The following is a 288,358-nucleotide window of genomic DNA, read 5'->3' on the forward strand; positions in this document are numbered from 1 at the left end:
ACTTCCTGATGAAAGAGTGATTTTGATTGTTTTAGTCTTACGTTCATTATTGATCTTCAGCAAGCTAAGCTGTAGGGCCGAGTCGTTGGCCGGCAGTGCAAAGTCTAGCGATCATCTGTTCGTTTTTAGGTTCTGCACTATCAAATTGGCTCGAATGTTCGTATATTAGAAAGGTAGAAAAGAAAAGGGCGGTTTAGGTTGGGGACCAATGATAGAAAAGATCCAAGATTTGTTTCTTTGAGGTTCAAGTTTTATTTCTTTTGGACTCATTTTGTTAAGACTCCTCTGTTTCAATATACCTATTGATGTCCTCCATTACAATAAATTTTCATGTTATTTTTTATAATTAATTATCATTAAAAATTTAACCCAATATGAGAATCAGAAGCAATCACAGAAGTCCCGTTTAATCGGAGAAACATTAATGTCTATATTACAAAGATTTGGCCAATAGCAGCAGATCAGAGGAGAATAAGGTCTGACCACTTTTCCGCTAATCCGCAAACGTAATTTTTGCGGTTTGTATCATTTTTAGTGTTTTACAACAATCACAAAAACACGATAAATTGTTTTTTTTTTGGAACAAAAACGCTATAAATTGTTTAAAACCGTTTCAAAAATCTTAAAATCAAAAACTGGTTTCTGCTAGCGTTTGTGGTTGCGGTTGGATAAATAAATATACAAAATATCTCTAAAAATATTTTATAATTTTAAATTAAAATTTTAAAATTCAAATATTATAAATAAAACTTATATACATTTTATATTTTAATTTAAATTTCAAACAATATTACATTTACTTTATGAAAACTTTACATCAAAATTTTCACAATAAATTTTTTAAATTAATATATATAAATATATAAAGATATATACATATATTAACGAAACAAAGTATTCTTTCAAAAGTTTTAATATAAATCTTCAAACAAATTTTATTGAAACAATAACTTTTAATAGATTAAAACATAATATTTTATTAATTATATTATATTTATAATTATTAAATTTTACTATAATATAATTTTTAATATTTTTAATATTATAATGTGTTAATACTACTAATTTATTATTAAACCGCTGAAATATCTTATAAACAACCAGTCATAAATATCTCGCAAACACACCAATTTCTAACAGTTGTAACACTCGTACAAATCGTTTAATAGCGCTAGAAACCGCTGCCACCTATATCTACAGACTTCCGCAACCGCACCCACAACCGATGCGTACAACCAGTCAGACCGTAAGAAGAAGCATGCATGGGAAATAGACTAGAGAAGCCAAAAGTTAACTCTGATGAACAAATGCAGCCAACAAATAAGATTCTTCTGTGACTCTCAGAAGTATGCATGTCTGAGGTTAGCCCATAGATCAGTAAACGGTTAACCATCAGAGATATAACTACATTTGGAAGAGTCCCGCGGTTGCAAAGCCATTTCCAAAAAAAAAAAGATCTGACTTCTATAACCTTATCGCCACAAACTATTTTGAGTTTCGCTGTCGTATATGTCATATAAATCGCGCATATCTCCATATTCAATCTGATCAAAAAAAACATTCATGCCTGAAAGATTATATATGCAGAAGAACCGCAGTCCCTGAAAATAAATCTGTCGTCATGTGATTCCCTCACAACAGCCGGTATAAACTACATGCCCCGACGACTAAGTTTCAGAATCTCAAGGCTCATCTGCATCGTCTTCTAACAGATAGCGTCAACCGTCGACCACTAGGACCACACAGCTTTTATAAAGGTCCACTGCACCATACACCTACTCAAATTTCGAAGAAGAGAGAGATCTGTCTCTAAAAAACCGTCGGAACTTGTATATTCTGTCAGAAATGAACGAACACCGAAAGAAAGGGACACTTAGAAGATATGATCTCTTCCATGGATTATATATTTATAATGTTTATATATGATTATTTTCATTAGAGAAAATTGTAGAAAATTTTTAGGTGAAAATTCAAATTGAAGAAAATAATTTTACCTTACACTAGCTAGTATTCCTAAAATAGGGTTGATGTTCATCTATAATATTCGAACAAATACAATGGAGTATTTATATACAAAGATACAACTAAAACAAAATTATTTCTGACTGTAAACTTAGAAAGATCGCTACAACGTTGGCTATGAAAATGTAACAAACTAACAGAAACTAATTTCCATTTTCCGGTGAAATATGGTGATGAAATCGATTATGCCAAAACACATGCATATATTATTAACATATATACACAATTTATATATGTCCATGTTCTTGGTTATATGCAATAGTTAGACAAAGACCTTTGATATCAAGATAAAAGAAGTTTTAGTTTTAAAAAGAAAAGAAATGGAAAATGTCACGTCACTGTGAAAGTTCATCTTACCTATCATAGGAAAAAGAAAACGGAGTTCTTCAAAAGCAATCATTTTCTCCATTACAATTATGGAATCAAATGAACACTGTTTAGGAAGACAAACATAAAGTTAAACGTGCCCATTTTCCCCCAAAATTAGTTTCTACTACCAATGTAAGTTTGAAATACAAAGTTGAAAATATTTGCAAAACACGACTGAAACATAACAATAACTACTAATATATATATTAGAATGTAAAGAAAAACAGTTGAAATTATTTAGACTTTTGTTTTCTGCTATCATTATTTAGACTAGTTTTCGTATTTAATCTATATTTTCAACATTTCTATCTTGCTATTCTTATGGTAGATGCTGTGTTGCAATATATAAATATACGACAAATATCAACAAACATGACCCCATAAGAAATATCCTTTGTAATTTTAGAACGTTTCGTCTAGTTAGTAAATCATAAATATAAATTTAGCAAAAAAAAAAAAAAACATTTCTGCACTAAAGCGACTGAAACTCTATAGTAGGGTAATGCATAATTATTATTATTTTCATTTGACTTTGGAATAGTTCTAGATATTCAACAACAGAATGATATCTTTCACAAATTTTTTTTTTAAAGAAATTTGCAAAAATTTGTTACCGCTAGTGGAGTAATTTTGGCTAAAATGTAGATTTGTTCTGAAATTTTTAGAGCGACAGCTTTAAACTATATAGTTGTTCCAAAAAAGAGACTATTGAAGGTAATTTCTAAAACCTCGACCTATTTTTTTTTTAATGTTCCTAGTAATTTATAGGTGAAATGTAGGCTCATAATGAGGTAAAATGAAGTTTTAAACTACAATTGCGGTTTATTTTATTTTATTTTTTTTGCTTAAACTACAATTGTTAAGAAGTTGTTGGAAGTAAAGAAGTTGGAACTGATTTCTAGCTTCGACCCAATTTTATAAATAAATAAAAAAAAATTTGTACAAAAATAAATACAATTTTTTTTGTACAAAAATAAATACGTGTAATTTATGGAAAAAATATTCTTACAATGGATAGATCATTACGTGAATACTTTACCAAACCACCAACACTCGCTACTATCAATTTAAATACCATAAATAATTCAAAATCATATATATATATTATGTATAAATCATCTTCATCCACAAAAGAGTTTTAGACCTTTAATTCTTTTTTTCTTAAATGTATTTTCAATTTCTTTTGTGTAACCGTGGGATTATGTACCAAAACCCCCCATATTAATCTATGGGACTTGTGAAAAATTATTATTTAACAAATTCAAACTGATTAACGAGCAAATGAGCAAATACGATTAACGAGCAAATGAGCAAATATGATTAACGTAAAAATTATCAAAGGAATTTCAGTCTGTTTAACTAAGATTTTGAGATTTTTTCAGAAAGAATTTTATTACATTGATTATTTTATTCCGCTCTCTATTTAAGTCATATAATAGCCATTCACCATTATTTTCCTTTCAAATGATAGACTACACTGTTTAGCAAAAAAAAAAATGATAGACTACACTATAAATTAACATTTAGATGAATCTCTCTATTATATCTGATCATTAATAAATTCCTAATTTCTCAAAATATTAAAATCAAAATTATCTGATACCTAACAAAACTCTTGACATGATTACACTTTATTTAGTCTGAGTTATGAGTATAACTCAAATATATATCACGAATGTTACATCAACCCTTTCCATGATTTTATAGAATATATACTAGTTTTGTGTTAGTGTAAAAGTTGAATAAAAATGCTAAAACTCGAACTTTACCAAACATATGCTAGTTCGGAGCACCTAAAGATGATGATTAACTAATAATTAACTTGATAATAATTTCTGGTCATGGCATTTTCTTGGGGAGGGTGATTCTTTTTAATATATATTTATTTAATTTCCCTAAACAGGCAGATCTGGATCTCATTTACAAGGTTGTCGGCGGGACAAAAGTTTGCCAGAAATAAGAGAAACGTGAAGACCTCGTAATTGCAAGGTTTCAACAAAATTTAACGATAAATTTAGGTATATTCAACCGGCTAAATAATCCAATAATTAAGAAAAGAAGAAAATTAAACTTTCACAAACTTTTCAAATGGCAAATCAACAGTAAAGAGATTAGGGCATGGGTTGAAAAGCAATTGCTCATATTACGTCCGTCCACTTATCAGAAATTTTCGCTTACGTAAACGAAATCACCTTTTAAAAACAAAACAACTAACATCCATTAAAAAGATCTGCTTTTGGTAATAATAAATAATAAATAAAACAGTAGAGAATCAAGAACAAATCACTTATCAGGCTTTAGTAATGTCCCCCAATCGCACATTAGGGAAATTACTTAATAAAATACAAAAGTTCGAAGGACCTCGACTCGAGCTGGATCCCTCTTCACTTGTCTGTATATATTTATTGGTTTCTTTTGTTTTAATCTATTAAGATATCAGCATCCATACCAAATTAATTTGAAAATGAACTATTTTTTACTAGAAAAAACTTAAAAATTAATAAATCGTGGTGAAACTCGGTCATAACGATATATTTGTTTTTATGATGATGGAAAAACAACAATTAATATTCTATAGTTTTTTGTAGCGTAAGAAAATTCGAACAAATGATTAAAACTAGTTTCAACAGTTTAATATATTTTTACTCTAAAATAGAGAAGAGATTTGCTATGACAATCTTATTTTGCTACTTTATATAAAAAAAGATGGTGAGAGTTTGAGTTTAGAATAAATGTCTTGTGTTGCTATCTTGATATTTGTCTCATGTTTTTTTGTTCCTCTTTTTTATAAGCCTAATGTATGTGTCTTATCCTAATTTGTTTTGCTATATTTTTAATTGTGTAGATTTTTTTTATGTAATACTTTTATTCGTAAGTTGCCTCGCTAATTTGAATGTGTTCACGGCCAAATCTCATTATATTGGGTCGGATGGATCTTCCTAGTCGAGCCAGGATTTTAATGTTTAATCTCATTATAAGCACTTTGGATGAGACAATAACCTGAATCAGCCCCTTGCTAGCTCCACTCTAGCTGTATTTGATTGGTCCAAGTTATACTTATCACAGCTCATAAGGTATAGCTGGATGAATTTCATTTTTCCATATTGCGTAGTGCTATTATAAAATATTTAGACGGTGGATTTTATTTTAATCCCTAAGTTCGGCTCAGTTTTCGTAATAAACTAGGTGACTTATGTTTTTAATATATTTGATTCTTTTGCTTTTTTTTTTCTTCTGTTACGAGTGTTAAATTAACCCATACATTTTTTACCCAAAAAGTAAAAATAACCCACACAATGAGTATGTCAAGGGCCGTCTCAGATTAGTTATAGATCCTGTTCAGAAAATATTAATGATATATTTAAAGATATACTAAAATAGTTTTAAAAGTTTATAGCTTTATATATATGACATCTTTTTTTTTGAAATTATTAGCTCTAAATTTAGTAATATGTCTAAAAGTTTAAAGTTTTATATCATAACTTATATATTTATTCCAAAAATATTTAATATTTTTTGATTTTTCAATTCGGATTCTGTTCAATCGCTCCACTTATACGTGCTGTTAGACGATAATGAGTACGTCAACCGGTCCATATAGTTTTATGAGTACGGCGACAACGTTGCGACGTTGGTTAAAGAACAAAGATCATCAAGACATATGATGATCTGCATAAATTTGATTACTTCAAACAGTATAATATGTGATTAGATTGCATGTAGCACCGTGATGCACTTTTCCCCAAAAAGATAAATAAATCAAGAAAACATATGTAATAAGCATGTATATATATATATATATATATATATGAAGGATATAAAAGGATTTCGAATACACACACGTACACAATTAAAAACATGCTGACAAATAAATTGAATTTTAGTCAAAAAATGTTGACCAAAAAATTATTTGAAAAGCTAGCCAAGTAGTTTTGGACCTTTCCAGAGTAAAATATCCTCTTGCGTATGCATAAACAATCAAAAACATTACTAAAAGGTAAAAAAGTCATACAGGTTGAAAGAAAATGTAAATTTTCTCTCAGTGTTCACCTTCAAACAGATTTACCGAGTCGAGTGTCGAGAATGTATCCGTGTGTACCTTCAAACAGATTTACCGAGTCAAACTGTCAATATATGTTCTCGTTGTTGAATATCTATTCCGTTAGAAGTTCTGGTTCCAAAGCATAATAATTGCGTAAACGTAGAAACCCTACAGAATAAGAAAAGACGACACAGTCCCGTCCACTATATGTACTTGCTCTAGCAACCACAAGGCCCCTCAAACTGTTCATGTGTGATAAGTTACATCATCGGCTATCACTTATATCACTATATATATGCCATATGTATATAGTTGGGACTAATGGACTCGTTGACAAAAATGATGGGACAATATGGACTTAAATTTAAGAATTGGACTAGATTAGGCTAAGTACAGATCTGGGTCTAAACTAAAGATAACTAAAACTCCAATCCATATGAGAATTTGTGGATTTCTTTTCTTTATAAAATTTAACGACGTTGTAATTTTTGCTATACCTTTGTAGCAGAGAGGAAAATTATCACGTCGTTGGAGTACACAATGTAAAAACAGCTAATGAGATATATTCTTTGAACTTCTATAGATTTGGGTTAGGCTAAAATGGTCTAGAGTCTTAGAGATATGAATTATACATGCCATTAGATAGCTAGTTAAATTTGTTAGTTCAGTAGTGAGGATTTTCTATCACGTTCTTAGCTACATAAATTTCAAAACTTCTAAATTATATAAAAAACAAATTAGTGAGATTCATTGTAAAATGTTTATATAGCTCAGTATGTTAAGCTCGGCCATGCTCATCTAGTGCATCCCGATATCTTAATTTTATATTAAAGTTGGCAGAAACGGAGTGGGTTGAGGCACAAATTCAAAACTCACTAAGACATCATGCCCGGCAGAGGCTACAAGTCCCTGACAATTTCAGGACGATGGTGTTTTTCCGACGATTCATGAAAAGAAAATAAAGTTTTTTAGGACATGGATAGTATAGCTCTTTAGAAAGTTTTAGTGGATTAATAGGGACACGAAATGTCAGAAGTAGTATGTCTCCTCTTCATGCCGAGATTGAAGCTTTAGTTTGGACTATGGAATGTACCAAGAATTTACGTCATTTCGAGTTACATTTGCAACATATTGTTCTCAATTGGTGAAGATGATTTCAGAACCGAATGAATTGCCAGACTTTGCAAATTACCTGGAAGATATAAAAACTCTCCAACAGAGTTTTGTTAGTTCCGAGATCATTCTTCGTCGTCGTTAGAAAGCAAAGATTCTTCGTCGTTCATATGGATGCAGAGTTACTAGTTTGCTTCATAGAGCCAGTCTGAGTCAGTATCTAGTTTGATGACAAAAAAACTTAAAGTCGGCAGAATATAAGCTTTGAAGACCACTAATATTGTAATTAAAATTTAATCAATATTTTAAAAACTTAATTGATTTCGAGAAAGATCTTAAATTATTGGTTTGTACATTAAATATATTCATGCATCCTGGAGTGTTATATCTTCACTATATCATTATTGTATGACTAATTATCCACTAAGTTCATAAGCAAATCATTAGAGCCTAGAGGTGACTCAAACGGATCAATTATAGTTAAGGAGACAAATAGTATTTTATCTTGTAGAGATATGATTACGTTTTACTATTTCAGACATTGATACATCATTACATCATATACCTTATCGACTATTTTGGAATATTTTTCAAATATAAAGTAAATCATGACCTAATTCTTCCATACTACACATTTGCTTTTGTGTTAATTACTAAAAGTCTCTCTACACTTGGCTCTTTCTTTTTTCTACGCCACTAGTTTTACTTTCTCTACATTAAATTTTAAAGTTTCATCATTAGATAAGTTTTGAACTTATGCATCACCTTATCATATTATACCCACAAGTTAATAACTTCAATTTACTAAACTTTTGCCTTGCAGAATTTTGGCAATTGTGGACCACTAATAATATTGGTATTATTTTATCAATTATGTACATGTACATGTAGATTGACATGTCTCGTTTCGGTCGCTAACTAGATTTTAGTGGCACTGGTCAGTATAATCGCAACTATACAATACTTCTTTTTCAAAAGAAAAAGAAGACTATATATGCTTCTTTTGTGACCACTGGATTACGTTTTGATTATTTGTGATTTAATGTCTAAAATGACTCTCCACGTACAGCTCTTTTAATCCTAGTGGTTAACGAAAGGTCATTTTACTTTTCAAATGATTGGTTTAGTGGTTAACCAAGCAAGAAACCGGTGATTTTAAGTCAATTCCGAAAACAAGCCGGAAATATTGAAGCAACAAATAGATCAACTCATGTCAGGCCCAAACCTAGCGAATCTCGTCTCAAGGTGCTTAACGAAACAAGTGATGCTTGAGGAAGAATACTGGCGCCAAAGAAATCGATAATTATGGCTCAATCTAGGGGATAAAAATACTGGTTTTTTCCACGCTTCAAAAAAAAAAACGACCTGCACCAGATTCTCTGTGCTCGAAAGATCTGATGGTAGACCAGTTTATACAGAAGAGGATATCACCACTACCATGGAAAAATATTTCAAAGATATATTCAAGCCTATAGAAAGATAGCCTGAAACTATGGAAGCTATCATCACCTATCATCTCATAGGAAACAAATCAGAGATTAATCAAACTTCCTGAAACAAAAGAGATCAGAGACGCACTCTTTTTCATTCACCCATGAAAAGCACCAGGGTCAGATGGTTTCTCGACTTGTTTTTTCCAATCAAACTGGAATGTAGTGGGTGATGATGTGGTTAAAGAGATCCAAAGCTTCTTTCAATCTGGCTGCATGCCAAAGACCGTCAATGAAACACATCTCAGACTTATACCGGAGATCCTCAGCCCTAAGAAAGTGGCAGACTACATGCTCATAGCTCTTTGCAATGTGAGCTATAAAATCATCTCGAAACTCCTAGCAAAACAGATCCAACCACTCCTATCTGAGCTTATCTCGGAGACTCAATCTGCATTTGTTATAAAGAGAGTCATATCAGATAATGTTTTAATTACCCATGATCTGTTACACTACTTCAAAACGTCAAAGGCAAATAAACAGTGCTACATGGCTATTAAAACATATATGAGTAAAGCATATGATAGGCTGGAGTGGGACTTTATCGAGACTGCTCTCCTAAGATTCGGGTTTCATCCTAAGTGGGTAGAATGGATCATGCAATGCATCTCAACGGTCAACTATTCATTCATTATTAATGATACAACAAGAGGATTCGTTAAATCAGGCACTGTATGTGTTTATCCTATGCAGTGAACTTCTATCAAGTCTATGTGACTTGGGGCAAAAAAAAGGAGAACTCAAAGAGATTAAACTAGCGACAGATGCACCATGCATTAATCATATTCTTTTGCAGATGATATTATGTTTTTCTGCAAAGCTCATGGGAAAATGCTCAAATCCTCACCAAAATCCTATCTACGTAGGAGGCAGTGTCGGGGCAACTGATCAATTCACAGAAATCTACAATTTCATTCTCTAACAAAACAGGCCAGGAGAGAAGAGCACAAGTTAAATAAATCCTAGGAATCGAGAACAATGGGGGTATGGGAAAATACCTTGGACTCTCCGAACAGTTTGGCAGACGAAAAAGGATCTCTTTGCTAGCATTGTGGAAAAGATCAAGAAAAAATGCATCAGTTGGTCCTTTAAATTCCTGTCAAGAGCTGCTAAGATGGTTATGCTGCGATCGGTGCTCACTGCTATGCCTTCCCATGTAGTGTCCTGTTTCAAGCTTCTCCAATCAATATGCGCTCAAATCCAATCATTACTAACGATATTTTGGTGGGACACTACACATGATAAAAGAAAGATGTCATGGATCTCGTGGAAGAAGTGACAAGACAAAAAAAAACAGGGTGGGTTAGGATTTAAGGACGTCTCTACCTTCAATGATGCACTACTAGCAAAGATCAGCTGGAGGATCCAAAAAACGCATCTTGTGTCCTTGTCCGTTGCTTGTTTGGAAAATACTGCAAGGAAGAAAATTTCTTATTAGTCAAGCCCCCTAAATCATTCTCACATGGCTGGAGAAGTATACTTATTGGAAGAGATCTCTTGATAAAGCACCTGGGCTGGGATTTGGATACAAGAGCCGAGATCAGTGTGTGAAATGACCCTTGGCCGTCGACTACTGATCAACTAAGGCCTTACGGCCCTGCTCGGGAAGTGTTTAAAGACCTCAAGGTTCCATACCTAATGAGCGTCAACTCCACAGACTGTGACATACAAAATATAGAACTGATTCTCCCCTTCCATAAGCCAGAGGCGCTACAGATCAAGCCCTCCATTTGCAATACGCGTGATGAGTTGGTGTGGCTCAAAACAGTTTCAGGTGATTACTCTGCGAGATTAGGATATAAAGCACAATAAAAAACTATGATATTTGAAGAGACACCTAAATCTATACATCAGTCCATGACTGGTTAGCAAAAGTTTGGGAATTGAAAACTGCAGAAAAGATAAAAGTGTTCATCTGGAATTCTTTACATGATGCTTTGCCAGTAGGAGAACAATTCTCCCACAGAAATATCCCTCTCCCCAACTGTTGCCCACGGTGTAATGAAAGTGAATCGGTGCTACACAAGCTCTTCACATTCAACTTCTCAAAGGAAGTATGGAACCTAGCACCTCTTGCCTCAACTTTTAACCCGAGTCTCACTCTATCTGTCGGAGCTGGACTAGAAACTCTTAGACGAGTCCCCTCTCTTCCACCCATCAGATTGGGACCAGGTACGCTCTCTGCTTGGATATGCTTGAACTTATGGATCGCCAGGAACCAACTTATCTTTCAAAAGAGATACTTCACACCGGAGGAAACCTTGGTGAAAGCAATACATGAAGCCCGAGCTTGGTCCTCCTATCAAGAATCCAACCTCAAATCTCAGTCACCTCTATCTCGCATCAACCCGGATTCTACCCTAGACCCATATCGAATATGCATGTACACTGATGCTGCTTGGAATCCTTTGACGAAGTGTGCAGGTCTTACTTGGATCATCGATGATGCATGAAGATCCACATCCCGCTCAACGACAGTTCCCTTTGTGGCGTCGCCCCTAATCGCAAAAACTTTGGCGCTTCAAAATGCCATGATCTCTGCTCACAGTTGTGGAATATGCAATCTCGTGATCCTCTCTGACTCACAGATTCTCTCGTGAAATCAAAAGGAAAAAACCTCGAAATCGCTGGACTCCTAAACGACCTCTATCTCATACCCTCTCTATTTACTGTTTCTGAATTTAAGTTTATCCCTAGGCTAGATAATGCTAGAGCAGACTCTGTTGCCAAACAAACTCTCTCTTTAATGTATCAAAACCAAACCTAACCACCTTTTAATGAATGCTGTTTCACAAAAAGTCAATTCCAAATATGGCACGGTAAACAATCATATTTCTGCCAATTTATAGGGCACCTCAAAATGCGGCACTCTATTTGGTGAGAAAGAAATGCTCTGAAAGCTAGTGCTCCCTATACTTCTGCTCAACTTCTTCAATTTAACAAACAAATGAGGAATCAAATTTATCAATGAACGATGCTCAATACAAGTGTGGTTTGGCTACTTGGTTTGACCTCCAATAAAGCCCAAGCTATAGTATATGTCATAACACTTATGTTCTAGCTCAAACATAAATCATAATACATTTTTCAACATTCCGATTGTGATATGTGTTAGTGTATGTTGAAGGTCTACGAGAATTAATTTTAACTATTTTACCAAATTACACTTATCTTTTTAACTACCAGAAATAATTCCAAAATTAAGCATACTGAACTCGAATAGTGGAATATTGAATGACTTAACAAGAAGTGATACATAATATTATGCAAATGAGATTAAACATAGAGAAAGTGTTTCCTGCACTTTCAAATTCAAACCAATTAGCGGTAAGTGAGTACCACAAGTCTCTTAGAGCAACTGCATTAGAGGTTCATAGAGGGAGTTCACACGTTTTTCCAAAACTAATAATATAATAATGAAATGAAGGTGAACCGGGTCGTAGAAGTTCGCTGCAGTGATACCGATTCGTCACTGTTCCACGGGCCCCACGACACATGGCTGTCCGCGATAGGTTCGGTTATTATTATTATTATTATTATTATTATTTATTTTTAAAAGTCAAACGAAAAAATTAAAATTAAAATAATCAAAAAACACCTGGATAATCGAGATGGGCGGGTTTACTGATGGGCATGCCCTTATATATATTGCTTAAGTCTATTTCATATTTCTGATATGAGATGTTTTCTACAACACCTTCTCTCGATATAATGATGCGTAACCATTAATTTTGACACAATCCATTATATCCCCTTCGAGATAATGCTTTTTTGTAGTTATCTTGGCCGAATTAAGCTTTCTTTAGACCATTAATGAGTGAGATCATCACTATCTGGGCCGGATTGATGAGTCAATGTGTGGACTAGCTCTGATACCATGTTAAATTTTCTAGGCTTTTAAGTTAAAGCCAATTGACAGTAAATAGAGTGGACCAAGTCTCTTATATATTACTTAAGTCTCTTTCGTATTTATGATGAGGAATATTTCTCCAACAGAAAAGTCATAGATAGATTGCAAGATAAATAAAAAAGTATTTTGAGCCTCCAAAAATTAACACACATGCAATTATACATAATATGCCCCATAAACAAAATGAACGGGCATGGAAAGTCCATTGACCGTAGACGGTCCAGGCATTACAAGTGATATATGAATTGAACCCAAACAAGTTTGACATCTTGTTTGGCTCATACTAACATAAGTAACTATTTTGAAAAGCAACGAAGACAGAGGCATTGAAAACATCTCAGTTTGTGATATATGATAATGCATGTAATGCTAAAGGTTTTATAAGAATTGATTGGAATAATTATGTTACTAAAGTACACTTACTTTTGATCACACATTTGAAACAGTATCAAAATTATATGCTGATTCCAAAGTTAATAAATAAGTATTTTAAACATGTGAAATTAGCGCATCGACCGTCAGTCGGTGAAATAAATAAATATATATATATATATATATGCATGTTTCAGTTTAAGTAAATAGTAAATTTATTTTATATACTTAATAATTTTTCTTTATATTTTTACTTCTAACTAAGGCTATATTCAAATACAACAATAGTGTGACAGAATTTGGGAGTATTCAAGGTAAATAATTACTACTAATTACAGATATTTTATTTATGTACACAAAAATTAAAAAAAATTTAAATTTTGCTTAGATCTAAAAGTTATGTGTTCATTATGCTTTTATCGTGAATCGACCCTCTTATTTTTTTTTCTCCCAGTCTCCAACAATTCAAATAAACTTTCTATATTGTTTGTGTAAAAAGCCAATTTGCAAATGAGTATTTATACTGCTCAGACATACGTAACACAATAATGGATTTACAGTCTGAATTTACGGACTCGCATCAGATCTAATGAGATCAGCCGACATACGATCCCATCAAAATAAGATTGCATATGAGATGCTTTAAAAGTTGTTTAAAAAAAATAAAAAGTTGATTTATAAATATCTCTAAACCTAGAAAGTTGTTATTGTTAAGTGTATAGGCTAAGGATACACTTTCTCTCTCTACAAACATCTCTGTCTTCTGACTAAAAGTTCGGTGGTTTTTACGATCTCCGGCCGATGGCGTGGGCTTACACAGCCACCGTCGGTCCGGTTCCTCTGTAAATTTTCTTTTTTAGTTTGCATGTTTAATCGGCGAGAAGAGCTGTCGGGTTTCTCTCTGTTTAGCTTCTCCCGGAGGCTCACAATGATCCATCGTCGCCGGCCTTGACTCTGGGACCGTACCGCTTTCGTCTTTGGTATTGGTCGCCGGCTTCTGAATCCCATGGATGCGTTCGAGCTGAGAGTTGGATGTTTCGTGATGGTGGTTGGTGGCCGAATTCGGAGGAGATCTCGGCGATGCCGATGGAATCTCTTTGAAGGTCGGTCCTTGATGAAAATCGCCAAACCCTTTATCTCTAATATTGTCGTTGGAGGTGGTTTCGGCGGTTGAAGTTCTTCTCCCGAAGATTCCGGTGGGTTCTGTTTGCGTTTGGTTCAGCGTCGGCCTCCGTATGGGATGGAGTGGGTGACTGGTAATTCTGGTGAAGTTGCGGTTGCGGCCCCGGCGACAAGCTCTAGCTGTTCGAGATGACGAAACTGCAGAGTCCACCACGCGTCTCTCCGGTGATTGAGGTTTCAACACGTGGGGATGCGAGGTTCGGTGAAACGATGCGGTTTGGGTCTCGGGTTTTTCTTTGGGCTTGGAGCTGGTTATGTGTTCTGTGGGCCTTTCGGTTATGCATGTTTTTTTGGGTCGTTTATGGGCCTGATGTAAAATATTTTTTCTAATAATATATCAGACGGCAAAAAAAAAGTTGTTATTGTTAACATGTTTCTTGGGTTTAGTTATTTGATTTATAAATATCTTCAAATTAGCTCTAATGCGGTTTACACAACTTATGATTTCTGACAAACTTATTAATTTTAATCTTATTGTATTTTATAATATGTCTTAATTCCAACTTCTTACATAAAGCTGTTTAAATTATATTTTTGAATTTTATGTGAAATGAGAAAAGTAATTAAAATAAGTCGGAATCTATGAAAGCTTTTGGTGATTTCTGACAAAATGTGCTTTCGTGATTTAAATTTCATTGAAAGTTATATTTAGTTCAGATTCATTTCAGTTCGATTCACGTTTAACCATGAGTTAGTAGCCTACTTGTCCACTTGACTTATGTGTTTATGTGGTGGCTATTAAGTATGGCTTGCAGATTAAAAAAAAAAAAGTTTCTTTTCGTGACATTCTTTATCATTGTTGTCACTGTGAAGTCTTGCCCGTTTTTGTTTGGTCTTTCGAGAGTGCGTCTACAGTCTACTACTTTACTGTTCATGTTATTCCTTGTTACTTGCACAAATAACGGTGATGTCAAGTTGCGTAAAAGCTCGCATTCAGTATCAACTAATATTTAATCAAAGACAAATTAAGGAGAAGACAAATTGAACTTAGGTCTTGATTAAAAGCAAGCCTTAGATCATCTCCAATGGTTGGCTTCATTTTTATCTTCAAATATGCATTTTCTTCAAAAAAAAAAAATGAAGTAACATTCACTCCAATAGTTTATTTCATTTCTTTTTTGTAAAAAGAATATTCCAAATATATTATTTGTCTACTTTATCATTAATTATTAATAACACTTTCTAGTTTTTCACATTTACTAATTTTGCCCAACTATTTTATTTCAATATAATACAACATGTTCAACATATCTTATAATAAAACTATTACACCAAACATAAATAAATAAACAAAAACATTAGATTTTATATGTTTAGTGTTAATAAACAAATGATTTACCAGATTATTAAGTTTTAGTTTATGTTGTATTAATAAGTTTTATATGTTTAGTTTTGTGTTATTAATTATGTATTTGACTTTTTATCTTAATTAAGTAAGTTTATTTAATTTATTAGTATAAATTTTAAGTATATTTAATATTTTAAATTGATATAATGAAAATAACAACTGAAATTAGAAATTAATTAGATTATATTAAAGCATATTGTTTATTTTGACAAAAGATAAGAATAAATAAAAGTTAAGGACCAATTTGCAATAAAAAAATTCATCTTCAAAAAAATGAAGATATGTATAGTAGATCTTCAAATTTAAAGCAACACTATTCAGGATTTCATTTTGAAGTAAAAAATGAAGTAGGGTTAGAGCAAAACTTTCTTCAAAATGAAGCAAAAAGTGAAAAATGAAGTAGGGTTGAAGATGCTCTAATGCGTACTACTGGTTACATCAGATCCGAACATTTGTGGAGTAAATGGATACCAGTGGTTGACAATAAAAAAAGGAGAGTTATTATTGGGTTCACCCTCTAAGGTGAACATGTAGTTTCACTCAGCTCAAGTACCATTTTAAAGGACGAACAGTCCAACCCTTGGAACATACTACAGCCCCAGGTGGCGAAGAGTCAACATCGAGGTGCCAAACCTTCCCGTCGATGTGAGCTCTTGGGGAAAATCAGCCTAAATCTTTGAAATTACGTTCAAGGTTTAAAATCTATTCAATTTTAAATTTACTTTTTAGTCAATTTTTAATGCTTTTTTTTAAATGTCTAATATCTTTTTTACATCTTCTATGTGAAAATGTTCCATTTTGATAATGTTTTTTTCTAGCTATCTTGACCGAATTAAGCTTTTTTTACACCATTAATGAGTGAGATCATCACTATCTGGGCCGAATTGATGAGTCAATGTGTGGACTCGCTCTGATACCATGTTAAATTTTCAAGGCTTTCAAGTTAAAACCAATTGACAGTAAATGGAGTGGACCAAGTCTCTTATATATTACTTAAGTCTCTTTCGTATTTATGATGAGGAATATTTCTCCAACAGAAAAGTCATAGATCGATTGCAGGATCAATAAAAAAGTATTTTGAGCCTCCAAAAATCAACACACATGCAATTATACATGATATGCCCCATAAACAAAATGAACGGGCATGGAAAGTCCATTGGCCGTAAACGGTCCAGGCATTACAAGTGATATATGAATTGAACCCAAACAAGTTTGACATCTTGTTTGGCTCATACTAACATAAGTAACTATTTTGAAAAGCAACGAAGACCAAGACATTGGAAACATCTCAGTTTGTGATATATGATAGTGTAATGCTAAAGGTCTTCTTGGCTGTTATTCAAAAGATCCAATAATGTATGTATATTGGATTTTTGAGACAATTATAGATTCTGGGAGGCAATTCTAATTGATCAATAAAAATATATTGAAATCCTAGTTCTTTTTTTTCTTAGGTTAACTAATCTATTATGAAAAGAAAAAGGGGTAAAGTAACTTGATGTTGATTGTTCTCTACATAGAACGTTTCTTCTTCTACATGTAGAAAAGGAATAAATAAATTAATCAAATTCTGGGAGGCTTCATGAAGTGTTTCTTTAGGAGTTAAACTTCCATTTTCTATATTTCTAGAAAAAGAATTACCAATATCAATCATTATTTTATATTCGATATCTTTTAAAAAAGGAAACAAAATTTTATCAAGTTATATTTGTGTGTTTTAAAACAAAATAGTAAAAAAGTAAATAAAAATAATAGTAGTTACAATTTAAAAAAAATATTTTTAACATCGTAAAAAAACACTAAACCCTAAATCATAAAATCTAAACCCTTGGGTATATTATAAATTATTGGATAATTCTAAACTCTAAACCCTAGTATATGCAATTTTTTTTAACATTTTAACACCGTCATCGAAATACTAAACCCTAAACCCTAAACTCAAAACCCTAAATCCTTGGGTGAACTCTAAACCCTAAATCTTTGGGTGAAGCCTAAACCCGTAAATAATGCTAAACTCTAAATCAAAAACACTAAGTACTAAAATACTAAATCTTAAAAATATTAAACCCTTATTCTTAATCCCTAATTTTTTTTTAGGATTAATGATTTAGTGTTTAGTGTTTTTTTATTTAGGGTTTAGGATTTATCCAAGATTTAGGGTTTACTCAAGAGTTTAGGATTTAGAGTTTAGGGTTTAGAGTTTAGTGTTTTGATGACAGTGTTAAAATATTTAAAAAATTATTTTTTTGCATATATTTCTATTTTTATTTATTTTTAACTTTTGATTTTAAAATATAAGTTGACAGTATTTTATTTCTTTTTTTAAAAGATATCGATTGTGAAATAATTGATTTCTGTTGGTTGGTGAACTCACGAATAAATACTCACTACAAGAAAACCTATTTTTTACGAGGGGCAATTTCGTTGTAAATTCGTCGTAAAAGCGGATTTACGACGAATTAACTTCGAAACGCGTTTCGTTGTTAAATGTTCATCGTAACGGAGGATTCATCGTAAAGTCCACGTAACATTTACGAGGAAACGGTTTTGTCGTAAAGCGGAAGGAAAGGATTCATCTTAAACAACTCGTAAATGTTCGTTGTAAAGTACTCATAACATTTCGATGTAAAGTCGTTGTAAAACTTTCGTTGTAAAACACTCGTAAAATTTTGATGTAAAGTCGTTGTAAAATTTACGAAGACTTTACAACTCCTGCGATGTAAAATCGTTGTAAAATTTACGAGGCATTTATGACTCTTTCGATGTAAATTCCATGTAACATTTACAAGGAATTTACATATTTTATTATTATTAGGTGATGTGGTGACCTTTGCTACTGGACCTTAGCCAAATCGTGAAAACATACATGGTAATATGGATCGTCATAATCAACCTACAAATTAATACATCACAGTTAGAATTACATTATTATAGTACTAAAAATTGCTTAATATTTTAATACTACCTGTGATTTTATAACCACTTGGCAAAATATTTATCTTTCCTTGCGTCCATCTCAGTTGCGAATATTTCTGGTATTGCTTCTTCAATTTGAGATACAAACAAGCTGAAAATTAAACATATGCAACATATCATATAATTAACATCATGTCATATAATTAATATCATATCATATAATACGCATCAATATTTACCTTTCAAACGAACGCGTCACTGCATCCTCGCAGTTAAGCAAAATATAATTGTGGGCACTATGCTTATCTTCTTCACTTGACCACCATACTTATTTCAGTCTACCACCAAACTGTCCAATTTGGTAGAAAATATCAGGAACAACATCTACTGCATATGATTGCGGTACTCCACCATCATCATATCTTCTATGAACTCTTTTCTTTGTACAAACCGTTGAAGCAAAGTAGTATGATTTGAAGTTATATGTTTCTGCTGTCAAACTTCCAGCAATAATTGAACCTTCCACCTTGACAAGATTTCTTGCTTTCCCCTTCAAATGTTTCATGGAGCGCTCATATGGATACATCCATCCATTGTGAATAGGTCCACGAAGAAATGCTTCGTACGGGAGGTGGACAACTAGATGTTTCATGACGTCAAAAAACGATGGAAGAAATATTTTCTCTAGGTTGCACACTATGATTGGAACGTTCTCATGAAGTTGTTTGATGACTTTTTTCTTGAACGTACGTGTGCTAAGGTCTTTGAAGAATGCTTCGATTGCTGTATATTGAAAATGTAACTCAAACTAATAACATTTCATAACATATGTATATATATATATATATTATTTATTAATATTTACCTGTAAGTGCTTCATGAACATTTGTTGGAAGGAGCTCAACAAAAGCGAATGGAATTAGTTGTTGCATAAACACATGACAATCATGACTCTTCATTTCTGAGAACTTTTGAACTCGTTCAACACATCTTGACAGATTTGAAACATAACCATCAGGGAACTTAACTTCTGATGCAACCCAGTCAAACAAAGTTGTCTTCGCTTCTTATGACAATCAAAAGATGGGAACATGAATGTTTCTATTATTCTTGATATGTAACTCACTTCTTCAGCAAAAATCATGTAGGTTAATCCTTGACTTTTTGTTATATTTGCTTCCCTATGACGTTCAGTATTGTATTCATGATGTTGTCAAAAAAAGTTATTCTCTATATGCATCACAACCAGGTTGTGGCGTAAAAGAAGATCCTTCCAGTAAGGCTGCTCCCAAAATATACTCTTCTTATGTCAATTGTGAGATACCATATACTCATCTTGCATATTTCCAAGAACATGCCAGTTCCTTCCATGCTTCACAGTTCCCTGAGCTCCGTAATAATCAATTTCTGCTTCGATCTGTTGGCCGGTGAGATGTGGAGGTAGACTGTCTCTGACAACTTTTTTTTTCCTAAACAATGTCTTATTTCTTCTTTAGGGATGGGCAATGGGAAGAAATCGACGATGACAATCAGTGGTTGAAGAAATACATCCATCGACCGTTTTGGATGCTTCGGCCTAGGGATTAATATGGTCAGAATAGAAATTCTTGTTCCATGCACATGTCCGGCGCAGGTTGTACGGCGTAAGAATAACTTGCCACAAAGAATATTGTCTCCCAGACATACCAAATGGACTAAATCCATCGGTGCACAACCCAAGATAGACATTCCGAATATTTGTAGCGAAATCTGGGCATACCTTGTTGAAATGATTCCACACTCTTACATCTGATGGATGAGCGACCTTGCCATCCCTCTGGACATGTGCAGCATGCCACCTCATCGATGCAGTAGTCCTCTCCAATTGAAGTAATCGTCGATTAATGTTCCACATTCTTTGGTACGGTATCCTATTCATCACACGTCCTTGCGGTTTGAATCGTGGTTTCTTGCATAATCAACACTCTTCTAATTCTCATCATCCTTCCAGTAGATCATGCAGTTGTCGATGCAAACATCTATCATATCTGAAGGCAACTCAAGACTATAAACCAATTTTTGAATCTCATAATAAGATTCAGCTAACACATTGTCTTCTGGCAAATACTCTTTAAACAACTCCGCCCAAGCATCTATACAATTCTCAGGTAAATTATGATCCGTTTTAATGTTCATCATCCTAGCCGCTAGAGACAATTTAGAGAGACCTTCTCTACAACCAGTGTAGATTGGTTGATTTTACAGCATCTAGTATTTCATAAAACCTTTTTGCATCCAAATTAGGTTCTTCTACATTTCTAGTTTCATGAGTTATTGTTGTAGTCGTTTCTAAAAATGCATCAGTAATCATGTCTTCAACCCTATCATGATATACCATATGCTCCTCCTGATGGTAACTATATTCATTATGCAAATGATTCGATTTTTCATTATTAAAAGCATCTTCAAAATTATTATTACTACTACTAGCTTCATTTCCACCATAACCCTCTCTATGTTGATACCAAATATAATATTGTTGTGTAAATCCTCTGTTTACTATGTGCAAATTTTGAGTTCTTGCATTTTCGACAAGGGCATAACATCTTACCGCTTTCCTGCGTGATCGGTGTACAGCCCGCCTGGTGCATGAATGTCTCTAGCCCGCTTAGAAATGCGTATGTCACTCTACCGGCATAATCTTTATGTGAATACATTCAACTTCGTAACTCGTAAAATATTATAGCTATCAACCATTTTTTTCTTGATATCTTTTTTCTTATTTTTTTCTTTGAATTCGTTTGTGTGTTGTTAGCATTGAGAAATGACCTTATATATAGAAAATTTTCGAGTTTAGTAAGTGAAGGTATAACAAGGATTTTACAACGAAATGATTTACTAGGGTTTTACATAGTTCTCACATAAGATTTACAACGAGTTTACAACAAATTTAGTTAAGTTAAAGTCCATTGAATACACGTTTCCACAAAAAATAACGGTAACATGATTCGTCGTAAAACACTAGTAAATGTACGAGGACTTTACAACGAATAATGTTTTTCGATGCAAAGTCGTCGTAAAATTTCATCGATTTTACGTAAAATATATTTTCTTGTAACATTACAGCTGGTTTCTGACGAAATCGTTTTTCGACGCAATTTCGAATTTACGAGGAAATACGTAAATGTTCGTTGTTATAGTCGCATTTTCTTGTAGTGACTACTGTTTATGGAATCAAATAAAAGTTAATTTGAAGTTAATTCGATTAGAAACATTATGTTTATTATTTGTTTTCTTGTGGTTATGTATTATATATATCAAAGCCAAAAGCCTAAAATACAGTCTGGTTTTTATTTCTATCGCGAATGTGTTTTTAAAGCTCTGTATCATCAGTGGCGGAGGGAGAAAATATTATTGTTGGGGACATAAACAAAAATAGGGGGCAAAAAAAATTTATGACTAGGGGCATTATATAGATTTATGGCTGTAAGTTATACTAATTTTCTTAATCTTGATGGGTTCATTAACCCCTTGTTGTTGGCTGTGGCTCAGCCACTATGTATCATTGTGATCACAAATTCTTTTTATAATACTCTTTTAAAAGTCTTTTATAATACAAACAAGCACTAACACAACCCAACATGATATTATATTTTGTTTAACCTTTTATTTTGTTTTATTGCTAGCATCAATATTCTGTAGGTGACTTAGGTCCTTTTATTTTGTTTTGTTGCTGGAATCAATATCCGGTCAATATATAATACTTATTTGAACTTTATTTCTGAGATAACGAAGTTCGTAATCTCTTAGTTAGCCAACACCAAAACCACTTCATATCTAGTGTTCTTATATAATTATTTTCCTATTTGGGTATTATATGTCGGATCTTAGGATCATTTTAGGTATCATTTCAGCCCTATCGTTTAGGTTTCCGTATCTCTTATTAGATATTCAAAAGCTTCTATAAGATTGATTTGTTTTTAGGTATAGAAACATTTAAAATATTTTATTAGCATACTGTGGCTTAAAAGTTAGAAGAACTATATTCTAAACTTATGGCATGTTCTAAGTTGCAGTTCATTTATATCTTTGTATAGCCATTCCAGATATTATCCATCCACCAGATTTTCATATAATATGGACTAGATCTTGACCCGCGCTTTGGAAGCGCGGAATATTTTACGATGAAAAATTTCATTAATAACTTAACAAATATTTTGGTAATTTTTAAAGAGTGTATTTAAAATATTTTTGCATTTAAATCAGTGTTTTTAAATCCAACCCGATTGTGATTATACCGGTTAATCCGAAGATCTGACAATTCAATTTAGATTTTAAAAATATTCATATTAAAAATATCACAAAAATCCGAGACTAACCGATTGAACTGATGGATGACCGATATGTAATCTGATTTGATTTAAATTGTAATAGTTTCATAATTTGTAATCTTATAATCCAAATTTTAAAGTTCATTATTTTGCAATTTATGAATTATGACGTTTCTACAAAATTTTAAAGAGAAAATGATAGATATAAAATAACAAAAATTAATAACTAAGATTAATTACTAAAAATAGTAGTTATTTTATAAAAATATATTGTTTGGAAACATTGATAGTAGTATAAAAATATATTGTTTGGAAACATTGATAGTAGTATAAAGAAATAAGTATATTGTTTGGAAACATGATAGTAGTATAAAGAAAGGAATATTAGTGATTTAATGTAGGTTTAACTATAAAGTATAAAAGTGTATTTAATTTAAAAACTTACAAAATAAATGTTAAGTCCAACATAATGTTTCTGTTTTAATAAGATAGATGTATGGTGTTTGTATTAATGAAGAGTCCGAATCGAAACTCTAATTAATCTTTTTAACACGTGAAAATAAGCATTTAGTCATTTTATACAACTAGAGTGGCCAACTATATAAGAAACTATCACACCATAGAAAAGATTAAGGCCTTGAATGTTTTCTGCGGTATGAGTAATACGCACTGCAGTTCAACAAGTCGGTTACCATTCTTTTTTTTCACAAGAACTACAAGAACTGAAAAGAGTATTATAGGTGTGGTTGGAAGTATATTATTATAGGAAAACATTTTTATTATTCTAATTGCTAAAAATTCAAAAACACATATTTAATCATTAATATTTTATTTATAGTATATGCATATATTAATTTTCAAATATGTAAGATTTAAATAAATTAATTTAATATTTATTATTATATAGAACTATTTGCAAAATTAACTCAAAATTTAAAGTCAATCCTAAACCTAACTCATGTTTTTTATTTTATTTTTCTTTTACTCTATTCACCCCAAAAGTTCAAATTATTCACGAAAATACTATTAGTTTTTTTTTTTGAAAATTGCATATTTACTCTTTCAACCTCACCATCTTCAAATATTTACAAGATTACCATTACCATCAATACACCAACCACCATGAACAACCAATTTGAAACTTTTAATGCACCTCAAATCGAGTTACACTTATTCTTTCTCAATATTCACCCACAAGTTCATATTATTCACGAGAATGCCATTAGTTTTTTTCTTTTCGAAAATTGCATTTTTACTCTCTCAACCTCATTATCTTCAAATATTTACAAGATTACCATTACCATCAATACATCAACCACCGTGAACACCCATTTTGAAGCTCTTAATGCACCTCAAATCAATTTACACTCATTCTTTCTCAATTCTTATGAACTAAAAACAACATCTCTTTCACTTTCTCTCTACATTCATCTAAAAACTTAAGATTATGTATCTAAAAATTTTATGCTTCATAAAGCCATTAATGCTTACGATTCTTAGTTGATCACTTTTGTTTGAGATCCTAGGTGCTTGGAGAAGATTTATGTGTGCTAAACTAGTTATTTCACTGGTTGAAACTATGAAATCAGTTTTTTTTTTCAGATCTGTTCGCATAGACGACTTCCGGGTAAGTCGTCTGGCTGTAGACGACTTCCATGGAAGTCTTCTAGTCAATGCAGAGGTTAGTTTTGCAATTGACTCTTAAGTGTGTTTTTTAGAGACTACTTACATGAAAGTCGTCCATCTTGGTTTGTTAAAAAAAGTTTCGAGACAACTTCCATGTAAGTCGTCTCGGGTAAACATGTTAGTTTTGCATTTACCGAATTGTGTCAAAATTTTGAATTTTCCTATACAACTTACATGTAAGTCATCCAGTAGAAAATTAAAAAAAATAATATTTTATTAAACCTAGATGACTTCCATGTAAATCGTCTCATGTTTGTTTTGCAATTGAAAAATAAAACTTAAAATTTTAATTTTTTTTCTAAACGAGTTACACCTAAGTTATCGGTTAGGCGATTTACACGAAAGTCGTCCATGATTTTATTCTAAGATTCTAGTCAAACCTTTCTTATCTTGGACGACTTCCATGTAAGTCATCAGACGGACAACTTCCATGTAAGTCGTCTAGAAAAAAAATAAAATTTTTATTTTTATTTCTTAATTAACATGAGACGACTTATACGGAAGTTTTTTAGGTATAATAAAATATTATTTTTTAATTTTTCTACTAGACGACTTTTGTGTAAGCCGTTTAGGAAAAGTAAAATTTTGACACAATCCGGTCAACTGCAAAACTAACCCTGGTTACTCTAGACGACTTATGGATAAGTCGTCTCAATGTCTTTTCGAGATTTTTTGTTTACAAGAAAGTTGGACGACTTCCAGATACGTCGTCTCTAGAAAACACATTTAAAAGTCAATTGCAAAAATCACCTTCTAGACGACTTCCACGGAAGTCGTCAAGTCGTCTACGTCAATGTTTGATAAACTTTCATTTTCTCTCAAACTAAAAAAACCTTTTAACATTTTCTTGTTAATTCATGTATATTGGTCAAGTTGTAGTACTTAGGGATCGAATCCACATGGAGCTGGGGCACACACTATATCTTGTTATAACTAAGTTAGGTTGAAGATTTCAAAAATTGCTCAATTGATTGATTTGGAGGTTTAACAGATATGATAAAGGCGCTAGACTTAGGATTTCTATTCAGGTTATCAAGATTATAATGATATGAATGCTTATGTGAGATACTTGCATAATATTAAAGAACCCAACAGTAACAATAACCGTATCACTATCGTTTTCTGGGTTATCTATTACTAGATCCAATGATTCACTACACGCGCACGTCATAATCAGGAAGACATCGATCAATTTTTTGTCGAACGTATCGATCGACATAGCCTTGCGTCAATCAATCGATATATCTATAGTAGAATCGATGCACCTCGAGTAAGCTTTAAGCGCGGGTTGATAACAATTCACTAGGAGTTTGCTAGACCATGTTGTCGCTTGCGCCTAGCAAATCCTAACTCAGAGAAGATAGATCGAAAGATAAATCCACTATTATCATGTATAGGTTAGCTACTCCTACACAAGCATTAAGAACAATCTTCTAAGATGAATATTGTTGGTGTCAAAATCGGTCAAGACGGAATCGATGCCCGAAAGTCCTCGAAAAACCAAGTTTCAGTTAAAACCTCAAAAAACCAAGAAAAAGAATAACCAAAGCGGGTTACCCGACAAGCACGGGTCTAGTTGCAGACGGGTGCGATCACGTCACGGCCCCGGGGGCCGGCGGCAGCGACCACGTCACGGCCCCAGGCGCCGGCGGAAGCGACCACGTCACGGCCCTGAGTGCCGGCGGCAGCGACCCTGTCACGGCCCCGGGCGGCAGCGACCCTGTCACGGCCACGGGCGCCGGGGCAGCGACAGCGTCACGGCCCTGGGCGCCGGCGAGCGTGGCCACACCGCGGTCCTGTGCGGCCAATTCCTCGTAAAACCATCCCGACTTTAGTCCAATCACATACTTTGCATCCTTGCTCGAAGCCTTGTAGTTAAAATCCATGAAATCGTGAATATAAAACCCCCGTTTCGTTTCGATCGGAATGATTGGGAAAGTTTCGAAAAACCGCGAAAGGTTTGGTTAACAGAAAGATTTCCATTCATCGTATAAAACGATTACGGTTATTCTAAAACACCAATCATCTCAACTATTCTAGGAAATGGGGTTCCTTCGGAAGACCGATACCATGACATAGTATTTTCTCGTAAAATCGTAAAAACATCGAAGGTCGAAAAAACGGCCCGAAAAATGCCCGAATACGACCGGATGGCCCGCTTACGATTTTTTAAAGATGAAGCTCGAGATAAATATGACGGTTTATGTTTATCTTTTCATGAAAAGATAAATGTCAAGTTTCCAAAGATAAATGTCAAGTTTCCAAAGATAAATGTCAAGTTTCCCGAAGATAAACGTCAAGTTTCTCGATAAACATGAAGATCGAAAAAAAATGGAAAAAGTCTGATACGCGACAGATTTGGCCCAAAGGAAGGATAAACCGACCTAGAAGGAGTACATAAGGAGAGCTTGGGGTAAAGAGCACGGGGAGAACAAATTTTGCAGCAAACTCAGCACTTATAGCAACTTAGGCATTTTTCCGTTTTTACTAGCGAGCTACAACTCAACTAGGTTAGAATTAGGCGGTTAGACTAGCGAACTGATCAACATCTCTCGTAGCTGATCTCTTACTTGTTGTTCACGCTTAAACGCAAATTCGGAAATAAGATCTTTTGCTCTACTTTTGTTCTTACAATTTTACTATTCCAAATTTTTCATCATACTGATTGTGTTGTGCGTGGCCCAGCAGATATTCGGGACCTTCATGGAAAGTTAGGTTTACTTGACTTTCGTCCGATTTAACAAAATTCGACGGTGTGAATTTCGGTTCCCACAAATATCACAACTCAAGTATTCATATTTGGGGCTAATCCTTCAAAACCTATTTGAATCCAAAATCTAACAAGGTGTTTACTCAGACATAGCTAAGCAAAACATCATAAACATTAAATTAAACTGCATAGAATAGATAGATGAATAGAAAGTAATGGTGTTCAAGAAACCTCTAATTAGTAACTCTCTTTCTCACAACTTTGTAAAACTCTCTCAACTCACTAAACGGCTGTCTTGCTTCAAACACTTAAGGAGGGTATAAACGTTAGGAGCATCATGATAATTAGATGGAATCTTGGGCTTCAAGTCGGCTGTGAACAAACTGGGCTTCTGCGTGTTTCCTATCATCGATATCATTGAGTGTGTATCGATCGATTTGTCTCTCTCCGTGTCGACCTCAAGTGGTCGTTATGGTCATCTCGGGTGAAATCTATAAAGTGCTCAAAAATGCCCCAAATTCAGCATCTTTCCTACAATTGCTCCTGAACCTGTAAATATGCTGTGGGAACCGAAATTCGCACCGTCAATACTTCGTATATTTTAGGAAAGTAGGAAAATCCTAATTTCCCAGAGGTCCCGGATTTCTGAGAAACCACACGCCAAGCAATCAGAACACAAAAATAAACGAGAAATAAAATAAGAAATCGTAAAAAGAGAGCAAGAAGGAATTTTATTCCGAATCTGCGTATGAGCGTAACAACAAGGTAACGTGCTTCGGCTACGAGAGCTGTCGGCGAGATCCCTAGTCTAATACCCGAAGGTGGCTAAACCTAAATTGAGTCGCAGCTCGAATAACAAAAACGGAAAAATTCCTAAATCGCTCTAAGTGCTAAGTTTGCTCTGAGAAAAGTCTCTCTCTTATGCCTCTCGCCTTGAGCTCCTTATATACTCCCTCCTAGGTCGGTTTACGCTTCCCCCTTTTGCCCTTAAGCTGTGATAGTCGAAAAATAGAAATATTCCATTTTTTCCGATCTTCATGATTATCTGCGGAAAGTTTCTATTTATCCGCGGAAACTGATGTTTATCCTGCAAGCATAAACCATCATAAGATTTATTGGATTTTTAAAAATTGTAAGTGGGCCTCGAATCAAGTTTGGGACCCTTTGGGCCTTCTTTCGATATGAGACGTTTGTTATGATTTCTCCGATAAAATTAAGTTTCTGCGGTTTCATTGTAAACCGATAAGACGATCCCATTTGATCGAGAGATTGCTCTGCTCGGAGCTCGGTTGCTATAGCGACCGAGCTGTAATCGAGGCTCGGTCGTTATAGCGACCAAGCGTGATTCCGTGATCCGATCGCTATAACAATCGAGCTCTTGTTCGTGACCCGATCGCCATCGCGATTGGATTTGTGCCATGGAGTGAAATCCATCGTCCAAGCGTCTGAAACCATTGTGATACTACGGTGCTTTTAGGATGTTTGTTTGCGGATGTTTGGACCTTCGATGATATCGTATCGTTGTTAAGAAATCGTTGATTTCTTAGATCGTTGATTAATCGTTGCTTTCTTAAGTCGTTGATTAAGAAATCGTTGATTTCTTAAGTCGTTGATTAAGAAATCGTTGATTTCTTAAGTCGTTGATTAAGAAATCGTTATTTTCTTAAATCGTTGATTAAGAAATCGTTCTTTTAAGAAATCGTTGTTTTTAAGAAATTGTTGTATTAAAACAAGATTTTCCCGCAAGTTTTTCGTATAAGTTTTTCGTATACGTTTTCCTTTCTTAAAAACGTAGAAATTCTTAAGTAAATATTTTTTTAACAGAAATTTGGATGCCAACTTTGCCTTGTCCGATTTCGACCCCAACATATGCTATCTAGACTCCAAATGCATTAAATATATCCTAAAACTCCTATATACCATGACTAAAATCGGGTCAAATTCATGGTATATTATATGGTTTTTACAAACTCATGTTTTCGTTGTAGTATAGTGGTAAGATTCCCTCCTGTCACGCGGGTGACCCGGGTTTGATCCACGGGAACGGCGCCAAATTTGATACGTGCTCAAATTATCCTAGAGCAATCTTACTCTCATAAAAAAGGTCAAGTTGTAGTACTTAGGAATCGAATCCACAAGGAGCTGGGGTACACATTAGATTTTATTATAACTAAGCTAGGTTGAAGATTTCAAAACAATAAATTGCAAGTAAACTTAGAATGTTGAACGAGACAATTGCTCAATTGATTGATTTGGGAGTATAACAAATATGATGAAGGCGTTAGACTTAAGATTTCTATTCAGGTTATCAGGATTATAATGATATGAATGCTTATGTGAGATGCTTGTATGATATTAAAGAACCCAACAGTAACAATAACTGTACCACTGTCGTTTTCTAGGTTTATCTATTACTAGATCTATTGATTCACTACACGCGCATGTCATAATCAGGAAGGCATCGATCGATGTTCTGTCGAACGTATCGATCGACATAGCCTTGCGTCAATCGATCTATATTTCTATAGGAGAATCGATCGATGCGCCTCTAGTAAGGTTTAAGCGCGGGTTGATAACAGTTCACTAGAAGTTTGCTAGACCATGATGTCGCTTGTACCTAACAAATCCTAACTCAGAGAAGATAGATCCAAGGATAAATCCACTATTTTCATGTATATGTTAGCTACTTCTACACAAGCATTAAGAACAATCTTCTAAGATGAATATCATAACTCAAATATTTATATTTGGGGCTAATCCCTTAAAACCTATTTGAATCCTAAATATAACAAGGTGTTTACTTAGACATAGCTAAGAAAAACATCATAAACATTAAATAAAACTGCATAGAATATATAGATGAACAGAAAGTAATGATATTCAAGAAAGCTCTTAATAGTAACTCTCTCTCTCTCTCAACTCATAAAAACGACTCTCTTTCTTCAAATACTTAAGCAAGGTATAAATAGTAAATATTAGGTTAAAACTCGTCAGGGGCATCTTGGTAATTAGATGGAATCTTGGGCTTCAAGTCGACTGCGACCAAACTAGGCTTCTGTGTGTTTCCTATCGATCGGTATCACTAAGTGTGTATCGATCGATATGTATCTCTCCGTGTCGACCTCAAGTGGTTGATATGGTCATCTCGGGTGAAATCTCTAAAGTGCTCCAAAATGCTCCAAAACACCATCTTTCCTCCAATTACTCATGAACCTATAAATATACTATCTAGACTCCAAAATGCATTAAATCTGTTCTAAAACTCCTATATACAATGACTAAAATCGAGTCAAATTCATGGTATATCAAATATTGGGGTTACTGAATAAAATTCACAACTTAATTGGTGATAATTATGAGGTTATCAACATTCATGTTTATTATAGTTTCTAACTGATCGAAGAAGACTTATGTTGAAGTCTTCTATTTTAGTTTTTGTAAAACTAAATTTGACTTAGTTTTTCAGCACAAACATGTAAAAAATGTATTATGTTTTAACTATTTAATATTATTTGTAACATATTAAGGAGAGGGCGAAGTCTATGACTCTAGCACTTTGAGGACTTAAAGAACAATCACTATGAAACCGAGTATAATGAGTGGTGTCACACATATCAAAGAAAGATATGTTTATTTTCTCAAGAAGACTTCTAATGAAAGTTTTGTATCTTTGAACTTATGTAATGTTTTATCTTTTGTGAATCTGACTAAGTGTTCTTGAGAATTCTTCTCCCTTAGTTGTAATAAATTTGATTTTTTTTTTGTGTTATTGTGTTTTGCTATTGAAATTGTAATAATAACTTCAATTATATCAAGTAATTTTGGCAAGATAATATTGTGGAAAATGAACATATTTACCAAATTTTTTTCATTAGTATATCTTCAAATTTACAAAAAAATCACAACTAAAGGAGTACATATGCAAATCACAAAACAAACCATAAACAAAACTATTATAGATCATTACCCTACAAAGACAAGTTTGGACTCCACTTGATATGGAAGAAAACTCTGCCAGAAGATTTCCTGAAAATCTTCTAGCACATTATATTGTAGAAGACTTCGGAGAAAACTTATGGGAAGTCTTGCAGATCTGAAAATCTGCATATCGAAATCCAGATCTGAAAAACCTGTATATAAAAAAAAACGTTCAAAAGGCTTAAAAATAGAGAAAAGGAGTGGGAGATTAGATATATACACAACGTACATATCTAAGTGGAAGATGAGAACCATCTGATTAAAAACTTGCAACAAAAAGATATATTAGTGAGAAAGACATGAAAAAACAAAATAATATAAAGTTTAATTTTTTCAAGTGAAAGAGATTAGAGTGGGTTTAGAGAGTTTTAGTTTGAGAAAATGTAAGAACTTTATACAACATGAGGTTACCAAATGAAGAAAAATCAGACATAAAAACTTACCAAAATGCTCAGATCTGTTTTGAAATGGAGACATGGGAGAAAACTCTGTTAGAAGACTTCGAGGAAGTCTTCTTACGCATTATATTTTAGAAGACTTCCTAGAATTCTTCCAGATCTGGAAACGTCTGCATATCCAAATCAAGATCTTAAAAATTTGCATATCCAAAAACGTTCAAATGACTTAAAAATAGAGAAAATGAGTGGAATATTATATAAATATACCTTTATAGAACACACAAAATACATATCTAAAATTGATAGATATACCTTTAAATGAGTGGAAGATGAGAACCATGTGATGAAAAACCTGCAAAAATAAGATACATTAGTGAGAAAGACATGAGACAAAAACAATAAATTGATATAAAATTTGGTGTTTAATAAGTTCAAAGAGATTAGAGAAATGTTGGAGAATTTTAGAACGAGAAACATAACATTTTTGTTGCAGCTATTTGAGAGGAGGAGAGAGAATGTATAAATTTTTCTTTATATAGGCTGACAAAAAATCCAATTGGGTTAAATATTTTGATTCAGAAGACTTTAAAATAAGTCGTCTAGGCTTTCAAGTAAGTCTTCTAATAGAAGATTTCCTAGATGACTTACTTGTAAGTCGTCCAGAAGAGTTCATTACTTTTAGCGGGAAATTAACATATTTTTAGCCGGAGTTAGAAGATATTTAGAGAAGTCTTTTATACGACTTCCCTGTAAGTTGCCTAGACCCTAAAGATAACCCCTAAACTAATTTAACTAACTAAACATTTCATAAAATCAAATTAAACTTAAAAAATGTAACTATACACAGAAATAAACACATATATGTAAAAACTAGGTGTCTTACCCGCTCAGGCGGGCATAATCATTTTATAATTATTTATTAATACATATATTATTAATAAAAAACTTCCTTGATTTATGTTTTCATTTTTTAATTCTTACATATTATAAATATTTCTTTTTCATCCACATATTATAAATATTTTGAAATTTTGTTTTGAACATTATATCTATTAATAATAAATAAATATTTGAAATTATTCAATATTTTATTTTCAAATATATAAATTAAAAATTTTGTTTGATTAATATTAAGTTATGTAATTTTCTATTTTTAACTTTTTAATTAAAACATTATTGAGATAACAACACAATACACATATCAATTATCATTTTTGCTTAAAATATATTTTTAGATTTAGGATTATTTTCATTAATATTAATTTTAATCACTTATCTAATTAAATATTTTGTTAACTCATTTCTATTTTTGAATTTTTATATAAAAAGATATTTTCAGATAACAATAATATATATATATATATATATGTATGTATGAAATTTCTTTTATCTTAAAATATATTTTTGTTGTGATAATTCTTATTATTACTAATTTAATCACTCATCTAATTAAGAAAATTAAAATTTGTTTTTTTTGTGGATAATTTATATATTCCATTCATTAAAGATATGAATGATATTAAGCACTCTAACTTTTAAAGTGAGAGCTTAATTGTAAAAATATTAGTTTTAATCACTTATCTAATCAAATAATTTCAATTTATTTTCATTTTTTTAATTTTAATTTTTATTGTCATCAACAACAAAGACTCATATAGACTCTGCGGACCAAACTGAGAACTCTGCATCCATGTGAACGACGAAAGACGATTGCTGCCTAGCACTACGCGCTAGATGATCCGCCTTTGAATTCTCCGTCCGTTTTACATGGATGATCTGTGAGCTTGAGAAACTATCTTTTAATTTCTTAATATCCTCCAGATAACTTGCGAAGGCTGGCCACTCCTCTGGTTCCGAAACCATCTTCACCAACTGAGAACAATCCGTTGCAAACGTAACCTGGTACTGTCGTAAATTCTTCATACACTCAATTGCCCAAATTAAAACCTCTACCTCGGAATGAAGTGGAGATAGACTGGCCCTAACATTTCGCGCCCCCCATTAAACCCGTAAATCCTTCTAGCATGCTAAACCACCCTTGTCCCGAGAAAATTTTCATTTTTATATTAAAAGTATTTCAGATAACAACCAAATATATATACAAAGTATCTTTTTATTTTAAAATGTATTTTAAGTAAATTAAATTTCCTTTTTAACATAAAAATTCGTTTTTTTATTTTTATATTAAAAATATTTCAGATAACAACCAAATATATATATATGAAGTATCTTTTTATTTTAAAATATATTTTTTAATTTTAGATAATTCTTAATATAATACTAATTTTAACTTAATCAAGAAAGTTAAAATTCGTTTTTTTATTTTGATAGATAATTTATATTTTTATTCATTAAGGGTACAAACGATATTAGCCACTCTAACTTTTAATGTAAGAGTTCCGTTGCGAAAAATCACTTCGTAAATAATAGTATAGATAAAATTTTCTTTTTCAAAAAAGAATTTAAACTTTACAAAATCTAACCCTAAGAATAGATACAATACTACAACATATGTTTGTCAAAATCTAAACCAAAGAATATCATGATTCACTACTTTCACTCATCTATATTGAAAACATTCAATTTTTTATATCTTAATTATATTGCTTAAAACTATTTATAATTACATGATTTTAATTTTTCACTTATCAAAATATTTTTTACAAAATTCATTAATTATTTTAAAGATCAACCATACTAGACGACTTACATTATCTCATAAGACTCAGAAGACTTTCCGGGGCTATATTCGTAAAAATGAGTTCTGATTTTTTGTTTGGTTACAAAGGTCTGGCTGTAATTTCACAAGAATTTTAGGTTAGTTTTGCATTTAATTCAAATTTGGTTATAGTTTTGTATTTACACTCAAGTTTTGAGTTATATTTGGCAAATCAAATATTATATATTTAATATTTTCTCAACAACAATACAAATTATTAATATTGGAGGCGTTAAACGTATCTTAAATTTGTAAAATATATACCTAAATTGTACTGTTAATAATTTTAAAATATTTAAATATTGTTCCAAACCGCATTTTCTTTGTTTGAGTGTTAATAGTTATTTTTTTTTACAAATTATAAGAAATTATATTATATACTAATAATGTGTATATTTCTACATATACATATGTAAATTTTTATAATTTTGTTTTAACTTTCTCAAGATTTCTCAAAAAGATATTTATTTATTTTGGTATGTTTAATTTAAAACTTGATTGTTTTATTACCTATTAATTTACATTATATAATCCAATCATAAAATTTTGATAATTTTGTCATTTTTTATTTTATATAAAAAACTTAGTCTAAGTTTTGTAAAGACAACTAAAGTAATTATAATTTTTTTAGAATAAATAATGGTCTATAAATCTTAATAACATCATATTAAATTTTATATTTCATATTAAATCTTATTTTATATGAAAAATCTGTTTACGGATTGAAACGTTCCAAAGCAGCTGGATCAGTAGAGAAAAATTCCTTGTTCTTTTTGCTTCTGGTTATGCTGGACATGCACCTGAAAAGAAAAGAAATTTTTTTATCACTAACAAGTAGTAAAGTAACAAAAACGTAGACTTAAATAAAATCTAATGGCGATCGAAGCTCCCCGGCAATGGCACCAAATTTGATATGTGCTCAAATTACCCTAGAAAAATTTTAATCTCATCAAAAGAGGTCAAGTTGATCAAATCAACAAGGAGCTAGGGAACTCACTAGATCTTATTGTAAATAAGCTAGGTTAAAGATTCTAAAGCAGTAAATTGCAAGTAACTTAAAACTGGTGAGCAAGACAATTACTCGATTGATTGATTAGGGAGTTTAACAGATATGATGAAGGCGCTAGACTTAGGTTTTCTATTCAGGGATCTCTATAGGAGAATCGATCGATGCACTATAGGAGAATCGATCGATGCACCTCGAGTAAGCTTTAAGCGCGGGTTGATAACAGTTCACCAGAGATTTGCTAGACCATGATGTCGTCTGCGCCTAGATAATTCTAGCTCAGAGAAGATAGATCCTAGGATAATATCCACTGTCATCATGTATAGGTTAACTACTCCTATACAAGCATTAAGAACAATCTTCTAAGATGAATATCACATGCTCAAGTATTCATATTTGGAGCTAATCTCTCAAAACCTATTTGAATCCTAAATCTAACAAAGGTGTTTTCTCAGACATAGCCAAGCAAAACATCATAACAATTAAATAAAACTGCATAGATAAAATAGATAGAAATAAATGTGTTCAAGAAAGCTCTCAATAGTAATTCTCTCTCTCTCAAAACTGTGTTGTAAAAACCTTAGGTAAAAAGTGTGTCTAAAAGTTTCTCTGTTTCTTAATATTAGGTAAGACATAAATACTATAATAATTAGGTTAAAATTCGTCGGAGGTATCTTGGTAAATATATGAAATCTTGGGTTTCAAGTCGGTTGTGACCAAACTGGACTTCTGTGTTTTTCCCATCGATCGATATCACTGAAGGTGTATCGATCGATATGTCTCTCTCCGTGTCGACCTCGTGTGGTCGATATGGTCTTTTCGGGTGAAATTTCTAAAATGCTCCAAAATGCTCCAAAATCACCATATTTCCTTAAATTTCTCTTGAACCTGTAAATATGCTATATAGACTCCAAAATGGATTAAATCTATCCTAAAACTCTTATATACCATGGCTAAAATCGGGTCAAATTCATGGTATGTCACATGCGTCGATCCTTCATCATATGCCTCCCCACGGTCTACGTAGTGCTGAATTTCTTGATACCAAATTTGCCTCTGCAATTAACAGGACTTATCCGAAATTTCTTAAGAGTAGACATAAAAAGGCCTACATGTTTCCGAAAGGATTGAGGATTATTTTTTCCCTCAGGAGATGATCCAAAGGACCACCATAACAAGGTATAAATTTTCTTTCAATGTTTGGAGCAAACATTGGGTTGGCATTTGATTTGATGCTGAATGTGGGGTTCTCACTGTTCTCGATTGCAATACGACACTGTTTAAAGATAAGTCATTGGAGCAATATATAACATCCATCGTGCAGATGTTACCCTATCTCGCTAAATTTTCCTGTCAAACTATAGGAGCTAAACCTGATATCCAGTGTTATAATATTGCTAGGCCGAAATCTGTCGCACATGGTAAAAATCCTTCTGATTCTGGATTAATGGCTCTGCTGTTAATGGCCACACACGCTGTCTATGGCATCGAAGCGTGTAAAAATATCATTCATGAAATTCTCGAAGAAGAAGGAAGGCGGGCTGCAATATTAGCGTATGAGTTCAAGGAGCAACTGTAGATAAGGGTAACTATTGTTGTTTTTTTGGTATAATTTAAATACATTATAACTGAATTTCACTTGTTACAATTAAGATGTCTGCTATGTCTGACTTGTTCTGACTTTACATCTTCTTTCTTATTTTTTTATTTGGATGTCTATATAAACCTTGCCATTTGAACTACTTATTTGGATGTCTATATAAACCTTGCCATTTGAACTACTTTCCCATGGTGAAATGTTAGTGGTATGTTAATATAGTTTTTGTGTTATTTCAAGTTTCATTTGATCAAATCCGGAATATTGTTCCCGTTTAATAGTGTCAGATTCAAAATTTGTTAGTTTTTTCTAACTTGTAGTATTCAGCAATAGACAGCAGGAGGTTTGGTTATGCGTTAGACATTTGGTTACTTCTTCACTTAAGCCTAAATTCATTGGTAAAGTTTGATTGAGTTGGTATAAATTATGAAATCAACTATGATTAATTCTGGTGTAACACATTTTCTATATTGTTCATTTATAAGCTATATGTATATTATATGCTAACTTCAAATTATTAGACTTTTGAATATTATAATAATGTGAAATAAAATAAAAAAACCATAATAAACATGATTATATAGTCAAAGGGAATAGGCCTCACCTAAAATCATCCTAAGATTCTGGCGAAACTTCTAGCACTAGAAAAAATACGCTTGTATACTCTCTCAGCAGCAAGACCATAGAATAGGAGATCAAAATAACCAATAATTTGGAAAGAAAACATAAAATTATAATTATCAGACGGAAATCAGTTACTCTTGTGCTGGTCTCTTCATGTTAGACATGCATATTGAAAATAACATTGTTTTTCAAATCTCTGGTATATATCACAGTATTTTTTTTCGTATTTCTCATAAACTAAATATCATCATCATATCTATTGATGTCTTGCATATTTCCATTGTTTTATCTTCATATTCGCATGCATTTTGATCATCTAGAATAGGGTTTAGACATGTTTAGGTTGCATTTTGCATACAAAAGTCTTTATCAGGTGTTGGAGTACCATATGGAGCATTTGGGATGCATTGGGGACTCAAAAGAGGCAAAAGGACTGATTTAGAGTCGACCAAAGCCACAACGGCCTCACCCCAGCGGGTCCCGTCGGTCGCTGCGACCTCATCACCTGGAGCGGCCTCACCCCAGCGACTCCCACCACCCGCTGCGACTTCACCAGCCTGGAGCGGCTTCACCTCAGCGGCCCGTGCCGCTCGCTCGTCTTCTCCGGAGCGACCCGTCCCAGCGGGCCATCCTGGTCGCTGTGAATCATCAACTGGAGCGCTCCCGAGCCAGCGAGGAGACCAGCTCGCTCGTCTCATCTGCAGCGGCCGTGCGGAGCGACCCCTCCTGGTCGCTCCGAGCCCGTTTCATCTCGAACTTAAAAATTTCTCAGGGGCATTTTAGTCATTTGTATGCACGTTTTTCTGTTCTAAAACCTAAGTTTAAGTATTGTGTAAGCCACCAGAGGCTAATCTATCTTCTGTCACTTGGTAAACATCATTCTATTGGGAGATTTCATCTTTTTGGATCATTGATTCTCTTGTTCTTATTTTATTTCTTATTGATTTCTGTTATTTTCATCTCGGTTTATGATCAATCTGAAATTCAATATGGGTTTAAGAATGATCATGAACCTTAGTGAGTAATCCACCATTGAATTCATGGGTTAGAAAGATTTAGGGTGATTAAGTTAGTTTTAGGATGTTTTAGTATAAATCAAACCTTATTCCTTGCCTAGGAGAGTGTTCATAATGCATCTATTGAGTTGGTCTCTCAAAAGTTGATCTTTAGACATCTCCCACCCACAAGGTGTTCGATGATATGTCTGAGTCAACTCTCCTAAGCTCTTAACACACTTTACCAAAGACATTTGTTGTTAAGGGTGTTAAGATAGCCAATAGACTTGTTGTTAATGATTGCTTTTATATTATTCAGCCAAAGACATTTGATGTCTGAAATGTGTTAGCAAATGAACATTCATCTAGACATAGAGTTTGTTTAGGATTGTGTCTAAGCTTAAGGTTGATTAGTTTGATTGATTGTTGCCATCCTTAGTTCGAAGCTTGATCACCCAAGGTCTAAATTCCTATACCCATGAGTTCTCCTTTCTCATAAAAGAAAGTTCATTGATTTACTGTTTTTATTATTTAATTATTGCATTCTAGGTTCTAGAAATCATCAAATCATCGATTGCACTTAGATTAAGGAAGTACTTGCATTCTTGGTGCTTTGAATCCCTTGGAATTGGTTCGACATTTCACTCATATTACAACATTTGTTTTAGGAGCCTTGAAACTCCTAGCATCAAATTGGCGCCGTTGCCAAATTCCGAGTTGATTTAAACATTGAGATTTAGTCACTTACTTGAGACTAAGTCATTTTTCTTTTTCTGTTTACTGATTCTACATTTTCATCCCTCTTTTAATTTCAGGTGTATGAACTTGAGGAGCAAGGGCACATCAGACCTAGTTCCACTTGTACCTGACATCAGAGCACTTGAGAGGGGTATATCCAGACAGAGAAGAGCTCAGCAGGACATCGATATGGATCCACCTGCAAACGGTCAAGGGGTTAACCCTCAGCACCCTCCGCGACCTGCTCGACCGATTGGTACCTATGACCGTCCCAACATCAATAGTCATAGGCTTGGCATCAGAGCCCCAGCTGTGGAGGCTAACAACTTTGAGGTCGAACCAGGACTCCTCAACGTGATCGAGAACAACAAGTATCATGGCTTGGCTGTAGAAGACCCATTTGATCACTTGGACAAGTTTGACAGCTACTGTGGTTTTTCAAAGACCAATGGCGTGTCCGAGGATGCCTTCAAACTCAAGCTATTCCCTTTCTCTCTGGGAGATAAGGCACGTCAGTGGGAGAAGTCTCTACCTAGCGACTCCATCACCACCTGGGATGACTGCAAGAGAGCATTCTTGGAGAAGTTCTTCTCTACTTCAAGAACTGCTAAGCTAAGAAACGAGATATCTAGTTTCCAGCAGAAGAACTTGGAAGGCTTCAGTGAAGCTTGGGAGAGATTCAAGGGCTACCAAGCTCAGTGTCCACACCATGGTTTCTCCAAAGAGAGCTTGCTGAGCACCTTCTACAGGGGTGCACTTCCTAAGTACAGATCCAGATTGGATACTGCAAGTAATGGGTTCTTCTTGGGGAGAACTGAAGCAGATGCAGAGGAGCTGGTTGACAACATGGTGAAGAGTGACGCAGTCTACAGTGGAGACCATGACATAGGAGATAGAACTGATGATAAGCAGACGAGGAAAGAGTTAAAGGCTTTGCAGGTTAAGATCGACATTCTGATTGCTGATAAGGCTACACAAGAGCAGCTGAACTTCGTTGGTAACCCAGCACAAGAAGCACCTCCTGGTGCTAATGAAGTTGATGGTTTGGAGGGTCAAGAAGAACTGTGTTTCATCAACAACAATGGCAGTTGGTACAAGAAGGAGCCCAATTTTCAGTACAACAACTACCAACATCGATCTTACCCAAACAACCAGCAGAATGGTTACCAGCCTAGGAGCAACCAGCAAGGCAACTCTCAGCCTCAGCAGAATCCTCCTCCTGGTTTTCCCAACAAAGGAAACCCATCTTCTCAGCAGCAAGCTCATCTTTCTAGTTCTGCTTCTCCAGCCAGCAGCACAAATATTCTACTGAAACAAATCTTGTAGTCTCAAACTAGAAGTGAAAAGCATGTTGGCTATGAACTCAAGAATCTCCACAACAAGATTGATGGTAGCTACAATGAGCTCAACAACAAGTTCAAGGCCTTGGAGAACCAGTTTGCTTCATTGACTACTCACCAAAACCGCCAGCAAGGTTCTCTACCTGGAAAACCTGAGCAAAACCCCAAAGAAACAATGAAGGCTGTTACCCTTAGGAGTGGCAAGCAGTTGCCTCCTCTAACTCTCACCAAGGATGCTGAGAAACAAGGTGGGGGGGGGGTAGCCATCAACATTGATGATGAGGTTGTGATTGTGGATGAGAAGATCAATGATGAGATCTTAGAGAAGATTGTGGAAGCCAAAGGCAAAGGAAAGGTGGGAGAAGAGAAGCAAACAGTGAAAAATGGTCAAGCTGCTGCTCCAGCAACTGAGAATCCTTTTGTTCCCCCTCCTTATGAGCCCAAACTCCCATTCCCTGGAAAGTTCAAGAAGCAGCTGCTGGAGAAGTACAAAGCCTTGTTTGAAAAGCAGATGAGTGAAGTTCAGATCACAATGCCCATCATTGATGCTTTCATGCTGGTTCCTCAATACAGTAAGTTCCTAAAAGATGCTGTAGCTGCAAAGAAAAAGGAGATGCAAGGTATGATGATCCTCACTCATGAGTGTAATGCCATCATTCAGAGACTTGATGTTCCAAAGAAACTAGAGCACCCAGGATGCTTCACACTGCCTTGTGCTCTTGGACCTATGGTTTTTGAGAGATGTCTTTGCGATTTGGGAGCTAGTGTCAGCTTGATGCCTTTGTCAGTTGCAAAGAAGCTTGGTTTCACTCAGTACAAGAAGTGTAAACTCTCATTGGTGCTGGCTGATCGTTCAGTGAAGTACCCTGTTGGCATCTTGGAGGACCTTCCTCTTATGGTCGGAAACTGTGAAATCCCTACAGATTTTGTGGTACTTGAGATGGGTGAAGAAGCTCAAGATCCCTTAATCCTTGGGAGACCTTTCTTAGCTACAGCTGGAGCCATTGTGAATGTGAAAGAAGGCAAGATTGATCTCCACTTGGGTAAGAGACACATTCTCCACTTTGACATCAAGGAGGTTATGAAGAAACCAACTGTGCAAGGACAAATCTTCTACATTGAAGAGATGGATGCTCTGGCTGATGAACTCCTTGAAGAGCTGTCTCTAGAAGATCCTCTACAGCTGGCTTTGACAGTGGAGAAAGAGGCTGAAGTGATTGAGAACCTCGAGAGTACAGCCTATGGGATGATGCTGGATTCACACAAGGGGTTTGAGAGTAAAGATCAGTACGAAGAGCTGCCACACCAGGTCCATCAAGTAGCTTCAGTGACTCAACAAGAGAACACCCAGCAAGATGACTGGAGCGAGCTTAAGGCACCCAAGGTGGAGCTCAAACCACTCCCCCATGGTGTAAGGTATGCATTCCTTGGCCCTAATGAGACCTATCCTGTCATTGTGAGTAGTGAACTTACTGAACCTGAGCTTGCTGAACTTTTGAAAACACTTAAAAGGTTTAGAAAAGCAATAGGTTACTCCCTTGATGATATCAAAGGGATCTCACCCACTTTGTGCATGCATAGGATACATCTTGAGGATGAATCAATGACTTCTATCGAGCATCAAAGAAGGTTAAATCCTAACCTGAAGGATGTTGTAAAGAAGGAGATTCTTAAACTCTTAGATGCTGGTGTGATTTACCCTATTTCAGATTCTAAATGGGTATCTCCTGTGCATGTGGTTCCAAAGAAGGGTGGGATCACTGTTGTGAAAAATGATAAGGATGAATTAATACCCACAAGAACCATCACAGGACATAGAATGTGCATTGATTACCGAAAACTGAACTTTGCATCTAGAAAAGATCACTTCCCGTTGCTATTTATTGATCAGATGCTTGAGAGACTTGCAAATCATCCATTCTATTGTTTTCTTGACGGGTATTCAGGGTTCTTCCAAATACCCATACATCCCAATGATCAAGATAAAACGACATTCACATGCCCCTATGGTACCTTTGCTTATCGAAGGATGCCATTTGGGCTGTGCAATGCTCCAGCCACCTTCCAAAGGTGCATGATGTCGATTTTCTCTGATCTTATTGAGGATGTTGTGGAGGTGTTTATGGATGACTTCTCTGTCTACGGATCTTCGTTTTCTGCTTGTTTGTCTAATTTGTGCAGGGTCCTACAGAGATGTGAAGACACCAACCTTGTGCTCAACTAGGAGAAGTGTCACTTCATGGTTAAGGAAGGGATTGTTCTTGGACACAAGATATCAAGGGGATTGAGGTAGACAAAGCAAAGATTGATATGATGGTCAGTTTGGCTCCCCCAAAGACAGTGAAAGACATCATGAGCTTATTGGGGCATGCTGGTTTCTATAGAAGGTTCATTCAGGACTTCTCCAAGATCGCCAGGCCACTCACTAGACTGTTATGCAAGGAAGAGATCTTTCTCTTTGGTAAGGAATGTCTAGAAGCTTTCAAGAAGTTGAAGAATGAGCTTGTAAATGCTCCCATTGTCCAGCCACCAGATTGGAGTCTACCCTTTGAGATTATGTGTGATGCTAGTGACTATGCTGTGGGAGCTGTCTTGGGCCAGAAGAAAGATGGCAAGACTCATGTGATCTACTATGCGAGCCAAACCTTGAATGATGCTCAGATGAAGTATGCCACAACTGAGAAGGAGATGCTAGCCATTGTATTTGCATTTGAGAAGTTCAGGAGCTATTTGGTGGGGTCTAAAGTCATTGTCTACACAGATCATGCAGCTTTGAGACACCTTTTGGCCAAGAAAGATGCAAAACCGAGGCTTTTGAGATGGATCCTTTTGCTCCAAGAGTTTGATTTGGAGATTAGAGACAAGCCTGGAGTTGAAAATGGTGTAGCTGATCACTTGTCTAGACTGAAAATAGAATGTGGCGTTCCTATTGATGAGGGACTTCCAGAAGAGCAGATCATGGCTATTGGAGCAGTGATGGCAGCTTGTGAGACTGGTAGAAAGCTTGAAGAGGTTAAAGCTACTGAAGAGAAGGAACCTTGGTATGCTGATTTGGTGAACTACTTAGCCACAGGAAAAGAACCTTTGAATCTTGTGGGCTATGCCAAGAAGAAGTTCTTCAAGGATGTGAAGAGATACTATTGGGACGAGCCTTACCTCTACATTCTCTGCAAGGATCAGCTCTACAGAAGAGTGGTTGCCAATGAAGAAGTTGAAGGGATCCTTACACACTGTCATGGATCATCTTATGGAGGTCACTTTGCCACCTTCAAGACTGTTGCAAAAGTGTTACAAGCAGGATTCTGGTGGCCACACATGTTCAAGGATACACAAGATTTTGTTTTGAGGTGTGATTCATGCCAAAGAAGAGGAAACATTACCAAGAGGAATGAGATGCCTCAGAATCCTATCCTTGAAGTTGAAGTGTTTGACGTGTGGGGTATTGACTTCATAGGACCATTCCCATCATCTCATGGCAACAAATACATCCTTGTGGCTGTTGATTATGTTTCAAATGGGTGGAAGCCATAGCAAGTCCCACCAATGATGCTAAGGTGGTAACCAAGATGTTCACGAGTGTCATCTTTCCAAGGTTTGGAGTCCCAAGGGTTGTGATCAATGATGGAGGCTCCCACTTCATCAACAAACTGATTGAAGGGCTTCTCAAGAAGAAGGGTGTGAAGCACAAGGTAGCAACTCCTTACCATCCTCAGACAAGTGGTCAGGTTGAGGTTTCTAACAGAGAGATCAAGTCCATTTTGGAGAAGATTGTGGGGATTACAAGGGAAGGATGGGGAAAGATCGAATTCACAGTGCATGGGAGAAGCTACACCATGAGCTTCAAGGAAATCGAGCGAGTGATGGGTTTTCCAGATTTGCAGTACTCTTTTCCTGAAAAAACCGACGACCTCCCCCAGAAGCTTTGGAAGCTGATCAGTGGTAACGAACGCTCTACTTGCAAAGACAAGAACTCTCATATCAGGCATCCCTTAGTGCGTTATCTACACAGGCTACTGGTCCATATCTTCTACCCACGAAAGGAAGTTGGCACCATCACTGATGAAGACATGTACCTCTTCTTCCCAGCCATTAAGCCCTACGCCACACACACGCAGCTCCCTTTCTCCATGGAGCTCTACAGAGAGGTTGGATGGGTCAGGTTCTTTGTGGGACGTCTTCGGCACTACAGAGATTGGGCTTGGACCACCAGTGACTCCTCACCAAAGATTGGGATTGGAAGTTTGATCACACCATTGCTTGAGTTCAAGGGTATCTCGTTGGGAAATGACGCGACAGCACCGATCTTCTTGGATGCTCCTTACTTGAGGCAAGCCACTTACTTTAGTGGGAGATACAAGGGTGACTACGTCTACCACTACAAGATCGGGGGCAAAAAGGCCGAGGTAGTCCTCCCAAATAGAGAGCTGACAAGCCTAACTGGACCCTGCGATGTCAGCTTCATCATTCATACGGGTGCTTTCCTTGGTGAGCATGGGTCCCTTGACCCCATCGGCCCTTGCGCGGAAGCAGAAGAGAATATTGGAAGAACTATGCCAGAAGCTGATACAGTGGAAGATGAGGATGTTGAGCCAGTCTATGGGCAGCGCCGCTACACATTCACACCATATTCTGGAACCCTTCCCCCTGGTGCCCTTTGCGACGCCCACGATCATATCAGTAGGCTCCAGAGATGGAACAAGGCTCAGGATAGGACGATTGAGAAGCTCAAGAAGAAGTGCAAGGAAATGAGCAAGACTGTGAAGCGGAAAGCGAAGTCAACATCCAAGATCTAGAGAAAGATAGCTGATGTCTTGACTAGGGGAGGTATTGCGGGATGTAGCAGAGCGGACTTTGAGTTCCCAGACGACCCAGTACCCCAGCCTCCACCAAACCCCTCAGCCCTTAGCTTCCCTCTCACCCAAAGGCAGCAACAGCGTCGCTGGAGAAACCCACCCATCCTCCCCTCTTCCTCGGGCAACAAATCACCCTCCCTTGCTGATTCTGAGGAGGAGATCGAGATCGAAGAGATCTCTAGCCAGCCACGATTCGAGGAGCACAGCACCATGCCAGGCGGCTACTACACCACGTTCCCACCTGACACCGATGAGTACGAGGCATCTGCCTCTACTCGCTACCCATAGGAGGTACTCCGTAACCTTCTCTTGTATATACTAGCTTTTCTTTGTTTTTTAGGATTTATTTTAGGTATCTCTCTCAGCTTAATAACACAGAGACTGTGTGACTTAAGTTTGGGGGAGGTACCAAGTATTTAACCATGTTTGCTTTGATGGTCTTGCATTGAGTCTTGCATTTCACATACCTATTTGCATAGAAAAGCCAAAAAAAAAAAAGAATCATTTAGTTTGCATCATTTGCACTTTTAGGAGAGTCTAGAGCATATAAGTTGCATTCATTTGCATTGGGAGCAATGATTTAAAATGCCTTGTAGAGAGCACTGTCTAGCCTCGTTTAGTTCATGCGCCTCTCTTGAAAACCTTGTAAGCTTCGTGCCTTGAAAACTCTCCCTGAAACTCAATCTCTTAAGCCAACTACAACCTTTAATGAACTGAATGAACTTAATTTCTTGCTCATGGTCCCTTGTGTGCTAAGTCATGGATATACACACTAGAGTTGTCACGCCTTTTATGCCGATCTTTTTGACAATCTCTAGTGGCAGTCCACTCCCTAAAACCCTCCCCTCCTTTTAAGCCTTCATTGATTGTTGAGCGAGGCCTTTTTCGGAAAGTCTTGCATGTGCATAATCTTGAGAGTATTGGGAACGACAATGCTTAGTCTTCATTTTTGCTAGATTGGATACACTATTGTCTAGCTATAGGTGGGGGGTGAGTGTTGTGAAGTTTGACTTGGGAAATTGAAGGTTGAAAGAAAATGATTGAACTCTTGTGCTTAATTGTCTCTTTGGGAATTGTATAAAACCTCTAACTCAAATTGTGAAGGTCTTGGCCCCCCAAAAAAAAAAAAAAAAAAACAAAAAAAAAAAAAAAGAGAATAAAGAAAGGGGGCTAGCAAAGTGTGAATGAGCTAAGAGGTTATGTTTTAAGAGTTTAGATATTTCCCTTGATTGAAGAGTTTGTGGTTATGTTCTTGGAATTTTTGGGTGAGAGATGTGAGTGGGGTGTAACTTTGGGAATAATTGTGTCACTTGTATATTTGAAAAAGGGTAGAACAATGAAGATTGAGCATTGTATGCATTAGTTGATCCCTTTCTTAGATATATTATGTGCAATGTTAAGGCTACTTGTTTTGAGAGTGAACCACCTTGAAGATAATGAGTTTTGAACCCCTTGATCACTAGAACAAAAAAGCCTCCCCTTACCCAAATGACTTGGACCAATTGACCATTTGCATAGAGCCACTTGTTGTATTGCTTAATGAATGTGAGAGTTGGCTGAACTGAATGTGTGAATGAATAATGTTGAGTTAAGATAGGCCTAGAGAAGCTAGAGGATAATAAAGGAGAGTGTGCTTGTGCTGAATTCTTATGTTGAAGCGAGTGCTTGTGTGTTTCTCTTGGGTATGAGCTCCCACTTTCAAACCTCTTCCCCTATGAGTCCTAGAAAGTTCACTTGAGGACAAGTAAAGGACAAGTTTGGGGGAGTTGATGTCTTGCATATTTCCATTGTTTTATCTTCATATTCGCATGCATTTTGATCATCTAGAATAGGATTTAGGCATGTTTAGGTTGCATTTTGCATACAAAAGTCTTTATCAGGTGTTGGAGTACCATATGGAGCATTTGGGATGCATTGGGGACTCAAAATAGGCAAAAGGACTGATTTAGAGTCGACCAAAGCCACAGCGGCCTCACCCCAGCGGGTCCCGTCGGTCGCTGCGACCTCATCACCTGGAGCGGCCTCACCCCAGCACTCCCACCACCCGCTGCGACTTCACCAGCCTGGAGCGGCTTCACCTCAGCGGCCCGTGCCGCTCGCTCGTCTTCTCCGGAGCGACCCGTCCCAGCGGCCCATCCTGGTCGTTGTGAATCATCAACTGGAGCGGTCCCGAGCCAGCGAGGAGACCAGCTCGCTCGTCTCATCTGCAGCGGCCGTGCGGAGCGACCCCTCCTGGTCGCTCCGAGCCCGTTTCATCTCGAACTTAAACATTTCTCAGGGGCATTTTAGTCATTTGTATGCACGTTTTTATGTTCTAAAACCTAAGTTTAAGTATTGTGTAAGCCACCAGAGGCTAATCTATCTTCTGTCACTTGGTAAACATCATTCTATTGGGAGATTTCATCTTTTTGGATCATTGATTCTCTTGTTCTTATTTTATTTCTTATTGATTTATGTTATTTTCATCTCTGTTTATGATCAATCTGAAATTCAATATGGGTTTAAGAATGATCATGAACCTTAGTGAGTAATCCACCATTGAATTCATGGGTTAGGAAGATTTAGGGTGATTAAGTTAGTTCTAGGATGTTTTAGTATAAATCAAACCTTATTCCTTGCCTAGGAGAGTGTTCATAATGCATCTATTTAGTTGGCCTCTCAAAAGTTGATCTTTAGAGATCTCCCACCCACAAGGTGTTCGATTATATGTCTGAGTCAACTCTCCTAAGCTCTTAACACACTTTACCAAAGACATTTGTTGTTAAGGGTGTTAAGATAGCCAATAGACTTGTTGTTAATGATTGCTTTTATATTATTCAGCCAAAGACATTTGATGTCTGAAATGTGTTAGCAAATGAGCATTCATCTAGACATAGAGTTTGTTTAGGATTGTGTCTAAGCTTAAGGTTGATTAGTTTGATTGATTGTTGCCATCCTTAGTTCGAAGCTTGATCACCCAATGTCTAAATTCCTATACCCATGAGTTCTCCTTTCTCATAAAAGAAAGTTCATTGATTTACTGTTTTTATTGTTTAGTTATTGCATTCTAGGTTCTAGAAATCATCAAATCATCGATTGCACTTAGATTAAGGAAGTACTTGCATTCTTGGTGCTTTGAATCCCTTGGAATTGGTTCGACATTTCACTCATATTACAACATTTGTTTTAGGAGCCTTGAAACTCCTAGCATCACCTATACTAGAGTAGCCAGCTATAATGTTAAATAATTGCATATATTGCTACATGTGGATCTTATCTTCTACTTTCGTTCTATCGTCGTCTATAAACATCCAAACAACTCAATAATGATTTGGCAAACCACATAAGGAAAATAACCAATCGGCGACAATAGCATAGAAAGATACCCCGATTATATTTCAATTTTTATTATAATTTAGTACTTAATAAAGCATCATCGTTAATTTTTCAAATGTTAACATCACTACGTATTTGTTTATTTCATGGGGAATGGCGGCGTAACGACGATGGTAATTGGACTTTCCACAGGAAGCCAAGTGACCTCAGATATATGGTATTAGTGAAGCCGACATAGACGTTGGAAGATTTGGAGACTATTATCCGTGATTGTTATCGATTGAATCCTGATACACCCTTGTCGATGGCGTACCACCCCTCAGAGTGGATGTTTGAACCTATGGGAACACGAACACCACCGACTACACTGACGACAACGGCGTCAGTTGAAGAAATGATGCGCCTGCGTTCTTGGTTTTCTGAACTGAAGCTATGTGTTACCTCAGGTGCAGAAGATGTTGCTTATTAGCAGTTCCTCACCCAAACAACTTTCTCCATTGGTAGGGCAACATTTGTATTCACAGTTTAGAATTAATTTTTTCTTATTTATATATCAACCCTATTTACTCGTATAATGGTTGTAAAAATCAAATTGGGTGGTAGGACTTGGGGACCAAAAACTTGTTGCAAGTAAGACGGTCCTTGAGGAGATAGTTAACGAGCAAAAAAGAGCCAGGATATACCGGGCCCATTTTGAAATTCAGATGGCTAAGGAATAGGCAAGACCGAATGGTGCGTCCTCAAGTGTTTCGACAACTCAAGTACCCAAAGAAGGTTAGTAAGTCTACTTTTATATGGAATTTATAAATAGAGGCACCTGAGTTATTGATCAGGTATTTTCAATTTAACTAGATTCAGCCTCCTCTCTAACTATACTGGAAGAGTGAAAGAATGGGTCGTCATGTTCGTCGCAAAAGTACCAAAGAATAAAACAGTGTGGTTGGTCTTTATACCTTAAGTGTTTATGTGTTTGGTGTAATGTTCTCTGAATAATTGAAGCATATGTTACTCTTTATTTGTTTCTCTTTTGTGTTTAATATGTTGTTATGTTTCTGTTTTTTAAGTGTATGCTGTCTGGTTTGTAAAAAAAAAACTAATTTCGTTTGCATGCCTAATATATAATCGTTTTCAACCACGTGATTAAATTGAAGAAAATATATAGTCGATGGACACGAAAATATATGTAATATATAATCATTTTAAACTACAAATAATTCCAATATGTCCTATTTTTTACATTCTCTATCTTTGGGGAGTTTTCAATTGGATGGAAATAAATGTTTGTAATTTAGATTATGTTGGTCTTTATCAAATAAAAAATAATCAATTATCATATGTTGCATGTATCTTGCTATTCTTATGGTAGATGCTGTGTTGCAATATATAAATATACGACAAATATCAACAAACAGGACCCCATAAGAAATATCATTTGTAATTTTAGAACGTTTCGTCTAGTTAGTAAATCATAAATATAATTTTTTGTTATTGGTAAAATACATTCCTTCTTGCTTGAAGTTTAATATATATAAAGCCAAGCAACAGCCTTGTAAATGTAAGCCCAAGAAGTATATTATGATAATTTTGATTTAAGGTTAAAGTGTATTTTCGATTCATTTGCTTTCGTACAATTGTTTGCAGCTTCATTAATGGTAAAAAGATTACATGAATTGCAGTAGTTATATAATTCATTAGTCAATAGTTTACATTTTATTGTTCTTCATTGTGGGTTATAATAATTGGGTTGCTTTAGGGTATATGTTTTTGGGTTTCGGGTTTAAGGGATAGGTTAATGGTTTGAGTATACAAATGTTGGTTTTTCTTTAGGGATTGTTTATCCTATTATATGAGAATATTAGTTCTCGTATTACCATTTTATGTATACATATTTTTTGTTGATCTTGAATATCCGGAAATGGTATCCCTAAGTTACGGTCTTTTATTGGTCGATTTCGATATATTTATTGTTCCAGTTTTACTTATTAGTTTCCCTTCATGTTCTCTATAATTGAGCAATTTTCTTCTTTGAAATATACCAGTTTTTCATGCAAACTATGATAAACATGTGCAATAATAAGACGGAGTTTCTATATTATCATGTTAACTATAACGAAATTAGCATCTTATTTATCTCACAATCTCGGGAATTAGTACAACCCTACTTCAGTCCAAACATGGATAAACTATTTTACATTCACATGTTTATTTTATTATGTCATTGACAGTCCACCTTGCTTATCAAACACTTTCATCATCCGAGAAGCGCCAACACCGCCATCTTCCCACTTTCATTTATATACCAACTTTACAAGTTGCTTTGTTTTGTCCGTTCGCCTTACACCAGCCACAAACATGTCATTTTCTTAGAGTTTTCTTCTTGTAACATTAAATTTGATGTTAAAGGTTATTCAGAAATATATTAAATGTATTAACGGCATATGATTACCCGTATTTCTCTAGTTGCTAATATCATGCTCTTCCGAGCTCTACCCGGAGGGCGTCTGCTTGATAGAGGGAATATTTCCAATGCATCTCCTACACCGTCAGCAGTATCTCCACTTGTTTTAACTTTGGTGCTTGTGGATACTTTATCATCTGCATATGCAAATGTCAAGGTCTCCACACTGTAAAACTCAGATACAAGGGATTCGACTCACTTTTTCCTTGATTGCTGAAGCGATTGCATGGGGGCAAGGTATGTGTAGCTTCTGGAATGAATAATAGCTGCAAGATTTTCGGGCTAGGTTACCGTGGTATGAAGACCATGCTTGTCTTTCACCTCGAACTCAACATCGTTAATTCGCCTTACAAACATCCCACCGTTGTGTTCAAAATTTCCATCTACAATCTCCTTACCAGGTGGCGTCAGCCTTCCATTGCCAACTTATGTGACATTACGTCTTTCAGCAAACCAATTCATCAGTTTTGCTCTCATATACTCCACCAAAGCCATTATCGTATATTTTCGTGCTTCCCTCAGAACGGAGTTCCAAGTCTCTGCAACATTGCTTGGCATTATGTTGTACCGATTTTAGAGAAATGCGCATGTGCCCAATGCTCGAACCCTATTCCAATTAGGTATTATGCACAAGCAACATTAATGTTGTTGATTTCCTTGAACGCGGTGTAAAATTCACCGAGTTGGAATGTGCTAGCTACCTTGCCTAACAAGTATCCAAGGTTCTTGTTTTTAAAATAAGTCATGATGTTGCGTTTGTGGTGTAGAACGCTTTCACAATGTTTAGCTGTTGGATAGACCTACGCGTACATTTAAATTCCAGTTATATTTTTTTCCCTTATAAATGCTTAACATATATTACATGATAATTTTTTTATATATCATACCTTATATATCCCATTGTATATAGATGGGTGTATGTCTTAAACAAAAACAACATCATTGTTGTTGGGGATGAAGTCCAACAACATTTTAAAGAACCACTCCCATGTGTTGTCATTTTCACCATCAACTATTCCAACTACGATTGGGAATACTTGGTAATTTTATTTTGTGCTGAAGCTCTCAATAAGCATCTAGCATATTTAACTCGCAAATGTGCACCATAAATAACAATGACATTACACATATGCTTGAATCCACTTATACATGCACCAAGGGCAAGGAACATGTATTTGAACCGATGGCCAATTCTAGCATTGTAAACCGTATACATTTCGTCCAACGTACCAGGATTGGCCACAATGAGTCTATGTAAGTATTTTGGAAATAATTTATATGACGTAACACATGATCCTTTTGCATATTCTAGCGCGGCTTCTCTTAATCGCCATGCTTTCCAATATGAAATCCTAACATTGTGATCACCTAGCATAACTTGAAAGATCTCATTTGGGCGTGGACCACATCCATTTCCAGCAAACCTTGACTTAATCATTTTCCCAATGACCGAATGTGTCGCTTGTTCTTCATACCCTGCGTTTTAAAAGTGCCAAAATTAGATTTATTTATAAGCAACTCGTAATTTACTACCACTGTGTTTCTCAAACCGACCATATATTCATCTCTACTGTAGTGGATTTTCCCCTACGAGATAATATATTTTATTTACTAATTATTCATTTCGATTGCTGGATATTGTGCAACTTCTTTTCTATATCGTTACTTAATAAGGTTACATATCATGTATGTGAAAATATCAATTTAAATTATCTTTACGCACCTTCCTAGTATTATATAGTTAATATCTACATTATAGAATGTTACTACCTTTCATTAAGAGACATTGCCAATTATGTCATAGTATAATCACCGTTACGTGTGCAACTACATTAACTTTTCCTATACTCTTCGCAGCTTTTTATTTCAATGACATGTTCATATCAATTATATATATGAGTTATACATGCTCTTTCGTCAACTGAACATGAATGTTCTAAGTTAACTCTTCGAATTTGGTATTTTTCAATATTCTTTATTTTGATTACGTAAATCTTCCATTTGCATGATGTACTTATGCATATCAGAACCATTTCGTCGGGTGGATCTAGCGTTTTTGGACCGAAATTTATTTTGCAAGGTGTATAAAGCCATTTGTTGTTTGAAATCAGCTCTATTTTTAAACACCATTCCTTCATATAATGCATTAGTTTTGTTTGTTTGGTTTCCTACAATTTATTTTGTCGATATGTACATTAGTATCATGCTATGTAACAAAGTGCATCAACATATTTCACGTTAATATATCACATTACAAGGCCCTGGAACCATATTATATCATGCATCGTTTCGGTTTATGACAACCCATAAAATATATCTACCCCGTCCATATATTTCACATCAAAAGTAGGCAACTTAGTCATACGCTATGATATAGATTCTACAAGAGGGGACCAAACCCACCACTACCATCTTCAACTTCAGAAGAAGAGTCTCTCGGGTCTATGAGAGGCTCATCTTCAGCCCTGTTATTTCCAATTCCGACTCTAAGGGTGAGATCAAGAAATGGTTCATCATTGGCTATAGTTGCATTTGGAGTCCAACCAACAGTAGTGTCTAGATTTTCTAGGCTGTTTTATATTTCAACTTCAGAGGATAGTTCACCTGTAAGATAATGAAACCACCATTATTTAGCTTACGAAACTCTTTATATACACATAAGTTTTTCATTTATAGTAACTAAATACCACCTGTGAAGACAGTTTGGCCATTGTTAGCCTCCACCGTAGAATCAGGTCCTATTGCAACCGGTGGAAGGAATATAGTGATGTTTACGGTATCGTTGATATTCTCGGAGGACCCATTGTACGAAACATCAACATCATTATCCATAACAATCATAGTAGGAGGTTGTAGGACACATACCCTACTATTTGGAGTAAGTGGCAGTCCTTTTAACTCCTTGTGTGGGGTTGTGATAGTTCAATGTAAACCTCATACGTGCCACATCCTTCGATAACGCAATCCTAGTACCCTTCATCCTCTGTCATGTCTTCCGTCAAGTTAAGAGGTTCCACTCCCAAAGTGGCTGCTTGATGAATCATTGCCTCTGCTTCAAAGTTTGGCAAAATGTTTTGGAGCTCTTCAATAGTCATCGGTTCTCTATAGAACACTAACAAGATAGTAAAATCCAGCACTCCCACACCACAAAAATATATCAAACGAATGACATTATCATTATATAGTTGTGAGCCGGTTTATAGTAAAAATTTCCCTTATAATGAAAACTACGTTTTCTACAACATAAATTCGGTTTCATCGACATTATTATTACAAACTACCGTAAACATCAATAGTTATTTTTAGGCGTCTAATTTTTGAATTAATCACCTTTCAACCATTATTATATCACCTAATAGTATATCTTTACGATTCACAACTAACGCTTACCTTCATTATTAATATTATAGTTGTTCAGAGCATCATGAGATAAGGGAACGTCTCCCTCCAATGATATAATGTCATCTACGGTTAAGTAGTGATATTCAGGATGATCTTATGTGCCACCATCATCGTTCTGTAGACAATAGACCATCTCGATATTAAATTACTGATAAGAAAAAAATAAATCTATAATATTAATAAAATTTTATTTTAAATATAATTTAAGTTTATCTGTTAATAATTAATTTAAATTTAATATCTTTTAGATGCAGAAAATACCTAGTTTATTATGAATTGTGATAAAAAAAAAAAAGAAGTCAATCGGTGATGGTAATAAATGGGGCAGTAAATGAGAAAATATGGCATGTCAAAAGAATAGTATGCTAAAATCGAACTCAGTTATCCGGTCTACCGACGAAAATATTGAATGCTAAAATCTAGAATAAAAAACTCTCACTTGGTAATTGAATATAAGTTTATCGACGTGTGAATTAGCTGGCAAAGAATATAATTTGGTCAAAAAAACGTGGAATATAGAAAATGGCCAATAAAAACCAGTTATCTAGTTATTTTTTTGTCTACGTTTAGAATTTGCCGTAGTACGAAACAAAGAGGTACGTTTCTCTCTTCCTCCGCTTCTCCGTCCCTTTCGTCCTTCCTCAGTTTCATCGATCTCCTTTTCTGTTTTTCTTCCTTTTGCACTTGTGTACAGTTTGCATCGGATTTTTGTTTTATACTTTTTTTTCTGCGGGAACAAGGAGATATTTGTACGGTGGAAAAGATAGATTTTGGATAATTCTTTTATTTTAGATGTTTCGATTTACTGATTTCCTCCGATAACATCGCATGGAAAAAAAATTTGCGAATTTTTTTTTTTTGCGTTGACTTATATATTTGGGGGTTTATTTTGACTCGGTCAACGGAGTTCTAGGACTTTGTTTCTAGGTTTAGCTATTTGATTCGTTATATGAAATGTAAAGCTTTAACATTTTGACATATGTTCTATCTCAAGACTTTCTAGTTAGCTTTTGGGTTTTATATTGTCGGTGTAATGTAAAATTGTGTTTATATTATTACATATACAAAGTATGTAAAAGATGGGTTTTGTTCCTCTGCTAAACATATGCAGAAGAAGCGTAGTAAAAGGCATTGATTGTTTGAATGGAACAACCGAGTTACGATATCTCTCAAGACGAAGCACGTGAGTCTCTCATTGCCATCTCCTACACTTCACCGGAGGAGGTTGAAGAGTCTCTAACGTCCTCAGATGTGAAACCTATCGCCGCCACTACAACAAACGGAGTCGTCACTAAAAGAAACTCTGAAGATGCTGAAAAGCTCAGATCAGAGCTGATTTCCATCTCCTACGACGAGTCACCCTCACCCTCACCCTCACCAGTTGTAGCTGTCTGATAGGACTAATTGTACAGATCCAAAGTCTTTTCCTTTCATGCATTCGACATTGGTTTTGTTTGAAAGTTAAGACACTCTTCAACTATATGATTGAAAATTGACGAAAGTTTCTCTCTGTGTGTTACTTTTAGTTAAAGCTCTCTTGAGACTCATCGAATGATCTTTAACCAAAACAGTATAGAAATACAAATCTGATAAAAAAAGATAGGAAACATTGACAAGTAGCGAAAAGATTGAAACTGTAGCATGGGTTCTCTTGTTTTGCTTAGGACATACTGGCAAAGACAAAGAAACCCTAGTGAGCAGCGTCTTCCTCTTCGCAGAACTTGGTGTATTCCGTTGGACCCATCAAGGATTCCAACTCTGCGGGGTTGCTTGGTTTCACCTTTATCATCCAACCATCTTCGTAAGGGCTCGAGTTAATCTACTCAAATGAAAAACCAACATATAAGTTTTGATACGCACCACCACAACACACCACACACTTAGTTAACTGCTCAGATGAAAGGAAAAACTTACCAAGCCAGGTGAATCAGCGAGCTTTGTGTTAACCTCGATGACTTCACCAGAGATTGGAGATATAATCTCACTCGTTGCCTTAACACTCTCCACTGCTCCAAAGTTTTTCTCTTTGGTCACTGAAGTTTTTTCTTCAGGCAGCTCCACAAACACAACTTCTCCTAAATGATCCTGCACATCACCAAACATTTTTATATAATCTCCATCTTTAAGAAACTAATCTGATCTAAACTAGTTCTGATGAGCTCTGGTTTTTGTTACCTGGGCATGGTCACTGATGCCAATAGTAGCCACTGAGCCTTCATGTTTCACCCACTCATGTGAATTTGCATACTTAAGTCCTTCCAATACTTTGAAACCCAAAACACCAACCAAGACTTAATTATATGATAAAAGAGTCCTAAAACAAGAGCAATGCCACACACAAGTTGTGTACAATGATGATGTTGTTGTTGTTGTTTATTTTTACCTGAGGAGAAGCATCTGGAGATGGAGAAAGCTGGAAGGAGATGAGATTTGGATGCAGAAGAAGAGAGCTTGAGAGCGTTTGCTGTTGAGGATGCCCACATTCTCAGTGCCATATTTTTCTGTTTTCTTTCTCTCTTTTTTTTTCTTGGTTCTGTTTTCTTTCTCAAAGGGAAGTGGGAAAATGGTAAAGAGAGGTCTTAGTGGATTTTATTTAACTTTTGTGCTTTCTATCTTCACGCATCTTTTAGATGTATGGCAGAAAACGAATGCCTCATCTTAATGTCATCGTCAAGAAAAATGTGACCCAAACCTTCCCTACAGTACGGAAGGTTTCAATTATACTCCTTTTGGAGGGGAAATGTTTTAAAAAGACCAAATAATTGGGTTTATTGTATCAATATTGGAACTTGTTGGCGTTTTTAGTAAATACGTGACATTATATATGTTTGGATTGTAAGTTGAAACATATAAAAACTGGATTCTAGCTATTTTTTGCTCAATTACTTTTTTTTTTGCTCAATTACTTGTAGCAGAAGGAAAAGAAAATAAACCTAGACTCAGATTTTCATTTCTTGTATCAGGTAAAGTATAAGTCTCTTTAGTGCACTTACTATTTGTTTCTCTTGTTTTGAATTTTTTTTTTTTTGTAGACTCTCTTGTTTTGAATTTTGATACATCGTCTTTTGGTAACTAGGGAGATCCATTCCATTGGATTTACATGTTCTCAATTCGAACTCGGGTTAAATGCTAGTGCTTTCCACTATATTTGGTTTCTCTACATATGTATTATAGAGCAGAATATTTTTGTTCATAAATTAATCTGATTGGAATGAGGGTTGGACATGTTTTCCATGATGTTAATTACTCTTGCATTAGTCAACTCTGTGACATGTGTTCCATGATGTTTTGTAAACTAGTTATTGCTTTTCACTTTTCAAAGATCATGTCATGGATCACCTTTGTCTTACCCAATATTGCAGTTGTAGGAACAAAATGTCCTACCGATCAATATCTCTCTTGAAGAGTCTCAATAGAATCACTGGCACGTCTCGAATTCAGAAACGATGCAGAAGTCACAAACCTAGACCCGTGACGGTTATCCATAGTAATGTGACTAACGCGGTGGCGCAGGTGATGGATGCAATGCACGCTCCGGTCTACTTTGAGACATACGACATAAAGGGAAATATGAATTATTTTCCGTGGGAAGTGGTGGACTCAATACGGAAGAACAAAGTGTGCTTGAGTGACAGACTCAAGACTTCCTTGTGTAGTCCTGCAAGGAAGGAGCTCAACCTCTTTTGTATCTATGGTCAACTGCTACGGTCAGAAGGGTAACGAGAATGTTGACATCGTGGTGATAAGAGAAAACACAAGAAGTCAATATGCAGGGCGTGAGCATGAAGTTGTTCCCGGTGTAATCCAGACCTTTCAGGTGACGATGACAAAGTTCTGGTCAGACCGTATAGCAAAGTATGCTTTCGAATTTGCTCAATTCAATAAGAGGAAGAAAGTCACAGCAACAACAACAAGAGAAAAAGACGAAAACTTCATGAAACTAGCTGATACTTTCTTTTTGGAATCTTGTCAAGAAGTTGCTAAGCTGTATCCAAGCATCACTTACGACGAAATATCTGTTGATAACTGCAGTTTGCGACTTGTAGAGACACCAGAGCGATTCGACGTCATTATTACTCCAAACCTCTACGGGGATATAATTGTAAACGTTGCTGCTGGTATATCTGGAAGAGGCAATGGTAACATTATTATGCATGGAGGAAGTTTTGGTGTTGAATATGCTGTATATGAGCAAGTTGGATCAGTAGGAAATGATGAAAATCCTATAACCTTACTTTTCTCTTCTGTTATGATGCTGAGACATTTGCAGCTTCCTTTATTCGCTGACCGCCTTGAAACTGCCCTGAAGCGTGCTGTCTCTCAAGGTCAAATATTTAGAAACTGCAGTAATGTTACTACACAGGAGGTTGTTGATGCTGTAATTGCAAATTTGGATTGATTTCACAATTGTTTTTTGAACAAACATGAACCAATGTTTTTGATGCTGTAACATTGGTTCAAGAAGCACAAGGCAGTAGTTGTGGCTCGCGCTCAGGACTGTTTGGTAAATAGGTGTCATGGTCCGCAAGAGCTGTTTGTGCGCTCGGAACTGCACAATCGCCCAAAACAAATTGTTTTGACGAGTTTTCCAAAAGGGTCTCTTCCTCAGAGTATATGGGAAACTGGCTCAATACCCTGATACCCCCAAAATATCACGGTGTCGACCCATTTTTCTTGGATTTGTGTAGATTAGCATTTAATGCCCTTATGGTTGCTCTATGACCGGCAGATCCTGCTAGGGCCTCAATGAATTTGGTTAAGTAACCGATGGCTGGTGCGTTGTCGTCTCTCTCTCACTCTCACTCTCTCTCACAGTCTTGTGTTTGTCAGAATCATTTTTCCATGAATTGAAAGAGATTTTGGAACACACATGAACTGTTGTTGATGTCAACTGTCAAGAGGTGGTTTCGGTTAGAACTCAAAATTTAAGCTTTTACCCGTGGGTCTCGCCCAGTTTGACCCGCTGCGGAGCAGGTACAAGTTGATCAATTCGAAAAATTCAACATGGAGATGAGGGTGCGGGTCAAGTAGACTATAAACGGGGTGGATGTGGATCGGCCGAATTTGAACTGTGGGTATCTGCTAATCCGCAAAAAAAAAATAAAAAAATATATTTTGTAAAAGATATATAAAATATTAGAAAATATATAATTTAAATATAAATATATAATTTATTTATTTTATTAAAAATAATTCATAATTATTTTATTTAAATTTATATTATCCGGGTCCTGTGGATTACCCGCAAATCTGCGCGGAGCGGGTGCGGGTCAAGTCGATTTTAAGTAGGATGAGTGCGGATTGATCGAATTTGAACTACGCGTATCTGCTAACCTGCAAAAAAATAAAATAAAAAATTTTTGTAAAAGCTATTTAAAATAGTAGAAATTTATATAATTTTAATATAAATATATAATTTATTTATTTTATTACAAAAATTAATTAAAATAACTAAAATAATTATTTTATTAAAATTTATATTATCTGCGGGTTCTATGAATTACCCGCAAATCTGAACGAGGCGGGTGCAAATATTTGACTATTTCTTTGCTGGTCATGCGGATCGAAGTTTTAAATAAAAAAAAACGAATCGATCCGCGTGTTGACCCATGAACATGAGCTCTAGTTTCAATCATAGTAAAATGGAAGATTGTAGATTTTGAATTGAATTAATGGGGACATATATGTGATAGAGAAATTATCTTAGATAGCCATTTTTAGTTTATTTTTATAAAAATAACATCTAAAAGAGAAAAATGATCAAAATAGATTTTATTGAAGGGTAAATATGTATTTATAATTTTTAGATTAACTAATTTAAAATTTAAGGGGTAGAGATTTATGAATGTATTTAAAATTTTAAAAATAAAAAATAAATATTAAAATTTTCAAAACAAAAAGAAATTTTTTTAGTCATTTTATTTTTTAGTAACTATTTTTGTGACAAAAATTTGAAAAAAAACTATTTGAGAAAATTGTCCACTGCTGTGTACTTCCAAGTTTCGTTTATTTATGTTTGGAATCGTTGTATTGGTGACCTTAGTTTTGCTTATCTTTTTTTTTTTTTTTTTTTTTTTTTAGTTTTGCTTATCTATTTTGCAAAGGCCAATGATGAAGCTGAGTTATCTCATTATTCCATTGATTGATCATACTCTACTCTTTGTTAAAAAAAAAAGATCATACTCTACTCAATGTTTTGTAGAATTTTCTTATTGATCTCGCCTTGGTAAGTAGGTAAGAAAGTAAAGCTGCTGACTTTTCGATATTTAAAAGTCAACCGAGCTTCTCAACAAGAAAATAGACAACAACACCCTCTCCTACGAAATCGATATTTTAATCCTCTGTTTATTTCTGATTAAAAAACACAATCTTTCGACCAAACAGGACAGGAAGATCATATGAAATATAAATAGCGCGGCGCAAAGAGAGGAGGAATCAGCAAAATACAACAAAAAAAGAGAAAGAAGATGAGTTTTCTGGGAGGGAGACTCGCGGGAAAAGAAGCAGCCTACTTTTTCCAGGAATCCAAACACGCCGTTAACCGCATCGCCGAGAAATCTCCACCCACCACCGGCAAAAAGCTTCCACCTTCTCCGGCGGATATTCAACCGGACGTTCTTCCGGAGATTCTGCGCCATTCTCTTCCTCCTAGACTCTACGGTCCTCCTCCCCACCCTTCCTCCCTCTCCCAATTCTCCAAATGGAATCTTCCCTCCGATCCAAACGCAGTCGTTTCCGTTTCCCCCGACGTCTTGAATCCTCTCAGAGGCTACGTTTCTCTCCCTCAGGTCACCTTTGGCCGCAGAAGGTTCCAATCTTTAGGTTTCTTTCCTTTGGTATCTAGAAAGATTTTGATTTTTGATCTCGCAGATGGGATATACCGGAATCTGAGAGTTCGGTTTTGGCGTCAACAGCTAATGAATTGAGGAGAGACAGATATGGAACTCCTGTCAATCCTGACAAGTTGAGAGCTGCTGGTGAAGGCCTCCAACACAGTAATGTTCTCTTCTCTTTTCTATTTAGTCTCTCTGTTGTGTTTGTTTAAAGTTACAAAATGTTATAAACGAGACCGAGATGGTCGTTTGTTCTTGCTTGTATAGGACAGAGATGAGCTTTCGTCTGATTGGTAAACCCATTGTTTTCTAAGTTTGCAAGCCCTTTGATTTTTCTGGTATCTGCTGCAGTTGGAAAAGCATTTGCAGCCGCCACTGTTATCGTCTTTGGCTCAGCCACATTGGTTTTTGGAACGGCAGCCTCGAAGCTTGACATGCGTAATGTAAAATTGCAGATGATTTTTTCTTTCTTCATAGATAAATATTTGAGATTCTCATTTTGTAAGCTCGCTTGACTGCCCTTGAATCTCATCATTTTTGCTTTCTGGTAGGCTGATGACATAAGAACTAAAGGCAAAGATCTGTTTCAGCCTAACATGGAGTCAATGAAGGAAAAAGTAGAGCCCTTAAGAACTTGGGTATATGTTAAAACCAATGCTTCTTGCAACAGAGTTGGGTCCTAATCATTAATACTAACACTAAAGATTATAATTTCAGGCCGAAAACATGTCGAAGAAGTGGCATGTTGAGAGTAACGATAGTACTATCAAGGAGAAACCAATCTTCAAGGAGCTTTCTAGGATTCTTGGTCCCAAAGCTTGAGAAGGATGAGACTTTGGATATGGTCTATATTATATTGATAGAGAATATCTATGTAAGATGAAATAAAATCTTGTAAAATATCAGATTGTGATGTAATACTGTAACAAGTTTCAATGTTTGCTAAAAAGTTGTAAGTAGTTATGTATACAAAAAAAAAATTAATTAGTTTGCAGTGTTTCTATTGGAGTCGAATGGCCATAATGGCAAAACATGGTGAAGCATTCGTTAGAGAGTTCTTTGACCAGAATCCTCCGACACAAAACGGTTTGGGTCTCTATAAAGAAAAAGGGATCGGGCATTACCCTGACGAATCTTTGGTGTTAAGTTTTAGTCACATGCAAGCTTTGATGGGAAAGATGCAATCCGCGGATGACTCCTTTTTTCAGAACGCCATGGAACTTGCAACCCAACCAGAGTCCATCGTATATAAAATTCAGCTTTAAGAACCTTTGACAGGATAATGAAGCAACTAATCACATAACAGGAAACAAGGATTTCTTTTCGAGTTTAAATCTAAACACCAAAAAAAATGTGAAGTTTGGTGATGGATCATGTGTTGATATCATTGGAAAAGATGTGATTACTCTTGCGTGCAAGACTGAAGAGAAAAAAACACTCAAAAACATATATTTCATACCCGACTTGAAACACAACATAATGAGTATTGGACAAGAAACTGAGAACGGATATAATATTACCATGAAAGACATCTACTTAACACTCACAGATTCGTGTGGAAGGTTGCTAGTACGTGTTACAACATCTCCGAACCGTTTCTACATGACGCCGATGGAGATTAGCTATCCGGAATGTTTACATGTCAGAGATGAAAATGCTACATGGATGTGGCATGCTCGACTATGACATATAAGCTATGGAGTGATGATATAGTAAAGAAGGAGATGGTTGTAAGAATGTCGAGTGTAATAAGAAAGCGTGTGTGACACATGTTTAGCATAGAAGCAGATTAGACACTCATTCTCGACTAAAGCCATGTTTCGTACGAAGAGTGAGGCATTCGATCAGTTTAAAAAGTGTAAAGAAACAATTAGAACCTTTCTCACTGATAGAGGATGAGAGTTTTCCTCAGCTGAGTCCAATCTACTTTGTCAAGAAACTGGATTTGAAGCAATGGTAGCCAAGATGGAGTGTATCACAAGTAGACCTATGCATTCAGGTCCGCGAGTTAGAATAGGGTCGGGTCTTTTTGGATCTGAGTCTTCTGGATCTTATATATTTAAACCTAATAGGGTAATTAGAATTCATCGGTTCAGATTCTGCCTTGTCCGGGTTGGTTCAGATCTTAAATAGTTAGACACAATAGAGTAACTAGTCCAGGTTCGGGTCGGTTCTGAGTCGGGTTCGATTCGGGTCCTATCGGTCCGGCCTTAAAAATACTCAAAACACATAAAAATACCTGAAAATATTTAAATAGCTGAAAATATTTAGGAAGAGTCTCACAATTAGGTCAAGATTTTACTAGAGAAGAAAAGAGTATGAAGTTCCGTCCCCGGTTTTCAACCTCAGATATTCCAAATTCTGTTTTGAGAAATGTTTACTTTCAATCACAGATTCCAAAACCAGTTTACTCTATGGAAAACGATCTTTCACAAAATGAACTTGTTGCAAAATCTAAGCCAACAAGTCCAACTTTTTCAGCCATTAGAGATAGCATGTTAAATGAGTTAGTAAAAATAATAGTCAAAAAGGCTTTGGTTTTTCAGAACCTTTTGAAAAGAAAGAAATAACATTCAAAATAAATTTTACAATCATCTTCAAATAAATAAGGTACAAATTTTATTTTTAAACTGGTTTGAAGAGTATGCTTCTTGAAATAATAAAAATTTCCCTTTTTCCAAAACAGCGAATCCCATTATCAATCGCAATAAAACTCCCGAATGGAAAACTCTTGCTAATGGTAAAATTATTCGCTCCAACCATCCTCCTTCCCAATGGATAAAACTAGATTGGTTAGGAATGCCAATCGAAGCAATTCCTTTTAAACGACCTCAAGAAGATGATAAAGCTAACTAAAAAATATCATTGTCCAAAACAATTTTTCAATCACTAATCTTGGTATGATAAGGAAGCAACTTTATAGGATTGAGAAATTAATCCAAAATCAAAACCCTATTCCAATGGATTCTCCTTCACAAATTTCTAATTCAAGTGTCCAAAACCGTCTTGATTGGCAAAACCATCAAGATCGTCAATTAATCTCTTCCCCTGATCAAGGAAAAATCCAACCAATAGAGCAATCTAGGTTTAACTCATCATTAGTCTATGACTGGAATATTGATGGTATATCTGAATATAATATATTAAGCTTCCTCCAAAAAATGACAATGGCCGAAATGCCTATAGGACCCAAATAAGAAATGAGGATAAAACCATAGTTGAACTCCTCATAACTGGTTTCTTTGGGACAGCTTAAAGGATAGTGGGATAATTACCTGACCCATCAGCAACAAATAGAAATCCATGATTCAATTAAAATGGATGAAGATAATGTGCCAATTCTAGATAATCTTGGAAATCCTCAACAAGTTGATGTTGCTACATTAGTCATAGCCATAACCATGCACTTTATAGGAGATCCCTCGGTCCTTAGAGATAAAAATGGTGAACTCCTTTCAAATCTTAAGTGTAAAAAACTAAGTGATTTCCAATGGTACAAAAATATTTTTCTTATTAGGGTTTTACTCCGTCAGTATTCTAACCAACCTTTTGGAAAGAAAAATTCCTAGTTGGCCTTCCTACTCTCATAGGAGACAAGGTTACGAACAAAATTAGAGATTCCATGGGAACCCAAATAATAGATTTCACTTATGGAGAGTTGATCAGTATTGTTCAACAAGGAGGTCTTAGGATATGCCAAGATCTAAAACTCCAGAAACATCATAAATGGGAACTTAAAAGAACAAAAGTAGAATTAGGATCTTTCTGTAAACAATTTGAAATAGACCCAAATCATAGTAATAAATCTTGTGTAGGAGATTGCAACAAAAACTACTATTCTAAAAATAAGCCTAGAAAATATTCTAGAAACTATAAGGGCATGTGCATTGAGGCATTTAGACGAGTTCGTGGGCTCGAGTTCATAGGCCCAAACGTGAAAAATAAATGAAAAATATGGTTTAAATCGATGAACCGATCCTTCCCACTGAACCCGTATGATACGGGTTCAAGGCACGTGTCGCTCCTCCAGTGGCCACGCTCTATCGCGTTTACGCGTAAGAAAACAGGGTTTCGAGAGATCTCTCTCATTTTCTCTTCTCTCTTCGAAAACTAGGGTTTGTCTCTCTCGGAGGCGATTTCTCAAGCGACGCCGATTCCCGGAGCTTTTGACGATTAATCGACGCCGGACTATCTCCTCGACGATCTCAGGTTAGTTTCGAGGGGTTTCACCGTTTGATTTAAACGATTACCCTTTTATTTAAACGATTAGGGTTCGTTGATTCAAAATCGATTTGGGGGTTTCGAGGGAGGGTTCGAAATTGATATGTGGGTTTCGATTTATGGTTTGAAATTGTCATGCGGTTTGAAATTGTCATGCGGTTTGTGATTTCTTTTTTACTCGATTAGGGTTCGTTGATTCAAAATCGATTTGGGGGTTTCGAGGGAGGGTTCGAAATTGATATGTGGGTTTCGATTTATGGTTTGAAATTGTCATGCGGTTTGAAATTGTCATGCGGTTTGTGATTTCTTTTTTACTCGACTTTGTGGTTTCTTTACTAACTGTTCATCTTGTTCTCTTTTTTGTTACAGATGGATCCCGGTGAAGATAGAAGTGAGGCAAAGAGGCAACAGCAGCACATGAATATGGTGGGATACGTGGCTGATTCTGAGTATGGGATTCCGACGAGGTGTCCCTGTGGTGGGAGGATAATTAACGAGGTGAGGGGGAAGGACCACTACGACACTCTTCCTGGCAAGCGGTTCTTCACGTGCATTCACTACGAGGTAAGATGTTCTTCTAGCATATCTGTTTGTGTTTATTTATCTGTTATACTATTTGTTTCTGATATCTGTTTGTGTTTTTGTTGTCAACAAGGGTGATGGTTTACACTATCGGCAGCCTTGGGTGATTGGTGTCCAGGAGCAACTCGAAATCTTGACTAAGCGTGTGGAGGAGGCTGAGCAGCTGATCAAGTGGGTGCCGGAGCTCAAACAACAGATTGAGGGACTGGAGGTAAAGTCTTGTCTCTTTTTGTTTGTCATTTTTTTCTTTAGATTTTATTTTCTCTGTCATATTTTTGTTTTCATTTTATTACTTCACTAACACATTGTCTCTATTTGTTTCCATGTCCAGGCAGAGGTTAAAGGCCTCACGGGGGTTGTTGATCACCTGAACGCTGAGGTTTATAACCTCACTGTGCAGGTTGGACGCTTGGAGAAGGCCTGCTTCGACTAAAAACAAAAGGTAACACTGAACTTGAACTAGAACATTTATTGTAGTTGTTGTGTAATTAACTAGACTTGAACTAGGTATAGTAGAAGTGCAACTGAACTGAAGTAGGTAAAGTAGATATCGTAGTACAGCTGAACTTGAATTTTTTTCATTAATTGTATTTTGGTTAGTTGCGTAATGAATGGTCGACTTGTTTAAAACTGATTTGATGTGTATAATGAATGCTCTCTGTGAACTAGTTGTAGTGTAATTAACTATAATGAATTGTTGGTTGTTAGAGTATGTTTAATTTTTTGTCCTTTGAAAGCCAAAACTAGTATAAAACATAGGCAATCCTCATCTTAAAACACACAAACCACATCTCAAACACACACAAACTTTAAAACCGCAACCAACTCTGAAAACACATCGCAAACCAAAATGGATCCTTTTTCCCTAATAGCTTCCCACAACAGTGAAACAATCAACATAGGGTGTTCTGAGGTTCCTAGACCGGTGGAAAGGCGAAAGTGGACAACCAAGGAAGACGTGGTGCTGATCAGCGCTTGGTTGAACACTAGCAAGGATCCCATAGTGAGTACTGACCAGAAGGCAGGGGCGTTTTGGAAGAGAATTGAAGAGTACTTCAATGCTAGCCCTCAGCTCGTTGGCTCCGTTCCTAGACCATGGGGTCAATGTAAGCAGAGGTGGGGAAGAGTGAATGAGCAGGTCAACCGGTTTGTCGGAAGCCATGAAACCGCATTGAGGGAGCAAGCGAGTGGCACTAATGAGAATGATGTCATGAAGGCGGCCCATGACATCTTCTTGAATGACTATAAAGTCAAGTTCACCATGGAACATTGTTGGAGGGAACTGAGGTTTGATCAAAAATGGAGATCAAACGTTCTCTCCAAAGAAGGTGCGAAGGAGAAAAGGAAGGACCCTGTGGAGGACGTCGGTGAGGAGGAAGATGTGAGGCCTCCTGGTATAAAGGCAGCCAAACACAAGAAGCACGGGAAAGAAGCAGCTTTTGATAAGATAGAGACCATACTAGCTGAGAAAAAATACATTGCCAAACAGAAGCTACTTGAACGCCTGCTAGGCAGAAAAGTTAAGACACTTTCTGATGAAGAAGTGTGTCTCAAAAAAAAGCTCATAGCTGAAATGCTCTGATTTGGTTAGTTGGTTAATTTTTTTCTTTAATTCTGTTGTTCTGAACTTGTTTGAACCTGTTCTTTTATACTTCTTTGAATCTGTTCTTTTATACTTGTTTGAACCTCTTCTTTTTTACTTGTCTGAACTTGTGCGAACCTTGTGTTCTTTTATACTTGTGTTCTTTTATACTTGTTTATTGATTCTGTTGTGTTCTTTTTTTGCAGGTCGCGGTTGCAGGAGGTGGATGCGTGTGGAGGTGGATGCGTGTGGAGGTGGATCCTTGTTCAGTCTGTTTGTATTATGAGGCACGGGTAGTAGTGTAGGTCTGTTTCAATCACGGGAAAGTGTAGATTTTGTTTGTTTCTACACTTCTCTTTCCATAACGGCTTTAAACAATCATGTATGTTTAGTTTATTTCTTCTGTTTTGTACTCACGGGTGTATGTACCCGATATGTCTCTCAATCATGTATGTTTGACCCTCACGGGTGAAACCAAAAACTCTATATATAACTATGTCTTTGCTTTCTCTTTGTGCACCAAACTCTCATTTCTCTCATATATCTTTGCTTTCTCTTTGTGCAACAAACTCTTGCAAGAAGCATATCTCATTGGTCACTTTGCAACAAACTCTGCTCTCCCTTGTCTTTGCCATTCTAGTAACTTTCTCAATTCTTTTTTTTTCTAACATAAATGTTCACTTTATAACGATAAGTATTAAAATTATAACTATATGTATTAAAATTTCTATAATCAGATAAAAAGTTTAAAGATATAAAATTTCTATAAAGATATAAAATTCTATAAAGATATAAAAATTCTATAAAGATATAAAAATTTTATAAAGATATAAAAATTCTTTAAAGATATAAAAATTCTTTAAAGATATTAAAATTCTATAAAGATATAAAACTTCTTTAAAGATATTAAAATTCTATAAAGATATAAAACTTCTTTAAAGATATTAAAATTCTATAAAGATATAAAACATTTTAAATATATAAAATTTCTATAATCATATAAAAATTCTAAAAAGATATAAAATTTCTTCGTTTTGGCATTTGTAGGAAGAAAAAGAGAAATAAAATTTCGGTGAATTGCTTCAACAATGTCTTCAAGTGAAGAAATCACTTACTCATCAAGTGATGAAGCAGATGAAGCTATAGAAGAAATGGTCGACGAAGTAGTTGATAACTACATTGACACAATGGTAAATCAAAAAGCCAAGAGACGAGCTTATATCGAAAGAGAGCGGGAAAGAGGACACAATCAACTATGGAACGACTATTTCAACGAAAGTTCAACATACCAACCAGAAATGTTTAGGCGGCGTTTTCGAATGAACAGGCCATTGTTCCTTCGCATTGTCGAACGCCTAAGCACTAAAGTTCCATACTTTCAGCAAAGAAGAAATGGTCATGGAAGGTACGGGCTATCTGCACTTCAAAAGTGTACGGCAGCTATACGTATGCTCGCATATGGTCAATCGGGAGATATGTATGACGAATATCTTCGACTTGGTGAAAGTACTGCACGATTATGTTTGGAAAATTTCACTGATGGGATAATACAATTGTTTGGCGAAGAGTTTCTAAGAAGACCTACAGCGGAGGACCTCGAACGATTACTCGATATAGGAGAGGTACGCGGGTTTCCAGGGATGATAGGCAGCATCGATTGTATGCATTGGGAGTGGAAAAACTGCCCAAGGGCTTGGAGAAGGCAGTACGCACGTGGTTCAGGAAAGCCGACAATTGTTTTAGAGGCTGTGGCATCACAAGATCTTTGGATATGGCACGCATTTTTTGGATTACCGGGCACCCTCAACGATATCAATGTTCTTGATCGATCACCAGTTTTCAAAGACATTGAAGAAGGCCGAGCACCGAAAGTTAATTTCAAGGTCAACAACCACACTTATCGTATGGCGTACTATCTTACTGACGGAATATATCCCAATTGGGCAGCATTTATCCAATCCATCTCACTTCCTCAAAGTCCAAAAGCATCACTATTTGCTGAACATCAAGAATCCACCAGAAAAGATGTTGAACGTGCTTTTGGAGTATTGCAATCGAGGTTTGCAATAGTTAGAAACCCAGCTCTACTATGGGACAAGAAAAAGATAGGAAAGATTATGAGAACTTGTGTCATATTGCACAATATGATAGTAGAGAACGAACGAAGCGGATACGGTCAAATTGATACATCTGAGTTCGAGACAGGAGAGTCAAGCAGAAGTTCCCAGGTGCAAGGCACAACAAGTTTTAATATCGGTAATATCACCCGTGTCATTCGCAATGAGGTTCGGGATTCACAAATACATGCTCGTTTAAAAGCTGATTTAGTTGAAAATATATGGCAAAAATTTGGTAATGTTGATGAATAATCTTTGTATGTTGGTCAATTGTCAATGTATTGAATAAAAACTTAAAAATAAAAAATTTATGTAATCAATAATCATTGTATTGTATTGAAAAAAAACTTTTTAAAAATTTACTATATATTTTATTTTATTTATGAATCATCAAAGTATTATAAACCAAAAAAAAAAAAAAATTATTTTATTCCTAAGAACTCCTTTTTCGGGTTCACTAATGCAGATGCACAATAGATAGAGATTCATCACTGTTCACGGTCCCACCAAAAAAGTAATAAAAAAATCTTATGAACCCCATCAAGGGGTTCACTAATGCGGATGCCCTAAGAGCTTTAAAAATCGCGAGAATTCATGGAAGAAGCCCCAAAAGAAATTTCCTTCAAAGGAAACCTCAGCCAAAAAATCTGTCTATAAAAACCTTACTTGCCTCAAATGCAATAAGAAAGGTCACACTTCTAAATTATGTCGTTTTATTCGCAAAATCTAGGAACTCAACCTTGGAGAATAAATTACAAATAAAATATCTAATCTCCTACTAAATGATTCTTTTTCTTCATCTCATGACTCTGATTCATCAATGACTTCGGAAAAAAGCCTTTCAGGTTGATGAACTAAATAGTTCATCTTCTGATTCAGAGTTCAATGAAAAGAATGTTTATGTTCTTACAAAAGATCAAGAATTACAACTTGAAGTACTAAATTTCATTTCTGATCCAAACTTAAAACAAAAATTTCTTGAGAAAATCATTTCTTCTTTAAATGAGAAAGAAGTAAAAAAACACAAAGAGTTTACCAAAATCCAACATGTTCCAACTTCTTCCAAAACCTCTTATGATCTAACCACAATTCTTAACAAAAGAAAGACAGACACCATGAAAACAACGACACAAGATCTTAGGATTGAAATCAAAGAGGTAAAAAACGATCTAAAAATTCTCAAAAAAAAAAACAGAAACGAGATTCTGAGTATTTTTTGCTCAATTATATCTTCTACCAGAGGTCATCATGATTCTAGTTCAGAAGAACAAGAAAATGATAGCTTAAACAATGAAGATGAAAATCTCAAAGAACAAATTCAATCCCTAGATATGGTCCCAAATGATTTCCTTTTCGTTCTAAGAGAAATAACTTCTCGGAAATATAAATTAGAGTTAAACTTCGTATAACATCTAAAGCAGAAGCTTCAATATTAAAATAAAATATCCTTATTTAAACTGAATTTGTTCTTACAGATGATATATATCAAAATGTTATCTTAGGAACACCATTTATTAATTTGATTACACCATATAAAGTTATGGATGATGCAATTTCATTTAAGAATCCAAAATATAAAACTATCCTTTAAATTTTTAGAAACACCAAAGAAGCGAAGCCTAAATCTAATGAAAGCTTGTTCAATACAAGAAAACTTTCTAAACTCTTTAATCCACAGTAAAATCTTCTACTTGGAAAATTTAAAATCAGAAATTTTACTCTATAAGACATTAGAAAGCTTAAATTCAAAAGAAATAAAAGAAAAATTTTCCAACTTAAATAAATTACTTGAGAAAGAAATTTTCTCAGATTTACCAACTGCTTTTTGGAATCGAAAACAACATATTGTTGATTTACTTTATGATGAAAATTTTCTCGAAAAAGAGATTCCCACCAAAGCCCGTCCAATTCAAATGAATGCAGAACTAGAAAAATATTGCAGAAAAGAAATATCTGAGCTCCTTGATAAATGACTAATTTCAAAGTCAAAATCTCCTTGATCTTGTGCTGTTTTTTATGTAAATAAAAATTCTGAAATTAAAAGAGGAACCCCAAGATTAGTTATTAGTTACAAACCTATAAACACTGCTCTAAAATGGATTAGATATCCAATACCAAAAAAAAAGATTTACTTCAAAGGCTTTACTCAGTCCACATATTTTCAAATTTTGACCTAAATTCAGGATTTTGGCAAATTCAGATATCTGAAAATAATCGTTATAAAACTGCATTTATTGTCTCTTTTGGCCAATACCAATGGAATGCCATTTGGTTTTAAAAATACACCTTCTGAATTTCAAAGAATCATGAATGATATATTTTATGACTATTCAAAATTTTGCATTGTATATATTGATGATATATTAATATTTTCAAGTTCTATTGATGAACATTTCAAAAATCTCGAGACATTTTACTATGTTGCGAGGAAAAATGGTCTAGTTGTTTCCAAAACAAAAATGCCCATATTTCAAACTAAGATAAGATTTCTAGGTCACTACATATCACAAGGTATGATAATACTTATTGAAAGATCTTTAGAATTTGCAAATAAATTTCCAGACAAAATTATTGATAAAACTCAATTACAAATGTTCCTAGGAAGTCTCATTTATGTTCTAGATTTCTGTCCTAATATTAATAAGATAGCTAAACCTTTACATAGTCGTCTAAAAAAACCCTGTTCCATGGACAAAAGAACATACCGAAATAGTTCAAAAGATTAAAAAACAGGTCTAGAAATCTCATGTCTGCATATTGCAGATCCGGATTTAGAGAAAATCGTAGAAACATACACTTCAGATGTAGGATATGGGGGTATTCTTAAGCAAAAGAATTTAGATGGCCGCAAAAGTATTGTCCAGTTTATATCATCACATTGGAATGACACCCAAAAGAACTATTCTACTATCAAAAAAAGAAAATTTAAGTATAGTTTTATGTATTCAAAATTTCAAAGCAATCTTTTAAAAAAAAATCTTTTAAGAATTTGCAAAAGTGCTAAAGATGTTTTACAAAAAGATGTAATAAACCTTCCATCAAAACAGATTTTTGCGAGGTGGCAAACGATTTTGAGTATTTTCGATTTTAAAATTGAATTCATAAAAGGAGATTCAAACTTTTTTCCAGATTTCTTGACATGAGAATTTCTCCAAAACAGGTACAATGCCTCTAAAGAAGATGTTTGACAAAGGCAAATGAATTTCCTTGGAACCAATCTCAGAAAAACCCGAACCAAAAAACACTCGCCCAAAAACAGAACCCTAGATCTCAGTTACAAAAAAGAGAGCTAAAAATAATAAATATCAACCACCCCAAAATCTCTTCAAACACCAGAGGCTATCATGAGTCAAATGTTACAATTACAAAACGCTTTCGAGCTCAGTTTTTCGATATTATTCTTCAACCCTAAATCAATTCGTTTACCTTAGCTTACCAGATCAGGCATGTAACAGAAACGATTGGTTAGATTTATCAACTTAGAATAGACTAGGGCCGAATCTATTCGAATAGGAGAAATAACATTGAAATAGTATAATATATGGCACAAAAAAGAGAACTTACAATATTGCAACAGATCTTAACCTAATCGCGATATGAAGGAGATGAGGCTCTGGTCGTTCACGCCGGTCACATTTACGAACTCTTCTCACAACCAATTTCACAAGCGGAGATGAGTTTCTCTTTGCAACACACTTCGAGGAGTCGAAGAAACGCAGAGGAGACCGATAGTGCAACTGTGGAGAAAAAATCGGCGGATTGGAAGAAGGTAAAAATGTTGACGGAAATTTTTCACTTTCTCAAAAATTATCAAAGCAAATTAAAAGAGATAGTGTAATGTTAATAGCGTCATGAATCAGTTTCTACAATTAATTTTTTCAGCAGGTTTCGCCAGTTTGGGTTAAGAATAAAATAACAATATTACATAAAATTATATCAGGTGTATATAATAGCTAGGGTAATTAGCTATCAACCTAATTATGCATTATTGTAGCGTCATAAGGAAAAAACTCTTTTTTGAACTACCAATAAGAAGAAATTATTGTGAACTTTTATTGGAATACAGTGAGATTGGTTTTGTAATCTTAATACAAAGAAGCAATATAAGGGCTACAAAAGACCAAGACATCGTCAAGAGTAACCTTACTTTCATCTCCAAAGATAGATTCCTTCCCATCTTTCCTCTTAGCATATGACAAACCCAGTCTTGATTTAGCCATCCTCAAATCACCAATCCCTGAGTTCGTATCCGGACCCGCAAACCCGCCCATCACAGGAGCTAAAGGAGGTCCAATAAGAAGCCCGTCAGCTCCAAACTGAGGCCCTCCGCGTGCATAATCAAACAGCGCCGCCCCACTTCCTCCAACCTTAGAAAGTACGATTGGTTCATCGCTATCGTCTAGCCAATAGAAGAGGAAAGCGTCCAATGTATCGTAATAATCATCAGTGCTTCGATAGCCTTCAGGGCTAAATCCGCCAAACTTGAAAGACATGTCTCTGGTGTAGGCTATAATAACACATGGACCTTGGAAATCACAACGTTCGTGGAACTTTGTTGCACTAAACCCATCGATGCTTGCTTTGTAGCAACATTTTAGTTCTCTTCCTAACAATTAAAAGAATTGCAGACAAAAACACACTTCTTCACATGGATTCTACAAGTCTCAAAGAATGAAGAATGCATTATATTTATATTACCCTTTAGGAAGGTCTTGTTTACCAACGAAAGAGAGAAAGGAAGTTGGACGTCGTCATGGTAGACCACTTTCTGTGGCGGTCGGAGATTGTCTAGTTTCTCGCCGGAGTTCCAACCAAACAGACCACTGTACGGACTTCTTCTCTTCAAGATCTTGACGGTATTTGCTGGGTTTGAGAAAATGGCACACGAAGCCATTTCTTGCAAATAACAGCCACACAACAAAACACAAACATAAAAGCAGACAGAAAGCATTCATAGTTGTTGTAATCGAGAACTTGTGGATGTCATTGTTTTTACTTACCAGTGTCTAATCCGGTTCAACCAAACCGAACCAAACCGGATTTTTACTTAATGTTTCCTTCAAATCGAGTTTAAGATAATATTTAACGAGTTTAGGTAGAAAAAGTTTCCATCACGATCGCAATTTTTTTGTACATCGTGCAAAACCTTTTTCCAAATAAAATAAAATTCCAAGTATAAAAAGCTTTGCCGAAGAAGCTAAGCATTTATTTTTCTTGTACTTGCAAAGTAAAACCTGAAGTTGTGATGCTCTCTTTGACTCCCAAGAGAGAAGCTATCTCAGTTTTCACGACGTTGCTCCAAAGATATGAATGCGCTGCTGAACCACAGCTCTGCAGCAAGGACAGGTGACTTTGCCTCCGCCACTGTTGTTGCTCGAGAAGAAATTATCGCTGCAACTACCACACACTACTTGATGCGCACAAGGAAGAAACACCACCGAGACTTCATCTTTCATACAGACTATGCATTCTCTATCACTGTTTGCTTCACTCTCATAAGACCCTTCAAGCTTATCGAGTTCTTCAAGCAGCTTAGCGATGTTTTCTCCTTGAGATTTTGCAGGTTCCCAAACATTGTTGGATAAGTGGCTTGAGTCGTTATCTGAAGAGGCTTTGAGCCGAGACAGCTCTTGCTCAAGCCTTTGGTGATCGTCTTTGTGTCGTTGGAAGTCTAGTTCGATTTTTAACCTGAGAGTCTCCAGCTTTCTCTTGTTGTGTGCCTCAGCTGCTTCTTTTGAGCGTTGTTCTTCCTCCACTTGTGCCACAGCTTGCTCCTTTGCTTTCTGTTCCTCCACCCTTTTCGCCTGCCAATAACATATTAATACAGAATTCGATAGACTAACTAATATTTCAAATCTAAGCTATCGACCATGGATCAGGTAAGCAATCAAATTTTGAGTAAGTTTTTGAACACAAATATGCAACAACATAGATAAACCTATCTCATGAGTCATGAATCTTATAAAGAGGCATAACAAATCCTGTAGCCAGGTATAGAACTGATTCTCCCAAAGATGATATTCATATCACATACCCCCCTAGCAAAAAACTAACGTACCTCAATTTCCTTTTCGTCATCTGTTATCTGAGCTAAAGCCTTATAAAGGGCTTTAATCTTTTCTTTCTCAGCTGTAATCTCATCCTGCAACTTCAGCTTCTGCTTCTCCCATGCCAAAAGCTTCTTCAAGCATTTTTTTTCCTTCTTTGATTCTTCCATGCACGCTTTAAGCGATTCTGATGCACTTAATTTGAGACCTTCCCTCTCTGCTCGGATCTCTGCATTTTGATTCTCAAGCGTTCTAACAATCGCATTTGCTGTGTCACGCTGACAAGTAGCTTTTCTAACAGCATTTTCCAGCTCGGACAATCTCTTCACGGTCGATTCGTCAACAGCTTGTTTCCCCTTTTTCAACATTTGGATACTCTCTCTTTCGCTGTTCAAATTTTTCAGCTCGGTCAGTTCATCGCTGACCTTTTGGGCGGCTTGCATCGCCTTCTTCTGAGCCCACTCTTTCCTTTCCTTCAACTTCTTCTCGAGATCCTTGACCTGATGAAGCAGTGTGACAATCACACCATCCTTATCATCCTCACCAACAGATTCAAGATTATCATCAAGGTTCATCTCACGAAACTTCTCCAACACCGAACCGACACTCTCTTCACTCTCCACATGCGCAGGATCGCCGCTCTCACCACCAGTCCCATCATCTATCTGCTTCTGCTTCATACTAGCACGAAACCCAGCAGCAAAGGCCGCAACGTTCCGCTTCAACAAGGACTTCATGGTTGGAGAAAGATTAAACCTCCTGGGACACTCAATCTCCCTCTGCAATTTCAACTCACCATTTCTCACAGAAAACCCTTTACCAGAAAACTCAGGCCCTCCTCCGTTCCCAAAATCCCAACCTCCATGGAATCGACACAACGCCGGCGCCATAAAACCAGCAATATCTAATGCACCTTCTCCACTGCTATCTTCCTTAACACAACCTCCCCTGTTTGGAATCTCCAAAGTACTTGCCTTACCAACATGAAGCTCACTCACCAACAAACACCACATAGCATCACCTTTACTCAAACTAGGCCTAACCTGTTGCAGCAAGTAAACCATACCAGCAAGTGAATACTCCTCCAAATCTCTCAAATCCGTAAAACCAGTCTCCGACTGATCACCGCCACCATTGCTGCTATTCAAATACGACAAAGAGTTGTTCACAATGTTCTTCAACACATCGGATTCACCGTAACAATGGCCGTTACTCAAAACGGCTCTCATCGCCACGCTTTCATCGCAGCCCAGATCAATAAGCTTGGAAACAGCTTGGTCGTACACAAACTCCAAATGTTTGAGCAAGATCTCCTCCAGATTCTCCTCTGTGCAGAAACCCCACGTGCTCTCCTCGAAACTACTACTACTCCCGCTCCCGCCATGGTTCGAGTGGACGCAACAAGTCCCTGAGGTGGAGGAGCCAGTGAGACCTGGGTGGTAGACTAGGTTTTTGAGGCTTGACTCCACGATGGATTTTGATAGGGCAACCCTATCGAGATCCAGCTCGGATTTGTAACCGGGTCGGATCTTCCGTGCCGCTCTCACGTGCTTATCTCTAACCGTACAACCCATCTGAATACTCCTTTCCTCTGTATCTGCATCGATTGAAAAAAAAAACAGAAAGATACAAAACAAATTGGATGCTTACCAACCACAAATGAAAAAAAAAAGAAATGATCGGATTCAATTATCAGAAAGAGATGGATGATAAAGGAAGATTCGACGAAAGAGATGCGAAGAACTTACTGATCGGCGGTGGCTCGGCTGAGAAGATGAGAGAAAAGAGGCAAAAAGGTTACGCAGAGAGAAACTTTTGTTCCTTCGGTTTCTTACATTTCTGGCGGCGTGAGCGGTGTTACTTTATATATTCATGGGCCTTAGCCCATACCGAATTTATTTGGCCCAAAACATGGTGACTAAACGGCACCACTTCATCTTATTTTATCAGTCGAGAATTGAAGTATCATTTTTATCTACTACCAAATAGTTGTACTAGGTACATATATTCAGTTACATTTTTTGATTATTTACATTAGTTTATTTAATATATAACATTTTAAATAATTATAAGATATTAATAATAAATATATATTAACAGTAAATTTAAATTATAGTTTAATAATAATAAAATCTGTTAAAAAAATCTAACAAAATCATTTTCAAAATATAAATATTTTTTAATTAATACACTGATTAATTTCGTAGTTAGTAGTATACTATTATTATAAACTAATTTTACTTAAACTTTTACAGTAAAATAATAATATTATATGCTAATTTTATAAATTTTATAAGTATAGTCTATATTATATAGTCTATATTATATTAAAATAGAAGTAATAAATGAATTACATATTAAAACTATATTAAATTGGTAAACCAATATATTTTTTAAAATGCTTTAATTTAAATAAATAAATAAAATATCATCCACCGTTTAAAGTGACTAAAATATCACTCACCCTTTAAAAATATTAAAATTCGTAAATTACGTAATAATTTTTACAAAAATAAAAGTATTAACATATGTTAAATTTTATATTTAAAACTATATATTATCTATTTATTTATTTTTTAAATGACAGCAATATATTATCTAAAATAATTATATACAAAATAGAATATAAAATTTATATTTATAAATGAAAGGTTACCCACACAGATGTGCGGATCAAAATCTAATTATATATAATCTAGATGATTCACATGTTTTCATGCATAGACATAAATATTTAAAAAATAAAAATATTATAATAATTAATTAATATTTCATTTCTAACTTTAATTCGTTTTATAATTTATATGTATAACTTATATTAATAATATCATATTATTTTAAATGGCCATATGATTTTGATATATAATATGTAGTGATTTAGTTTATCACTTAATTATACTGAATTGCATCTATTTCTTTGAATTCAACTATATTTTTCTAAATATATTAAATTTTGGTTAGTTTTTGTTATTTTATTTAAGTTGGTTGTTGTCTTATATCTATGAATATATTTTATTAAAGTTATATATAATTTAATATATATTGTTCTGAGAATAAATGAAATATAGAAAATAAACTAAAGAGTTGATAGATTCAAAATACATAAATGAATATAACAATTATATTTTGGGGAATTTTCAATAATACAACTTTGAAGTTACCATTATTAATCTTTACCACCAATAAAAACACATTTGTTAAAATACCTTATTTATAAAAAGGTTAAAGACTCTTATATCTTTATTTTAATATGTTTTTCAAAATTCTAATCACAAATTCTAAATCCTAAGCCTCCAATTCTAAACACTAAACCCTAAATCCTCAACTCTAAACCCAAAACCCTAAACTCTATACTCTAAATTCAATACCTTAAACCCTAAACCCTAAAACTTCAACTATAAACCCTAAATCCTCAACTCTAAACCCTAAAAATATATACCCTAAACTCTAAAACATCAAATCTAAATCCTAGATCTTAAACCTTCAAATCTAAACTCTTCATTAAAAATAATGGTAAAAAATGTTAGTGTAAACATAAAAAGTGGTACTATGAAAATGATATTTTTGGCAATTTCCCATTATATTTTGAAATATTACGCTATATATATATATATATATATATATAAAGATTTTACAAAATAAATTGTAACAATTAGTAGGAGGGACGGACCGAATATCTGGGATATATTAGGATATCAGGATCCGGATCCGTAAAATTGCTACCAGGATCCGGATTCGGACCTTCCGGAATATTCGGACTAAAATCCGAATATCTGTGGATATCCGGATCCAAATTTTTTTTAAATATAATTTAAAAATTGGCTAACTAACCATTTATTTAGTCTATTTAAAATTATTTTTAAAATAAAAAAAATTGAAAAATTATTGATAATTTAACAAAATTAAAATTTTAGTTATTTTATATATAAACTATATATGGTATATATATATAAATATAATTATATTTTAAATATTTTAAATATATAATAGGTTCGGATCCGGATTCGGATACTTGTACCTAAAATTTCACTATTCGGATCCGTAGAAGCACTACCTCGATCCGGACTTTCCGGATATCCGTTTTTTGGATCGGATCGTAGCAGATACTGGATTGGATCGCGGATCCGGATTTTAAGTCTCAGACCTAACAATTAGTAAATATTATTTTGTCATCAAATAAGATAACAGAATCATATAGACTTTGTAAACCAAATTAGTAGTTATACATCTATATGGACGTCAAATTACTGTTGTTTTTTTGCATTACATGCGAGACTGTCTGCCCTTAAATTTTGTGACCGTAGTATATGAATGAGCTCTAAACTGTTGAAACTTCTTTTCAAATCTTTATGTCTTCCAAATAACTTGTAAAAAGGCCACTCTTCTGGTTCTGAAACCATACTTCACCAATTGTAAATAATTTGTTGCAAAAGTAACAATAAATTGTCTTAGATTCCTCATACATTTCATTGCCCAAATGAGAGCTTTTTTCTTCGAGAGAAATGGCGATTGAATCGTTCTTTTTTTCTCGCTTCCATTAACCTATCAAAATCCTCGAGTGTGATATACCATCCTTGTCTCAAAAAAGATTTTGGATTTTTCTATGATCCATTCGTAAAACACCATATATTGGGATGGACGGTATTGATGCTTCAACCGATAACCGAGTTTGATCAATTCCCTGTGTAAATGCAATATGTGCCTCTGCCCAAAGTAATGATTATGTTTCTGCCAATTTGAGAGTATCTCTAGGATCAATATCCATATTGCAAAGAAATTTGTTGTTTCTTCCTTTCCATATATACCATAAAATTCAAGCGAAATGATGATCTTCCAATTTTGGAGAAACCCTCCAGAATAAATGATTCATATTAGAAATATTTTATTTTTATTTATTAAAATGTTTTGAGGCCTTCTGTGATTTATATGTATCCATAAAATAAATACAATATTTTCATTTTGATTTAGATATAAATTGATTTTTTGAGTAATATTAAGTTACATATATTCTTTCAAATTAAAATTAATTATATTTGAGATAAAATTTTGAAAGAACATATATCAATATTTAAAATAATTAAAATATTTTGTAAATTCTAATTAATTTTATACCACTAATTTATTTAAAGTTATATTAAAAATTATTTCAAATAATATTAAACATGAGAGTTCAGATTTTATTGGGTATTTTTATCAAGGGGATTTGCCAAAAATGACTCAAAACTTGATTTTGAATACAAAAGTATATCTCAAATTCAATCAAATACAAAAGTAACCTAAAAGTCTAGTGAAATTACAACAGCCCCTTATAAACAAACAAAAATTATGTATTCAGTTTTACTATTATAACCTTCTGTTAGAGAAGACTTACAAACAAAAAACATGTATTCTTTGTAAGTCTTCTCATTCGGTATATTTTAACAACCAATTGTCACACACACATTGGAATTGATACGAACAATATGAACACCACAATTCACAGACTGTTTCTTTTTCCGGCAATAGACTACATATATCATAATAATTCAATCAAGAAATATTAAACAAACAGTACATATATATAACATAAACAACAATAAAATAATTAAAAAATTAAAACAATAATAATAATGATAATAATAATAATAATAATAATAATAATAATACTGATAATAATAATAATAACAAAAATATCAATAACAAAATAACATTTTCAGTTGATTTAGCTTGAAAGTAGGTGTATTAATTTATTATCGTGAGAAATTAGTTATTGCAATATTATTAAAGTCTGCTATTCTTAGAAATAAAAAATATATTAGTTATTCTTTACTTTAGATTTTCTTCAACTATATCTGATTAAAATAGAAATAAAATAGAAAAATATAAATAATTACATTTTGTATTATTTCTAATTTAATAATTTTTGTTCTCTATGAAAAAATGTTAGTGGTCTTTTCAACTTAAATCCACAAAATTTAATAAAAACTAAAATATAATCTAAGAATAAAAACAAATTATTTTTATTATTTTAAATCTAAAGTAAAGTTTCATTTTTTTTTATAAAACTAAAATATATTTTTATATAAAATAATTTTAATGTAAACCCACCCGCCCGTAGGGCGGACCAAGCCCAAGTAGCATTATAAAGATTACTACATTTGAAAAAAATAATATGATAATATTTTTATAGAACCTGTCGGAAATACCGGTTTCTGACAGATTTTCAACATATTTTTCCGTCTGGAATCACTTGTTTTCTTCTAGTTTATATGTTAAGTTAAAAAAATTGTTGGAAATTTTATTTGAATTTGTTTATCACATTGAGATTTTAAATTATATTATTACTCTAAATGCATTAACGCTACTACCCATTGTTTCTTCAAAGTTTTAGATTTATGAACATCTCACCTTTATATTTGAAGATTTATGAGAATTTATCATTTTATATGAATATTCAAATATATTAGTAATATCATATATGTTAAATAAACAAGATTAGACCAGAATTTCAAGAACATTAACACTATTAGCCATTTTTAACAAATTCTCGAACCTTGAATTCATCCATCATATGTATGTTTTGAGATACCATGAGTTGATTATCTCTGTTTTTTTCTGATGTTGAGTTGTGTTTGTCATTATTCTTAAACAAATGAGTGTGATTTTTTTTCTTTTTTTCGGCTATTTTAAAGATTCATATAGACTCTGAAAACCATATTTGAGCGTTTGCATCCATGTGAACAACAAAAAATGATTGCTTTCTTATACTGCGTTCTAGACTATCCGCCTTCTTATTGTATGTTCGTGATACATAGATAATCTCCGAAGACGTGAAACTTCTCTTCAGACTCCTTATGTCCTCTTGGTAACTTGCAAAGGTAGGCCATTCTTCTGGTTCCAAAACTACCTTCAGCAACTGAGAACAATCCGTCGCAAAAGTAACACTATATTATCGTAAATTCCGCATAGTTCCATTGCCCATAGAAGAGCCTCAATCTCTGAGTGGAGAGGTGGTTGACTCGCTCTTGTGTTCCTTGCTCCCATTAATCCATCAAAACCCTCTAAAGCAATGAACCATCTTTGTCCTGAGAATATTTCTTTGTCTTTCCATGATCCATCCGAGAAGCACTATCCACCTGGAATGACCGGGATTAGGACACTATTGTCTGATTGAACTTGACCGGTTCTCTAATCATTTGGAATTTGTGCCTCATGCCAGAGTCTTGATTCTGTTTCAGCTAGTTGTAGGGTATTTCGGGGATCCACATCCAAATTACTAAAAACTTTATTATTCCGTACCTTCTAAATATACATAAAATCCATGCATAGTGATGATCTTCTATTACAGGGGGAAGATGCCAAAATAGGTAATCCATATTTACAAATAAAATTTTAGTAGGGAAATTATCTAGACTCGATGGAATCCTAGATAATGCCCAGACTTGGACTGCGGGTGGGCATTCAAAGAAAACATGGTTAATAGATTCTTCATGTTCTCCACACCTAGTGCACGTGGTATCCCCTTGAATTCCCCTTGCCTGCAGATTTTTGGTTACCGCTATACAACCTGAAAGAAATTGCCACAAAAAGTGTTTCATCTTTGGTGGGCATTGTACTTTCCAACAGAATGCTTTCAACGGATCTGTTGATGAGACAAATTCTGTTGATATTCCTTTTCTATCCGGATACACTCTTTCGATTTGATAGGCCGATTTAACTGTGTATCTTCCATTATTTGTGAAGTGTCATCCATCATGATCCACTGTTTGAGATCTACTAAGAGGAATACTCAGAATAATGTTCACATCCTCAGGGTCTACCAGATGTTGGATTATTTGAATATTTCATGTCCTCGAATTTTCATTGATGAGAAGCCGCCGTAAGGTCCGGAAAAGAACTGTGTTGATTTTTATTTGCTGGTCTCGGGTGAGTGGATGGGAGTCAGGGGTCATTCCAAACTGAAATAGATGATCCTGATCCCACTCTTTTGATTAGTCTTTTGCTAACCAGAGATCTAGCAGAGATAATACTTCTCCATCCATAGGATGACGAGTACGACCGAATTGGCTCCAAAGGTGATGCATTTCTGAAATACCGACCTTTGAAGACACGGGAGAAAAGAGTCTGAGTTTTCTCTATTAATCTCTAAAATTGTTTTCCGAGCATAGCAGTATTAAAGTCTGTAAAGTCTTTAAATCCTATTCCTCCATCTTTCTTATGACGGCATACTTTGTCCCATGATTGCCAATGCATCCCCTTCGTAGATCCTCCTGGGCTCCACCAGAATCGTGCCACTGCACTCGTGAGCTTCTTTATCACTGTCTTTAGGAGACGAAAACTAGACATTACATGATTCGGTAAGGCCGTCACTACCGATTTGATAATCACTTATTTTCCCCCTTAGAGAAAAATTTGAAAGTCCATCCATTAACCATGTTATTTAGCCGCTCTTGGACAAATCCAAAGATCTGAATTTTGGATCCCCCTAGATCTTCCGGGAATTCCAGATAAAACCCCATCCCACCATGATTTTGTATCCCTAATATGTTCCTTAATTCCTATCTAGCCGGTTCCTCAACTTTATGCCTAAATTGAATTGAAGGTTTTTCAAAATTGATATGTTGTCCCGATACTTTTTCATATTCTTTTAGAATTCTAAGGATTGTCTACCACTCTTCCTTTTGTGCCTTACAAAAGAAAAGGCTATCAACTGCAAAGAGCAAATGGGATATAGCAGGGCATGCCCTTGCAACCTTGATTCCTGTTAATTATTTTTCCCGTTCGGCTTTCTTAATATTTGCCACCAATGCTTCCGTACATATAATGAATAAAAATAAGGAGATAATGGATCCTCTTGGCGAAGGCCTCTGTGAGGGATTATTTGTCCCTTTGGATATCCATTCAATAAAATTTTATATTGTACCGATGAAATACATTCCATCGTAAGTTTTATCCAATGCTGATCAAAACTCATCTTTGTAATTACGGCTTGAATAAAGTTTCATTCCACTCTGTCGTAAGCCTTACTGATATCTGTTTTAATAGCCATAAATTTAGCCTGGCAAGATTTGTTAGTCCTTAACCCATGAAACATTTCCTGGATAATAAGTATATTGTCCAAAATCAGTCTTCCTGCCACAAATGCCGACTGCGTTTCGGAGACAAGTGACGGAAGATAAGTAATGAGTGTGCTTTTTTCATTCGTAATTATTATATATTTCGATGTCAAAAAAAAAGAAATGATTATATTTGAAGTTTCCTTATTTCATAATAATAGGCTGTTCATGCATCATTGCATTGACCACATTTTCATGTGGGAAAAACGAATGAAACTTTTTCTTTTGTTCACCAATGAAAAAAGGGGTTTTATATGCATCTTCAGCTGAGCCATCACTATTTTTAAGTAAGACGTGGAGGATTCCATAACCGCTCTTTAATGATTAACCAAGAGTCTCTAGAGTTGACGTCAGTGTCTATTTTTTTCTTTTTTGTAACTTAAGTGTCTAAATTGTTCTAACATTACCCTAGCTTTTAGTGTTTCTCTGTACTTTCTATTATTTTAAACCGTATTGTCCTTTTATTCCTTATCTTCTGTTCTTAAATCCCACACACACACAAGTCATTCATATACATGCATACATGTGTTGGTAGTGAAGGGTGATAGAGTGAGATTGAGAAATCCTCCTGTATGTTTGCTTGCTTCTGGAAATGGCACCTTCTATTGATATGTCTTTTGCAATTATTTGGACAAGATATTTGGATTTTCCACTGTAATCTCAAATCTATTTATCTCAAACAAAATGGACCATCTTGTCCCATTCCATCACATCTCACATCTGCATACCCATATTGACTCCTTTCGAATAGGCGAGTTTTTTTAGTTTTTGTAACACTTTTCATTTTTAATCTCGGACTGTCGTGTTATACGTTTTTTTAGGTTTTTGAATTCACTATGAGCTTTCTTGCAATAAAATCAAGTTTTGCTGATACATTTTTCTCGATTCTCTTTTCTTCTTTCGTACACAATATGAGCTCAAAGAAAATAGATATATGAGGGGTATATTTTTTTGAAAAAATGATAGCCAAAAAAGGAGAGGTTTTCATATGCATCTCCAGCTAGTTACTATTTTATTTCTATAATAGCATTTAGAGGTGAAATTTATTCAACACACCTCTATTTCTTCATCTATAATAGAGATTTATATTTCTTCCTATATTATAGATTTCTATTCTTTTTCTCTATGTATAGGAAGAAATATCATTTATCTATTTTTACTTTATATTTAGAGATTGTTATCTTAGAGGAAACATTGGAGCGTATATCAACTCTATTATAGAATTTCTATATTTTAGAGGTGAAAATAGCAAAATACATTGAGGATAGTCTAAACAAGTATTCCATTATATTAGTGTTTCTTTTGTTGAAGAAAAGGAATATCTACAAATGTACAATAGTATTTCATTTAAGAATTGCTACATTAGTCTTACCTTAGTCTTTTTTTTTGGCAACCCTGATGTCACCGATTGAATTTCCGGATAAAGAGATCTCATCTGGATGCGGTTATTGCTCCATGGTAATACAGACAATAACCTGCTTCTTCAACTACTAGTCTTTGTTTTCTGTTAATATATAGTAGGTAGAAACATGTGTTTTTTGCAGGGTGAATAAAAAAAAATTCATTAATATTTCAGTTTTACTTATTTTATTATGTTTGTATTATTTAAGTTGTGAATTAGTTATACACGACATATTCTTGGGCCTTACCTAAGATAAAAATGGTGATTTTATGTATGGACAATTTGGAATATTTAGACTTACTAAAAGATATAAATATTAAATAAAATATATATGGAACATATTGATTTCACATAATTTAAGCTTTATAGTGCACTACGAACAAAATTTAGGTTCACCCTACATTCACCCACCAATAAGATTTAGTTATTTGAGATTTGATATCTCTTAAAAAAAAAAACTAAATAATAAGAATTTAATAAAATAAAATTATGTTTTTAGATAAATAAAAAATAGTAGCAATTATCAAAAAAAATATTTATTTTAATATTGATAAATCTGTCAGCAAATGCTAAACCTTAAACCATAAATTCTAAATATTAAACCCTAAACCCTTGGAGAAAGCTTGAACCTTTGGGCAAATCCTAAACCCTAAATCGTTAATCCTAAACCCTAAAAACCCCTAAACCCTTAATTATAAACCATAATATTAAAACCTAAATTATAAACACGAAATCCTAAACCCTAAACTCCTGGACAAATATTAAATCCTAAACCCTTAATCCTAAGCCGTAAACCATTTTGGAATTTAGGATTTAGGGTTTAGTATTAGGGGTCGTGATTTAGGGTTTAGGGCTTAGGATTTAGTTTATGATTTAGGGTTTGGTTTAATTTTAAGAGTTTATGTATAGGATTTGTCCAAGGGTTCAGGCTTTCTCCAAGGGTTTAGGCTTTAATATTTAGAATTTAGAGTTTAGAGTTTAGTATTTGCTCACAGATTTATTAATATTAAAATAAAAAACTTTTTTTGATAATTACTACTATTTTTTAATCTAAAAATATAATTTTATTTCATTAAATCTATATTATTTAGTTTCATTTTTTTTAAATTATCAAAACTCAAATAACTTAATCCTATTGGTGGGTGAATGTAGAGGTTCACCTTAGGGTGCAGTACTGGTGGAAGAGTTATTATTACGTGATGCACGGAATTTTCGGTAATCAAATAAGTCAAGTTTAGATATAGGGTCAATTTGTTCTATATTCATAGCAAGCAGAAAAATCAAAGAAGTAACCATGTATGAATTTTATGGGGAAGTGTGTCTGTTTACCATAAAAGTGGACAAGAATCTCCTTTTACGCGCGTGATCGTCTGTTTGACGCATTGTGCACAATTAACTAACTATATTATACTATACTATTTTAAAAATAGTATAGAAAACAAATTGATACCAATACTATAAAAAAGATTATATATTTGGTTAGTTTACACTTATAGTTCTATTATTCGATTTTACAATAGAATGTAATACATTAACATAATATATAACAATGTTACTTATTTCTATGTTTGGAAATGGTTTCGGAAAATCTCCTATAGGCTCCCTTGATCTTATATACCCTTTTTCTATAATTTTATTTTTGATCAAAACCCAAAATCCTCCTTCCTCTTCAAAACTATACCCTAACCCCTCCCCCCCCCCAATGGATTAGCGAACCCATTGACAAGTATTTAACTTCTACACCTTTCAAATTTGGAAAATCGAATAACTCTAAACCCTGAAACCTAAACCCAAACCATATACCCTAAACCCTATACTCAAACCATAAACCATAAACCCAAAAGAGGAGGATTTCCGATTTGTGAAGAAGCTAGTGGCATTGTCAATAAATTTGAGGGATTAGTAAAAAACCACCATAAGAAGTAGAGGAGAAGATGAAACATACTATACTACAATCATTAAATAGTATAGTCGTCCAATGTAAGAGGATACACCATTAGCAAAGGGATGATGGAGGTGATGAAGTAGGGGGAAAAATACCACAAGAATTGGAGAAAAAGAAGAGACAATGGGAATAGGTGATGAAACAATGATTGGCGACATTGCTGGAAGACAAGACATAGAGATTATGTAACAGTACACATTGTTGTGTACTATTCTATATTTATCAAATAGTATAGTTCGACGTAGTGTATACAGTTCATTTTCTACACTAGCTCTAAACCCAAACCATATATCCTAAACCCAAACCCTAAACCTAAACCTAAACCATAATCCATACCATATACCCTAAACCCAAACCATATACCCTAAACCCAAATTTTAAACCCAACAATGTATCCAAACCATATATCCTAAACCCTAAACCCAAACCATAAACCTAAACCCTAAACCCAAAGGAGGAGGATTTCCGATTTGTGAAGAAACTAGTGGCATTGTCAATAAATTTGAGGGATTAGTAAAAAACCACAATAAGAAGTAGAGGAGAAGATGAGACATACTATACTATAATCATTAAATAGTAGAGTCGAGCAGTGTAAGAAGATACACCATTAGCAAAGGGATGATGGAGGTGTAGTCGGAGTTGATGAAGTAGGAGAAAAAAATACCCAGAAGAATTGGAGAAAAAGAAGAAACGGTGGAAAAAGATAAGGAAACAATGATTGGCGACATTGCTGGAAGACAAGACATAGAGATAATGTAACAGTGCACATCGTGGTGTACTATTCTATGTTTATCAAATAGTATAGTTCGACGAGTGTATACTGTTCATCTTCTCCACTAGCTCTACGCATCCTCTGCTTCTTAATCCCATATATATTGGATAGTAGCAAAATTGTAAACCCAAACAAAGATATGAAGAAAAAATCAAACACTTGGTGGATATGATAATTATACGTCGTGTAACGTACGGTTTCATAAACTTGTAAATAATCATTGAATAAAAGAAAGAAAAACAAAGATCAAGTGAAAGTGATAATGAACAGGAATAAAGGGTAATTTTGTCATTATACATATTATATAAAGAATATCGTAGCACTCCGTTCACTATGCTTACCGCCTCAATTCTAATTGTACTATAGTCATGCGTCCAAATTTCCCTTAGATATAACGTGCAACAAAGTTTAACCTTTAAAAGACTACCATATTTCATATGTTTCTTATTTTTACAAATACGTAACTATAGCATTTTAAAGATATAATAAGATTTGTATGATTCACTATTATATTGAAAGGGCATAGACAAAAAGGACGCATTAAGAAAGCAGTTTTCCTTTGATATAGGATAATAAAATGCATTAAGGAAAAACCTTCGAGTATATGCATAATAAAATCCATAATTAATAAGTAAAGACACTCACTGTTACGAACTTGGTTAAGGATTCACAGTAATATAGCACGAACAATGGCTCTAAGTATCAGTATTGTCACGAAAAGATTCAGTTAGACCAATGAAGAATGAACCTCGCTCTTTAGATAATTTTTCAATACACAAATCATTGTTATATAGCAAGAGACTTGTGCCGAAAGACTTATCATAAAGTATATGCAGTAGTCGTACCGGTCTAACCAATGTTAACTTCCTAAAGAAGGATGCCATTAATTTTAAAAATCTTCTTATGCTTGTGTTTGGTTTATTAAATTACCTTATCATATACCAAAATAGAATATGGTTCTTCTAAATAGAGGTTTATATTATGTCCCTAGAAAATCTCTGATTTTGGACCAACATTTTTTTCAATTGATTCTTAAGCTGCCATGTAAGGTAAATTGACATCTTAATTAAGTGACGACTCAGCAAGACTCTTTTGTAATTATTATAAAATTAAGATTACAACTTTTAAATGTTTCTCTATTAATATATAGGGTATATATTCGGTAAACTCTAAATTCTTTTGTAAACCTTAAACCCTTGGATAAACCCTAAACCTTTGGATAACCCTAAACCATGGATTTAGGATATAGTATCTAGGGTTTAGAGTTTTTCTATTGATGTTTAGAGTTTAATGTTTAAAATTTAGGATTTTTCTGACAGCTTTAACAACATTAAAAAAATTTCGGTAATTAATACTATTTTATGATTATAATGATCTTAAATAAAATATGACTTAGCAAATTTTTATTGATTATTATTATGAACCACAACTTTTTTTTGCTGTATTCGAGCATATGTCTTCATTGAATGAGGGAAGCCTCTAAAAATATTATATGGGTGATTATGAAGTTTTCATTCATTGGATGGAAGCAGTAAAAATAGTTATGGTTTTCTGTACAAATTGCTTGGACTCAAGTGGTAGAGAAATTTGGAGCAAGATGGTGATGTGGGGCATAAATTTGGAAATAAAAATTTCTCCAAGTTCCATTGGTGGTAGAGAATAAATTTGGAGAATGGATTGATATCAAAAACACATTATTAGTACTAGAGAATAATATTTTCAATTGAAGGATACTACTGCTAGCATGAGGACCAAACATTTACTTTTATGAGTGAATTACTTAATATGAAAAATTTTGAATATCTTTTGTATATATAGTCACTTTTGGCTTGAGACGCACTTTATGTTTTAGATGAAACTTTTAGACATATTTGCCCCTTTTCATGTAACTATTGTGCATTTCTTTACATCTTCTTTTTGTGTGCATCATTTCTTTACATCCTAACCAATAATTCTAATTTTATTTAGTTCTCAAACTTTTCTTTTCTTTCAAAATTTATAACTCATTACCAACACACGACGAATCGTGGATGACGAGTTGTGGACGACGAATTGTCGATGATGAATTGTGGATCGAGCGACAAGTAATTTTGTGGACATATTAATCAAAAAAATGCAAAGAATACATATGATGGTTTACTTTAACTATTACAAAATTGAGATTTTAAAGAAATCACTACAAGAAATTTGAATATTGATAGCAGAACAGGATAGCGTTTTTTTCGATTGTGCTATATTTGACATACCTCTTACTTTTAGATAGCGTTTGTAAAAATGCAAACGCTATGTTTGGTTGGTACGATTTTAAGCTTTTTCGGAACGTAGTATACATAGCACTTTCACTTTTAAAACGCTATGCATAACTAAAGCGGAAAATAATTGATTTTCCCTCTCACCATTATTTCACTTTCCCTCTCACTCTATTCTATTTGCCTCCAAAAACCATAAACCTATACCCTAAACCTTAAACCCTGAACTTTAAACACAACTCCTAAACTTTAAACAAAAACTTTAAACTCTAAAAAAATCAAAAATTTTATTTCATTTGAAAACTTGAATATAAACTCAAAATTTTATATTTTCAAAAATTAATCTCATATCTTAAATCGATACTCCAAACCTTAACTCCTCAAATCTTATACTCGAACCTTTAACCCTCAAACCCTATACTCAAACCTTTATTCTAAACTCCAAAGTAAAAACCAATTTAAAATTAATTATATATCCTAAACTCTAGTTAAAATATTAATACTCTAATCTTTTTATTATTTAACTTCAAACCCTATGTCTAAAAATCAAACTCCAATTGTAATATTTTAAAAACTTAAATTCTAAGTTGTAAATATAAAAATATTAACTTAATCTTTCCAAAAATTAATCTCAACTATGTACATCACTTCAACTTAATTATATATATCCCAACTATACAACACTTCAAATTTTGTATTATCGAACATATAAACTTCTATATAAATCTTCTTTATCAGAAAAAAAATTCTATATAAATCTACAAAAGATGAAATATGAAATAACACAAAAATATACTACATCACTTCCTCGTGAGTGAAGTAGATTCGTATCAAAACACCACTTCTCTTTACATTTTTTCCTCTTCCATATAATACTAAACCAAAACAAAACCAAAAAAATATATTAATATAAACTCAACTCATTTTCTATTGGTCAAAACACATGTGTATGGATTACTATCTTGACCATTGATATTTCTAATCCAAGGGTCCTAAATGAATCTTTTGTGTTTCTTTCTTCTGTCGAGTCTCTCTCTCTCTCTCTCTCTCAATTCTCTCTGTATCTCACCATCTTCAATCTCAGTTTCTCTCTGTACACAATCAACAATAATCATCGCCTCTGATTTTGGTGTTAACAGATCCGACGCATCTAAACTCATGTCGTCATTCAACAAAACTGCTTCAACTTCAAACCCATCTCCAAACTCCATTCCTTGTCTCCTCTCTTTCCCTAAGTTTATCTTTTCTTTTCAGTTTCTCCAAATTGAGCATAGTGTTTTTGATTTATCATTTTTTCTTAATCTTTTGAATGTCCTAAGTTTGAATATATTTTTGTTTATGTTTAGAAAACTGGGTTTCATGGACGCTTCCTCTCTTCCCCTTCTCCGTGACCTATTCCCCTTCTCTGGGACGAAGTACTTTCTCCTCTTCCTGTCGACGAATTCCAGATGGAGCAAACTCCTAAAGCTCACACGAGAGAGACAGACTTGGAGATGGAGCAAGAAACGAGACGCATGAAGAAGCTGTAGAGGCAGATGACCAGATCTGGCGGAGAGCAGGACGATGGAGGACGTGGCTAACGGCATGACTGAAGCGTTGAGGATGGAGGAGTTTGTGATAGAGGCGGCTGGAGTAAGCAAACAGAGGAATTAGGGTTTTCTTAGGTTTATTTTTTTCTGTTTATTTTTTTGTACATTTATTCCAAATCTGAATTATTTTTCTATGTAAAACTTTTTTATTGTATGAATCATTGATAATTAAATTTTAATTTATAAATTGCAGTTTCAATACATATATATATATAATAATAAAATATTAAAATATTAAAATATTTTTTTTTTATTTTTATTTTTTGAATAATATATACAATAACAAAAATAAAACCGCTATTATATAAAATTAATGGTAGCAAAACAAAAAACCGCTATCTTAAGTGACATATCTATTATCGCGGCCGATGATACAGCATACCTAATAATGCTATGGTATCGATAGATAGCGTTTTTCCGATGCAATTAACACTCGATTTTCTTGTAGTGAATTTAACATGATAACCATTATGTACGTGATACCATTAACAACATGTGAATGGTAATTTTTTGAGAGTGATTTGTTGTACATGTATTTATATCCATGTAGACGAAAATTTGTGGACAGTACAGTAATGAGATTACCGCCGTGGTGTTCGAATGACCAAAGTTATTTGGTTTATACAGCCACAATTAAAAATTATTATAATTTTTTTAGGATTGTGTTTTAGTAATCATCAAGCACAAATATAAACTTTCATAAACTTGTATGATTTTACTTTAACTTCACCGTTACAAAGGAAATTCCATCAGTTTATACACATTCCTACATGTGAGCTACTATTATTTTGTAAACAGAAGCACCAAAGATCTTGAAAACAAGCAAGAAGAAAGCTGATACTTAAATAAGAAACCTTAATACCTTCATAATAATGAATCCTAGCCTTGGTAGCATTCTGTTTCAGTTGATGGATAGCACCACCCCTTCCATACATACTAGAGCTGGTTTGTAGTCTTGCTTCTGATGATAATAAGCATACTTAGTACACGTTGTGGTTTTACCAACACCTAAAAAATAATACTCAATACAAGTTTTAATACCACCATTGTTATTGGAGCCTAACACAAACTCATAATCAGATTTTTGGCCTTCTTATAATACGAACAGAGAAAATAATCTAGTCAAATTAAAGCTTTACCTCTTTGGGTTTCTTCTCTTTAATTTGTATTATTTTGTGTTCTTGTCTTCATCGATTTTTGTTCTTGTTGTTGTCTTTATCTTCTTTCCAGGTTTCTCCCTGAGTTTAGCTTAAGAATGAACTTTATAAATGGAGTAATATTTATAATCCAACACAAAAGAAACTTGAAATTGTGAACTTAAAAAAAAAGAAAAAGAATCGAGTAACATTTGAAATCTAAGCATAAAAGGAAGCTTCAACTTTTAAAGCGTAAGAGGAACAATTTAGTCAGTAATTGTAAGAGGAACTTTTGAATAAATGATTACTGAAATGTAAGAATTTTATAACATGCTTACGGAGATATTGACCTTACATGGCAGGGACTCCTGACTCCAGCTACGTACATCAGAGTAACCGCATCCAGAGCCAGTCCCAAACTCGCTAACCGTAACCTCCGCGGCGCCGTCATTGTTGGAGGTCCGGCAGGAGGAGCAGCCGCCGAAACTCTCGCTTAGGGGGCATCTAGACGATTCTCATCAAGCACAAGATGGAGAAATGTAAACCATGCGGTGGTGCTATCTCTCTGTGTGGTCAGAGAATTCAACTTGCCGCTAGACATCATTGACGAGAGGGTGACAAAGATGAAGATGATCTATCCGTTCGACATATAGTGAGGAGAGAGGTTCTTGGTCAATACCTGAATCATGTTACTTTGAGGTTCTTCCACTAGAATCAGCTTGGAGACATTGGTCGGTGCTCAAAACTGGAATGAGGTCTCAATTAGGGATGATTTTCTCCCCTCGATTGAGAAAAATGGGAGAGTAGTGAGGTTTCTAAAAAATTAGGGTTTTTGAGTTTATCGCAACGAAGTGAAAGGGGGAAGATTGGTTTGGATGGGACTGGTTATTGTCTTTATTAGAATGTAAACATAGGGGTTTCTAGCTAGTATACGTGTTTTTCTTAGTTTATTTTAGTTTTGACAAATTGAGTGTAGGTAAAGGTTGTGACGGTAAATTAACATACAAAATATACATGGAAAGTCCAATGTAATTAAAAGCACTTTCAATGGGGGTTTTATCCATTAGAATTCTAAACATGTATATTTGTGTATATATGTGTATGGATATATTATATATGCGTATGTAAATATGGGGTCCATATCCAATCTTAAGTTTTTTACATACACAATATTACATGTTTAGAACTCCAATGGGTAGAATCCTACTCATTGGAGATGCTCTTACAAAAGTAGAAAAGTGTTTGCATGTGTATTTTTTCTATTTTATTGTGTCTTTTATCTTTTTTTTTTGAGCAACTTGTGTCTTTTATCTCTTTTTTTTGTCAACGTGTCTTTTATCTCAAACTTCAAAAACAGTTGTTTAAAAATTATGTTATAGGATAGTTTTTTTTTAGAAGTTTTTTTATAGGAGTTTTTCAGACTTGCTATTGATGCCTTGGCGAAAAATAGCTTGCGATGTGTTGCTATTGCATGCAGAACACATTAGCTGGATAAAGTTCCCATGGAACATGAGGATTTAAATAAATGGAGAAGATGAATGACTTTTGCTTTTTATGTGGTTGGTATAGGGTCGACATGCCAAAAGCTCTTCTGCATAACTTAAGGTTTCTGTATGTGATCACTATGTGAATAAATTCCTTTCTTCCAAAGATTTTGATCTTCCTAGCTCTTCTTTTTCATACTTTAGTCAAGACTTTCGAGTAAACAATTTTAGATGATGAAATTGAGGATGATCTCGAACAAGATCAGCAGTTGGAAGAGACACAACAAAAATCCAACTTCATCTCTGACATCAATTCGACCAATCTTTCTCTATTTTGATAGATTTTTTTTTTGGAACAAAAGACTGAAGAAATAACAAACAAAAATTTTATTTTATTTTTGTAAATGAACTTTGTTTTCACCTTTCCGATGTGATTTTTTTGTGTCAACTAGAATATCATGAATAATGAATATCTAACCATTTCTATTATTTTCAAAATTTAGGATTTCTTGTTATCATATCTTTATAAACTATATTAGCATTGCCACATGTAATCCGTAACCACATTTAATTTGTTTTCGTAGTAAACTTATATTATATACGAGTAGGAAACCAGAGTTAAAATTTGTAGCCATACATAATTCTTAGCTAGTCCGTCTTTAATGAGCAACATAAGAAATTGTAACAATGTCGTCATTATTGCCTATATCGTTATACTCCTTTATAAAATGACTCCATGCATACCGGCTATAGATTAACATTAGCGTCCAAGCTGAAGCAACGTAATTTATATAACGTCATCCATAGCTTATCTAGTCTTTGCGATGGATTATGTTATGTCTTACTGCTATGGAATAATTGGTAGCTATTAACGAATTTTGTAATGTATTTCTATTTGCACCGTAAGTTAACATTCTTCTCTGAGTAGATTAATTAAGAATTTACTTAGTGGGAATTGGATTTATAATGATTTTTAGAATTTTCAAATCTAGTGTTATAGGTTTGTAAATTCTCACACTCTCATTAAAAATATTATTGGTTTGATGATTCTATAATTCTTTATTAAATCATTTGTTATTCAAAAAAGTTTAGATTTTATTGATTCTACAAATCTATTAAAATAAATGTTATTGGAAGTTGAATTCCTAACATTTTAATTCACAAAACAAGATTTTGAGAATACTATATATTTTTCTTGAATTCTTAAAATCATTACATTCTTTTTTTTTTATCAAACCATGCATTACTTAGTCTTAAAAGTTAAATGGCTTCATTACATTACTTTATTTTCATAAAATTTTTACAATATAAAGAATTCTCTATAACACTTTCCAAATTTAGCAAATCTCTCTATTTTTAAAATCAACAATTTCTATAAAAATCTAAGTCCCACTAACACTTAGTCTTTAGCAAGAGAAAAAAATTACTTATTCTTCTATTCGACATATACACTCGACTAATTAATTACTATGTAATTATATACTAATCCTAATATCATATATAGTCCTAACAAAACAAAAGAAGGTTTAAAGATGGAGATCGTGACCACGGAATCACATGTGAAGTGTAATTGATATAACAGAGTATGCTAAAGCAAACATAAGTGCAATTGGGCCCATCAAAGAACTACATAATCAATCTTATTAAAACAGAAACATTCTGTTGTACCTAACATTTATTTTGTAAGTTTTTAAATTAAATACATATTTATACTTTATGGTTAAACATACATTAAATCACTAATATTCCTTTCTTTATACTACTATCCATGTTTCCAAACAATATACTTACTAGATGATAACCCGCGCCTTGCGCGGGGTGAACTTTTTTTAAATATGTTGTATCTAAATAAATAATACATTTTTTTTGTTATCAATAATTTTTTTTACATTTGATTAGGGATGACATGTGGATATGTATCATTTGGTTTGGTTAGGTTCGCTTTGGATCTTTGCAAATTTGGTTCGAATCTTTATATGTTCAGTTTGGTCTTAGATTCAGATAACCCATTTAATTTTTTAAAAACTTAAAGTTCATATATACTTTAAATTTCTCAAAACATAAAAATAAAAATAATATGTTACATATAAATTTGAATAATGTATACCAAAATACTTAAATTTAACATAAAATTGGTTTAACTTAAATATTTGGATAGAAAATGAAAAGATATTTTCAGTATTTTGGTATTTTGAGTAATGTTTAGTTATTTTAAATATATAATTTTTACTATTTTATATATTTCTAAATATTTTGGACAATTTAAAAACATCTTAAGTATTTTGTATATTTCTTTTAGATATTATTTTTTTAAATAATATATTTAAGTATATAAATTTGGTTCGAATATACTCGGATACCCAAAATATTTTGGTCCGAATTGGGTTCGGTTCTGGTTTTTAGATACCAAAATTTTAAATATGTTCAGATATCTAACCAAATTGATTAAAGTTCTATACTATTTTCTAGATTGGATTTGGTTCGGTTATTTGGATTCGGATTTTTTTTCCAACCATATATTTTTTATTGTAACCAAATTTTAAATGAAAGTGACGATGGTTCATACTGATTTTGGGTATGCAACAATTTTTAAACCAAAACACTTTCTTTTATGTACGTGATTTATTTAGTTAATCATTAAAAAATGTTCAAGACCCATTAAAAACAATAGGCTGAACTGAAAAAAAGTTATCATTGATCACAAAATTTTCAATGTGAGGTTTGTACCATTTTTAGTAATTTATAATCGTTTTAAAAAATTCGAAATACAACATATAAGAAAAAATATAATTTTTTTATTATATGCTTAATGTGATTGTTTAATTTATTTTAACAAATAAAATTAAACGAAAAGTATAGAGGATAAAAAATTATTATCAAATCTTTATTATTCATAATCATTAATGGTGATATATATGTCAATCATATTAGGAAGTTCCGTAGCTTTTATTTAAGGAAACAATAGAGAATATTCTTTTGTATATTAATAATTGATTTAATAATTATTTAATAAAAACTATAATATATGTGTAGATGGACCAACTTATTTCTCTAACAATCCTCAGAATAATTCTCATGATGACACGTGGCTACCAAACAATGTTGCAATGTTCCAGGATTAATATATAGGGGATTTCTTTATACTACTATCAACGTTTCCAAACAATATACTTATTTCTTTATATTAATATCAATGTTTCCAAATAATATATTTTTTATACTACTATCAATGTTTCCAAATAATACAATAATTAATCTTAATTATTTTATATCTATCATTTTCTTTTTTAAATTTTTGTAGAAACATCATAATTTCATAAATTGCAAAATAATAAACTTTAAAATTTCGATTATAAGATTACAAATTATGAAACTATTACAATTTAAATCCAATTAGATTACATGTCGGTCATCCATCAGTTCAATCGGTTAGTCTCGGCTTTTAGTGATTTTTAATATAAATATTTTAGAAACATAAATTGAATTGTCAGATCTCCGGATTAACCGGTATAATCACAATCGGGTTGAATTTAAAAATACTGATTTAAATGCAAAAATATTTTAAATACACACTCTTTAAAAATTACCAAAATATTTGTTAAATTATTAGTGAAATTTTTCATCGTAAAATATCCCGCGCTTCAAAAGCGCGGGTCAAAATCTAGTGTCATATTAAAACTAAAGCTGCTCTTGATATGATATCCAACCAAATCTATCAAAATTGTTGTTACCCTTACCCACTACACTTTGCACATGCATATAAAAGTTCATTTTAATGAATTAGGATGTAGATGAATTCAATGGATATAAGGTTTTTGGAGGTATTGGTGATCTGATTTGTATTATCCAAAAAATTAATTATCCGATATGTTTCGATCCATAACTAGCTGAATATTCGATGTGCCGGATATCCAAATTTTTTTAGACTTTTGAGCAGATATCATATTTAATCATTAAAAATAGAAAATGAAAAAAATCCAAAATAATATAAATTTTAATATTTTATTACAAAAATAAATTTATTTATTTTCAAAATTTTAATAAATAATTTAATAAATAAAAATACTGTAAAGTTTATATATATATATATATATATTAGTATATATATATATATATATATATATATATATATATATATATATATATATATATGCATATATCGGATCGGATAATCGTTATTAAAGATATTAGTATTTGTGATTTGTTTTTTGTTGCTTCTTAATTAGAATTATTCTTAGAGTTACAGATATCTCTGATTTTTTTTGTTTGAATAAAAAAAAAGATAACAAATCGAATCAGATATTTTTGCAGAGTCCTACAAATCGAATCAGATATTATTGAATTGATGATTTGGAGGGATTTCTATTTTTTTTCAAATCTCACCTTATTGAATCTAGAATTTATAAAAACTTTTCTAAATCCTACCTTATTGGATCAATGATTTAAAAAACTTCTTTCAAATCCCCCCTTATTGGAAAATAAGGATTTCATTTAATAGAATCCATCCAGAATTATTATGGGTTATTTGTTAAAGATTTGTAGTTGAAAATCAGTAGATAGAAATACCATCTCAAGAGATGGTATTTGAAAATAATGAGTCTTTTAAAATGGAACTTTTACGCAGAAAAAATAATCTGCTTGTAGAGAATAGAAATTCTCCCTTATTGTACTTCATGCTGTTGGGAGATACTTGATTGCATGTTATAGTGTCGGTGGAAAGTCTTGTTTACGGAACTGTAATTGGATTCTAATATCCATGAGAGGATATCGGTGTACCAGCCGGAGCGGCGGGTTTAGGAGGAACCAGAAGTGGTTCATGAACATTTCCGACAGATACGGCGGCGTCACACTCAGGGTCACTCATTCCGTTTCCTGATTCGCAGAAAATTTCCAATTGGAAGAGAAGCAATTCGAACTATACTCACTGTCGATCTGCTGAGGGCAGTGTTCCTGGTGGAGTCTTGTCAGAATTCTCCAGAACTGGGAACTTTACTCACTCACTAAAGTTCCTGTATCAAAAGTTCATGTATCCAGAAACAGGAGCTTTGGTCGTTTTTTATAAGCGATGCAGTTCAAACTTATCAGGGAGGCCAACAGAGTCAATATGTAGATGTAATTTCATCGGTTTCTTCCTCTGTGAATTGTTCTATGAACTTGTCAAAGCTGAAAACATCCTGCAGTGAAGTATCATTTTCATGGCCATTGTCACACAAATTCTATAATCTGAGACTTGCAAATGCAAATATTCAACACATGAACAGAGTCGCTTGAAACTTGCCTTCAAGTCTATACTACAAAGTGGTGAATTATGACTCCCAATAACATGCACTCTCCTAGTTTGAGACTTGGTCCTGTCAACAATACAAAAGTACGTTTGAGTTGTGAGCTAATGCACAGAACGTCTTGAAGATATATTGGGGATATTTTACCTCTTGAGTTTCTCTTACTGCTCCAATATCAGCACGCTTCACGGAATGCGAGTATGTATCACTAACGGATGACTTGTTCTCAACTGAAGAGAGTGAGCTGGCTTTTAGACTCCTCTTCCCGAACAAATGAATGTGGATTTCCATTAGAACACTCCCATGTCCAAATCTTTTTTTTTCCCATGTGCAATCTTATTTACAGAGAACACTGATTTCATTCTCAAAAGAAGATCGTCCTCTGATGAAAGTGAGAAACGGCGATTGCTGCTCTTGTATAATTTTGTAAAGGTCTTTTGTGAGTTTTTTCAACAGAAGATGACTTGTCCAATACACGTGCTTCTCTTATAAGGATTTTCTTTTATTAAAAACTATCAAAACCCCCATATAAATCCTCACCAAAATCTTCAAATTCCCACAAAAATCTTCAAATTCCTGTTTTTTTTAAAACCTGAAATTTTATGAAATACCCAATACAATAAGCCCCCCTAAGTTTCCAGCTTCCACTGATTGGGTAACTGAATTTCCTGTGTGCATGGCCCATGGTAAGTTTTATTTTATTCTTTTGCCTGGTCTCGTCCGTGGTAATTTGATTTACGTGTAGCATATCTATTATTGGTCAGGTCCTTTAACAAAGAAAATATCTATTATTGGTTCAACTTAGCCTACCTATCATGATACGAAAATATGATATTATACAAATGCACTGAGTTGCTCAATAAAATATACAAATGCACTGAATTTGATAGTACAAAACTAAAGATATATTAAATCTGAGGGAAGTAACTTATTTTTGGTGCGAAATGTTAAGAGCGGACATTATAAATAACATCAACGTAATATGGTATTACATGTAAAAATAAACTATGTGACATACATTGTGTTATGGGAGAATTGCCAAGTGTGACTCAAAACTTGGAGTCAAACCCAAAAGAATACCCCAATTTGGGTCAAAGGCAAAAGTAACTTAAAAGGCTATTGAAATTACAACTATCTCCTTGTGAACAAACAAAAAAACGGATTTTTTTTACGTTTCTACCCCTCGCAAGTCGTCTGTTTAGACGACTTGAAAATAAGTCGTCCAGACGACTTAACTTAAAGTCGTCTGGACAGTTATTCTTAAACATAATTTAAAAATTTTGTAAAAAATATTTTGAAAAGTGAAAAATTGGAATTATGTAATTAACATATGTCTTAAGAGATATAAATTAATATATAACAAATTTCAATTGTTTTCAGCCCAGATGAGTGAAAGTAGTGAGTCATGATATTCTTTAGTTTATGTTTCATCAACATATGTTGTAGTATTGTATGTGTTCTTAGGGTTAGATTTTGGAAAGCATTAAAACCGTTTTTGAAAATTTTTAAAATTACCTAAGCGTGTTCATTTCTGTGTATAGTAAACACTATCGAAGTATAATTTGATTTTATAACGTGGTTAGTAAGTTAATTTAGTCATTTTAGTTTAGGGGTTCATTTTAGGGTCTGGGACGACTTAGTATTTAGTCTTCTGTGCACAGACGACTAAATATTAGGTCGTCTGATGTATATTATCAGCCAGAATAAGTCGTCTAAACCAGACCAAACCTTAAAGTTTACCAATGTACTTTTAAAGCTAACCGGATTATTTACCCAATATATAAGGTGATTTTTTTTTTGTTTCATTTTCCGCGAAATTCAGAAACCGTAACAGTTCTCTCTCACCGGCGATATCAAAGGCGATTCGAATTCCCACTATTTCCGAATAAACCATCGTTCTCAACGTCGGCTATCTATCTCACTTCATTCTCACCGTTGTCGCCGCAGCTTCTTCTAACCCTAGCGCCGCCGATTCCTCTAAACCCTAGCGCCCCCGCTTCCACTATTTCCGAACAAACCGTCGCCCTCACCACCGTGCTCACCAACGTTCTCACCGCCGCTTCCTTTAAACACTAGCTAGCACCGCCGCTTCTTCTAAACCCTAGCGCTGCCGCTTCTTCTCTGTAAACCGTAGCGCCGTTTCTCTGTAAACCCTAACGCCGGTAAGTCATCAATCTCGAGGAAAAGATGAACATAAAACGTTGTCTCTATCAATTTACTCATTCTCACCGTTTGACGTTTATTTTTTCAGATCTATAACCACAATGACGAGTACTCCAACTCCTTCTGCGACTAATCAGGTCCGCTTGAAATTTTCCAATGAAAGACTTGTAAGTAAGTCGTCTTGAAAGTCTTCCAACTGGACGACTTAGTAGACGACTTAAATATAAGTCGTCCATTTGGAAGACTTTTCAGACGACTTAAATATAAGTCGTCAACTAAGTCGTCCAGTTGGACGACTTTCCAGACGACTTATATTAAAGTCGTCTACTAAGTCGTCTGGAGTAACAAGTAAGGCGTGATTGATTTAGCTTGTGTTCTGACTTCTATTGTTGTCTTTTATTATTTTGCAGACAAAAAGGATGGATATTCCAGAACTCCCCCGTAGGTTATACACATTAAGGGAAGAGCCAGAACCCCAGCATAGCATTTCGTATCATTCGGATAACAATAGGTTGCATACTGCTCTTAAGGGAGCTCTCACTAACAAAGAATTTGAAGAACTCAAGGAGTCGAGATTGGGAGTTTTCATCAAGTTCAAGGAGCAGGGATTTGGTTGGGCTTCAAGGCTGGTTCACCACATGCTCTGTTTAAAGCTGGACATTAAGAAGAAGTACGAGATGTGGTCTCTTGTTGGTCCAGAACCTTTGAGGTTTTCACTGTTAGAGTTTGAAATGATCACTGGTCTAAACTGCGAGTACATCGAGGACCTTGAGACACCAAAATGTGAAGTTACCCAAGAGATGGTTTCTTTCTGGGGGATGATGGGAGTTCATCTGGAAGCTGGGCCAACTACTGATCAGATAATAGATGCACTGAAGAGATGCGGGGATTGGTCCATGGAAGATCGCAAGCGGCTCGCGTACCTTTCCATCTTCACTGGATTCATTGAAGGGAGAAAGTTTTCAACCGCTACACGAGCTACTCTGGCAAGGCTAGTGATGGATTTAGAACGGTTTGAGAATTATCCATGGGGGAGAGTCGCGTTTAAGGTGCTGATGGACTCTTTGTGGAACAAAGATCTTACTGGCTGTTACACCGTGGATGGGTTTATACAAGTTCTTCAGGTCTGGGCGTACACAGCTCTGCCGGGAATGGGTGCTGGTATTGGTAGTCCTAGAGAAAACAGTCCGCTTCCACTGATTCTGGCTTACGAGGGCAGCAGAGGCCGCAGATTCATGAAAGCTGCTATCTTGAGTGAGGTACCTTTCCATCTTCACTTAATTAAGTTGTCTGGAAAGTCTTCCAGCTGGACGACTTAGTAGACGACTTATAATAAGTCGTCTGGAAGGTCTTCCAGCTGGACGACTTAGTAGACGACTTATAATAAGTCGTCTGGAAGGTCTTCCAGCTGGACGACTTAGTAGACGACTTATAATAAGTCGTCTGGAAGGTCTTCCAGCTGGACGACTTAGTAGACGACTTATAATAAGTCGTCTGGAAGGTCGTCCAGCTGGACGACTTAGTAGATGACTTATAATTAAGTCGTCTATTTAGTATTTTGTTTCAAATATCTAACTCGATTCTTCTTCTATTTACTGCAGACCCGCGTGATCAACTTTGTTGAGAAGGACATTAGTGAAATGTGGCCAAAATGAGACTCTGAGGTTGAGGACGTGCCCGAGAAGAACATCATTAAAGTCATGTATGATCGGAGACCGTGGAAGTGGACCATGGATTGCTGGGAAGTCACTGGTACAAAACCTAAGGTTGTGACTCCATCGAAAAGAGCCAAAGAGATGGTTGTGGTGGAGGTGGAGGAAGACAATCAGAGACCTCGGAAGAAAGCTCGTAAAGAGGCTCCTAAAGAGGCTCCTAAAGAGGCTAGAGAAGAGGCTAGAGAAGAGACTAGAGAAGAGGCTAGTTGGGTGACCAGAGAGGAGTTGGAAAATATGTTCAACTCCTACACCTCTAACGTAGTTGACATGATGAAAGATGGGTTTAAGAAGTGCATCAGGGAGATTAGGAAGATGTCCGATAGATTGGAAGCTGTGGAGAAGAAGGTTGGTGTCACCAATCAGGCTACCCCTACCCCTCAAGCCAAAGAAACCGGGGTTAGTAACAAACAGCCTACCCCTCAAGCCAAAGAAACCGGGATTAGTAACAAACAGCCTACCCCTCAAGCCAAAGAAACCGGGGTTAGTAACAAACAGCCTACCCCTACACCTCAAACCAATCTGCCTACTCCTCAAACCAGACAGCTTACTCCTCAAAAGGATCAGCCTACACTTCAAACCAATCATCCTACTCCTCAAACCAGACAGCCTACTCCTCAAAAGGCAAAGCCTACTCCTCAAAAGAAACAGCCTTCTCCTCAAACGAAACAGCCTACTCCTCAAAAGAAACAGCCTTCTCCTCTGCCCAAAGAGGTTAGTATCAACTTACGTTTAAGTCGTCCAGACAACTTACGTTTAAGTCGTCCAGGGTCAACTAGTCGTCCAGACAACTTTTATTTAAGTCGTCCAGGGTCAACTAGTCGTCTAGACAACTTTTATTTAAGTCGTCCAGGGTTAACTTGTGTGCAACTTTTATTGCAGAGATTGTTGCCGGAGGATACAGCAGATGAGGCGATCTCGGTATATAAGATCTTGCAGGAGGATAAAGCAGATGGTGTCACCTCCAAAGAGATTGTTCCTCTCACTTCCACTGACCAATCGAGCTTCGCTTCCAACGATCAACAACCGAGCTTCGCTTCCACCGATCCAAGCGTTCCAGTTTCAGAACCGAGCCTGGTTGTATTGGACAAAACAGCTCCCACTGCTTATGTGCGTGCAAGGAGTGAACGAACGAAGAAACCTGCTCCCACGCAGATATCTCCTTATACGGCAGAGAGAAAGAAACTCCTTAGAGTGGCAAAGTATAATCCATTTCCCACACTAAACAGACCTAAGTTGAAGGAGCTCGCTGATTGGTTGAAAACTGATCCGTAAGTGATTGCTTTACCCATAATAGCTTGATTTAGTCTACCAAAACTGATTGCTTTTTTGTTTGCAGTCATTATGTCACTAAGCAAGAGGACAAACCACGTACATCACCAACTTGGTGGTATCACATCCTCCGGACACCCAAAGGGTGGCTGGAAGACGTAGTAAGTCTTCTGCTTATCTTTAAGTCGTCTGGTAACTTGTCTTTGTATAGATTTGTAAATATCTAAGTCGTCTGGAAGGTTTTCCAGCTGGACGACTTACCAATAAGTCGTCTGGAAGGTTTTCCAGCTGGACGACTTACCAATAAGTCGTCTGGAAGGTTCTAACTTGTATTATTTTATATGCAGCATATAGATGCTTGGATTAATGTGCTGAGGCAGAGGTATCAGGAGAACCCACAAGCTTTCCGGAGCGAGCGAATGTGCTTCCTGGATCACAACTTTTCCCAGTCTTGGAGAGACCAGTATCTGTTCTTCAAAGCATCGCAACCTGATCACAAAGGTTTAGGAAGAATGCTACCTGGTGGAGCGTCGAGTTTTTATGACGGATCAATGCCTTCATTTTGCCAATCAAACAAGAAGTGGGGAGAGGACATTGATGATATCTATGCACCAGTGAACTTGGACAACAAACATTGGGTTGCTATTTGGATATCGATCCCTAACAGGCACATAGTTGTCTGGGACAGCATACCTACATGTACCATACCAGAAGCATGGGATGAGATAATGGAGCCTTTTCTCGAGATGGTCCCTTGTCTGCTTGTTGAGTGCGCAGACACCAACGAAGGAAGGGTTAAATACGGGTTGGAGCGATAAACATATGAGAGACGGCTGAAAGATGTACCCACGGCCAACAATGGTGATTGTGGCGTGTACGCTCTAAAGTACATTGAATGTCATGCTCTTGGGGTCCCCTTTAGCCCTAATGACTTTGCTAGGTCCAATGTGAAGAATATGAGGGATAATATGGCGGTGGTTATATGGACGGAGCTTGTTGATCAGCATTTGAAAGAGAATGAGGATGGTGATATGTTCGTGGGCATGTATGATTAGATTTGTGTATGGCTTTTAACTTGTCTTTGTATAGATTTTCTAACTTGTGTATGATTTGTGTATTTGTATTTGAACTTGTCGTTGTATAGATTTTCTAACTTGTGTATGATTTATTTGAAATTGTCGTTGTATTTGTAGATTTGTAAATATATAAGTCGTCTGGTAGGTTTGGACGACTAACAAATAAGTCGTCTGGTAAGTTTGGACGACTAACAAATAAGTCGTCTGGAAGGTTTTCCAGCTGGACGACTTACAATAAGTCGTCTGGAAGGTTTTCCAGCTGGACGACTTACAAATAAGTCGTCTGGAAGGTTTTCCAGCTGGACGACTTACAAATAAGTCGTCTGGAAGGTTTTCCAGCTGGACGACTTACAAATAAGTCGTCTGGTAGGTTTGGACGACTTACAAATAAGGTAGTCTAAAAATAGTAGAAGGTAGTCTAAAAATAAAATACACTGGACGACTTAGTAAAAGGTCGTCTAAAAAAATACACTTGAAGGGATAGTAGAAGGTAGTCTAAAAATAAAATACACTGGACGACTTAGTAAAAGGTCGTCTAAAGAAAAATACACTTGAAGGGATAGTAGAAGGTAGTCTAAAAATAAAATACACTGGACGACTTAGTAAAAAGTCGTCTAAAAAATACACTTGAAGGGATAGTAGAAGGTCTTCTGGACGACTTACTTGAAGGTTATCTGGTAGACGAAACATTGGACGACTTAACAATTAGTCGTCTGGACGGGTAATCAAGACTGGACGACTAAAATTTAGGTCGTCTGGACAACTAATCAACTGGTTGTGTACATTGTGGTTTCGTATGGCCAGTTTCCTTGCAGTTTAAGCATCTCCGTGCCCTGTGTTTCTTCCTGGGTTTGTGTCCTCTCGTCCTAGATAGCTCCAACCAAGATTGCCATCTTGATTTCTTCTGTCTCCCCGGACCACGCTTTACGTCTGGAGGAAAGCATTCTCGTTCCTCAATATGTTGTGACACGATAGGATATATATTCTCTGAGTATCCTGCATACAGATGATTCTTTAAGTAAAGTGGACATACAAGTGTGGAAATATGCAAACCAGCATGTGTTCCAGCAGCTATAGCATGAGAGCAAGGTATTTTCTCCACTCCATAGACACCACAATCACACTTTACATGTTCCAAATCAACCACACAGTCCATTTTGCCACCTTTGACAAAGAAACGCCATCCATCAATTGGTTCGACCGTCATCGTATCCGCTATCTCTGATCGAACAGCAAGCAAGTATTCAACACCCCGGCTATGTTCAGTTGGGAGACTCAAAGCATCTTGTCTCCTTTTCCAATACCATTTTCCTAACTTCTGCCTTATGAACTCCAGCAGGAACGGAATCAGAAATCCTCTTGCTCGCTTCAGTGCGGAATTAATAGATTCAGAGATGTTGCTTGTTTTTATGTTGAACATGTTCCCCTTACAATAAACCCTTGACCATAGCCTGGCGTCGGCCTTCTCCAAATACGTTGCAAGTTCCGGGTTTACACTCCGTATCTCAGCCATGTACCGGTCAAAATCGTAAACCGTGTGCGCATAAGCAGCCCATTTCACCAAGTACATGAGATGTTTCCCTTTAAACTTTTTGACAATGTTATCTTGAAGGTGATAATAACATATTCCTCGGGTTGCCCAAGGAAACACCTTCTCACACGCACTTTTAATGGCCGCGTGCCGGTCGGAGACTATCACCAGAGGCTTGTCATGAGATATACAACTAGCCAATTTTGTGAAAAACCATTCCCAAGAAGGTTCATCTTCAGCATCCACTATCCCAAAAGCCAATGGGAATATCTGAAAATTGCCATCTTGTGCGGCTGCAACTAACATAACACCTCCATACTTTCCACTTAGGTGAGTTCCATCCACCACAATGACCCTTCTCTGATACTTAAAACCTTTGATAGAAGCTCCAAAAGAGAGAAATAGATACTTAAATCTTTTCATAGAATCAAGTTCTATAGCCGTGATAGAATCAGGATTTGCAATGGAGATTTGCTCGAGATATGAAGGCAGACGCGAATACCCTTCTTCTGCTGATCCTCTCACCAATTTTTGTGCATATAACAGTGCTCTGTATGAAGTGGTGTAATCAAGCGTCATGCCAAACATGTTCCTCATTGCATCAGTGATATGCTGTGGAGTTATCCCATCAATTATTCCAACACGATCAATGAAAAGACTACCAACATACTTTGGAGTACAGTGTCTCCGCTGAGCGATTCAGTCTCCAATTGAGCATAAATGTTTTTCCACATACTTTGTTACCCAAAACGTGTTTGGCCCATGTTTCACACTCGCTCTGATCTTCCATCCACAACCGCTAACCCGACATGTTGCCACAAGGAGAGTTTTTGATGATTTGTATATTCTGAAAGAAAACTTACCCCTCACTGCTGTCAACCGCAGCTCTGAAAGCAGTGCATCCTTGCTAACAAAACTCTGGTTGACATAGATGCTTGTACAATCCGATTTTCCTCCTTCAATAGCATTTGTCTTAGCATATGTCTTTTCAATTTCTTCGAAACAAATATTATCATCATCTTCCTCGTCCTCATCTTGAACATTTCCATAAAGACTGTAATCCCCACCATTCTGATCTGTTTCACCAACAATAGTGTTATCAGCATCCTCCTCCCCATTTTCCTCCTCCCCATTTTCTTCCTCCCCATCTTGATTTTCATCTTCAACAGACTCATTATCACCAACATCTTCAAAACATTCATCAGCTTCATCATTATCACCAACATCTTCTTCCCATTCACCAGCTTCATCATTATCACCAACATCTTCTTCCCATTCACCAGCTTCTTCTCTTTTCTCTGAAACCGTTTCCACCTTGCTGCGGCTTGATACACAAAGACATACTCTATGCGTTTTGAGTATCTCGAGCAAGTTTCGAACTTTTCTATCACTTGTAACATGAATGGGAAGACTGCCTGGAGTCATCATCATTTCTGCTGGTAATGAGTAGCTAATTTCCACAGTCACTGATCTCATGTCCAGGTTATAATCTTCTTGAGCCATTGCAACAAGTTCAGCATGTGTTGAATCTTCATTCAATAAAAACAATCTTGCTCCTTTGAGATCATCAACCACAAAATCCCAACGGAAATCTCTCAACAACCATTCTCCATACACTGCATGTAACTTAAAAATCATCTGCAAATATTCAAAATAAAACACATTAGTAAACATAGAGAAAATGAAGAAGTTCAATGAACATTATCGCAGACGACTTAGAATTAAGTCGTCTAGAAGACTTAAAGGTAAGTCGTCTAAAGAGGTCACTTTTGCAATTGAAAATTAAAAGGGACGACTTAATTCTAAGTCGTCTGGCTTTGTTTGTTAAAAAAATAAATTCAGACGACTTATATATAAGTCGTCTACGAGAAACGGGCTAGTTTTGCATTTGACCGAATCGTGTCAGATCTTTGACTATTTCTGGACGACTTATAATTCAGTCGTCTCTGGAAAGTAAAAATTTTAATATTTTATTCAAACTAGACGATTTACATGTAAGTCGTCATCGGTTAGTTTTGTAATTGAAAAATAAAACTTGAAATTTAACTTTCTCCAGACGACTTAACTAAAAGTCGTCCAGCTAGACGACTTAATTTAAGGTCGTCCGGGATAAGCAAGGTTTGACCAGAAAATTGGGAAAAATTCTGGACGACTTTGCTTTCCCCGGACGACTTTAAATTAAGTCTTCTGACGGGACGACTTTATATTATGTCGTCTGGTAAAAGTTAAATTATGAAGTTTTATTTTTCAATTACAAAACTAACCTAAGACGACTTACACGTAAGTCGTCTAGTTTAATAAAATATTGAAATTTTAACTTTCCAAGAGACGACTGAATTATAAGTCGTCCAGAAATAGTCAAAGATCTGACACGATTCGGTCAAATGCAAAACTAGCATGTTTCTCGTAGACGACTTATATATAAGTCGTCTGGAGTATTTTTTTCAACAAACAAAGCTGGACGACTTAGTTTAAGTCGTCCGTTTGACCAGAAGACTCATCAGTAAGTCTTCTACATACAGATGACTTACTTGTAAGTCTTCTACACGAACAGATTTTGAAAAAAAATTCAAATTCGTACCTTAAACTAGGTGAGATGACTTCGTTTGCACACAGGGTCTTCTCCAACCACCAAGAACCTCAAACGAAAGCAACCGTAAGTCAAAACGAAAGAAATATGGCTCTGTCAACCATCGCCCATATTTTGAATCAAAAGCTTGAGTTTTTTGGATGAATATGGAGAGAAAGTGAAAGAAATGTTGTTTTTAGTTCATAACAATTGAAACAGAGAGAGTGTAAAGAGATTTACGTGCATTAAAGGACATTAAAAGCTCCAATCAATTCGTACAAGGTTGTTCCTACTATTCATGGTAGTGGCAATATTGTAAATACTTGAAGAATATGAGGTTGAGACAGTAAAGAAGCCATTTTCGAAAAACAAAAAAAAAAGTTAATGGCATTTTCGTAGATTAAATGGAGATGTGGGGCTAAAAACTCAAAAAAAATAAGTCAAAAGAAAAGGTTAGTTTTCTGTTTGACTTCAAGTTTTGAGTCATTTTTGCAAAAAGCCATTGTGTTATAGTACTGTGCAAAGCCGGTTTTGAGGACATACGGACGATACGTTTGCATGGGCCCATAATTTGTCTAAAATATTTAAGGCCTAATTTTTTTTTCCCATTGTTGTGTTAACGTATAAATGTACAAATGTTGCTGAAATGTTGCAAAGAGACCACTAATTATAAAGTGCAAGCACAATTAAATCATGTATATCCTTTATGCTAGTCAGTATGTTACTGAATTAAAAATGGAAAATAAATGAGTAATTGTCTTTCACGCTTTTCTAACTCTAACATAAGAGAAAAACCAAAACTATAAAGATAAACTTTTACTGAAAAATAAAAAAATAGCACAAACTTTGATTAGGAAAGTTGATTTGCAAACAAAAATATAGGAAATATAATATTTTGAAGATATATAATATTTTATTTTATATTTAAGTGTTTATAAATTAAATTTCTATATAGTATTTAAGGGCCTCGGTTTTTAATTTTGTATTGGACCCCGAATATCCCAGGACCGGCACTGGTACTGTGCAATATGGTATTACATGTAAAAATAGAGTATGTGACATACATTGTGTTATAGTATTGTCGATTTGTCACCTTCCAAATTTTATCTTCGTTGCTCGTAAAACCACGATAATATACCTTATATAACATATCATTATATAATTTAAACTAGATCGTGACCCGCTCGACCGAGCGGGTGTTAATTTTTTTTATCTTTATTCGTACTAAATGTTATACATGATTGCTATGTGTATTAATTTTAAATTTTGAGAAATAAAAATGTGTTTAAATGTGTTTAAATAAATAATGTGTACTAATGTGATTCCTTTGGCACGCTGCTGCAATCTTTACACCATATAAAACAGAAAAAGAAACAGATTTATAAACCAATAGAATAGAAAAAACTTATAAAAGCTGAAACAAATGCAAGTACAAATTCATCTGAGAGGATGCACTCAAATGTGTCGTCTCCAAAACCGGTGTTTTGTTTCCAACAATGAAGAACTTTAACTCGAATTTTCCAATTGTTTCTTAAAGGTTTCACACCATCTATCATAACTCAAGTGCTAGGTTTCGACATTGTGTTTATTTGGGAGTTTTTGTGAATGTCGTATGGTGAATAAGAAGTCGAATATTTATAGACAAATTTTTGTGAGGTGAAAAAGAATATTTCACATTCAATTAAATCAACCATAATAAATAAAAATATCACAATTTGATCGATTCCTAGATTTTCGCTTGGATAAAATATACTTGGAGAAGGAGATTTTCCATAACTGATTATTTAAACAACTTGGAGAAGGGTTTTTCTATAAAATAATATTGACTGTATTTTTAAAGGAAAGGAATATCCGATAATCAATTACATTAACCATAGTAAATACTAAGAACATCGATTTTATTGTTTCCTAGATTTTAGGTTTGATAGAATAAACTTGGAGAAGAATATTTTCTATAACTGATTTTTAAAACTTGCGATATTATTAAATCTGATATTGTAGGCATGTTAAATCAACTTGGAGAAATGATTTTGCTATAAAAGATTATTTAGTGTATATTTTAGAATTGAGAGATTCAATTTTTTAAAGGAACAATATGGACCAATCTTAAGATGAATTATATATAATTGCAATATAAACAAACAGATGAATTATATATAATTGCAATGTGGACCAATCTTAAGAAGCTGAATGAGTGTGAGCATGATGGTTTTATTACAAATACTATGTCTAATTTGTATATGATCATGGCAGGGATTATGGTTCCACATTTGAGTTGATCTGATATATTAGTATCTAATTTCTATGTATGTGATGATTCATATGTATCTTAGTATTTTTACTATATATATATTATATATAATTTCAATATGGACAAAAAGATGAATGGTACGTATTTCATAGGAATGGTATCTATATATTATATCTATATATTATATATAATTGCAATATGGACAGACAGGTGAATTATGTATAATTGCAATATAATTGTAAGATTTAGTTTCAGAGCAATGGTACGTATTATATTCTTAGTATATAAATCGACATGTAATAATGGTACGTATTAAATCCATATGTAATAATATATGGAAACCGTATATGGTATGTATTATAAATAAGGGATGGTGTTTAATTTAAATATAAGAGTTCCACCTTTAAAATCTACCTAGAAGAAGTTGTAATATTTCTGTTTTAATAAGATAGATTCTTAGTATATAAATCGACATGTAATAATGGTACGTATTAAATCCATATGTAATAATATATGGAAACCGTATATGGTATGTATTATAAATAAGGGATGATGTTTAATTTAAATATAAGAGGTCCACTTTTAAAATCTACCTAGAAGAAGTTGTAATGTTTCTGTTTTAATAAGATAGACTAGATTTTGACCCGCGCTTTTGAAGCGCGGGATATTTTACGATGAAAAATTTCACTAATAATTTAACAAATATTTTGGTTATTTTTAAAGAGTGTGTATTTAAAATATTTTTGCATTTAAATCAGTATTTTTAAATTCAACCCAATTGTGATTATACCGGTTAATCCGGAGATCTGACAATTCAATTTATGTTTTTAAAATATTTATATTAAAAAAATCACTAAAACCCGAGACTAACCGATTGAACTGATGGATGACCGATATGTAATCTAATTGGATTTAAATTGTAATAGTTTCATAATTTGTAATCTTATAATCGAAATTTTAAAGTTCACTATTTTACAATTTATGAAATTATGACGTTTCTACCAATTTTAAAGAAAAAATGATAGATATAAAATAACTAAGATTAATTATTGTATTATTTGGAAACATTGATAGTAATATAAAAATATATTGTTTGGAAACATTGATAGTAGTATAAAAAATAAGTATATTGTTTGGAAACATGGATAGTAGTATAAAGAAAGGAACATTCGTGACTTAATGTATGTTTAACTATAAAGTATAAATGTATATTTAATTTAAAAACTTACAAAATAAATGTTAGGTCCAACAGAATGTTTTTGTTTTAATAAGATAGATTCTTAGTATATAAATCGACATGTAATAATGGTACGTATTAAATCCATATGTAATAATATATGAAAACCGTATATGGTATGTATTATAAATAAGGGATGATGTTTAATTTAAATATAAGAGATCCACCTTTAAAATCCACCTAGAAGAAGTTGTAATGTTTCTGTTTTAATAAGATAGATGTGATATCTGTAACATTGGATCTTTAACTAGTTAAATTATATTACTATTGATTGAGAGAGAAATATCTCAACATATTTCTTAAATTTTTTTGACATCCATATTTCTTAAGATATATATGTATGTTATGAAAAGAGCTTTGATTGGCCGTTGATAGAAAAAGTATCACTAGTTATTATGAAAAGAGCTTTTCTAAGAAAATTTCAGTTTCTAAAAGATATGACTCTTTTCTAAGAAAATTTCAGTTTCTAAATGATAAAACAAGTTGCAAGAGAGGGTGTGTGTGTTTGCCCCACTCCTCACATAATAATACAATCTTCAAAGTTTTTTCACTATTCACATCCCTCTTTCCGACTTCTCAAATACACACACACAAATTACGAAACTGAAAAAGTATACCAAAACGAGATTCTACAATTAGCTAGTGACTAGTCAAAGAGCATCATGGTGATGGTGTGACCCCAAAGTTAGTCTAGTCTTCACATGTTTCTTAAGTTTTAAGCATTGAGCTTTTATTCCTAAAATATAAAGAATTCTCTTTTTAACCGGTGGTGGTGGCCTAGTGGCGTTTGAGGGATTTAAAAAACCCAATAAGACGAATCCGGGTTCAAACTCCACCGGCCACACGGATATGAGTTATTGCTTTCAGCTCATTTGAATGTCCAGGAAAGGGTCTATCCGTGGACTGTACCTCCACCCGGGAGTTAGGCTTGTGTCATCGTTGACCCGGGTTTAACCATTTTTTTAGCAAAAAAAAAAAGAATTCTCTCTTTGTCGAGGATTTATGGACAGGACTTGGGTTCACCCCCTGGGGTGAACCTTTAAATTCACCACTTGATTTATGACCAATAAAAGTGACATGCGTATAATTAAATAAAAAGTATTAAATATATTTTAAAATTGCTAAAAAGGAATAATGCTAATTCTAAATTCTAAATCTTAATTTCTAAACCCTAAACATTAATATCTAAATCCAAACCCTATACCCTACACTCAAATTCTAAACCCTAAACCCAAATCCTATACTCTAAACTCAAATCGTATACGCTAAACCCAAATTTTAGACCGTAAACCCAAATCTTATATCCAAATGCTAGACCCTAAACCCAAACCGTATACTCTAAACTCAAATTCTAAACCTTAAACCTAAACCGTAAACCCTAAATCTAAACTATATACCCTAAACCCAAATCGTATACTCTGAACCCAGATCCTAAACCCTAAACCCAAACCATAAATCCTAAAGGTTTACTATTTGGGTTTAGGGTTTAGAATTTGGTTTTAGACTATACGGTTTGGGTTTAGGGTCTAGCATTTGAATTTAAGGTTTAGATTTAAGGTTTACGGTTTGGGTTTAAAGTCTAGGATTTGGCTTTAGGATCTAGGATTTAGGTTTAGGGTTTAAGATTTGGATTTAGGGTTTAGAGTTTGGATTTATGAATTAATATTTAGGGTTTAGAAATTAAGATTTAGGGTTTAGAATTGATTTTATTATTTTTTAGCTATTTTAAAATATATTTAATATTTTTTATTTAATTATACACATGTCACTTTGATTGGTCGTAAATCAAGTGGTGAATTTAAAGGTTCACTACAGGAGGTGAACCCAAGTCTTGCCCAGGATTTATTACCTTCGTCGTAAAAGTAAAAGTAAGATTTATTCCCCCTTTTTGTATCATTATTTCCGTGTGTTCTTGTTGTTTCCATAGAGCTGAAAGTGAGGAAACGGGAAAAGAAGTGAAGAATAGAAGATGTGTCTTCTTCTTCTAAGGCATTAAACACATCAAATAAGGAGAGAAACCATTATAGAGTTATATATATAGACACAGAGAAGACGAAGAAATAGATTTGCCAATTTTTATTTTTGGCAATCGTTCTTTGAGTTAATAATGCCAGTCCCTCTTGCACCATATCCAACACCTCCGGCGTCAGCACTGCCTCCCTCGTACACTCCTCCGCTGCCGGTAAATGGTATAAACTATTTTTAAATAACCAACGTTTTAACCAATATATTTCTGTTTTCAAAACCTAACCACCAAAGTTTAAATTCTAGAAAGATAATTAAAAATATATTCCAAAGAATGATTTTAATTAGTTTTTACAAAACGGATCAAATATTTCTAGATTCCCCTTTGTTTATCCTCATTTCTTTTTACATTATGTAAACACAAATGATTGATCTCCAATATGCTCCCTTTTTTAAATTCAAGATTATTCCTAGAAACCCATTTATCTATCCCACATGAGTTCATCGTTAATCCAATAATAATAACAATTTTGAGGTTTGTAGGTAGTACAGGTGGACAGAGCCAGTTAGTGTGTTCAGGTTGCAGAAACCTTCTCATGTATCCCGTCGGAGCAACCTCTGTCTGCTGCGCCGTCTGTAACGCCGTCACGGCCGTTCCTCCGCCCGGTAAATATCTTGTTATTAAAAATCTGATCAAGAGATTTGTGTTCGTAATCACTGAACAATGCAGGAACAGAGATGGCTCAGTTAGTGGGAGGCTGCCATACACTTCTAATGTATATTCGTGGAGCTACAAGTGTTCAATGTTCTTGTTGTCACACCGTTAATCTTGCCCTCGAAGGTTTGCATTTGATATATAAACATTTACGCACATGCATATTCATGTTAATATGTTGAATCCCATTTCGAATTTATTATTGTTTTGGGTGTTTTAGTTAGGAAGCAAAACGAAACCATAACTAATATGAAATTAGTTCTTTGTTGAGATTTATATTACATATATTTATTATATGCTTATTTAGGATCTTTTACAAAATAAAAAATTGAAGTGTCAGCTTGTTTTTGTTTTGTTTTGTGGGTCTAATTTTCTTTTGTTGTTTTCAGTGACATGCATTTATACGAATTTAGACCCGAGTGGTAACATAGTTAAAAACACTATTGCAAACCATTATAAAGTTCTCTTGTCATAGTGTGGATTAGGGGTGGGCGTTCGGAAACTCGTTCGGGTTCGGGTCGGGTATTTTAGATTTTCGGGTATTTTGATATAGAGATATAGTACCCGTTTAGGTATTTCTGTATTTCGGGTCAGATTCGGATATTTAGATTTTGAAAGAATATTTTTTTTTCATTTTTAAGGTTCTTCTATTTAAAAGTTTTAATTTTCGATTAACTAACTTTTTTATTTTTTTAATAGATTAAATTATTAATAGATTTGGAAGTAACATTTCAAAAATAAATTGACATTAATTTGACTATTATTTTCTTAGATATAACTTTTGTTAATACATAAAACAAAAAGTTTAATATTTATTTTAAGTGAATATCAGATCATTTTTCTCCGTAATTGTATGTATATTATATAATCATAAAATATGTCTGACATCAATATAAATATTTTAAATAAAATGAGAGATGAAAACTAGAAATATAAGAGTAAGTATATATATATTCAGTTATCTTCGGATATCCATTCGGGTTCGGATATTATCCGTTTGAGTTTGGATATCCAATCTCTCTTAATTCAATACCCATTCCGATATTTTGGTACTTCGGTTCGGATTTCGGTTCGAGTTTTTTGGATCGGGTTCGGGTGCGGTTTCAGATATCGGCTAAAGTGTGGGTCTTAGTTAATTTCGATTTTTGGATATAATATAGCAAAACAGTTCTGTTTTTTCCCTAACAACAATTCTGATCTGTTTTAGTTATTTTGTGGTCTAGTTTAGTGATGTGTATATATATATAAAGAAAGAAAACCAACCAGGCTCGTGTTTTGAAAAAAAAAAAAAAAAAAGAAAACCAACCAGGCTCGTGTTTTGAATAACGCTCGTGTCTTGCATGTGGAATCAGCGAATCAGGTGGCGCATGTGAATTGCGGAAGCTGCAGGATGCTACTTATGTATCAATATGGAGCAAGATCTGTCAAATGTGCTGTTTGTAGCTTTGTCACATCAGTTGGGGTTAGTTCTCTTTTTTTTTTTTTTTGAATTATATAGAGGTATTCTGGCCCCACAGAAGTGGTCCAGACTAGTCACGTGTTGCCACATGTCGGTCCTCTGTCCCTGGCGATGCCGAAATGTTAATTTTCCAGTGGCCGGGATTCGAACCTAGGTGGCGGAACTCACAGCTGTGAACCCTTTACCAACTGAACTAGAAACCCCGGTTTAGTTCTCTTTTTTTATCAACTAGTTTATTATTGAAACTAAAATGCACAACTTACAATAGCCCCAAAAAGAAAAGTAAAACCAAACAAAAATTTATATTGGTAACAAAACTTCACAAACATTTTTAAATAGTTGTAATTATAAAAAAATATCCCTGGAAATAAACATTAAATAAACAGTTTTTTACCAACTTGTTCTTTATATAATGTTTTTGTTTTGGTTGGTATGGTTTTCATGATATGCTTGTAGGGTTCGACTAGCACGACTGATCTGAAGTTCAACAGCTAAATTTTTATTACGGTTTGTTTATGTATTAAATTGTGACAATATAGAGGAAAGAATCAAATCTGGCAGCGAATCAAATATTTCTCTCTCTCTCTCTTGGATCATCCTCTCGATCAAGAATCTGGCAGCGAAAAAAAGAATCTGGCAGCAAGAGATGTTATGAGTTTGGAACTTTTTTCCGGAGTAAATTAATATGTAAGTCGTCCAAAATTTCTGATTTTGGCATCTTTGTTTGTTTGTATAGAGTTGTCTCCGTTCAATGTTTCTGTTTTTTTTTTTTGAGAAATTGATTCACCAGTTTGCAGAAGTTATATTCATGAATAAAAGATTAAGTTTGGACAAGACTTAGGTTCACCCTTGTGGTGAATCTTTAAATTCACCACACCATTTATGACCAATGAAAATGACATGTAGATAATTAAATAAAACATATTAAATTTATTTTAAAATAATTAAAAAAGAATAATGACAATTCTAAACCACAAATCTTAATTTTTAAACCCTAAATAGTAATTTCTAAATCTAAATCCTATACCCTAAATCAAAATTCTATACCCTAAACCCAAATCCTAGACCCTAAAGCCAAACTCAAATTCTATACCCTAAACCGAAACCCAAATTTTAAACCCTAAACCCAAACCATAAATCTTAAATCTAAATCAAGTACCATAAACCCAAATCGTAGATCCTAAACCCAAACCTTATACCCTAAACCCAAATTCTATACTCTAAACCCAAATCGTAAACCCTAAATCCAAACCGTATATCCTAAACCCAAATCCTAGACCTTAAATCCAAACCGTAAACCCTAAAATTTAAATTTACATTTAGGATTTACGGTTTAGGTTTAAGATCTAGGATTTGGGTTTAGGGTATACGGTTTGGGTTTAGGGTCTAGGATTTGAGTTTAGGGTTTAGGATTTGAATCTAGGGTATTAAATTTAGATTTAAGGTTTATGGTTTGGGTTTATGGTCTAAGATTTGGGTTTAGGGTATAGGATTTTGGTTTAGGGTATAGAGTTTGGATTTAGAAATTAGTATTTAGAGTTTAAAAATTAAGATTTGTGGTTTAAAATTGATATTATTCTTTTTTAACTATTTTAAAATAAATTTATAATGTTTTATTTAATTATCTACATGTCATTTTCATTGGTCATAAAGGGTGTGGTAAATTTAAAGGTTCACCATAAGGGGTGAACCTAAGTCTTGTCCATTAAGTTTTATGGATGATTTTCTTGCAATCAATTGGAGACGATTAGTTAATGATTCACCAAATCAATTTTATGTATGAACATTTTCTTCAATCTCCGTTACTATACAATAGTGATTTAATGCTTTAGATATGAATATAATTAGAAAATTGTGTTTGCAGATTGATTATTTGAGTTAAAAGTTCACAAATATCATATTTCGAGATAACCATCTAATAGATGTAATAACTAAATCATAAAATAGTTAAATGTTCCAAAAGGTAGACGTAGTGATCCATATATATCGCCTTGAATTCTTTCAAGAAATTTTGGTGATTTTTAATCAATTTTTATTGGTGTTGGCCTTGTGATCAATTTTTCTAGAGAATATGCAAACATTTCATTTTATTTCCTTGACAAATCTCTCGGTTTTTCAGTCAATGATCATGTGATTTTTTTTTATGATTTTACGATTCATGGTAGTGCATGGATAACTGAGGCAAAAAAAAGATAACTGAGGCGAAGATGTCATATGTGAAACTTCTGAATTTTTTTCATTAACATATTCTATTTGATTGCATCTATATAAGAATGATGAAATCTCGAAATAAGTTCCGGAAACTTTTGCAATGTATGCCTTTGGCTGTATTTGACAAAAAATACATATATGCACTTATTTTCATCTTTAGTTGCAGATTGAGTATCATATTTACGAACATATGTATCTTTGAAACTCAATAATGTTTTTTTAATTCAGAGAATATAGAGTGTTGTTTATATAATTTTTCTTATTCCATTTGGCAATGTAAAGTTGGTCTTACCAATTCATTTAATCAATTATGCAAATTCTAATATCGTATTGACAATAGTTATATCTATACTATTAAAGCATGATACTATTGATTTTTTTACTAAAAATACATTTTTATTTACTAACATTGCAGGTTTCATTAAGGATAATTAAGTAATATTAATAACACATCTATATTGGGTCATTTTTACGGATCCAGCCCACTGCCCACATCATATTTCTCTTGGACCATTTGGACCGATTAAGAAATCAGATCTAATTCTTATTTTTTTTCTCTTGAACCACTGAATTCAAGTTCAAATAATTTATTTTCAACCATTCTTAATATTTTGTGTAGTAAACAAAAATTAAACACTTGATTATTATGTTTTTTTTATTTTTTTTAATATAATTTAAGAATTCATAAAAAAAATTGAATTTTTCATTGGAAAGTATAAGTCTTTATTAAAAGTATATTTTTTATTTAAAAATTAATCACATAATAAAATTAATTTATCAAAACTATACCAACTTAATTCATTAAAAAATAAAGTTTAATTTTCTAAACATAAATACTCATTTAAAATGAAACACGATAAAGAAAGATAAAAACCTTTAAGTCTTTTATAAAAAAACACAAATATATAAAAATATGACATTTACTAAATATTTGTCAATTTAAAAAAAAAATCTGCGCTTTAAAAGCGCGGATCAAAATCTAGCTTTTATATTAAAGATATATCTCTTTTGGTTAAACAAATAAGAAAACAAAACATATAAATCTGAAAAGAGTTATCAAAAAAGAAAATCTGCAAAGAAATACACGAAACGAACACATGCACGCGAAAAGAAAAGAAGAAACTGTATGAGCTGAAATCAAAGGAAAAAAAATGTGTTCAAAAAAAAGAAGAAGAAAACAGTCGGACCCCAGACTACTCTGGACGAAAATGCATCACACTCAGTAAGTACATGGAACATCGAAAAGTCCATTGAAAATCTGACAGCTGTAAGCAACTGCCAAAGTAAAGCAGGCCAGAAATTTTCGGCGTTTTTGCAGAAAGAAATTGAGAAAGTAACATACCACTATGGAAAGGTTTGGTGTGTGTTTTTCAGTTGGTTGTGTCGTTAAAAGAGAGGTCCATCCTTAGAGAAAATATCAATGAGGTCCTAGACTTAACTAAATAAAATCTAGGGAAATTTGCCAATATGGAACAACTTAGCTATAAGTTGTCCCCTTAGAACAAAATCAACTTTTGTCACATTTAGATATTGACTACCCTTTTTGTATATAAAAATTCATATAAATTTTTTTATAAAGCCAAAAAATATTAGAAAATAGTTAACTTGATGTAGACAAGCATGTGCATATATGAAAAATATTTTTGCATTCAAAAAATGTTTGAATAATAATTTTCAAAATTGGCTAAAATGTGTTAGTAAATCATATCTACCATCTACGACGGTTTAGAATATGTAGTCTACGCAACGCAAAACGTTCTAAAACCCTTTTGGATGCACATTATACTGATAACATATACGACTACTAAGGTAGAATATGAAAAGCAAATTTCTCGCTATTATCTAATTTTCTGGTAGATTACAAATCCTACGGGTTTATTACCTATCCACCACGGTAGACAATATAATCTAAAGTTACTCATTTGTATACCGTGGTAGACAATATAATCTACGACATTTCTTTTTATCTACAATAGTAGTATACTATATCCTACCTTTTATTCTACGTTCTAATTTGGTAGAATGCAAATTCTACACGGTTTTCGAATTAAATCCGAAAATCTTGCTAAAAACGGTTAACAAATATTCTGCAAATCTTTTTAATTATTTTTTTCTCCTTTTTAGTTTTAATTTCCTAAAATCTAGTTTTCTTCTCCAAGTTCTTTTTCTTCACGTTCTTCATCTTTTCAATTCTTTTCAAAGTTTTTCTTCTATCAAGAATATGAAAATTCACATCTATGCTTCTTGTGGTTTGTGGAAATCGTCCATAAACAATGGATGGGGATTTATTGTTGATGAGGAAAGAGGAGGCAGATTACTTACATTGGACACAAGTTCAACATTTGATAACCTAAAAGCTATGGTTTGTGAAGACTTTGGAATTGATGTAATGATTGTTTTGATCAAATTTGGACTATGGTTTCACGAGTTGTTTCTTAAGCTTTTAGTATTTTTAATTTTAAATATTTAATTTAATTAACTTTGTATTAAAAAGGGACAAAACAGTCTACACATTAATGTTAATTCTAATGGGACAAAAAATGTAGATTTAGTTCTAAGGGGACAAATGGATACCGAATTAGTTCCATATTGGCAAATTTCCCTAAAATCTATATGATTGAATAAGAATACAGCTAGGTGGATAGCAAAGGAACAAAAGCATATCAAATGCTCACATGCTCACACACTATTATCTCATATAGTCTCTTACGGTCACAAGAGGATTACATTCCCCTCTCACATGGACCACAAGTATGTGATTATGTATCCAACATTGAAGAACACAGTTTTCTACCATTACTTAGGAATTAGGATATGACCAAATGTTGTAGTTGAACTAGAGGCTAGAGATATGCAAACATATGTTATGTTTGAAATTTGGAGTTCATGGTGGGAATGTTCAATAAGTTTTCATAAAATGTATGATCTGGTGGGAAGTTCTCTCAGAATATGGTCGAGTTCATCAAGAGGTTTACAAGGATGTACCACGAGATTCAGGACTAAAAAAGTAACACTCACTTCTATAACTCTTATTGTTTCTACTCGTCTCCCATGGCGAGTTCAAGGGCGTAATCATCCCTTTCCTGCAATGTAACGGTGGATACAACTGTTAAAATCCCAAGACTAGAAGAGTTGTATACTATCGTGCGTCTTGGTAAGACAATACTATGTTTTGATTTTCTTTGACAGCATCAATTATATAGATAGTCCTAGTAAAACCGGTCACCAATTATAATACACAACTCCCTGAGTTGCTTAACAGTCAATCTACCTATACACTTCACCATCAATCTATTGATTTAGATAGAACTACTTAGCCATTAGTCCTCTTATTCGTTCGTTGGTTAGATTAGAAGATTCGTAACAAGAAAAGTGAACCAAGGTTTTCTTTTTGCTATGAGGACTTACAATTGGTCCACGAGCGAAGTATCTTCCAAATTGTAGCCAGTAAACCTGTGTGATCCATAACATTCAGAACTGTGTCACTAGAATGAAATGAAAGAAGAATAAATACTGCTGCAACTTGCAAGCAGTTAATTGTTATGAATAAAGTTACCTCGTCCTCATCTTGTGTTTCTACTTCAAGATCAGATGTAGGGAAACCCACACACAGAAGTGCATATCCCTGCATGTAAAAAAGCCACATAACTTATATTATATGCAAGATAAACTTGAAATAAAAGATCTAAGACCCAAAATCACTCCCATTGGTTAAACATATGCTTCAATAAAATTTGATTTCTAAGAAAAAGAAGCTGTTCCACCTCAACTACGCTAAGACACTCTCTTCTCTCTTTGACACTGTATAATCTCAAGCAGTAGGAGAAATCAACATCAAAATTGAGTAATCGGTTAAAGCTACGCCTTGTTCTCGTTGACTCAATAAGGGTTGCTAGTTTTTTTTTTTGCAGACAGCTAAGTCAATGAAGTTGTAGCCTCCCTGAAGCACAAGGTAAAGGGATATTACTACCTGTGACTTGAGTTCAGCTGATATTCCCAATGCTTGTGGCTGCCTTAGCTCTCCAGATTTAACACGAACGGCACAGCTAGTACAGCAACCTACCAACCAACATAAAGAAGGGACATTCGAAGACTGCATAACTCAAAACCGACTCTAAACAGGTAAACCTCACCAACACATTTGGACTGCCAAGGCATTTAATTAACACGTAAATCTCAGAAAAACATGTAAACTACACGTCATGCATATCATCAGCATACTAACAAACCCTAACTATCTAAATTACCCTTGAAAATTTCAAATGTGGTAAAAGAAGACAGTAAAAGATATGCAAACGACTTTCTTAGGAAACCAAAAAAAAAAGAGGGGGTGAAGAGAGAGAAGGGAGTACCATGCCTGCAAGCAAAGGGGAGATTAATGTTCTGAGATTCAGCTGAGTGCAATATGTACTGATCCTGCATTCCGATATACATTCTCAGTTTGTTATCATTTCAGATGAAACGTTGCCGTTCTATGTTGTAATCTAAAGCACACAGTCCTTTCAGCTTCTAATTTGATATAACGAAGGAAGAAACATCATACCTCTGGAACCTCAAACTCGTGAACAACTCCTCGTTGACGATCGTGCACAGTGACCTTGTGCGAAGGCACAGCCAAGGATCCTCTATCTGCTGGACTGGAGATTTCTACTGGAATTCTAAACTCACACCTCGTTGCTCCTCGTCGGATGTTCGGCGAATATCTCCGATTCATCGGAGAAGTCTTCCGCTGAAGCCAATTGCAAGATGTACAGTGAAAAACCAGAGCCATTTTTTTCTTGCTAGGGGCTTTTACGTCGAGAGGTTGAAGATAAGTGCGTCCAAAGGTTGAAGATAAGAGAAGAGGTCATAAACCGGGAGAGAGTGAGTATTTCCGGTTTAATAAATTCAGTGATCTCGGTTCCTAAACCAACGATCTACGACCAATTTTGTTGGTTTAGATCTGGTAGAGACGTCGCGTAAATCAAAATTCTGGCCAACCAATCATTTTTGACGTGGCAGCTATTCGGAAGCCTCGGATTTTAAGCAAGACACGTAACGGCATCAAATAACACGTGCCATTAATATCACCTCATTTGGACCGACGAGGCTGTGCTCATCCATTTTATTTAAATGAAACAGAAAAAACCAATTCTATAACAGTACACCTAGAGAGAATAGGAAGAGCCTAACGAGAAAAAAATGCAATCGGCGAAACAGAAGCTAAGCGATATGGCTAGTACCGCCAAGGAGAGGATGGTGATATGTGAAGCAAGAGCTACTGAGAAGGTTCTAATCAAATTATGATTTTTATTTTATGTTTCGCGTTTGATAACTATGTGACTGGCCGTTTGGTTTAACTTGAATGTTTAATCATGACAGGCAGAGCAGGCGATGGCACGTACAAAAGAGGAGAAAGAGATAGCACACCAACGTCGAAAGGCCAAGGAAGCAGAGGCTAACATGGATATGCACATGGCTAAAGCTGCCCATGCCGAAGAGAAGCTTATGGCTAAACAGTCTCACTACCACGTTTCTCAAGGTCACATGACTCATCCCGCCCCTACGCCGGCTCCTGCGCCAGTCACAGGTCATGGTTACCGGCAGAATCCTCCCGGGGTCACAACTGTACCACCACCCGCGGCGTACCCTCCTCCTCCGACCGGGCCTCATCATCATCCTTATGGAAACGTTTAGTGACTTCTTTATAAGTTTTTTAAAAGCTGGACTACTTTAGAAGTTAAATTAGACGTTGAGACGACTTACTTTATAAACGTTTTAATTACTGAAGCTATCAGTGAGCACGGATCCTGAAGTCTGTACCTTCAGATTCTAGGTTCGTGTCTAGATAACTATTACACGATTTGGATCGGTTTATTAGTCAAAAGTAACAAAATAATTAAATTAAAAATAACTAATACAATTAAAAAGATATCGCATGATACGAATCTTTGTAATACGTACCATTTAAAGAAGTGATTTACCAGCGAACTTCCATATTTGCTAATCTATGATTTTGATAAAATACAACAGAATTTGGCAACTGATCTTCTTCTTTTGATCAAAATATGACAACTAATCAAAACTTTGTAACTTATGCCTTGTTACAATGTGGAGGGCTTATAGTGGGGTCCGGGCTCATGATAGGCCGAGCTTTCTACGGCCCAGGCGAGTAAATAGCAACCCTAATTACTAATTAACAATTTGACATCTAAGACCAAAAACGCTAACCTAGGGATATAGGGGGCATCAGTTCTTTCAGTTAACCGAATTGACAAGTTTAAACTTTAAATCGTCGCTTAACCGGTTTTCTTATCCTAGCCTACTATTAGTAAACAACGCTCCACCACTCAACAAACTCTATTAGGTTAAAGCCGTACGCCGTTATATATATTGTTGCTCACTAAACAGAGCTCTGCATCCGTCTCTATTGAGCTTGCGAAGAAGCAACTTCATAATCGGTAAAGGTAGATCATATACCTGTTCTTAATAAATCTTGATAGTCCGTCTTAGTTCAAATGAACTATGATGACTTGATCTTATATCTGCAGGTGGGATGGAAACGGATCTCAGAGCACTGTACGTCTATGCAGATGTTCTCTACTCTCGTTTCGTTTTTGATCTATCTTTTCTTGAAAAGTTGCTGAAGATTGTTTTATGAGAGTATTATAAGTCACTGCGTTTGGTAATCTGAGGTGTTGCTTTCCTAAACGAAGTGACTTATAATGATCTCATGAATCGATTTTTGCAAAGTCTTGAAGAGAGTAAAGGACGCATGACGTACTGAGTAATAATAGATTTATCTTTTTTTTTTCTTATGATGTGCCAGTTTCTTTTTGTTTGGGTAATGACAAGATAAATCCCAAGCATCATCCACCTTATTAGCTTTGACATGAACAAAAGCTTGTAAAATGGATGATACTTGGGATTTATCTTTTTGTAGTCTCCTCTTCTTAAAGAGTTCTACATCATACACGACAATGATTTCAGGCTTGTGGAAGAATGGTATGCTTCTGTTTGTCGATTTGTAAGCCAGAAACTTGATATTTTGCTAAGTGTTAGTTTTAACTGAATCTTTACTCCCCATTTCATGTATTAATGGAACAAGGTTCTTTTTTTCTTTTTTTTGCTAAAATTTGGAATGGACTTGTTTGCTTTCTCCCATTAGATTAAAGGCAAAGTGATCAATGATTTTATCCTTTTTTTGCTTAGTTTGAACTTTACTATGTTCTCGTAATATATTGATCAATATGAACTAAAATAAATAACAATGTTGTGCCGAACAAAACTAAGTTGACAGAATGACAGGTACGGTTTCGTGTAATTAATGGACTCATCAACCTCTTGTCGGCCCTTTTCAAAAGTTTACGGAAATACTGATAATACTTGCGCATGTATGAATCTCGAGGTTGATAGATTTTGAGATGAAACAAGGGGTTGGTCCGTACCTTCTGGACTGGAACCAGCAGACATGCAATCACATACCTTATCTTCTTAAGTTTCTTTTCAAGTCTCTATCTCACCTCTATAAACAGAGAAGAAAGCTCCACATATTTTGGCCAGTGCAAGAGAATGGTACACATCTACCATTTCCAACAGCTGCTTGTCATCTTCATAGGTCGGGAAATGTTGCTGTCTCTTCTTGCTTCATGTAAGTTAAGTTTTATGTCCCTCTCAGTTTCCTCTATCTTCTCATTTACAATATACACCACTTCCACGTTCGGCTTTTGTCGCTGTTGCAGTTGTTGATAAATATTAGGTTACAGTCGGTTTCTGCTCATTATTAGACAGCACATCAATCAGTTTGGCTAACCAGTAGTCATAGGAAGAACATGAACATACACAACTCTTGTATGTATGTGTTTCCTGCTTGTTAATCAGTTTGGCTAACCGGATCCAGAAACTTTTTGGACCCGGCTCAAATTTTTTTAACATTATTATTAAGCTATTTAGAAAACTATAGTCTACTACCTTCATATTTTGAAACTTTTTATACAGTTTCATTAACTACATTTTTAAATACTTATTCCAACTAATTATCATATTGATCAAAATACGAATGATTAAACCGCTTTGATGTATTTTTTTATGAATCTTGCCTTCAAATTATATGACCACAAGATTGACGAAGTTCTCAAGTTAAATATTTATGTTTTATTTTGTCTCTTTGATTTATGAATATTTTTTTCACCGGGATTATCTATATGAATGGGTCCATTATTTATCTAACTTATAAAAATAGTCCATTTTTCTAAATATGAAACTGGATATTTAAAATATTCAGATTATAAACATAAACCCTAAATTTTTTATTTGAATCAATGAATCATAATCATCTTTAGTTTGATAAATAAATAATCAAAACACCAAATTACAGGATAAAAAACCTTACTTGAAATTAATCCAAAACACGCTTTTGAACACGAGCTCTCGCGTTTGTTGAAGAAGAGAAGTTTGTTTATTAATTTGTCTTTAATGTTCCTAATATAAATTACTATATTAATTGGGCTTAATATAATTTGGGCTTAAAACTAATATGTTTCTAAGTTTAAGATACAAAGTATGGTTTTTTGAAATAGGCGAATTGAGATAAAAATTAATACAAATTCAAATTTTAACAAATAATGATATAAATGTATTAGTTATATAATTTTGTCTTTAAATTTTAATGTTTTATTTTTATGAGGTTCTATTTTTTGATAGGGTCAAATTTAATTTTCTATTGGAGTCAATACATTTTTACTTAAAATAAATACAAATATTTTTTAAAAATAGTGGGTCAGCTGATTCCACTCTACCTTCATTTTTCTCCGCCCCTGCTTCCGGTCAAACTGTTCGTAAGAGAAAAGAAATGTTTGAAACATGTAAAACATAGAGGAAAGAAGGATAAGACCAATATAAAATGCTACAACTATAGTTTGTTGAATCACTTTATTCGTGAATGCTCTGAGGCAAATTACAAAATATCCTTAGTCTCTATTTGTAAGTATGTTTATGTTTCTAATTGGGCAGTGGTCAGAGAATCTCATCCATTGTAGATTGTAGATTCAAAAGCAACATATAATATAATTAGAAATTGGGGAAGCATTTTTGGAGTACCAAAATGTACTAAAAGAAATACAAGATGGTTGTATGTGAGAACTTACTATAAGGTTGCGGTATTAGGTATCAACACTTGCCATCACATATAGGTGGCAAAAATTCCCGCATATAATATGATGTCATGTATGTTTTTTTTGGCTTTAGTTAAGTTAGAATTTTGTTTGAGCTTCTGTGATATATGTAAAATTTTTTTTGGGGGTCTGTGTTTTTTAGTTTTGGTTATGCTTGACATAGTTTTATTGTATACTATTCTATCATAATCATTATTGGTTGTCATGCTGATCAATATTTTCATGTATCACAAGTTTTAGACTTTCAATGATGTTTGATCGAATAAATAAATTGGCTAGATCATGCTTTCTTGGTTCACTCGCCTGAGCTGATCTTGACACATGTGAGCCATGTTTAGATAGGAAAACAATAAGGAAACTATTTGAAAAATCAGTGAGGGGAGAATTTTCACTGCAATGTTTTCAATCAGGCATTTGTCGTCAGATGAATGTGAGAGTGAGGCATCTATCTTATTAAAGTTGAAGTACAAATTCGGTGTGTTTGGATACTTGGATAAGCGTATTAAAAAAATTTTGGTGTGTTTGGAAACATGGATTGTAGTCTTTTAAAAAAAAAATTGTTTGGAAACAAAGATAGTAATATTAAATAGAAAAAGTAATGGGCTTAAGTTATTAAGTCCATTATAAAAGAATATTATCAATATATATAAAAAAAATACAATACAAAGCCCAATTTGAAATACCAACTCAAATTATGGTTTTTATATTTCATATTAAAATTTTAAAATATAATATATGTAATTATTTATATGATGATACATATTAAATAATATTAATTATATGATTAGTTATATGATGGTACATATAAAATACGATTAATTATATGATGAAATTATACGATATATAATAATGACTAAGGATGGGTTTTCAGACATCCATATGGGTTTGGTTCTGATCAGTTTGCGTTTCGAGTTTTCGAGGTCAAAGATTTCAGTCCTATTAGGATATTTCTAAATTTTTGTTTGAGTTTGATTCGGATATTTACGGGTTTGGTTTGGGTTTGGATAACATATTTAAATTATTTTTAAAGTTTTAAATCACTATATATTTAAAATTTCTCAAAATCTATAAATAAAGTAATATATTACCTATAAATTTAAGTAACATATGTCAGAATACCTAAGCTTAACATATCAATTGGTTTGATTTAAAAATTTGGATACGAAATCAATAATTATTTTAAGTATTTTTGGTGATTTGAATATACTTTAACTATTTCAGATATTTGTTTTTGACTATCTATACATATTTTTAAGTATTTTAAACCAATTTAAAAGTATCATTCTTGATGTTTTATATACGTTAAATATAAAAATAATTAATATATAAATATATAAATCTATTTTTAGATAAATTCAGGTACACGAATACTTCGGTTCGGATCTGATTCGGTTCTCTAACTAACAATTTTGAATAATTCGAATATTTAATCAATTTATGTTCAGGTTTGGTACTATATTTAATGATTGGTATCAGTTCTGTTCCTCGGATTCATTTTGCCAAACCCTTATAATTATATGAAAAACAAATATCATCATATTTTTAAAAATATACATCCGCGGAGGTGCAGAGATCAAAGTCTATAATCATTTATTTTAACAACAAGCCAAATAAATATGTTGATTGAAGAACGAATAAAAAAAACTAGAGAAATATATAATTTATTAGAGACACTCTATGTGTCGAAATTATTATAAAGAAAATTTTATTAAAATAAATAAATTCAATAATTACAAACAAATAATATATTTCATAAAAGTGAAAAATAATACCCGCGCTTTCGAAGCGCGGGTCAAAATCTAGTGAGACTTATATTTCATCAATTTATAGAACTTCCCTCGATTCGGGTATAATCACCCATGTTTTTCAGAAATCAAAAGAGTTAAGTGCTGTTCGTTTGGTTGCCGCAGTTTTCAGCGTCAGCGGCAGCGGCAGCGTCGGCGTCAGCGACAGCGGCTGCGTCAACGAAATTGTGTTGTTGTTCGTTTCGTAGACGCTGACGCCGACGCTGACGCTGCTGCTGACGCAAGTTGTTGTTCGTTTTTAAGACGCATGTAATTAACGCTGACGCCGATGCTGACGCCGACGCAGGAAACATATTTTAAGTTGTTCGTTTGACAGACGCTGCGTTTAGTTTTAAAAATCTGTAGAATTGTATTTTAAATAAACAGAATATAGTTTAAATTTGTAAAATTGTATTTTAAATAAATAAAATATAGTTTAAATATATTTATATCTATTAAAATATTATATTTAATTGGTAATAAATTTTTAGTCAAATATATAAATGTAACAATTAACATTTTCTTGTCATAAATCATAAGCTAAATTTAAAAAAAAAAGAATTCTTTGTAACCATTTTTGTAACATTACTCATCTTTTTGTATTATAAACATCAACATTCTTTGGAGAGTGCATTTGGCCTCATTGTTATCCAAACATACACCAAACTAGTTTTTAATATACACTAACAACAGAGTCATATCTTCCTGCATCTCCAAGAAGATACTGAGAATAGAGGTCGATCTAGCCTGCAAACTCCTTGTATAGTCTCCACCAAGCTTGACGCCACTCTTGTTGCTTGAAGCGTTGTCTGCTTTGAAAGCTTCACATACTCACATAGAGAAACCATAACATAAGTCAGATTCAATCGTCTGATCCAAACATCAAACAGAGATGTTATCATGATTTTCATGCAGCCATAAAACTGTATCAAACCAGTGTGAGGTATTGGCATCATTCTTAAACTGTATCTGGGTTCTTAGCCTGCCCATTTCATCAAGACTTTTAAGGTATCATAAAGTGTAAATTCTTTGAAGACAACTAGTACCATCATACAGACATACACATCACACCACTAAGGACCTCTCATCATGTATACACTTATATACGTACAAAAAACATGTCCTTACCAACTAGAACCAACCACAACGCATATACCAAGCTCATATACCAACCATTGGCAGATATGAAACACACATCGTTCAAGTAACAACTAAACAAGAGAAGAATCCAATAGCTCATTTGTTTTTTTTTGCAGACCATGATTCTTATAAACAAGGAAAGGTGAAGACAGAGCTGGAGCAACGATGCTTGAAACCCAAATGCTTTAGAACAGAGACAATACCTCAACGAGAAAAGGAACACTCAGGCCACAGACCCTAAAGCATACGCCTAAACTAACAAACAAGTTCCAGAAAGAGCCTAAAGACAGTTCCATACCATCTTCAAAGGCTTGAGAGTGAGCTTGAGACGAGAGAGCCTGCATCAGTAAAGCATCAACATCAGACACAACCCCATCTTAAAGACATATACTTTTGATAAAGCGAGACTCTATCAAGCTTAAACAGAGCAGAAAAGAGAAACCCATCAAACATCTGAACTAAGACATGAGCTTGTAATAGGAACCTTACGAGAGAGTGAGAGACAGACAAAGCCAATAGTAATACCTCAACGAGAAAAGGAAGAGATGGATTTGGAGTAAGAGAGCTTCGAGATGCTATATGGAGAATCAGAGAGAGCTTCGAGATGCTATTGGAGAAGAGAGAGCTTCGAGATGCGAGGGAGAACAGAGAGCTTCGAGATGAGATTGAGAACAGAGAGTTCGAGATGAGATGCTATGGAGAACAGAAAGCTTGCGATGGAGAACAGAAAGCTTCGAGATGAGATGCCATGGAGAAGAGAGCTTCGAGATGAGATGAGTTCGGAGATGGAGAGAGAGAGAGAGCTTGAGATGTTCGAGATCAGAGAGAGAGAACTGGAGAGGTGTTGGAGATGGAGAGATGAGAAGCTGCGTCGATGGGATCGAGAGAAGAGAAGCTGCGTCAAGAGAGGCTGCGTCTGCGACAATTAGAGTTAGGTTTTCTTGTAAATATTGAATTAAGTTAGGGGCAAAATTGTAATTATGTCAAATAGACGCAAGATTTATGTCGCGACCGCGGGTTTTTACGGCGTCAGACGCATTGACGCTGCGTTCGGCCGCAGACGCAGACGCAGGTACTCGCATCAATGAAACGAACAAGCTTACAAAAAAACATTGACGCAGCCGCAGCCGCAGATGGCTGCGGCAACCAAACGAACAGCCCTTTATTGTGCTCTAGATGATACAGCACTTTGATTGAAATCAATTGAAGAGGATGTTGGGATTCGAGACTACCTCAGAGACTACGTCAGCGAATATTTTAGGGACTTTGTCAGTCTAGATTTGGTGATGAAAATCAAACAAGATCGCATAACTTAAACCAAGACAAGGATATCATATTAGGAAAAAGAAATATCACTTTATTGAAGGTGATAGGTTCCTGGAAATATTACTTCTCATGGAGTTATGGAAGTTGCAAGTATTTTGGAATATTTCCTAGTAGGTTTATGGAAAGAGGCGAATGCCCTAATCCAACTAGGTTAATGTAATAAACTCCTACTATATAAGAGGAGCTCGTGTGCACTCTTCTCTCTAACTTGGCAAGCCGTAATAAAGTGACAAGAATAGACCTAGCTTGGTTGCAAGCTTTGGTTGAGAGAGAGAGAGAGGTACTATATCTTGTACTTGAGATTATAGTGATTTGCTTCATTGCCAGGCTCCAGGGACGTAACCACATTTAGGTGAACCCTGAGATATCAAATTCTTGTGTCTATCTTCTATAATTCCGTGTTCTTCTTCTGTTCTCCATAGATCTACAAACTCATACTTTCTAACGTACTACGACAAATGCATCAGAGAGTGCTTCAGCGACTTTGTGTGGTGAGTTTTCCCAACAGAGGACGATCAAGTGTCTGATCAGCTGATCGTAGAGGGGATGGGATATCTATCTTAACAGTTTGAGAAAATGTGTAATGAAAATGTATTGTTCACTTCTTAAATTGGTGAAGTGTATGATGACGCAAATATATAAGCCGTCCAAATTTGTATTTGAATCGTGTACTACTTACTGCTTATATACACTTAAACATGTGTCATCTTAAACTATTACTTTCCGAGTAATTCTTGGGTTCACTCCTTAAGTTGAACCTTTAGATTCACCCACCAATAGAAGTTCACCATTTTATATTTAATATCTTTTAAAAAAGGAAATAAAATCTTGTCAAGTTATATTATGTTTTTTAAAATTAAAAGGTAAAAGCTCAAGAATTAAAATAAAAAATAATAGTAGTTGGAAAAAAAATATTTAAAAACAAACTTTTAATACCATCAGCAAAATGCTAAACCCTAAACCCTAAATCCTAAACCTTAAACCATTGGATAAATCCTAAACCCTTGGACATATTCTAAATTCTTGATTTTTAAAGTAATTTTAGTACCGTCAACAAAACATTAACACTACAAGAAAATATGCCTATAACAAGGAAAAATTACAAGGAATTATATTCCTCGTAAATTTACGAGTAAATTACTACGAATTTACGACGAAACTGAGTTTCGTTGTAAAGTCCTAGTAAAGTTACAAGGAAAAAAATTCGTCGTAATTTACATGTAAATTTACATCGATTTTATGAGGAAAGAGAAAATTTGTTGTAAAGTCCTTGTAACTTTACAAGGCTTTTATGACGAAACATGTTAACATTATCTTTTTGGTGAAAACATGTTTCAAGTGTGTTTTACCAAACTGATTTCGCTGTAAGGATTCTCAAGCCGATCAAGTTAACTTCATTCTATTCCCCCGGTTTGGAGATTCTAGAATAATTTGATTAATTGCTATCAAAGTTACACCTCATGGAGGAATAACTGTTGGAATCACATTTGCAAGAAGAAGCTTGTATCATTGAAGTCGAAGTATTTGAACAACAAACAGATGACATCCCTCTTATTGATCCGGATAACCGTCAATATGAAAATATTTCCGACGATATGATAAATAAAGAAAGTGAAGACGAGTTCAATGCAAACAATGATGATCAATATTTTGTTGATATTGATAAAATCTCGAATGATTTAGAATGATGTAATATATGTTTTAAATATATAAATCATTTTAAGACTTAATGCATGTGTATGTTGTTTGGTTAAAATAACTATTCATTGGATTTTAAGGATTAAATTGGAGTTTAAGATTTTAGAGAAAATGGGATGAAGAGGAGGATGTGGTAAAAAGGATATAATGTTATAGGTTATAGACTTTAGGGTTTAGGGATTTGATTTTCAGGGATTCAGATATAGTCCTAGTAAATTCGTCGTAATGGAGAACACGGGACTGGTAGATTCCTCGTAATACATGTGTCCTTGTAAATTCGTTGTAACACATTCCTTGTAAATTCGTTGTAAAAGTTTCCTTGTAAATTTGTTGCAATATTTCCTTGTAAATTCGTTGTAACTAAAAACGCGGACATGGTAAATTCGTTGTAATTCTTTCCTTGTAAATTCGTTGTAATACTTTTCTTGTAAATTCGTTATATATAAATCAGTTTTTAGTATATAAATCAGTTTAAAACTTAATGCATTTCTATGTTGTCTGATTATAATACTTATGCTTTGGGTTTTAAGGATTTAATTGGAGTTTATGGTTTAAGGGAAAATTGGATAAAGGGGATGATGGGGTAAAAGGGTAGTGTTATATAGATAACTGATTTTGGGGTTTATGGATTTAATTTTCAGGATTTCATATATAGTCTTAGTAAATTCGTCGTAACTAAAAATACGGGCCTGGTAGATTCCTCGTAATACGTTTCTCTTGTAAATTCGTTGTAATGCTTTCCTTGTAAATTCGTTGTAAATAATTCCTTATAAATTCGTTTATAAACCCTAAACCCTAAACCCTAAATGTTATATCCTAAACTCTTGGGTAAATCTTAAACCCTTGGATAAATCTTAAATTCTAGGGTTTATGATTTATCCAAGGGTTTAAGATTTACCCAAGGGTTTAGGATATAACATTTAGGGTTTAGGGTTTAGTATTTAGGGTTTAGTGTTTTGTCGATGGTGTTAAAAATTATTTTTTAAAGTTTTTTTTTGTTTCCAACTAATATTATTTTTTATTTATTCTTATCTTTTAGTTTTAAAAATATGACAATATTTTGTTTCCTTTTTTAAAAAATATTGAATACAAAATGGTGAATTCCTATTGGTGGATGAACTTCTAGGGGGTGAACCCAAGAATTACTCTTACTTTCCAATCCTTTTTATTATGGACGAAAATAAATCATGATCTGCTGGATTTGAGACTTTGGGGTCTGTGTAACATTTGTTCATGATATTTCACATCCTCATGGAAGATTGAATTCTATAGGAAAAATGTATATCTTCATTAAATGCTTTGAAAATTTAAAGGTTATATGCTCATCGGCGAGCAATAAAAATGGAAATATAATAGAAATCAGTTTAGGAGATGCCATATCTATCGAAAATTATTTTCATGAAAAGAAGAGAAAGAGAGTCCCAACTTGAAGAGATGGTTGAGCTAACTAGTGTATATTTTACTAACCAAATTCTGGAAGTTGATTAAAGTTCTCACAAACTATCACGAAATTAATGGGAGATAAATACTGGTTAAAATAATTTCTCTTTCCCCAACTCAGATGAATGGAATGGTACAATTGGACAATAACTAGAATATATGAAGGTAAATAAAGCCTGGGAGTTAGTTGATATTCTGGAGCAACTGTAAACAAATGGGGTTTCAAGATCAAAGGAAAGTCGAATAGATGCATAGATAAATATAAGGGTGGCTTGGTAAAGAAAAAGATAAACCTAACAAGAGGGTATATATTATGAGTAAACTTTGTCACATATAGTGAGGTTTACCTAACTTTGTCACATACGGTGAAGTTTGCCTCAATTTGCCTTATTATATCTATATAGTCGATTAGATTTAGAATTACATAAAACTAGATCTTGATCCGCGCTTTGGAAGCGCGGAATATTTTACAATGAAAAAATTCACTAATAACTTACCAAATATTTTGGTAATTTTTAAAGAGTGTGTATTTAAAATATTTTTGCATTTAAATCAGTGTTTTTAAATTCAACCAGATTGTGATTATACCAGTTAATCCGGAGATCTGACAATTCAATTTAAGTTTTTAAAAAATTCATATCAAAAATCACTAAAACCCGAGACTAACCGATTAAACTGATGGATGACCGATATGTAATCTAATTTGATTTAAATTGTAATATTTTCATAATTTGTAATCTTATAATCCAAATTTTAAAGTTCATTATTTTGTAATTTATGAAATTATGACGTTTCTACAAAATTTTAAAGAGAAAATGATAGATATAAAATAACTAAAATTAATTATTGTATTGTTTGGAAACATTGATAGTAGTATAAAAATATATTGTTTGGAAACATTGATAGTACTATAAAGAAATAAATATATTGTTTGAAAACATGGATAGTTGTATAAAGAAAGGAACATTATTGATTTAATGTAGGTTTAACTATAAAGTATAAAGGTGTATTTAATTTAAAAACTTACAAAATAAATGTTAGGTCAAACAGAATGTTTCTGTTTTAATAAGATAGATAACGTTAAGACTGTGTTACTTAACGGAAAACTAGAAGAATGAAATTATATGGGATAATATATTGGTTTTGTGGAAAAGACGACGAGCACAAGTTTGCCCCCTCCGTCGTTCCATATATGGTTTAAACAATTTTTTAGACAGTGGTATTTTCGTTTTCATCAACCTATAATATCTTATGAATTTATTATGGTTATTGAAAACCAATTAATACCTCTATGTCAAGAATACTAGACAATCTTTTGTAATTCAAGAAAAAATCCGCTCAAGTAGATAATCACATAAGAGCGAGATTCTCCTTTACTTGAGAGTTTTTCTATTTTAAAGAGAAAAATAAATGATGTTTAAGTTTTTGTACACTAATTCATGAATTATTAAATTTTATTTATTTATCTTGTTTTTTTATAATAACATTAACTATTACTAACTCAACAAAGTAAAATATATACCGTAAAATACAAATGGTCACAAATAACTTAGGAACTTTTTTTATAGAAATCTGAAAACATCAATTAATCTAAAACAAAAATATTCATAGAACATCATTTAATGTGAAGTGGAGGGATTATCACATTTTATACATTTTTTACCAAAGGGTTAAAAACTATAATTGTAGCAGTAATATAAAAAGTCTCATTTGATTCTGATGTCTAATAATCTTCAGTTTTAATTTTTGCCAAAAAAGATCTCACATTACAATTGACTGATGTGGAGGAGAATAATGATTGGGAGTTGAAAGGAAAAGTTTCAGATATATACTCTACGGATCAAGCCTATAGACTGCGCAAAGAAGATGTCTCACCTGTTAATTAGAAGAATGCTGTTTGGTTTCTCGGAGCATTCTGCGCCATTCTTTTCCATTTGCTAACATGATTGTTTGTTGTGGTTGATGTCGACTTTTAAATTGGGATTTGCAGATTTGAGTCAAGGAACCACCTCCTCTTCGACTGTGCAAGATGCTCTATCCAACCTCTCAAGGATATAACAATCTGTTGAAATTTCATATCGGTTTATAACGATTTATAAATCAACCTATGAAATCATATGCCTAGAATCTCAAGCAAATATTGAAATAAACTTAGATCTTAGGTTTTCGAATATACCTGGTTATTCTGCAGCGGAAATATGAATAAACCAAATCGATATTTCTAGCACTCCAAATGTCGTACCTCTACCAGTACCCACACGCACACAAATTGGATCAGATCGGGATGCTAGTACTCAAACCCGGTTACTGCGTGGAACTCTTGTAATGAAAATTGAAGTGGTCTCCTCGCAAAAACAAACCAAAGCTCGTGCATCTTGTAAGTCAGTAGCTCCCAGAACAAGAAGCTGTGTATCACTCTCGTAGAGTACCCTAGAACATTCTCATGAAGCTTAAATATCTGAGAAAAAAATGGATCTTTCTTCACAACATCCAAATTGGCAGTCATTTTGTGAATTTTTTGATAATGTAGTCGATCCTGCAGTTGTTGTTGATCTGAGTCACTTGGGTTTCCTCGCCCTCCTTAAAAATCCTCTTTAGTAACTCCTCAGACATATCTACAAGGCATGAAAAAGTGTTAGTTCAACATGTTAAATGATCAATATCATCACAAAACAAAAGCTACATGAAAATATACACAATCAGACATCATTAACAAGATTTGAAGTCCTGATTTTTCCCCCATTCCAAAAACCTTAATCAATTTTCTACAAATACAAATCAAAAACATTAACATGCAAAGACTTAATCGTGGTGTATAAGATGATTAACCATCCGGGGAAACAAAATTAGTTTAACAACATGACAAATCGGTTTAAAATAAAATCTAGGTTAAATGGAAGAACACTCGATTTCGTGTTGGATGAGAATCAATATAAGTAATCAGATACCTAGTGTGAAGAAACGTGAGATTTCGTCAAAATTGATGGAAGAAGACTTCGATTTTGATTTGACCCGTCCGACGAAGAGGAACAACAATTGGACTTCGTTGAATCTTAAGTGAGACCGAAGAGAAAGATGGCGAAACGAGATTAGAAACTATGTATAGAGGAGACACCGACGAAACAAAGCTTCTCTCCGTTGAACCCTAAATCGCCATGGAAGTCATCCCTACGGCGGAGAAGACAAAAAGAAAATGAAATTAGGTCTCGACGACACCGTCTCTCTTCTTTTTATTTATTTATTTATTTTTTTAACTTTTACTATTTTAATATTTAAAATCAATTACGAAAATTACAAACTAAATTATAATTCAACTTAATTGATAAATAAAGAATAGTATGGTATTTAACTATTTAAAGAGAATCAAAATCCTATTTTCCTAAAACATCTTATACAAATCCTAAAATGACAAATACAAGATCATAGTGTTCATTTTTTCCAATTTTCTCTTAATAAATTAGAGTTTGAAGAATATCATGATTGCATGTGAATATTGGGCTTTGATAATGATTTAGTTTCGACTCCACACTATAACAAAGCTGAACCCAGCACTCCGCTCCTTAAATGAAACGCATAGTATTAATAAAAGGGACACGTATGACGTATCATCATCACAACGACCGAATTAATGACGTGGCTGCATAGGTGGATTCCCGGGAGTGAAAGAAACTTTTTTTATATAAATAGATTATATTTTAATTTATTGTTCAGAATATATACTCCAATAATTGTATAGATGGAATCTAAACGGCAGTGATAAAAGTAATTGGATCAATGCGTTTTGGTGAGGCATTCATAAGCCATATTTTTAAAAAGAGAGCATAAACAATGAGAGAATGCAACTTACTGCAATAACAAGTGAACAAAAATATATATATGGCAGTTCATATAGTTGATAATCGACAAATGTTAAAAGAATCTTTGATCACATCTAAAAAACACCAATAATGGAATGTTGGACCACTTACAACGCAAACGACAATCTAGCTAGAGATCCCAGCCAAGATATTAGCCCCCTATTTGGAAATTTTGATGAGTTATGTTATCTAAAACTGTGTAAAAATCGATTTGGTAGTAACTAACACATAGTATTACTCATATATATACACGTTACACACACATAGAGATACAACAACGACACAGACTCGAGCAATAGAGCAAAAGAAACATGTCGCCCTGTTTTTGGACTTATAACTGCAGCTACAAAATTACTGGAACCCCTACTAAAACGAACTAATTATGATTTGACACGTGAAACACAATTTTAATTTAACCGATCTTTGAAATTAAACTCGCACGGAGCTGTTCCTGCGTGTAGATTCTGAACCCCATCTTCACCGTCGCTTGCTGAATCATCAGATCGTTAACCACAGACATGCTCGCGTGATTCACCTCAAGCTCAAGATCCATCAACGCGGACATCAATCTGGCGGCAGGATGATTCCTCTTGCTCGATTCCACTCTAATCATCCCGTCCCAACCGATAATCTTCACTTCGATCTCCATACCCACCGGTTTGACCGCTGTTACTGAAGAAGACGTTGATAGATCTCCTCCAGCACTCGCTTTTCTTCCGGCGAGCTCCGACTTCACCTCCTCGAGCTGGTTTTTAATCTGAGCTTTCTCAGATTCCGTCTTGGTCACCTTGGACTTGAGCTCGTTGATGTAAGCGATCGCGTCTCCGAGCAGAGAGGCTTTATCCATCTTTGAGACGTTTGGTACAACCGCTCGTAACGCGTAGAACCGCTGGTTTAGTTTCTCGCGTCTCTGCCGCTCTGCTTCCACGTGGTTTAGCGGCTCTTCTCTACCGTTGGCTGGTTTTCTTCCTCGTTTCTTTGGACGTTTCTCTGGTACTTCTTTGACGACTGAAGCTTCTAGATCGGAGTGATCGGATTCTCCTCCCCCGAATGATAGAACTTTATCGTCGGTTAAACCAAGTGACTTCTTTCTCTTTTGAGTTTGACCCGAATAAGAAGTCGGATCCGGGTTTATGGAGCACCGTTTACCCTCATCGCCGAAACTCAATATCTCTCCGGCCCTTGGTTTCTTCACCAAGGTAGAAGTACTAGACGTGGAGAAATTTAGTTCCCGTGAGTTGTCGTTATTGAATTTCGGAATCGGGTTCGGGTTTTCTGTTACGGTGCTTGAATTACCACCAATCTCAAACTGAATAGGCTTGGAAAAAGGCTGGGAGCTTGAACTCGGAGCTCCGTTATCCGGTTCTGGTGCTCCAATCGGGTCATTAATCCACATAGACGGGTCGTTTTCGCCTTGATCCGGATCAAGATTCCAGCTAAGACCAGCTCCACCGTCCAAGTTGAAAAGCATTCGAACCTTATTCACCAGATCCGAACTCTGCCGGATCTTCTCCGTTGACCCGAGTTCAACAACTCCGTTAGCTGACGGAATGCACGCGATGGTCTGAATCCCAAAAACTCCTCCTTGCTTAGCCCGCTCACAACCCGACCCGGATAACTGATCCGACCCGGAAACCCAAACCGGGTTAGCCGTGGAAAAAGCTCTACCCGCCAACCCAGCACCGCAAGCGAAGCTCTGCGTCATGGAAACCAAGAAAAACCACTATGTATCCGTCACCTCCTCATCGACGGCGTCATCGGACGGGCCAGCTCCGCCGGAGATCAACGAATTGAGCTCACGCAACACCTTTTTCCGATACTCCTGATCCGCCGGAGTCGAAAACGGCGGTGGACTCGAGCGCTGCTTCGTCTTACCTTTGTCTTCTTCTCCTTTGTAGTAGCCGTCACCCCAGCCGAGAACGGAGGCGCCGGAGAAATCGTATGACGGCTGCCAGAATATAGCGTATGTCCAGCCTTCCTGCGTCCCTTCGATCAGAGCTTGTAGCCGTTGCTGGAGAGTCTCCTGGCTAAATCCCGCCGGAATCTCCATCGCCGGCGCCGGCGCCGGAGCTGTTGCCGTTTCTGATTGCCATAAGGCTGACATGTCGGCGGAGCTCATGAAAGCTTCCATCATAGAAGCGTTATCGTCGGTGGTCCACAGATTCATGGTTGGTTGTAGCCGGTAATCTGTCATTCCATAAACCGGTCACCGGTTAAAGTTTCTAGAGAGAGATAAGAAAGTCTCCGTTAGTGGAGAAATGTTGGAGTGCTCGTCTGCGATAATTATATGTGCAGAAGATATTAAGGGTGAGGTTGAGGATCTTGCGTGGCTTATTATGATTTTGACACGTGTCAAGTCAAGATCGGTCGAAGAAGCTTCGTTGAACTCTTAGGGCCGATTTAACCCCATCGAGTGTTGGATCTACTCGGTATGAGTATGACCACAGTCACAGTGAGTGAGATCGTGCGGTTGTCTCTTTCGCGTATGTTACACGTTCTTTTATTGATCGGTTGAGATTTCAACTTATTTGCAACAGAGAGTGAACTGTGATTTGAGCTCGGTTGAACGCGTCAGTTTTCCTTTTTTGGACCAAAAGTTTTCACTAATTTTCTCAATTTATTGTTTTAAATATTTGATTTTAGAGCTATTTTATATAGAAACATATCTTATAAGAAACTTAAGATCTCCAGGTCATTATTTGTAATATATACCTATGATTCCATACAAAAGGAACTCATTATTATTGTCCTAGCTTAATTAATTTAAAGATTTTCATATCTATCTAACGTGTACAGTGGCTAATTCATTATTGAAATCGGGAAAAAGAAACAGTTGTTATAGAATATGTAAAATCACAGCAGGGTGCACAGCTGAGAATCTCAATCTCGAAAAATGATTCTTGTCTGCTTAGTTAATTATCTTGTTGACAGGATAAACTTATTATTTACCTGATCAACGATATTATTAGCACATGGTTTAAGAAAAGAAGAACCATTTATTATATTTTAGTTGTGTTTACATTGCACGATGAACACATGCGAGCTAAGTGCTGTTGTATTATTTTGTTTAAAATATTAAAATAACTATGTTATAAAGTTGGAACAATAATTCATTGATTAGGTGAGCGATAACGTAAGCATTTGTCATCTTTCCCTTCATGTATATTTATCACAACAATAGACCATGGTCCCATTACTCATAAATCCCATGTCCTAACCCTTACCTAAAACCAAAATGATTACTATAGCTAAGATGAAATAGTATGTGCTTACTAAGCGTATCTTATGGTTTCGTTTTCTTAAAATTTCAACAAAAAATGTATATATCAAAGTTAAATATGTAATGTTAAAAAAGGTTAAATATGTAGCTATCAGAATCGTCTAAACTAAATTACAAGTAGATTAAATATTTACCTAAGCTTAAAGTACACATGTAAATATGTAACTCCTTCAAACTAATAGATTTAATCTAAACTACGTTTTTAAATTTCAAAATAAAATAATATCTTAACTTTTTTATCTAAATAGCAATTGAAAACATTAATATAAATACATATCTTCTTGTAATAATTTAAAGTTAATTGGTTTTTATTGAAATTTCTGAAATATGAATTTAAAAATATACAAACATAATTATGTTGGTCATATAGACTTTAAGTTTTGCTTTTAATTGATCGCTAACTCTTTCATGCTATGAGTTGTCACAATGTTTTAAAAGTTTTTCCTCTTTATTACATGCTAAATGATATCCTCTTTGTATCAGTTAATTATTATTATAGAGCAAGATTTTGTTACAAAATAAATGTTGTTTTACAATTTTAATACAAAATTTATAAATTTTATATCAAAATATATGACTTTTATATTTTCTGTTTATTTTTCTAATTTTTTAAATTATAACTAAATTCCTACTTAATGATGTTTTTCTCTATAAAATATATTAAATTAAATAATTTTTATTTTGTGTATACAAAATTAAAACGAAATTAAAATAAAACAGAAATTAATATATTGATTTAAAATGGGGATTAAGTGCACAAGTAGGACTTCCACTTTGTCACGCCAAAACATATTCAGTCCTTTTCTGTTTGTTATTTTTTGTCAGTGGTTATCTTCAATTAGCTGTCAACTTTTTTTTTTATCAATTCGATGTATCATGTCAACTATCGAAATAGATTCAGACTAGCGTCAAGTGTCCGTATCAGCTTATATTATTGGCTGGAGTATGTCTCGGTCACTGGACATTAGAGAAACCCAGATTTTAAATTTTATCCCTAATGACCTGGGGCATTCGAACCCAGAACTTCTTCAAAACTACCGACCCGTCCTCGTTTAATTAATTAACTGTCAACTTATTGTATATCTTAAAGTTTAGTTTACATCAAAGCGCAGATGATATTTTAGTAGTAAAATTTTCTCGTGAGTATTTTTAATATTATTAGTAATATTTGGATAATGTAATCTTTACTTATTAGTCTGAGAGAAAGTTTGTTTTAGCATCAACTCAAGAACACGTCAATTTACGTAGATTATAATCAAGATAAGAGTAATAATATCATATTGCAATAAAATAACAATAATGAAAGTTAATTTAATCATATCGGACCGCAGGTGGACCAGTTCATAAATTTGGTATATAAATTCACATGGAGAACGTGTAACACTGAGCTTCGTTGTCATCTGTGCTTTCGATCTTCTTTGTTTCTTTCCAGGATTTGATTCCTTTTTACAATAAATAAGAATCTACCAATGATATATGCTGTCACTTTATCAAGATGTACATTTCATATCGCGTGGTATAGAACAAAAATCACAAATGGTAAAAACAGTTCAAGTAAGATAAGTACAAATTACATGAGAAAATATAGATTATGCAGATTAAGTGGAATAAGTTTAGGTCAAACATATCAAATAATTTATTATAATATTAAATAGTAAAACGATTTCAAATAAAGTATATTATATATTTAAATAATTAGAACTACAATAAAATGAAAACATATAATATATAATAAGAAAATTCCTAAGATTATTTTCTAAGACATTTTTACTACGGAAAAATCGTATAAAAAGCTTTCAAGCTAGCAACCACTTACACTTTAAATCCTAAAAGTATTTCACAAGCATTTCAAACATTTAAGTCAAGCTTAATTTTATTTTAAGTCAAAACAGTAACGAATACTGTTCAAAATTGATGATGTGTCGGTTTGTTATTTTAAAAAAAATTATTAATAAATATAAAGTACAGAAAATATAAAAATTAACAAAAATCAAAAAAAATTATAAAAAATAATAAAACTTACAAAAACAGGAAAATCGCATAAAAACCATGAAGTTCACAAAAGTTGACCAAACGCGCGCGTAATATTAATTATATTAAAATAAATATTTTAATTAAAAATAATTATTTTTAATTATACAATTTTTTAAATAATATTAAAATTAAAAAAATTGTAACTAAAATTATATAAATACTTACAAAATTTTATATATTTTACGAAAAAGTTTTTATAAAAAGAATTTTTTTTTTTTAATTTGCGGGTTAGCGGGTACCAGCAACTCAAATTTGACTGAACCGCGCTCGTCCTGCTTAAAATAATCTCAACCCACACCAAAATTTCCAAATCGGACGGGACCCGCAGGCAATGATTAAAATTCCCAGTTCTAAGCTCAACTGCTAACATTTTTAATAATGAAACTTATTTCAATAACATATTAAACATCGAATTAATTTAGAACTAAAAAAACTCTTGATTATTTTCTAAATTTGTACCAATTATTAGAATTTATATTAAATTTTATCTAATTTTATTTAATTTAACAATTATAATAATTAAAAATATTTTTTTTAAAACTATAACTTCACCATTTTTATATATGCTAATGAACAGTAACCGGTCACAATTTTGACGTGTGCAACAAGTAAATTAGTTCAATGTTTAATATGTTATTGAAACAAATTTCATTGTTTAAAAATGTTAGCATCTAAATTGCAAATATTTGCCAACTTCATGGTTTAATGCGATTTTCTCCAAAAATAATTATTTTCTTTTTTTTAATAAAATAAATATAAAAATACAGAAAACGTAAAAAGAAAAAAACGTAAATAAATCATAAAAACCCCCAAAATAAGAAAATTCACAAAAATCAAAATAAAACCAAAACAATTAAATGTACATAAAATAAATATAATAATAACAGATCAATAAATATAAAATAAAGGATAACATTTATTTTTATAAAAAAATGAAAATATTGTATTTTAGTGTTTATTGTTGGGGGGTTTTAGTGTTTAAGTGTAATATTTTATCTTCAAATGATTCTTGTGAATCAAATCAAATCAAACAAATTAAAGTCCAAGTATTTTAGCTGCTATTCACAAACGCTATATTAATATAGCTATAAAATCCAGAAATACAATGTTTTCTCAACTTTTAATAAAACAAATAAATATTTTTATCCTTGAATTTTTATTTCTTTATCTTGCCATTGTTATATTTATTTTATTTACATTTAACTTGTTGGTTTTATTTTTATTTTTGTGAATTTTCTTGATTTTGGGATTCTTTTCATTTCTATTAAGTTTTTTTTTTAATTTTTCTGTGTGTTTTATATTTATCTGGTTGATAAAATAATATAATTATTTTGTGATTTTTTTTAAAAAAAATTGATTTTTATGATTTTTTTTGATTGTTTTATAAATTTTTATATTTTTCTGTATTTTATATTTTTACTAATAAATTATATAAAAAAGCAACTCGACACGTCATCGATTTTGAAAAGATTACTATTTTGACCTGATGTACAAGTAAAGCAGATTGGAGGTTTAATATGCTAAATTTGCCAGCTTAAATGTTTAAAGTACTTGTGGAATACTCTTAAAGTTTAAAGTGTAATTGACTTCGAGTTTGAGGGTTTTTATGCGAGTTTCCCCTTTTACTACTGGAAATGGAGCATTTGTTTAAAAGGCAGGAAAAAGCTATCAGAGCGTCTTCTTCATCCTTCTTTCTCATCATATCCGGTTATTTTGTTACAATCGCCAATCATGAACTAAGGTCCATCTTTTATTGTTAACAAACACGTAGGACTTCCCAAACTAACTCCTTGCGTTCTAAGACATGGGCACCATAAACAACATTCATATAGACTTTCATTCCATCAATGACTATTCCATCAATGACTGCAGATAAATCAATCATTCAATTATTAATAAAACATCACATGTCCATAACAAAACTAAACCACCACTTTGAAAATCATTTTTTTGAGTCCCTTAATCGCATATATATTAATTAAAATCATTTTGAGAGTGTATTTAGATATCCTATTTATTATTTTAAAATTAACTTAATAAAATCATTTAAGTGTACTTATATATCCTTTTTATTATTTTAAATACTTTAACAAAAACTTATTTACAGAATAATATTTTATACAATATTTTATAAAATATTTTATTTCGTGCAGAGCACAGGTTTTTTATCTAATACTATAATATAGTGTAAACCCATGTGATGACAAAATTCTTCACATATCTTTTGGAGTAAGAAATTGACGTATCTTTTACTTACAATTTATAAGTATATAAAAATTTAATGCATTTTCGTGAGTTATTTTACTACACGTATCTTTAAAAAAAATTTAGGTTTTTCTAATACAATTTATAAGTATAGATAAAATTAATAAATTTTAATTATTTGCTTATTTTATAACTAAAACATATAAGAAATCATGTGCAGGGTTTGGTGAAATGAATGATGTCAAAAATTAACTACCTAAAGCTGAACATCCTATCTGTCTAATTGAAAGAAAGATAATAAGGATCTTGAATCAGAACTTATGTTCTGGATAATATAGCACACTGCTACACATAAGGAGAGTATGAAGATGCTTTAGAAGTACTTAAGAAATACAATAAAAGTGTGCATGATACTCTTCTTCTCCAAAATCTTCCATCATGGTCTAGAGTATTCTTCAGATTAAGATAATGTTTCAATGACAACTTGAACAATGTCTGCTAGTCATCAATAAAACCATTAGGGAAGGAAGGAACAAACCAATACTCGATATTTTGGAAGATATTAGGAGGTATTATATGGTTTGTAATGCAAAGAGGCTATTTTCTGGTAGGTTAAAAACAAAATTTACGAAGAATATACATACAGAGATTGAATTGACAAAGGAGAAGGAAAAATATTGTAGAAGGTACATTGCGTGGAAATTTCCATGAGATTGATCATCTTGGTGTTGCATATAGTGCGGACATGGAATTGAGAACATATTGGTGTATGAAATGGCAGCTTACAGGATTTCCTTATGTACATGCCGTGTTTGTGATCGTTGCAAAAAAAGATTAGGTTTTCTGAATATGATGTTGATTATCACACCACAACAAGGTGGTGACAAACATATGCCATGGAATCAAACTTGTCCAAGAAATGAATTTCTGTCCTAGGTTAGCTAAGATAGGTATTTTGCCACCACCATTTAGAGTAGGAAATCATGGAAGACCAAGTAATCATGATAGGAGGAAAGGTCTTAACGAATCTTCATCCACCAAGTACAAGTTAAGCAGAGAAAAACATATAATATCATGCTCTAAGGGTCGTGAAGAAGGTCATAAGAATTCAACATTTTCTAATGAGAGAGTCGAGAATGTGCCCAAAGGTTAATAGGTCGACCACAAAAATGAGAGAGCCGAGAATGTGCCCAAAGGTTAGCCACAGTTTGTTTTGACTACCATGGTATATTTTGTAGGGAGATCTCTCTCAAGCATCCCAAGGACAACATCACCGACCATCTCAGTCTCAAGTGTGATTGTGTCTTTGTTTTTATCAGTGTGCTATCTATGTGTTTGACCTTATTAGTATGTGCTTGAAAAGTAATAAGCAGAGTACTTATATCATGTTATTGTTGGTTGTTGTGTCGCAGAGGCTAACCGTACGAGTCATTATTTTCTCATATTAAGAAGAGTACTCATAAGTAGGCTTACGACATGAGATCAACATAAGAGACTAAACCTAAGAGTCATTGGTTCTTTTCTTTTTAAATGTAAGATGATTAAATGTAAATCGTTACACAGATCTGACTTGGTATGGACATTTTACTCGGACCCGAAAATATGAATTGGAACCGACCCAAAACCTACAAGTACCAAGTTGGATCCAAAAAGTTTCTACCCGAAAGAACTGGAAGCGAAAAGAACCGACATGAATAGACACTCATGACCCGAATAAACTCAACCGATAAGAACCGATTATGTGTTCTATTTTCTGCATTTTGGTTTATGATTTACTTGAAATATCTTTTCATAGCAATCTTTAATATTATTTGTAAGATTTTCATGTACAACTTTAAATGTAAAAATTTAGAGTTTTAAAATGTTTAAAATTTATTAATAGTTTATTTGATTATTTTGCAAAAAATTAGATAACTATGACGGATTTCGACTAAATTTGATGAGATTTCTGTCTTTCGTTCTTTTATGGATCCAAAATATAGTCTCAGACTTGATACTAATCCTAAAATTAGGAATATTTTATATGAATTTTAATTATAAATCTGAACTGACCAAGACCTGAGAGGAATCAACTCAAACCCAACCGAAAGTTTTTAAATTTTTTAAGTACTTAGTTGAATTCAAATGTCTAAGATCCGAAGGATCCAGATCCGAAAAAAAAATTGGCATGATTCTGATCCGAACACCCAAACCTAGATTTGACACATACAATCGTTAACTTTAAATATTTATTAGTCATATTTTAATATATTTAATTTAATGATGATGCATAATTTATTACCATATTTTAAATATTACCATAAATATAATTAAACTTTTAATGTAATAATCCATGTCACATTTAGCCATAAGCTATGTCATATTTCTAGTATGCCATGCCACATTTAGCCATAAGCCATATCATATTTCTAGTATGTCATGTTATATTTATTTTGTTGAAATGATTATAAAGATGACATGTGTCAAAATCACTTTGCAAATAATGTATAAGAGATGAATGATAATTAATGGTTTTGAAGTAGCTTAAGTGACGTAGTCAACATACATTGGAGTTAAACTAGGCCTGGGATTTATTATTCGGGATCCGGATTCGATCCGAGATCCGCTCCAGATCCACCCTGAAAATAGGATATCTGGGGCGTCCGGATCCTAATCCAGATAGTAAAATCAAGAATCTGTCAAAACCGAATCCGGATCCAGATATCTTAATTTTTAAGTCTGGATACCCGGATACGGATCCGTATTATAAAATATATTAACTTTTTTTTTTAATAATTATACTTGATATATTAATATGTATTCATAAAACTAGTTTTATAATACTATATTTAATTTTTAAAATATTATGTTCATATTTATATTTATAAATATTGTATAAATATTTAATTTATGTATTATTTTAGAATTTTTATTTTATTAATTATTTTTATGAATCAGAATCTAGATCTGGATATTCACCGATAGTATAATATATAGACGGATATCTGCGTGTAGTATGATTATAAACGGATATCTGGATTCTAGATATCTGGAAGCCACGAATCTGGATCCGGATACTAAATCCACGGGTCCGTCGAATCTGACTCTGGATCCGGATACTCCATCCAGATCCATCTCAGCCCGATCAATAATAAATAATTGGCAATTTAACTTGTTCAAACTGAATTCAAGCTTTTTTGTTTTTTTCTAAGTTGCAAGTTATTTTGGTGGTTTTCTCTGTCATAGTAAATTTTAATATTCTCTGGTTTCATATTAAGTATCACTTTAAATTTGTGCACACAGATTAAGAAATCATTTAGTTTTACAAATTTCTATATAAAAACATCATTACTAATATTCCTACTCATATTTCAATCAGTACAAAAATGCACTATAGAATATAGAATAAAATTAATTAATTATACGTAAAAATACTAAAACAACATTTATTTTGCTACAAAAAAATTTCTCTACAACTACACTTAATATGAAATTGAAGGAGTAAGTTTTTTTTCTAAGCTGAGATTTTCATTCGGATCTTGTTATTTCATGTTACACTGATCGTTTACTCTAGTCTGTTTTCAAGGAGAGCTTTATATGTGTTATTCAAATAAGATTTCAATAAAACTAACAGAAACATTAATTTAGAACAATGTAAATCAATACTCCTTCTGTTGTAAAACAAGTGTCACTTTAACGCTTCTCACAGATAGTAAAAAAATTGTATAATTGATTAGTATATCTTTATTTAATGTATAATTAATTAAATAAGATTGATTAAAATAAAAAAGAACTATTTGTTATTCAAAAAGGTAAAAGTTAGTTTTTAATGTGTAAAATTACATTGAATTGTAGAATGACGGTTATTTTTAAACAAAATAAAAAAACAACACATATTATTAAATAGAGAGAGTATGATTTAGTTGTTGGGCGTTCAGGAAGCAAATAAGAAAAGAGATCTAGTGGATGAACCAACCAACGAAAATCCTTATAAATACGGTAATGATAAAAGAAAAAGAAAAACCTCAGAAAGTGAAAAGAAGCAAATGAGAAAAGTCACGCTAAAAGAAGAAACACCACTCACGGAGAAAGCTGAGGGAGCGGGTTAAACAAGCGGGGGAGTACATACTGTGAAAAGTAGAGCGTGTGATTACCACCGCGCAATTCGTTTACAAAAACTTCATAGATGGAGTCCATACACTCTTTGCAATCGCTAAGTGTCATGATGCAACCATCTATAGACTTCTTCTCCTCATTTTCAGATGAGGACTCTTCTTTGTGAAGACTAAACTTGTGAGTCCTCAAGTTTAACAAGACCAGGGCGTTCTTGTTCCCTACTCCACAGGTATATGATCTCAGGGATGAAAGGATGCATCACAACGGGGAAATAATCAGCACCGAACCCGACCAAAGACGACCTGGTGTCGAGTTTCCAGGAAAGTTGCCATGCCAGAGGATCATCATCTGTATACTTGACCAGCCTCCAAACCCTGAGTACACTGCCCCTATTGAAAACGTTACAATACATTACAAATCCTGCGGAGGTTGTGATCGTCCTCTTGAAACGTTGATTATGCCCAAATTGTCGGATACCAGGAAAAGGTCTAATACGACACTCAAGATTATCATGGCCGCTACGCTACTAAAGAAATCACAGGATACAACATAGTTTGCGTCCAGGCTGTTACCAACTGCAGCTAGCCAGTGAAGGATCCCATTCAAAGGAACCGAATACTTTAGTCTACACCAGACCAAAATACGGAGACAACGAACCTTTTCCGTTTTCCACAATCCTGTTTTAGAGCAATATATCATAAACTTGAGCTCCTTCGATACATTACCTGATGCCAATACCCAGACAACCTTGTAACCCACAACAATACCCTTATTTATCTCTGTGACAAGCCCAGTGTCGCTAAATTTATTATTCCCCTGTAACCTAACGACATCAAAAGAAGAAAGATGCGGAGGAAGAGGGATTTGAAACCATTGCTGCAACAAGGGATTGCCAACATGGTACTGAGGATATCCTTCGCTGGTTTCAGTGTAAAGCAATAACAATCCATCAGCGCAGCTCAACACCGAAGTCTTTCTTACTGTTGTCTCGGAATTGTAACACTTGATCGAAGAGCCTAAGGAATTGGGAAGTCCCCATCTGTCACATCCATGGTGTCCAAGGATTTCCAAAAAAAGTGTTCATGATCGACCACGACACAGAGGAGGAGGAATTCAGAGACGCGTAAAGATCCCGGAAGAAGTCGGAATCGATTATTGATTTCCATTTTTTACACACTGATCTGAATCTCGCAATGCTCCTCAATGAAAATCCAGACCATATTTTCACCAACGCCTCCTCTGGAACCACCGAATTTCTTTTTTTTCTTCACCGTTTGAGATCTCCATTTAGAAACAAAAGCTTATTTACCCTATATCTCCAAACCAAACCTTCGATGCCCTCCTTCTATTTTAATAATTTATTTTTTAATAAAAATTGTAAAATACGAAACTACCCTTAATAATTTATTCTTTTAGAGTCAACTTTTTCTGTACCCCTAATTCTCTACTTACAATCTCATATGGTCTCATTTAGTTTTCTATACCTTTTTTCATAATTCTATTTTTGATCAAAACACTAAATCCCTAATCAAATATTCCCCCTCTTCAAAACTAAACCCTAATCCTCCCCCATGGATTAGTAAAACCATGGGCAAGTATTTAACTTCTATGCCTTTTAAATTTGAAAAAAAATATTTAAAAAACGTTTTAACCCTATTTTAATGATTTTCGTGAAAATATGAAAAAACAGTTTTTTTGATTTTTGAAATATTTTTATCAAATTCTATAAATCAAATAAAAAATATTCACGTTTCCGATTTAATTTTATGATTTTTTTAGACATATAAAATTAAAAGAAAAAACTATCTAATAAAGATTAAGTAGTGAGATATAGGGGCATGGGAGGAATTGCCTCATTTTTTTTAACATGATTCTGGATTTTTTTGATTTTGTTTGTTCTGATTGCGAGTTGTTAAAATAAAAATTCTAAGAATTTACAGAGTTAAGATTCTTAGGGTTCTTAGGTTTAGATCTAACTATTTATTATTTGGTATAATTAGAAGTACTAGTACTACTGGTAAAACTCAAGTAGAAGTAAAAGTAGTAGTACTTAGTAAAATTAGAAATAATAGTAATAATGGTAGTACTCAAATAGAGTAGTAGTACTCTATAGAACTCAATAGAACCAGTAGATTTTGAGTAGAATTTAGTAGAACTCAGTAGAAGAAGCAGTACCACTTAGTACAACCAGTAATACAGTAGAATTCAATAGAACTAGTATTACTCAGTAAAACTCAGTACCACTCAGTACAATCAGTACCACTTAGTACAACCAGTAATACTCAGTACAACCAATAATACTCTGTATAACAAGTATAACGGAGTATATCTCAATACAACTAAGTAAAACTATGTCGATAACTAAAATTTGAAATTAAGAAAATTTGAAATTTTGAAAATTTGAAAATTTGAAAATTTGAAAATTTGAAAATTTGAAATTTTGAAATTTTGAAAATTTGAATTTTGAAAATTTGAATTTTGAAAATTTAAAATTTTGAAAATTTGAATTTTGAAAATTTGGAAATTTGAATTTTGAAAATTTTGAAATTATATAAAAAATAATTTTGAAAAATACAAAAGGGTAAAATTGGATATTCAAATTTCATTAAAAGAAAAATGGCATAAGGGATTATTAGGGGCATAGGCGATTGTTGTTTGAGATGTGGGGGCAGTGAAGCTCATGGTCCCTCGATTTAGGGTTCTCTCAGAAAATTCTTTAGTCACGTTATCTACCCTTCGGCAAAAAAAAACGAAAAATATATAAACCAAACAGTTCAACTAAGTATGTTCTGTTTGGCAATTTTTTAACCTGCCAGCGGCCCGGCCCGTTTGGACTTGTTGCATGACAGGATTGGTTACTAAGATTCAGGCCCGATTTTTTGGCGGGCCACGTGAGCTGAGATTGTGAGAGATTGGGCCAGAAGAGGGATGAGATCGGTGTTCTCCATGGGACGTGCAGGGATCCACACAGACATCATCACTTTGACTCTCGAGCTCTCACCGATAAAAGAAACTAAGAGAAATGGCGAGCACAAAAGTGATCTCTTCCAGCTTTTTCTTCTTCTTAGATCCGTCAATTTCTGTCACAAAACTTCGCCATGCATGTTCTTCATATCCTCGTTTAATCAAGGAATAGTCTCTTCTCGGTTTCATCTTCTTTCTTTCTTCATATCTTCGATTCATACGATGAGAAAACAACTCAGCTTCTAAATGTCACTAGCCATCGATTTGGAAAAGGGTCTCTGCTTATTCAAAGCTCTGTTCACACTAACGGTCCCACCATTGATCTCGCCATCAACATCTCGTAACATAGCTTCTTCTATGTTTCCTTTATCTTCTCTGTTTCAAAATTTAACATTGTTCTGCTCTTTTGTTTCTTCAGGTATGTAACTCATCTTATGATTGCATCGACTAACTTGTTTGTTCTGCTTCTGGCCTTTGGTAAGATCATTTAACTTATTTGTTCTGCTTCCTGCCTTTGTAGGTTTGCACAAAAACATTTGTGTTTCTTTTTCTGAAGGAAGAACATAAACAAAAAGTGAATATATATCAATGCACTAATATTTGTCTCCTGTGATGATAAACAAAATATGTTTTTTGCTTCTTATATGCTGAGTTTCACCAGTATTTGTCTAAAACTGCTAACAAACCAATTTTGCTTGTAACAATGATTTAGATTCCTTTATGATCAGTCATGACTAATGTTTGTAAACAAGTTTTGCTAATGAATAGTACTTGTAACTGGTGACCAAGAATTGAAGAATAGTTATTCATTTTCATTCCTTTAATTGTAAAAGAATTAAAAAAACAAGTTTCTTACTTATTAAATTTGATATGGAATAACCATTCCTCATCATTCCCAAAATTTTATTATCATCCATTCTTTTCCTATTTGTTCATAGTGTTCCCGAGATGGTTACTAGTTAGACCCTAAGATTTTTAATATTCAAATTTTTTCGTTACCTATTTTAATACACCAATTTTATTTATTTTAACTCAAAATACTAATACCTTTCAAATGAAATTAAAATCTCCAAATTTTAAGAAAAAAATAAAAAATTTCTACTTTTATTTAAAGATCTAAGAAAGAAGGTAATAAATTAGGGAAAATTTTATAATTTAATTTTAAAGGAAAATAAGTAATTTTGTTTTCTAATTCATAAAACAAACTACAAACTTTTATTACAAAATTGAAGATTATAAAAAATTCAGTTTATTTTATATTTCAAATATAAAATAAAATTATAAATTTTTAGATTATTTTGTAAATTTAAAGATTTTTTAAATTTTTGTTTTAAATCTATTAGTATTTTAAGCAAATTTTGGGTGTTAAAATGAACATATTTTTTTAAAAATGTGTATATTAAATGAGAAAATAATTAATTTGGGTAGTAAATTCGATAACGAAAAATTTATATATCAAAAGACTTAACAAAATTTAGTTGAGATATTTTATGTAATTTTTCCATATGTGAATATTTAAATTCATCTATTACGTATAATAAAGGAAAAATATATGATAGACAATATGGATTTCAAAAGTACAAGAAATAAAGTTAACGATTAACTTATCAAATAAAATTTAAAATTTAGATAATATAAATATGTATAAATATTTAATTTTGATGGGGGGAATGAGAAGAAATAAAACAAGAAACATGATATACTTTAGTTTTTTCACTAATTACCCCTATCTTTCAAAGTGTTTGAATTAGTGCGTAAGGGTATATCCATATTTTTACAACCTAACACATTGCATGATTTTTTTCTATTTGTTTCTTTATTAATCATTATTATGAAAAAAATAATATATTGAAAGATTCTTATATTAATGGTGTTTATCTATCCATTGCCTTTTCTTATAAAATAATAATAATTATGCGAATATTTCTTTTAGAAATATCAAATGTATTCTACCTATTTATGTTACATAAAGTTTAATCTTTTTTGTGCTGTGAGGCTTTCAATATATGTAATTTATTCTTTCCAGATTTTCTTGCTATATTCTCTACTTTTTAATATTTAAATAAAAATTAAAAGTAAGCAAATATAACTGTTAACAAGTCTGTTTAAATGCAAAACATATTGTTTGAACTAATTTCCAAAATTTATTAGATATTTGAAAAAAAAAATTATAATTTTTTTTAAATAAGAAAATAATGAAAATTAGAACAGTATATAAATTTTTGGTTATAAATATATTGTTTAAATAATTTTCTGCGGGGCCCATAGGTTATCAGCAAAATTAAATGGATGCGAGTGTACTTTTTCTTCTTGTGAGTCATGCAGATCAATTTTTGAGTCAAAAGAATGACTTAACCCACGGCGGGCGGATCTGGCACGGTGAATTTGACCCGCTTTTCAACATTAACGCTCTATAATTTGGAATTCCGTATGATCTTTCATATTTTTAGTAAAGTTGAATAATATATATAGACATGAAATTACAAATATTTTACACGTGTAAGTAAAATTTGGAAGGAAATGAAAAGGTAAATCAAAATCTAGTTAAAGTTATAAGAGTTGATAACTATCTAAGACACTTTTGCCAATTTTTTGACATTCTAAGGCACAATGTGCTTAAAGCACATTCCCGAATTCCAACACATTTTATGACTGAAATGTCCCTGGTCCGCGAACTGGAGACAAGTTCAATAAATTCATATTTTATTCTTTAGTTCAGTAACTTGCTGGAGTTATAAAGGTAGGTGTATGGAATAGAGTGTCGAGTATCAACCGTTAGATTAAAAGTTTTTTATTTAAACAGATGGTCGAGATGGATTGTAGGGTTTGAGTACGAGAAAGTAGAGATGGGTTTGTTCATGTAATAAATGCGTCAATGTTCTCTTGTTTTTTTGTGGGATAAGCAAGGATTCAGTGGTGAAGGCTTGGAAAGGTACAAACTTTATGTTCTCTTGTTTGTATGTTGGATGATGTCTGATAAAGTGTTTTGTTTGTATATCTTTAGAATATCTGATATTTATCATTTGAATTTTTTACAATCATCTGATTCATATGTCCTGTGGTCATGAATAACTTTTGTGCAAACATCGCTGTGGACATGGATGAGATGGCTGACATTTGTGCAAATCATTTGAATTTGTACAAGCAGAGGAAAAAGATGTTTTGTGGACGTGTACGACTTTTGAGCAAAAACCATGATACTAGTCAAGAAGGTTGCAATGTATGTTACTTAGCATCTAGTTAATGATACAACTTTGAGTAGTGGAAATTGTTTAATATAGGACATGAAATCTAACAGAAAACCATAAACGAACTCAAATGAAGATGCTTTCCAGATTATCATTTGAATTTTTACAATCATCTGATTCATATGTCTTATGGTCATGGATAACTTTTGTGCAAACATTGTTGACATGGATGAGATGGCTGACATTTGTTCAATCATTTGAATTTGTACAAGCAGAGGAAAGAGATGTTTTGTGGACATGTACAACTTTTGATAAAAAACCACGATACTAGTCAAGAAGGTTGCATGTATGTTACTTAGAACCTAGTTAATGATACAAATTTGGGTAGTGGAAAAATTGCTTAATATAGGACATGAAATCTAACAGAAAATCATAAACGAACTCAAATGAAGATGCTTTCCAGATTAATTTGAAATGAAACCATAAAAAATCAAATTAGGAGTGTTGAAAATGAAGAATCACAAACCTGAACCAACAACGCAATGGTAAAACCTACGGAATTGATTTTCTTTGGTCTGGGCTCCACACCAGCAATGCGTTGGGATACCAACCGTTCTTTTTGAGTGTGATTGACTAGAGGAGGAACTAGACAAACTCATTTGAAGTGTACGTTGATATAGCGGTGGGGATTGGAGAGATGTAGGGATGTAGATGAAACGAGAGAATTTGATTTGTGAGATTTGTCGGATTTTGAAACGAAATAAGAGAGATAAGGAAGAAGAATATTTGAGTTTCTAATTCTTATTGATATATGTGCCCAGTTTCTGGTTTCAGTTACGAAACTATTTAGTTAGAAGATGTTTAGTTACGACGATGAGAACGCTAAGGATATACAAACTTGGGGCTATAAGAGACAATTCGCACAAAGAAAGAGTGCCTCCAGCTATATGTGTTTGACCGTGTAAAAAGGAAGTGGAAATATGTCATGCCGTGTAAAAAGTTCAAGTTATAATAGTACAAGATGTTTTTATACATCATGTGCAGTGATAAAATTTAAATTTGGTTAATATTTAAAAATAAAATTTGATAATATTTCAGATTTAATTATTTTTATCAATATTTTAATATAAATATTTATTTAGTTAAACATAAAATTAAAATTGATTTATTTTAATTCATACTTAACAATATATATGTATATGTATATAATTTAAACTATAATCTTAGATAGATTTTCATTTATATCTTTTGGCTAAAATACATTAAATCAAATTGTACAAAGTTTATAAAAATTTATATAAAAATTCCATAACTACCAAAAACTAAAACTAAAATTTTCTTAAATTGGTAGTATCAAAAGGAAACAAAATAAGTATTATGATTAAAAATATATAACATTAAGACTGTACACATTTTTAGAATGTTATTTAGTAATAAAAATTGTATGATTATAAAATTATACTTAAATAACATTTCAAAATTTGTAAAATTTATTTTATTATATTAATTAATATTACATTTGAATATATTTATTTTACTGTGTGAGATATTACTATATTCTAAAAAAATTATCGAAAACAAAAATCAACACTTAATGTAATTTTCCATTTCACATTTAGCCGTAAGACATTTCATCGTTTAAGACATTTCATCATTTCTAGTATGTCACGATCTTTGTGAAAATGATTGTAAGGAGGATATGTGTCAAATCACTTTGCAAACAATGTCTAGGGGATTGATTGTATTTAAAAATATTAAAATACTTATATGAAATCGTAATTACATATTTTAATTAAATCCAAACTATTTTTATAAATTTAATGTTTTATTCAATTTTATATACTATTAGAAGTATACTAAAATTTTAATTATTTATAAACGTTATCAGGCTTTTCTGGATTTTTTTCGGGTCGGTCAATGTGAAGTCACGGATTATTAGATGATTTTTTGGTTTTAACGAGTACTTAATTAATAGCTTTTTAATTAAATCTGAACCGGACTATATATAGGTCACCGGATTTACTGTTTCGACTACATGGCCAAGTTGCGGTCGAATATGATAACATTCTTTATATCTTAATTCGTGTATAAAATACATATGTACTCCACTAGAAGAAGTTAAATAATTTATACAAAAAAACTTTTCTTCGCACCATTTAAAATTAGATACACTATTAGGTTTCAACATTCGGTTTTGGTTCTAGAAATTTAAGAACCTTTCGGCTATCTAAACAGTTCGGTTTGGTTTCAGTTCAATTATTTTGATTTTAATTTGACTCAGATAACAAAGTTGAGAACTGGCTAATATCGAAAAATTGGGTCTAATTTAGTTCTGGTCCGATTCTAGTTTTTGAGTATTTTTTAGGTATATGATTTATATTTTAAAATATTGGGAACCCATTAGGTTTGATTAAGGTTTGGTTTCTTTTTTTGTAGAGATATAAGATCCACTTGGTTATCTATGAAATTTGGTTCGGTTTTGGTTTCGGTCTTTGGCTCCAGATAAGTGTATCAAGACCTATATACTTTCTTATATAGAAATTCACATAAAATATTTTATTTAATTAATTGTAAAAATCAATTTATACTATGGAAACGCGAATCAAAATCTAGTAAATGATTAAAAGTTGTAAACTAGATAAAATTTGATAATATTGTGTATTATGTAAATTAATATCTAAGAATAAAAGAAGGATATATTTTTGTCACTATTAAATAAAGGAGGTTAATGTAAAATACAAGGTAAAGAATATTGGGGCGACTAGTTTAGCTGTAGCAAATGTTCTTAGCTTATTTATATCTACAGCCATAAAATTATCTTGGTTTATTTAATTTTAAGCTCAAACGAAAGAAAAAACAAAAATAGTTGTAAGAGCCATTTTTATAAATAAAAAAGCATTGTTACAGAATATTACAAATACATGTACATCTAAATATATCATTAATTAAATTATACAGTGAGAATTTTACTGACAGCTCAGCCAATCATCTATTTTATATCTAAAAATAATATTATAAAAACAACAAAATAGGCAAACAAGAATGAGGTAAAGACATAACATAAATACGAGTGTCCATTGATTAGGCATGTCAATGTCTTTCTTTTCTCATTGTGCATTCACATCCACTAAATTAAAGAAAGTTAATTTGCTTATAATAGTAACATAAATGGCATCAGCACATTACATAAAACCAGTGCCAACTACTTAAGTTATAACTAGTGACATTTATACACATACAACAAACAGAATTTTAAATTCATCAAAATTCTTTAAAATATATTTTCTTATAGATATCAATTAGTAAGGCATAAATGGATTCTTTTTTTTGGGCGTTAATTCTCTTTCACTAAAAAATCCCTTTTAGAGGGTGGAACTTAGCTGTCGAAAAGTTCATGACATGTATTCCGCTAAACACCGCAATTAGCTGTATTTTCAGTTTAATCTTCAATTTCACCATGTTTGTTTTTATCCTCTGCTGATGGAAACTTATCTCCAGATGTCTAATCAAATCATCATCGTCGATGTCAAGATGTCACATGCAATGGATATAGAAATGATGGCGTTGTCTTTGGTGGAGGAAGATGAGCCGTTCTTAATGAAAAATTTGCCCAGTTTTAGTCCTATGAAAAATGCCAAAAGTCTGATTGGAGGAATCCTTAATCTTGATTGTCAGAAGAGGGCGGATCTGATAAACGACATGCCGAGGAAATGGCAGAAGAAAAGGAAAGTAAGAGGTGTGACATTTCCCAAAGAAAGGTTCCAGATTATATTTGACTATGAGCATAATCTTCTTGAGGTCCTCGAGAAAGGAGTGCATACTTTTAATGACTAGGCTTTAGTGATAGATCTCGGTGGGTAGAGCATCCGCCAGAGGATTATCTACAATTCATTAATATTTGGATCCAAATCCAAAATATTCTGGTGGATCACTATACATCTGAAGCGATCATGCGATCATGGCGTTAGGAGAAATACTTGGAGAAGTAAAAGTGGTGGCTTTTGATCAAGATAAGCCACAGGGGCAAGAATATGTTTGAGTACAAGTTAACTTCAATGTTTCGAGACCTTTGAGGAAATCAAAAGTGATTGATCTACCGGAAGGAGGATCTACGGTGATCTACTTTAACTATGAAAGAGCTCAGAAAAAATGCTATAAGTGTCAAAGGTTAAATCATTAGAACGATGTCTGTACTCTGGTGATCAAGAAGAGAAAAGATGCAGCTTTTGAAAGATGGCAGAGGATTTTACAAGATAAGGGAAAAGCAGAGAAGTTTTTAGGTCAGGATGACCCCCTATATGGGGTGTTAAACGAAGAACAAGTGGGCATTTGTACAGCAACAGGAAGGAGGAAAATATATCAAGAGGTTCTAGATGAGATGATGGCAAATGAAGAGGATAAACTTGTGCGCATTGATAGGATTCGATCTTCAGTCGCTGATGCAGAGAAAGATCCGATGAAACAAAAAAGCAGTGCTAAGCTTAGAGTCTGCACCTGTGATTACTAAGCAGCTAGATAAAGGAAAATAAAGAGTATTTGGTTTTGATTTGAATACTCCGAGCAAATGCGAAGGAAATAAATGATGAAGGGGGATTAATGGCATCAGCAATGAGATCTCATAGAAGGGAGGGACCGACACAACAGCTTCAAAGGCTGAGCTTAAATGAAACAAGCTTCGGTAAGGGCTGGATTGTATCAGAGGGTCTGCATCATATCAAGGTCCCACTGAAGCAAAAGTAATAAATGAAAAGGTAGTGCTTTTGTATCCTTAGAAGATAACTCTACGGAATATATCCCTGGTTACTCTGTAACTTAGCTATCTGGGGTTGCAAGATATCACCCAAACCAAGAAGGCGGCCATACATAAGGAATAGACAAGATTAGAAGGGATCATTGTGTAACATTCTCCAGGAGCTCTATGGGTCTAGGTAAGGATAGGCAAAGATAGGCTCAAAGAGATAGGGATCAAGTGGTTAGGAGGAAGGTTTTAAAATTGCGAGGCGTAAAAAATCAAGGTGATCTCGAATGAAGCATCGCCAAAGTCAAGATAAGCATCATCAACTAGAATTACCAGGGATTGGGGCGGCCTCGAGACCTGAAAATTCCCGCCTAAGGGAAATGCGTCAAAACATTTTCCAGGGGTCCTTTTCTCATGGAAATGATGCACTGTAGAAATGCTTTAGTAGATTTACAAGTTTTCTTGGGTACGATAGAGTTTTCACAGTAGATCATGTAGGTCATGCGGGGGTTAAACTATCTTTTGGAAGAAGTCTATAAACATAAAGTTTATGGATGTAAGTAATAACTTGGTAGATTGTATCTTTCCGTTTGGTAATGAATCGTCTTTGCCTCTTGTATATATGGACCCTCGGTGTGGAAAAGAAGGGTAGAATTATGGGAAAGACTTAATAGAATTGAGGTAAATAGAAATGATAGTTGGTGTGTTTTAGGGGATTTTAATGATAGCATGCATAACGGGAAAAAGATACGTGGTGTGTGGAGATCAGATGGATCTTTTGATCCTTTCAATCAAATGGTAAATATGTGTAAGATTGAAGAGTTGCAGAGCCATGGTAAGAAATTTACTTGGTGAGGTGTGTGCAACAAGACATGGGTTCAAACAAGACTGGAACGCTGTTTTTGAAACAGAGCTTGGTTCAAGAAGTTCCCTTGTTCAAATCAATCATATCTGGACCAAAGGCGATCAGATGTGCTCATACATCTCATTGAAGCTAAAGACTTTTATAGAGGATGGTTTAGATTTGATAAAAGATTCTTGGAGTTGGATGGAGTGCAAGAAAATGTTGCTAATGCTTGGGATTTTGCTCAAGTTAGAGGTAACCGGCCTGTATCAAACAAAATCAAAGCTGGTAGGAAATCTTTGAGTACACTGAAGAAACGTGCAAATCTTAACTCGAGAGAAAGAATTTTACAAGCAGAGATAGAACTGGAATGTGAGCAATCGTCATTTTCACCATCAATACCCCAGATTCATTTTTTTGAAAATAGAGCATGTGAGAGCTCTGAGGGATGAAAAAACCTACTGATGGCAGAAAAGTAAAGATCAATGGCTTAATGGTGGAGACAGAAACTCTAGATTTTTTTCATAACTCAGTTAAAGCATCCCGACAGAGAAATTCTATTGATAAACTGTAGTATTTTCTGAAGCTACAAAAGGATAAGTTGCTATAGAATTTTATTTTAAATTGTTTAAATCTTATAACCCTCCTCCGTTTACATCTTGGTTTCAAGATATAAAACCCATAGTGACGCCTCAGATGAATGTGCAGTTGACTGAGCCTGTTTAAAGGATAGAGATAAAAGAAGTTGTGTTCTCAATCGATCATAATAAAGCCCCCAATTCAGGCATGTGATCGAAGAGCAGATTGTTCAGGAAGTTCAGATGATTTTTTGAGAGGGGTGTTCTACCTGAATAGTGGAATTACACCCATCTTTTTTTATTCCAAAGATTATGGAACCAAAGACAAATTCTGATCTCAGACCTATAAGCCTATGTTTAGTGATCTACAGGACAGTGTCAAAGATTATGGTGAAGCTTCTGAAGCCATGGATGCAAGAATAAATCTCAAAATCACAGTCATCGTTTGTATATGAGAGACAAAACTTTGATAACATAACAATCTCTCATGAGATGATCCATTCTTTGAGAGTGGCAGATGATAATGCTTCAGAGTGGATGGTGGTAAAAATAGATATGTCGAAAGCATACGACTATGTAGAGTGGGGATATCTGAGGTCTTTTTGGGTGCATTGGGTTTCAATCTGAAATGGATCAATTGGATAATGAAGTGTGTGTGTGTCTGGTGACATACTCGGCTTTAATCAATGATCAGGCACATGGAATGATATCTCCCCAAAGAGGACTGAGGCAAGAGGATCCCTTGTCCCCTCTATTTTTTGTTTTATGTATAAAAGGTCTCTCTCATCTGTTAGTAAAGGTGGAAAGGAAAAATTGCAGGAATCAAGTTTGGGGAGTATGGACCATCAGTAGACCATCTACTTTTCGTAGATAATTGCATTTTGCTTGTAAAACTGATGAAGAACAGAGCAGAGTTTTTGAGCATCCTCAAGCGTTATGATAAAGTGACTATCCAAGTGATCAATCCGACTAAATCATCATCATTTTTGGTAAAGGAGTGTTGGAGGAAAAAAGTCTAGAGTGAAGCAATGGCATGGTATTGATGCAGAAGGAGGCGAAGGAAATTACTTGGGTCTACCAGAAGTTCTGAAGAGTTCCAAGGTCAAGATGTTCTCCTACATAAAGGATCGAATGTCAAGAAAAGTCTTGGGTTGGCATGCAAGAAATCTAGCAAAAGGTGGTAAAGAAGTCTTAATTAAGGCAGTCGCAATAGCCTACCTATCAGAGGCGGACCCACAGCCATAGAAAGGGGGTCAACTGCCACACCTTAAAATATACAAATAGGATTTGCTTAGACATTACAAATTAACTTGGTCGGCTCTGTTGGTCATTTCAGGCTGACACCCCATAACATGGGTTACTTTTACTGTGTCACCCTATTTTTACTTCAATTTTTATCAAAGAGTTAAAGTCCATTTATTATTGACCCATGTTTAAAATAAATCTGGGTCCGCCATTGTTACCTATCCATGCCATGTTAGTCTACAGGCTTCCGAAGATGGTTATCTCAATTTTGCACATTGTTATGGCAAACTTCTGGTGGAGCAATGTTGAACATAGAAGAAAAACACATTGCTTGAGCTGGGATCAGCTGTATTTATCGAAAGAAGATGGCGGAATGGGTTTCATGGATCTAGAATGTCTCAATCAAGCTTTATTAGCTAGACATGTATGGAGAATTCTTCAGTTTAATGATAGTTTGTTGGCTCAAGTTCTAAAACGAAAATATTTCAAGAATGAATCTCTCCCCAAAGAAAATCTGGGAAGCAAACTATCCAATGCATGGAGAAGTCTTATACATGGAAGATAATTGTTGATAAAAGGCTGAAGCACTCAATTGGTGATGGGAAAAGTCTAAAGGTTTGGTCTGAAGCTTGGTTAGAAGATTAAGATGGAGTTAGTAGACCTCTGTTACGAAGGCAAAGTTGTTTTGATGTCAACCTTCTTGTATTAGATGTAATTGAATAAAAAAAGAAGGATGGAACCGCAAGAGGCTATAAGAGATTTTTACTCTTGGGGAAGTTAAAATTTTACTGATGAATCAACATGTTGTCTCAGAGAAGGACTCATGGATTTGGAAATACACTAGAAGTGGAGTCTATTCGGCGAGATTGGGATATGAGATAGAATTTGCTGATTATCATCAGGAGCTGATAAAGAATCAAACATAGAACCCTTCAATCCACCCTCTCAAGGCAAAGGTTTGGGATTTACAGGCACCATAAAAAATTAAGGTATTTATTTTGAAGGCACTATTCTGTGCGATATCGGTTTTATATGGTCTAAGAAGTCGAAGTCTGAAGTGCTATTTAGTTTGCGAGACTTGTGTTATGGATGGAGAATCCATCAACCATTTTCTATTCTTCTGCACTCTAGCTCATCGAATCTGGGCATTATCAGGTTTTCATGCGCCGTTTGGAGGGTTTCATGAAGGATCTGTGTTAAAAAATGTGAACTATCTTATTTCGAGATGGAGAATCAATAGATATCAGAGAGAATTAACAAAAGTATTCCATTGGACGATTTGGTATCTTGGTAAACGGAAATTCTTTGTTATTTGGAGTTTCTGATTTCTAGCTCAAAATCTGGAGTTTAGAAATGAAGTAGGAAACAGTAGAAATCAAATACAGCATATGAATGTTTGGAGACCTCCAGAGATAGAAGTGGTAAAATGTAATATTGGGTCAAGATGGTCAAATAAGGAAAGGATTGCAGGTGCTGCTTGGGTGTTAAGAGATTCGAGAAGAGAAGTCATGCTCCATAGTCACGTTCGTTTGGAGCAGTGGAATCAAAAGATGAAGCCTACTTCCTGAGTGTAGTTTGGAAAATAAAAAGTATGTTTTCTCATAAATGTGTGAAAGTGTACTTTGCATTTGAAGGAAGAAACTTAGTAAATGCCATTAATAGGCCAAAAGCTTGACCTTCCTTCAAGTTTAAAGTCTTAGAGATCAGACAATTACTAAGGGATTTTTTGGTTTGACGGGTGATATACCATGGATTTTACCCGTTTTTAACCATGGTATACTAGTATTTTATTATATATTTAATCTGTTTTCTAGCATGTTAGCTATGTTTTCAGGTTCAGAAGCATTTTGTGAGAAAGTGATGTTTTTGGAGCATTTTGGAGTACAAGAGATTATATACCCGAGTTGACCATTCAAGACTAAGTCGGAAGTCAACATTGCGATTATAATCGATCGGTACTCATCCTGAGTTGTCGATCGATGTAGCTGAGAAGATTCGCGTACTAGAAGATTATAATCGATCGATACACATCCAGTGTTGTCGATCGATATCGAAGACGAAATGGTTTAGCCGACTACTTCACCAAGACTTCACCAAATTACGAGATTGCCCCTGACGAGTTTTTAACCTAATGGAAATGCTTAAATATGCCTGCTAATAGTTTTTTGACGGCAACCTTCGAAAGAAGCAAGCTTTTGACAACCCTCAAGAGAAAAGCAGAGAGTGTGAGAGAGAGACTAGAGTTTTATTTGTTTTGAGAGATTGGAGAGTTTTCTCATCTCCTTTTGTATTTCTACTTTATTCTATCTATGCAATTCTTTCATCAATCTATTGTTATGAATTGCTTAGCTATGTCTGAGTAGTCTACTTGTTAGATCTAGGGTTCAAATAAGTTTGTGGGATTAGCCCCAAACTATAATTGCTAAGTTGTGATACTCATCAAATGGATTGCACCCTATGCTTGTTTTATATTAGCTAACTAGAACATAGATCACTAGGATCTTTGATTATCTTGAATTATCCATTTGAGCTTGCATGTCTCCCGTTGAGAAGAGCGACAGCTCCTCCTTGAGACCTTGTGTTCATATTCGGCTCGCGCCTAGGCAGATCTAGAAGCCGTCGATCGATATCCCGACAGGTGAATCGATCGGCGCTGCGAAAGGTGTATCGCTCGATATCTCAAAAGGATATCGATCGACTCTTTTTCTGTGTCATCATGCGAAAGGTGTGGCCAGAGATCTAGATAATTTAACCAGTGATACTTCACTTGAGTTAAGCGGCTGAGATCTATAGTATCATGCAAGCAACTTGTTAAAGCATTTATAGAGATTATAATCTCCATTCCTGAATAGAAACCCTATGTCTAGCACTCTTTATCACATTTAAACAACCCATCATATTGTTAGTTAGAGCAACTACCTTGCTCATTTTAGGAATTGTTACTTTTATTTCCATCATATAAACAAACCTTGCCTAGGATTGATTAGTAGATTTTATTTAATTGGTTCCCTAGCTCCTCGTGATTCGATCCTTAAGTACTACAGCTGTACCTCTTATTTGAGAGAGTAAGCTCTTCTGGGTAATTTGAGCACTATCAAATTTGGCGCCGTTGCCGGGGATCTTTGATCACCATTAAATTTAATCTTATTAATCTTAGGTTTTTCTTTTTACCCTCTTTCTAATTAAATTTTTTTTCTTGTCTTTTCAGGTACATGCCCAGCAGTACCAGAAGCAACAGGGGAAATCAACTATTATTCTCAGAAGATCCTGCACACTTGGAACGCTCAATCCGCAAAGACCTACGCTCCGCATCGATCGACAGAAACGCAATACCGTCGACTGGTACTCACGTTCAACAGTCGACCGACACTCAGACAACACCGTCGACCGATACTGTTCGCCGATCCACATCGTTCGATACTTCTAACCGTATATCGATCGACACTACTCCGCGAAGCATGGTCGCGAGTGTTATTCTCACGCAGGGCGAGAATGGAAACCTGTATGATCAAGATGGTCATCTGCGTAATGCAACAGGTCAGAAGCTAGATGCACAGGGAAACATAATCCCTGAGCCTGAAGCTGAGGCTACATGAGAAGCTCAAACACGATCGTTGGCAGACTATAACCGTCCAGACGAGTACTACACCAACATATCAGCTATTCGACTTCCAGAGATTCAGAAGCCAAACTTCGAGCTCAAGCCTCAGTACTACTCTCTCGTGGCTCAGATACCTTATTCTGGGCTATCACACGAGCATCCTATGGACCATCTGGAGAGGTTCGAGGATCTTATCTCTGCTATTCGTATGGATGGAGTCCCTGAGGACTACCTACTGTGCAAGCTCTTCAAATACTCACTGATTGGAGAAGCTTCGCACTGGCTCAAACAGCTTCCTACAGGATCACTGACATCCTGGGCCGACATCAAAAACGCCTTCTTGCGTAATTTCTTTGATGAGGCACGCGCTGAAGACTTAAGAAGCAAAATCGCCACTTTCGCGCAAAAGCCTAGTGAAACTTCTAAAGACGCGTGGATCAGATTTAAGTTCTTCCAGCGAGACTGTCCACACCATGGATTCCTAGTGTTGAAGTTCCCCTCACTAGCAGTATCAACAGCAGCAGCACCAAGAACACTGACTTTGACAAGAAGAAATCGGTTGCAGCCATCAGGGAAGACCAGATGAATGAAGTTAGAGCCAAGATAGATGCCTTACATGCATTTCTGGGACAGCCAGTCTGCCCAGCTGAAGAAGGAGAGGCTAGAGAAGATGATACAGAGGAAGATGTGAACTACATTGGAGGTACTGGATTTCAGAGCTATGGAAACCAGAGTGGAAACAGAATTTTTTTTGGCAATGGTCAGAAGAGTAACTACAACCAGAGTTCACAGTATCAGAAACCCTTCACTAACACAAGGAACTACGGCAACTCAGCTTACCAAAACCCACCGCCACCCACCCAGGAAAGTAAGTTTGATGCCATGATTGATAGAGTTCTGGAGGGTCAGCAGAAGCTTACGGTAGACTTCAATGGGAAGATTGATTCTGTCTTCAACAATCTGACCACAAGGATATATACCATTTACACTCAAGTTAAGAAACTTGAGACACAGATTGTCCAGACTGAAGACTCTATCAGGAGGATTGGAACTTCTAAGAAAGTAGGGGAAGGAAATAGGAAACACCACGTGAATGCTATCATAGATGATGATTTTTGGCAAGTGGTGAAACAGGAGAAGCTACAAGAAGGAGACTTTGAAGTGGAAAGTTCATTAAGTCTCGGTGGATCACAATGGTGTCGATCGACACCAACTAGTCCACATCGATCGACATCAAGTATGTCATTTCCGGATACGACTGCAGATTGCAACGCGGTTAGGATATTGACACATGCTGAATTCACGGCTTCTCATCCATACCCACCCACCCACACCTACGAAGATATCGATCGACGAGACGAGCTACTCATCGATCGACAAAAAGATGAGAAACGTATCGATCGACCCTTTTCTCCACCTATCAAGCTAAATTGGAACTCTTCCCTCTTACTTGGAAGAGCATTTATGGCTACAGTAGGAGCCATATGTGACATTAACACCAACAGGATGTGCTTGACTATGATAGATCCAGAGATCCACTACAACCCTGTCAAGCTTGACAAACCACCAGCCAAATCAGTGGTAAAGGAAGATGATACTGGTATCATAGCAGTTTGTCATTGTGAAATCGAGTATGGGACAGAGTACTCGGGATCGATCGACAGCACTTTAACATCATCGATCGACACTTGCAAGTCAGAGGAGATCGACAACAAATATAGATCATCGATCGACAGAGACCCACCAGATGATGAACTCGATCTACCAGCTCATTGCTACCCGAATTTCGCCATCCCACCCAGCCGAAAAGAAAATGATTACTCAGTAAGGAGTTGGGCAGATAGCGGATTTCATGAGAGTTTTGCAGTAGACATAGCCACCTCTTCCCACAGTGGAGACCACAGTGAAGAACATGATGTAGACTATTGGGAAGAGAGAGCTTGGGAAAATTACTTGGAGAATGACAGATTTGCAATTTGATTCCCACAATCGATCGACATCAAACGCCCACCATTGATCGATTATCTACTTCATCCAGCAAAACAACATTGTCCATCGATCGACATTGCCAGTGTCACATCGATCGATATTAATCCGGACGACTTGAAGGACAAAATCGGAATTTCACTGATTAGGACAACACATAGGTATAAAAGGTTGACAACTCAAGCCACGAAAATTCAAAACTTTTCACCTTCTACCCAGCAGCTTCCAGCATTCAGAAACCTATCAATGGAGGACTGCAACAACATGAACAATCGATCCAACCGTGCAGCTAGACGTGCACCATCGATCGCCACCACCACAGCACCATCGATCGACGACTTCAACAGAGCTCAACCTCGATCTCATGAACCTTACAATATCAGGAACGTTTCACTAACACCTGATGAATTTGGAATTTTCAGGGACACAGATGGCTATGCAAGAACAATGGATGGAAGAGTTCTGCACATAACCAGAGAAGACATAGCAGACATCCTCCAAGTTGCTAATGGACCAGAAAACCTGTTCACACAGCAGCGTAGCCATCCAGACATCCTAGCTCACGTCCAGGACAACCACAACACCAACACAAGGGAGGATACAGTTCCTCAACACTTCGGTCAACCTAGGAATTCACCATCGATCGACATCGTTTCAACACCATCGATCGACGGCGGATATCCCGGATCGATCGACAGACCAAAAGTCAGATCGCCCGACAGACGATTGGAGTTTGGACGACGTGCCTTCAATACTGATGGATCCAGGAGATTCAAATGGGAAGCTAAGGATGAATATGGTGTCTACAGAGATGAGTTTGGCTATGCTAGAGGAGTTGATGGTGAGATCATCCATGTTACCAAGAAGCAAGTAAAGAGAATTCTAGATAGAGCATCACTTTTTCACAGAGGTTGCTTACGCCTTCCAGTACACACACGCCCTTACCATGCATACATACCACCAGTACCCTACAGTAGAGAGGAGATAGATGATATGATGACTGATGTATGGAGAGCTCAGGCACACCTTGAGGCAAACATGCACACATTGGTGGAAGACACTTTCCAGCCTTTGGATGTCAGTTACAAGGACTTCCAGAATGATATGGCTGAGATAAGAGTGGAGCTTGGAAACATATTGACCATGCTTGAGAAAGAGGCTACGCCACCAGTATCGACCGACAGAGTACCTGTACCATCGATCGACATCGGCAAGACTACATCCATGGACCGACCAGAATGTTCATCACATAAGAGAGATGAATGGGAGGTTGCTTACATCAATACACGGATTGGAGACGTCTACAGCCCTCTCAACAACAATGTCGAATGGTTAAGCAAGAGGATCGATCTTCTACAGAAAGAGCTAGCATCAATTCGCAAGAAAGAACAAGCTAAGAATGCTACTTTTTCATCGATCGACACACAGAATTCACCGTCGATCGACACACGGATCGCAGAACTGGAAGATAGGATGAAAGCATACGAAGAGAAGCATGATCTTTTAAGTTCACCTATCATGTGATACCTGGATACACTGTCACGAAAGCTGAACGAGCCACAAAGAGACATGAGCATAGTTCACAATCATCTTGGTCGTCATGACAGAACTGCGACATCGATCGACAGGCCTAGACCAATATCGATAGACATCGAGCCACCACCAGCAAAGCGAGCATGCACCACAGCAGAAGTTGATGAGATCAAACATAAGCTGTTCGAAGCCATGAATTCTATGGAGGAGAGACCCATAGAACGAAGTGATGACATTGACAACACCCTCAACGAAAGAGTGACCAACCTCTGTAGAGCTACTGGTCTATTGAAGAATGAGATAAGCAATATGCAGAGAATTCTTGCGTACCAAGGCCAACGCTCAGAATCGATCGACCCAGATGATACTGCGTCGACCGACAGAGATCCCAGCGAAACGACCGACGCACAAGTTGTAGCATCGATCGATACGGAATCCTTGGCAGATCAAGATCAACAGATTCAAGACCAGCACGAAAAAGAACAACATGAAGAACTACCTGAGCATTCAAGATTTGATTTCTATCAGCATCAGGTAGACACGGAAGATTTGGTTAGAAGGTTGCAAGTCATCAAAGCAGATTTATCAAAGATATATCCTACAAGGACATGCTCAGATGATGCCACAAGAAGCTTCACTGCTGCTGAGTCCAAAGATGAGGGAAATGTTTGCCCACCAGCAAACAACAATCCCCACTGCACCCCATGAGTCACTCACCTACCATAGTCAAGCTAAATGACTATAACAAAACGCTGAGTGGGAGGAAACCCACTATTAGGTTTTCTTTTATTTTTCTTTATTTTATTTTTGTTTTTCATTTTTGCTTTTATTTTATCAGAATTATTTTGCAGTTTTTATTAGATCGAAATAGAATGATGATTCCATCGACCGACATTCACCATTCATATCGCTCGACACCACACGACCATTACTAACGATCGACGTACACCACTACGAATCGATCGACACCTTGTCGATCAGGTTTATTCATTCTAACTTGTTATATTGATTAATTATGATTTATTTTATTTACCTCACCACCGGCTGTGTTACACTGGGACAGTGTAATTTAAGTCTGGGGAGAGTTTACTAATATGTGTTTTTATTTTGGTTTTTATTTAAATTGTTTTTCAAAATTATTTTTCGCATAAGTATTAAATAGGAACATTGATATAGATTTATATTTGATTGTCTGACCACTCTTTAGCACCATTCTAGATTACTGATTGCATATAGTACTAAAGATGCTAAAGTGGATCAACCTGCCATCTATATTCACTAGCTAAGATTGTTTGAAGGAACCAAAGCTGACCTCCAACACTAATACTGACTTATTTGCTTGTCTTGGGGCTTGGAAATCACAGGATCGGAATCCTCTTACAAGTCTGGAAGGTAAAAAATCTGTGTGTTTCTGGTTCCCTTCCTTCTCTCTCTTCAGCGTCTCGAGATCTAAGTTTATGTTATAAAAGATTGAAATGATTTCTTGAGAGGCAGAGGGGGTAGGAGTGTCTCCCGCAACCCCAGTATTCTAAATCTCAAGGATGATCACACATTGTGGAAACGAGGGATAGGTTGAGTACCGAACCCCATTATTCGCTACACTTTGCCAAAAATGTATGAGTTACAATGCAAGTGTCAATGAAATGGACTAGATGACCTATGTGGCATCGAAACCTGTTGAAATTGAAACTAATAAGAGATTCAGAGAAGAGAGAAGAGGGGAGAAAGGGACCAGAGAAGACTACTTGTGTGTTCAGATACTTGTTTGAGTTGAATTCATGTGTCCTTTGATCGATACTCCCAAGGTAAAGTCTGCACTTTTATTTTATGTTAAGAAATGAGGTTAGTAGAGGGGAATGTCATATGAGATTTGCTAAGTTGTTGACTAGATGAGTTTGGTTGCTAATCTAGGATAAGGCATAATGAACTTCTGTAATTAGGATGCTTGGACATGAATTGCAAACCCATAGAGTGATGACTTCAATATTTTGAAATTTTGAGTTCCTGCTATTTTCAAACTTTTTCCAAAGACTACTGTTTTTGCTTGAGGACAAGCAAAGGAGTAAGTATGGGAGAGTTGATATACCATGGATTTTACCCGTTTTTAACCATGGTATACTAGTATTTTATTATATATTTAATCTGTTTTCTAGCATGTTAGGTATGTTTTCAGGTTCATGAGCATTTTGTGAGAAAGTAATGTTTTTGGAGCATTTTGGAGTACAAGAGATGATATACCCGAGTTGACCATTCAAGACTAAGTCGGAAGTCAACATTGCGATTATAATCGATCGATACTCATCTTGAGTTGTCGATCGATGTAGCTGAGAAGATCCGCGTACTAGAAGATTATAATCGATCGATACACATCCAGTGTTGTCGATCGATATCGAAGACGAAATGGTTTAGCCGACTACTTCACCAAGACTTCACCAAATTACGAGATTGCCCCTGACGAGTTTTTAATCTAATGGAAATGCTTAAATATTCCTGCTAAGTGTTTTTTGACGGCAACCTTCGAAAGAAGTAAGCTTTTGACAACCCTCAAGAGAAAAGCAGAGAGTGTGAGAGAGAGAGACTAGAGTTTTATTTATTTTGAGAGATTGGAGAGATTTCTCATCTCCTTTTGTATTTCTACTTTATTCTATCTATGCAATTCTTTCATCTATCTATTGTTATGAATTGCTTAGCTATGTCTGAGTAGTCTACTTGTTAGATCTAGGGTTCAAATAAGTTTGTGGGATTAGCCCCAAACTATAATTGCTAAGTTGTGATACTCATCAAATGGATTGCACCCTATGCTTGTTTTATATTAGCTAACTAGAACATAGATCACTAGGATCTTTGATTATCTTGAATTATCCATTTGAGCTTGCATGTCTCCCGTTGAGAAGAGCGACAGCTCCTCCTTGAGACCTTGTGTTCATATTCGGCTCGCGCCTAGGCAGATCTAGAAGCCGTCGATCGATATCCCGACAGGTGAATCGATCGGCGCTGCGAAAGGTGTATCGCTCGATATCTCAAAAGGATATCGATCGACTCTTTTTCTGTGTCATCATGCGAAAGGTGTGGCCAGAGATCTAGATAATTTAACCAGTGATACTTCACTTGAGTTAAGCGGCTGAGATCTATAGTATCATGCAAGCAATTTGTTAAAGCATTTATAGAGATTATAATCCCCATTCCTGAATAGAAACCCTATGTCTAACACTCTTTATCACATTTAAACAACCCATCATATTGTTAGTTAGAGCAACTACCTTGCTCATTTTAGGAATTGTTACTTTTATTTTCATCATATAAACCAACCTTGCTTAGGATTGATTAGTAGATTTTGTTTAATTGGTTCCCTAACTCCTCGTGATTCGATCCCTAAGTACTACAGCTGTACCTCTTATTTGAGAGAGTAAGCTCTACTGGATAATTTGAGCACTATCAACGGATAGACTTTGAGTCCTTTGAAGAAAATAAGGGTGTGCGTCTTATAGCTTATAGTGCAGTTAATGATGTTAGATTCCAATCATATGTTGCTAGGGGTCAGCGTAGATGGTTGTCCTATGTTTTGATAGAGACCAAGCTAGATAATTGTGTCTTTGCGGGGACCTGGTTTGTAAGAGTGGTTTTTCGTTTGAAGCCATTAGAAGATCTCTTGAGAAGTTTTTAATTCTTTTTTATGTTTAAAGACTTTCCAAAAAGTTTTCTAAACTAAAAATATTTAACTTAATTGAAATTTCTGTTTCTTCTTATGAATAAAATTTATATATTATGTTTTTATCTCTCAAATGGCTTAAACAGAAATTGTAATGATCCTCGATTTAAAAATCTCTAACCTTTTTTAAATCTTTTTGAACTTGAAAGTATCAAATCTGTATCAATTCTCGTCTTTTTGTCTTATGTTTCTTTATCTTAATTTTTTGTACTTTTTCATTTTAAGGTTTTCAACTTCCATTTTTTTAATGTTCTATAAATTTTGGACTCTGTTTCCAGATTTCAAAATCTCTTATATCCCAATAGCGCAAAATGGAATATATGACTCTTTAGATATGATTGCAAGGTATTTTTTATAGAATTTTGTTTTATTGGTTATCATAATCGGTTTTGGTTGCTCAAACCACTTCAAATTAGAACAATGGAATAATTGTCAATTGGTAAAAGAAATGTCATGTACATTTGTGGAAATATTTAATAGTAATAAATGTGACAAAGAAGAAGAACGAAGGAAAAAAATAGAACCAAGGAAAGTGGGAGGGTGGGTACATTGAACCCTCCGTAGCAAAAGCAATATCTCAGCTTCGGGTTTAAGGCTCGGTTTTAGGTTCGAGAGTAGTCTGCTTGTGCGGATAAGAACGCTTCTCCGTTCTTGTTTTTACATGCTCTCTCTCTCTCTCTCTCTCTCTCTCTCTCTCTCTCTCTCTCTGCTCTTGCTCTGCTTCCGTCGCACTCTCCTCTAGAACCTGGCAATTGAAGAGAATCAGCAAGCTACTGTCAGAGAAATCAAACCCACAAGCAAAGGAGTCATCATGGTACTATAATAATAATAATCCATTTACTTCCTCAAATGGGTTCTCTTCATTTTGGTTATAAATGCTCTGTTTTTATCTTTACTTCAGAGATCGATTCAAATTTAACCAACACATCTTCCCTTTATGTCAGCTCTAATCAATCTTTCTTTTTCCCGAAATGGGTTAAGTTCAAATCTTTCTCACCCAAATTGATTATGTTAAAATACTCTGTTCCAATAAGAACATGTATCAAACGAGTATTTCATTTTCGGGCAACTTTTACAAAAATTCTGATCCTCTTTTTGATTACAGGGAGCTGAAGAAGAAAAAAACACGATGTTGCCTCCATGGCTTAAACCTCTGCTTCGAGAGAAGTTCTTCGTACAATGCAAATTACACGCAGATTCACACAAGAGTGAGTGTAACATGTACTGTTTAGACTGTACCAATGGTCCTCTCTGTTCTCTCTGCCTCTCTTTCCACAAGGATCATCACGCCATTCAGGTTCTTATTAGATTCTTTCCACTTAATTAAACCATAAAGTTTATTTATTTTTTTACTGTAAAAAAAAGAGAAAAAAGCATATTGTTGGTTTTGGTTAGCTTGGTTGGTGATCTACTAAATTTTTTTCATTCTTTTTTCTGGGTTATTCTGACATTTGTATGCTGTTTATATCACAGATAAGGAGATCATCGTATCACGATGTGATCAGGGTATCGGAGATCCAAAAATTTCTGGACATAACAGGAGTTCAGACATATGTGATTAACAGTGCTAAGGTTGTCTTCTTGAACGAAAGACCTCAACCCCGACCGGGCAAAGGCATCGTGAACACCTGCGAAGTCTGTTATCGGAGCCTCGTTGATTCTTTTAGATTCTGCTCTCTTGGCTGTAAGGTAACAGAATATATAAAAAACAGAACATTTTTTTGTTTATTTTCTCAAGAGAACCCAAATTACAGTGAAAATGGGTGAAAAACAAAGTCAAAAGAGTTAATATATTTGATCTTAAATGCTATAAGGGTTAGTTGGATGTTGTTTGGTTGACGGAGTCTGAGAAAATAACGAGCGAGAGAGATTCTATGTATTTTATATATATTTATACTTGTAGAGAAAGTTAACTGAGGGGGTCAATATCCTGAACCAAAGGTTAGAAGAATATTATAATAAGTATAAACTTGTTTGAATAGGTAAGCTAACTAATTTTCAATCATTTCTGTATTAATATTGATTTTGTATTTAGACCATATTATCCGTCAATCCTTCGTTGATGGGAATTGAGAAAAGGACTTAAAAAAAATATTTGCTTGTTGGGTGGGCGAGAAAATGTGGGGACAATGATAGCAACTTCGAGAAATTGTGGAGTTTTGAAAATATGATACTCTTAGCATTTGGGTTGACGAGGAGAAAAATCTTAGTCAATCCAATACTTCGTCCTTAAGCAATAGTCTTTTGATTTTCATACGTTCCTTTCATGGTTTTCGACATTCTTTTTTTTTCCCTTAGTAAGAAATATCTACTATGATAACCCTAATCTTAACATTGTGAATAACTATATTCTGTTGACTTTTTTTTTTTACTAGATCTCTGGAGTATCTAAGAGTTTCGACAAGAAAAGAAAGGATTGGACAAACAATCTCTCAGATTCTGATGGTTCGTATAGCAGTTCTACTAGTATAGGGAGGCTCAAGAAGAATGATGACATGATTCATAATAGTTTCACACCGTCAACACCACCTCTATCTGCCGTGAATCGTCGAATTGCAAAACGAAGAAAGGGAATACCGCACCGTGCTCCTTTTGGGGGACTAATCATAGAATACTAAGAAAATGGTAATGTATAGTCTTATGCTAATAACCATCACTAGTAGTTTGTGGGGTATATATAAGTATGTGTATATATATATATTTCTATAATGGTCTAAAGCAATGTAAAAACAGAAGCTTAACATCATAGTGTGAAGTTAGATAGAAAGTGTAAGAAGTGGGAAAGATTAAAAAAAAAAAAAAAAAAAGTGGGAAAGATTATAGAATGAAGTATGAAAGGAATACTTGTTCTTGTATATTTTGGGCTCAAAGGGTGGATATGTAAATGAAAAAAGACAATAGTAATAAAAGCATGTGATGGAATACAAATGTGAATGAAATAAAAGCACTTAAACATTCGATGTACTTATTTCTTGTTTTCTTGTTCATAGTATCTCATTTATTCATTTTCTGAAATATGATATAAGCTACTGTTTTCTGAAAGGTATATGCATAGCCAAAATTATTCATTGCAAGAGACCAGAGGATAGGAAGAAAGAAAAGTTATTTCACTTGATTGTCTACATAGTTTTTTCTCTATATCATCATCTTCCTGATTAAAAGTTGCGAGTTGCCATTACTAAAATATCTTCCTCTTTTTTTCTTGAGAAAAAAACATATGAGTATTTGACATTTGGAAAAGCATACGTGTGCTCTCTCAGTTTTTCAATAAATGTTGTTTTGACATTTTTTATACTATATATTAAGAAAGTGAACAGAATATATTTAAATTATTATTTCTTCCATTTTATTCTAGTTATCGTTTTAGATTTATACACACATAGTAAAAAAGAATTTGTATATTTTCAAAAGAAAATCATTATTATACATGTAACGATATTTCAACCAATAGGAAAATAAACATGATAATCTTGTTAATAACTAAAATCATAAAACGATATTAATTTTGAAACGAAAATTTGGTTCTAGAACGACAATTGAACTGAAATGGAAAGAGTATTAATTACACCTATTTGACTAATAATATTTGAGATAACTAAAATTATTTATAAGACTAATGTAATTTGTAATTAATTTTAAACTGAATGTAAATATAATTTGTTAAAGTGATAAATTTTGTATAACAAGAAAAAAAATTAGAATGACAATTATTATAAAACTGACGTAATACTTGGAATCTAGAAAGTGATTTCTTCTGTTGAAAGAATTTTAAAGTGATACTTTATGTAATAAGAAAAAAAATTAGAATGACTTATTATGAAACAAACGGAAGACGGAGTACTTGGTATCTAGAAAGTGATTTCTTATGTTGAAGTGCTAATATTTTGTTTAGGAGTATAATTTTTTCTATAAACATTGAAATCTAGTAAATTTATTTATTCTAGCAATTTTATGACGATTTTATTTCCCCCTAACATTTGTTTTGGAAGTAAAGTTCATATTAAACACGTTTACTATGCGAATATGCAACTCTATAAACAATAAGAACGTATATGTGAATCAGTGACAAAATCCGAATCTATAAAGGCACTGTTCAAACGGATGTTTATATGATAAAAGAAATCCAAAGAGGTTTTTTAGATGAACGAAAAGCTAAATAATTTGATCAAAATAGTTAAAAGAAAAATGTAAAGAGGATTATCAAAAATAAAATGTAAAGAGGGGCTGCAAGTAAAAAAAACATGGTTTTGAAGAATTTTAACATGAGAGTTGAGTTTTGAGACAAAAAAAAAACATGAGAGTTGAGTTTTGCACGTGCGGGGATGCTATTATTGGCAGACGAGAATGGGACGAGAGGGGTGAAGCATGATGTATTTTCGGGAAATAAAGAAAGAGAATGGCAGAGGCCAGACAGAGAGTCCAAACGGCATCTCTCTGCACTGAGAGTGGGCTTTTCACTGCTTTAAATGGTATTTTTATCAAAGCATTATCGTCATCGTCCTTTTTGCCCATCCGATCGCTCAAACGCCATTGTACTCGCGATGGTGTAATCTCGGCCGTTGGACTCTCCCGAACTTGTTAGAAACGTGACACAATATAAACCCACACTTTTTTCATCATTTCATTATTTATTTAATTCATGTAACAGTATCTGTATAAGTACTATAAAATAAAAAGAAGGCATGTGTTATGCCAAACCCACTCACACCACGTAATTGTTTCGTCCAATTGTCCAACAATAATAAAATGTAATAGAATATTTTAAAGGATAAGTTTTTCAAAAACATTAAAATAACTTTTTCACTAAAAAAGACAATGACCAGAAAAGTTTAATTAAAGAGGTAAAGAACTCTTCTACCATTAATCAGTAGAAATATAGATATAAATAATTATTTAAATAAATAACAAAAAATAGAAAACAAAGATTATTAATATTTTTGAATAAGACGTTTTTCATTCAGATTTTTTTTATCTTTTTTGAATTTTACTTTTCAAAAAAGAAAACTATTTTAAAATTTTTATTTTTTAATAAAATTTTATGGAGTTCCATTCCTCGAATCTAAACTCTTAAGTATATATTAGCTAACTCTAGAAATATAAGTGTCTATTTACAAGACTATATTTTGAGGTTAGTTGGATGTTGTTTGGTTGATGGAGTCTGAGAAAATAACAAGAGATTCTATATATTTTGGGTTTGTAAATATATCTTGTAGAGAAAGTTACTGAGAGGCCAGTTCAAAAAACAAAAAAAAAGGTTAACTGAAAGGGTCAAAATCCTCAACCAAAGGCTATTTTAGGTAGAAGAATACTAAAATAAGTATTAACTTGTTTGAATAGGTGAGCTAACTAATATTCAATCATTTATGTATTAATATTGATTTTGTATTTAAACCGTATTCTATCAATTTGATGGGAATTGAGAAAATGATTTAAAAAAGATTTGCTTGTTGGGTGGGCAAGAAAATGTGGGGGACAATGATAGCAACTTCAAGAAATTGCAGCGAACCTTTTTTCAAAAAAAAAAAAAACTTCGAGAAAATTGTGGGGTTTTGAAAATATAATACTACTAGCTAGGGGTGGGCGTTCGGGTACCCATCCGGATTCGGTTCGGGTTTTTCGGATTTCGGTTCTATTTTGTAACACCTTCGAAGTCTCATTCTAGTAAATTTACAAGTACGGTTCGGGTTCAGATATAACACATCGGTTTTGGTTTGGTTCGGATAATATCCGAAGTAACCATATACCATTCGGATTCGGGTTATATCAAATCGGTTCGGATATATTCTAAATAAAATCTAAAATTTAATAGCAAAACATAAAAAAAAATATATATATAATAGAATATTTAAAACATTAATTTAAATGATAGATACTTATTGTTAGATATCATGTTGAAATAAATATGAAATTGAATATTTGAAGTACATATTTATGTTTTAAATATTTATAATGTATACTAATTTGGACATTGGGATCGGTTATTCGGATTTTGGGTTTTCGGGTTTTTCGGATTATCCATTCGGGTTCGGTTAATAACACTTCGGGTTCGGGTATGTTTTGTAACACCCTACAAGATCCATTCGGATATTTTTAACATTTCGGATTCGGTTCGATTCAGGTTTTTCGGTTCGGGTTCGGTTCGGATTTTGGGTTACGGGTTTTATGCCCAGCCCTACTACTAGCATTTGGGTTGACGAGGAGATAATAAATCCCAAGTCAATCTAAGGCTTCGTTCTTAAGCAATGGTCTTTTCATCCTCATACTTTCTTTTCATGGCTTTCTACATTTTCATCTTTGTTGCTATAGGAATTAACTACTAAAATAACCCTAATGCCAACTTTGTGGATTGTTATCTTATGTTGTCACTAGATTTCTGTAACATCCAAGAGTTTCGACAAGAAAAGAAAGAATTGGACAAACAGTTTTTCAGATTCTGATGATTCGTATAGCTGTACTAATATGGGGAGGCTCAAGAAGAACGATGAAATGAATCATAATAGTTTCACGCCATCAACACCGCCTCTAATATTGGCGGTGAATGGTCGAATTGCAAAGCGAAGGAAAGGAATACCGCGCCGTGCTCCTTTTGGAGGACTAATCATAGAATACTAAGAAAATACTAATGTGTACAATCTTATGCTAATAATAATCACTAGTAGTTTCTGGGAGGGTATGCATGTGTATATATATGTCTATAATGGTCTAAAGCAGTGTAGAAAAAAGCTTAACATCATAGTATCAAAAGTGGGAAAAGATAACTACAGTGAATAATGTGAAAAAGGAATCTTTATGCAGTTTTTTTTTGTCGTCAACTTATCTATGCTAGATCAAGTGGGGAGCAGACGAACCGATTTTCCGAAGAGCATCTCCATCTGTCCGGGTCTGACTTATATGAGAAAATATGTAGCCTCTGATCCTCGTTTCTTTTGATAGCGCGTCTGCCCGGTCATTTCTACTACGAGGAATATGAGATAGGCTCACATCTTTGAAGTTTTCCTGTAGCCTATGGAACACCTCGATCTCTATTGCAAAAGATGGCCAATCCGCCGGATTAGTAGTCATTTTCACTAAGTCCGAGCAGTCCGTCTCGAACCGTATCAAAGTTATCCTCATGTCTATCATACATGAGGCCGCCCAAGTTAAACCTTCCATCTCAGCATGTACAGCTGAGAGGTTTCTGATACATGCCTGTAATCCGAAGTACTCCGAGCCCGTTTGAACTTTAAGACTCCACTCTAGTCCACTAACGCTGCCATTACTGATCCATGATACATCAGTTTGACAGGTAGGGATTCGGAGTATCCAAGGAGGCTCTGTCTCGGTCTCTATAGTAGAGGGGTCTTCATAGTCTTCATTCACTTCTTCCTTTTTGTTAGTCTTCCTCCAACATTCAGCCTCAAGAGATGCATATTGGAGAGTGTCGATTGGGAATACGTCTTTCCCGTTAAAGAGTTTGTCGTTTCTCGCCTTCCAAATATACCAACGGATCCATGGGAAGGTATCGAATCGTGGTCTCATCATGTATGCGAATGAATGCGAATGAATGACAAAAACTGAATCTAAAAGGCATTTGGAATTTTTTGTGGAAACTCCCCATACAGCTGTCAAGATTAAACATTTTCTTTGGAAAATGATTTCAAACTCCTTACATTTGGGGAGTAAGTTACAATGGATAAGCTGATGGGAGATGTTTAATAATTGTTGGCATCAGCTGGTGCCTACAGAAATCTAGGAATAAGCTGATGTATTTACAAAAAGTATATTACTGGAGGACAACTTTAATGGCGGTTTATTTTGACGCAAAAAAATAGATAGATGCTTCAAATGGAACAGGTTAGACCGAAAACTATAATGGAAAGAAATGAAGGTGGCAAGCAAAAACAGAGGAAAGATTCTCAGAAACGAAACAGATGGCAACACCCCAATAAAAATATAAGAAAGTGTAACTACGATGGTTCCTTTATCAACAATCAGATACCAATACAAGAAGGATATATTATAAAGTATTCAAGATGACGGTTTGATATCTTATGAATTTGCATGATTTTAACTATTATTTGATGTAACTAATTGATCATTTAGAATAACATTTAGACATCATTCGATTGCATTTCCATATCAGGTGTTGGAAATGCCATTTGGTGAGTTTGGACCATTTGGAATTTGATTTGAGATAAAAAGAGTGATTTTGGTCGAAAAACGAAATGGAACCAAGTGCCCAACAGCTTAATGCCTTCACAGCAGCCTAAACGCCATGCTACAAATCCGCTATGAGTCCTAGACGACATTACCTCATCACAGCCAAGTGTTAGAACAACTTATTGCAGTGGTTAAGCTAAACTACAAAGTTTTTGTGTCAATTGTGCGTTATCTGAGGTTTGGCGTCAATTGTGCGTTATATGACTCAACATGGTGAAGCGGCATGGTAAACCACTAGGAATCACGGCAGCTCTCGAGGCTAAGTGTTGGAGCGGCCTGTGGCACATCGTTCAAATGACATGTCAAAAAGATAGCTGCGACACTTAGAAAAATCTGCACTGCTGCTTTTATCAATTTTTACCCATTCGTTTTAGAGCACTACAAATACATTCTAGATTTAATTTTGGGACGTATCTTGGTTTTCTCTCAACCATGAGTTTAAGGTTAATCATGAAGATTAGTGAGTAGACTTATTTTGGATTCATGGATTAGTGTGATTAGAGTGATTAAGTGAAGATCTATGGCGTTTAGTGTTAGATCTATCTATTTCCTTGTTTGTTGAGTGTTCTTAATGCTATTTTAGTCTTGTTCTCTCTAAATTACAGCTCTAGACATTTCCTGTCCGGAAGGTATTTGATGAAACGTCTGAACCAACTCAACATTGCTTTTTGCTTGCTTAACCAAGGACATTTGATGTAACAGAAGTTTATATAGTTAGTACACTTGTTCTTAATAATTTCTTGAGTGAATTAAACCAGAGTGTTGAATTAAATAATTTTTATAATACATGTTCCCAGTTTTAACTCTAACCATAAAGTTGGTTACATTATTTTATATTTGTACCATTAAATCGATTAGTAGACCATTATACCAAAACAATATAAATTATATGAGCCACCAGCGATTTCTAAACCTGTCACATTAGTGAAAGATTATTAAAAAATCACACTTATGAAACTAATACAAAAATTACACTTCATCCTGCCATTTTTCAACTTTTGTTTGTTAAAATGAAAACTTTCTTGGATGTCTCATAGTGTCTTTACATGTCTTCTCTTCCTGAATCAAAAATCGTATATGTCAACACTCTTATTAAAAGTTCACTAATTAAAAAATCAAAACATTTTTGTAAACATTATAGCTCATATGATCATACCACATTATTTATCACATAGTATATTATACATACGATTAACTTCAAATACATCACCATGGTACAATGTTTGAATATGATTGTTGGTTTTAAAAGATTAACTTCAAATTAAAATTCTAAAAGATAAGTTTTGTTGCAAATCACATTTTTTAAATCTATACTATTAAAATAGAAGGATTCTTAAAAAATCTATTTATGCAAGTTTGTTGCACCCTTTCATTAACTCATTATTTTTTGGTCTTCCCCTATATATTATAACAACACGTGACAAATATTTAACCCTATACATGTACCCAGTTTTAACTCTAACCATAAAATCGGTTACATTATTTTTGTATTTGTAACATTTAAACCGATTAGTAGACCATCATACCTAAACAATATAAATTATATGAGCCCACCAGAGATTTCTAAACCTGTCACATTAATGAAATATTATAAAAAATTACACTTATTAAACGAATACAAAAATTACACTTCATCCTACCATTGTTCAACTTATGTTTGTTAAAATGAAAAACCTTCTTGGATTTCTCACAGTGTCTTTACATGTCTTCTCTTCCTGAAGAAAAAATCGTATATGTCAATACTCTTATTTAAAGTTCACTTATTAAAAAAATCAAACATGTTTGTATTAAAGACCTAAGACATTATAGCTTATACGATCATACCAAATTATTCATCACATAGTATATTAAACATACGATTAACTTCAAATATATCACCATGGTACAATGTTTGAATATGAGCGTTGGTTTTAAAAGATTAACTTCAAATTAAAATTGTAAACGATAAGTTTTGTTTCTAATCACATTTTTAAAATCTATACTATTAAAATAGAAGGATTCTTAAGAAATCTACTTTTGCAAGGTTGTTGCACCCTTTCATTAACTCATTATTTTTTGGTCTTCCCCTATATATTATAACAACATGTGACAAATATTTAACCCTATAGATGTACCCAGTTTTAACTCTAACCATAAAATCGGTTACATTATTTTTATATTTGTACCATATAAATCGATTAGTAGACCATCATACCTAAACAATATAATTATATGAGCCACCAGAGATTTCTAAACTTGTCACATTAATGAAAGATTATAAAGCATTACACTTATTAAACTAATAAAAAAACTATACTTCATCCTGCCATTGTTCAACTTATGTTTTTAAAATGAAAAACCTTCTTGGATGTCTCAAAGTGTCTTTACATGTCTTCTCTTCTTGAAGCAAAAATAGTATGTCAACACTCTTATTTAAAATTCACTTTATTAAAAAAATCAAACATGTATGTATTAAAGACCTAAAACATTATAGCTTATACGATCATACCACATTATTCATCACATAGTATATTATACATACGATTAACTTCAAATACATCACCATGGTACAATGTTTGAATATGAGTTTTGCTTTTAAAAGATTAACTTCAAACTAAAATTGTAAACGATAAGTTTTGTTTCTAATCACATTTTTAAAGCTATACAATCATACCACATTATTCATCACATAGTATATTATACATACGATTAACTTCAAATACATCACCATGGTACAATGTTTGAATATGAATGTTGTTTTTAAAAGATTAACTTCAAACTAAAATTGTAAACGATAAATTTTGTTTCTAATCACATTTTTAAAGCGATACTATTAAAATAGAAGGATTCTTAAAAAAAATAGAAGGATTCTTAAAAAAAATACTTATGCAAGGTTGTTGCCAAGGGGGGATCTAGAAACATTTTCTGTCGGGGGCACAGTGATAGAAACAACAAAAATTAAACTAGACTGGGGGCACCTTTTATTTTTTCCCATAATTATTAGAATAATTTAGTAGATAAACTAAGGTATTTAAGCAAAACAAAAAAGAGTAGGGGGCACAGGACCCCATACCCATCCACCTCCGTCCGCCACTGGTTGTTGCACCTTTTTATTAACTAATTATTTTTTGGTCTTCCCCTATATATTATAATAACACGTGAAAAATATTTAACCCTTTACATGTACCCAGTTTTAACTCTAACCATAAAATCGGTTACATTATTTATATTTGTACCATTTAAATCAATTAATACCATCGTACCTAAACAATTTAAATTATATGAGCCACCAGCGATTTTTAAACCTGTCACATTAATGAAAGATTATAAAACATTACACTTATTAAACTAATACAAAAATTACACTTTATCCTGCCATTGTTCAAATTATGTTTGTTAAAATGAAAAACCTTCTTGGATGTCTCACTGTGTCTTTACATGTCTTCTCTTCCTGAAGCAAAAATCATATATGTCAACACTCTTATTTAAAGTTTACTTATTAAAAAATCAAACATATCTGTATTAAAGACCTAAAACAGCTTATACGATCATACCACATTATTCATCACATAGTATATTATACATTACGATTAACTTCAGATACATCACCATGGTACAATGTTTGAATATGAGTGTTGCTAATCATTGTTTTAAAAGATTAACTTCAAATTACAATTGTAAACGATAAGTTTTGTTGCTAGTCACATTTTTCAAATCTATACTATTAAAAGAGAAGATTTTTTTAAAAAAACTCTACTTATACAAGGTTGTTGCACCCTTTCATTCACTAATTATTCTTTTGGTCCACCTTATATTTTGCTAACCATACAACATTTAATATTTTTAATAGCCATTCATTGTTAAAAAATGTTTTTAATTAATACTAGCTTTTACTTAATACTCGCTAACTTTAGTGGACCAAAATTACATATATAACTCCATTATGCTCGACATATGTATAAATCTAGTATACCAAAATATTATCATCTCTAAACCTGTCTACTTATTAATTGCATCCACTCTAAATAGAATCCTACGACTAATATCATCCACAATATCAAAATTAAATAACAAATACAGTGAAACTTCTATAAATTAATAATGTTGGGAATACACCAAAACTATAATTTTTTTATTAATTTATAGAGACTATTAATTTATCGAGATACTAATTGAATCAAAAACTCAATTTGGGACTATGAAATTATATTAATTTATAGAGATATTAATTTATAGATTATTAATTTAAAGAGGTTATACTGTATTTTTCTTATTATTAAAGCACAAACCTCTATGATTAAATTTTAGTTATCATCGAAGGATTCACAATGGCTTTAGAGCATCTCAATGTATTGCTCTATCTAATCTATTAATTTAGGGTTCTATTTTTTATCTACTATTTAAAAGTCTATGTTAGGCCATTCCTTAGAAACTTAACTAAACATCCTAAATTTACTCATATATGATATTTTCCTAATAAAAACAATATACATGTAAACAATAAAATTCCTAATAAAGGACAAATGTATTTCCTATTTTTTGGTCATCAAGAACAAATATATTTTCATTAGGCAATTCTCGATTGATTGGTTATCATATTTAATCAAGATCATAAGTTATATCATATTTAATATATATTTCAGTAATTAGTTTCGGAATTAAATAGTATAGCCCAGCTCTTTTTAAAATTATCAATTAAGTTTTTATATCAAACAAAATAATAATTTTTCTTTGTTGTTGTAACATTTTATGTTTGATTTTTGTAGAAAAAATAAAAACATTAAACTAAAATATAAGTTATTATATAAAATAATACTTTAAAATTATAATATAAATAATTTAATTTACTCACTTACAAACATTTCGAGAGTAAAATTTTATAAATTTTTTTTAAAAAAATTGTATTAAATCATATAAACCTAATGTTCAAAATTAAACTATTAATATGATGTTGTATTTTTAAATAATTAAATAAAAATACTACATTAGTATATGATTTGTACAATTACATCAAAAACAAATTTCAACACATATAAAATTTTCAAAATTAATATTATATACATAAAAATTGATATTAGACATATATCTTATAAATTATTTTTATTTTAAATGTTATTTAAAAATAAAAGTATATCCGCACGGAGGTGCGGGTTCAAATCTAGTTTTCTACTTCAAAATAGAGTAACTCCAAAATGGAATTGAGTTTTGCTCCAATGTATTACTCTATTTTCTAATCCAAAATAGAATATTTTTAATATATTATATTTTATATTTATTTAAAAAATAGTAATATGACTTTTCATTTATACTATTTACAAAACAGTCCATTTTCAGTTTGTAACATTTCTATTAAATACAATAGTAACCATAATTAAAAATTTATTATATATATAAAACTACTCGACAATGTTTAAAAAGGAAACATTTATTACATTACATAGCTTAAACACAATAATACATCATTTTATTGTGTTTATTTATATAATTTTAATGGATCCGGAGGTGATTTAGTGGATTATTAAGCAATTTTCTTTATTGTAAAATTTATCTTATATTATTTTTTTGTATGATGCTTACCTTTAATTTTTTATATGTATAATATTTTATGCTTTATATTATATATATTTTTTGTTGCATAAAATAGTTCATTAGATGACCTATTTATATAATAAAACATATTTACATTAAATTTTATAATATATATAGTAAAATAATATTATATTTATTTATAACAGAATTTTATTAAAAACAAAATATTTAAATGTGGATATAAATAAAAAAATTGATAATGAGTTGGTTTATTCCATATTTGGAGTAATCATATATATTATTTTATTTTAGATTGAATTTTAGAGTGGAGTCGGAAATGATTTTACTGCAAAATAGAATTTGGAATGTGGTTGGAGATGCTCTTACAGATCATCTTATCTTATTGAACAAAACATTTATCAAAAAAAAAATTTGTTTTAGTTTTGTTCTAGACATTTTATATATGAATGATATTATGTTGGTGGACATTTTAAATAGATTATTATATCTAGAAAGATTAAGTAGAGTGAAAATTCTTAAAATTAATTAAATATGTAATTTGAATTCTCATATAAATATCGTATATGAACATAAGTTATAGCACCTATGTTATGTTAATTATCAATGAAAATTTTACGGGAAATGAAATATATTTTCAAAACAGAAAATTTAATATATATAACAACTTAGAGAATATACCTCTATATTTTCAGTGTTCTCTTAATTTTCCCAATATAATTGAACAGATGTTTCAAAATATAAATTAAACATTAAGAAAAAGATTATTGATTTAATACACCAAAATAGGTTGGAATTTTGTTAATTTGTAATTAGGAAGCTATTTTCTGTGGGTTAATGTGTTAAATTTTTTTATATGCATCTATCTATCTTAACACAAACGTACAACTGCTCCTACATTCTCGGAGGGCTTTAACAACATAAAACAAACTAATGACCTATTCTCGGGAACTTACTCCTACCTAATTGGCACTTATTGACTCCACTACAGCTAAGACTAAAGACTAAGTCCAACAATAAGAAGATTCTTTGATATGAGAAGAGATGTTTTAGTTAGCTCGTTGTTTGGACTCGTGAGTCATGTCGATAGCACTTTAACCAGTGATAAATCAAGTTATTGATTAATTACAGTTAGCCAAAATTATGCAATTTTTATTTATTTATTTAGCACCACAAATATGCTGGCAGGTAAATAAATGTACTGGTGAAGGTGATCGAAGAATCAAATGTACTTTTCTTTTTAGGTTTTGCTCACAAGAAACTCACATATTGCCTACAACAGTCCAGCATCTCCTTCTAAAGATCCAACTATAAATACAATCGAAGAACAATAATTTCAACACACCAGCATCTTCTTCTGTATTATGTTCTTCTACTTAGCTTGTCAATATAACACACCTGCAACATATCTCGTATTTTGGTCTCGTTAATTGAATCAGCCGGTTCTTTGCGTACCCGTCTGCTCTCATCTTGGTAATAGATGTATATCATTGTTTAGCTGAGCGTACAACACTTATTTTGGCATGGTCATAAGAATAAGCGAAACCAAGGATGTCTCCTAAAATATTAAAACCAAAACCTAAGCTTTATTCGTCTTTAAACTTTTTTTTTGTAACTAAATTTTTTTAACCTGGTTGAATCCAGGGGATTCATAAGCCCGTGGATGGACTGGACTCCTTCTCTAGGACATTCAAATAGGTCTTAAAGCACAAATTCATATCCGTGTTAGGTGAACAGAACAATATGACTTAGTTTCGCATAGCACGAAGATTGAAATGTGTTAGCGTCTCAGGCCCGTCGAGTGCTACCTTGACCACAACGCCCGTTTTATCTTTGTTTTTTCATAAAGAAATATAAATCTTGAACAAGTATCTCGATAACCAGTCTTGTTTCATCTAATGAATTTTGAGCCAATTGACTCAACTTTTAATCACAAGGAACTCACATTTGTGTACAAAACAATGCAATATCCCATTATTAAATCTAATTATACATACAATCACAGAAAAATAAGTTAAGAAGAATATCAACTGAAACTTAATTTTAAAAAAAAACTATTTAGAACAAAAGCGCATGAGAACAATCAAATTAACTGTGGAATTTCAAAATTTTCTGTCAATTTACCTCTACATTAAAGCTTTGATCTACTCACATCATTTGGTATCAGAGCTTTAATATGTGATGCCAACACAAGAGCTTTGATGCCAATTGATGTGTCTAGATCAAAGTTTCAAGGTAGCAGTCAATTGATAGAATGAGGTAATGCTTGTCTTCATCAAATTTATAACATTTTTATATACACTCGAAACTTGCAACTGGATGCACAAAAAGATCGTACAAAAAGGAAAGAAAAGATATCATACTCGAGAAGGACTGATTCTTATCCGTTAAATCAGGAAACAAATAAAAGTATTCCATTTCAGAGAAAATCTTCCATTTATGTTGGGAATTTTCTTTTAGAAGCAACAAATAACTTTTACTTAACATTTTATTTTTATGTGGTTATGAATTTATTCGGAAAAGGTAAACAAAATAAAAAAACATGGTAAAAAAACCCATGCATGACCAAAACTTCTCAACAAAACTGATAGCGATAAATACTCTTAAAATAAAATTCCAAGAACTCAAGCTATCTCATATTCCTCATGGCAAAATGAAGTTCCAGATTTCTTAGCTAGAACTTTAAGATCATCCCCTATATATTAATCATGGAACATTACAACATGTTTTGTAGCCACGTGTCATCACTAGGATGATTCTCAGAAATCCTTAGAAAAATATGTTGGTCCATATAAATATATATTATACTTTTTATTAAACTAATTATCATATTAATTTAATAGTCTTAAATTCTTTCCTTAAATAAAAGCTACGTAAGTTTATTTCCTTAAATAAAAGCTACGAAATTACCTAATATGATTAACGTATATATGATAATTAATGATTACAAATCAAAAATATTTGATAAAAAAATTTGTATCCTCTACATTTTATTTTAATTAATATTATAAAAAAAATCACTTAAACATATTTTAAAAAATAGATTTTTCATATATGTTATATTTTGAATTTTTTAAAACGTCTATAAATTACCAAAAATTGTAAGATGTTATTAAGATGATATTTTTTAGAACAGAACATGATCCGAAACGAAATATTTTGGATATCGAATATATCGAAACCAGATTTATATACTTAAATATATTAATTTTTTTAGAATTTAATATCTAAAAGAATATTAAAAATATATAAAATGTTATTAAGTTGTCCAAAATACTTGAAAATATTTACAAATAGTTAAAAATACATGATTAAAATAGTTAAATGATATTCAAAATACCAATACTTCAAATATCTATTGATTTCTTATCCGAATATTAAAGCTAACCAAATTTTATGTTAAGTTTAAGTATTTTAGCTTGCATTATACACATTTATATGTTATAAATAATTTTTTAATTTTTATATTTTGAGAAATTTAAAGTATATACGAATTTTCTTTTTTTTTTAAATAAAATGAGTTATCTGAGTCCAAATCCAAACCGAACCCGCAGATCCGAACCGGATCGAACTCACAAAAAATCGAAATATAACTGAACCGAACCAAACTAAACTGAACCAAATGGTATCCGAATGTCCACCCCAAATCAAATGTAAAAAAAATCTTGATAACAAGATGCATTCTAATTGTAATATTTCAATACAACATATTTTAAGAAACTCACCCGCGCATGGCGCGGGTTATCATCTAGTTTTATAGGGAATTTGATAACTTTCATAAAACATGACATGACTACTAAAATTGATAACATGGTTTATGGGTAAATATGATATAAAAATTACATTATTTTTTTATATTTTTGGTAAACATTTTAGAATACGGCAATAACGCATACATAACATTTAATGTTGATTTATATTTTTAGTCATTTTTTCTAAAATATGATAATAACTCGTATATCATCATTAAAAAAATATATTGATATATAACATTTTAAATTTCACAATATTAATTAATCTTATATTTATAATAATGAAAATTTTATTACTAAAATTTCACCAATTTTCACCAATTGTTTTTAAACATAAATTTAATCGTAAAATAATTAGCTTCTTATATATATCTATTTTTTTATAAATACAATTTACTTTTAATTTTTGATAATTATACAATTTCTATTTCATTTTATTAAATTTATGCAAGTTGAATTAATTTATTTAACCAAAATAAATAGATAAAATATATCTAATATTATGATATATATATATATATATATTCTTAAATATAATTTAAAATAAAAATTATTTTAACATAATTTATGTTTAGTTAAACCAACTATGTATTAAAATATTGGTAATAAAATAATAAAATCTACAATACTAATAAAAATTAAAATATAATTTCAAATTAAAAAATTTATTTATGCACATGATGCAGAAAAAAAATTTGTAGTTGAGTAATAAAATACCCGTTTGATTTTTAAAAAAGCAAAAGAAACAACAATAGTAAGTTAATATTACGAAAGGATCTGTAAGTTTTAAATGAACCCGACAAATTCGAACTTAGCCAGATTGATTAAAAACCAGCTATTAATTTTTTAAAAATCGATAAGAGCTTGCTGACAAGCTAAAAAAACTTGATTTAAATGGAGCAAAAAGAAATCTGTTCAAATAATTCTATTTTCTCGCATCTCACAAACTGATACCGACTGATTTATGAATGGTGTTTTTAGTAATAAAATCACTCAACTAAGGATGGATCATAAAAGAATCCATCAACTAAAATTTCGATGAAAGAAACCTTAAACTTTAGTTTCGTTAATGCATGTCACCCTTTGTCTAAAATACTGTGACATATGATAACATAAGTTAACATAATTAAAGTTTATGGTTTCTTTTGTTAAATTTTAGTTGAGGAGTTGTTCTACAACCCATCTTTAATTGAAATGTTTTATTAATAAAAATTTATTTAAATGTTTTAAAACTTTTGCTATCACATATGTAATGTTTAAAACTCTTATAACCGACTTATAAGTCTTTAAACCTAACTTATAAATCCTTATACATTACTTTATCAACTATAACCGATTTATAAAACTTTATAAATATTTTAATAGTTGTACAAATAATTAATAAAGATTAACAGTGATATAAGCTTTTAGAATTCATGCTACTTGTTGTTGGGTCTGTGATGAGCCCAAAGGATCAGACACCGTATGAGGCTTATCGTGGACAGAAACCAAACATCAATCATCTACGTGTTTTCGGGTGCATCTGCTATGCAAGGATAGACAAGGTACATCTAAGGAAACTAGATGACAGATCTCGTATGCGTGTCCATCTAGGAACAGATCCAGGGTCTAAAGAGTATTGACTCCTTGATCCAGAGACACGAAAGATTACTGTCAGCCGTGACGTTGTGTTTGATGAGTCAAAAGGATGGAACTGGCGAAAGTGTACTGCTGAAGAAGATTATGGAGATTTCGTGGTTACACTAGGAGAGTTCGGTAATCATGGAATACTTGAGACTGGAGTCCACACCACAGAAACTCATCCTGTATCAACAGAGAAAACTATTAAATATGAAACAATGGAGGTAGATGATGATACCGAAACAGAGAGAGAAACCGATACAGTTGTTAAGGAGAAGCGAGCGACAAACGGCTAAACCAAAGGACCTTGACGACTGTCTTGATCGCAGAAGAAGAAGGTGAGATGCTATTGCTGTGCTTAAACCATGAACCAAGAAGCTTTGAGGAAGCAAGCCAACTAAAGGAATGGATCAATGCGAGCATAGAAGAAATCTCTTCTATCGAGAAATACAGAGTATGGATTTTATTTGATCTTCCCGATGGTGTTAAGCCTATTGGTATTCAATGGATTTTCAAGATCAAACATAACGGGGATGGGACAATCAACAAATATAAATCGAGATTGGTTGCAAAGGGATACGTTCAACAATACAGCATTGACTTTGAAGAGGTTTTCGCCCCTGTAGCACGGCTTGAAACGATAAGACTTCGCATCAGTATTGTAGCGACTAATGGTTGGGAAGTGCACAATCTAGATGTGAAGACAGCATTCTTACACGGTGAATTACAAGAGACGGTCTATGTGACCCAACCAGAAGGTTTCGAAGTAAAGGGAAGCGAGAAGAAAGTCTACAAACTACATAAAGCTTTGTATGGACTAAGGCAGGCACTGAGGGCATGGAATATGAAATTAAATCATATACTACTTGATCTGGGATTCAAGAAGTGCTCTAAAGAGCCCTCATTTTATAGGAAAACCGTTAAACAAAACCTATTGGTAGTAGCGGTTTACGTGGATGACCTGTTCGTGACAGGAGCTAACAAGGAGGTCATTGAGGAGTTCAAGAGAGAGATGGCATTGAAGTTTGATATGAGTGATCTTGGGAAGTTGAGCTATTATCTTGGGATAGAATTTCATCAAGAGGAAGGACGTATAACATTGAATCAAAGGAGATATGCACTAAAACTACTAGAAGAAAGTGGGATGAAGAGTTGTAACATGACGCATACTCCAATGGAAGCTGGATTAAAGCTCTCGAAGTTGATACATGAAGATGATTTTGATGCTACAGGTTACAGAAGGAACGTTGGATGTCTAAGATATCTTCTCCACACCCGACCAGATCTCTCGTATACGGTGGGAGAGCTGAGTCGCTACATGCAGAATCCGAAGACGTCACATAGAGCTGCAATGAAACATTGCTTAAGGTATCTCCAAGGATCAACAACGCTAGGATTGATCTTCAGTCGATCAGCTCCAAACATTCTGAGACTCATCGGGTACAGTGACAGTAGTCACAACGTAGATGAGGATGATGGAAGGAGTACTGCAAGTCACATTTTTTATTTTGGAGATAGTTTGATTACTTGGTGCTCGGGAAAGCAAGAAACAGTTGCACTATCGTCGTGTGAGGCTGAGTTTATGGTTGGTACTGAAGCTGCAAGGCAAGCTATCTGGTTAGAAGAGTTATTGAGTGAAGTAACCGAGCAGCCTATTGAGAAAGTCATAATCAGAATTGATAATCAGTCTGCTATAGCGCTAACAAGGAATCCAGTGTTTCACGGGAGGAGCAAGCACATACATTTAAAGTTTCATTTCATAAAGGAATGTGTGGAGAAACGAGAGATTGGTGTTGAGCATGTTGCAAGTAACAAGCAAAAGGCCGACATATTAACCAAAGCCTTGGGGAATATCAAATTCGTGGAGATGAAGAATCTCATAGGAATACGAGGCTTGTCGAGAGAGGATTTCAAGCTTAAGGGGGAGACTGTTGAGATCAACTTGAAAGAAGAAAAGGAAACTTGAAGACTAAACAAGAGATCTAGTTCTACCGAGATATGAAAATTAGGAATCATTATATGTTTAGGATTTATCTGTACATATTTAGGAGTTATCTATATGATTACCTATTAGAACTACAATATTTATATCTCTATATAAACATATGTCGATGTATGGTATAGGTGTCTGGATTAGAGATTTGAGAGTTTGTGAAGCTTTAGTTTTTGTGTGAGTTTTCTAAGGCATAATAAAGAAGAATTAGTTCTTTATAATCGAGTAAACTTTCGTTCTTTGATTCCACACTTGTTACGGTAAAATAATACAAGGTTACTTATGATACTAAAAAACATGAGTATAACGTATTTTTTCAGAAGTTAAAGAGGAAAAGATTTTATGTTTTTTTTATAAAGTCTTTTTCTCATTGATTTCTATAGCAATACATTGTACTCCCTGTTGATCAATAAAACAATATTTATGATAATTGAAATGTTTTTGTTGAGGAGTTGTTTTATTACTAAAAGTTATTTAAATGTTTTAAAACTTTTGCTATCACATATGTAATGTTTAAAACTCTTATAACCGACTTATAAGTCTTTAAACCTAATTTATAAATTCTTATACATTACTTTATCAATTATAACCGATTTATAAATTTTTATAAATATTTTAATAGTTGTACAAATAATTAATAAAGATTAACAGTGATATAAGCTTTTAGAATTCATGCTACTTGTTATGGTAAAATAATACAAGGTTACTTATGATTCTTAAAAAAACATGAGTATAACGTATTGTTTCAGAAATCAAAGACGAAAGGATTTTATGTTTTTTCTTCTCATAAAGTCTTTTTCTCATTGTACTCTCTATTGATCAATAAAACAATATTTATGATATACTTTTGTGCTTTATTGTTATGTTTCCTTAATATCACGATTCACGAATAATCATGCATTCAAATGACTTTTAATAATAAAACCCATCAAGTAAAAGATGGATCGTAATATAACTCTCCCAACTAAAATTTTGACGAAATAAACATCTTTACTTTCATTCTGTTAGTTTATATTACCTTCCGTCGTAATATTTTTTTTTTTTTGCTCAACTACAACTTTCATTAACCAAATGAGTGAATACAAGATTTTAACCCCGAAATATTTTAACCCCACATACATCGACGAGATCTAGTATCACCTAGAAACACTTAGAAGGATCCTACGCTACCCAATCAAAACGTCGATGTATTTTTCACCACAATGAAATGAGTTCATCCCACAATCCGAGATGAACCATTTCTTACACCAACTATTTCTACCACTAATAGACAAGATTACAAAGTTATCATAAGCAATCCTATTCCTCTGATAGATCCTAGCAAAGAGCATTATAGAACGACCGGAGCAGTTGATACCGAAAGATCGGATTGGAGTGCAAGACCAACCGCAACAACACCAAAACTGGTGCATTTTCTCAAGAAGGACAAATCAGATTCACAGGTACTCAGACTTTGAATCTTGCAAAAAGATCCGAAGCTCATTACCACTAGTTGCAAGAGATGAGATTTAACCCGAGGACAATCCAAACGAGACTATCATTTTACTTCTAGCTCTTGAGCACCAAAAATTTGGATTTGAGAACCTGGCTCAAGCAGCAGCAACACCAAGGTGCATCATCTCGAATGAAACCTCCTCCAAAGTTACTCGCCGTCTCTGAACTTGAGGCCCGAAAGGAAAGCTACGGATCCAAAACCGGACTTTGGCGACTGCTGTGTCAACACTTCAACCGGGTCCCCAATAAACAAGAGTGTAGAGCACAACCACCAGTTAGCTCTAAAGCTAACACCAGTGTCGGGATATTGAGACTCTACCATATGGTTTCCAAAAACTTCACTCCTCCGGCTGACAACTTCCTGAGATGTGAAAGCTTTTCATATGTTGTCGTCGAGAACCGACGGAACCAAACGCTTGTTATCTCCAATACCCGAAGGTGAATCCAAACTTGAAACACGTTGATACAAAGGGAGCCCACTCCTGTCGGATGCTACGCCGTAGTTTTACGACAAGGATTGAAGTGGAGGACACCGTGACTGGAGGAGCCAGAGAGAGCGAGCCAAACTTCTGAAAGAATCAAGCCATAGACGACTCAGACACTAACTTCAGTCGATTGCAACTGCACGCGCCGTCTTCAGGGGATCTTCACCGGCACACGCCGACCAAGAGCTCCTGCACGCGTCTCCTTTGGTAGGGCCACCGAAGACCTTCCCGAACAAGAACAAGAGAGTGTTCACCTACCAATCTACAGATCAGAGCAACCACCACTGACCAATGTTCCACTCCTTCGAGAAAACACCTCACGACTTTTGGACCAGAGGGTTCGAGAAGGAGGAAGCTCCTAAGCAAGCCATGTGCCGCCGCCATGAGAGCACCGCCGTAGATCTGAAGGGGAAAATAGATCAGACGGGCTATCAGCCCTAAAAGCCGACTCTCTGAACATCCACCACTCCTTTCACCTCGCCGCTTCTCCATAACCGTCAGTGACTGTCGGCCGTTGATCCTCGCGAGCAGATCTCTGGCGTTTGGTTTCCCGGCGAAAACAGAGAAGAGAGCATATCGGATGGGGAAGTGGAGGTGTTGAAGAGAGCAAAGGAAAAAACAAGAGAAGGGAAAGGGGCGGAGCCTCCGGCACCGGCAAAGGAGCGCCGAGCCGGAGCGGAAAGGGAGACGGCTAGGGTTTCTTCAAGTCAAGTAGAGAGAAAACGAGACTTTTTTTTTTTTTTTTTTTTTTTTTTTTTTTTTTTTTTTTTTTTTTTTTTTTTTTTTTTAGATAGTGAATGACGGGGTTATTTTAGGATGGATATTAAGAAAAACCCATTTATAAATAATATGGTTTTGTTAATGGGTTTGATTTAACAAAAAAAAGCAACGGGCTTTTATACAGGCCCATACCATACATACGAGTCACACGGCAATTTAATTAACCGGAGCCCTAGACCCGCCGCTTAATCAAAATCGCAGAGAACTTCGAGAAAAAAAAAAACACGTTCGATTGCAAAATCTGTTACTGAGTTTTGGGCGTTGCCTGTTTTCGTGAATAACGGTTTTATAACGCATCTCCCCCTCTGGCTAATAAAGATGGCGACTTCGTCACCGTCTCTGAGTAACAATGGTTTCTCCGCCGCTGCTACGCCTCCCAAAACTCTCCGTGGCCTCAACAAACCCAAGTGTATCCAATGCGGCAACGTCGCTCGCTCCAGGCATACTCTCTCTTTCTCCTCATCTTACTACATCTTTAGGGTTTCGATTTGGGAAAGTTTGAAACTTTCTTCTCTTCTTTTGCGATCTTTGTTTAAAGTTTTGAGCTTTATTGCAGATGCCCGTTTCAATCTTGCAAGGGATGCTGTTCAAGAGCCGAGAACCCCTGCCCGATTCACGGTATGGAGTTTGAGATTATAATCAGTGAAAGAGATCAGCTTTAGGGTTTATTGTTTGTGAACAATTGAGATGTTATTAGACTGTTGTTGGGTTTCGGCTTATATGTTCCTGTCGATGGTGCAGTTCTTAAAGGAGTTGTTACGTCTGCTGAGAAGACGGCACCAAGTACTCCATCATCAGAGCAGAAAGCATCAGAGGGCACTCCCGGGTACGTATCATCAATCAAACCTTCTGTGTGTGTATGTTCTTGTGGAACTGTAAGATGGTTCTTCCTTTGTTTTGATTGTTTTTCTTCCATTTGGGAACTGCTTCAGGAGTAGAGTTTCATCAATCCGCCAACTTTCCAGCAACTTTGCTCAGTTTAATAACCTGAATGCTGTTCCTCGCCAGAGAAAGCCTTTGACCATAAAGGTACGACTAATGAAAGATTGTTAGAGAAACACTCCTACTCCTTGTTTTTTACTCTCTATCTGTTTTTTTCTTATGTCTACATTCTCTAGGATGCTCAAGCGTTAAACGCGTGGCGGTTTACGAAGCTAAAAGAGCACAGAGACAGAAACATTGAGGTGGAGAATGAAGCTTTTGATCGGTACATGAGTAATGTGAACTTGCTCGAAGAAGCCTTTTCACTGGCATCTGTTTCTGAAGAGGAAACATCAGCTTCTGAGAGTAGTAACAACGAGGAAAGAACTGTTTCTGAGCTTAAACTGAGGCTGAGATCAAATTCCGCGAGAGCAGAGGGCTTCAAGAAACGCATCACGGAGACTGTCAAAGCTGGTTTGTTGAAGGTTCAGAAACCGGGTGGTAAATCAGATGATCAAGATGACATCAAAAGAAGGATCAAAAGACGTCGTTTAGAAGAGAGAACCTCAGCTTTGAATGAAATAATCGACAAACTGAACAAAGCAAGGACCGAAGAGGATCTCAAATCTTGCGTAGAGATCCAATCAAAGCTATGTGGTAATGTTTCTTCAAGCTCACCATCCGACAAGAACAGGATTTTCCCGGCTTCTGTACATAAAGTTGAGATCAGTGAAGAAGCATTTCAGAAAATGGGCGAGCAGCTTCAGTCTTTTGACCAAGTTGAAACTTTATGAAGTCAAAAAGTATACAGTAAGAATGGGGAAAGCTTGTTGATTGTACCTCATTGATCTTTGATTGCATGTTGCTTCAGATTTTAAATTTCTCATTCGATTGCTAATATGTTCCCAAACCATTTTGTTAGGTTGAAAAATCATTCACAAATGAAAAGATTTCGTAGTTTTTTTCTCTCTATATATATAAATAAAGTTTTTGGATTATTGCATTTGAGACTGTTAGAGAATCTTTAACAAATATTCTCAAAATGGCTGATCTTCTGGAGAGTGGTTACTCTGACAAGAAGTTAAGGCTTAAGGCTTTATTAGATTTTGATCCGCTAAGCGCGGGATTTTTTCAGTTTAAAAATCTAAATTGGAAATATTATAAGTTTCATATTTTATATTTTTATTTATATGTGGGTTGACTACTATTTAGTTTCTTAATTATATAATATTATTTTAATTATATTCAACTTGTGAATTAATTTTAACTCAATTTTGATTAGTTAACTAAATGGATGGTCCGTATTTTACCATTTATCATATATAAATATGTGTTTGTTACCATTTAGATAGAATTATTATCATTTATTTATTGATGGTTACTATTTTTATGTCTATAATAATATACTATTATTATTTTTTAGAAATGTTTTATAACAGCATAGTGTAAATATTAATGTTTTATTCAAAATTGTAAAATATCAAAGTAGCCCAAAATGATTAAATATGAATTTGTTTTGTTAAAAATTTGGATGTATATTTTTGTAGTTAATAGATTTAAATCATTTGATATCTTGGAGAATGTTCTGTTACCTATTTTTTGTCCATTTTGTAACCTATATAATTTTTCTCTGTATGCACTAAATTTTATTGTCTATATATTTATTAATTTAACAAACCAAATCAAGAATTACCGATCTTATTTATTATAATTAAGTCAGTATATTACTACTAATCCTCGAAATCTTAATATAACAAATTGGAACAAATTTATTATTTTAAACATAGCTAAAGTTAGGTTTTTGTAATAAATAGAAAACAAATATTTTATTAGTGTTAACATTGTATATGTAGATAGTGAATGTTTTTTTTTAAATAAAAACGTCAATGGTTTCTTTGATATATATTTTGGCAAATATGTAAATGAACTGTTGAAAAATTAATAACGTTTTGGAGTAGAAAATAATTATGTTATGAAATGGATGTATGGATAAACATTATATAGTCTATGTCATATAATTTGTTTTGAATATAAATATTCTACCCATTCAAAAAATACAAAAATCGTGTATAAAATCTTTTAAAATTTATGGTAACAAAATCTTTCTTTAGCAAGTATATATGAAATATTATAATTAGATTTGGCAACAAAACGATATATAGTTTTTAAGTAAAAAATTAATGTTGTTACTTAAATATAGGAATCGCACAAGAAGTAATATTGATAGAACTATAAGGGAAAAATCCTATGAGAGGTTCTGCTTTAATAGTATAGATATAGTATTTGTAAAATTTGATTTGAACAGTTATCAATTTGGATTTAGTTCAAAAATTTTGGATATAGTAAATCAATAATTAATATACAATAATACTAAAATGAAGAAAATCAGAAATAATGATATTTTTAAAAAGATAGCTACTCATAGGCGAACACACGCACATATATATAGCAACCTACCCAGTGGGAAAACCACCTCCAAAGGGAGTTGTTCCCATTGGAGATCTTAATTAATATATATGTGTACTAGATTTTGACCCACGTTTTGAAAACGCAGGATATTTTTGATAAAAGTATCATTAACAATGTTCTCCTGTTTTGATAATTTGAAATAAAATTTTCTGTTTAAAATATTATTGCATTTAAATAGCGATTTTATATCCGTTCCGGATCAATGGTCGAACCGCTAAATCCAGTGATCTGATATGTAACCATGTTTGGAGTTAAAGAGTTATCTATATATATGTAAAATCTAATTGATTGAACCAATCAGATAAAACTGGAAAAAAATCCCCTTAAACCCCAAACTAATTGATTGAACCAATCAGTGACCAATATATATATATATGAAATCCAATTTAATATATTGATGTAAAATCTTTTTTTTCACTAAATAGATATCAGTTATTGAGATGTATATAATCCATAATATAATACGTAGAAATAAAATTAATTTAAAGTTTTTTATATATTTTAATAATATAGATTCTCAAAAATAGATTTGTACAATTTGTTAAGATTGGATTATAAAAAGTAGAGTGATGTACAAATATTTAGGATAAATAGTTCACGGTCAAACAAATATTCTCAATATGTATTATTAAAATTTTATAGAAAACACAAAAAAAATTGGACAATATATACAGTTATGAAAATATTTTGGTAAAACATTTAATACACAAAATGAAAAGTTAATAAGAATCATAAAGAATCATAAAGGAAACATGATTACGTGCATTAATGACTCAATATTTGTTAGGCAACATTAATAGGGTGCAAAATGGTTTCCAAATATATTTCTTGGGAATATTCTTTTGATTAGTTAAATAAAAAATAGAGCATTAAAGTTAAATAATAATGATATACCATTGTAAATAACTCAAATATCCAAGGGCAGAATCCTTTGATAGTATAGATGTATATATTATATAAGCATAATTAACCTTTGGCTATGGAGTTCTTCAAAAATTGTGGACTCTACAATTACTTAAGCTATATACACACACATATATATAGCAACCTCACATCCACGCAGAATTTCCACTAACTGTTGACTTTCTCTAAACACACAACCATTTGGATCCAAAGATCATCATATTCTGGGAGGAGATATGCTAATGTCGACGAGAGCTTCACGATGTATAGCAAGATCAATCCATGCACACATACCAAGATTGACAACAAGATGAAGTTTTAACGAAAAAAATGTATTTAAGAAAAAATCAAAATGATTAGATAGTTAGTTGCTGCTTGTTTCAAGTGCAGAAAAGGACTTAAAACTAAGCAACAACGATATCTCATCAAGCATTCCTCAGAGTAAGGCACACAAACTCTTTGCCTACACCTTGACCATAGTGATTAGTGAACAGGAGTCCTCTCTGGTACTGGGAACGGTTTTATTTTTTTCTTACAAGACAATCAAGCGAACTATCTGCCCCATATACTTATATGCCTTTGCGGTTTCCTTCAAGCATTTGTTTTTCTCGTCCCGAGTCCAATGCTTCATCATTTCCCAAAACGCATCAAGTCAGATAACAAAAAAAAAAGCGTTGTAATAATAACAGCATTGACGCTCCTCACCTCCCCGAGCACGTTGAGCTTCTCACGGACGCCTTTAAGCAACTCTTGTGCATCCCCTTCCCACCTAACAAACTCCAGCTCTTTCCCTTCTAGAAGCTTCTCCGACACCTTCAACAAGTCAATTTTCTCTGTTACATTTTGAAAACCACACGTGTATATTGAAGAGGAATCACAGTCGAAATCTGGATATAGATTGATAGAAGTAAAAGCTAGAAAACGTTCCCATTCATTTATATAATAAAAACCAAAATAACCTAGGATCATTACACATTCTCAAAACTGAAGAGTGAAGACCAAAGGAGCAAGCTTTGTCTTGATTAGTTTGAGATCTCACTTTGCTTTTGTAAGTCAAGTCTCAGTGAAGAAGAAAGAAAGAAAAATCTTATCGCATTCTATCATTCTCCTTCCCACATTTTAACTCTTAAAGAAAAGATTCGATTCAAGAAACTAACCCGTCTTACTATAACTTGACCACCAGCGATGTGGGAGAAGTAGATACTGTAGAAATGAGTGAGAAACAAAGCTGCATTCTCTTTTGCCTCTTCTTCCAAGTACTTTGCATACGACACTCCAACCTGACTTGGTTCCGGTATCGCCAACTCTTGTGTGGTTCTAAACCATTCTAGATCTCTCTCAAGACTTCCACATCGCTCTAACCCTGTTCTCCTAAAGTAAGCATCTGTACAGTTGTCCAAAACACCCCATAAGCCCAAAAAACATTAAGAGCCAAAGAAGAGGGGATTATCTTACAGGACACATCCTCAGATTCGTCTACAATTCGTTCGATAGTCTCGAAGACAAGCTTGCTGTCCACCAAGAAGTTAAGAAACCCTTCCTTGCTGGGACTCCAAGTCTCTCCCTCCAATTCATCATCTTCTTCCTGTGCCTTGTCGTTCGCAGGGTCCACTTTCTTTCCATTAACGTTGCGTAATCTCATGGCGACGAATCTCATTTCCTCGGTTATCCCAACGCTCTCTCCTGGGTACTGTTTCCTGTACTTTGTTCTCTTCTTCTTTGGGCTGCTCGGCACGGTCATGGGTGACGACGAGCAACGACAGAGACCGAGAGTAAGATTGGTTGGGTTTCTTCTCTGGTTCGGGAAATAGATTACAGAGGTGAGAGGATGGTGATGAAGAAGAGTTAGACCGAGCTTAGGAGGTGAGGAAGGTGTCCCAGGCGTTTGCCTCATGAGAGAAGCCATGGATTCTTCCGACCAAACAAACAAAGATAGATTGGGAGGTTTATATTTTGTTTGTCGGCCTTTTATTACTGAAAATTAAAGCCCATGTTGTAATACAAACTGTAGGGGGTAGATCCAATACAGTCAATTACATCGAAAACTAAATTATAACCAACTTAACTAATCAGCAAATCTCATACATATCACTTTCTAATTTGTCACAAAAATAATATTAAAAAATATTAGTTTTATTAAACATAAAAACTAAATTATCCAACATCATAAATAATAACTTTAACCTGACAATCTTAAACACTAAGACTTGGCAAATAATCCGCATCCGAAAGTTTGAATCGAATTCGACCCGATAAAAATGAATCCAAACAGATTCGAATCCAACATAAATACTTTTTTTTTACGGTATTCTGGATTATGAGTTTTACCAGAATCAAGTCTGAACCAAAATAGATATTCGAAAAACCCGAAATTCAAAATCTCGAAAAGAAAAACTTATACCAAATCTGATTTCAATCCCAAATATGTATCCAAAACACATTAATAAATTACTGAGTATCTAAAATTAAAATCAATTAAGTGAATAATTAACTCAAATACTTAATTTAAAACCCGTATATATATCTTATTTGGTCAATATTATATTTTATGTTTTGACAATTTCCAGTTATGAATAAGTTTTCTTTTAAAGTTTAAAGAATGTTTTATTTTTTTAGTTTCGATAGTGTTTCTTATATTTGTAGTGTTGCTAGCTGTTAACTTTAATTTGTTTACATTTCATTGCTTCTCATTCTCGTTCTTACAAGGCTTTGGTTTGTCATAAATCATGATTTGTCTAATGATGTCACAAATAGTTCAAAGACGAGTTTCGTATTGTTCATGGACATGTCTCCCAAAATTATTTGAGTGGCAACAACAAGCTTTGAGAAAGCCAAGTACACAAATTTATTAAAGAAATGGAAATATATTATGTTTAATCAAGTATAAATTAATAATTTTTAGAACCAATAATCCTATTAATATCAAAAACTGAAACTATTTTGTGTTCAAACAGATCTTGGACATATAACTAAATCCAAAACGAAACCGACTAAACCTGAATAAAATCAAGTATACAAACAGATGTTGGACATATATTGAGTTCAAACAGATATATTATACATACAGATTTTGAAGAAAACGAAACCGACTAAACCCGAATAGAATCTGACTCAACTTTTATAATATCCGAATGGGGATAAAACTCATGAAACCAGAAATCCGAATCGAATCTGACCTAAACTTTTATAATATCCGAATGAAGTTAGAAATTCATGAACTCGAAAAACTGAATCCTAAAATACGAATAAACCCAAACCAAATCTCAATTGGGACCCGATGGCCTAGCCCTACAAATTACTAATAAGCTTCAACTTTTTCCATAAAGCAAATGGGAGTTTGTTTGAAAATGAAGTTGTTAAAAAAATAAAAGATGTTTTTATTTTATTTTCTTTAGTGCTATTTTGGTGATTTCTGTCTTTGTATGTTTTTTTTTTTATTTGATTCATGAGTTACAAGTCAAAAACTAGTAATAAAACCAACAGAATTCAAAACAGAAAAGTTCTGAAAATAAAGACCTTTAAAAGAATTAAGACTTTTGAGAGAGAGAGAGAGAGAGAGAGAGAGAGAGAGAGAGAGAGAGAGAGAGAGAGAGAACAAATGACACTTAAAGCAGTTGTATCACCGAAGTCAAAATTCCACTATTAAGCAGCAACACTATTCACATCTTGAACTCTAAAAGAAGAAGATAGCCATGTTCAAATAATAGTTTTCAAACTAGATATGATGAATGCACATACATAGTTAAAAGAAAAGATTGAAAATGCAGTTTACTGAGATGTTATGTAGTAGTTCGCCAGATACTACAGAAGGTTGTGTAAGTATGTGTTACAAAGATAGACTATGTTGGAGTTCATGTTTTGTGATAAGTGTGGGCTTGCTGAACTTAGAAAAAGAAATATGATATATACTTAAAGATAGAGGAACTTTTTCCATAAAGCAAATGGGAGTTTGTTTGAAAATGAAGTTGTTAGGATTTTTGTCCTCAACCTTATGCTATAGAACTTGGAATAAACCTGATGCTAAAACTATCTTTTATTCACTATAAAAGAATAATCTTTCTCAAGAACAAAATAAAAATCACAAGATAATAACCCAAGCAAAATCTCTCTTAATCGCTTATCTCTCTTGATCTCTCTTTATCTTTTATTGCTCTCGTTTCTCTTTTTAATCGGATGATATGAATCTTCACCTAAGACCTCCTTTTATAATAATCAAGCATTCCTTTTTTCCTTTGACTTGCATCATATAATTTCCTAATTCCAGCACTTTACATATTCGTTGAAGCATATAACTGGACACTGCTTGTGTTTGGTCTTATGGGCTTTTAAGTGGATTAGAACTAAATGACTTTTGTATTGGAATTATAGTAGGATTGGGCCCATATCATCACAATCTCCACCTAAGACCCAAATCCACACTTCTCCTTTTGCTAAGCAACGCTGCCATCTTCATACCCGTCATCTTCAGTGTAATTTCAGTCAATTTGAATTCCAGAATATGCCTATCACTCTGAACCTTCAGAACTTCTCCTATGTTGCTTCATTTTAAAACTTAATCCCTTTTGTCTTCAACATCAATAAAGATTCCCATCACAAACCTCACAAAGACCACACAAGTCCACCTGCAATTTTGAATTGCCCGTCAAGCATCTTTTGCCGTCGAGATCGTCTAGAAAATCTCCTTGTATGACTTCATATCCAAAACCGATTATATAACCAACCAAACAAATATTTTTTGCGAAATTTAACAAATATCTTCTTGTTACAAATTAGGGGTGGGCAAAAAAATCGAACATAACTAAATCAAATCGAACCAACCAAACTGAAACCGATCCAAACCAAACCAGATTCTATTATCAAATAGCTCGGTTTGAGATATTTCCAATCCAAACCAACCGAACTAAAACAGATCCGAATCGAACCGAATTAAACCAAACTGAAAAACCAATGTACTTTTATTATTATTTGAATTAAACATATTAACAATATACAATATACTAAAATCTAAAACTAAAACCACTATTAACTTTATTAACGATGTTGATTTTTTAATTGTTTATTTACTTTATTTACCTTTGGTTTGATTGTGTTCTTATAAATTTTTGTAATTTTTAAAGTTTTTATTTCAGATTTATATTATATTTAATTTACATAGTTTCTTTTTAAAAGGTATTATTAACAATGTTTTTTTAATTTTCTATTTAATTTAGTTAACTTTGATTTGATTGTTTTTTTTATAAAAAATTGTATGTGTTTTATAGGTTTTAATTTCAGTTTTATATTGGATTTACTTTATATAATTTATCTTTTGATAGTCACATGATTTCTGACAATGTGTATGTTTTAAAACATGTTTTCTTGACCATGTGTTTATTTATTTAAGTCTTGAGGAAACCCGATTGAACTGAACTGAAACACAAACCAAACTGAATACAAACTGAACTGAAACTGATTTAAATCAAACTAATTATTGTTTACTTCAGTTGGAAAAATTCTAGTATCAAATTACCCAAATCGAACCGATAAAATAACTGAAGTGCCTACCCCTATTACAAATATTGAAATAAGTATTCATTCATATGTTTATATAACTTTGCATATTTCATAATTAATGTCCATATTATACCATCTCATCTTTTGTTATATCATACCTAATAATTTATTTTTTTTAGATATCCATTCTTTGTTTTGATGAACCATTATTATATTAAATTTTTATTATGTGTTTTTGATAAAAATAAATTGGTTCAAGTAAATAATATTCTACGAACCACGTGTCAGTGGTCAAGTGGTATGTGCTCTCTCCTGTTGTCCGCAAGGTCGAGGGTTCGAGGTTACCTCTTGCAGATTTGTGGTGATTATCTTGAGGGACTTTTAGGCCCAATACGGAGAAGCCCAGATCTGCTGCGCGTGGCCACTGGTGGCTTAACATGGATGATCACCAGCCCTCCTGGATGTCTTCGGCGGACTCTCTGGCGAGCAATGCCCAGATTTCCAAGACGGTCATTAGGCGCTAGTCGGATTCCTCTCGAAGCATTCAGATACCAGGGTCATAAAAAAAAAAAATTTCTACGGCTAAATTTTTTTAAATTTTATCAAACGATGAAAACCTACTAAAATAAATGATTTACAATTGGAGACTGAAAAATATAAAATTTTGAATAATGTGTTTTCAAGTTCCAAATTATAAACTGATTTAATTTTTATGAAAGTAGGTAAATAATATCGACTCACTCTTTGAAACGGCGGATCAAAATTTAGTTATCATTTTAACAAGATTGATATTCTTCTTACTCCAACAGGAAATTTCAAATTACAAATTAATCTAATTTTATGATAATAGATAAAAATAAATATTGACTCATTATTTCAAATAGCCGATCAAAATCTGGTTATCATTTTAACAAAATTGATATTCTTACTCCAACGGGAATGTAGTTTCATATTTGTAAAGAAAATCGTGGTTAATACTTAATAAGATAACCATAGTTTGTTCATTGATGGTCACTAACGTGTTAGGCGAAAAATATGGACGCCATCCACGTGCATTGTCCCTTTCGAGTTCTGATTAATTTGGTGTTTTCTTTAAGGAGTTTTGTGATTTTCTCTTTAATCTCACTCGACCGTCTCTCTCACTCAAAATCTCTCCAAACTCGTGTTTCTCAAATCTCAAACAAAAACTCAACAAACTTTCTCCGACAATGGGTTGCGTTTCCTCCCAACTCCTGAATCAAAGCGATGACTTCTCTCAACTCGCCGGCTGCCACCACCACTTCGTCCAGCTTACTTCCTCCACTTACGGCCTTCTCAATCTCGACCCTCCTCCTCCTCCTCCTTCCTCCTCCGTTATCTCCGCACCAGCAACACCCATGACTCCGCCTGAGAGGTTCACCTTCGTCGGTAAGGATCCAATAACCGTCAAGTCAGAGCCGGAGGTTGTTAACTTCTGGGAGCTAATGTCTGGTCTCGACGCGTTCTCTCCTCTTCCGGTGAAACGAAATGCCTCCTCCGGCGGAGTGAACAAAGAGAACTCGGATCCTAATTGGAGAAACCCTAGAAACCAATCCAACAACGAAGACGTGCTGAAACCGCTAGATCCGAGATTCGCGGAGGAGGAATCGGAGAAGCTGTGTCCTCCTGGCGGCGGAGTAGATAATAACCGCGTTGTGATCTACACGACGTCGTTACGCGGCGTGAGGAGGACATTCGAGGCGTGTAACGCCGTGAGAGCTGCGTTAGAGAGCTTCGGTGTAGTAGTCTGCGAGAGGGACGTTTCCATGGACAGAGGGTTCAGAGAAGAGCTCGCGAGTCTTATGGCCGGAGAGGGAGACGGAGAGCCTGTGCTGCCGCCTAGGGTTTTTGTGAAGGGGAAGTATATTGGTGGGGCAGAGGAGGTGATGAGATTGGTGGAAGAAGGTAGGCTCGGAGATTTGCTCAGAGGGATTCCGAGGAAGAAAGATCGAGGGGGTGGTTGCGACGGATGCGGCGGTTTAAGGTTCTTGCCGTGTTCTGATTGTAATGGAAGCTGCAAAGTGGTGGAAGGATGGGGAAGCGACGTTGTAGTGGTGAGATGTAATAAGTGTAACGAGAATGGTCTTGTTCTTTGTCCGATTTGCAGCTAAATATAGTAATAATCTCTCAAACAGGAATCGTTAGCTAGTACTACTTCTGTAAGAAAACTTTTCACTCTCTCTTCTTCAAGATTAAGCTGGATCAAGGCAAAGATCTTGGTCCGGTAGAGATACTTTCTTGTTAGAATCAATACAAAAGCCTTTTGCCTTCTTTGAAATATATATTTAGGTGACAGAATGGTTTGGAGGGAAACATTGGAGTTAGAAACAATATCACGTTGTACTCTCTGGCTTGGTTTTAAATGGCGATTGCTATGACCGCCATGGCGCTTGGCGAGGTCTAGCGATTTCTTTATCGCTTCAAGACCCCAAGGCCAGGCGAGGTGTCCAAAGCGGTCACTAGTATCGCAATACCCTTACCTCCTAAGCGGTCGCTATTATCGCTATACTCGTAGCTCCTAAGGCGTGCAAAGCGATGTTTCAAAGATTCTGCTCAAACCAACTTGGTTTGTGGAGGATTAGATTACTAAACCAACCTGGGTTTAATAGAGTAGGTGTGCAGCCTAGTAGAATCTATCACCAATTCAAGTTAAAATCATAATTCAAACTACTGTAAAAGAGTTAAACAACCATATAAGCTATTCATCAGATCACGGGTTTAGCTCTTCTTTGCTTTTACGGTTAGTTCTCATATTCTAACTTCTCTTCTTCAATCATAAGTTTTGCTGCAAAATTCCCTTATGTCTCAACTCATTGACAGAAAATTATCACTGTATTTATGCTTATGTTCTTCAATACCGGTTTTAAGTTTCATACACATAGCGGGCTTTGTGTCGCCATGGCGCATGGTGAGAGGCGAGACACTCATTGCCACACCTCATCGTGCGCTTTGTGTCGCCATGGGCCATGGCGCATGGCGAGAGCCGAGACACTCATTGCCATTTAAAATCCAGCTCTCTGGTCTAGGAACCCCATTAGCCAAAACAATTATCATTACTTCAATCGAAATGAAACAAGACTACCTAAAGTGAATTGATTACATCGTTTGAGTTATGGTAAATAAAAACAATATGGAGGAGTATAGATAATGTATTGTGTATATTATTGAAGAGAGTGAGTACAATGTATACACGTACGATAGCTATATCTAAAAGGAATATGTAGAGAACAATGCTCTAAGCAGATACCAGACATTTCTAAATACGAGGAATAGTATGTGGGTTTTATCTTTTATACACCCATGAAATATGAGTGACTGGTACAGAATCTGATCTTGAAATTGAGTTTTTTTCAAGTAGAGACCGGGGGTTTTAAGTGTGTCAGCTAATTAGTCTTTTGGAAGACATAAGCGAGACTGAACATTTGATGAACAAAGTGATAATCTAAAGCTACATGTTTAATACGATAATAGAAGACCTGATTAGCGACAAGGCAAGTGGTACTCACACTAAGCTAAGTAAAAGGAGGGATACCTAGCTCTGTCATCAGTAGCATCGTCAGCAACCAACCGATACTCAGCCTCAATTGAAGATTGAGTCGATGTTGTTGATTCTTAAAAGACCAAACAACGTGATACGAACCAAGATATGTATGTTTCGTAGACCAGAAGGTCGTTAGTTCAACTAGAAAGGATCGTGACCATTGTGTCAAAAGTATCCAATTCAAATGTTTTATATGACGAAACTAATATTACATGTTGTGGTTTCGGGTCTGAAAAAATTAAGGGTTTCGACCCCAAACCTCTTGGTACTAAAAAATATTTATGCCTAGTGGAGTTGCCAATCCAATCAGCATATTAGAAAGCATGCAAATTTAGATTTTTACGGGTTTGATTTGGTTCGTTTCAAATCTTTACGGGTTTAGTTCGGGTTTACGTGTGGATAACCTATTTAATTTTTGGGGGATTTACCAAATATAACTCAAAACTTGATTCTAAATGCAAAATTATACACAAACTTAATTCAAATGCAAAATTAACCTAAAAAGTCATGTGAAATTACAGTGAGACCCTTGTGACCAAACAAAAAATCAGAACTCATTTTTACGAATATATCTCCGAAAAAACTTTTGAGTCTTCTAAAATACTGTAAATCATCTAGACGACGTCGAGAGAAGTCTTCTGGTATACTTGATCCTAAAAATAAATTATAAATTTTGTAAAAAATATTTTGATATGTGAAAATTTAAAATCATGTAATTATAAATAGTTTAACTGTTATAAATTAAGATATAATAAAATTAAATTGTTTTCAACATAGATGGGTGAAAGTAGTGAATCATGATATTCTTTGGTTTAGGATTTGACAACATATGTTGTAGTACTGTATAAATTCTTAAGGTTAGATTTTGGAAAGCTTAAATATTTTTTTGAAAAATATTTTTTTTACCTATATGTGTTTATTTGTGTGTATAGTAAACACTTTTTAAGTTTAATTTCATATTATGAATGTTTAGTTAGTTAAATTAGTTTAGGGGTTATTTTTAGGGTCTAGACGACTTACAGGGAAGCCGTCTGACGATTAGTATTATCAGTTAGAAGTCTTCTCTGAAAGCTCCCGCTAAAAATATTTTAGTTTCCGCTAAAACTATTGAAGTCTTCTAGGCGAATAGTAAATTTCTAAAAGACTTTCAAGTAAGTCTTGTAGAAGACTTACTTGAAAGTCTTCTAAATCGAAAATATTTAATCTTATTGGAATTTTTGTCTTCCTATATAAAATTCTCTCACTTCCTCTCAAATGGCTGCAATAAAAATGTAATGTTCCTCATTCTAAAATTCTCCAACCTCTTTCTAATCTCTTTCAACTTAAAAACACCAAACTTTGTATCAATTTATTGTTATTTCATGTCTTATCATTGATTTACTTTGTTTTTGCAGGTTTTTCATTACATAGTTCCTATTTTCCACTCCGTTAAATGTAGATCTATAAATCATATTAACCTCTTGTTACTTAAAGCTCTTACCTTTTGAAAAACTATTTTGGTTGTTTTAAGCTCTTACCTTATTTTTGAAATTTTTCTTGTTTTGAAGTCATTTTAATGCTTTTGGATATGTAGGTTTTTTAGATCTGAGATAGACATAGAATACTTCCCTGGAAGATTTCCCAAAATCTTAAGACATGTGGTATACAGTGTGATATCCGGTGTAATATGTGTGGAGCAGAGGAGGAGACTGTGCATCATGTCCTCTTTGAATGTCCACCAGCATTACAAACTTGAGCTTTATCTCGGATTTCTTCCCCTCCCGGAATTTTCCCTTCATCATCGGTTTTTACTAGTTTAGGCTATCTCTTTTGGAGACTGCAAAAGAGGTTAATTCAAATTATTTTTCATGGATTTTGTGGTATATATAGAAGAATAGAAATGATAAAATTTAGCAGAATAAAGATGGAAATCCTCAGGGAATCCAGTGCAATGCAGAAGTAGAAGGCACACTTCGGGCTGGGGCGCACTCATTAGTGCAGGAAAATCAGGGGCAAATTCAGTTAGAGGTTAGGTGGCAGCCAATGGGGGATACTAGAGTTTGCTTTGTCGATGGGGCTTGGAGGGCGCAAGATATTTTTACCGGCCAAGGCTGGTATTGTCGAAAAACGGATTCAGAGGATGTTATGATGAGGGCAATGAATCTTCGACGAAGTCTATCACATTTACATGCAGAATGTGAAGCCTTAATTTGGGCGATGGAGTGCATGAAGACCCTGCAATTCTCAGAAGTAGTATATGCGACAGATTATTCTCAACTGGAAAAGATGGTGTCCTCATCTGAAAAATGGCCAGCGTTTGCTACACACATGGAGGAATTTTACCATAGTAAGACTTTCTTCCCTAATTTCAAGATCATACATATTCCAAGGGTACAAAACACAATGGCAGACAAGCTTGCACGTAGTGCGAAGAGTTTACCTTCAGCTATGTTATATGTTGATTCCCGATCCCCGGTTTGGCTTTCTGAACCGGGGATTTCTTAGGCGACTAACCACATTGTTGTCAAAAAAAAAACTATGTGTTTTTTGCATCATGTGTAGTAAGAAATTTTTCAAAAAAAAAAAATTTTTAATAAAATTTTATTAACATTATATTTTTTTCTTACTAATATTTTAATATAAATTTGATTTAATTAAATATAAAATTAAGATAAAAATATTTTTTTATTTAAAATTATATTTAAGAATATATAAATAATCTTAGATTGATTTTTCTATCTATTTATTTTGATTAAATATATTAAATCAATCGGTATAAAATCAATAAAAATTGATATAAAATTGTATAACTATCAAAAATTTAAACTAAACAATGTTTATAAAATTTATAGATATATAAGAAACTAATGATTTTAAGATTAAAGTTATATTTTAAAAAACAATTGTAGAATTGTTTTTGAAAATTTTAGTAATAAAATTGTATAATTATAAAAAATAATATTTTGAAATTTGTAATGTCATATTTGAATATATTAAATAAAAACTGTAGAATTTTTTGAAAACTTTTGTAATAAAAAATTGTATCATTAGAAAAATTAATAATATTTTAAAATTTGTAATGTCATATTTGAATATATTTACTTTAATGATGATGTATGAGCTATTATTATATTCTAAAAATCACCAAAATAAATATCAACGTTAAATGTAATGTATGAGTTATTGTCATATTCTGAAAAGTTTACTAAAAATATAAATCAATATTAAATATTATTGTCCATGTCATATTTTGTCATAAGCCATACCAACTGTTTTTGTATCCATGTCACATTTCTGTTGTGGAAGTGATATTAGAGAGCACATGTGGAAAAATCACTTCTCAAACAATGTCAAGGAGATATTACATTAACCTAACTTTCATCCTATATAAAGTATCGATTGCAAATAAATAATACTATTATCTTTCTATGTTTGGCCTTAGGTATAATAATAGTAAGGCTACAAATTTTATGTTGTCTTAATGTGGTCCATAACCAAACTATACTTCAAATTATAAGCTTTTGTAATTGTCTTTTTAATATTTTATTTTTCCATCTTATGTTCTCAAAATTAAAGAAAGTAAAAATTTGATATTCTGAAAATTAGTGTAACTTCAAAATCGAAAATATATAAATTTTATTTACTGATAAGAAAGTAAAAGAAAATATCCAAATATATAGGTCCAACATATAGATGATTATATAAACAAACAAAAATCGTATACATATAAAAACAATTTGATCATATATAAATCTTAAATTTTCCAATACAATATGTTTAATAAGAAAACAACTACTTATTTCGTGTTATCTATAATTGAGGTCGTTTAAATGTTATTTTTAATTTCAATTGAGCCTAAGAAGAATCAGTCATAAACTATTGGTATTATTATCGTTAGAAGATAACAAAAATCCTTAAATTGAACCAAATTTTCGTGATACACAATTTTAGAAGCAAACTCTTTTGGTTAATTTATAATTTTATATTAATTGTTTTTATAACAGTATGTTTAAATAAATAAGAAACTTTTCCATAAATTTAATGCTTCCACCGAATTTTTAAGCTTGGTACAAAATTTTGGTAAGCTTAATTTAAGATAATATTATAATTTGCTACCAAATCTATAATGTTGACCAATGAAACAACTTGCCAAATAAATTTGTAGTAGTTATTAAAAATTTACATAAATATTGGTTCAATGTATCATGCTAATATATGGTTGTAAAAAATTAATGCTAATTATTTTTACTTTTCATACCATCCGAAAACCTATATGTCCCTACTATATATATATATATATACAGTTGAGTTTTTCCTCTGAAAAATCATCAATTTTTTTTACAACTCACCACCAAAAGAAAAAGGTAGGTTAACTAACAAAACTAAAAACTACATTTGAATTCTTGCTCACCGATAATCTTTTATAAGAATATCAATGATATCACATTTTAATTGTTTGATTTGAACTTCTATATTTTTTCTATGTGTACTAAATATTTATAGTTAGTTAATTGTTCTATACTGAAAAAAATATAAATATGAAATATATTTTGACCAAAAGAACACATGTATTTAAAATCATCATATTTAACAATATAAAAACATAAGATTTTAATAAATATTTCACTCAGCGAAATGCGCAGATCTTATCCTAATTTCTCAGTTATTTTTGAAGCATTGCATTTCGTTAAAAGTTCTTTTAGAAATACCTTATTTACGTATTAAGATGTGGTAAAGTTAATACATAAGGAATCTCCAACGAAAACCAAAAGACAACAAAGTCGAATAAAGGTTGAACCAATTATAACGAAGCGAGAATCTCATTATCACATTGTTATCTAACTCAGAACAAATATCAGAGAAAAAGAAAAAGAAAAGAAAATTAGAGTGCAAACAATAAAAAACATGTGTCAGTTCTTTATTTGTCTAAGTATTCAAAATAAAATAAATTTTAATTGAAAATACAAATTAACTTATTACTAATATTTTATTTCTAGAACTTATTTTTAACAAACTCATTGTTAAATGTGCTTTTATAGCATGATTAATCAGGGGTTCTTAAGGTGGAATTATTAGCGGAATTTAACAATTTTTTTTAAAAAAATTTAATTAAAAAAACTAAGAATCAGTTCTTAAAATCCTTGTTCAAGAATCGGTTCTTAGCTTTTTAGTTAAAAATTAAGAACAGTTTTTTAACTTCCGATAAAAACCCCACCCTAAGAACCCCGGATTAATGATTGTCTTGGTTATTAAACATGCCAAAAGTCAAAAGACGACAATGATACTCTCAGTATTCTTAATGGCAATAACACATTTTATCAACCCCGAAATCTAGACGTGATATCACTGTACGTGAGACATTATTAACAAACTTTTTTATCATCTGTAGATTTCACTTAAACATAAGATCAAGTTCATTAAAACAAATCAACCATCTCATGCTAAGATGGATTGACACATAATAAAACTACCAAAAGCTTTTAGAATACTAAGCCGGACAAACCGGAGCCACTGGCCTGACATTCCCGGACAAATTGAGACAAGAGTTAAAACATAAACTTGACAAAGATACCTCCACTTAGCATCACATTCAAGTGAGTAGCATATCAATTATTCAAAGCATCTAGGCGTGTCCTAACCAACATCAAAACCATCCAAAGCAGCCGGAAAGAGGCAAGAAGACTAGAAGAGCGATTTCAAACAGGGACCAACCAGAAGAAAGCTTGACTGAAACCAGAAAGTCAACCAGAAGAAACCTTCACCACCCCTGGGACAAAGAGAACCTCCTTATCTGAACCGTCTCCTTACAAAAAAGAGATCTATCTGCGCCGCTTAAAGCACTGAAGAAGGGACTATCAAAGATGCTGAATGGAGCGACAAGATACTGGATACATTCATAACTGAGATAAGAGTAATTAAGACTCCTACGCTGACGGAGTGGGGAGGGAGGTAAGAAGAAGATGCACTAAGGAGACACGACTAAAGCTATGGTGACAAGTCTTGAGCCCAACCCGTTGCTAACAGAGGACAACAGAGAGGCAAACCCACCAAAAAGAACCACGAAACTGAGAGCTACCAAACAACAACTCATCTCCATCCCCAGCAACACCGGACCTAAGTTTCATCGATTAAGCCTATTAACGGACATTACAGACCTTCTCACAGCACCGAAGATGAGTCGGGTGAAACGGAAAACCCTTTTTTCTCTCTCTTGCGGCTGCTAGGATTTTTCAAAGAAATGAGATCGGTTTTTCACATTATTAACAAACTTAATCTGTTTATATATGCAAGCAATACAAGTATATATTTTATTGTGTTATGTATGTGTTTACGTGAATATACAATCATACAGATAAATGAAGAAGAGGATCTAAAGACGAAGGGGATGAAGAAGATTCAGTGAAACTACTCCAAAAATCGACATGATCATCATTACTCCAGTGAAGATCCCATCGCTGCATCATGGTATCACCATATTCCTCTTCTTCATCAAAACTTGTACGATCACACTTATGATGACCGTTGTTCAACTGCCACGCCACTAGCCGGTCAAGACTAGCCCAATTACTGCAAACCGGTCCCCCGGTTTTCTTCTCTTGAACCAGAGAGGAATGATCGACCTGGTGTGGAATCTTTAAACTTTGGTCGACCAGGTCTTCGGATTTGGGTGTCTCAAGACTCCGGACTTGCATGAATAAAATATCGTCTTGATTACGTTGAGTTGGGATCGTAGTTTGGTGCTCGGGCATGCAGATGTTAGGACAGGAATGGTTCATGTATAGAAGGACGTGGTCCGTTGTTCAAAAAAAAAAAAAAAAAAAAAAAAAAAAAAAGAAGGACGTGGTCCAAGACGTTGCCGTTTTGATTATCGTGGGAGGTGGTGGACCTTCTCTTTTCCTCCGTTGCATCAGGTGAAGAAGATAGAGTGGTTCTAGGAGAATCGTCGATCTTTCGATAGTTCTTCTTCCTGAACACTCGACATACCACCCAACCTTCTTCGTAGTAGCTCATTGGATCTTCACTTACAACATCTGAATATTCCTGATAATGGATGTAACGAACCGGTCTCAGAAATTAAAATGCAATGAGCGATTTGACTTTGACGCCTTAAATACAACTTGTTCAAGTTATTGGGTCCATAATAAACAGAAAACAATGAAAGATGCATGCCATGCCTACAAGTAAGTTCATAAACATTTGGCCTATACGTCTCACTTTCCAAGCGATGAAAAAAGGAATATTTAAGTTTTGTAGCTTTTGGGAACCATTTCCATGGTAGAAGCTTAATTATTGTCCTAACACAAACTTATTTGGTTTATTTCTTTGTTAGCAAGTGATTAATAATAAAATAAAAATTCCAAACAATCTTAAAAGTAGATATTTTGAAGAAAAAATTACAAAACATTATTTTGTGGGGGTTATTGGTTGTAATATTTTAATGAATTTAGGATTTTTTGTTGGATTTACAAATTTTGATAAATCCATTGATTTTAAAACCAAATAAGTAGATTTCAGAATTATTGATATAGATTTCAAAATCAAATAACTGGATTATCATAAATCTGTCAAATGGATTTGCAGTAACTTCAGTTTTAATAATAAAATAAATATAAAAATTATAATATGTGTAAAGCATTTTGTATATCATGATAAAGTGTTATTTTCTTGTGTTAGTTGTCTAACGTATAATAGAGAGATTATATATAATTATGTAATCAACCATAACGATAGAAAATAGAAAACTTACGTTAGGAAAATGTAGAAATTAGACTATTGGAAAATTTCAAAAAAAAAACTTTCAAAAGTGTGAGTGCTTGATGTTTTTAAAATTGAAAACATTGTGAGTATATGTATACGAATTGGTGCCAAATAGTTATTAGGAAAACCAATAATACATATCTATCAAAATATCAAGGGTCAACTCAATATTTGCTCCTTTGTATTTTAACTTAAAATCACTAATAAATCCATCCAAATCCAATTTTAAATCAAATTCTTACACAAATTATTATTATTGAATAACACCTGATTTTAAAATCTATTTTGAAATCATAAAACCAATAACAGTGGATTTGAATATAGATTTTAAAATCATAGAACCAATAACAATGAATTTGAAAATAAATTCTAAAATCACATAACCAATAACACTAGATTTGACCTGCGGATATTTTCTTTTTAAACCGCGTTGGACCACCTATTCATCTAGGCACAGGTATGAAATGAGCCAAAACTTTTTCTTAACATTTCTCATCCTTGTCTTAGTCAAATGAATATAATGCCTTCTCTGGACTATATATTTGTTGTACCTACAATCAATATTGATAATAGCTATACTTACATTAATTGTTGGAGTCTCGTCGAGGCGATACTCATGCATGATCCAATCAGATTTCTGACCGTGGGGAGCTCTTCCTTGGTAGAACACGAGCGTCTTTCTCAATCCAATCCTCCTGACACAACTGTAGATGATCTTGTCACGTCCGGTCGCCTTCCAGAATCCGGAAACGGTTGCCCGGTTAGTCCTGGTCCCCGTTGGATATTTTTTGTCCTTGTGGCTGAAGAAGTACCAGTCGTTCTGCGGCGTCGAACCGATTCTACATTCTTCTGCATTTGGTTGGCAAAATGGTTCAATAATAGAGACCTCATGGAAATGAAATTTTTATATATATTTATATTAATTAGGGTTTATTGTTAGAACCTTGAATATCCCAAGGCTCAAGCTTGTTGAGATCTACTTCGCGAATAACATCAAGATCAATCTTTTGAGAGTGAACTTTCTTGCGAAGATAGTAATGGAGAAGTTCTTCTTCTGTTGGATGGAATCTGAAACCTGGTGGCACTTTTGATTGTCCATTAATCGACAGGTTTACCTTATTCTCCGCCATTGATGATCATAACGATATCTTCTTTTTTTTGCTCTACAAGAGTAGCGAAGTTGTATGGTTACAAGTAGATGAGAAAGCAGGCAATGAGATCATTTATAATGATGGTGGGAGTCTATGACACATAGCCACGGAAAAGGGTGAAATTATTATTTAAATGTTAGATGTAGAAATTTAGCATGCATTAAAGTGTCTTTATGGAGTTAAATTATAAATTATTTAGTAAACTTATGTTCAATGTTTACATCGAAGTTGATCATGCGTAGGTTCTGACGTAAGTTCAAGTTTCTTTTGACGTGTTAAGTCATGTGTATGCAAGTTTACAAAAAAAAATGTCATGTGTATGCCAGTTTGTATAAAGAGGGAGAAATACTAACGTAGGTAAACATATATTTTCTTTTTTTTTTGACCAAAAAAAGGTAAACATTTAGTGGGGAATTATTTTGTTTTCTTGCAACTACTTATTACAACCTTGGAATATCATGATTTAAAAGACAAAGAAGTCTACATAACGATATTGACGCAGCAGAAATGCAATAATATTAACTTTTGGTCGGTAATTCTTCATATATTTTAGAAGTTTTTTTTTAATATATTTTAGAAGTTACTCTAAAGTCGTTGGATTGTCATCTCCTTATTCGTATTTTTTCAAAAAAGTCTTAGAACTAAAACCATTTATACCGATGTTTAAACTAACTAAATTAAATATGCAACTTTTAATTTAATAATGAAGTTATAATATGAATATAATTTTAAACCTAAAGGTTTATCTGTGATAAATTCTATAATTCTAAACGTTAACATATAAGATATGAAACATTTATCTTTATGAAATGGATGAAATATAAAATCAATGCTCTAAAAAATTGGTAAATCATATTTATCCTGATAGTAACAGAAGTAGGCCTAGACGCTTTACCCGATATCTGAAACCGCACCAGAACCGGACTCGAAAAACTCGAACTGAAATCCGAACCGAAATAGCAAAATAGTCGAATGGATATTGAGTTAGGAGATATTAGATATCCGAACTCGAACGGGTAATATCCGAATCCGAATGGATATCCGAAGATAACCGAACATATATATACTTAACCTTATATTTCTAGTTTACTTCTCCTATTATATTCAAAATATTTATATTGTTGCTACACATAGTTTAAGATCCGATAATATATATATATATATATATATATATATATATATATATATGTATATATATATATGGATTATTACTCACTTGAAAAACATGTAAAATTTCTTTTTCCGTGAATTAAGAAAACTGTATCTAAAATTTCGATACAATAACCAAATTAGTGTTTTTAAGATTTAAATTTTTTCGGCAAAATTATTAAACATTTAATCTATTAAAAAATAAAAAAACTATTAATTTAAATTTATATTTTTAATACAAGAAATTTGAAAATGAAGAATTTTTTTTTTCAAAATCTAAATATCAGAACCCGACCGAAAATAATTGAACACGAACCAAAAAAATCCGAACCCGACCTGAAGTATAGAAATACTCGAACGGGTTTTATATCCCTATATCAAAATATTCAAAGATTCAAATATCCGAACACGAACGCCCTTTCCTAAACAAAAGTAACAATACCGTTTTTAATGTTCTAAACAATTTTCTTAAATTACAATTTAAACAGTTCAAATCGATTTAAATCATCATAAATTGGTTTAAATCGATTTAAGTTGATTTACTTCGATCTAGACTATTGTAAACTGGTCAGATTAAGTAACAAAGTTAGAAGAAGTCCATAAGTTTGTCTGATTTATTTTTTGTATATTTGATTTTTATAATTCATAAAAATTATTATAGTTAATCTAAAAATTAAAATATGTAATATGAATTGCAACATATAATAAATAATAAATAATCAAATAATTCATTCATGCTTAGTCCGAACATATATCCCAAATAATTTTACTAGTAAACATACATATATAAAGTGTATAGTTACGGCCTAGCAATTTATTAAATATTCATTAAATAATAGATATGTATTATCTTCTATTAACATCTATAAGAAATAATAAGCAAAAAATCATGATCTCAATAATAAATCATATAATGAAAACTTTGATATCATTAATTTGATTATTAGATTTTCATATTTGTGGAAAATAATATTCTTAAGATAATTAAATCATTAAAAAAAACCAATGTTGATAAAAAATATTCTTAAATTTACTAAACAATCCATAAACTGAATAAATTGTTACACATAAAAATTTATTTGATACAAAAGAAATAAAAATTTGTAATAGATAAAAGGTGTCTAAGTAATGACTAGTTGATAATCATATTTAGATGATAACAATAGGCTTAATTTGCTAAATTAAAATAATGAGACCTAAATTATGAATATAACCATATTAACAGTGTAACAGATAAATAAATAAATAAATTTTAGACGAAAATATCCGTATGAAGAAAAAAAATAAGAATAATACACTACGCTACACTACAAACATAGAATATAAGATATATTATTAACCATATGTTTTCTGTTTACATTGTGTATATGAACTGAATATTATTTTGTTAAACAGTGTAAATTTTCTGGTTGATTATTTAAAATTTATAAAATACTTTATTTTTTGGTTATTTTAATTAAATTATAATTTAAGTAATGATCTTCATAGCTCTCAATGGTGTGCTATACTATAGTTAGTAATAATATAAATACTATGAGTCATATTATATTATAAGTGATTTCGTATCAGTTGCAACAGACTGATAAAAAATAAAGAATAACAAAAGAAAAATAAATTTGTAAGTATAATTCTATTTATAAAATTAAAAATTATTATTTATTATTTATCATCATAGAATATAATGTATGAATGTTTTATATAAAATAGAATAAGATAATTTAACATTGTTATTATAATACTACACCAAATATTTAATAACAATATATGTTCATTTTGATTTTTTTCAAAAACTATTATGTACAGAAAAGCTACTTCTCTGTATCATAATAAGTGTCATTTTAGGTTTTTTATTTTGTTTCAAAATAAGTGTCGTTTTAAAATTTCAATATAATTTTATACATTAAATCTAAATTTTATCTTTTGGAAAAACCAATAGATTTTTATTTATATCATTCTTATTTAATTAATTAGTCAATTATAAAAAAAATTAATCTTCGTTGAAAAGTGTTAAAATGACACTTGTTTAGAAGCGAATGAATATGTTCTTAGCATACTGAAACTGGAGTAAGATTCAACGAAAATGGAAGAAAGGGCAAAACTGCAATAAATATATACAGAGCCAATACCCATAACAATATTTAGCCAATAAATTATTGCCGAATCAAAGAAACGTCACAAAAATACAGAATCTAAAAAAACTAGGTGTAATTATCTTGTGTTATATATTCACGTAGCCTTATAGCAGAATGGGTATTAGCAAGATAACTTACGTTAAAATGAGAAAATTGTTTTTAAGCCGAAAATGATAACTACGTTATATCAGACTAATTTCTATTTTGTAGCATTTTTCCTTTAATGCTTATCAGTGTTTTCGAAAATAAATAAAATAAATAGTTTTACGAATAAAAAAATTGAAAAATTGTAAGTACTGATGAAATACCTATATCAATTTAGTGATATTTTTTTTAAGTTCTAAAAATATTTAAATCAAAATTTCATACTCTATTTTAAAGAAAATATAATTGACATTCTAAAAAGTAGAAAATGAAATCTATTTTTTTTTCATAGGATCTACTATGTTTAGAATACGTATTCTACGTAAATAATAGTATACACATTCCGCGTTTAACTATTGTTCTAAAATCTGTAGAAATCAAAATCTATACATTACTATAAATCTAAAACCTATAGAAATCGGAATATAAACATTTAATGTAATCTAAAACTAGTAGAAATCAATTTCAAATATGTTTGGTGTATTCTACATATAGTATATATAGATTCTACGGATAAAAATAATCAGTTCCTAAAAATATGGTAATAGAATATTTGAAAATATTTGGTTTCCTTACTTTTATTAATTAGATTTTTTATTTAAAAAAGCGTGATTTTAAAAAAGATCGGCATAGAAAAAAGAAAGAAAAAACATGATTTAAAAAAAATCGATTTAGAAAAAAATAAAAACGTATTTTTTTTTTTAAAAAAACATAATTTTTTATTTCAAAAAAAGAAAAACGTGATTTCTTTAAAAAAAAAAGAAAACGTGATTTAAAAACTTTTTGGATTTTTAATATTTTTTAAAATTATTTTAGTTAAAATTTATATTTAATATTTAACAATTGTTTTGTTAATTGTAATTTCGAATTTTTAATTGAAACTAATGGTAGTATTGCATTTCGAAAATATTTAGCTTAATAAGACATAAACTATATAAAATTAGCCTAATATGACATAGTTATCATTTTTTTACCTAAAAAACTATTTTCCCTTAAATTTACCGTATCCTTCTCGTGTAATTAAGTGATCAAATGTGATAAAGTCAAAGAAAGACAAGGTGATGAGGGGAGGGAACATGCTTTTTCACAAAGTGTGACACTCCACCCTCGTTACATCACAGTCATCTCTAACTCAGTCCCCAATGCACGTCTATTTCGTGCTATTCACTAGGACTAATTATCTGGGATTCCGGCTTAATCTAGGATACATAGTTGAAATAAATAATATTTTATTAAATTAGCCTCTGAAACATATTTTTATACATTGATATTTACTTTTCATAATTAGTGTTATATATTTTAGATGTATTATAATATAACTAACGATATTCAAAAGACCTGGACCGAATCAGGTTATCTGACTATTTTTGTTACAAAGATCCGAACCTGTTTTAGATACATTGGTTATTTTCAAAAGACCTGAACCGAATCAGGTTATATGGCTATTTTTATTACAAATATTCGAACCCGTTTTAGATACATTGGTTATTTTCTAAAGATCTGGACTGAATCAGGTTATATGGCTATTTTTGTTACAAATATCCGAACCTGTTTTAGATAGATTGATTATTTAGATATTTTAAGGTTCCTATACATTAGAACCGAATTCATCCAGATCCAGAATGACCTAACTCAAAATCCACACATAAGTATATAATATTCAAGCGAGAATTGGTTTAAAAAAAAAGATACCCGAAAGGAATAACATGTACCTAAATGGACAAACAATGTTCATGTCTAACTGATTTTATAAATTAATAAAAAATTCTTTCTGTGTTTGGTTAAATTAAGTAAAATAGAAAGAGTTTTTATCAAGTAAAATAATTATATGGAGTGAAAAATTAAGTGGTAATAAATGTAACACATTTTAATTATTTTGATTTAAGTTATTATTTTATTCACAAAACCATATCTTTGAACTATGTTTTTGGGTACGTAATTTTCCACCGATTGAAACTAATTTTTTTTTTTTGTAAAATAAACTAAACTAAACGTTTAATCATATGTAAAATCTAATTATTTAATATTTTTTATCTTATAATTGGCACAAAGTTAATATTGATTAACTAATAAATAAAAATATGCAGTATTATTATTATGGTAATATAATTAATGATGTAAATTATTATTAAGATAATATAATTAATTAAATTGTTAAATTAAATGAAATATGGAAACACAATTAATAGATACTACTATTCATGTATCCAAACAAATTTCATTAACACTACTATTCAAGTTTCCAAACACTTTAAATTTTTTTAATCTTTCTATTCAAGTCTCCAAACACTCCAATTTTGTACTTCAGTTTTAATAATATAGATGTTTCAAAAATAAGATATGTACTAGAGATTAATCCGCACACCCGTGTAGGTTTTGATTTTGATTTTTTAAGTTCAATACATCAGAATTGAACCCACTCCGATCAAGAAGATCCGACTCAAAAGTCACCAAAAAAAATTATAATACTCGGAGCCTAATTTCAAAACTCAAAAAATTATAATACCTGAAAAAGATCCATACTTTAAAACGGGTATCCAAAAGACTATATTACTAACTGTATATTATTATATTTAGGGATAATTTGAAAAATACTCTATTATTAGTTTAAAATTTGAAAAATACATATTCTTTTTTATTTTTTGAAAACTACACTTTATTAAACATGAAAAAACATTTATATCCAGATTAGATATTCCAATGACTAAAATATAGATTCGAAATTAACAATAATAATAATAATATAAAATTTATGTTTCAGATAAATCTATTATGAGATAAATATATTATTTAATTATCTAGATTTTTAACTGATTTGTTTTGACTTTATCCTGAAGTTTATGTATAATTTGTTTCTATATTTTTTACGTAATATAAACAAGTTGTCAAGTTATTAAAAAAAAAAAGCAAGTTGTCCGCCTCTTCCTTCTTCATAATAAAAAAAAAGTCATGTCCTTCTCAGAAACATATACATCCATTTTCTATCAGTTTTAAATGACTATTCAGATTTGTATAATTTAATTCCAGTTACTTTTAGCAACTGTTTTGCTGTATATAAATTCTTGCTATGAGGAATCTACACAACAACAACGAGTATGGTTTATGGCACTTTTGTGAAAATCAAAGCAATTGTTTGGTTCTTATCTTTTACAAACAAATTAATTTCATTGATGTTGTTTAGATAGACAGAGCAATATATGATTTGAAAAAATGGAAAAGGACAGAAGAAAAACAAACACATAACAACAAATTTGAAATCAAAGAAAAAAATATTGTTGCTTGAAATTACTTTCATACGTGTATGATAGGGTTGGAAGAAAACGAGAATTTACTAAAATGAATTACAGTTAACGACATGGGCAAAGAATTAACAAAATTCTTAACGAGAGGAAGAGTGAACTTTAAAACTAAAGAAAAATGCTATGAATCATGGGCAGGAGACGAGACACGTCTAGCTTGTTTCCAAAGAAAAACTTTAAAATGTTAAGATATTGTTATATTATAAAGATTTTTTTATTTTTTAAAATAATCTTATATTCTTGTTGAAACTGTTTATTTGAATGTTGAAAAATTATTATGATATATGTTGATAATAATATTAATTATCCAGATTTGGGTAATATAGTAAATTCATATTTACAAAAGTGTATTTTTCAAAAAATTTAAACAATGGTATAATTTTCAAATTAAAATCTAGTATAAGTGTATTTTTCCAAATTTTCCCAACCGGAATAATTAAAAAGAGTAAAACTACTATTTTAGTTGTATTGAGACGTTCTAATTTAAATGTCATGTGAGTTTTTTACATATTTATAAATAAATAATGATTTTATATAATGTAGTATATATTTTATAATTTAAATTTATTAAGTAATTGTTTATCATGAAATTTCTAAATACAATAATTTTATAGGTTATATTGATTAATTTTATTTTAGTTTTGAATTTTCAACCATTTCATTAAGATTTTTAAAATATGATCCGTCCGTCCGCACAAATATATTTTATATAGTTTTTCATGAACCAAATATTTAATATATGATAAAAATGTTATATATACTATTTAAAATTTGTTGTTATATACTTTATATTCTTCAACATTTATCATATTCGATTTCCATTGAGATATTATTATATGAAATATATAAAAAATAATATATTTGCATACTAATTTATATTTCAATTATTTATTATGTAAATAACTCTTTTATGTCGTTTTTAATTTTTAGATATTACTAAGAAATAATGAAAAATATAACTACATAGCTTTCAAACAATATTATATTCTAAATTTATTAAATAGATACATAAATTTGTTACTAATAAATAATGAAAAGTATAAGTATGTAGTTAGTATATTGTTACTAATTGACTTATAATAGATACCTAATTTTGTATGCGTATTTTTCAAAAAAAAAAATTGTATGCGTTAGATTAGAAATAGTGTTTGTATCAAACTATCAATGAATTAATGTTGAACTCGGTTCCACCGAGATAGCATGTTTCAAATGGGCGTTTTTTTTTTTTTTAAATGAGCTTTTGCTTTGAGTTAAAAAAAGTAAGGCGGACAATTTTAATTCACTGGATTAGTATTAGACAAAACGACTGTGTATTAATACCGTGGCAATAACTCGTAAAATATTAAGGAAAAACTAGAGTTAAATACAAAATGTACATCTCTTTTAATAAATTAGATGATGTCTGACTTCAGATAGCATCGAATTCCTGGATATCTTAATTTTTAAATTCAGATCCATATTTTTAGAATATATTACATATTTAATTTTATTAACAATTATAATTGATATATTAATATTTATACATATTTTTTTTTATGATATCATATTTTTATTTTTATTAAATATATATTATTTTATAGTTTTGTATAAATGTTTAATTTTATGTATTGTTTTTAAAAATTAGTATTTTAAGTGTTTTTTTAAAGATCCGAATCCAGATTTAGATACTCATTGATAATAGAATATTTAGAGAGATATCCATAATATGTATATCCAATTGGCAAAAATCTAAATCCAAATACACAGATCTCGTATCTGACAAATCCATATCTGAATATTCTAATTTTTTGGGTATTCAAATTCGTTTCACCCTTCCTATTCACCAAAAAAAGAAATAAGTAAACCGCTTTAGACAATTAAAACTAATCAGTCAATATTAAAACATAAAATCCTCCTTCAATTGATGTTTTAAACAAGAATTAACAATGTCAGGAATGAATGGAGTGATCGTTGCACATACCAGTATGCTCGTTTGATTTGTAAAGTATACTATAAAGATCAGCAATTATAAACTGCGGATGAGATCAAGAAATAAAAATAAACAAAATATAACCTTCTTTTTAACTAGAACAATAAAATAAATACACTAATTTGCTAATACATACAGCATAAAAAATCCTCCAGAAATACATATTTTTTTCTATTACAAACTTTTTAAGATAACTTAATCACAATCTAAAATTTACTCTATAATATAAAATTCAATTTATCAAAATCATTCAACCTTAAACTAAACTGCTGAATTTTTCAAATCTCTGTGAATACTTTAACAACTACTCACCTAAAAAGCTTGAAGAATCCTAACAAGCTTATCACAAGTCATCTCATCCAGACTATGAGCTTCTTCAACAAAATAAATTTTAACTTAAACTTTATCGGCAATGTTTTCTTTCAGCTTTTTTCGTCAGCTTTTTGTCATTGTATTGCTTTCTAAGTGCAAAACTTTCATTAGATATGTCATAAGCATTAATCTGAGTCACAGTTTCCTCTTCATCAATTCTTAGATTATCAAATCTCGATGTTTACATATATAGCTTAGTTCACTTGACACTTGTAGTACATTCAAACATATTATCCAATGCTTTTCATGTCTTCTTAGTTGATGTGCATTGAGAAACCAACTTGAAGTATGATATTTCATGGATTTTACCCATTTTTACCAATGATTTATATATGTTTCTAGAGTCTTTTATATACATCTGGAGCCATTTTAGAGTCTTTTACAAGTTCATGTACCCATTGGACATAATTGGAGTTTTATCATTTTGGAGCTTTACTGAAAGTTCAGCTGAAAACATGAAGGTGGAGTCGATTATAGAAGAAAACATCGATCGACGTATCACTATCAGCGTCGATCGACGGCGAGCAATCCGCGAGTTTAATGATGATTTAAGAAAATTACAAGTTTTACCTAGAAGTTCTAAGAAATTGGACTATAAGTCAATGGCCACCTGTTAGGCTATTTATTAGGGTTTTCTATTTTTTTAGAAAAACACTATTCTTTGTATTACATTTGTTGAGAGAGAGGGAGACTACATACCTTGGAAGAGAGAAAGCTTAGAATTGGAGAGAGAGATCTGAACAACATACCAAATAAGATCTTGAACTCCCTTGCTTCCTTTCTTTTCTTTGTTTGCTTTTCACTTTTATTTTATCTAAGTATTATTTAGCCCATCATAATGCTTCTTATGAATATGTGTCAGTAGTCTTCTTGTTAGATTTAAGGTTCTTCAAAGGTTGACCTATATATTGCTAATATGAATTGTTGTTAGGGTAATTTAAATAGTTCTTCATCTAATTGTGCTTATTGTTAAGTCTAGAATTGATCACCTTAAACTTAGATCTTAGGATTGATTGACGCAAACAGAAGCTTGGTCTATTACCTGAAACTAAAATAGAATGATCTAATTGACTATATACACACGGAAGTTGGTCTAGAGATTAGAGAACACATCAAATCCATTCGCTAAAGCTTACTAGAAGAAACATTGATCGATGTGCCGATAGGTATATCAATCGATGTTTTGATAAAATCACTATCAAAATGCCACTTAGTGACGCAATGAAACTTTCCCTAACCATAAAGAAATATGTGAAAGACATTGTGTCACATAATTTTCCAATATCAGAACAGAGTGTCATGATGGTTTCAGAGGAAGTAAGTGCTATAATAGAAGGAAAAATTCCAACCAAACAACCAAACCCTAGTAGCTTTGTTCTAGATTGCAATATATGTAATAAACGATTTCATAGATATCTTTGCGATCTCGGATCTAGTGCCAACCTCATGCCGCATTCTGTTGCGATATCCCTGGGGCTAGAACACTTTAGACCCACCCATATTACTTTGGTTTTTACTAATAGATCTGTTAGAGTACCGGAAGGAGTCCTGGAAGACATACCTATTTTGATAAATGGATGCTATATATCTACAATTTCGTAGTGTTGAAATACAAACATGAATCCAAAGATCCCCTTATTTTAAGTAGACCATTCTTAGCCACTGCAGGCATAATTATCGATGTTAAGGAAGGTCGCATATACTTAAACATTGGTGACATTCAGATGAATTTTGACATGGAGAAATTACTCAAATGCCCCTTAATTTATAACCAAGTCTTCTATGTGGATCACATCTCCGAGCTAGCTGAAAAATCTTTTGATGATATACGCTCGGACAACCCCCTAGAAATTCCCTCACTATTACTGAAAGGGACATGTTTAGCATCGACAACATAGCAGATGAATACGCACGTTTAATGGACGCTAGTGAAGAGGTCATGAATGTTAATGAAGAGGCAAATTGTGAACCTGAGCTGAACATCGATTGACATTTACAGAATACCGTCGATCTGCAACCACTTTCATTAGACAGTTGGAGTTCGGAAAAAGTCCCGAAAGTCTAATTGAAACAACCACCAGCTGGACTCAAACATGCCTTTCTCTACGATTACTCATATCCCGTTATCGTCAACGCCAATCTAAGCAGTGGAGAACTTTCATTGTTACTAAACAAACTGCGCAAGCACATGAGAGTCCTCGAATATTCCCTTGAAAACATTCCTGATATCTCTCTGGATTTGTGAATGCACCAAATTCATTTAGAGGATGAATCCAAATCATCAATCGAGCACCAAAGAAGGCTAAACCCAAATTTGAAAGAGGTAGTGAAGAAAGAAATCATCAAATTATTAGATGTATGAGTCATCTATCCAATTTCAGATAGTAACTGGGTACGCGATCATGGTGATTTCCAGCGCATTGTAGTAGATTTTCTTCAGGCCATCTGGGCTAGAGTGTCGAGATGCCGCTGCACAAGTAGAGGGAGTGTCAGAAGGAGATCATCGTCAGCAGCAGGTCCCTCACACCAGCCATAGAATGACACAGAGGACGACACATATGAGGATTAGTCCTCATATTTCTATCCCTTATCTACTTATGTTTTTATTTATCTTTCTGATTATTAGGATTTATGTTTGAACTTATTTTATTATGCTACGACTTGAGACTATTTACTTATTTTGACGTGTGTTTAGATTGTTTAATAGAGCTAATCATACTGACCGATGACTCAATACTGATGAGTTAGCCAAATTATTATAGACGCATAAATTTTCTGTCTCGGTGTAATCAATCGACACCAAGGTCACGGTGGCGATCGACGCTCAAGACAGAAAGATATGAAATTTCTTCTCATTGTTTAGCATTTTTTAGTATTTATGATTTATTTTCCCCACCAATTTTAGACTAAATAACACTATGGAAAATGTTGTTTAAGTCTGGGAGAGGTAGTTACTGATATTGTGTTTTATTATAGGATTTATAAAAAAATGTTTTCACAAAATTTTTATTAAGTCAAAAAAGAGATTATGACCAAATACAATTTTACTGCTACTCTAACCACTTTCTAGCACCATCTAGATTTATTGATTGCTGGATATATTATATGGAAACACCCTAGTGTATCATGTAATGCTAGCATTCACACCTGCTGAGAATGTCTGGAGAAACCAAAGCTAACTTTCAACCTTAAAAAACTTAACTTGCTTGTTTTGGAGCTTGATATACATTGGATCGAAGTCATCCTGCGAGTATTCCCCTTTCACCTCGCTTCAGCATCCAGATTGATATGATTTTCTGGAAGATGGATAGGGATAGATAATTTACCTTTGACCTCGTTATTCTAATTCAGAATGGTATGATCACACATCGTTGGAAGTGAGGGGTAGATAAATTACCTATGACCCCATTATTCACCTACAATTTGTCAAAAGTAGAGAAAGTTACAAATTCAATAAGAAGAACAAGATGTCTACATTAGCATCACTGTTCATTAGCATTGAGATAGATATGATTCGGAGAAGAGAGAGGAGGGAGGGAAAGAGTAAAAAAAGACTACATGTTGGTCCAGATAATTTCTTGAGTTGATTCCATGTATTCAGTGATCAATACTCCCAAGATGTAGCATACACATCTATTTTATGCAGAAATGAGGTCAGTAGGGGGGGAGGGGGGGGGTATGTTAGGCACTATCAGTGGATTTGTTAATTGTATGGTATGGTGACTAAGCTAGTGTGTAGTACTTTGAAACATTCTAATGTTAGTAATGATTCAATTCCACTATCATATTTGCAGAATTGAGAGTAATTTTTTTAAATTATTTGAGTCTCCGTTGTTTTCAAATCTCTCTTAGAAGACAAGCAAAAATGATAAGTCCGAGGGAGTTGATTTGTCATGGATTTTACCCATTTTTATCTATGATTATATATGCTTTTAGAGTCTTTTATATACATTTGGAGTCTTTTTAGAGTATTTTACAGGTTCATGTATCCATTGGACACAATTGGAGTTTTTGTATCATTTTGGAGTTATAAAAGCTCAGCTGAAAAATGAAGACGGAGTCGATTATAGAAGAAAAAATTGATTGACGGATCACTATCAGCATCGATCGGCGGCGAGCAATCCGCGAGTTTAATGATGATTTAACTAAATTACAAGTTTTACCGAGAAGTTCCAAGCATTTGCGGCCTTCTGTTATGCTATTTATTAGGATTTCTACTGTTTTAGAGAGACATCATTCTTTGTATTTCGATTATTGAGAGAGAGGCAGATTGGATACCTTGGGGGAGAGAAAGCTTATGATTTGGAGAGAGAGATCTGAACAACATACCAGAGAAGATCTTGAATTCCCTTGCTTTCTTACTTTAATTTGTTTTCTTCTCAATTTTATTTTATCTAGTATATTCAGACAACCATAATGTTCTTTTATGAATATGTCTGAGTACTCTCCTTGTTAGATTTAGGGTTCTTCAAAGGTTGACCTATATATTGCTATTTGTTAGAGTAATTTAAATAGTTTTTCATCTAGTTGTGTTTATTGCTAAGTCTAGTATTGATCACCTTAAACTTAGATCTTAGGATTGATTGGCGCACGTGGAAGCTTGGTTTGTTGCCTGAAACTAAACTAGAATGTTCTAATTGACTAGATACACACAAAAGTTGGTCTAGGTGATTAAAGAACACATCAAATCCATTCGCTAAAGCTTGCTAGAAGAAACATCGATCAGTGTATTGATAGGTATATCGATCGACGTTTTAAAAGGTGTATCGATCGATATTCAATTACGAACATCGATCGACATTTTCTCAAGATTAACAAACGAAAGTTGAAATCTTAGATCTAGACATTAGATAATCTAAACAAACGAAAGTTGATAGATTATAACTTAAGTTTGACGTTGAGAACAATAAATATTTATAAATCCTGATAACTTAATAAGTTTGCATACCTGAGAATATTCCTAAATTTAGTTATTTTCCTCATACACTTAAAACTTAAATTCAACCATCTGAACAACTACTTTGTTCACCATGTTTAATCTAGCTTTAATTCGAAAAGTACAAATCTATTGTGTAATCTTAGAGTCTCTATGAATTCGATCCCTAGATACTAGAACAAGACCTCTTATTTGAGAGAGTAAATCACTCTTTAAAGTAATTTGAGTGATATCAAAGTAGCTTGCACAAGTCACATTAAAAGCTGCAGCATTGGCCTTAGAATTGTAATTTGAAGCCCTCTTCACTGATCTCTTTACTTAAGAATTTCAACTTTTTTATCATTAATCATCACCGTTTGATCCCAACCTGCTTCAATAGAGCTCCAACAATCCTCATCAAGACCACTGATAAATGCTTGCATACGAACCTTTCAATACTTATATTTTGTTGAATTAAAATGTGGGGGCATTGTCATAGATGTTCCCTCTTGATATACATCCAGCATTTTTGATTCAAAACTATGTCCTTATTCATGAACTAGTTTATGCACTACCTTTTAAATTCTCACCAATGACTTTTTTTGTCAACGCCCATCTTCTAAGATCAAGTGGTAGTCGGTCTTGAGTGGTTCTTAGGAAGCGCTGTGTCCGGTTGGGTCTGTTCTATGTGGAAAAGTAAAACACCACTACATCTCGCCTCCTTGGCGAGGGAATCTGCACGCGAGTTTCTATTCCTGGATATGTGAGCAATACTGAAATCCGAAAACCAGCTTGTAGAAGACGGAAGGATACTAGCTCAGAATTGAAGGCTGGCCAGTCGGTAGGGTTAGCAATCATGTCCACGAGGTCGGAACAGTCCGTCTCCATATGAATCACGTTGCATGATAACTCTCTTAAGCAAGACATCGCCCATATAAGCCCTTCCATCTCTGCATGGAGAGAATATAGGCTTTTACGACATCCTTGTAGTCCAAATCTCTCAACTCCCATTTGATCCTTATAAAACCACTCTAGACCACTGACCGTGCTATTATCAATCTATGACGCATCGATTTGGCGGGCCAGGCGCTGGGGATTTACATGGACATGCGAGCTAAGTAAGTGATCAGATTGTGCTTCCTCTTCCTCTCCCTCCTCAGGTAGGTTTGCTTTTCTCCAGCATTCGGCTTCAATGGAAGCTAGCTGGAGAGTGTCAATTGGTGATATTTTCTTTCCATTGAAAACTTTATCATTTCGTGCCTTCCCGATGTACTATAAAATCCATGGGAAGGTTTCAATAAGTGGTTCCATATCAGCCACATTTTTCTTCTTCTAGAAGAGGAAGTTCATGTTTTGATAAACAGAGGTACTTGGGAAGTAACCTAGAAGGGATGAATAGTCCGATAAAGCTCCTAGATGGCCGGGGGGGGGGAGCATTCAAAAAGAATATGGTTAATGGTTTCCTCGGAGTCACTGCATCTAAGACAGCTCCTATTAGTGCCCAAGTTTCTATAAGCGAGTCTTTCGGTCATGCAATGCATCCTGTCAAAGTTTACCACATAAAGCGTTTCATCTTTCTGGGAGCAGTGATGTTCCACACATGGCTCTGTAAACCAGTGATATTTGGTTGTGGATTATGGGCTTCAGCATCACACGCCTGAATTTCCTGTAGTCGGTTATATCCTGATTTTACCGTATAAGTGCCCGACTTTGTGTAATTACATGCGTATCCATCCATAGACCATGTGTTACTTGGCTCTAGTTTAAGGATAAGTGGAATGTCCTCAGGTGAAAATGTTCCAGTAAAAGATTAGTATCTCAATCTTTTGTATCACTAATGACTTAGGTGATCCGTTTTAATATCAATTAAAATTGTCGATGATGTCATAGTAAAATACAAAAAATAAACAAACACAAGTTTTCCTTTTTCAAATTTACTAGACACGAAAAAAAATTCATTAATTCGCTAACACATGCAACATTCACAACCCTCCTGAAATACCACCATTTTCTGTTACAAGAATTCTCTAAAATAAACTAATCATAAGCTAAATACCACCTTATAATCTAGATTTCATTTTATCAGGATCAAACTAACCATGTGATAAAATCTCCATGAGTCTAAATTTTAATCTTCCAAATCTATGGAAGTAAGTCAACAACTATATCATTACCTAAAAGAGAGCAATGACACCAAAAACTTTATCACACAAGAAACAAACAAATATCTCCAAATTTTTTTTTTCTAGAAAGATACATTTATTTCACGAAACACATCTTTTCTTTGTATAGCACATATAAACTTCCTCTTCAATTTCTTCCAAACCACTTTAAACAACTTTCTTTGTTTAGTGGAAAGTTTACTCTTTAAACACCTCATTTTGGTTAATGAAAACGTCTATTTGTCTTCAAAAATACATCTTCTTTCTTTTTCAAAACCAAGCAAATCTAACCACATTACAAAACACAAATTATTAGTTGCAAAAATTATCATATATTTATATCTTCATATACACATATGTACTATCGTCTATAATATTTCACGTAGAACGCTATAGAAATATACATCTTCAATTACGTCCATTGATTATCATCCGTACATTTAAAAAAAAATATTTACTCCATTTCGTTCTGTGGTGTATATTTGAACACGAATAATGCCTTTAGATATTGAAATAGCTAAAATGAAAAAAGAAAATACAGAGTAGGAAAATGGGAGTGACAGGTTGGAATATCCTCTTCCAACTAAAAAGGCGATGGTTGGACTATATATGTATCCACATAGTTGAATTCGCAACTGTGTACGCAAATATAAGCTTTTCTTTTCTTGATCAAAACGCAAATATAAGCTTATGTTCAACACTAATTAGCAAAAGAAAATGCATATGATCAAGAAATAAAATGGTAAAGGCTAGGCATTTTATGTTAAAGTTGTTACCCTACAAGCACTGTTCTTATGATTTGTCTATTGATGGGATCTTTGTGTTTCAACATTAATAATGATGTTTCACTTCTCTAAAATCTATGCTTAATCATGCTTTTGGGTAGAAAATTGATGGATTAACTAATATCACATAATGATTAACCACAATTGACATCTCGATCTTTCACTTTTTCTTTTTTTATTTTCTAATTTTGGTTGAGTTGAATGTGAAGTTTCACCTCGTAATTTGTTCCTTAATACTGACCGTTTATTTAGTCATTTTTAGTAAAATTATTTCCATGGTTTTTTGGTAAAAATTTATTTCCCATGTTCACATGTACTTTGTTACCAGATGAAAATAGGTTTTTTTTTTTGCTAAAAGATTTAAGAAAATAGGTTGTATAGAACAAAAATAATTAACATGGTTAAAAATTCAAGATAATACTAGATAATACTAGATAATGGATAATACTAGAGTTTTACATTAATATTGACAATGGATAATAGATGAAGTTATTGTTGGTTTTAGTTCTCTGGTTTTTTTTTTTTTTGGATCAAAAATAAAGAAACTTTAAAATATAGTTCTCTGGTTAAATGTTTGGTTCAAGTGGTCGTATTGGTCTGAGTTTTTTTTTTTTGTATAGGTCGTATTGGTCTGAGTTGGAAGAGAATAAGTGTGCCTTCCCATCAAACAAAAAGGTTCACACGCCAATTTCAATCATGTACGATCACTTTGGTATTTGTATATCTTATATATCAGGAATAATCGGCTCTTCCACCTTCACAACTATTATTTTCTAATCATCAATCGCACCACATCAACTTAATTGATACATTTGAATGCGATGATCTATGGTTATAGTTGCATCTGGTGTGAGTGGTGAGGCAAAATGTAAGATGTAAACTATTCCATTAAAAGGTTTTATAATTAATAATTTTATTAATCAGACAGTCAATATTTAATAAATTAACCAGCGGGGTTGGCCTGGTGGTGTTGAGGGAGCTTCGGCCCCAATACGCACCCGGGTTCGAATCGCTGGCCAGGCAATTGGGGTATCTAATTCCCCATAGTACCAAATAGTCCGCCTCGCGCCGAGGGGTTGGCCCCTGGGGGTGGAAGTCCCTCCAGGTTAATCAAAAAAAAAAAATATTTAATAAATTGGTTTGTTTGGTGAAGCAGAGTGAAGTTTGCATGTCGAGCAATTCTGACAAGACTGTTGTCGTGTAAACCCATGCTCATACTGACGTAATTATCCACTTTCTGATTTATTTGATATACGTAGTTATTCGAATGGTTTCAAAAACATATTATGCACACAGCACACCACAAGCCACAGGTAACTATTGCATTTTTGACACAGATCAGTTATATGACAAAATAAGACTACATTGATGGTGTGTTATCTATTTCAATAGAAAGAGACATCCACATTATAGTTGCAACCTATGACATATGATTAATCAAATTCTTTAACTTACAACTACAAGTCTACAAGTTAGCTAGACTATGTGGAATTTATATCAATATTTTGTGGTTATAGTACAGCAGAATCGACTGGAAATAAGAATTTATTTGACATCACAAGATCATTTGAGTTTAACCAATCCTTGAGCACAAATAATGGTTGATCATCGCACTTTTGATGATATAGATATAATTATGTGTAGGGTGGGCAAATAAACCGAACCCGAAAATTCGAACCAAATCCAAACCGATAAAAATAAATCTGAACCCGAAATAAATATCGAATGAATCTTATTTTATGGTATTTCGGGTTACTGGTATTATCTGAATCTAGCCCGAATTTAAATAGATATCCAATAGAATCCGAAACATTCAAAACTTCAGAAAGATCTTTTACCAAAAATGATCTCAATTCCTAATATGTATTTAAAATACATTAAGATATATTGAACAACTAAAATACTTATATATTACATGAAAATTGATGGTTTTATTACATGAAAATTAATGGTTAAAGATGGCTGCTGAATTTTTAAATATTTAGATTTAGATTTTATTTTCAGTAAATAATATTTCTCATTTCATGAGAATGTGGTTTTCGTTTTATGTTTTCATTTATTTGATTTTTTATCAATAAATATGTTTCCCTTTCGTTTGATTTTGAATTATTATGGTTGACGTTCCTTTCTTATTTTTAAATCGATTTTACTTATATTTTGGTTACAAAAAAATATAAATTAGGTATTTGAAACCCGATAAAAACCGATTTTATTTATGTTTTGGTTATAAAGAAGGTACAAATCAGATGTTTTAAAACCGTAGAACCGATTGGGACCTGAACCTGAAAGTACATTGGGTTGTACCGGTTCTTTGAAAATTTACTGACTCCGACCCTAACCCGATAGAACCCAAACCGGTCCCGAACCGAACTTTCAAATAATCCGAATGGGACTGATTTTGGTAATCCAAAAAAACGAAACCCGATTGGGACCCGATTGCCTTGGCCTAATTATGTGTATTTAATATAAACATAGATGATAATAGAAGTTTTATCTGGGTAAATAATAGGGCAATAAAACTTTGGAAATGTGTAGAATTATTTCTTGAAAAACTTAGCGATTTGGAGAAGACAACGAAGAGATTTTCCATCGCGAAGTAGCTGAAACGCATCGTTTATCTTCTCAAATGGAAGCTCATTGGTGATAAAAGGTTCCAATTTCACAACTTACAAATTAAAAAATCCAATCAATCTCCACCAAAACGCAAAAGCAAGTCGAGTTAAAGAAGTTTGTATATAGAATCTAGAGGAATAAAATTAAGACCCCTTTCATGCATTGTTGAGCAAAACTTGGTAGTTGAGATTTGGGCTTGAAACCGCCAAATACAGAACCGGTAATTTTGCGGCCATCGAAAAGCTCCATCGGATGAAGAGGCAATGTTCTTGGTGTCGCATATATTCCTACTAGCACTGTCGATCCCCAACACTATCATCCATTTAATTTAAACAGTTACTTGTTGCTAGAGCTACTAAATTAACATGGTTATCAAATAAACTATTACGGATATTGACCAATAATGAAAGCTGAAAGTTATGTTCAAAAAAAAAAAATTCTCTCTCTCTCTCTTTTAGCAAAAAAAAAAAAAAAATATTACGGATATATATCGTAGATATTCTCATATATATATATATATATATATGTTTATGTGTTGACAAAAAAAAAATATGTTTATGTATATCTTCCTATTTTATGGTTACGTAAATATCCCAAATAAGGATATCTCTGCCTGTGTATAAACAAAAGTTGAGAGACCTAATGAATACAAATAAAACTTTTTAGCTTACTCTTTTAGTTTTTTTGACATGGTATTAGAGCTTTAAACACATAAATTGCTCAATTTTTTTTTCTACAGAAACTTCTCATCTGATTTACGGACATGGGAAGCGTTGATGGAAAAGATCACTCAGACAAGACGTGTACAAAAACTCCCTCTGTTCAAACACGTATTGAAACTCAACGCCTCACTATCTCACCCTACGATCTCTCCTACAGCGGGGCAATCCCGGTTCGGTGATTTCGCAGCCCCTGCTCAAAGGACCCAATTATAATGAGTGGGCTAAGAACCAGCGAATGGCGCTTAAGGCGCAGAAGAAGTTTGTCTTCGTTGACGGTTCTATTCCTCAGCCGCATTAGGACTCAAGCGACTTTGATGATTGGTGGAACGCAATTATCTTATCTTGGATCAAGCTTACGATTATTGAATCTGTTTGTTCTAATCTCTCTCACCTTGAGATTGCTAGTGATTATTGGGAGCACATTCGTCGGAGGTATTCCGTTAACAATGGACGCGTACAACGCATTAAGGCTGAGCTCGCCACTTGCAGACAACATGGACTTTCTATCGAACAGTATTACGTCAAGCTCATGCAACTTTGGACAGCTCTCGCAGAGCATCGCATTACCAAAAACTCTGGTTGCCCTGTTGGTGAAAACTTGGAGAAAGAAATAGATGAAGATCGACTTCATGAGTTCCTCAAAGGCCTCGATGAATCTCTGTATAGATCTGTCAAATCGAAACTTTTATCACGAGACCCGTTACCTTCTTTAGATGGTGCCTACAGCGCTCTGTTACAAGACGACTCTAAACACACTACTCGCGTCCTGGACGAGAGAGTTGATCACATAGCACAGACTGTTAGGTCAAATATGTTGACTTCATCAACTGCTACACCATTTATGTCTAATGAAGAAAGGATGAAACTTCACTGCTATAACTGTGGCCGGAAAGGACATCTCGCAGCTAATTTCTTCCGCTCTCTTGGATACCCAGAGTGGTGGGAAGATAGACCCCGTGGAGGACTTACCAGTGGAAAATGGCAGTGGGCGAGGGAAAAAATCTACTGCTACTCGCTCTATGGCTTCCGAACCTGCATGAGAAAACGCTGTGACGCACACCCAGCCACAACACTAGGCTCATGCACTTACCTCGGCAGATCGTGTTAGACTTACAGGTCTTACTGAAGATCAATGAACGTAAAACAACACCCAATGCTCTTTCCGGTAAGTCTACTATTTCTTCTTGGATTATAGATTCAGGAGCAATGAATCATATGACTTGTTTGCTTACTTATCTTTCTGACATTCGGGAAACAGTCCCTCTTCCTGTTAAATTACCAGATGGTCGACTTACACTTGCAACACAGCAAGGAACAATTGTGTTAAGCTCCTTACTTACAGTTCAGAATGTGTTCTTTGTTGAGGGGCTCCAGTGCCATTTGATCTCTGTCTCTCAGTTAGCTAAGCAGAAAAGATGTATTCTTCAGATTACTAATAGACTTGGATTGATTCAGGACAGCATTTCCAAGATTCTGATTGGAGTGGCTGAAGAATCTGTCGGGCAATACTTCTTACGAGGGATAGAGTTTGCGGGCGCTGTGTATCAGGAGAAGCTGGTGACTCTAGATACGCACCATATACTTGGACATCCCTCTTTCAGAGCTTTTGATTTTTTACCTATTTCAGTTCCTACTAGTAGTGTTATTCAGAATAAGCCCTGTAAGATTTGTGTACGGGCAAAACAAACTCGTTGTTCTTTTCCAACTAGTACTAATAATACTAACGCTTTATTTGAGATGGTGCATTGTGACTTATAGAGACCATATTGCACAGCCTCTCGCTGTGGTTCTCGTTATTTCTTGACTTTAGTTGATGCGTAAAATGGAAAATATGCTGCAGTGGCGGTTTTAGGCATTTACTTCACTTTGAAATGTCTTATTCCATTAGCCGAACTAAAAGAGAAGTACTTGGGTTCACCCTTAGGATGAACTTAAAGGTTCACCAATAAATCATACTGCTTCATTTGATATGCATATTTTTTTTTTAAAAAGGAAACAAGATATTTAGCATTTACTTTTAAAAATAAAAAATAAAATAAACAAAAAATAGTTCAAAAAAAGAAAATTAATATTATTAATCCCGTCTGCACTAAATCCTAAATCACAAACTAAACTCTAAACAGTAAACCCTAAACTCTTAGGTAACCCCTAAACCCTTGGATAAACCTTAAACTCTTGGATAAATCTTAACCCCAAATCCTAACCATTAAACCATAAACAGTATATCCTAAAATTTATCTAAAGGTTTAGGATTTATCCAAATGTTTATTATTTAGTGTTTAGGACATGAGTTTAAGATTTATTCAAAGTTTAGGTTTTATCTAAGAGTTTAGGGTTTATCCAAGGGTTTAGGGGTTACCTAAAAGTTTAGGGTTTAGTGTTTAGGGTTTAGTTTATGATTTAAGATTTAGTGTAGACGGTGTTAATAATATTAATTTTTTTCTTTTCAAACAAATACTATTTTTGTTTGTTTTATTTTTTATTTTTAAAAATAAATGCTAAATATCTTGTTTCCTTTTTAAAAAAAAAATCTGCATAGAAAATGAAATAATATTGGTTGGTGAACCTTTAGGTTAAAATGAAACAATGTTAATATTCTAGGGGTGAACCCAAGAATAACTCGAACTAAAATCATATAAAAGGATTGAAGACAGAAAGTATACCTTTCTCAAACTTGGAAGCATTAGCATCAACACCAATGATCGTAGAAGCTCCTCTTGCTCTTGCACCTTCCGCAACTTCAGTTCCCATTCACCAAAAAAAAAATATACATATATATATATATATATATATGAAAATATTACCTTTTAGTGGTATATTAACATTTAACTATTAATAAGGAGGCGTGAATGGATAAACTAAATTTAAATCTTACAGCGAGTCCAGCCGAACCCAACCCAAAGACGGCAGTGGTTGTTCCTTCTTTCACTTTGGCAGTATTCCAAGCTGCTCCCACACCTATTTTTTTCTCGGAACGACAACATACCTTTAATGTAGGTATACACATACACCTCATGTGACTATTGATACGTATCACTTTTTACAGCTGTGGATTTCTACTACCAGTCTACCACTGATAGGTATCATCATGTGAATTAACTGCATTTAGTATAAGAGAAATAAATGGTCTTTCAGAAACCAAGGTTCTATCTCCTCCTTTGTTCTCTTAGCTAATCCCGAAGGCCACTAAATTTTCTCCAAAAAGGAGATAATAATAACATTTCTATTCCAAAATCCCAAAAAAGAAAAAAAGAAAAAAAAAATTCGCAATGTTAAAGAATATATATGGATCCAAATCCATATTTTGTTTTTCAATAAATCCATGGTTTCAATTGCTATATAAAGAGGTATAACTAACCCGTCGATACACCACAGCTCAAGAGGCTCATTTGCTTGAGAGGAGCATTAGGATCGATTTTGAGAACGCAACCCGAGTCCAAGACGGTGTATTCGGTGAAGGTGGAGGTATTTAGGAAGTGATAAATGTGCTGGCTCTGGCACGAACCACAATCCTTGTTTGTGGTGGTTGAGAATCTCGTCCCTCCATCACTAACCATCAGTCTTTTCATTGGATCCACTTTATATATCTCACATAGATTACTTACTTCTTTCTTACACACTCTACATTCTCCATTGAATGTCGGAATCACATAGTCTCATTCTCCCACACTTTCCACCACCCTGTCATATCCCACAAGATGGAGAAAAGATGTTTCATTAGCATCACATGTAGGTTTAAATGGTAGATATATCCTGATGTAAATTGGCATATACCCGACAGTTTCGTGCCCAAGAATCCTTGGAAATGCTCGTTCAGCTTCGTTCTTTTTTTAATACAAAAACTAGATTTTGGACCCGCGCGCCCGCGCGGGTGTATGTTTGGAATGATTAAATGTTAAACATAAATTTGATGGTTCGCCTATTTGTTGATTTTTGATATTGGTGTATTTCGATCGGTTTGTTGAGTATCTGATTATAAAATTTTCAAATATATAAATATCCATTTTTATTACTATCAATATATTATTGTGGGGTTTTTTGACTCAATTTTATTTTAGTTGGTTATGTAAGTTTCAATATTCAACATATTTTAATTACAGTATTTTTAAGAATTAAAAACTAATAGAAATGTACAAAAAAAGTTTTTATGTAAATTGTTTTATGAAAGCCCATCCACACAAATAAGTCCGATTAGTTATAGGTTCGAAAAGAAAAGTATATGCGAAGCCCACTATTAAAAATTTGTCCGCCAAAGAAACAGAAAAAAATTGTTAAGAGTTATTTTCCTTTATCAGAATTATTTATTTCTCTTTTTTTTTTGTTTATGTCGGTCAATTATAGGTTTTGCAATTTTTTTGATGTGATTTGGAGAATAGATGAGGACCTATATATACTGGTGGAGAAAAATGGCGTAGGTTAGGTTAAAAGTCAATAAATTTTATCGTTTATTTTAGGTAGTTACAATTTAAAATCAGAATCAAAGGCAAAAGATCTTAAAACTAACTAAATGTACATTTATTATTTATAATCTAATAGGGAAAGAAATATCCGATATGTAGAGAATTGTTAACAACTTGGTGGTCAAGTTTTTAAAAAATATTCGAGCTGTTGTTCAATTAATAGGATAGATATTCTGTTAGCGTAAATTAGGAAAATCTTTGAGTAGTTATATTTTGATAGTGTAGAATTAGGAAAATCTTTGAGTGTGTTGCAATTAAAAATCGCTTTAAATGTCATTAATGTATATTAATTAAAATTTTGTAGTAGATTAAGGCTGCGTAAAATTAGGAAAACAAGTAGAATGTCGATTTGTTTTTAAATTTTCGAATATTCTGATTAGTTTAGGAATGTTTTATTAATGTACATTAATGACATTTAAAGCGATTTATATTGCAAAACAATTTTGGTTTCGTTTTTGGTTTATATTGCAAACCAATTTTTGTTTTTGTCACCAACAAACCGAAATATAAACCATTAGAAACAAAACCAAAAGTTCATCATAAACAAAACAATCTACAAAGTTTATTCACTGTTAAAATAATTTCCACCAAAAGCAATACAATATGTTAATATAATTCTATAAGTATGTTTTAATATAAATAATAATTTTAACTCATTATTTAGTTTGCTGTTTAATTAAGATATGTGAATAGTTGTAACTCTTAAAGATCACGATTTTGTTAAAGCCCACAAAAGCTGATAATGAGTTAAAGGCCACGATTTTGTTCCATATAATTGTAACTCTTAAAAACAAAACTACTGTTTTGATTGCAGTGGCATTTAGTTGTAATTTTTGTGCAAAACTAAGAGGACATAGATAAGTGTACTTCAGTCTTAATAGTTTAGATGGCATTAGAATTATATTATAATGATAATCAAGAAGCATGCCTTTATAATGATTTGAAGATAGGTGTGTTTATTACAACGACGGTCCAAGTTCCGAGATCGGTATGGCAAATGGAGGTGTAAAGGCTTTTAACCCGGACTTCCATTTTCTGTGGAGGATCGACGCATATTTCTTGTATTACAAGCGGCTCTTTTGGACCCCATGCAACGGCAGCTACATACACGTATCTTAATTTATTAGCATGATGATGATAATGATCACCAAAATGATATAAGAAACAATCACATTGGTCAGTAGTTTACTTACCTCTGCAAGTGATGACCTTTCCTTGGGTCTCTACCATGTTCTTGTTGTTCTTTTTTTTGTTGTTAAATTTGTCTTTCTAGGAGTGTAGCTCTCTATATATGCTTGGGTCTAAATATAGTGAGGATGTGAATCACATGTAAATAAATTATAAATATCCAAACCGAGTCAATAATCCCCAGAGAGATGGGTCAATTGATAATTAAGAACATATAACCGGCTAGTCTATATACATAAACCATCATAATGATAATCTCATACCCACCCAATCTGTCCGGGTAATTAAGGACCGGATTTAGCAGCAGATATCTTAATTTTCTTTGTGTTCCAACTAACTTTTATATATCATGCACAACATTTGAAACCATTAATTTACCTTCACATAAGATTTGTGAACTCGTATTTCTGCCTTTTTGGTTTATCAGAGTTACATCATAATATTGAATACCGATTTGGTACGCCTCTTAAATAATCAGCGTCGCGTCAAATTAATTTATATCATTCCTTTTGTCTTTCATATGTAAACGAATCTGTATTAAAAAAAAAACGAAACTGTATATGTTTGATTTTATTAAAAAAGCAAACTTTTCCTGAATTCACTAAAAAAATTTAAGCAAACTTTTCTATTACTAGAATTCTTTTGGATATATCCCTGGTTAAATTCTTTCTAACTCTAAATTTCAATCTTCCAACATAAATATGTCAACAACTACATAACACAGAACAGTGATACTGTATAGCAACATTTTCTCTCAATAAAAGATCAGATTATAGTAATTAAAGATCGAATCCACAGAGAGTATGAACACATTATAAACTATAAAAATTAAGATTAAACTAGGGAGTGAATATTAAAGCATTAAATAACATTAAACAAGTTATCACTTGGTTGTAAAGTATATGAGAATGAAATCTAGATGGTTTCAAGTTATCAGAATTATGAGTTATAGATGCTAACGGTATCTGATGAAGCGTCCTAGAACTCGGATGTAATAGTATGATATAAATTTCTGCTAGTCTAATGAGATGACTAAGTCATGTGTTCCAGCACTCGCATGTGAACAAGTGTCTCGATCGATACTACAGAGTGGCAATCGGTACTTCATTAGACTAACATTAATGCTCAGATCGAGATGTTCACTAGATTATTTATACCAGCTCTAGCATGCGCCTAACAAACTAACTCAGCATAATTATATTCAGGTAACGAAAATACTCTTGTAGTTGTATCCTAGGGTTCTAATTAGTTACTCTAAAACACAACCAATTATATCAATTCTATGAAAGATCCTAATAAATTACCCAAAAAGTTCTATGTATCAATAATTCATCTAAAACCTAAATTACCCTAAATCTAACAAAGAAACTACTCATAGTTAAGCGACTGAATAAATTGCATAAATTGACAGAGTAAAAAATACTGGATTTCCGTTACAAAATCTTTGAAGGAGTTTTTTTGTCTCTCCAAAGATAATAAATAAAATTCCTAAGTAATATGATGTGGTAAAGATGTATAAGGTGGTATCTTGCCTAAACGATGGCAAAACCTATAAATATTTAGGTATAAAGTCGGCCAATGGAATTCTGTTAATATATGGAACTTCTGGACTGAGTCCGTTTTGAATCAAATAGGAACCGTCTACTCGCGTGGGTGTCGAGCGACACCAAGGAAGAAGTGTTGTCGATCGACGCTTCTTCAAAATTCCGGCTCCTATGAAACACTTGTTTATAGTTTTAAGTTGAAGTTTTGGAGGTTTTGGGCTAGTATGGAGGTAATTGAGTACTTGTTGGGAAACAAGTATCAACATCTTCTTTTCTCATCTTGAAAAGGTACAAACAAAACTTTTGATGGCTTCTTCTCCTATGGTTATGTGCTCTTGCTGTCTGTGGATAAGGTTGTATTATGTGTGTAATCCCCCTTCAGCGCTAGTTCTTCCATACACTTTCTCAACCATCCAATATTGTTGTTGAGACTGTAATAAGTTGCATCCAGCCTTCTGCAGAAATCATCAAACATCCTTTCCTGATTTGTGGCAACTTCATCAATCATTTCTTCATAATTTGATCTCTCATGTATGTCTCAGGCTCTAGCCGATAATGAGGTTCATGATGAACTCCATGCATCTGCAAACATCCCTCATACTGTGGTAAAACTTATAAGAAGACCTCCCACACTATCTACCATCTCAATTATTACTTCTATGTCTTCCTTTGACACATTGATAATCCCTCCATCATTAGCTCGTGCATTTCCCTCTTCATCTATGTAAACTTCATACTTATCTGGTGCAATAACACGTATATTCTGTCTAGGAGGAATGGCGGTTTCAACTATGAAAGCTTCTCGAAATTCTAGACTCGCATGATTAAACCGATGCTGGTTGGTTGTCGATCGACACTTCATCGTCATCTCACTCTAACAACTAGAATCAGAATAAACAGTTCGGACAAATCTGGGCAATCACCGAACTCTTTGTAGGACGTGTGCTCCTTGAAAACTCGAACATGGTCATGGAAAACATTGTTATCTTTGAGTGTCAGGGTTTAGGGATAAAATTTTAAAATATATATTATCATTATTATTTTAAATGTGGACTATTATCTTAATAACTAAATTAACAATTTTACTGGAGATTATAAATATTGTGCAAAAGGTAATATTTTCATATCCAAATGTTCATATATACTATGTAAAAAACAAATTTCAAAACATAATAAATAATAAATAATAAATAATATATATATATATATATATATATATATATATAGATTTTTTTTCTTTTTTTCACAACATAATAAATAAATAAGTACTATGTATAAACATTAAGTTTTCCATAATTGTTCTATGAAGTTCAGATTTTTAAATTAATCTTATATCGTAATTAAAATTAACAATTTCCAATCAAATAATATACAATTTAGCTATTACACTTTCAAATTGTCATGCATATGTTCAAACTTAGATTATCATGCATATATTTAAATTTAAAGTGTTATACATATATTATAAATAACCTCAAAATCAACTATGTAGAGATTACTATCAAATTAATATATCTCTATATCATCGATATACTTTTCAAAAATAATATTAAAATGTTATAAATCATAAAACCAACAAAGTAATATTAATATTAGAAAACCCAGCATATGGCGCCAAAAAAACCACTAATTTTTGATAAATCAAATGGGAGTGACCGAATGAATTATTTTAAATAAGAAATTTATATGTCATTAATTAGGAAAACTATTAATTCAATTTATAATTTTTAGTGAGGCCGATAGAAAACATTAGAGAAAACTAATTAATTTTGACTTAAGCCCTATTCGTTTGGTTGCCGCAGGTTTCGTGTGTCGGCGTCGGCGTCGACGTCAACGGCTGTGTCAAACTCGTTTATCTGATGTTCGTTTCATAGACGTCGATGCTGACGCTGGCGTCGACGCCGACGCTGATTGTTGTTCGTTTCGAAGACGCAGAAAGTTGACGCTGACGCTGACGCCGACGCATGAAACAAAATTAAATGATGTTCGTTTGATAGACGCTGCAGCTATTATCATTTTATTCATATTTTATTTTTAAAAATTTGTAACATTTGTCTTTTAAGTAACTAAAATGTAGTTTAAATATATTTACATCCATAAAAATATTATGTTTACTTGGTAATATTTTTTTGGTCAAATATACAAATATAACAATATCTTTGTCATAAAACTAAATCATACATTTATTTTAGATGTCCGAGATCGAGAGAGAACTGGAGAGGTGTTGGAGATCGAGAGATGAGAAGCTGCGTCAATGGGGACGAGAGAAGAGAGGCTGCGTCTGCGGCAATTAGAGTTAGGTTTTCTTGTAAATATTGAATTATGTTAGGGTCAAAATTGTAATTAGCTCAAATAGACGCAAGATTTACGTCGCGACCGCAGGTTTTTACGGCGTCTGACGCAGGTGCTGGAGTTTAGACGCAGACGCAGACGCACGTACCGGCGTCGATGAAACGATCAAGCTTGCTGCGAAAATGATTGCCGCAGACGCAGACGCAGGACCTTCGGCAACCAAACTAACATCACTTTAAGCTTTTAATTGGTACAACTGATAACAAAGCAGTAGTAATATGTTATAAAAGTTGTATTCTCGGAAACAATATGTTCTCATAAATCTATTTAATAAAGTGATTGATAAATTAGTACATGATTCATATATTAAATGTTATAAAATAGTATATGATATATAATTTCCTTATTTTTAAATAATATAGATATATTTATATTTATATTTATAATATATAATTTATTATACTTTATTCACAATAATAAATCATATTTAATTTATTTTAAATGTAAGATGTACACTAATTACTTTTTATTTTTTAAAAAAATATTTTTGGATCCTAATAAACTTTGTGATATTATTTAAAAGTATAAATTAATAATAGTTAATTTTAAATAATAATTTATATCTTCTAAACGTAAATACTCAACCAAAAATTTCATATAAAATATTAGTTAAAGAGTATTTTGGAAAATATTTGCGTTTTCTAAATACTATTCTAAATGTTTTCAAGTAATTGTTGATTAAATAATAAAAAGTGTAATTGTCATACCAATAATTTACCAAACAAGACCTTATAAATATTGACCGGATTATTATTACTTATGTTGGTGACCGGTTGATTTAATATTGATTCCATTATACATAAAGAAAAGGAAAATTTGGAGACATAACCATTATTGAAAAAAAAGTAACCCTATAACCATTATAAGACATATGCTATGATATACCATGTATTTTCTACAATATATACAGAAGTACCCTCATATATCACCAACTTACACACGCGCTTCTTCTTTCTATATTTTTTTTTAATCACGTAATCGTTTAGTTTCGCGACGAATTTTGCAAAGGATCTCATCCCAATTTCCTATCAGAACTAAGGAATCAAAGTAAGTCATGTTAGATTGAAGAGCATAGTAGTTTATCTCAGCATTTTCGAAGTCATCCAACCATGTAGATTAAGAAATAGAGAATACGCAGAACCATCAGAGAAGATAAACAGTACACGTTTTGTTGTACTATTCTATTTGATAAACATAGAATAGAAATAGTTTCTTAGAGTTTCCTCCTCCTTCCCCTTCCCCTCCCCTCCTTGGATCTATTTATCTTTAGACTTGCATGTTTGTTATATATTATGTCAATGCCAATGTATCTGTCTGCGTTTTAGGCGTTTATTTCACTACACAACTTTCTGAGTCCGTGTGGGAAGAAGGAGGATAAATTGATGTATGAAGTAACTGAGGTTTATATACTATATAATAAAATGTATATAGTATAGGAAGGGGATAATATGATAAATGATTTATATGCAGAGTTATCTTTCGTAGCAATGCTTGTGCTATATACAGGTGTGCCAATTTGGATCTCATTATGGTTCGAAGTAGTTTCATGTGGTTCTTCTACCAGCAGATAACACACTCGTCAACCCTATTTCATCAACTTGTGTACTATTTCTAAAGTTATGTATGGTTCAGTACAAAATGAACGATTTATTTTTGTTTAGTCTAATGTTCCATGTGATTGAGATTGTAAAAGTACAGCTCTCAGATTCTCAACAAGAGATGTTGGCGGAATCTCAGTTTAGATAACTAATTCCTATGTGGTCCCATACATTTTCATTTTCACTAATGTTTGGATTTAGGGTTTATGGTCTAGAATTTGGGTTTAGAGGTTGGGTTTAGGGTATATTGTTTGGGTTTAGGGTTTAGGATTTGAATTTAGAGTTTAGGTTTTGGGTTTAGGGTATATGGATTTGTGTTTGTTTGTTTGTCTTTACCTATACTATATAACATTTGTAAATAGTATAGAACAAACTATAGTATGAGTTTAAGGTTTAAGATTTGGGTTTAGAGTTTGGGTTTAGGGTATATGGTTTGGGTTTAGGGTTTAGGATTTGAGTTTAGGGTTTAGGATTTGGATTTAGGGTTTAGGATTTACGGTTTAGGTAACTCCGTTAGGATCTACAGTTTAGATTAAGAATTTAGGTTTAAAGTTTGGGTTTAGGGTATACGGTTTGGGTTTAGAGTTTAGACCTTCAAGTTTAGGGTCTAGGTAGCTCCGTTATGGGTGATGGTTTGGTTTTACAATTTAGGTTTAGGGTTTGGGTTAAGGGTTTACGGTTTGGGTTTAGGGTTTAGAGTTTGGGTTTAGGGGTTTTAGGGTTTGGGTTTAGGTACTATGGTTTGGGTTTAGGGTTTAGGGTTTAGGGTATATAGATTTGTGTTTGTTTGTTTGTATTTGCCTATACTATATGATATTTGTAAATAGTATAGAAGAAATTATGGTATAGGTTTAGAGTTTAGATTTTGGGTTTAGAGTTTGGGTTTAGGATATATAGTTTGGGTTTTGGGTTTAGGGTTTGGGGTTTGGGTTTAGTATTTGGGTTTATGCTTTAGAATTTGAGTTTAGGGTATATGGAATTGAGTTTAGGGTATATGGAATTGGGTTTAAGGTATATGGTTTGGGTTTACGGTTTAGGTTTAGCGTTTAGTATTTGAGTTTAGGGTTTAAGATTTGAGTTTGGGGAATATGGATTTGTGTTTGTTTGTCTTTGTCTATACTATATGATATGTGTAATAGTATGGGATAAATTATTGTATAGTGTTGGATATTGTGTAATTTTTTCTTTAGCTTTTGCGGTGTCTATACCATATCATATATATTATAGTATAGTATTGATTATCATATAATACACTTTCATACGTGAATCGAACTGTGTCATTCTTTTTATCTCACACGCACACGAATGCAAAGTTAAAATGGTCATGATTTGGCTCTAATTGTCACATCCCATACCTCCATTTTACTATAGCTATATTCTTCATTTTGGGGCTCTTATGATTATTGATAAAATTCACCCTAAAAAAACATTAGGGAAATAAGAAATATGAATAAATTAATGAAATTGGATTTTCAATATTGTTTTGGACCTGAGTAGGTGGTTCAGAGTCGCATCACAAGTCACAACTTTAAAACACGTTGTATCTGTGTATCAATAATATTTGGATGGATGCTTGAAATATAAAAAAAGAAAAATCAAAAGAAAATCACAGAGCAGTCTCGAAATGTACAAAACATTGAGAAACCGTTGAACCTAGACTGCATTTCATATCTTCTTGACGTCATAAATTCAGAGAAAAACCACAAAGACTTTCTTTTTATAATTTCTTGGAATTTCTTAAAGTTGACTTTTAGCGAAAAAACCTGTACAAAACCGGTTAAGTTAACCGGTTTGGTCTCCATTATTATTCAGCTCAACAACCGCTCATGTTCAAACAAAAGAACACCACCAAAATTTGACCCCCCCCCCCGCCCCAAAAGAAAACACCACCAAACTGTTGCCATAGTATATCTTTTACTTTATCGAAACAATTAAACGGTAAGAAAAATAAAATTTCCACAAACTAACTTGTGAGGAAAGAGTGCTCTTTGATATGGTTCAAGGCTCTTTCACATTAAAAGAGTGACATCGAAAACTCTCAAAGGCAAGACAAAAGGTAAAGGTAAGAAGCATCATCAGATCCCAGAGTTACACTCTCAAAACAAGAGATGCAAACAAACATCTTTACATGTCTGTGTATGCTGTTTCGCAGGAGAGAGCGAGACACACGCACACATATATATATATAGAGAGAGACATATGTGGAAACGTGTAAAGCTAAGATCAATGCATTGGATGCCTCGGTGATCTGGGACGAACAGGTGTCTTCGAAGGACTGACCCTGATAAAAGAAAACAAACAAACCATTACCAACAACGAAACAAAAGGTCTCGAGATAAGTATATATTAAGAGATTGGTTCTGTCTTTATCTCTAACCTTATCGGTAAAGAACCTAGAACAACTCCACTGCAGTTGAGAGCTGCTATCGCGCTTTCTGCCTGTTGTAAAGAAACAAAGATATACTACTCATCAAGAAAGTCTACAGGAAGAGTAGGGAGCATAATTAATGTGCTTACCATCACGAACTCTACAAAAGCAATACGAGTTGAGTGTTGATAATCTCCAAGTAGCCTCAGACGGAAAACCTGTTATCAACAAAAAACATCTAATTACTTATTTTCCCTCTTAAGAACAAACAAAAGTAAAAGATCAAGAGTTGTTCACCTCTCCACAGAATGATTCAAAAAAGATCTTCACGTCTGATTGAGTCACCTGTATATATTTTAAAAAGAAACATGTGTGAAAGGGAGACACTTTCATGAGTTAAAGCTTGAAGAAGCAATTCTCGAGAGTCACCTTCTTGTCAATGTTAGTGCAATAGATAGTTCTTGCACACATCTCTCGTTCATCTTCAGTCTGCAACAACAACAACAACAAGAAGAGAACAAATCATTTTCTGAGTATCAAAACGTGAGAGACTAAAAGAAAAACCATTTACCCTGGGCAAGAAAGTAGGGTTAACAGGTGCAATAGCTGTTTTAGATGGCAGGACTTTCACAGGATAGAATCCCAACATAGTCCCCGATAGATTCAGAGCAGTCATCGCACCCTCTATAACAAACAACAAATACCACATAACTTAAAACCAGATCGACTACTTTAATAGTATAACTCCAAAAAAAAATAAAAATGAAATGAAAAACCTTCATCAGTGAATTCAATGAAAGCAAAGCGAAGTACAGAGTTTGGGTCACCACATATGCGGCAATCAACAACCTGCTTATAACCAAACACACATTAAACACACAAACCCCAAAGATTGAGTTTTTTTTTTTTTTTTTTTTTCTAAAAGAGAGAGTTAAACCTGTCCACAGCTAACAAACAAACCAGCAAGCTGCTCTTCAGTGACCTAACAAGAACCAAAAAACACAAGAAAAATATGAAAAAAAAAGTGTAGAGGACAATCACAGAAAAGGTATGATTTTTTTTTTAGCAAACCTGTTGATCGAGATCAGAGACATAGACGGTTCTTCGGATGACATCTTCTCGCTGAGCCATGCTTGTTCGAGCATTCATCCTCCGTTTCCCTTGACCAAAGCTCTTCTTCTACAACAAATCAAAACGATTCCGTTTCAAGAAACAACAAAAAAAAAGATTTAACTCTTTTGAAACTAAACACGTGTCTTACCCGTCGGAACCCGCCGTTGACTTCGAGGGGGACATTTCCGGGAGGAGGAAAGCCATTGTTAGGGAAAAAGGAGGCAGGAGAGGAGGGGAAGAAACCACCACCGGCTTGTTGTTTAGTGAGGGAGGGAGGGACGAACTCAGCAGCCATGGGATTGAGCTTAGAGAAAAGCTCCTGGAGCTCCCTCATCTCACGTTTGTAGCTCTCCCCACCGTCTGATCCCTCCGATCTCGCCTCGTGGGATCCGATCTTGCTACTGTACAGACCTTCCTGATCGCCAAGCTCGATCCTTGGTGACTGATGGCTCTGATCGCCGGAATCTTGACTTGTGGGCGGCGGCTGGACCACGACGGCTCCTGAATCTGCAGCAGCAACTCCAGCACTCTCAACAACCGCCATGATCGAAGGATATCTAGAGTACCCAGAGATCAAAATCTGAAATTTTGGAGGATGGGTTCACGATTCGAGGAAGAGAAGGAGAGGAATCAGCATATGGTGCTCTCTCCAAGGAGGAGGAGAAAAAGAAAGAGAGAGAAGAGAGAGAGAGAGATTGAGTTATTACCAGAGGATTGTTGTTAATAAATGTGTTTGATCATTGTGATTAAGTAAGGATTTGTTGACAAACTATTTTTTCTTTCTTTTTTTGTTACCGCAGTGAAAAAGCGTACCGGAGTGAGAGAGATCACTCTCATTATGTCTGGCTCTTTTTCCCAGTCAATTTTTTGGACCTCAGCTAGATTGTAGGGACCTCAAAACCATTTTTATTATGATTAAGAATAAATTCTTCAAGTTGTTTTTTTTTTCTCTTTTTTTTTTAACTTTTGACTTTGGTAAAAAAACGATTTAATGTGATCACCTAAAGCTATTGAAACAGAGTCTGAAGACTAGAAAAGTATAATAACACTAGCCTAATTGATGATTAATAGCGCTGAGGATGGGACCTGCATTCCCATCGAACTGATCCTCGCTAAAACAAGCACAATTTGTTATATATCATGTTCGGGAGTGGGCTAACCATAAATCGGACGATTAGATCATTATCTGATTATCTGAAGGCGGCTAGGACGACTCCATTGACGAGTCAATAAGGCGGCTTCTAAGATAAAAATCTCACATGAGATTTTGTTCTTCATATGATCTAATCGCCCATTGGCGTTATATCACTGAGGATCTCCCGTAACAGACCTATTTGTATCATTCCTTGGCCATTCAAGTTCACTTTATTCACACGGCACCTCACTGTCCTCTTTTTTTGACGTTCATCAGCTTGTTTACTCGGTTGTCATATTGTCCGCCATTTATCATACCGATCCAGATCAAGCTATCATTCGGATCATATCAGATTTCACTGTCCCAAATCATCTCTCATAGTGTTCCAGATTATATAATCACTCGGATCAATACTGCACAAGTCCGGCTGATTTGTTAAACCATATCTTTGTATGGGTTCCTCAAATCACTTCAGATCTGCTCATATGGCAGATATTAAAGGGAAAAGAATTCTCTATGAAGATGAGGACGCCCCAATTCAGTTGGTAGACGAAGACGATGTTCGTACCATTCCAGAGTTCCGTATGTCTCTCATTGGTAAAATTCTCAATCCGGAAAAGCAGAATGTTGTGAAACTGATAAAGTCTATGCCCACTTAGTGGAAAATGGAGGAGTGCATCTCATCAAATGATCTTGGTAATCGGAAATTTTTATTTAATTTCTTCAATGAGGAAGATCTTCAAGAAGTTCTAAAGCAGAGCCTTTTCCATTATAAATTCTGTATATTTGTCTTGGTGCGATGGGAACCAATTAATTCCTTTTTGGGTGGAGATCACCGGTATTTATCTTCATCTCTGGACAGTGAAGAACTTGAAAAATATTGGAAGAAAAATTGGTCACATAGACACGATGGAGCTATCTGCTGGTCGCATATTCATAGATGTAGATACAAGAAAGTCTCTTGTGTTTTCCAAGAAAGTACAATCACCAGAAGGAGAAGAAACGGCTATCAAGATCCACTACGAGAAGTTATTCAAACATTGCACCTATTGTGGCTTGTTGTCACATGAAGAGTCTTATTGCTCCAAGAAAATAGTTGAGGCTCGAGAACAATCCGCAAAGGCTGGGGTCTTCGCTCGTGTTCAAGTCCCTCAAGTTAATAGCTCTCGACAGACTTTGTTGTCAGACCGTAATGGTAGAGGAGGACATCTTGTTCGTCGTGACAGTAAGATATACATTGATAATACTGTATGAGACTTTGACATGGATGTCTATCCGTTCAAAGAATCACGTACGGATCATTACAGGAATCGGGACGAATCAGCGCGACGATATGGAGAAATGTATGGTCCGGTCAGGCCATCGACTGCAAGACATGGAAATCGATATGCACCTTACGAGCACCGAAAACAACAACAATTGCGACAAAAACACAGAGAAAATGAGGTTGAATGGTTCAATCCACAAATGCCGCTAACCATTGAAACCAAGTCATCTCACGACCCACCTGTCATGGTCGAGGAAATAGCATTTGAGCATCGTTGTGATAAGGCTAGTGCAAGTCAGAGCAGTGGGAACAAGTTAATGTTTTATTTTTGAATAACAGAATGATTGACATTGAGAAAGTCATTGATGGAATAAAAGAATATGACGTTTGTTTATGAAGCAAAATTTTCCCATGCACTAGTAAAGCAAAGAAGAGCGAGGAATAGGATCACACAACTATTAGATGGAAATAGAGATTTGGTAGAGGATGAGGAAAGACTAGTAGCCATTGCCACTAACTATTTAAGACAAATTTTTGAATCATCCAATCCTGAGGATATAGCGGATGCGCTTGCAAAGGTGTCAACAACGATAACTGGTCCAACAAATGAAGATCTAATAGCACCAGTAACAGAATGAGAGGTTAAACTAGCGCTATTCGCTATGCACCCAGAAAAACCCCAACCCGGATGGAATGACAGCCCTATTTTTCCAGAAGTTTTGAGACATTGTGAAAGAAGACTTAACTAGTATGGTTAATCAATTCCTTTTTGAAGGCACAATAGCACAAGGACTAAATGATACCAATATTTTTCTAATCCCAAAGACGACAAAGCCGAAAGAGATGACACAATTTAGAACCATCAGTCTATGCATTCTCAGCTATAAAATAATATCCAAGGTCTTATGCCAAAGATTGAAGAAGGTTCTCCCACATCGGATATCTGAGACCTGTGAGGGATTAAACTCACCTCCTGATTTTAGGTCAGGTTATAGTTTAGGAAAGGATTAGGGAAAGATAATCGTGGGCTGAATCCCGTAAGAACTTATAAGATGAATGATGATTTGTATTGATAATGTGGTAAAGAATGGTTACAAAAGATGTTTCTCTTGATGATTACAAAGATAGCAAAATGTTTAAAAGATGATGTCAATCATCGTGAAAGTGAATAAGGGTTGAATAGATCTTCTTTCTTGATTTGCTTTCTCTTTAAATAGCCTCAGGCTCCGTCGGTTGCTACCAACAGGTTCCCGAGATCCTCTCCGTGATTTGAGGGATTTGTAACAGCTCCCCTTTGACCGGGTCCTGCGCCTATTTATTTGTCCACGAGCTACCTCTTTGACCGGGTCCTGCGCCTGTTTACTTGTCAACGAGCTGCCTCTTTTCCTTGACCTCTCTGATGAACGTCTCCACCTCACAGCCTCCGGATCTGACTTAGCTGTTTTTGAAGATTGAATTCATGATGGGCCTTTCGTGGCCCGTTATCATTTCTTATTGTCTATCACTAGCTAGGGGGTCATATTTGGGCCCAACAGTTGCCCCCAGCTTTCGAGGTAAGATTCCTTATCTCGGAAGCTAGACCTAGCCGCCGAGCATCAATCTTTTTGTTGAGATCTCGAGCAACAGTTATCTTTATTGAAGATTTCTTTTGCTTAATCTGATGGCTACGATTGCGTATGAAAAGGCGCAAGTATCCGATTTCTCGGCCAGCAAGCTTCCCATTCTTCAATTCTCAGAGAGTTCAGGTACTTTCGAGATTAACATGTTTAATCTATCCTTTTCCGGAGAGTATGGTTCTAACTTAGGTTTGGTGGGCCCTGATTCAGCTCCAGTCGAGACGTCCCAGATAGGCGATGACAAGGAGGCAGATGAGGGAGATTCAGCCAAAGAAAGTGATCTAGTCGAGGGAGACAAGGATGTCGGGATGAGCTCCCGTGATAATGATGTCTAAGAGCTGCGGCTCTTTTTGAATTGTAATGTTGCTTTTCATGACTTTTGCCCAATGGGCTTTGTTTACGTTTCAGACTTATAGCGTGAGGAGGCTTTTAAACCTTAGGGTCTTCTGAACCCTCGTTAGCCTGGGGAGGCTTTTAAACCCTTTTATTCAAATTTCGGTTTTGTTTTTCGTATTAAGTCATTTGACTTGGTTTGATCGTTTCTTGGATGAGATTGACTTTTGTCAAGTGGAAGTTTCGGTTAGGACATGTATCGTGATTATTATATACAATGTCTAACGACTTATCAGGTCTCGAAGATTTCGAGTGTATTCGATTATGAGGATCCTTAGAAGGAGTTCCTGAAATATTGAGATTAGCTCCGGGTTTTTAGGAACATGAGCTACCCTGAAGACCTTAGGAGGGGGTTCATGGGAACCTGAATTCGTTTGTGGGATTTTAAGACCCATTGAAGTTTGCTTAGGATTTTAAGACTTTTTGAGATTTATAAGGATTTTAAGACCTTTTGAGATTTGATAAGGATTTTAAGACCTTTTGGGATTTGATAAGGATTTTAAGACCTTTTGGGATTTGATAAGGATTTTAAGACCTTTAGTGGTTTCTAAGGATTTTTAAGACCTTAGATTTAGATTTGTCGAAGTTTGATTTCGCCTGAAGGATTTTAAGACCTTCGAGGTTACTAAGGATTTTAAGACCTTAGGTCCAGGTTCGTGGAAACCTGAGTTTGTTGGAAGGATTTTAAGACCTTCGAGATTACTGAGGATTTTAAGACCTTAGGTTCAGGTTGACGGAGACCTGAATTTGTTCGAAGGATTTTAAGACCTTAGGTTCAGGTTCACGGAGACCTGAATTTATTCGAAGGGTTTTAAGACCTTAGGTTCAGGTTCACGGAGACCTGAATTTATTCGAAGGGTTTTAAGACCTTAGGTTCAGGTTCACGGAGACCTGAATTTGTTCGAAGGGTTTTAAGACCTTAGGTTCAGGTTCATTGAGACCTGAATTTGTTTGAAGGGTTTTAAGACCTTAGGTTCAGGTTCATTGAGACCTGAATTTGTTCGAAGGTCAAGTTATCGAAGATAACTGCTTTATTGATAATAGGATACATGGTATCACAATAATCATACAATCGCTGTTTGGGATATATGTTCTCAAACATATGCCCCTTTTCGTCATGGTGGAAAGAGTGTTAAAATGAGATTGGGGTTGCACTCATAACACAATTGCCTACGTACCCAGTCAAGGGGTCAAGCCTATCGTAATTCGAGGAATTTAAGTACCTAATGATAGTATTTCTTCAGATTTGTGGCATTCCACGATCTGATTTTAGGTACTCCGGTTCGCACCTTCAGGAGCTTATAGACGCCAGGTCGTACCACGTGGATAATCCGGTAGGGACCTTCCCAATTGGTTCCTAACTTCCCAGCAGCTGGTTCCTTGGTTCCTTCGAAAACTTTCCTAAGTACTAGGTCACCTACAACGAATTGTTGGGGCCTGACTTTGGAATTGTAATGTCGGGCCATTGCTTGCTGATAGTTTTGAATCTGAAGCAAAACTTGGTCTTGTCGTTCCTCGATTAAATCAAAGTTGTCTGACGTACATAGCTCTCGACGGAGGCTCCCAGTGGAGGTTTCCGCCGGAACGACAGCTTCCATTTCGTAGGCTAAATAGAAAAGGGTTTCCTCTGTAGCCTTTCTCGGGGTGGTTCGTCATGCCCAAAGTACTTTAGGTATCTTTTCAGACCAGGTTTTCTTGTTGGTTCCGAGGCGTTTCTTGAGGTTTGCTAATATTGACTTATTAGCAGCCTCCGCCTGACCGTTACCTTGAGGTCGTCGAGGTGTTGAGAAGGTAAGGCGGATATTCCACTTGTCGCAAAATGCTTTGAAGTCGCGAGAAATGAACTGTCCTCCATTATCGGTTACGATCTCATACGGGACGCCGTGGCGGCAGACAATGTCTTTCCACACAAATCTTCGACTTCGAATCTAGTTATCTGTTGGAAAGCTTCAGCTTCTATCCACTTCGTGAAGTAGTCTGTCAAGACCAATCGGAAGCGTAGCTTCTGCATTCATCTTCCTGACGTTATGAGTGGTTCTACGATGTCCATGGACCACCTCATGAACGGGTACTGAGCGGATATTGAGGATAATTTTTCCGCAGGCTGATGTATAATCGGTGCATGCCTTTGGCATTTATCACATGAAGAGGAGTAAACCTCGAAGTCACCGATAATGGTGGGCCAGAAATAGCCATGTCTTTTGATTCGGATAGCTTGAGCTCTGCCCCCAGAGTGGTTTCCTCAGGAGCATGCGTGCATTTCTTTCATAAGATTGATAGCATCGAGGCCATGGAAGCATTTTAGGTAAGGTCCGGAAATGCTTCGTTTATGGAGGGCTGACTCGATTATGCAGTATCTTGCGCTTAATGCTTTGAATTTTCGGGCCTCCCACTTATTGAGGGGGAATCTTACCCTACAAGATGTACTGCATGATCGGTATTCTCCAATCCTCTCTCCCAATGATTTTGTCATGAAGAGATGAGGGCGGGTCTTGTTCAGGTTCCTGAGTGTCGTGACCTGATGTGTCTTGTTCAGGTCCCTGAGTGTCGTGACCTGATGTCTTATTGCCCCCGGAGATATTGGTCGGATTAGGCTCGAAGGAGTCTATATTCTGAGGAATATCTCCAGTTCTGGTGTTGTTCTCCGGAGTCTGGGTCGTTTCTTCGGATGCGCTTTCAAAAGCAGAACGACTCCTGGTCCTGGCTGCGTGGACAGATGAATCCGAGGTCTGGATCTTGCCCCCGGAGGTATTGGTCGGATTAGGCTCGAAGGAGTCTGAATTCTGAGGAATATCTCCAGTTCTGGTGTTGTTCTCCGGAGTCTGGGTCGGTTCTTCGGATGCGCTTTCAAAAGCAGAACGACTCCTGGTCCTGGTTGCGTGGACAGGTGAATCCGAGGTCTGGATCTTGCCCCCACAGGTATGCTTTTTAAAGCTACGAATTCTGGTTTTTGGGAATCAGTACGTTGTAAGAACTTGGGTTGCTACCGTCTGGGGGTAGCTACCTTCCGTTTGCTCTTTCGGCTTGCAATCGATCTCAGTTTTGGTAGCTATGTCGATACTTGGCTTTTCGATTCCCTTTACGGGTATGATCTGTTTTACGAGGGGGTCTTATGTTGACGCTAAAGCAGCCAGCGCGTCTGCTGAGGAGTTCACTCCTCGTGGGATCCTCGTTAGTTCAAATCTGTTGAATTGCTTAGTGAGGTTCTAGAAAACTTCTAGGTATGCCCCCATTCTTTCGTCCCTTGTTTCATACTCGCCGTGGAACTGGCTAGCTACTAGCTGTGAATCACTATAAGCGTTCAGCTCTCGAATTTCGAGGCTTAGGGCGAGTTTTAATCCTGCAATTAATGCTTCGTATTCAGCCTCGTTATTAGAAGCGCTGAATCCGAGCCTGTAGGATTTTTTGATGGTTTCTCCAGCTGAGGAGGTCAGCCTTAGACCGATGCCGGAACTTTGTCTTGGCGAGGCTCGTCAATGTATAGACTCCACTTCGGAGCTTCCGTTTCCAAGTCTAGTTGTTCGGAAGCTAGCTCGATTATGAAATCGGCAAGGACCTGAGCTTTTGCTGCTGCTCGAGGTCTATACTCGATATCGTATTCACTGAGCTCTATTGCTCATTTAGCAAATCGTCATGATTGGCTAGGGCTGTGCAAAATTGTTCGCAATGGTTGTGAAGTCACTACGACGATTGAGTGCGATTGGAAATAAGGTCGCAATTTTCTGGCAGCTGTTACGACAGCTAGAGCTAGTTTTTCCATAGTAGGGTATCTAGTTTCGGTGTCTATCAGACTCTTGATGGTATAATAGACAGGTCTTTACTCGTTTTGCTCTTCTCGTACCAGCACACCACTAACTGCAGCGGTTGACACAGCGAGGTACAGATACAGTGGTTCTCTCATTCTTGGTTTGGCCAAGATGGGAGGTTCGGAGAGGTAAGCTTTCAATTGCTTGAAGGTTTCTTCGCACTTCTTGTCCCATAAGAACTTCTTATTATTTTTTAGAAGTTTGTAGAATGGGAGGCACTTATCGGTGGACATGGATATGAATCGATTTAATGCTGCGATTCGTCCAGTCAATCTATGTACCTCTCTGGTTGTCTTAGGTGACGGTATTTTTAGAAAGTTAGCTCTCTGTTTCGGGTTGGCTTCGATGCCTCTTTCGGTTACGAAGTAGCCGAGGAACTCGCTTGAAGGTACCCCGAAGATGCACTTAGCAGGGTTGAGCTTCATGTCGTATTTGTTGAGGATATCGAAGCATTCCCTTAGGTGGGAAATGTGGATTTCTCCAATTGAGGATTTGACTAGCAATAGACCTCCATGGTTTTCCCGAGCTGGTCAGCGAACATTTTATTCACTAGCCTTTGATAGGTAGTTCCTGCATTTTTTAAACCGAATGGCATGACCTTATAGCAATAGGTCCCTCATTCAGTTATGAATGCAGTTTTCTCTTGATCGTCGGGATCCATCATGATTTGATTGTACCCTGAAAAGGCATCCATGAAGGACAGGAGCTGGTGGCCAGCAGTGGCCTCGACCAAACGATCGATGCGAGGTAACGGGAAGCTATCTTTGGGGCAAGCTTTATTTAGGTCGGTGAAATCTACGCAGACTCCATTTCCCGTTCTTCTTTTCTACAACTACTGGATTAGCTAACCAGTCGGGGTAATGTACCTCTCGAATGGACCCAGCTTTCGTAAATCGGTCAACTTCGTCGTTAACAGCCTGAGCCTTTTCGAGGCATAGCTTGCGACGCTTTTGTTTGATCGGTTTGAAAGTAGGGTCTACTTTTAGCTTATGGGTGGTGACGTTCGGATCTATGCCTTTCATGTCGCTGGTGGACCATGCAAAGGTTTTGACATTGCTTTTCAAAAAATCAATGAGCTCCTTTTTTTGTCTCAGGAGGTAGCTCGGATCCGATGCTCACCTGTCTTTCAGGGTCTGAGTCGTCGATGCAAACTTTTTCAGTGAGGTTCTTGGGGGGACCTCGAATATTTTGTTGCATTTCGCGACCCTCCTGGATCTGTAATTGCTATTGGGGGGATTTTTTGAGGATTTCGAATCCTCCCAAATAGCAGATCATGGATATCTTCTGGCTACCGTGTACGGTAGATATCCCTTCGGGTGTTGGAAATTTCACACATTGTTGATACGTCGAGGCTACTGCCTTCATTTTGTGAATCCAGGGTCTTTCCAGGATCGCATGGAACGGGGAAGGTCTGTCGATGACTACTAAGTTGGTCATTTTCATTATTCCGCCAGCTATGACTGGGAGCTTGATAGTGCCGAATGAGGTAGCTGTTTCTCCGGAGAAGCCTACGAGATTAGCTTTCTGGCCAATAATTTCGTAGTCGTCTATTTCCATCCCTTTTAGGGTGTTGTAGAAAATAAGGTTGACAGAGCTTCATGTGTCTATCATGAGTTTAGGGACCTCGTATCCTGCGATGTTCAGGGTGACAATCAACGCATCATCGTGAGGTCTGTCAAGGTTTGAGGTCTCGCTTTCCCAGAAAGAGATCTTAGTATTGGATTCAGGGTTAGGAGGTTTAGGTCCAGTGTTAGACACAGCCTTCCGCACGTGATTCTTAATGGAATTGACGGAGTCTTGACATATGTCTGATCCTCCAAGGATACAGTCCACCCTCGAATCGGGGCTCGATTGAGGGGACGGTTTGCTCAAGAGAGCTTCGACTTGTAAACTTTTTCCTTGGGAGAATTTCCCAAGAATCATGTCGACTCTTTTCTTGGAAGCTGGAGGTGGCGAATCGGTCTCCTTCTCAGGTGACCTCTCGCGTTTCGGGGAAGTGTCCCTGGAACCTCTTTTCTGATAAGGTGATGTCTTTTTAAGGTCCACGCCCTTTATTTCTCCGGCTGCGAATTTAGCTGCCAGCTGATGTTGGAGGTCCCAACATTCCTCGGTTGAGTGCCCTTCGCGATCGTGATAAGAGCAACGTTTGCCTTTATCAAAGCCTTTTGACCAGGGAGTTTTGTTTGCTGCTGCAACAGGTTTCTCTTCCTTGTCTTCCTCGATTGCGTAGGAATGTTCTCCCTGAGTCTGATTATTTCGGGGGTTACCCTTTTTATGAGGTCCCTTAGTCTCAGAGGATTCACCTTTCGAGTGATTCTGAGGTTTCTTGTGGAGTTTATCCAGTGCAGCTGTCTCCTCCTCCAGAGTAATATATTTGGTGGCTCTATGAAGAGCGTCATCGATAGTTGGAGGAGTATTGAGTGTTAGCTCTGACCAGAATTTCGATTTATAGATCAGACCTCTCCTAAGAGCCTCGATGGCGACTAGGTCGTTAGGATTCGAGAGCTTAGTTCTTATTGCCCTGAATTTCTCGATGTAGACTCGTAGTGAGTCCCCCATTCCTTGACTGACCTTCTAAAGGTCGGCCTCAGAGGCTTGCTTCAGGATATGGGTTGAGTACTGCTTCATGAAGGCGTTGGTTAATTGATCGAAATTGTCTATCGAGGCTGGCTCGAGACCGGAGAACCACTCAAGGGCTGTTCCGACCAAATTTTCGGCGAATGTCCTGCAGTAACCTGCTTCACATTCTTCCTGTGTGAAGTGAGCTTTCACGATAGCTAACCGGAAGGCTCTCAGGTAAGCCTTTGGGTCTGAGGTCCCGTCGTATTCGGGGATCCTAATTGTTCGGGTGTCTCTTATGTAAGAGTTGGCAACTCTGTCAGTGAATGGAGTTCCACAGGTCTCTTCGATCAAGCTCTCGATTTCGGGAGCTGAGCTCATTGCCTTGTGGACTTGAGCTCCCAATTTTTGGAGAGCTGACGAACATGTACCTGGCGAACAGGTCCCTGATGGAATCGTGTTCGATCATTTTTCCAAGTGCTCGGTGGGCTGATTTGCTCACTGGCTATTGGGTTATTTTGACGAGTTAGGTTAGTGGGGCGAGCTGTAGGATCAGCATCCGTCCTTTGATGTTCGCCCGGATTCGTGTTTAGGTTTCTGGCCCGAAACATCGGAGCTGACGTTCTGCCCCCGGACGGGTCGGATACTCCTTCTCCTGACCTAAGAATAGGTGGTGGAGGAGGTAAGCGAGCGCTCTGACCAGTAACCTGATCGGGAATAGAGTTAGTCGATGCTATGTTGCTTCCCATAGCACTGGTGAGGGGTGGACTGAGCACGGGAGCTGTCCTAGCATGAGGCGTTTGGAAAGCTGGTCCATGTTCTCCCGATCCAGTGTTATCAAGGGAAAAGTCGAGACGTCCTCGAGGGAACGAGGGGTCAGTTATTCGATCTCGGAAGGTCACTCCCGAGCCCTGACGTTGCGGTGGTTGGGTTGTTGCGGTTAGAGATCTAGTGACCTCTTCGAATCGTTGCTGCCGAGCGGCTAGCTGTTGCATTGTACGCTCACCTTCTTGAGCTTTTTCTACCAGCTGCATCATCATGCGACGGATCTCAGAGAGCTGAGCCTCCGTCTGGTTCGGAGCAGGTTGGTGCTGAGGGGTAACGAGGGCTGGGAGCCCTGGATCGATCCCACTAGAGGTTCTCGTGTTGGCTGTTCCAGCACTGTTCATCGAGATACTATTCATCGAGATACTGTTCATCGAGATACTGTTCTTCCAGTACTGTTCATCCGAGTACTGTTCATCGGGATACTGTTCATCGGGATACTGTTCATCGGGATACTGTTCATCGGGATACTGTTCATCGAGATACTGTTCACCGAGATACTGTTCTTCCAGTACTGTTCATCCGAATACTGTTCATCAAGTACTGTTCATCCGAGTACTGTTCATCGGGATACTGTTCATCGGTTAGATGAATTTGTTGTCTGATCGACTGGATTCATCCTTAAGTTGGAGTAAGGGATTCCATTGTTTCTTCCCCACAGACGGCGCCAATTGTGAGGGATTAAACTCACCTCCTGATTTTAGGTCAGGTTATAGTTTAGGAAAGGATTAGGGAAAGATAATCGTGGGCTGAATCCCGTAAGAACTTATAAGATGAATGATGATTTGTATTGATAATGTGGTAAAGAATGGTTACAAAAGATGTTTCTCTTGATGATTACAAAGATAGCAAAATGTTTAAAAGATGATGTCAATCATCGTGAAAGTGAATAAGGGTTGAATAGATCTTCTTTCTTGATTTGCTTTCTCTTTAAATAGCCTCAGGCTCCGTCGGTTGCTACCAACAGGTTCCCGAGATCCTCTCCGTGATTTGAGGGATTTGTAACAGCTCCCCTTTGACCGGGTCCTGCGCCTATTTATTTGTCCACGAGCTACCTCTTTGACCGGGTCCTGCGCCTGTTTACTTGTCAACGAGCTGCCTCTTTTCCTTGACCTCTCTGATGAACGTCTCCACCTCACAGCCTCCGGATCTGACTTAGCTGTTTTTGAAGATTGAATTCATGATGGGCCTTTCGTGGCCCGTTATCATTTCTTATTGTCTATCACTAGCTAGGGGGTCATATTTGGGCCCAACAAGACCCAGTCAGCCTTTGTTGCTGGAAGGCAGATTACAGACAATATAATGATAGCTCAAGAGATGTTCTATTCTTTGAGAACTAAATCAGCCGAAAGAGTTAAGAGAATGGCCATAAAGATAAAGACGGATATGAGTAAAGTATATGACATGATGGAATGGTCGTTCATCGAGGTAGTCATGCGAAAGATGGGGTTTTCAGAGATATGGATTGACTGGATTATGAGATGCATCACCTCGGTCAAATATAAAGTTCTGATGAATGGAGAGCCAAGCGGACATATTGTCCCAGAAAGAGGTTTACGTCAAGTAGATCCTTTGTTTTCTTTCATATTTATTCTATGCACGAAAGCCTTCTTAATCACGCAAAGAACCAAGGGAAGATAACGGGATACGAGTCACACCGTTAGCCCCTCGGTATCTCACCTTCTCTTTGCTGATGATAGCATTTTTTCTGTAAGGAGGAGCCACGTGAATGTGAAGAAGTTATAAAAGTAGTCAGGATATAGGTCAATGTATTAATTTTGATAAATCTTCCTTACTATTTTGTAGGAGGATCCCAGCAAACGAGCGGCAACTGATTAAAGATATACTGAGCATTCAAAGTGAAGGGGGAATGGGTTCCTACTTAGGAATTCCATAGGATATTAGTGGGTTCAACTGCAAAATATTTGCTTACTTAAAAGAGAAAATATCACACAAAGTGAATGGTTGGACTGGTAGATGGTTGTCGAAAGGAGGGAAGGAAGTTCTAATAAAATATATTCTTCTTACTCTTCCGACATAAGTCATGTCTAGTTTCTTGCTACCTTTAGAGATATGTGAGAATCTCACAAGTGCCATCGCAAAATTTTGGTGGAGCTCAAATCCACCAAAAAGAGGTATTCATTGGGAAAAGTGGGAAAAGATGTGTGCATCTAGAGAAGAAGGGGAAATTGGATTCCGCATGATTCATGAATTCAATCTAGCACTCCTAGAAAAACAGTGTTGGCGTCTTGTTCAGTTCCCACATTCACTAGTGGCGAGAGTACTACGTGGAAAATACTATCGTCTGAGCTGGCCCTTGCGAATAGGCTCAGTAGACAACCCATCTTATGTGTGGACGAGTATTATAGCGGCAAAGAAGTTATATCTTTTGAGTATCAGAAACAAAGTGCATTCAGCATATGAAATTAATGTGTAGCAGGATCCATAGATTCCCTCAACGCCAGCAAGGCCAGCTCGGCCAATGGCCCCAGTTGTACACCCAAAATGACCATTAGTAGCCTTATTGGATTCAAGAAAAAGGAGTGGGATGTTCGATTACTAGAACAATATGTAGACCAGGAAGACATACTGATGATTCAGATTTTGGCCATAATCCTTATTCATCGACGTGATACCTTTTGTTGGAGTTACACCAAAAATTGTCAATACATAGTCAAATCTGGATATTGGATAGCTATAAACATACTGACGAACAATGAGAAAAAACAAATGCTAGAGCCCAGCATAACTAAACTTCAAGCATTTGCTTGGAAAGTTAATGCACCACAAATGATTTGTCACCTTATATGGCAAATAATAAGAGGACATGTAGCAGTCACAAGGAACCTGGTACGTCGAAATATGCGATGCGATCATAACTTTCCAAGATGTGGAGAACCATAAGAAATTGCTACTCATGCAAACTTTGAATGCCCACTAGCCTTACAAGCATGGGCATTATCATCTACACCGTCAAATCCTGAAACATTCTCTATCTCGAGTATTTATGCCAACATGAACTATCTCTTTTGGAGGAAGAACATTATTATGGAGCCAGAAAATAATAGGGACCCTTATCCTTAGATAATATGGTATATTTGGAAGGCTCGAAATGATAAACTGTTCAGAGGCATCAACAGAGACCCATTGGAGCTAGTCAGGTATGCAGAGAGTGAATGTGAGGCATGAAATAATGCAAAGGAAACTATACCTTCACATGTTCAAATTGTTCAAGAACCACAAGTCTTAAGCTTGGGCGATATTTGTATGATGGATGGTTCATGGACTTCTACAACTTATTTCAGTGGAATTGGATGGGTTTGGAAGGATAGCATGGGAAAGACCGAACTTATAGGGACAAGAAATTTGAGGAGGCGTGAGTCAGCATTATATTCAGAACTGGAAGCGCTAAAATGGACAATGGAGAGTATGCTGCAACATTCGACCTGTCAGAGATTTGGTACAGACTGCAAGGATCTAATTGCAATGGTAACGGAACCACAAGTTTGACCAAACTTCTCAACTGAGATGGAAACCATTCAAACTCTCAAGATGTGTTTTCCGGATTTCAAGATATGGTACATCACATGGACAGAAATGGAATTGCTGAATTCATTAGCTATGATTACTCGTACTTTTCATATATCCCTTTGCTTCTTTGGTTGTTCTATTCCAGTCTGGTTATCCAGACCACCTCATGTTTGAGTAATAAAGATAGTCTGTTTTTTGCCAAAAAAAATCGTATGATTGACATGGACCTAGTGATTTAACAAGAAAACATAGAATAACCGAAGATTTTTAATAGTATTTATATATTATTATGTATTAAAAATGTTGTTAAGTTACAATCTTTTTTTACAACATACGGTTATTCTATTACTCAAAGTTGAAATGGTCTAGGTAATCATACCGGAATAGAACAACTAATATAACAAAAGCTCATGATAAATTTTTTTTTTGTTTTAGATAAAGAGTCAGAAATTCTATCTTACGTTCTCGGGATATGAGATATCAGAAAATGTTAAGTTACCATATTATGTAAAACTATAAGGGAAAAATATATAAATGCTTTTGAATTTTTTCGTTTGGTAACACATATCTCTACAATACTAAAATAGTGGTATGATTATCGTGAACAAAGATCGACATTTGATGATTTTTTTGTATTAACCTGAATCTTCGAAACAAATCGCTGCCACCTACTGTATTTTTCCACAGCTAACAATTTATCTCCGAACAATTCTTTTTCGCCTTGATGAGTGACCGATCTAACATATTTACGGTCGAGTTTTGAACACTGGTTGTAGTTTCTCTGGTCCATCAGAGGAAATAGAACATTTCAATCCAAAAATCTATAGAAAAACTATTAAAAATTTCTAACTAAAAATATACCAATTTTGATTGGGTAAACATTAAGATATAATGGAACTTTATAAATCAAATTATACAATAAATACCTTTATAACCCTTTCAAACATAAACTAAAAGTTCAAAATATCAATTTTGCAGTGAGCTTTATAATCTTGTGCTCTAGTCCACACAATCAATCATTACTTGCATCACAAAAAAGGTATGGATATACAAGATATGAGTTCTATTACATGCATCCAACATGAAGCATGTTCAAGATATGAGAAAGAATCTGATTTCCGGATCTTTCATGTGAAAGTAAGGTTTTGGAATCAACTTAGAATCAAACCAGCTGATCATCAGGAAGAGTTTTGTTTTTATAGAAGCGGTTTGTCAAAATCTAGACTAGTTAAAAAGTGTGTAGATAAAAAAAAATGTACATAATGTTCCCAATGTTTCAATGAATAAGAATCCATAAGTATATGTCGTTGCATCTTTTAATATTTGGCATGAACAATTAGGATATGTAAATTATAGTTATATGGAAAGACTAATTAATACGATTATATTCCTAACTCCAAAATTAGCAAAGACAAATGTGAAGTCTGTGTCTAAGAAAAACTCACAAAACACCATTAACTCATGCTCAATTAACAACTGAATCTGTGAGTTTGATACACAGATTTTTGCATTTGGAAATTTTTTGAAATGAATTAAACTTATTTGTTACCACCATTATATCTATCTATCTATCTACGGTTGACTGCCTAAAATCCCCTGTAAACTTACAGACCCTATCTATTCCCCCTCTATTACCAACCTCTTGACTAAACCACCCAAACATATAAAATCTCTTCATATCTCCCCCTAATGTTTTGTGCTCTACCCAGATCCCCCTCACTAATCTTAAACCAAAATCGAGATTAAAAAGTTATAAAATCGCGTTTTAGAAACAGTGATTGCCCAGTTAAATAAAACATGAGCCGACATTAAAAACATAACCCGACCCGACCCGACCGAGATTTCTCGACTGTGACCAAAAAAGTTCATTTTTTCTTGAAAAAGAGAGAGACGAGTTTCTTCTTTCTTCTTCACGACACAAAGGGACCCGACACAGAAACAAAGTTAAGCTAGAAGAACTGAAGAAGACAAGGGACGTGTGAAGTAAGAGAGAAAAAAAAACATCTCTCTTTCAAACCTTGTTCTGTTCGCGTAATCATCACATAGTTGTTTAAAAAAGATTCTTCTTTAGGTATATTTTTTTTCTTAATTATAATTTGACCGATTCTGTTTTCTCTATTTCATATTATTACTCTCTAATAAAAGGTTTCAACTTTGGTCTCATCTCTCAAGCAAATTGCTCGATTTCTCGAGCTCCGGCTGGTCTGATCTTAGAGGAATCAATCTAGAGGAAGCTCTGTTTTTGTTTCCGGATCACAAAAAAAAAATGGCGGAGAGGGTGGAAACATCTGTTCCAGAAGGTGAAAACACGATTGAAGAAAGAGAGGTAGGAGCTATGTGGGAGCTAGAGCAGAAGCTTGATCAACCCATGGACGAAGAAGCTACTAAGATCAACAGCATGTACAGAGAAAATGTCAATACTTTCACATATACAGACTTCGAGAAATGAAGGAAGTTTTAGTTTTTCTTAAATCAATTTTTATCTTTTTTAATCAGGGCTTATCGATGTTGATGCTAATGAGGGACATCTCTGCCATGCTTGTCGGGTCATCTCTTTGTGTCTCAGTTTCTTCCATGGTCCCCGTCTCTCTCTCTCCACTGTCTCCTCTGATCTCGTTTTTTTTTTGTTTTTCTCTCTGTCTCCTCTGATCTCGTTTCTCTCTCTGTCTCTGTTTCTTTCGTCTTTGCCGTGAAGAAGAGAGACGAACCCTTATTCTAAAACGCTATTTTATATGTCAGGTAGGGTATGTTTTATTTAACTAGGCAATCACTGTTTCTAAAACGCTATTATATAACTTTTTAATCTCGATTTCGGTTTCAGATTAGTGAGGATGACCTGGGCAGAGCACAAAACATTAGGGGGAGTTATGAAGAGATTTTATATGTTTGGGTGGTTTAGTCAAGAGGTTGGTAATAGAGGGGGGAATAGATAGGGTCTGTAAGTTTGCAGGGGGTTTTAGGCAGCCAACCCATTTATCTATCTATCTATATATATAAAGTTGATAATTCTGGCTTGACAGGCATCGACGTCAGCAAGAGAGCAGGGGGTTTTTGTGACACCTGTCACGTGACTGGGCTGCGCTTTTCAATTTGTATCTTTCGTTTTTACATTCACGTATTTAGTTTGAAATGGGCTTTTTGCGTTTAACTAGCCCACTAGAAATATTCCTTTACTTATATATAGCTACATCTGAATTAAATCAATCAAACAAATAAACTTTTCCCTTTCTTGCTGGCGATGGAAAATTCAAAAGCTTTTTTTTTGGATCAAATTCAAAAGCTTAACTTCATAAAACTCCACCTTACCCACGTTCTACAAGATTAAATTCCCTTTCAATTAATTAGCAAACAAATTCACTATTCTCTTCAGAATCCCTCAAAGATTCCAAAAACCTGCGGGGTCAAGCAACCTTCTCTCTTCTTCGTCTCTATGTTTCTGTACCAGGGCAGAGCTTAACAGAGAAACTGATTATTTTTCTCTTCCCAAACTCTTCTATGCAAGGTAAATTGTCACTTTTCTCTCTTTACAACACACTTTCAATCCCTGAAAGAAAACAATTTACAATCTTTAATCGGTAATTTTCTCTTTTGGGCACGTAATCAGGTTTCTCGCAACAACTGCAATCGAGAATAAAGAGAACACTATCTTCAATAACGAAACCAAGCCTAAGAGGAGAAGAAACATGGTATTTCAAACGATTTCCTTTATCTAGCATGCTATCTTCATGTCTTTTTACTTGATGTTTCCCGTGTTTTAATCAGGTTAGACTGTGGTGGGTTCCAACGGAAGTTACATGATCATAAGTTTTCTTTAAAGAGGTTATATTAGAAGATGGTTTTCTTTACGCTAGATCAAAGTTTCCCATTCTTGGCTACATCGGATGGTTTCTTTTTCAAAAGAGAGGTTACTGGGGAGGAGGATTGAGCAGATGTTAAGCTTTGTTTGCTGCTCTCCAGGAATGCGGTACCGAGAGGTAGCATCACATTTTTGTTTTGTTTATTAAAATAATTTTCTGTCAATCTTGAGGAATTGGGTATTAAGCTTAGATGCTATTCCTCAGTTTTATCCTCTTTTCTCTAAATGAAAGAAATTAATTAGATTCGAGTTCACTCCTATATTTGTCACAGTATCCATTCTTCCATTGTTTTCAACTACCTCTTAAAAAATTAGTAGGTTTTGTATGTCACTCCTGAAAATTCATTGGTTTCGTTTACAGTTTTTGGATAGCTTCAGGGATCATCACCAGACAGGGAAGCTGAATCATCTAAAGAAGGTTCTAGGCGTGAAAGGCTCTCTATGCTTGCTAAACGAGCTGTTTAGGCTGCACAAGCATTGCAGCATAAGAAAGAAGTGTCAACAGGAACTACTAAGAGTTACAAGTTTAAAGCAGGCATGATGATTTTTGTCATCTGATTGGTCACTTTCATTGTTGTGCCAATTTTCATGTGTTATTGATCAAGCTTTTCTATCATTTTTAGGTGACCGAGTCAAGTTTCTAGGTCCTTCTTCATCTGCAATTTTGTCTCTTTAAGGCCCACCACTTAGGTATGTTTGCTATTTTTTTAAAAATCTTCACACTGCTGAATTCAAAATTCAATTCTAACAATTTTCTTGCTTTTTACTTATAGGGGACCAACCATTGGTTTCCAGGGAAAAGTAGTCCTTGCTTTGATATTGGATTCGATAGGCCTGTGCCCGATGGCAATTGATCTTGGTGGCTTCTGCCAAGAGGCCCCTTATCTCATGTCACAAACCATTCTTCAGTGTGATTTAATAACTTAAAGTCGTTGAAGATTCAACTGTAGATTTGTTGATACTTTCCTTCTACTTAGAAGGAGCTAAAAAAAGGGAGAGACTCTGGGTAATTGTTTCAGGTCTTGATATGGATGTTTACATGATAGCAAGTTTTTCTTGAAAACACTTTGGAAACGTAACAAACTCAATTTTTCCTTCAAGTTTGCTGTGACATGCAACAGATGTTGACGGTTTGGAAAACGAGAACTATATCTTCCAGTTCAAGGCGATTGAACATTGTAATTTAATAACTGAAAGAATTTTTTTAATTATGTTGGATACGGTGTACAAATAATAACGTAGAAATAGAGACGCAGAAAGAAGGTGATTCGGTGAGATGAATGGAAAGGTTGCCTCAAATAGCAATAAACATTGAAAATTATTCAATAGTATATATTTCAAAACCGCTATCTATTATTTTCATGATATGGTTTTTTTTTTTTTTTGCCATCTAATAAAATTTTATTAAACAAGGCCCAAAAGCCCAAGAACCATTACAGGTCCTAAACTAGAAAATACCACCTAAAAAACAAAGCCCAAAAAGCCTAAAGAAACCGGAAAATTTTAGGCCCAAAAGCAAGTCCACCCAAAGAAAGCGTTTACACGCGTCGTGGTCACCATCCACGTGTTAGACCTTCGCTCTACGCAGGAGCACGTGTCCTGAACACTGCCGCATGACCGACAACACGACGGAGCAAACGCCGGAGGCGGCGATCGGACTCTCAACCCGGCGGAACAATCCGAATCCTTGCAACTGAGACTTATCCTCCGGAAAACACCACCGGAGACAGAAACCACACTCATATCTTCACCTGAACTCTTTGAAAGGAGGAGCGTCACGAAGCCAATTCCGAGATCTCCACCAAAGCCAGGGAAGTCGTAATCGTCTAATCCATCGCTTTCTTCATCGGACTAGACCCTCGAACCGTCGAGGTCTCCGCCTGAAGCAAAGCCGCACACACCACCAAGTCACAGTAGGAAACCGGAATCCAACCAGAGCTGCCGTCGAGAACGAAGATGCCGTACGACGCGGAAGCAGAGAGCCGACCGCTCACCCTCATCGACAAGGTGCAGCGCCGGAGACTAAGCCGACCGTCCACCATGAGAAGGTGCGACGCCGGAAGCTAAGAAGCGAAAAGCCGAACAAGAAAAAAGAGAAAAACAGAGGGGTCGACGGAGCCGGACCGACGGTGGCTTTGGGAGCCACGCCGTCGGCCAGAGCACAAGTTTCGCGGTGGTTAAACTCTAGAGAGAAGGGAAAGGAAATTCTCTAGAGAGAGAGATTATCAAGTGTATTTTAGACTTTTTTCATGATATGGTTTATCTGATCATCAAATATAATATCATTGAAAAACAAAAACTGGTTTAACACGAAAATTAAAAAAATAATCTTTAATTATTATTAGAGGTGCTGTAATTTGGGAATTTTCAAAAATATCATTTTGATGGTACCATTATTCATTTATACCACCACTAGAAAAACATTTTTAAAAATATTTTATTTATTAAAATGTTAAAGACTCTTATATCCTTGGTTTTATATGCTTTTCAAAATTATAACCCAAAACTCTAAATCATAAACCCCCAAATCTAAACTCTAAATCCTCAACTCTAAACCCTAAACCTAAACTTCTAAACTTCACATCTCATTTTTTTTTGATTTGATATCTTAACTTCTTAAAACAGATCCTCTAAAATAGAGGTGAGCGTTCGGGTATCCATTCGGTGTTTGGTTCGGGTTTTTAGGGTTTCGGGTTTTTAGGGATTCGGGTTTTTGGGATCAAAGATTTCAGTTCCATTCGGGTATTTCTAAACTTTGGTTCCGGTTCGGTTCAGATATTTGCAGGTTCGATTCGTGTTCGGATTACCCATTTAAATTCTTTTAAAAATTCATAATATGTTTAAAATTTTCAAAATCTATAAACAAAATAATATATTACATATAAATTTGAATAACATATGTCAAAATACCTAAATTTAACATATAAATTTGTTTGATTTGATATTTAGATAGAGAATCAATAGATATTTAAGTATTTTTGATGTTTTGAGTATACTTTAGCTATTTTAGTCATTTATTTTTGACTATTTGTATATATTTTCAAGTATTTTGGACAATTTAAAAGTATCTTATGTATTTTAGATGTCTTTAATATACATTAAATATAAAAATAATTAATATATTTAGATATATAAATCTATTTCGGATACATTTGGGTACCCAAAATATTTTGGTTCGGGTCGGATTCGGTTTTGATTCTTTAAATACTAAAATTTTGAACACGTTCAGATATTTAGTCAATTTCGGTTCGGATTTGGTTTGGTTGTTTGGATTCAGATTTTTTGCCCAACCCTACTTTAAAATATGGAAATCAAAATGCGATATCGATCTTCTAACCAGAATATGTTATTCTTATTCCTATCCAAATACAATAAAACATTTAAGAAAAAAAAATATTCTTTTAGTAAACTATGTTTTAATGATTTGATCTAATTTTTGATCAAAGTAAATATAAAACCTTTATTCCATCTAAGCAAAAATATGTTATTCTTATTCTTATCCAAATATTATTTATTGAACAAAGTAACGAACTTAAAAGGCTATCAATTGATATTAGATGGAATAAATGTGTGTAATATTTTTCACAAAAAATGTAACCTATATATCCCTAAAATTGTGATATATTTAATCAAATTTATATAATTTTAAAAAAAAAATTACGCATGTATATTTACGCAAAATTACGCATGTATATCTACATAAAATCTACATATTTTTCTAAAGCACAGTTACTCATGTATATTTTCAATAATACACTTAAAAAACTACAACTTAAAAAATGTAATAAGACCTGGAATTAATAAATTAGATTAAACAAATGTATTTTGGTTAAAATTATTAGAAATTGTGTTTAATTGAACTGAATAATTTTATAATATAATTTAAAAATATATAATTTTTAAGAAATCATCTTCTTAGTTTAAGAAAAATAAAATCACAATTAATCCCTAAGCGAAACCACTAAATTACTAGGCTGGACAAAAACTCTGAATCCGAAAAATCAAACCTAGTTCGATCCTGAAAAGTTGTATCGAACCGGAACAAAAATTGGTTAAAATATTTGCACAAGTTTAAAATTTTGATATTTAGAGAACAAAAATCGAACCCGACCCAGAATAAAGCATTTTGGATATCAAAATGTATCCAAAATATAGTTAAATATACTAATTGTTTTTAGCTTAATATATTAAAAATATCTAAAATATAAGATATTTTGGAATTTTCCAAGATATTTGAAAATAATATAAAAATATTCAAAAAATGTCTAACTAGCCAACAATACTGAAAACACTAAAAATATTTGAAATACCTATTGATTATATATCCAAACATATAAGCCAAAGTAATTTATATGTTAAATTTATGTATTTCAGCATACAATATTCAAATTTATATGTAATATCTTATCTTATTTTCAAATTTTGAAAATTTAAAGTATATGTATATTTTAAATTTTAAAAAGTTAAATGGATTATCCAAACCTGAACAAAACCCATAAAGATCTAAATCAAACCCGACCCAAAATTTATAAATACCTGAATTGAGTTGAAATTTTTAACCCCAAAAACTGAATATATCTGAACCAAACCCAAATGAGTACCCAATGCCCACCCCTATTACATATAAAAATTAAGCATTACAAATTAACATCATGTACAACCAATGTTATAATACAAATCAATATATACTTATAAAGACAATATATTATATAGATGTCAAAAAGAAATATTTATTATATTCATATATTATATAACAAAAGGTTAAACTGAAAAATTCGAGAATCAATTAATATTATCTGAATTACGTTTTTACGAAACAATATCCGCGCACAGCGCGGACTCGTATCTAGTCATATGTTAAAACAAAGTTATGTGTATATATTACGTTAACTTAATTTTTATAAGAAGTATAATTATAAAAAAATATTAAGAAATTTTATTTTAACATAGTTTTGAAAAGTATTAATTGAATAAAAATAGAGTCATTAGAAAATTTAAATCTCTATCTCTCTATAAATACATAATTCAATAATATCCCCTAAAACTATTAGAACCCCTACAAATCTGTTATATTGAATTATCTAAAAAATGTTACCAATTAAATCTTAAGCCATATTAATTTAAAAATGTAACTCTAAAATATATACAAAATATAATGAGCGAGTAAGTTTGGCTATTCGGGTATTCTAGTATGTTCCTTTCTATTTGGATTCTTTGGATCCTACACATTTGGACCCAAATAAATTTTTAGAATTTTTTTATTCGAGTTTAGATTAGTTCATTTCATTTTCGTGTCGGCTTGGAATCATAATTCAAATACATGTAAAACACATATAATATTTGGGTATGTAGCACGTTTATGTCGATTCAGATATTTAATATCTGAAAAAGATTAAAAATTACTTGAAAACCTGAAAAATGATTTTAAACTTGAAAAATATCTGAAACCCCTACAAATACCCAAAATTTATTCAAATACCTGAAAAGATCTGAAATACTTCCAGAAATATAACCCGAGAAACCGAAAAAAATACCCAAACTTTTATCTGAATCTGAAATATATTTTTTTAAAAATTGAAAGTTTACCTAAAACCTGAAATTATAACTGTAAATTTAAACCCAAAATAAATAAAAATATCCATAATACCAAAAAAATATCTGTAATACTCAAATAAATCTAATATACCCAAATATATATACCTAAGAGAGAGAGTTGTATAAAAATAAATACGAAATCTCAAAGAAACTAATTCATAAATTGTAATTTTAAATATATTCTCTTCTTCAATATAATATGATTTTGTAACATAGTATGTACAATAATCTCAAAATACTAACTGATATCAAACTTTATCTATAATCTTAGAAAATATGCGTTTTAGAATGTGGTCAAAATCTAGTAGTTATGTAAAATCTAATATAGTAGATATTACCAATAAGTGATGAATCCGTTGAGAATTATTGACTTATTTAATCGACATTAAAAAATCTTTAGAATTATGAATGCCTCCTGTCAATTTTTTTCGTTGGAATTCATTGTTTTCTTACCGTATATTATAAGTAAAATCACATAGTTGTTGAAAATATCAGACTACGCGCAACAAGCAGGAAAATTATATACAAATGCTTTAAAGGCTCAATTTGGGGACCGTATTCAAATTGATGAGTCTTGCCTAACAGGAGGCCGATAGCTGACATCTTCACTATGAATTAGATTAAGCCTAATCATCTATTAAGAGTTTTTTTAATCTTTCTGGGGGATTCTTAGATAACCTTTGCTAGTTTTAGCAGCTTTCGATTCAGTACTCTTGTATCACAATGCCATTTCATATGAAATGAATTCACATTTTGACAGACAAAAAAATAATTCAAATTGTTTCATATCAGGCATCCCAATAAATATATACTGTAAAATACTGATTCTATACATCTTTAGGGGCTGTTAAATTTCGGGGACCATAATCTAGGGCTGGGCAAAAAATTCGAACCCGAAAAACCGAACCGAACCCGATCTGAAAAAGTAGCACCGAATCCGAACCGAAATTGATTAAATATTCGAATGGGTTCAAAATTTTGGTATTTAAAGAACCGAAACCGAATCCGATCCAAACCAAAATATTTTGGGTACCCGAATGTATCCGAAATAAATTTATATACTTAAATATATACATTATTTTTATATATAATGTACATTAAAAATATTAAAAATATATAAGATACCTTTAAGTTTTCCAAAATACTCGGAAAATATATGCAAATAGTCAAAAGTAAATGTTTAAAATAGCTAAAGTATACTGAAAACACCAAAATAATTAAATATCTATTGATCATTTATCCAAATATTCAAAGAAAACCAATTTATATGTAAATTAAGGTATTTTGACATATATGTTATGAAAATTTATATGTAATATATTATCTTTCTTATAGATTTTGAAAATTTAAAGTATATAATGAATTTTGAAAATTTAAAAACATTTTAAATGGGTTATCCGAACCCGAACCGAACCCGCAAAGATCCGAACCGAACCCAAACCAAAATTTAGAAATATCCGAATGGGGCTAAAATCTTTGATCCCGAAAACCCGAAACCCGAATAGACTGAACCGAAACCCGAATGGATACCCGAACGCCTAGTCCTACCATAATCATATTGATTCCACAGCCGGCCCGTTGATTGACTGTTCGCATACAAGTGGTGCATATTATAAAATTGCAAAAATTTAATGTATCAAATGATTTAATGTTTCTTACACATAGGGCATATAGGACATAGGTCATATAGAGCAATACAATAAATCATTCATGTATATACTTTTTTGTCGGTGCGTATATACTTAAAATACTTTTAACTATTATATATAGCGAACGAGTTCTTGTATGAATTACTCATTCTTCAGGAAAATCCAATAGTTTTGTTCACAAAAAGAAAAAAAATTATACTAAAATGGCGGTGAACGTAGGCCTTTTTGAAATTTGCATAACATTCATTTTCTTCCTTTTCTTTCTAGGCTTATTGTTCCACAAGAACTTGTTCAACAAGAAATTTCTGAAGCACTCGCTCACGAACTGGCCGGTCATTGGGATGCTTCCGGGTCTACTCCTCCATTTCAATCGTTTCTATGATGCAGTCACCGAGCTTCTCGAGGCCTCCAATATGACGTTTGCTTACAAAGGGCCAAGGCTTAGTGGAATTAATATATTGCTCACTGTTGATCCAGCCAATATCCGCCATATTCTAAGTTCAAATTTCGACAATTATCCCAAAGGGTTGGAGTTTAAGAAGATATTCGATGTCTTGGGAGATTCAATTTTCAACGTTGACACGGAGTTGTGGGAGGATATGAGAAACTCGTCTCATGCCATTTTAGGCCATCAAGATTTCCAAAGGTTTTGGGTGAGCACAAGTGTAAACAAAGTGAATCAAGGGCTTGTTCCTATTCTTGAAAACGCTGTTGAGAAAAACATCCTCGTAGACTTTCAAGATCTGTTCCACAGATTCTTGTTCGACACATCTTCGATTTTGATGACCGGGTATGATCCAAGATGTCTCTCCATCGAAATGCCTAAGGTTGAGTTCAGTGACGCGGTGGATGGTGTTGCGGATGGGATTTTCTATAGACATTTCAAGCCGGTTTTTCTTTGGAAGCTCCAATATTGGCTTGGATTTGGAGTAGAGAAGAGCATGAGAAGAGGTCTCGCGGTTTTCGACCAATTACTAGCGAAGGTCATATCAGCTAAACGAGAGGAGATCAAAGTTCATGGCATTCGTGACTCAGAAGGAGAGGCCATAGACGTTTTGACGTATTACATGACTATCGACACGACCAAGTACAAACACTTGAAGCCAAGTAACGATAAATTCATCAGAGACACTATTTTGGGGATTTTGATAGCGGCAAAAGACACAACAAGCTCTGCTCTCACTTGTTTTTTTTGGCTTCTCTCCAAGAACCCTGAAGCAATCACCAAGATACGACAAGAGATTAACAAGGAGATGCCAAAGTTTGATCCCGCAGATTTAAACAAGCTCGTGTATCTAGACGCTGCCGTGTGTGAGACGCTAAGGCTATACCCATCAGTCCCATTTAACCACAAATCACCGGCAAAGCCGGACGTGCTTCCAACAGGGCATAGAGTCGACAAGAACTGGAAGATAGTTATCCCTATTTATGCATTGGGAAGAATGAAATCCGTTTGGGGAGATGATGCAAAAGATTTCAGACCAGAGAGATGGATTTCGGACAGTGGAATGTTGAGACACGAACCTTCGCATAAATTCTTGGCATTTAACGCTGGTCCAAGAAGTTGCTTGGGGAAAAAGTTAACGTTCTTGCAGATGAAGACAGTGGCTGTGGAAATCATACGAAACTATGACATTAAAGTCGTCGAAGGGCACAAAACCGAACCAGTTCCTTCTGTTCTTCTTCGCATGCAACATGGTCTGAAAGCTAGTGTTACTAAGATCTAGAGATATTTTCTCTTTTATAAAATCAATAATAATGATAATAATTGTTAAGGGGTTATAAGTCCGAAACCTCTTGATTAAAAAAGGAAAATAAAAAATAATTGTCAAGATTTCAATAAAAGATCGATGTATGTAACCTCATCGATAGTTTCAATTTATATGCATGTATGTCTTTTCGGTTGATTGTAGTAATCATTACGTACTTGAGTGCAGTTTGCATTTTGTAATGTAAAATTTATCAATTAACAAAACTGTTTGTTTAGAGCTAGTTAATTTAAGTGAATAGACTAACAAATGACTAAACTCGTGAGCCAAAACCAAAAGGAAAGCGCATCATCGTGTATATTTCCCATGGTTGGAATGGAAATGAGTGTTTGGATTTTATTAAGCCATATAGCCAAAAATTATGTCACCTTTAGACGAGCAATAAATTTGATCCATGATGGTAACAGAAGATATGTGTTTGAGACTTTGAGTTACTGATGGTAGAGGAGGTTGATAAATTGCCTTAGTGAATAGGGTTTAAAGAACTGTTGCGATGGTGTCTCGAAAACGTTTAGGGGCTTTTGACAACTTGAGTGACAGTAGAGTCGAGAGGAATTCCAGATTTCTTTGTAATTATGTCCCTGTATCAATAAACATTTTAGAAGTCAACTTTCAAAAAGATGGTTTGGTTCCGTCGTTCATAATTTCATAGGTACTCTGTGAAAATCAGCCTCTATGTCATGGTGTTTTAAAATCTTTCTCCAAGTGCTTGGCATCATAGGTATTTAACGTTTCAAGATTAAATTGTTTTAGTGCAATTAACAATCTTTTAGGCATTTTAAAAAGTTACTTTAGATTTGAGACTGTTTTCTGCTTTTTACAATCTTTTCTTGGTGTTACCACAAATTACATGAACGTAACTTCTTAACACAAGAGGCCTTCTTGGAAAAAAAATACCAGTCTCACACATGTATAGATGCTAAGGTTTTACTGACAAAAGCATAGGTGAGAATTGAATATTTTTAAGAGAAATTGCAAAATACAACCTAAATTTTGATTTTAAACGCAAAATTATACATCAAACTCAATCGTATGCAAAGTAACACAATAAGCTAATGAAATTGTAACAAGTCATTTATGATCAAACAAAAAATATGTATGCACTTTGACGAATATAACCCCGTGAAAAGTTGTGGTTTGTAAAGTCTTCCCACAGAAGACTTTCCAAAAATCTTTTTATATAGTAGATTTTAAAAATAATTTATAAATTATATAAAATGTTTTATGGAGACAAAATTGAAATCACGTCATTATAAATATTCCTAAATGATGAAAATTTAGATTTATTAAAAATGAATTATTTTCAACATAGATGAGTGAATATTGTTCTAAATCATAAACATTTTTGGCTTAGGGGTTTATAACATATGTTGTAGTATTGTTGGTATTTTAGGGTTAGATTATAGAATCTTATTTTTTTTTGAAAAGAAAATTCAATTGGAATATATGTATTTAGTTTTTTATATATTAAACTCTTTATAAGTTGATCATATGTTTAGTGAAGTATTGTTTCTATTTAGTTGCTTATTTGGTTTTAGAGTTTACAAAATTTCTTGGAAAGTTTTCTAACATATTAAGCATTAGAAGACTTCTTAATTCTTAT

General features: G+C 34.0%; 21 protein-coding genes, 6 long non-coding RNA genes, 1 other non-coding gene and 1 pseudogene across 35 annotated transcripts; 16 read left to right on the plus strand and 13 right to left on the minus strand.

Moving 5' to 3' along the window:
- Positions 1–40,134: 40,134 nt before the first annotated feature.
- LOC130497915 (small nucleolar RNA R71) lies at positions 40,135–40,241 on the minus strand. Its single transcript, XR_008936958.1, has one exon. It is a non-coding gene; the product is annotated as a small nucleolar RNA R71 (small nucleolar RNA).
- Positions 40,242–55,264: 15,023 nt separating this feature from the next.
- Positions 55,265–56,403, plus strand: LOC108854643 (uncharacterized). Its single transcript, XR_001949937.2, has 2 exons — positions 55,265–55,489; positions 56,005–56,403. It is a non-coding gene; the product is annotated as an uncharacterized LOC108854643 (long non-coding RNA).
- Positions 56,404–56,430: 27 nt separating this feature from the next.
- On the minus strand, positions 56,431–57,468 carry LOC108854548 (glycine cleavage system H protein 3, mitochondrial). Its single transcript, XM_018628179.2, has 4 exons — positions 57,277–57,468; positions 57,069–57,157; positions 56,808–56,978; positions 56,431–56,712 (listed from the first exon to the last, which is right to left on the minus strand). The coding sequence occupies exons 1-4, from the start codon at positions 57,386–57,388 to the stop codon at positions 56,584–56,586; spliced, it is 501 nt and encodes a 166-aa protein (XP_018483681.1). The 5' UTR covers positions 57,389–57,468; the 3' UTR covers positions 56,431–56,583.
- An 800-nt stretch (positions 57,469–58,268) lies between these two features.
- LOC108858565 (putative isocitrate dehydrogenase [NAD] subunit-like 4) lies at positions 58,269–59,292 on the plus strand. The gene is given in 2 exon segments (XM_018632479.1): positions 58,269–58,574; positions 58,576–59,292. Coding segments are annotated over 2 exon segments (1,023 nt in total).
- Positions 59,293–61,211: 1,919 nt separating this feature from the next.
- On the plus strand, positions 61,212–62,734 carry LOC108839344 (uncharacterized). The gene is made up of 5 exons (XM_018612127.2): positions 61,212–61,701; positions 61,764–61,888; positions 62,078–62,169; positions 62,278–62,364; positions 62,444–62,734. The coding sequence occupies exons 1-5, from the start codon at positions 61,361–61,363 to the stop codon at positions 62,546–62,548; spliced, it is 750 nt and encodes a 249-aa protein (XP_018467629.1). The 5' UTR covers positions 61,212–61,360; the 3' UTR covers positions 62,549–62,734.
- On the minus strand, positions 62,602–75,179 carry LOC108808145 (uncharacterized). Of its 3 annotated transcripts, XR_008934448.1 has the most exons (4): positions 74,927–75,179; positions 74,376–74,834; positions 73,793–73,965; positions 62,602–62,995 (listed from the first exon to the last, which is right to left on the minus strand). XR_008934448.1 is itself a non-coding variant. In XM_056986436.1 (3 exons), the coding sequence occupies exons 1-3, from the start codon at positions 75,177–75,179 to the stop codon at positions 73,865–73,867; spliced, it is 813 nt and encodes a 270-aa protein (XP_056842416.1). In that variant the 3' UTR covers positions 73,525–73,864. The 3 variants fall into 3 exon arrangements, 2 of the variants coding, with proteins under 2 accessions (XP_056842416.1, XP_018435837.1); XM_056986436.1 differs by lacking the exon at positions 62,602–62,995 and having other exon boundaries at positions 73,525–73,965; XM_018580335.2 differs by lacking the exons at positions 62,602–62,995; positions 73,793–73,965 and having other exon boundaries at positions 74,258–74,834.
- Positions 63,943–68,822, plus strand: LOC108836008 (uncharacterized). Its single transcript, XM_056986445.1, has 5 exons — positions 63,943–65,935; positions 66,317–66,511; positions 66,603–66,740; positions 66,861–66,971; positions 68,318–68,822. The coding sequence occupies exons 2-4, from the start codon at positions 66,317–66,319 to the stop codon at positions 66,960–66,962; spliced, it is 435 nt and encodes a 144-aa protein (XP_056842425.1). The 5' UTR covers positions 63,943–65,935; the 3' UTR covers positions 66,963–66,971; positions 68,318–68,822.
- LOC108836601 (glutathione S-transferase T3-like) lies at positions 67,380–68,416 on the plus strand. Its single transcript, XM_056989944.1, has 2 exons — positions 67,380–68,072; positions 68,318–68,416. Exons 1-2 carry the CDS (start codon positions 67,380–67,382, stop codon positions 68,414–68,416), a joined length of 792 nt encoding a protein of 263 aa, XP_056845924.1.
- Positions 69,164–70,582, plus strand: LOC108832546 (uncharacterized). The gene has a single exon (XM_056986434.1). The coding sequence runs from the start codon at positions 69,200–69,202 to the stop codon at positions 70,478–70,480; it is 1,281 nt and encodes a 426-aa protein (XP_056842414.1). The 5' UTR covers positions 69,164–69,199; the 3' UTR covers positions 70,481–70,582.
- A 113-nt stretch (positions 75,180–75,292) lies between the features above and the next one.
- Positions 75,293–78,122, minus strand: LOC108808135 (MND1-interacting protein 1). The gene is made up of 3 exons (XM_018580328.2): positions 78,024–78,122; positions 76,287–77,872; positions 75,293–76,032 (listed from the first exon to the last, which is right to left on the minus strand). The coding sequence occupies exons 2-3, from the start codon at positions 77,847–77,849 to the stop codon at positions 75,514–75,516; spliced, it is 2,082 nt and encodes a 693-aa protein (XP_018435830.1). The 5' UTR covers positions 77,850–77,872; positions 78,024–78,122; the 3' UTR covers positions 75,293–75,513.
- A 14,341-nt stretch (positions 78,123–92,463) lies between these two features.
- Positions 92,464–93,514, plus strand: LOC108850932 (uncharacterized). Its single transcript, XR_001949272.2, has 2 exons — positions 92,464–92,954; positions 93,085–93,514. It is a non-coding gene; the product is annotated as an uncharacterized LOC108850932 (long non-coding RNA).
- Positions 93,515–94,006: 492 nt separating this feature from the next.
- On the minus strand, positions 94,007–95,400 carry LOC108851909 (uncharacterized). Of its 3 annotated transcripts, XR_001949407.2 has the most exons (3): positions 95,143–95,383; positions 94,467–95,056; positions 94,007–94,288 (listed from the first exon to the last, which is right to left on the minus strand). It is a non-coding gene; the product is annotated as an uncharacterized LOC108851909 (long non-coding RNA). The 3 variants fall into 3 exon arrangements; XR_001949406.2 differs by having other exon boundaries at positions 94,467–95,400; XR_001949410.2 differs by having other exon boundaries at positions 94,007–94,335; positions 94,467–95,400.
- A 21,531-nt stretch (positions 95,401–116,931) lies between these two features.
- LOC108856915 (protein LOL1-like) lies at positions 116,932–120,002 on the plus strand. Of its 2 annotated transcripts, none has more exons than XM_018630827.2 (5): positions 116,932–117,229; positions 117,549–117,671; positions 117,742–117,846; positions 119,073–119,182; positions 119,636–120,002. In XM_018630827.2, exons 1-5 carry the CDS (start codon positions 117,148–117,150, stop codon positions 119,672–119,674), a joined length of 459 nt encoding a protein of 152 aa, XP_018486329.1. In that variant the 5' UTR covers positions 116,932–117,147; the 3' UTR covers positions 119,675–120,002. The 2 variants fall into 2 exon arrangements, with proteins under 2 accessions (XP_018486329.1, XP_018486322.1); XM_018630820.2 differs by having other exon boundaries at positions 116,951–117,229; positions 117,736–117,846.
- A 4,284-nt stretch (positions 120,003–124,286) lies between these two features.
- LOC108840729 (ferredoxin C 2, chloroplastic) lies at positions 124,287–126,212 on the minus strand. Its single transcript, XM_018613558.2, has 6 exons — positions 125,934–126,212; positions 125,743–125,806; positions 125,361–125,449; positions 124,947–125,015; positions 124,799–124,843; positions 124,287–124,473 (listed from the first exon to the last, which is right to left on the minus strand). The coding sequence occupies exons 1-6, from the start codon at positions 126,159–126,161 to the stop codon at positions 124,429–124,431; spliced, it is 540 nt and encodes a 179-aa protein (XP_018469060.1). The 5' UTR covers positions 126,162–126,212; the 3' UTR covers positions 124,287–124,428.
- Positions 126,213–126,520: 308 nt separating this feature from the next.
- Positions 126,521–128,489, plus strand: LOC108859211 (late embryogenesis abundant protein 6). Of its 2 annotated transcripts, XR_008934455.1 has the most exons (3): positions 126,521–126,658; positions 126,752–127,836; positions 127,921–128,489. XR_008934455.1 is itself a non-coding variant. In XM_018633094.2 (2 exons), the coding sequence occupies exons 1-2, from the start codon at positions 126,572–126,574 to the stop codon at positions 127,064–127,066; spliced, it is 402 nt and encodes a 133-aa protein (XP_018488596.1). In that variant the 5' UTR covers positions 126,527–126,571; the 3' UTR covers positions 127,067–128,489. The 2 variants fall into 2 exon arrangements, 1 of the variants encoding a protein (XP_018488596.1); XM_018633094.2 differs by having other exon boundaries at positions 126,527–126,658; positions 126,752–128,489.
- Positions 128,490–132,840: 4,351 nt separating this feature from the next.
- LOC108854369 (uncharacterized) lies at positions 132,841–134,548 on the minus strand. Its single transcript, XM_056989948.1, has 4 exons — positions 134,492–134,548; positions 133,992–134,159; positions 133,765–133,804; positions 132,841–133,147 (listed from the first exon to the last, which is right to left on the minus strand). The coding sequence occupies exons 1-4, from the start codon at positions 134,546–134,548 to the stop codon at positions 132,993–132,995; spliced, it is 420 nt and encodes a 139-aa protein (XP_056845928.1). The 3' UTR covers positions 132,841–132,992.
- Positions 134,549–141,997: 7,449 nt separating this feature from the next.
- Positions 141,998–144,054, minus strand: LOC108808482 (transcription factor MYC2-like). Its single transcript, XM_056986455.1, is given in 1 exon segment — positions 141,998–144,054. A coding segment is annotated over 1 exon segment (1,782 nt). The 5' UTR covers positions 143,982–144,054; the 3' UTR covers positions 141,998–142,199.
- A 9,198-nt stretch (positions 144,055–153,252) lies between these two features.
- On the minus strand, positions 153,253–154,668 carry LOC108851877 (putative F-box protein At3g23950; annotated as a pseudogene).
- A 1,527-nt stretch (positions 154,669–156,195) lies between these two features.
- LOC108852911 (uncharacterized) lies at positions 156,196–159,633 on the plus strand. The gene is made up of 2 exons (XR_008934456.1): positions 156,196–156,705; positions 156,784–159,633. It is a non-coding gene; the product is annotated as an uncharacterized LOC108852911 (long non-coding RNA).
- An 18,808-nt stretch (positions 159,634–178,441) lies between these two features.
- LOC108827400 (protein RGF1 INDUCIBLE TRANSCRIPTION FACTOR 1) lies at positions 178,442–180,454 on the plus strand. Its single transcript, XM_018600895.2, has 4 exons — positions 178,442–178,601; positions 178,893–179,084; positions 179,261–179,476; positions 180,163–180,454. Exons 1-4 carry the CDS (start codon positions 178,599–178,601, stop codon positions 180,403–180,405), a joined length of 654 nt encoding a protein of 217 aa, XP_018456397.1. The 5' UTR covers positions 178,442–178,598; the 3' UTR covers positions 180,406–180,454.
- A 21,359-nt stretch (positions 180,455–201,813) lies between these two features.
- Positions 201,814–203,555, plus strand: LOC108840660 (uncharacterized). The gene is made up of 5 exons (XM_018613491.2): positions 201,814–202,076; positions 202,193–202,254; positions 202,378–202,462; positions 202,569–202,665; positions 202,755–203,555. Exons 1-5 carry the CDS (start codon positions 201,955–201,957, stop codon positions 203,349–203,351), a joined length of 963 nt encoding a protein of 320 aa, XP_018468993.1. The 5' UTR covers positions 201,814–201,954; the 3' UTR covers positions 203,352–203,555.
- Positions 203,556–206,194: 2,639 nt separating this feature from the next.
- Positions 206,195–207,866, minus strand: LOC108840570 (probable inactive heme oxygenase 2, chloroplastic). Its single transcript, XM_018613409.2, has 4 exons — positions 207,385–207,866; positions 207,087–207,313; positions 206,635–206,742; positions 206,195–206,554 (listed from the first exon to the last, which is right to left on the minus strand). Exons 1-4 carry the CDS (start codon positions 207,833–207,835, stop codon positions 206,462–206,464), a joined length of 879 nt encoding a protein of 292 aa, XP_018468911.1. The 5' UTR covers positions 207,836–207,866; the 3' UTR covers positions 206,195–206,461.
- Positions 207,867–212,474: 4,608 nt separating this feature from the next.
- On the plus strand, positions 212,475–213,710 carry LOC108841997 (uncharacterized protein At5g39865). Its single transcript, XM_018614796.2, has one exon. The coding sequence runs from the start codon at positions 212,631–212,633 to the stop codon at positions 213,549–213,551; it is 921 nt and encodes a 306-aa protein (XP_018470298.1). The 5' UTR covers positions 212,475–212,630; the 3' UTR covers positions 213,552–213,710.
- A 7,482-nt stretch (positions 213,711–221,192) lies between these two features.
- Positions 221,193–223,987, minus strand: LOC108854319 (NAC domain-containing protein 12-like). Its single transcript, XM_057008131.1, has 4 exons — positions 223,662–223,987; positions 223,302–223,567; positions 221,808–222,001; positions 221,193–221,755 (listed from the first exon to the last, which is right to left on the minus strand). The coding sequence occupies exons 1-4, from the start codon at positions 223,846–223,848 to the stop codon at positions 221,305–221,307; spliced, it is 1,098 nt and encodes a 365-aa protein (XP_056864111.1). The 5' UTR covers positions 223,849–223,987; the 3' UTR covers positions 221,193–221,304.
- A 19,385-nt stretch (positions 223,988–243,372) lies between these two features.
- LOC108857330 (alcohol dehydrogenase-like 3) lies at positions 243,373–247,688 on the minus strand. The gene is made up of 4 exons (XM_018631313.2): positions 247,490–247,688; positions 247,007–247,089; positions 246,795–246,869; positions 243,373–243,721 (listed from the first exon to the last, which is right to left on the minus strand). The coding sequence occupies exons 1-4, from the start codon at positions 247,686–247,688 to the stop codon at positions 243,539–243,541; spliced, it is 540 nt and encodes a 179-aa protein (XP_018486815.2). The 3' UTR covers positions 243,373–243,538.
- Positions 247,689–257,204: 9,516 nt separating this feature from the next.
- On the minus strand, positions 257,205–259,495 carry LOC108813240 (polyadenylate-binding protein-interacting protein 11). The gene is made up of 10 exons (XM_018585738.2): positions 258,903–259,495; positions 258,713–258,820; positions 258,579–258,623; positions 258,418–258,490; positions 258,213–258,325; positions 258,071–258,130; positions 257,939–257,986; positions 257,791–257,859; positions 257,651–257,712; positions 257,205–257,554 (listed from the first exon to the last, which is right to left on the minus strand). The coding sequence occupies exons 1-10, from the start codon at positions 259,296–259,298 to the stop codon at positions 257,497–257,499; spliced, it is 1,032 nt and encodes a 343-aa protein (XP_018441240.1). The 5' UTR covers positions 259,299–259,495; the 3' UTR covers positions 257,205–257,496.
- Positions 259,496–276,032: 16,537 nt separating this feature from the next.
- Positions 276,033–278,273, plus strand: LOC108841489 (uncharacterized). Of its 2 annotated transcripts, none has more exons than XR_001948130.2 (6): positions 276,033–276,299; positions 276,383–276,625; positions 276,708–277,388; positions 277,491–277,572; positions 277,649–277,860; positions 278,104–278,273. It is a non-coding gene; the product is annotated as an uncharacterized LOC108841489 (long non-coding RNA). The 2 variants fall into 2 exon arrangements; XR_008934460.1 differs by having other exon boundaries at positions 276,033–276,286.
- An 86-nt stretch (positions 278,274–278,359) lies between these two features.
- Positions 278,360–278,888, plus strand: LOC108841494 (uncharacterized). Its single transcript, XR_001948131.2, has 2 exons — positions 278,360–278,432; positions 278,516–278,888. It is a non-coding gene; the product is annotated as an uncharacterized LOC108841494 (long non-coding RNA).
- Positions 278,889–285,147: 6,259 nt separating this feature from the next.
- LOC108852334 (alkane hydroxylase MAH1) lies at positions 285,148–286,974 on the plus strand. The gene has a single exon (XM_018625832.2). It carries the CDS (start codon positions 285,190–285,192, stop codon positions 286,711–286,713), a length of 1,524 nt encoding a protein of 507 aa, XP_018481334.1. The 5' UTR covers positions 285,148–285,189; the 3' UTR covers positions 286,714–286,974.
- Positions 286,975–288,358: the final 1,384 nt, after the last annotated feature.

Source organism: Raphanus sativus, chromosome 1, assembly GCF_000801105.2.
Source record: "Raphanus sativus cultivar WK10039 chromosome 1, ASM80110v3, whole genome shotgun sequence".
In the NCBI taxonomy this organism is placed as follows: domain Eukaryota; kingdom Viridiplantae; phylum Streptophyta; class Magnoliopsida; order Brassicales; family Brassicaceae; genus Raphanus; species Raphanus sativus.

What these genes read in the sequence shown, in the direction of transcription:
- LOC108841997 (XM_018614796.2), top strand. Translation starts at nt 212,631, where the DNA reads ATGGGTTGCGTTTCCTCCCAACTCCTGAATCAAAGCGATGACTTCTCT.
- LOC108854369 (XM_056989948.1), bottom strand. Translation starts at nt 134,548, where the DNA reads ATGCGAGTACCTGCGTCTGCGTCTGCGGCCGAACGCAGCGTCAATGCG. An exon ending in GCGTCAATGCGTCTGACGCC is followed by an intron (nt 134,160 to 134,491) that starts GTAAAAACCCGC and finishes TGTTCTCCATAG; the next exon opens with CATCTCATCTCGAACTCTCT. An exon ending in CTCTCAAGCCTTTGAAGATG is followed by an intron (nt 133,148 to 133,764) that starts GTATGGAACTGT and finishes GAGTATGTGAAG; the next exon opens with CTTTCAAAGCAGACAACGCT.
- LOC108854319 (XM_057008131.1), bottom strand. Translation starts at nt 223,848, where the DNA reads ATGGCGGAGAATAAGGTAAACCTGTCGATTAATGGACAATCAAAAGTG. An exon ending in TGAGCCTTGGGATATTCAAG is followed by an intron (nt 223,568 to 223,661) that starts GTTCTAACAATA and finishes AACCAAATGCAG; the next exon opens with AAGAATGTAGAATCGGTTCG. An exon ending in ACGAGACTCCAACAATTAAT is followed by an intron (nt 222,002 to 223,301) that starts GTAAGTATAGCT and finishes ATCCATTATCAG; the next exon opens with GAATATTCAGATGTTGTAAG.
- LOC108839344 (XM_018612127.2), top strand. Translation starts at nt 61,361, where the DNA reads ATGAGTTTTCTGGGAGGGAGACTCGCGGGAAAAGAAGCAGCCTACTTT. An exon ending in TGGTGAAGGCCTCCAACACA is followed by an intron (nt 61,889 to 62,077) that starts GTAATGTTCTCT and finishes TATCTGCTGCAG; the next exon opens with TTGGAAAAGCATTTGCAGCC. An exon ending in TAGAGCCCTTAAGAACTTGG is followed by an intron (nt 62,365 to 62,443) that starts GTATATGTTAAA and finishes TTATAATTTCAG; the next exon opens with GCCGAAAACATGTCGAAGAA.
- LOC108857330 (XM_018631313.2), bottom strand. Translation starts at nt 247,688, where the DNA reads ATGGTTAGTGATGGAGGGACGAGATTCTCAACCACCACAAACAAGGAT. An exon ending in GAGCTGTGGTGTATCGACGG is followed by an intron (nt 247,090 to 247,489) that starts GTTAGTTATACC and finishes AGAAAAAAATAG; the next exon opens with GTGTGGGAGCAGCTTGGAAT. An exon ending in TGCTTCCAAGTTTGAGAAAG is followed by an intron (nt 243,722 to 246,794) that starts GTATACTTTCTG and finishes AATGGATGATAG; the next exon opens with TGTTGGGGATCGACAGTGCT.
- LOC108813240 (XM_018585738.2), bottom strand. Translation starts at nt 259,298, where the DNA reads ATGGCGGTTGTTGAGAGTGCTGGAGTTGCTGCTGCAGATTCAGGAGCC. An exon ending in GCACTAACATTGACAAGAAG is followed by an intron (nt 257,987 to 258,070) that starts GTGACTCTCGAG and finishes AAATATATACAG; the next exon opens with GTGACTCAATCAGACGTGAA. An exon ending in CTTTTGTAGAGTTCGTGATG is followed by an intron (nt 257,713 to 257,790) that starts GTAAGCACATTA and finishes TCTTTACAACAG; the next exon opens with GCAGAAAGCGCGATAGCAGC.
- LOC108832546 (XM_056986434.1), top strand. Translation starts at nt 69,200, where the DNA reads ATGTCTTCAAGTGAAGAAATCACTTACTCATCAAGTGATGAAGCAGAT.
- LOC108859211 (XM_018633094.2), top strand. Translation starts at nt 126,572, where the DNA reads ATGCAATCGGCGAAACAGAAGCTAAGCGATATGGCTAGTACCGCCAAG. An exon ending in AAGCAAGAGCTACTGAGAAG is followed by an intron (nt 126,659 to 126,751) that starts GTTCTAATCAAA and finishes TAATCATGACAG; the next exon opens with GCAGAGCAGGCGATGGCACG.
- LOC108827400 (XM_018600895.2), top strand. An exon ending in AGGATCATCACGCCATTCAG is followed by an intron (nt 179,085 to 179,260) that starts GTTCTTATTAGA and finishes TTTATATCACAG; the next exon opens with ATAAGGAGATCATCGTATCA. An exon ending in TCTGCTCTCTTGGCTGTAAG is followed by an intron (nt 179,477 to 180,162) that starts GTAACAGAATAT and finishes TTTTTTTACTAG; the next exon opens with ATCTCTGGAGTATCTAAGAG.
- LOC108840570 (XM_018613409.2), bottom strand. Translation starts at nt 207,835, where the DNA reads ATGGCTTCTCTCATGAGGCAAACGCCTGGGACACCTTCCTCACCTCCT. An exon ending in CGAATCTGAGGATGTGTCCT is followed by an intron (nt 207,314 to 207,384) that starts GTAAGATAATCC and finishes ACAACTGTACAG; the next exon opens with ATGCTTACTTTAGGAGAACA. An exon ending in GTCAAGTTATAGTAAGACGG is followed by an intron (nt 206,743 to 207,086) that starts GTTAGTTTCTTG and finishes GACTTGTTGAAG; the next exon opens with GTGTCGGAGAAGCTTCTAGA.
- LOC108836008 (XM_056986445.1), top strand. Translation starts at nt 66,317, where the DNA reads ATGGATCCCGGTGAAGATAGAAGTGAGGCAAAGAGGCAACAGCAGCAC. An exon ending in TCACGTGCATTCACTACGAG is followed by an intron (nt 66,512 to 66,602) that starts GTAAGATGTTCT and finishes GTTGTCAACAAG; the next exon opens with GGTGATGGTTTACACTATCG. An exon ending in AACAGATTGAGGGACTGGAG is followed by an intron (nt 66,741 to 66,860) that starts GTAAAGTCTTGT and finishes TTCCATGTCCAG; the next exon opens with GCAGAGGTTAAAGGCCTCAC.
- LOC108852334 (XM_018625832.2), top strand. Translation starts at nt 285,190, where the DNA reads ATGGCGGTGAACGTAGGCCTTTTTGAAATTTGCATAACATTCATTTTC.
- LOC108840729 (XM_018613558.2), bottom strand. Translation starts at nt 126,161, where the DNA reads ATGGCTCTGGTTTTTCACTGTACATCTTGCAATTGGCTTCAGCGGAAG. An exon ending in CCCCTTTGCTTGCAGGCATG is followed by an intron (nt 125,450 to 125,742) that starts GTACTCCCTTCT and finishes GTTGGTTGGTAG; the next exon opens with GTTGCTGTACTAGCTGTGCC. An exon ending in CAGCTGAACTCAAGTCACAG is followed by an intron (nt 125,016 to 125,360) that starts GTAGTAATATCC and finishes TTTTACATGCAG; the next exon opens with GGATATGCACTTCTGTGTGT.
- LOC108836601 (XM_056989944.1), top strand. Translation starts at nt 67,380, where the DNA reads ATGGATCCTTTTTCCCTAATAGCTTCCCACAACAGTGAAACAATCAAC. An exon ending in AGACACTTTCTGATGAAGAA is followed by an intron (nt 68,073 to 68,317) that starts GTGTGTCTCAAA and finishes CTTTTTTTGCAG; the next exon opens with GTCGCGGTTGCAGGAGGTGG.
- LOC108808145 (XM_056986436.1), bottom strand. Translation starts at nt 75,179, where the DNA reads ATGCTTTCTGTCTGCTTTTATGTTTGTGTTTTGTTGTGTGGCTGTTAT. An exon ending in AAACAAGACCTTCCTAAAGG is followed by an intron (nt 74,835 to 74,926) that starts GTAATATAAATA and finishes TTTAATTGTTAG; the next exon opens with GAAGAGAACTAAAATGTTGC. An exon ending in ATCTATCTTTGGAGATGAAA is followed by an intron (nt 73,966 to 74,375) that starts GTAAGGTTACTC and finishes TTTTCTCCACAG; the next exon opens with TTGCACTATCGGTCTCCTCT.
- LOC108854548 (XM_018628179.2), bottom strand. Translation starts at nt 57,388, where the DNA reads ATGGCACTGAGAATGTGGGCATCCTCAACAGCAAACGCTCTCAAGCTC. An exon ending in CTCCAGATGCTTCTCCTCAG is followed by an intron (nt 57,158 to 57,276) that starts GTAAAAATAAAC and finishes TGGGTTTCAAAG; the next exon opens with TATTGGAAGGACTTAAGTAT. An exon ending in GCATCAGTGACCATGCCCAG is followed by an intron (nt 56,979 to 57,068) that starts GTAACAAAAACC and finishes GGTGATGTGCAG; the next exon opens with GATCATTTAGGAGAAGTTGT.
- LOC108856915 (XM_018630820.2), top strand. Translation starts at nt 117,148, where the DNA reads ATGCCAGTCCCTCTTGCACCATATCCAACACCTCCGGCGTCAGCACTG. An exon ending in CACGGCCGTTCCTCCGCCCG is followed by an intron (nt 117,672 to 117,735) that starts GTAAATATCTTG and finishes TGAACAATGCAG; the next exon opens with GAACAGAGATGGCTCAGTTA. An exon ending in CGTTAATCTTGCCCTCGAAG is followed by an intron (nt 117,847 to 119,072) that starts GTTTGCATTTGA and finishes ATGTGGAATCAG; the next exon opens with CGAATCAGGTGGCGCATGTG.
- LOC108808135 (XM_018580328.2), bottom strand. Translation starts at nt 77,849, where the DNA reads ATGGGTTGTACGGTTAGAGATAAGCACGTGAGAGCGGCACGGAAGATC. An exon ending in ATGACGAAAAGGAAATTGAG is followed by an intron (nt 76,033 to 76,286) that starts GTACGTTAGTTT and finishes TGTTATTGGCAG; the next exon opens with GCGAAAAGGGTGGAGGAACA.
- LOC108840660 (XM_018613491.2), top strand. Translation starts at nt 201,955, where the DNA reads ATGGCGACTTCGTCACCGTCTCTGAGTAACAATGGTTTCTCCGCCGCT. An exon ending in GGCAACGTCGCTCGCTCCAG is followed by an intron (nt 202,077 to 202,192) that starts GCATACTCTCTC and finishes GCTTTATTGCAG; the next exon opens with ATGCCCGTTTCAATCTTGCA. An exon ending in GAACCCCTGCCCGATTCACG is followed by an intron (nt 202,255 to 202,377) that starts GTATGGAGTTTG and finishes TCGATGGTGCAG; the next exon opens with TTCTTAAAGGAGTTGTTACG.